This window comes from Manis javanica, chromosome 11 (genome assembly GCF_040802235.1).
Source record: "Manis javanica isolate MJ-LG chromosome 11, MJ_LKY, whole genome shotgun sequence".
Taxonomy (NCBI): domain Eukaryota; kingdom Metazoa; phylum Chordata; class Mammalia; order Pholidota; family Manidae; genus Manis; species Manis javanica.
The window spans coordinates 110,093,191-110,312,595 of NC_133166.1; the positions used below are offsets into that span (position 1 = coordinate 110,093,191).

Here is a 219,405-nt window from a genome sequence, read left to right on the forward strand (position 1 = left end):
CCCCAAACCCAAATTCATATGTTAAAGTCCTAACGCTCAGCACCTCGGAAGGGGGCCTTGTTTGGAGACTCGGTCCTTGCAGATTTGCAGATGTGATGAGTTAAGAGGAGGTCGCAGTGGAGGAGGGGGCCCTGACCCAACAACTGGTCCTTATAACAAGGGGAGCGGACACGCGCGGGGAGAATGCCCCTTGGAGACTGGCGTGCCGTGCCACAAGCCACAGAACCGCAGACGCCAGGAGGGAGGCCAGACACACCCTTCCCAGCACCTTCAGGGGGATGTGGCCCTGCCCACACCGTGGTCAGACCTCCTGCCTCCAGAGCGCTGACGCCGTAGGCCCTGCTGGCTGAGCCGCCCCATCCCTGGTGCCCCTCACAGCAGCCCCCAGCCCTGAAATAGCAGGTCAGGTGGGGGCAGAAAGGAGCCCATTCTTTGAACCCCCTACTCCTCTGAGAGCTATGGCAACATAAATCACCCCTTCCCTCCCTAGCACAGCCTGGCAAGCCTGACAGCCCATTGCACCCCAAGACCAAAGCCTCCTCTCTCCACAGCCACCAAGGATGGATGAATGGCCAGACAGTGATGGATGGATGGATGGGTGGGTACCAGATGTGTGGGTGGGTGGGAGGCTACTTGCCCTCGGTTCTCACCCCTGCCTCACCCCCACAAGGGAGTCCGGAGCTGCAAATGCCATGGTGGTCAGTTTGGGAGTCACTCCTGGCTGAACGATGCTGGTGCCCAAAGCATCCAGGTTGGCACCGCTTGCTGGTCTGTGAGACCGCACTCCAGCAATTTCCATGCCAGCTGCCAGGTGAGATCTTTTACTACTTAGTCCCTGTCTTGGAAACATGGGAAAACAAACCATGCCATCCCTGAGCAAGCAGGATGGCAGCTCCTAGAGCACAGCGGGCACCCCGCCCGCCCCCAGGGGTCCCGGGCAGCCTGCATTGGATATCAGCCCATGCCACTGGGACAGATTTCTAAACTCAGCTCTGAAGCGAATTAAATTTATGACAGAGTTTATTTAAAGGAGGAAGCGGCAATAAAGGGCGGCACCCAGGGAATGATGAGCCCCGAGTTCCTCAGGAGACACAAAACAGGTACCGGCAGACTCGGGCCCTGTGATTTATGACCCCCTGGCGGATGGCCGGACAGCGGAGCAGGCCAGACGCCGCTTGGAGGGGATGAAAGAGTCCATTTCCTTCCTCTGAATAAACACGCCAGCGGCCAGATCCTTCCGTGATGATGAATGGCTTCCTCCCGCCACCGGGGTGGGGTCACGCCTTGAGACTGGCCGGAACCTGTGGCCCAGCAGAGCCCCTGGGAAGGGCAGTGGCAGGAAGATGCCCCGTGTCGAACATCCCGCCAGCCCTGCCTGGCTCCAGGCCCCAGGGAGCTGCTTATCTCACTCCAGACCGCCCAGGGTGCTCAAAGCTCAGGGAGACGGGGGCTGGGGGAGCTGCCACAGCATCCGGGCATCCCGCCTGTGGGCCCGGCTGCCTCCAGCGGGAAGGGAACTGGGTAGGGACACAGCCCCCCACTCCGTGGGCAGCAGGATGAGTGGGCCCCTCTCCCGGCAATGAGGGTCCAGCTCTGTCCAGGCGTCCAGCTCCCAGGAGCAGGGGGTCTGAGTGCCCTGTCCGGTGGGAAGAGAGTCGCCCCACATCAGACAAGCATCACTGCCCAGCCTGGGACTGTTTCAGGAGGAAATTGGTCTGAAGAATAAGCGGAGCCCGAAGCCATCCACCTCAACGGCACTTCCAAGGTCCAAACGAGGTCATTTATAAAAAGCCAAATTGCCAGCATGTGTGCTGCCTCCCGGGCACTGGGAGACAGGAAGAGGTGGCGCCCCAGCTCGGGGCTCCACCGGTCCTCCGCATTTGACACGCGTCTGTGGTTCTGGCCCCTGTGCTCACCTGGGGGCACGCAGGGGCAGAGAGAGGCCTGGCGGGATCTCAAGGAGAGCTTCTGTCTCCAGACCAGGAGGCCACCCGCCGGGCCCGCGCTTCCTGCTGGGAGCTGTCCCCCTGTGCCCACCCCGCCCCAGGGCAGCTCCCTACTCGCCATCCATGCTGCTCAGTGAAAGTGGCCAGACTCAAGGGGCCGCAAGCTGCAGGGTCCCATCTACAGGCAATGTCCAGAGTGGGGAGTCCGCAGAGACGGCATGTAGATGGTAGCGGCCACAGTGTGGGGTTGGGGGAATAGAGAGTGATTGCTCAGTGGGTTCACAGTTTCCTTGTGGGGTCATGAAACATTTCAGAGCTTGGTCAGGGTGGTGGCTGCACAGCGCCATGAATGCACTAGTGCCACTGCAAAATGGTTAATTTTATATTAGGTGAATTTCATCTCAATTTCTTAAAAAGTGCACGTGGGAATCAGTGGAGGCACGTGCATAGGGACAGCTGGCCCCTCACAAGGGGCAGGTAGCCGCGTGGGCAGCACCCCCAGGAGAGAGGCACACAGATCGCCAACTTCAGCCCTGGCCCATCCGCATTCTCGGCCCAGAAATGGAGATACTTCCGGCCTCAGCACCAGCTCTACTGCTTACGGGGACCTGGGCCGCCTGACTGGGGTCGGGAACTCTCAGTGTCCCTACCCACCAAGGGCAATCCACTATGCCAATGCCAGAAAGCACGTGGCCCTGGGTCCAGCACAAGGCCCAGTGTGCCCGCAGGGCTGTCACCAAGAGCCTTGTCCCCAGGTGTTTCTGAGTCGGGTCCATCTACCTTCCGTTTACTTATGGAAAGGATTCTGAATGGTGGTCCTCAAAAATATGTTCCACATCCTCACCACCAGGACCTCTGAATGTGACCTTATCCTCAAAAAGGGTCTTTGCAGTTGTGATTAAGTTAAGACAGAGGTGAGGTCATCCTGGGTTATGCGGAGGGGCCACCCAGGAGCTGCAGGGGGCAGGAAGGGGTCTCCCCCAGGGCCTCTGGGGGAGGCAGCCCTGCCCACACCCTGATTCCAGGCCCTGGCCTCCGGAACTGGGAGAGGATGCACCTGTGTTGGAAGCCGCCGGGGGGGCCCCAGGACACTCATCTGGGGCTTCATCTGCTATTTCAAAGCTTGGGCCACAGCCGCTTTCTCCCTGCAGGGGCCTAGTTCAGGGCAGAGGACCTGGGCCGGTGGTGAGACCGGCCTTGCTGGACGGCCCGGGCCAGACCAGTCATGTCCGACAGGAGGCCCCATGGGTGGAGGGAGGCCACCCCACGGCCGAGAGGCAGGCAGGCACCTGTGCGTGGGGCCTGAGGCTCAGGCAGCTGGCTGGGGAGCCCTCCTCAAGGAAAGGGATGTTCCACGGATCGGCGTTCTGGCCCCGCAGAGCATCTCACCACGCCGCCCGCTGAGCTGCTTGCTCACAGCCACACCCGCCTAGTGTCGCAGTTTCCCTGAGTCTTGAATCCCGGCGCCGCTCAGCTGGGTCCCCTGCCCAGGGTCTTAGGAGGCTGACGTCAAGCCGCTGGCCGGCCTGTACTCCAATCTGGAGGCTGGCCTCGCAGAGGAGCAGCTCTCAAGCGCCCCGAGGTTACACCTCTAGAATTCATGGCAGCTGGCTTCCTCACAGCCAGCAAAGGAGAGCGTCTCCGACTTCAGCAGGCCTGGGCCTGCTTTTACAGGCCTGCCTGATCAGGCCAGGCCCACTCAGGCCCACTTCTCTGATGAACCAGAGTCAAAATTAGGGATTTTAATCATATCCGCAAAGTCCCTCCACCTTTGCACCGCAACGTACCGTACTCACCAGCACCATGTCCCCCACTTTGGCCAGGCCCTGTTGGTTAGGAGTAGATCCCAGGATCTGCCCGTGCTCAGAGGAAGGGAATTACATAAGGGTATGACTCGTTGGGACCCCCTGCCACCTGCCCCCAGTCACCCTAGGGTGTGTCCACCACATAAAGATCGCTTATTTTTGCAAGCTTTACAAGAGCATGTGGACTTGGGGACACAATGCCTGGCGAGGGGGAGGATCTGAAATCTAAGTGGTATTAGCTTCATGGGAAATCTGTAGCCAGTGACAGGTGGCAGAGGGGACACCTGACGTGGCTGCCTGCAGCCAAGAGTTGAGGAAAATAAAGCCCTTTCCTTTCCTGGTGGGACCCAAGGGGCCAGGCGGTCCAAGGAGCCAGTTCCCAAGGTGGGTCTCCCTACTGGCCCCCTAGCGGCTGCCACCCTGATCGGCCACTGCCAGATGGCCATGTTCTGGACACAGAAAGCACGTGCGTGAGCGGATCCTCAGGCATCCCAGCATGTGGGGGCCCTCACCTCTGATCTCTGCTCATTTTCTGAGACTGGCTGGCCCTACACTGGGAGTCCCTTCACCCAGACACCCAGCAGCCAGCTTAGGCCTGACCTCTGCTGTGTGCAGAATGAATGAGGGAAGAGTGAGAGGTGTGGGGCACCGCAAGGGGCTGGCTGGAGCAGAGGTGCCCCTCGGGGAACAGCTACTAGGAGGCCTCCAGTCCCCTAAGCTAGGAGCTGCACCCCTGCCCCTCCCGCTCTGCCTGGGCACTGAGAGGGGCTGAGCCATACTCACGGCATTTTTCGTGCAAGGGGCGCAACCCCTGTGGGTGAACCTAAACTGGTAAACCTTAAGCCAGAGCAGTGGGCACCTGCTTTGGACGCCATGTCTGCCTTCAGTGCGGGCGCCTCGCTGCGTGGGAGCCCACCCGAGCCCGCACACCTGGGCTGGGGGAAGATGCAGCAGACAGAGGGACACATGGGTTCCCAGCTTAGCCCCAGACTTGCTGCTGGATCGCGGACGGTGCCCGGTTCCTCTCTCAGCACAGTGCAGGGGCGCGAAAACAATGTGCAGGCCCAGAGCTCTCGGTTCGAGACAATCTGGAGTTGGGGGTAGGCTAGAGCACAGATTAACCTGGAGCTGCCAGGGGAAAGGTGCTGGGCAGCAGGGAGACCCCCCCTTGGCCTCCCCCTTGTCCCTCCCCTGCTGAGCAGCCCGAAGGCCAACACGGAGATGACCTCTGAGGCCCCCGTCACCAGAGCATCCCATGTGCTAAAAGAGGCAATGCACAGGATGGCCCCAAATACAAGACAAGCAACACAAAACTCACCTGGAAAGTATTGGTGTTTGCTCGATTTTTCCTCCTTTTAGCATCTGGGGAGGAGGCGAGCTCCAGGCTGTGAGCCCTCCTAGGTCAGCATCTGGGTCTGGGCACCTGTTCAGGCCCCACCAGAGGGGTCAGTCCTTCCCAGAGAGCCCAGGGCAGCCACCCCCTGCCCTAGCTCCGGGTGCAGGGCCAAGAACAGGGCCAGCCAAGGGTTCGGGCCCTTCCAGGCTGTTTAATAACGTTGGCCTGTTGCCTTTAGAGTCACATACCCTTATTTCCCTAGCAGGATCTCGTTGAGGCCTGATGGGGATTTTAAGGCAAAGTTGAGGGACTGTCGATAAACATTCCAACTGTCTTTAGCTTTGTGGCTTTGCCTGATCCCTATGATCCCAGGAAGGATGTCTGAAGCAAGAAATTGGTGACATGTAAGCTATGATGTTTGATTCCTGAGTCCGGCTGACCCTCAGCAGCTCTGGTCCCCGCCTCCCCTGTGTCCCCCGTTTCTTGGGCTAAGCCACGCCCTCTGCTCCCACGTCACGGGCAGCCACCAGGCGGGCAGCCTCCATCTCTGCCCTCAGCCCTTCTATCCATCCTCCACACGGCAGCCAGGAAAGGCCACGGACTCGTTCGGGTCAGCCAAGAGCTGGATGCAAAGATAGGGTTTGACACAGAAGAGGTTCACTAAGTGGGCAGCGGGGGGAAGTGCAAAGGGCCCCTGGAGCACCGGCAGGGCGATCACAGGACGGGGGCTGGCGGCCTGGCAGGCCGGGCAGGCCGGGCAGGGTGCGTCTCTGACTGCAGCACCACTCCAAGAGGGGCCAGCCGGGCTGACTCCTCGGCGGGAGCAGGGCGGTTAAACTGGACGAATTAACTAAGAAACGAGAGAGAATACATATGCACACAAATACGGAGGAAGAAACTACAGATGGAGAAATATCAACAGAGAAAATGAACAGAAGCACAAGGGAATTGCTTTGATCGACTTCTTCAATCACTCTGATCAACTCTATGCAAATAAATTTGTAAACTTAGGTGAAATGGATTCTTTCTAAGAAAATGTAACTTGTAAAACATCACCCCAGAAGAGACAGAAAAAAGAAAATGACCCAATTACCATAAAAAAACATAATGAAGTTCTTAAATTGATAGCTGCATGCCACGCCAAAGCACCGGGCTGTGTGATTTCACAGGGGAATTCTAACACAATTTTAGGAAACAGGTCATTCCAATACCATTTAAACTGTTTCAGGGCAGGGAAAAGTAGAAAAGTTTCAAAAATCTTTAGAAAAAGCTAATGTCACACTGATACTGAATTCAGCAAAGATAGAATAAATTTTTGAAAACCACAGGCCAATCTCTCAAGAATATTAATGCAAAAGCCTGAAATAAAATATACCTACTTCGAATCAACACTCTCTGGAGGTTCTAGCTCAAGAAATCAGGCAAGGAAAAGAGAATAAAAGGCATCCAGATTAGAAAAGAAGAAATGAAGTTACCTCTGTTCACAGGTGATATGATCTTGTATATAGAAACTAGGAAGGAATCCACTAAAATAAAAGCTACTTGAACTCATAAGCTAGTTCATCAGCATGGCAGGAAACAAGATCAACTACAAGAAAACAACAGTATTTTACACACCAAAAATGAACAATTTGAAAATAAAATTGGGAAACCAACCCCATTGTAATAGCCTCAAGAAGAATAAAATGCTTAGGAAGAAACCTAACAGAAGGAGACTGAGGCTTGTATAACACACTGTTAAAATGTAAGAAACTTAAAGATATATTCCCCACTATGTTTACTGCCACATTATTTACAAAAGCCAAGATATGGAAACAACCTAAGTGTCCATCAGTAGATGAACAGATAAAGAAGATGTGGTGCATACACACCATGGGATACTCTCCAGCTATAAAAAGAAAAGAAATCTTGCCATTTGCAACAACATGGATGGACCTAGAGGGTATTATGCTCAGTGAAATAAGCCAGAAAGAGAAAGATAAATACCAGATGATTTCACTTATGTGGAAAATCTAGAAGCAAAACAAAACTAAACAAAAACCAAAAGAATAGAAGAGCAGCAGACTCGTAGACACTGAAATGTGACTGGTGGTTACCATGGGGGAGGGGTGGGGTTGGGTTTGTGAAATAGGTGAAGGGGATAAAGAGGCACAAAACCTCAGTCGTTATATAAATTAGTCACAGAGATGAAGGTACAGCATAGAAAATAGAGTCGATAGTCCTGTAACATCTTTCTGTATTGACAGATAATAACTACGCCGGTTGGAGTGAGCGCTGAATGACGTAGGTAACTGTTGAATCACTATATTGCATATTTGAAGTCAATATAATATTGTGTATCACTTATACTTCAATATGAAAATTTCAAAAGAGAAATGTAAGAAATAAAAGATCTAAATAAATGGAAAGACATTCCATATTCATGTATCAGAAATTTAGCATTGTGAAGATAGTAATATTCCCCAAACCGATCTACACATTCAATGCAATCCCTTTCAAAATCCAAGCTGGGTTTTGATTTTGTTTTTTTTTTTGCAGAAATTGACAAGCTAATCCTAATATTCATATGACCCAGAATAGCCAAAGCAATCTTGAAAAAGAACAAAAGTGAAGTTTCACACTTCCTGATTTCAAACTTGCTACAAAGCTCCAGTAATAACAGAGAGTGTCACAGACATGAGGGTAGACTTGTAGATCAATGAAACAGAATAGAGAGTCCAGAAACAGACCCTCACATTTATTGCGACTTGATTTTTGACCAGGATACCAAAACCATTTGATGGGAAAAGAATTATCTTTTCAACAAGTGCTGGTGGAACAGTGGATATCCACATACAAAGAATTCAGGTGAACCCCTTCCTCACACCATGTAAAAAGGTAACTAAACATGGACCATAAACCCAAATGTAAGAACTAAAATTATAAAACTCCTAGAAGAAAATATAGGACTGAATCTTCACTGCCTTCGGGTTAGACAAAGCCTTCTTGGAAGAAACACCAAAAATACAAACAACAAAAGAAAAAATAGATCAACTAGACTTCATCAAAATAAAAAACTTTTGTGTTATAAGCAATATCATCAAGAAAATGGAAACATGACCTCCAGAATGGGAGAAAAATATTTGTAAATCATATATCTGATAAGGAACTTGTATGTACACACAATGTATATAAAGAAACCTTACAAGTCAACAATAACAAGACAAATAATCTAACTTAGAAATGGGCAAGGTATCTGAATACCTATTTCTCCACAGAAGATATACAAATGGCCAGTAAATGTAAGAAAAGATGCTTAATATCATGAATCATTTGAGAAATACTAAATAAAACCACTATGAGAAACAACTTCCCACTCACTAGGATGGCTCGAATTTAAGAAAACAGACAATAACAAGTGTTGCTGAGGATGTAGAGAAATTGGAACGTTCATACATTGCTGGTGGGAATGTAAAATGGCACAAGTGCTTTGAAAAGCAGTTTGGTAGTCCTCCAAATGTTAAACGTAGCATTCCCATGTGACCCAGCAATTCTAATACTCAAGAGACATGGAAACATAGGTCTGTGCAAAAACTTGTGTATGGATGTTCATAACAGCATTATTCATACTAGCGCAAAATCAGAAACAGCTCAAATGTCCATCAACTGACAAAATGGGGTGTTGGTCAGCCATACAAAGGAATGGAATGCGGACACATGTTGCGACATAGACGAAGCTCAAAATTATTAGGCTCAGTGAAAGAAGCCAGTCACAAAAGACCCCTGATTACATGGTTCCATGGAATCCAGAATATCTCTAGAGCCAGAGAGTAAGTACGTCAGTGGTTACCTGTGGTCAGGGCTAGAGCAGTGGGGGGAATGCTCTGCACAACTCTGAATATATACTTTAAATGGTGAATTTCATAGTATTGGAATTCTCTCAATAAAGCCATAAAAAGAAAAGAAAACAGGGAAGTTTAAAAACAATTTGTCTGAGGAGGCAAGGCCTTCCTCTATGTGAAAGAAATCCGTGAGAAAAAGGTCGATAAAGTTGAGTATGCAAAACTTGTCATCTTTTCACGGTAAAAACACAATGTCAAAGGAAAAGAGCGGTATAAAATATTTGTCATTCATATCATAGATTTGGAGCTAATTTCCTTAATGAATAAGGTGTTGTTATGACTAAATAGGAAAATGTACTCGACAACCTAGCATGGGTTATGCTGAGGCCACGAAACAACCCTCCAATCGCCGGGGAGTGACACTACAACCGTTTATTTCCAGCTGGTGATGCATGTCCACCTCCAGTCTGTGGACGGCGTGGGCTCGTCATAGTTACTCAGGGGCCAGCCTGCCATTCTAGGCAGAAGAGGAGGGCCCCACAGGCCTCAAACTGGCAAGTAAGTGCTCAGACTGGTGGGGGCATGCGAACTGCCCTTTACAGGCCATGGTCCAGCACCAACTAGGTGGCGGGAAAGCATGGCCCTCCCGCATCCCCAGACGGGAGGCAAACCTGAACTGCTCAGCAGGCAGCGCTGATGAGGACCCGGGACAAGGCCAGCTGCCCAGTGGGAAAACGGGCGGAGGACATGCTCAAAGACCTCGAAGGAAAGGCCTAGAAACCTTCTACGTGTGTGGGACACACAACCTCCACCAACGCTGCAGAAGAAAACTCCACGTCTTCACCGACGCGCGATGCAGGAGGTGGAGGGCACCCTGCCGGGGGGGATTCAGAAAAGCACCCGTTCTGCTGTTCCAGAGACTTCTCTGCAGGGCTCCCTGGACAATACCCGTCAGTGTGGCCTAGGGATGCCACTTCCAGGAACTTTTTCTCTTTATTTCCTTTCTTCTCTCCCTCCTTCCTTATCCCTGGATCTCTTCAGAACAGGAATCGCCATAAAAGACAATCTCACCAATGTCATAATCATCATCATCATTATTAAAAGTACACTTCTCTGTTTTTCTTCCAACAAATATTGAGCACCTACTATGTGCTACACTTAAAGTTTTCAGAACCTTTCACCTTTTTTTCTGAGCCAGCCCCAGTGCCCCCATCAAGCACATACACATTCCCCAGCACGGGGAGGCAGTGCCCCAGGGGTGCACGTGCGTGGCCTCTCACAGGAGCTGGAGGTCTCCACGGAGGACGCACACGCTCCCCTGGCTCAGCAGACTCCAAACACCCAGGGGTGCATTAAAAGTTTAAAGTTCACGTTCCTGAAAAGTCAGTCCATCTGTTTTTAGGTCCTGCTGCCCCAGGATTGACTTTTGGACGTTCTGAACAACCATCCTCCCAGCTCGGAAATAGCCAAGTTCTCTCAAATGCCATAAAACTCAATGTAAACAGCTCTGCAACCCCAGCCGTGGGTGTCCTGGTTACCCGAGAGGTTGCTAGGATATTATCTCTGCTGGGAAATTGGTCTGCCAAGTTTGAAGACCAATGGCATGGCTTCACAGCACAGAACGTGGACATTTCTGCAGAGAATGAATGCTCCTTCCGCCCAGCCAGCGCTCCCTGTGGTGTGCGGCCCTGCGGAGTGCCCACCAGAGGACACAGCAGGGCCTGCCGCCCTGATGGCGAGGGGATCCCAGCTGCGGGACCCTGGGAGGACGGCCCCCGACCCGTCCTGCCTGCTGTGAAGATGGGCCACTCGAAGAAAGCAGGATGGCCCAGCCAGGGTGCCGGGTGGACTCCGAGGCCTGTCAGCGCGGCCACCAGGGGCTGTATTTCTGCCCACATGGGGGAACAGGGCACAACCTCTCCCAGGATTTGCTATTTGTGTCGTGTTGGAAGCCCACACTGATGGCCTGGCTGCCATCAGCCTTCTTCCCCCAGGGTCAGTGAGGTGAAATGACCAGATAAACGGAAGCCAGGAATTCGGCATCGGGGAGGACAGGGGTGCCCGGCAGAGCAGACCCCAGCTCCCAGGCTGGCCTGACCCTGAGGCCCTGGGGGACCCTCTCCCAGTCCAGCTTCTCAGCTCAGACAGACGGGTGTTAACCCATAGAGGCCACTCCTCAGGGCGCTTGCACATGCCGAGCCCTTTGGCCTGGTTTGTCGCACCCCAAAGCCACATCCACAGGGCAGACCCAGCTCCTTGACCAGGAGGCTGCCCGCCACGACGACCCCTGTGGGAGCAGGGGCCACATCAAGCCGAAACTGTCCCCAGGGTCATGAGCCATTCCCACCTGTGCTTCAATTCTAACTCTCCTTTCAACTCCAAAAGCACAGCCCGGAGCTCACAGTAAATCTTTGTTAAAGGTGCAAAAATAGTGGGCCTGTGCCCTCAGCGCCAGAGGGGCCAGAGCGAGAGCCAGGGTTGCCAGGACGCAGGAACCCCAAGGCCGACCCACCGCTGAGGGTGGGGTCTGCACCCTCAGCACCTCCGGCACTCGGGGCCACATATTCTCTGCTATGGAGGCCGTCCTGTGCACCGCGGGACACGAGCAGCCCCGACCCCGCCCACCAGATGCTAAGAGCCCCCCACTCCCAGCTGTGGTGGCGAACAGTGTCTCCAGACCTCGCCAAGTGTCCCCTGGGGGCTAAATCCCCCCCCACCTCTGGTCCCATGGAGAGCCATGGGCCCAGAGCAGCCCCTGTCCCTGGGAGCCCACAGGAAGAAGGGCCAGAGAGAACAAGGGTCCATCTGATGACAAGCTGGGCCTCAAGGAAGGGGAAGTCCAGCGCCACGTAGGACGGGGCAGGGCACTGTGTCAGGGGCAGGTGCGGGTCCCACCCCTGACCCCGCCTGCCTGCGACCGCAGGCCTTCCTCCGTGCACCTGGAAAGGGGTAAGTCAGACAAAACCCCTCAGGAAATAAAAGACCTTTACCACAAAGACGTGCCAAGGACCAAATGGAGGCCGGATTCACCAGATGAGACCAGGGCGGGTGTTCCCCGGAGCCGCCCTGGGGAAAGGCAGCAATCTCCTCCCAGGCCCACACCCACCCTGAGAAGGACCCTGGAGGAGCCAGGGAGCAAAAGCCGGGGCAGGTAGGACCAGTCCCGTGGCATCCGAGCCGGAGGACCCCCTCAAGGCCACCCGCTCTGACCCGGGCACCCCAGCGGGGGGCCCCCCCGCCATACTGCTGGTGTGTCCACCCCCTTCTGCACCACCAGCCTGGGCTGTCGCTTCTTTCCTGGACAGCTGCCCTGACCTCCTAACTCCTCCCCCGACCTCCACCCACTCCAATCCAGCTCCACCCGGAGAGCAACCCAGCCCGCCCTGGGTCTCAGCCTCCGCAGGCAGCCTGCCTCCTGTCCTCCTGCGCAGCCTTCAGGCCTCAGCCCGAGTGCCATCTGCAGGGGGTGTCCCCGCCTCCCTGGCAGGGACTGGTTCCCATGTGGCACACCTCACCAGGGGCCTCCCCACCGCCTGAGCCCCACATGTCCACTTGCATGAGCCTGCTGCCCTTTTGATGCCCATCTGTCCCCGCCACCAGCCCCGAGTCCTCAGCAGGGCAGGGCTGGGTGCGCTCCGGCTCCCACGTGCATTTCCGGCACCTGACAGACTCTCTGTCGGGAGGATGGGCGGATGAGAGGGAGCTGCGCTGGCAAGGCCTGTCTGTCCCCCACCAGCAGAGGGCCGGACGGCAGCTGGCTATGGGCACTGCGCAGCCCCGCCGCTGGCCCCTGGGGCAGCTGCTCCTCCAGACGGTGAGGCCAGACCTGCCTTCAACACCTAGAAGCGTAAAGGGCCAGAGCTGGGGGTGGGGATGGCCGGCAGGCTGCCGTGTCCCAGGGGATTCAGGAAGGTGCTGAGGGTGAGCCGGCCCTGGGGCTGCAGAGCCCCGACCCCCGACCGCCGGCAAGGACAGGCCACTGCTGCCACAGGGACACTGTGTGGGTTCAGTGGCTGCTGAGATCCAGGGGGGCAGTGGCTGAAGCTGGTCTTGCAGGTGGAAGGCTGGGCCATAAAGGGACGAGTTCCTACTGAGCATGGGGCCCAGGGGGGCTGAGTGGCCGAGGACATGGCACAGGGAGTGGACATTCCCACTGCACGTGTGCGGGAGGTAGAGGACAGAGAGCTTGCTCTGCCTGGCCTCCCTCCCGCCTCCCACGGGGTCCGCGTCAGAGCAGGCCCGGAGGCTGCCCCGGCTGTTTCCCATGCCGCATCCTTACGCAGTGCAGAGACCAGGTCCCTGGGGGAGGCTGTCGCACGGACAGACCCAGGCCCAACCCGGAAACCAGCGCTGGGACGCTCTCCAAGACCGGCCCGGGGAGAGCGGGGGAGGATTCCCGCCAGGAGGCTTGTGCTCTGCTCCGCCAGGCAGCTGGCAAGGAGGGGGGCCCTGCCCTCAGGGGACCAACATGGGACCCCCTCCTGGTCTTGCTGTCACGACCCTGGAGCCCTTCCTGACTTCACCGCTTTGGGCTTATGACTAAAAGGCAAGAAACCGGTTCTGGGGGGCCCACTGTCTGCAGGTGGGAACCAGGTGAGAGGCCTTCTGGGCTCTCCCAGCACCTGCAGAGGGGTGAGCGACTGCACGGGGACGTGGCACTCCTCTCACACGAGCAGGTGCAAGATCAACGTCCATCCCCGTGGAAAAGAACCCGATCTTGCCACCATTATGCACAGATTCTCGGTGACGGTCACTTAGAACATTGTAACCTCCCGAGAGGCGAGTGTTTCCCAGCAACACCGAAGCCCTGTCGGCACCTCCTGTGGAGGCGCGGCCTTTCCTCTCACCCCCCGCCCGGCTCCTGCTCGGCAGCCTGAGGCAGTGGGTGGGGCAAGAGGGTCACATGCCTGTGCCACAGCAGTGCCGTGATGGAGAAGGCTGGCAAGGGGATCCCTCACCCCAGCTAACCTGGACAGGGTTCAAGGAAAGCTTCCCAGCCCAGGTGGGAGGAGCAACTGGAACCCTGAGGGAAACTGAGGCAGAAGCCCAGTGACCAGACTGAGCACAGACAGTGGGGGCTCGTGACAGGCCGTCACCCTCCAGAGCTTGGGCAGCCTCCTCTGGTCAGGGGCCCCAAAAGGGAGAAGACTGTAACCCCCAGACCATGGAGGAATTGCTCTCTAGATGCCCTGCCTGCTCTCTCTGGGGCTTCCTGCTACTGGACCACAAGGGGGACCCCCTTGGACAAATTGGAGATCCCCCCACACGTTTTCCTGGACCACCTCCTCCACCTTGGGGCTCCTACCTGGATCAGGTGCGCTCCACTCACCTGCTTTCAGGGTTTGCTCGGTAGAAGTCAAGTAACCCATTAAACCTCAATTAACTGCAGCCTAGATACTGGGCCTCCCATGAACACTGGGATCCGGCCCTGCGGAACGTGACCGTATGAAGCAGGTAACGCAAAAGCAGGTCACTAGAAAAGAGTGCCACCAGAATCCACGGCGGCTCTGGTGGCAAGCTTGCTTGTGGTTTCAGCGTGCCCTCCCACGTGTGACCAAGCGGGACCCACGGTGCACTTGCAGGTCGAAGGGCTGCCCCGCTGCCTGACCAGGCAGGAGCCCTCTGAGAGCACGGCCTCAGCATTGCTGGGGAGGGGAGGGGAGGAGAGATGCCAGGTGGGGGTGGGCAGAGGAGGGCAAGCTCTGCCAACGGCCAAGGAGGGCGGCTGGAGGGCAGGTGCAGCCCACGGGCCGGTTGCCGTGGGGTGATGCTGCCCGCCCCGTGACCTCGTCTGACCCTGACCCCCTCCCAGAGGCCCCGACACTGTCTCACTGGGGGCTCGGCTTCCGCATGCAAGTTTGGAGAGACGGCCGGCCCAGAGCAGCATCTCCCCTCTGTTCCCTTACAGAATTACCCCTACAGCCTAGAGATGAAACCACCAGGCACAGAGTTCGCCCAGACTCCGGTGGCAGTCGTGCACCAGGTCCACATGCACCCTGAGCAGCGTGAGCGCACCGCTCACAGCCGACGCTGTGCACCTGCCGCTCACACATTCCCTAGCAGGTGCAAGAACCCGTGGCCTGACCTGCATGAAGATGCCACATGGCTAGAGGCCACCCAAGACGTAACCCAGCAGCGTGGACAAGGGGGCGCCCACATGCCCAGATTCCAGCTTTTCTACAGTTCCTGAAAAAAAGAGATGAAAATTCCAGAGTGGTGAGTTGCCCTTTCCAGGCACATCGAACATCCTGGAACATTCCAGAAAGCCCAGTGCCTGATGATCTGAGCATTACAGTGCATGGAAATATCCTCAGGCCGCAGCTCGTTCTTCTGTGTAACAATTGCAGGTGTCCCAGGCGTTCCTGGCACAGAGAGGCAGCCCTGCCTCCACTCACCCCACAGTTCTCCCCGAGCCGACCGGGCCTGGCCTCAAGGCATGTGGGAACTCCACCCATGTCACATGCCCCCCAGCTTTCTGGTGTTTTCTTGAAATCCCTGGTGAGTCTAGTTCTATGGGTCTGTGAAGAGCCCTGGACACCTCTGCTTTTAACAACTCTGCAGGTGATTCTGACCCACAGTCAGGACCGGGCTGCCCTGGGCGTAGCTGAGCCTCTCCTGGCCACCAGGCTGGCCTTTCCACTCATGCTGGGCTGGCAACATGGCTACGCAGGGAACACTGGGTGGACAAACAGAACCTCACCGAGCCCCCCACCCCACCGCCCTTTGGACGGTCAGGCTGGAAAGGCCTCCCCTTTCCAACAGATGGGAAGCAGGTGCGGACCCCCAGCCCTGCCCCCTGCCCCGTCTCCAAGCCTTGGACTTTGCCCGTAAATCTGAGCCCCACAACTGCCTTCAGCAAGACGGGCACAATTTGGGCCTGCTTGTTGAGGGGAGACCCTGAGTCACAGGGTGTGCATGGAGAACAAAGCCAGAAGGGAGGGGCTGGAGCCTCCAGAGAGCAGAGGGCTGGAGGGAAGGAGAGCGGTGGGCCGGGCAGCGCTGCTTTCTCCCAACAGCTGCAGGGCTGACTCACAGCAGAGAGCAGGGGAAGCTGGGCTGCTCAGGATACGGAGTGGCCGGGAGAAGAGACAGATTTTAAGCAGAGAAAGGGCTGTTCCCTAACGGGCACTGCCCAGCCCCACAGCGAGCTGTCTGTCCGAGATCTGAGGGCGCTCCCTAGAAGTCTCAGAGAAGAGAGATGGCACGACCCACTCAGAAGGGGAGACCCGAGGGCTTAATGAATGGGACTGTTTTTAAAGGTGTGAACAACTGTAGGGGGTGGGCCCAGGGCACCCAGGCTGGGAGCGGTGGGTGGGATACCCACGTGTCCCGAGACTGAGGGGCCAGGACAGGGCACAGCTGCTGGTGGAGCAGAGGCCCCCAGACGGCGCTGTCCCCTTGAGCAGAGGAACACGGCCACTGAGGGGGTGGAGCTGGGGACGAATTCCTCAGCCTCTCTGTGTCAGCCACTGCCAGGCTGTCCGGTCCACCAACCCACCAGGAGCCAGAGGACAAGGACAGTGGGGCATGTGCAGCCTGTGCAGGCCAGCCCTCCAAGGCCCGGGGCTGGGGAGGAGTGGAGGGCGATTCTGAGGGACTCCGAGGCTTTCTGAGCACACTGACCCGCGCTGGAGGGGGGATCGTCGTCCCCAGAAGGGTGTTGGTCTCATCCCGGGCGGGAGAGCCTGGGGCACCCGAGTCCTGCCCCTGAGCTGGCCTGCACCAAGTCGGGTCCCATGGGTGGGCAGAACGTGCTGCTGGGACTTGCCCCCATCAGGTCTGACTTGCTGGGTGACAGCTGCCCCACAACTGAAGGTCAGGTACCCCGCCAGAGACTTCCAGGTGACTCAAACGGACCAGCCCTTTCCTGGAGTGGGGGGCAGGCCTTTGGATGACAAACCTGGGCAGGAATACCAAGACACCAAGGGCTGGCCTTCTTGAGAACGAATGGATTTTCCTCCCAAGAGCAAGACTAGGCAGGTCCTTGCCTCAAAGGTGTTTGGACTCCCATCTGGTGCTGCAGAGCAGCGGGGGCCCCAGGAGAGCCAGTGGAGGCAGGGTATCAGGCCTGTCAGCCCACCATTCACCCCGAGAGGCAGGTGAGCTGCTTGGGGGGCCTCGTAGCCCTGGATGGGGCTGGCCGAGTGCCACGGGTCACTGGGAGGGAGCTGTGTGCTCCAGGAAAAGGCGTCCCTGCTTCCATGCTAAATCGTTAACATCCCCAGGCCAGCGTCACAAACATGTCACCCACGGGACTGTGGTCAGCACGTCCAGCACCCCCTTAGATGCAGAAACTCACTTCCTTCCTGGCTTTCCTGCTGCTTTGGTCATTGCCCATTCTAGCTGAAGTCTAGAATCTTCTTCTTGAAGCCTCCTCCTGAGATGATGCGTCCAAGGGAGCCTCGGGAGCTTGCGCACCCCAAGGGACCCAGTCCTACTCCGAAGGAGAGCAAGGGGTGCAGGGCCACTCCTCCCGCCTGCAGCTCATGCTGGGCACACATTGCTTCCCCCACAGCCACACGGGCTCGCTGTCGAACACCGGTCTGAGTGTCCCTGCTGCCTGACTGCTCAGGTCCTGCGCCCCCTGCTCGGGCCCACAGGCCTGCGGATTCAGGGCTTGTCACTGCTGTTTGGCAGGACCACCCTCCAGCACAGGGTCCGCTGGGCAGCCTTCGGGTGGGGGTTCCTGGAGAGCTTGTGCTTCCGTGGGCCCTCTTTTGTCCGTGAACTGCCCGTTGGAGTGCCCAGAGGGCTGGGCTCCTACTCCCTTCCTGCACAGGACTCCTTGCCCCCTGCAGGGCCCGCCCCTCAAGCACCACTCCCAAGGGGGCCTGCAGGGAAGGAGATGGCAGAGCCGCAGAGGGGCACTCCATGCCCTCCAGAGCCCACCACCAAACCCCTGCTCCAGATCACCAGCCTCCATCCACACAGTCAGAAAAGCAGGTGGCACCTTCCCAGCCTTCATGGTGACAGAGAAAGTGACATTTCATCCCATCCAACACCCTCCCAGGTGGACCTAAACTCATGCTGACATAACTGCTCGAATCCCTAGTCCTGAGGGGAGCCTAAGTGTGGCCGAGGACAGTGGGATAAGCAGGACAGGGAGGGGGTGGGGGCAAGGGCAGGAGGAAAAGGGAGAAGGGGTCCTCCTGTCCTCACTCAGGACTGGCCCTTAAGGACATTCTGAAACAGAAGAAGTGGGACTTTGTCCTCCTCCCAATTTCCTTTGGCAATCTCAGTTGCCCTGATGCCCCCTTGCCCCAAGCCCCCCAGGCAGCCCCATCTCCCACAGTGCCCTGGGATCTCAGGTACATTCCCAAGGAGATCCGTTCTCTCAGTGCAGCTCATGTCCTTTTGGTGTTAGTAAGAAAGTATGCCAAATGAACTAATTTATACTAAAGTGAGAGTGGCTGACAGATAGCTAACCCTCTAAGAGCTATTAGCGTTTTCTAGAAGGATCGTTCCTGAGCCTAATTGCTCAGTAATTAGTGGACTTGACACCTATGACTCAAAGGAAGTTTGGGGGGTGCGAAGGGGCTACCTGAGGGTGGCGCTGTGGAGCAGACCACCACCAAAGCTGCACCTCAGCGCTGCTCCTGCTCTTACTTCTCCAGCTCTCCAAACTAACTTCTCTGCCCTGGCCCCCTGCAGGGATCAGGACCCAGATGTCCCTGGACTGAGGCCCTATGGGACTGAGCTTCGGGTAAGCCAGGCGGGATGCCAGTCCTATGCCAGAGACCCTAACGGGATGGCCCTCTATGGACCCTGAACTTCCCTCCGAGCTGTCTTAGGTCTCTGGAGGGTCTCTGGCTTCACTGAAGTGACCTTGGCCTGAGCTGAGCTGCTAAGGACCACCATCTGGCAATGTTTGCTTTCATGAAGCCCCAAGCCTGGTGGTAGGACTAAGCCCACCTTGCCATGGAGGGAAACCCCTGAGGCCCCCAACTCTCAGGGCCCAGGATGCCAATGCCCCTTCCAGCCTCCCTAGCTCTGATGATGCCCCATTTGTGGATGACCCACGATTCCTCTGTGGCGGCCTCTGTGGCAGGCACCCTGACACGTGGGGTGCCTTCTGGCAGGACCTGACCTTTGGGTCATCAGGGAGGATGTGGTCACCAGCCCCACACCTGGTCTCTGGTCAGTCAGGATGAGGGGCGAGTTCTCGGACACCAGCTCAGCCCCACGTCCCCACCTCTACCAACCAGGGACTGGTCCAGGTGGTGAAGGTGACACGATGTTACAAAGCACCTACTGTGCGCCATCCCTGGCCAGGCCTTCCATGCATGGGCTCAGGGCAGGGCCAGGCAGAGTGAGGGGCTTCAGTGCCCAAGCCTCCATGTCCTCTTACGGAGGGTCAGGTGGTAAGAGGGCCATCCCAGGTCAAGTCAGAGGGAAATGGCCAACGGGAGCCTTCAGCAGAAGTGAGCACAGAGAGGGCACCCAGCAAGCAGTTTGCCATCTGACACAGTGAGTGTGCCCCCAGAGGAACAGCCTGCTAGCAGAGAAGGAGAGGGGATAGACAGACGGATGGCAGGGAGGGAGGGACAGAGACTGACAGAGAGAGAGACAGAGACAGTAAGAGAGAGAGGGAAAGACAGAGAGACAGACAGACAGACAGACAGAACGAGTGAGCTGCAGAAGCCCAGAGCAGGGACAGGAGCATCTTCCAGGTGGGGAACGCGGGCAAGGAAGGCGCCATCCTCACTGGGAGCTCAGTGCCGGTAGCTGCCAGGAAGTGGAAAGGTCTCTGGGCCAGGGGAACAGCACGCACAGAGGCCAGAGTGTGTGTTCCACAGCAAGGGGTTCCCGGTAGGAGACAGACGTGGTCGTTGCCCAGGAGGGAAGGGCAGATGAGGCCGGAGCTTCAGGGTGGGGTGTCCGGGTGCTGCAGCCCGTGCGGGAGGGCAGGTCTGGTCCTGCTGCAGAGGGGCCGCCTGTTGCTGTGAGCAGGCAGCACCTTCGGAGGGCCAACTGCAGCTGGGAGCAGGGGTTTCACAGCCAGGCTGGAGGATGGAGGCCTGGGGGCCACAGCGGCCCTTGGGACAGGAGCCAGCTGATGGCGCAGAACCGTGCGCTGTGCAGGAAGCTGAACAAGTCCTGGTGGGTGAGGCTGCCACCCCTCCAATCTCCATGGTGCACAAGAGACAGGAGGCAGTGGGACCCTGGGGCTCCTTCCTGCAGCAGGATGCCCCAGGGGCAGAGAGGTCTCAGCCAACACTGGGCAATTTCATGGCCTCCCTGCAGAGAAGCCCGGAAGCTTCTCTGCAACAGGTATGAAAATCAAGCTACGTGACTTGGAGGGCCCGGTGCAAAGTGAAAATGACTGAAATTGTTCAAAAGCGGGAAAAAAGTGCTAGGCGTGGCCTGGAGGCACTAAACCACCCCACTTTTTCTTTCTCCTGCTGCCTCTTTCTCAGCTTGTCATGAGGCTTTTACTTGCTCTTTAAAGCTGGTGTGAAAGAGCAGAAAGCTAGAGTTCTAGATTATGAGCCTGAATTTCACAGTTCCTCTCGATCTTGGGCAGCGCCGCTTTTGAAAGCAAATATGAGAGCACTAACACGTGCGCAGAGCCACCGACATCACACAGCATGCCCCGGGGGCTCGCACACACAGGTGCCTTGTTTTTACCAGAGCAGTGGAAACGCTGCCCGGACTGTTCCGACCGTTTTTATTTCTTTCTACATCATCCCTTCGAGCAGAGGTGGTCGGGTGGTGCCGGGAAGGGGCGCCAGCAGGGGGGACCGGGAGGTGACCCGGTCGACGCCCGTGCCTTGAAGGGCAGGTGTGCTCCCCGGAGCTGTTCGGGTCCCCCTCGCTCAGTTTGGAAGGAACACACTTACCCTGTACTCACTCGAGGGTCACCGAACCCCCACATTGGGCGCAAACTGCGCATGGGCAGCCAGCAGGGCGAGCCACCAGCCCACATGCCCGCTCCAGCGGACTGAAGACACAAGTGCAAATGCAGTATCCAGAATGTTAGGATGCAGACAGCACAAGCTTAGCTGGAGTCAGCCAGGCTTGGGGCCCGTCTGAGGTTGGGGCTCCAGGTGACCCTCGGGGTGCACCCCCGGTGCTCGCTCTGGAACCCAGCATTCCCCCCACTTGCCTCTTGGAACCCTTTGGCCTGTGCTCGATGCCAACGGGTCTACTTGAGACTGGAGCGCGTTCGGAGTCTATCTGGGTCAGAAATCCTATAAATGACGCGTCCTTGGTTAATGAGTACATTCCTTCCCGTCGGGGTAAAATTAGGGGCACAGGTTTAATTTAACGTCTTCCTTTTTTTTCTTTTTCTTTTTAACATCAAGGTTTCTAGACCTAGTCAGGTCTTATTTTAATTCAAATCTGCCTTTATGCGAACCCCTGAGGACCAGCAGGAGCTTGTTCCGGCTTCCCCGAGTTCTCCGTCCCCCCTCCAGCAGCCACCTCAGCAGATGCGAGGGGCGGCGGCTGAACATGCAGCTGCCGGGTCTCCAGGGAGCTGGGGGACAGGGGAGAGAAAGACAGCGGGGGGCTGAGACAGGGGCAGGGAAGGAGGCTGTCGGGGGCCACAGGAGAGGCATGATTGAGGGTCTGCAGGGGCCCCAGACACACCCTGGCCGGGGTCAGGCCGGGTCAGGTGGGCACCCACTCCCATAGGACAAACGAGGTTGCTGCCAGGCCCTCCGCTGGGCCTCCTTCACACCCCATTTTTAACAGGGAGCAGTCAAGTTCGTTGGGCAGCACCAGCGTGTGGCCGGTGGCCCCCCTGTGTCTGCAGATGCCCACATGGGGCAGGCAGCCAGAGCAAGGCTGACGGCATGTGTTTATCTTTCGGCCGTGATGCATGAGCTCCCCAAGCAGAGACTGAAGGCTGGGGATGGGGCATTCCTGGACTCTGGTGTCACAGCTGGGGTCTGGGCAAGGGCTGCAGGCACGGCTGTTCCTGGGTGACTGATCGGCCACTCTGGAGGGAGGCCAGCTCCCGCCACCTCCAGCTCCTGGTGTGGCTTGCGGGTGAGGTGCAGAGGGGGACTCCCACGTGGAAGGCAGCCCTGTGCCCTTCTCAGACCATCTCCTTTGTCCCCACCACAGCCTCGCCAGGGACCAGTGACAGCTGACGTTCACCAGGTAGCACCCATGGCCGTTCTGAGCACTTACACTCACACGCTGCTCTGCTGGCAGCCACCCTAGGGAGGAGACACCCTCTGTCAATTTTACAGGCAGGGAAAGGAAGGCAGGAGGCGGGTATGTGGCTAGTAAGTGATGGAGCCTGGATCTGAGCCAGGCTGCCCAAAGACTGAGGCGGCACTTGGGGCCGCGGCCCTGGTGTCAGAGGTCAGAGCCCCCAACTTGCAGGTGAGGACCCTGGGGTCTCAAGGACAAGAGTGCAGCCCAAGGTCACACAGCTGGTGGTGGCTGGGAAGGGGCCAGACCCAGGTCTGACTAAAGCCCAAACCAGGACTTCCTCCTCCCAGCCAAATGGCAGGCAGGCCCAGCCCTCAGAGAGGGCATGGGCTCTGTGGTGGCAGTGAGGGAGGGTGTTACCCCAAATGCCCTGCTCTGTGTTAGCAAAGCAGGCCCCCAGCTCACCATCCCTCCTGAGGACAGCGCTCCTCCGGTCAGCCAGCGGCTCTCACCCCGGCCGGTGGGGCAGCTGAAATGGCCACACCCCACATTCTCAGCGTGCTTCTGCCACAGGTGACAGGAACCTAACCAGGACATTGCCGAGGGTATGAGCAGACGGGTTCCCTGGGAAGGTCGGTCCACTCCTGAAGGCCCAGCTGGACCAGCATTAGGAATCTGCATCCCTCCAGCTCTTGGCTTGGCTACCCCCACCCCCCGCATTGTTCCCATGGGGTGACAAAGACATCAGCAGCGGCTCTAGGCTTGTGTCACCCAGGATTCTAGCAAAACTCCCAGGGCTCAAGGCCCACCTGGGTCATGGGCCTCTGGCATCTGGAGAGAGGGCTCAGCCCCATCTGGGCCTTAGGACCTGCGTGCAGAGGGCGATCCCCAGAGGAAGTGGAGGCCCTGGATGTTGGACTGGGTGCTGGGAAGCCGAGGCTGCTCAGGCCTGGGAGACCTCGCACGCCGCCTCTAACCCACTGCAGACACGGCAGGGCGGGAAGGGGCCCCTGGATGCGTCTGTGCTGCTCCGTGTCTGGGACAGGGAGCCCCACAGCTGCTCCTTGCAGACCATTACTGACGCTCCCACTGGGCACCTGGGTGCCTACAAGGGGGGGGCAAGGCCCCGTGAGCAGCCCCTGGACACAGCGTCTGCTTTCCCTCCACGCACCATGACCTCCGGACTCACATGCCCGCCCTTCACAGCAAAGGCCTGCTCACCTCAGAGAGTCTGCCAGGAGGGCCTCTTGCTGGCAGAGGTGGAGGAGGGTGTTTACATCGCATGCCCGGGGGATTCCTGCTGCCCCTGCCGAGTCCCGGGAGTACACGTTTCTTCTCCCTAACTCCCCACCCACAGTGCCCATGGGGTCCCCCCACCAACCTCACCACCATTACCCCCAAACTGCAGCTGGCTGTGGGACCAAGGATCCATTTCCTCAAATCTAAAAGGAATTTTTGAAATTATGGTAAAATTCATATACAGAAAATTCGGCATTTTAACTATTCAGCCTGCGCCATTCAGTGGCATTTAGCACCTTCGCAATGGTGTGCAGCCATCAACGCCGTCTAGTTGCACAACACCTCCATCCCCCAAAAGGCCACCTGGGGCACCTCCGCCACTCCCCCTGCCCCTGATCCCAGCCCCTGGCAGCCCCTGGCCTGCTCTCTGTCTTTGGGGACTTGCCCTTTCTGAGCATTTCATAGAAATGAAATCCCACAATTTATAGTCTTTTACATCTGGCTTCCTTCACCTGGTATAATGTCCTCGGGCTGCATGCCTGTGGGAGCCTGTATCTGGGCTTCATTCCTTTTTATGGATGAATAATATTCCTCTGCAGAGATGGACCACATTTGGTCCGTCCACTCATTTTTGATGGACATTTGGGTTGTTCCCACCCTCCGGTGACTGCAGTGCTGCCGTGAATGTGTGAATGGGGTGCTCTATTCGAACACTTGTCTTCGGTCCTTCTGGGTATGCACCCGGGTCGTGGAACTGCTGGGTCAGGTGGTAAATTCCCTGTTTAGTTTATTGAAGAATCAAACTGTTTTGTGTGTGTGGCGGCTGCACCATTTTACCTTCCCAAATGGGCGTTGTGCAAAGCCTGGCTTGTAACCCTGGGAAACTGCCTCGGTGGGGCCCAGTCTCTGAGCTCTCAGGCAGTCGAGAGCCAGGGAAGTGTGAAAGGTCATGGCTGGAAGCACAGTCTATGCAGGCTCTGATCTAGACTCAGGCTCTGCAGGACCACACAGGCTGTGTGCCCTTGGGAGAGTCTCGGACCTTCTCTGAGCTTCATATCCCTCATCCATCCGTGGGGTTGTTGTGAAGGCACAATGAGTCTTGAAAGGTTTGGGGCGCTCTGGGCCACAGCGAGTGCTCGACACACCCCAGCTGTCTGTTCTCAGCCCGCAAGCAGCTGACTCAGCTCGAGGCCACAGCCACATGGCATCTCGCCTCCTGCCGCATCGGGGCTGCCATCACTGCCACCACGCAGGAGAGGCGCCAGCTCCGAGCGGCCGAGCAGCATGCGCAGCCCCACAGCAGTCCCCGGCTGCACCCAGGCCTGCAGCACCTCCCCGTCACACCCGGCCTCCTGCAGGACCACACTGCCACACAACCCAGAGCTCAGACACCGCACTTGAAGCAAGGGTTGGATGCCCATAAAATCCAAGGAACTCAATATTCCCAAATAAGGTCTCCTATGCATTTGCCCAGGATCCCAGCCCAGAAGGCAAAACTCAGAAGGTATCTTGGAGAGAAAAAACTCCACTCTTCTCCTATGCTTGGGTCTCTGTGAGACAGCTGAAGGCGTATCTCTGGGCCCAAACAAAAGTGCTGCACAGGCGGCCTACCAAACCCTACAGCCGGGCATTCTCGCCGACAATTCAGAACAACCATTCAACGTGTAGGAAGGGGGTGAGTGGGGCTGCAGGTGTAATGGGCAGGAGGAAGCCCACTCTTTTTAGTGATTGGGAGGATTTTTAGAAAATGGACAGCGCTCAGATCAGATGTCAGGTCACATGTCTACAGGTGCTGCCCCTGACCACCCACATAATCGTGTGATGATGGGGAGTTTTTAAAGTTTCCAGAGACATGTTTCTCAAGACCCAACATCCTCGCCTCACCCAAGAGCTAGCCCAGCCTGCCCGGGCAGCAGCGGCCCCGAGCCTCCCCAGTCAGATACCCCACAGGCCCCCAGCCCTGAGACAAGCCCAGATCCAGGCCCAGTGCCACCCTTATCTCAGGGGCAACCTCAGCCTAGTTGCTTGATTTCTTCAAGTGTCTGCTTTCTTGCCAGCAAAATGGTTGCAAGTGGGTTTAAACACCTCATGAGGAAATAGGCTCGGGCGAGGGCCGGCACACCGGGAAGCTGGTGGAAACAAGTCCATCATCTTGTCCTCATTGGGCCGCTGCACTGGCTTTACAGATGAGGGCACCAGTGTCCAGGGAGGTAAAAGTGGCTCAAGGCATGGCCCCGGGGGCTGGGAGACCCTGGCAAGCCCTTCTCAGCAGGGTGGCTGCTTCCCAGGGCACCTGCAGCGCGTGTTCCACCTGTGTGAACAGCAGGTGCCAGGACAAGAAGGAGCGGTCAGTCCTGGCGGCTTTGTCTGCTCACCTGGAATCGCCCAAGAGCCCAGGAAAGGGGTCAAGGTTTGGGCCCTGGAGCAGCCAGCGTGGCACAGGAAGGCTGCTCAAGGCCATGGCAGCTTACCAGTAGCTGGGAATTCCAGACCCTTCCTGGTGGCCTGTCCAATCCCGCCTGGGAGCCCCAGGACCGGCCTCCTCTCCCTCATGCTCCAGCCACACTAGACTTCTTTCAGACACATTTCTTACTGTGTCAACTGCCTTTGGCCACAGGGCCCTTGCATGTGCTGTTTCTGCTGCCTGGAATTCCTCCTGCCATCACCTCTTCACCCCGTAAGTCATGTTTGTCCCTCCAGTGGAAGCATCAACTTTGTTCCTCGGGGGTTGAATGGTGGACCCAAAAAGATATGTCCAAGTCTTACCCCCTGGGCCCTGTGAATGTGACTTTGTTTGGACATAGGGCTTTTGCAGTCGCAGTTAAGAATCTCAGCATGGTAACTCACCGGACTCTGGACGGACTGGCCCTAACTTCAATGACAGGTGCCCTCTGATGAGATGGCAGGAGGGGTGGACAGACACGGAGGAAGGTGCCACTGAGATGGCACAGAGCTCAGAGGCTGGTGGCCACAAGCCCAGAGCACCAGGGATCGCCGGTGGCCTCAGGCAGCTGGGAGAGGGGCCGGACCAGCGTCTCCCCCAGGGCTCCCAGGAGGACCGGCCCTGCCGACACCTTGGTCTCAGACTGGCCTCCAGAACTGTGCAAAGAGATAAAGTTCTGTTGCTTAAAACCATCCAGGGTGCGGGAGTTTGTTTCAGCAGCCCCAGGGACCTAACGCAGGCGGACAGCCTGCCCTGGGGTGGCGACTGCCCCAGTTGGCCCAGAGCGGAGCGGCTCCCCGCAGTGCAAGACTCTCGGTGCTGACGTGGGACAGTCCCAGGACATATGGGGCCCTGGTCACCTGGCCCACCCTGAGCACCCCTTACCAGCCCCATGGCTGAGTCAGGCCGGAGTTGCACCCATAGCTGTCGGGGTTTCTCTGTCACACTTGCTGCAGTTCGATTAATTAGCTAATTGCTCTCAGAATTACCTGTGCCGCATGGTCTCCCCACTGGAACATGAGCTCCTCAAGGCAAGACCCTGCCCTGTCCCTGTCCCCCAGCAGCTAGCACAGCACTGCAGAAACCAGGTGCCCAGTGAAGGTTTGTGGAATGAATGAACCCCACAAGGCAGACCCAGGACACACGGGGAGTCCCCGGGCATACGGTCGGTGCTCAGCTCTGGGAAGCGCTTCTCGGCATAGATTGCTGGCCAGAAATGATTAGGCTGAGGGGTAGGTAGTGAGCTCCTCGTCCCTGGGAGCATTTAAGTGGCAGGGGGGAGGGGAGGCTGCGTGGCCTACCCTACACGGAGCGAGAGCTGCAGCCGACACTAAGGGCCCCTCAAGCCCCAGGATTCTGTCAGAGATCTGTTCTGAATGCTGAAGACGGGGGAGTACAACCCACCTGGTGGGGTGCTGGGCACCCAGGAGAGCAGAGCTGGAAGAGCGAGTGACAACCGTAGGCGCCAAGGGATCACTGCAGGGCAAGAGCAAAAGGAAAGAAGAAGAAGAAAAGTCGGGCCCATTTTAAAGGCGGAAAACGAGGGCGGCGGAAGCTGAACGAACTAGTCCTTCACTCTGGGTATTGGACTCAGCATCACAGGGCTCTTCATTGCTCACAAACTGCTTTCACACACTACCTTATGCAAAATGGAAGTTTCTTTATTTTCCATGTAAAAGTCCTGGGATACATGGATGAGGACCGGTGCTCCCCAGTTTCAGAGACCCAGCATTCTCATTTTGCTGCTCTTCTTTGTGAAACCTCCACTCCCAAAAACCACTTCATGGTCCAGTAAGGCTGCCTCCACTCCAGCCATCACAGCTCTATCCCAGTCAGAAGGAAGTGGGAGAGGCATGCCCCTCTCTTACGATACCTCCTGGAGGTTGCATCCATATGTACCATCATAATGAACTATAGGCAAAATAATATTTTGAAAACTTTAGGTGACATTTTCTCATTAAATTATTTAATTAATCCTACCAACATCAATTTGGCACCTACCACGTGCCACTAGCCGTTCTACATACATTCATCTTACCTATTTCTCACAACAGCCTGCTAAGGTGGGTCCCAGTCAGCCTGTTTCACAAATGAGGAAACCAAGGGTCAGAGAGAGTGACTGTCTGGAGGGCGGGACAGGGCTGGAGCGGGACCAGGACCCTCTGGTGCCAGGCCCGGGCAGCTCCACCACCCCACCCACCACTCTGTGCCCGCTCTGGGCCATCCCATGAGTCATGGCCCCTTCGCATTTCTTTGTTTCCGTGTGACTCACACTGCCTGGCCCACCCAGATGATCCTCAGAGGAAATGCCTGGGCACAGAGTGACGACTGAGCAGATGAATGCCCGCTCCACAGAAGCTGGCCTCTCACAGAGGGCATGAGGCTCTCTCCCACCCTGGACTGAGGGCATCAGGCTGCTGGCTCCGTGGGGATGCCCATAGGATTCTCTGGGCAGCCGCCAGGCTGCTGCTGCGGGTACAGACGTGACCCCTGCAAGGCTGTTGCCAGGCTCCAAGTTCAAGGTGATGTGTCTGTGGTCCATCCCCTCCTCTGTGTGGTGAGCACAGGACCCACCCCCTCTTCAGCAGCCAGGATGCCTGGCACCCTAATAGCGCCAACCACAGCTGATACTTGCTCTTACTTTCCCTGCCCAGGTTTGGGGCGCTTGCTCCCTGGATACCCCTGAAATCCGGGTCGCCTGCCATTCCTGAATCCAGCTCTGCTCCAGGACAATCAGGTTCATTGTTTAAAATATGGTGAGTTCCACATGAACTAAAGAAATGGGCTGTTCTCCTGACACCAGGTCCCCAGCAACTAGACACCCGGACCACTGCAGAGCCCACCAGGGGCCCCAGATGCCGGGATGACCCCCCTGACGTGGGCACCATCCTGAGCTGTGTGAGTGAGAGCTGCACAAGCCTGCCAGGGCCCTGAGCCTGGCACCATCCGAACGGGGCCCTGGGGCCCCAGGAGGGCCAACCGAGGCAGCGCCCCCACCCCGCCGCCGGGCAGCGGGGACTGGAGTTAACTGCTTCTCGCACAGGCAGGAGCAGGGCGGCCTCTGCAAGTGGTGACTTGGCTTCGTGGCCAAATAAGGCGATATTACATTTCACTGTTTACAGCCCACGAAGCCTGGCGGCCCAGAGGGCACCAGAGGGAAATGCAGCTCTTGGTGTCTCTCCATTCCCTACATCCAGTAACTCTGTCCAAAGCCAGTTATAATTTCCCCACAGAAACAGCCATCCGTCACTTTTTAAATACACTAACAAACCCAGGAGGTGACCCAGTCTCGCCTCCTGGCAGCCGGGGGACAGAACCAGGCTTTGAACCTCTACACGCGTGATGTAAGGTCAGGAGAGCCCTCAAAGTTTAATCCCAGCACTTGAGCAAAAACAGAGACACCTTTTGAAGGACAAACCTCAGAGCCCCATTTGTGAGGTGCCTTTTTCTGCCCTGAGAATTTATTTCAAACTTTTTTCTGCAAATAAGATTTTCTGTCGCCCCAAAGAGCCATGGGTGACCTTCCTGTCCCGACAGTGTTTAAATGAGATGCACAGTGGACAGAGCTGAGTTCTAGTAATTGGTATTAATAATAAGACAAGTGTGAATGTTGAAAACCCATTAGGAGGCTTTAAATACTAAACAAACCTTCAACTTGCTGGCGTTTGCACCCAGCGTGTGGACTAACCTACAGCAGAGACAGCTCCAAGTCCAGGGGTTCTGCAGCCTCAGTGTGGCCTGGTGCTGTCTGCGTAGACCATGTTTCAGAGCCACGATAGTTTCCGGGGCACAGATTTCACAAAGTGGGCGCAGTGAATAGGAGCGCATCAATCTCACCTCCAAATGGAATTCGTCAGAAGGACTCCACCCTCCCAACCCCCAGCCGCCCTGTGTCAGGAATGGGAGCTATTTCATGTCTGTGCTCTTCCCAGAACATTCCTTTCCCAGCACCTAGGAGCTCAGGAAATGTCTTCTGGAAGGGGGAATGAATGAATGGATGAAACATGTCATGCATCTCTCCCAACAGCAGCCTCTCATTCACCTGCCTTGAACCTCATCCGAGGTTGTGCAAGGATGGGTTTGCAATTGCCGAGCAAGCCAGGACCAGCTTTGCAACACAATTCTGAGCCCAGAGTTGATTCTGGGGATGGCCAACGACAATCAGTTCCTGAGTGTCCCTGACTGAGAGCTTCCTCCACCCCCGAGGGGAGATCTGCCTGCATTCCCTCACCACCTCACCCCTGCCACCCCCGCACGCCCCTCTGCCCATTGGGATGGCACAGCCTGTGGGCAGGCAGTTTGCACAGACGGTGGTCAGTGGGGGGCTGGCAGCTGACTGTGTGTGTGCAGCCCTGTAGCCATCCCACCCACCTAGAGGAAGTGTAACTCACTTTCTCACACGGTGAATAATATCTTTGGGGCCAAATGCGGCATTTCTAAAAGGGCCTATCGCTAGGAGTCAGATCCCCCTGCACGGAGACTCTGTCCTGCTCTGGGCATTGCCTGGTCACCTGGCACAGCCATTCACTGACTGCCCGTGTGCCGACACACTGGCAGACAAACCAGGCAACGACCCTTGGCATCAAGAGGTGGCCCAGTGACGTGAAAAGCAGCATGATGAAAAACAAAATCAAAAGCATTTATTAAGCACCTAATGTGCGCTTTGGGGACACATGGCGAGCATTTTTCCTGCATTTCCTCATTAACTCTCCCAGCAGCCTTGCAGGGCAGGCACTACCGTTCCCTTGTCTGTCAGCTGGGGAAACAGACACCCCAAGAGAGGAAATGATTCGCTCTTTTCCTTCCTTGCTCTTAACCAGACCTGGTGCTGGACAGCCACCTGCCTGGGCCTCACCCCCATCACTCAAGAAATGGAGGCTCACGACTCCTCATCTGCAGGGTTGGAGCGAATATTCAAGGAAATAATGTACGTATGTATGTTAAGTGCCTGGCACAGTGTGGGGAACAGAGGTGGTGCTTTAGGAAGGGTGGAGAATGACCTGAAGGGACCACCGCTTGTCAGGGGGTCAGTGCTGGCCGTGAAATGGGGCCACTCTCTTTCAATGACCCTGACTTTTCAGAGCCGTAGCCACAAGGATGAAGGGAGAGAGGGTCCCTGGGCTCTGACCCTCCCCTTCAGCAGATAATCAGACTAAGCTGGGCCCTGAGGGGCTGGGTCACCCAGGACCATGTGCTGTGCTGCCCGGTGGGGGGGATGGTGTGCCCTGAAATGCTGGGGAAGCGTCTGAGCTGCACGTTAATGATTAACCCACGCGTAACACCTGGCTGTGAACACTCGCACCCTCTGACTCATTTTGCAAACTCTTTTCTCTTTTGGGAGTGGCCTCTGCCACCCTGACCGAGAGATACCAGCACAGAGGTGTCTTGTAGCCCTGGTGTCCTGACCTGCTCTGGGGAGCTGGCGCCCACTGGAGGCCCACACGTCGGAGGCACTCAGATGGAGGAGACGGCGCTGGACCCTCTGCTAGCCAGTAAGGAGTGGATGGGGTCCACAGGGGTCTGCAGGGGTGGGGGCCGGGGAGCATCCCTCGCTGCCAGCCCCGCCCAGGCTGGACATGCAGTCTGCCCTTGGGATCTGGGAGGTCCTAAGATGCATCTAAGTGCACCTGAGGAGCATGCCCCCAGGGCAGGCAGGTGTGGAAGTGGGCATATTAAGCACGTCCCAAAAGTCAAGACCCTTCCTAAGAGCGGCAATCACAGCCCCAGGGCGCCGAGCCTCGGTACAGTGGATCTGTGGGGCTGGATCATCCTTCGCCGGTGGGGGGGCGTGGAAGCTGTCCTGTGCACACCACTGGCCTGCGCCTGGGGCCAGTGACTACCCTCTGTTCTGACAACCCAAAAACGACTCCAGACATTTCCCAGTGTCTCTTGAGGGCGCGATCTGCTCACCTCTGTCGAGAACCACTGTACTGCGTGTACTGAGCCCTAACTGTACACCAGACAACCAGCTGAGCTGTCGGGCATGATATATTTGAGCCTCATGGGGCCCTAGTGGTTGGCCTCAGTGCAAGGCTTTGGGACCAGACCCCTTCGTTAGACCCCAGCTCGCTTATTCACCACTGGCCACCCAGAGCAGGTCGCCTCTCCTCTCTGTGCCTTGGTTTGCTCACCAGTGAGATGGGCTGATAACAGCGTCCACCCAAAGGAAGATGCTGGAGTCAGCACGTGCCCCTGTCTCTGAGCACAGGGCCTAGTACCTACTGAGCACTGCTACGATCCTTTTTACATGAGGGTAAAGCTGAGGCCCAGAGAGATGAGGTCAGTGGCCCGAGGGTCACATACTGGTGGGGTCAGTGCCGTGAGTGGCCCCAGCCGCCTTTCTCCAGAGCCTCCTCCCATTACCACCCCATGTGGAAGGGGGTCACTGCAGGGCACTGCGTGAGGACCAAGCGAGCAGCTCCCTCGCCGTCCCCAGCAGCGGCCTCCATCCCCTGCAGCACGCACCGAGGGCCTGCGGCCTGCCTGTAGTCCTTGGATGGGGCCCTGTGGTGGGGGAGCTGCCTCCGAGGGCCTCCCTGGTATTGGGGCCTGCTGGAAACTCTCTGGGGCAGGGCCAAGGGCATTTCTGAGGACAGAGTCGACCTCTTGTCTCATGGGAGCCCAGCCACCACATCAAGACTTGGACCTGTCCGACTAGCTCCTCCCCCATTCCTCTGAGCAGTGAATGAATGAATGAATGAATGAATGAATGAATGAATGACATCACTCCAGCGATCAGTGAATGAATGGCTCCAGGCAGGAGGCAGCCCGCCCAGGGAAGGAGCTGGGGCGCCTTCTGTGCAGCAGGAGGTGGTTCTCAGTGGCCCCCACTCTGCACTTCCCCCTCAGGGGTTAGAGGTCAGAGGTCCGGGTCTTCAGGGCAACTGCCTTCCCAGAGACTTCCCTAGCCAAAGCCAGAGCAGCCCCCCGGGAGTGAGCCTCCGTCTCCCGGGCCCTCTGGCCTCCTTTGGGAGATGACTTCCAGGGTCAGAGGGGGACATAGTGAGGATTTCCAAATTTGAGCAGATTAGCTAGAAAAAAGACTAATCTTTATTTTTGGTTTGTTCTCCAAGTGCCTGAGAGTCAGGGCAGAGGGAGGAGGAATGCAGGCTGAGTGCTCAAATGTTTACGGAGGAGCCCGCGAGCAGCTGCGGAGGGCTGCCGGACCGCTGAGGTCCCTGCACGGACACTGAGCCAGGGCCTCCCTCCCAGGGGTCCCGGGACGGCCACGGCGGCACCGCTGTGCCTCCAACAGTCCTGTGCCCGCAGAGGAGGAGGGGTTCGGGTCTGGGAGTTCTGGGAGATGCGGAATCTTAGGGCAAATGCCCGAGTCCTCTAATCAGGAGGGTGAGGGGCCGCCCCAGGGCGTCTGCTCGGGGAAGGGCTGCCCTGCAGTGGCCCGCACCACTTCCATCTGGAGGGGGTGAGCACGTAGAGCTCCAGGGGCCCAGAGGGGCAGATGCCGGCCCCCACCCCTCCAGGAGCGCTTCTCAGGTGGGGTTTCTGCCCAGGAGCTGACACTCCTGTGCCAACTGCATAGCCTGTAAACTGGCATTAAGTACCTTCCTGCTGATAGCACAGGCCTGTAACTTAAGGGGTCCCCTGGGAAGACCCCTTGTACACTGTTGGAAGTTGAATCCTTCCATCTTCACTCCTTTGAAGTTCCCAAAGCCCTTGATTGTAATGCCGGCATCTCCCAAGGGGAGCAGGTGGACGGACATACGTCAGTCAGCCACACCCTCGTGTACACAAGCTCAGCGCCAGCTTTCCCCGAGGACTCCTGGCTGAGCAGAAGTGGGCTCTGCTGCAGGATGTCGAACAGCTCTGGGACAGCAGGGGAGGAAGGGGATGGAAGGGGCCCCTGACAAGGGGCCCAGGGGCACGGTGGGCAGTGAGGAGCCACGCCTCTTCTCCAGCTGTCACCAGAGACCCATGTTTTCCCTTTCAGGGCCATGCGTAGAGCCCTCCTCCCAGGGTGGAGGCTGGGCAAGGTGGTAGCGAGAATATGGGGTTCGGTCTGGGGCAGGGCCATGTCCCCGCACCTCGCGCTCAGGTTCCTCTTCGGTAAAGCGGTGCGCCCCTGCCTCAGAGGGTTCCTGGAAGGATGGACACACAGGGCAGGGTTTCCCCTGGGGAAGCTCGTTTTCTGAGCTGGGACGGGCCTCTCTATGGCGTCTATTTCCTCTTCAAAGTAATACCCTAAGGCTCCGGCTCCACCAGGAACTGCCTCTCTCTTCACCAAGAAGAGAAATTGCAGGATGACGCCACAGCGTCTCAGGAAGGGAAAAGGTAGCTTGGGCACTTCGTGAGCCGCGATGGCGGCCCGCGGCTGGGGCGGATGCTACTCCTCATTGGCTAGAGGAGGGGTTCGCAAGGGGAGGTCCAGAGTTACTGAAGGTCATGGGCAGTTGTGGGGAGGGGCGCTGCAGCACGCTCAGGCCTAAAGGAAGGCCTGAATGCAAATGGGAAGAGAGTCCGGCAGGAAGGGCGGCCAGAAGGAACTTGTCTCTCCCGAGGACCACCCAGGTCAGACAATTGGGCCCAGCAGAGCTGCGTCCATGCACCTGGATGTCCCAGAGGCTGACCCTCCAGGAAATGTTTTCTCAGAGCCCTGGGTCCACACCTGGACCCTGTGGGGCACCTTCAGGGAAGGTGGGCTGACAGCAGCCATGGGGTAAAGGTCTTCAAAGTGTGGCCAGCCTCATCGATTGGTGCTCCCTTGAATATCCCATAAGGCAATGCCCGCCAGGCCACGGTCATGTCCAGCACACGCACGTTGATGTGAAGTGTTACGTAACCGAGTTCTGTGACTTTGGACAGGTCACACCCCCGCCCCTGGGGCTGTTTCTTCATCTTTATCATGATGAGGAATTGCACAAACCACCACACTGCAGGGAAAGGAGGCCCAGGGAAGCCCCTGTTGGTTCAGCAGTAAGGGACAGAAAAGCTACCTTTAAAAAGATGGAAGTGATTTTCTCTCATAAGAGATGTCCAGCGGTAGGCATTTCAGGACTCCAGGGCTGACAGTCAGCTTCATGAAGTCATCAGAGACCCAGGGTCCTTCTCACAGGCTGCCCTGCCACACTCAGCAAAGGCATCCACCTCATGACCCAACATGGCTGCCTAAGCTCAAGCCATCAAATCTGCATTCCAGTGCAGAAAAGAGAAAAGGCAAAGAAGGGCACTCTCCGTCCCTGGATGTTGCCCACACATTTTCACTCATTCCCACCAGGCTGAACTTAGTCCTGTGGCCTCACCATGCTGCAAGAGAGAGTAGGACACGCTGTCCTGGTTCTGGGTGGTCACAGGCCAGCTAAAAACTAGGAGTTCTTTTACTAAGAAAATGGCAAAGAATAAATATTGGGGGCTGGGGAGTAGGGGAGCAAGGCAGTCTGTGGCATAGGTTCAGGACGAATCCCCAGGTCTGATGCTGCTGGGCCATTAACTGGGCAGGGACCTGGGTTTCCCCTCCTTCCTCAGAACCCTGGGCTCTCATCTGAAAACGGGATGCCTGGCCCCCATGGCCTCTGCTTTGGGCAAATGGCTCCATTGGAAAGTAAAGGAAAGACAAGCTCAGAGACACTGCGGGCCTATCTGACCAACAGGCTGCATTGGGAAACGCCACCGTTATCTCAGTCTAGAACGTACACAGAGCGAGCCATGGGCGCCTACCACATAGTCACTTGGATACATATTTTTCAGTCCTGGCAAAATGCGAATGTTATTTCAAATCACAAGCAGCTGGCACTGCGTGCATTAGGGGGCAATGGCTCACGGACAGCTGAATGACTTCACTTCCCTGGTAGGTTTTACATGGCACCCGTGACCCCCACCCCGTGTTGGAAACTGTAAACTACTGGAACCAACATCACATGTGCCATCTTCCTGGAGTTGTAAAACAATCTGTGACCAATTGGAATTTCTGGTCACTTTCACACTGTATTCTGATAAGATATTTCCGTGTAAATACACTGTATCAACATGGACCTGAGATTATGCCTGAAGACGTGGTTCATAAGCCCAAGAGGATTCTGCATTCCTAAGAGAATGAAGAATGGTGGTAAAAGCAGCAGCCAGCTGGTCTCAGGGCTTTTGCATGGCTGTTGCCTGGGCCCAGAATGCTCCTCTGCAGATGCCTGCTCGACACGCTCCCCTCCCTCATTCAGACCTCCGAGCAGGCGTCCCATCCCTGACCGCTGTCTATGGTGGCCCGTCATTCTCTATTCCCTTAGCCTGCTTCATTTTTCTTCAAACCCCCTTGATCTGCAGCTCGGCATTGTTTGCTTCCTCTCTCTCCCGCATGAGAGTGTCGTTTTCATAGCGACAAGACTTCTTTACAGCCCTGTGTCCCAACACCTAGACTTGTGCCAGGGCAATACTCACTGCCTGAAGCCTTCCACTTTTTAAAGTATTTTCTAATGGTCCTTAAAGACTATATTAAAGATGAAAAAAACTTTTTTAAGCCCCCGATCTATCAATTACAGGGAGTTGCTCTCAGCCCTTGGTATAAGACTGCAGAGAACGTGTTCCACTGGAGTGTGTGCTTTCTAGGCTCCATCTCATTTTAAAAGGGTTTTAAGGTAGCTTACCAAGACCTTAACGATTCCTGAAGAAATAAAATTACTTGGCAGTTCATGCGGAAAAGGAGGAACATGGAAAGTCAGGTTCTGGAAGTTAAATGCTAGGACTGCTGGGGGCACAAAACAGAGGGCTCTACCTTGCTTTCCATGCCAGCACTGTGGGTAAGCACTATAAAGGGCCCCCATTCTACAGATAAAGAAACTGAGGCACAGCAAAGAAAAGGCCCTTGCCTACGGTCACTAAGCTGGCAAATGGCAGGTGAGTGAATCAATAGAGTCACTCTTAGCAAGTGGGACTGCCCGCGCTCTGGACCCTGGCACCTAGATGGAGGAATGTGGGGCCCACCTAAAGGTGGCATGGAGTCCCTAAACACCTGCTCCAGGCACCTCTGCAAGTTGTCTCCGAGACTCCCAGCAGCCACTTCCAGGAGGGAAACAGCAGCCTGGGCTTAATTCACATTGACCACAAAGTAAGACCACAGCAGCTGCTCAGAAGGAAGGTGCCTGGGCCCCGTGGGCTTCTCGACCTGGTGCAAGCATCCCTCTCTGCAGGTCAGGAACCCTGGCTGCAGGCCACAGGAATCCAGCCTGTTTTCTCTTCAGAAATGTGATGGGAGCCCCGGAGAGGTGGGAATGAAGGCAGCCTGGGAGGGTTATGAGTGGGAAGGGTAAGAGTCCCCCCTGCATTGCTGCAAGACCCCCGCCACTGCACCTGGGCAGCACCCTGGGCAGCACCCTCCCCAGCATGACCGAATCCCGCACCTTACTTCCCCAAGGAGTCCCACAGGACAGCCTCCCATGGGGGCCACTGAGAACTGCAGGCTCTGTCTGGGAAGCCACACGAGCTGGTGCCTTTCTGTGGAAATGATGCCCTGGACAGAGGCTGCTGAGCAGGCCCTGAGGGCCACCCACAGGCCCCCTTTAAGGGCAATTTGGGCTCCTTTGGACAGACTTATGGGTGGTTGGGGCTGCAGAGGGACAGCCCTTCCTCGGCCCTTGGAAATTCAGAGGCTGGGGTGTTCATGCACATGAGGGCTGTGGTGCGCTGGCTCTGGGCCCCGTGCACTGCTGGACCGACCACCCCAAGCAGCATCCTCGGCCTTGGGACCAACACGGGAAGCAGGGAGCCATCTCCCAGGTGGGGTGATTTGTGGTTTAGAATGGTTTGTTCAAGACCTGCCAACTGGCAGGGGTGAGCTGCTGACCAGCAGTTTGTTCTAGTTTGTTCTGGTGTGTTTGGTTTATTACACCATCCGCATGGTTGGGATCAAAGTGCTCTTACCAAGGGCCAGGCCAGGGCCTGGACCTGCCTACTCTACTCTGTGCCCCCGGGGGTGGGGCACGCTGGCCTCTCCGGACTATGTCTACTTGTCCCCATCGCCCTCTGGATCCTGGACTTGCTTGGCCATCGGGACCAGAGGACAGGAGGAGAGATGCTGTGGGTCTGAGGGCCACAGCTCCCCACGGGCACCTGCGTCCCCCAGCCCAGCCCCAGGCCCTGTCCCCAACTGCCCTCAGGGGGCAGCTCACCACTGTGGCTTGTGTCTGCTACTTCATCGCCCCTTGTTTGTTCCCTATCCTTACCCACACCCCCCCTAAACTATCCTTTCCTTAAACCCATGATGGCTGAGCTGCGTCCCCCAGATTCCTGTGTTGGAGTTCTCACCCCCAGCACCTCAGAATGTGACTGTATTTGGAGGTAGATGTCTTTAAAGGGGTGATCAAGATAAAATGAGGTCATAGGACAGCCCTAACCTCAAAGGACTGTGTCCTCATAAGAGGAGGAGGTCGGGACACAAGACACGCATGGAGGGACGGCCATGTGAGGACCCAGGGAGAGGACGGTGTCCACGCACCCAGGAGAGGTTCGAGGGGGCGGGGGGACTGGCCCTGCCCACCCAGGGTCTCCACCTCCACTGCCAGGCCTGAGGGTCAGTAATGTCTCCTGTTTAGGCCACACCACCTGCATTATTCACTATGGTGGCTCCAGGACACACAGGAACACCCTTTGGGAGGAAGCCACCTGTTAGCTGCCAGGCCCTGATATCACAGCTTCTGATCAAGGCCGCAGGAGGTGCGAGGCCAGTACTCCCTGGAGGCGCCCTCCATCCTTGCCCCGCCCAGGGCAGGGGCTCCAGCGCTGCTGTCACCCCCGGACTCAGGAGCAGGCTTGCCCCCATCCCATGCACACCCCACTCTCTAGCTTCCCAGCTGTGAGAGGGGCCAGAACGGGAAGGCAGCCACCCACTTCGCCCCAAATGGCACTGAATCCTTCATATTGAATTTGAAAGAGGGGCCAGGACCCAGCTCTGAACACGCCTGACTCGTAAGATCAACCCTGGCACAGGGTCCTGTGTGCATGGCGGTGGCCTGAGCAGGTCACCCAGTCCCCAAGTGACCCCAGCTGCCGCCATCAAAGACCAGGAAGATGGCAAGTGGCTGTGACCCTGAGATGCGGCCACAGGAGTATTCGTTCTGCCCTGAGCCTCCTGCCCGTGCAGAGCCCAGGCGGGCCACGGGCCCAGCAGGCCTCCCGTGCACCAGGCAGCCGCGGGCTGGCGATCCAGGCGTGAGCAGGCTCCCCCTTCAGAGCAGGACACCCCGTGACCCGTCCACCTGCACAGTGGGCCCTGAGCAGCAGGCCCACCCATAGCCAGAGGCCTGCCAGGGCCATGGCCTTGGAGCTAAGGGCTGACACTGCCTGATTCTCTGAGTGCGAGCTTTTATTTAAAACCCAATGTATCATAAGGAGCAGGGCAAGGGTGGCCTGGGGACACGGATTCAGCCTTTGCTTTTCAAGGCCAAAGGCAGCCGACTCCCAGGCAGGGCTGTCCCCAGGGATGGCCGTGGCTTTGTGCACCACCACCCCGCCCGGAGTGCTGTGGGCTGAGTGTCCGGGCAGCTCTGAGCCCCTTGGAGATAGATACCTGGGGTTGAGTTTTGCTTTTCCTTCTCAGATTGCCTTGACCGTCTAGGAAAGCGGTACCCTCGGGAGAGGAGGGCTTGTGATCAGCCCTGCCTCCCAGGAGAGGCTGGTCGTCATCTGCAGGCTGTGGCTGGAAGGAGGAGGGAGGGCTCGGCCAGGGACCCTCAAGGACCCCGGCCCGCGGCAGCTCGGCTGGTGTTTTCTCTCCCTGAGAACCGGCTTCCCCCAGCCCACGTGGAAGAACAGGGTGACGCCCTCTGGACAAAATCGCTGCTTTGTGCAGGAGCCCCCATAGAGGAGCCCCCTAGGGGAGCTGAGGCTCGCCCCCGCTCTGGGCAGGGCTGGCGCTCCAAGCCTTTGAACGGGCCCTTTCGCCAGGCAGGCACCTCGGATCCCATGGCAATATCTTCAGTTCTTGCTGGCAAAGCCCCTGCAAAGGGCCCCAGTCTTAAGAAGCAGATGCCCTGGGTGATGGCAGACCGCCTACCTGATTGTTTTATTTTTAAACCAGATTCCAAGTGGAGCGGTCCCTCTCTGGAGAGGGATTTTACCGTGGACTCCTGAATGAAAGCCTGACATGGCTCCTGAGGACTGACTAAATATTCCTTTGGTCTTTTGGGGATGAAAAGAGCACCAGGTGTTTTGAATTAGAGAAGGGGCTTTATGTATATCTACCATCTTCGAATAACTTAAAAACCTATCTAGCGTCCGTGATCTCGCCTCTGGTTTATTGCCGACAGCCTTGGCCTCAGCGTTATTTACTCTGAAAAAAACCAGGCTGTGTGTTCTTTGATGGACCGTTGAGCGTAAATATTTGCACCGTTAATTAGAGGCTGCTTAATTCCGAAACCTCCAGCAATACGGGCAGCCTCTCAGGGTAAACAGGCCGAGAGATGTTACTCATACCTGCAAGATTGTGGGCTGAGTGTCTTCCCCTAGGCCCTGTGCCTACCTCATACTGCAAACCACAGGTGAAGGTCAAGGAGAGGCCAAGGAGCCCGAAGCCTGGGTTTTGGATACAGCCAATTAAAGGGAGTAAATATGGATTGTTTTCTATTGTTTTCATAGCCTTCTTACTGTTCTGCTAATAATGTATTGCAACTGATGTGTTGGGTCCATCCACCCAAACTCCAAATTCTAGAAAAACAAACAGAAGGTTGGTATGGTGCAGTGGAAAGGGTTCTGGAGTTGACTAGAAAGTTCTAGAATCTGTTGGACTGGCTCTGACTCCCAAGTCTGCCCTCTAACCAGCTTTGCGAATTTGGGCATGCCATTCCTCGTCTCCAGGTATCAGCTGTAAATGGGAACAGCAATTCATACCTCACGTGGTTGGGGAGACGCAGATAAAAATAATAGAGCTATTAGGTAATTCTAGTGACATGGTGTTGCCCAAGGTCTTCGAGCCTGAGGCTGCCTTCCTGCACCTGCAGGGAAGAGAGCAAAAGTGACTGCGGCCATAGCATCGGCTCGCAAAACCTGTGTCATCCACGGATGAGATCGCGGTTCCTTTTCATATTTCCCTAAATGCAGCCCAGCCACTCAAGTTCTGCAAACCTACTTTAAGCGCAAAGGGAACCCATCTTAGGTGACACAAGGTTTGGTGCCAGGAGGTCTGTCCCATCTTCCAGGCCAGCATCCGGGCCAATGGCCTTATCTCAGATTCAGCCCCACCTTCCCCAGGGCCGAGTGTCCAGTGGACTTGAATACTGTTGCATTTTTACTGTGCTTTATCAAACTATCACCTTCTGTTAATGCCAGTGATTCTAATCTTCCATTTCCCAGAGCGATATTGGGTTCTCTGAAAACAAGTTGGATAAGCCTTAAAAAGAGGAAATTCTGATACCTGCTATAATATGGATGAACCTTGAGCACATGGTGATGAGTAAAATAAGCCAGACACAGGACTAACACTGTGATTCCACTTCTTTGAAGGCCATAGAATCATCAGATTCATAGACAGAAAGAAGGATGGTGTTTGCCGGGCACTGGGGATGGGAACGGGGAGTTAGTGTTTAGGGGGGACAGAGTTTCAGTTTTGCAAGATAAGAAGCCTGGAGATGGTCGTGGGGATGGTTGCACCACAATGTGAATGTACTTAATGGCCCTGAACTGCACACCTAAAAATGGTTACAATGGTAAATTTTATGTCATATATATTTTACTGAAGTTTAAAAAATAACAATAACAATAAAAAACACCATTTGAAAACATAAGCTGGATTAAAGAAAAATGTAAATTAAAATCATAGACTAGAAGCATCCCAGCTGAGGCTCAAATCAGGGACACTGAGGAACTGGTATGAGTCCCAGTTCTATGCTTACTGCTGTGTGACCTCCACCAAGTGTCTTCACCTCTCTGAGCCTCAGTTTCCTCATCTGTAAAGTGGAGATGACTGCAACACAGACTGCAGAAAGCCGATCTTTATGAAGTGCTTGGAACAGGGCCTGGCACACAATAAGTGCTATCTAAGTGCTTGTTAAATAAACAAACTCCCAAGGGGGGGCACAGGCAACTGGCCTGGTCCAGGGGCCCCGAGGAGATAGACTGCGTCAGGCTGGGGCCCAGGCTCCCTCCAGCAACCCAGCAAGCGCGTGCCACTGTGCAGGGGCCCTGGCTTCAGCAGTGAGCAGCTGCCGGGAAGGCTGGGCTGGTTCCTCCCCAGCTTCTACCCGTTCTCCAGCACCCCCACATCCCTCCCCGCTCGGCTGTCTGCACAGCCCAGCCCGTGAGCTCTCTGCCCAGCCCTGCAAGCCCTTCAGACGACCCTTCGGAAACAGGCCAAATGTCCACCAATGCATGAATGGATAAACAAATGTGGCATAGCCAGACCACTGAATATTATTCAATCCCAAAAAGAAATGAGTGCTAGAACATGGGGATATACACTCGGACAAGGATGAACCTCCCAAACATTATGAAAAAAGGAAATTATGAAGAAAATTAAGAAAAAAGAAAAACACTGTGAAAGCAGCCAGACACAAAAAACCACATGCCGTGTTTCCTCCCTGACCTAAAATGTCTAGAGCAGGTCAGTGCCCAGGGTCAGAGCAGCTTGGTTGGTGCTGGGGCTCGGGGAGAAGTGGGGACAACAGGGTGAGGGGTCTGACTGTCGGGGATGAAAATATCCCGGACTAGCTACAAACGGTGGTCAAACAACACCAAGAATGTACTAAATGCTACTAAAATACTCAGTTTAAAATGGTTAATTTCATGTTATGTGAATTTTACTTCAACAATTTTTTTTTAAATTTTATGAAATGATCAGCTCAGGGCTGCTCAGCACAGCCGCCTGGGCCTGAGGTGTGACCTGGCCCTGCCACCAGGCTTGTCACTCCCCGGCCCCCCAACACCTGCTTCCGGGCCTGCTCCAGCCCCTCTTGCACCTCCGTGTCTTCTCCCAGCCTCTGCCCCAAAGCCACCCTCAACCCAGAGAAGCCCACGCATCCCCCGATTGCCCCCAGGCCAGGGGGCCCCCAGCTCACGTTGCTCTCTCAGGAGCAGCCGCCCCTGCAGTCCAGCATCCCGCAGCAGGCCCCGCCTGAGGGCCCTGAGGATGACATGCCCATGACGCCCTCTGACCAGCGCCTCTGTGGGTTGCACGTTCTGGGCTGGAAGGTGGATTCTCTTTCTAGCTTCACAAAACCCCAGGAGGCAGCTGCTGCCAAGACCCTGGTCAAAGACAGATGCAGAAACCGAAGTGCTAAAAAGCAACTTGTCCACAACCGGGTTCCGGCCCTCTTCCCTCCCCCTGCAGGCCCGGGGCTGACCTCCCCCACCTTCTTACCTCCTCCAACTGGATGACAGTTCCAGGGGCTGGAGCCTCGTCTCGCACCCCACCCCCACCCCCACCCCTGGGTCAGGGCACAACCCACAACAAGTGGTCAAAGAACCAGGTTGCATTGCAAACGGACTCCCTGGGACTGCAGGAAATCACTGCGTAAACGACCCGTGACCCATATGTGTTCTGTGGATGGATGACTGGGGCCAAGTGTATGTGACACTTCGGGCATGTCCTGGTTTACTCAAGGGGCCACAGTGATGCGCTGGGAGGCCTGCAGAGGGGGCAGCTATAGACACAGCGACACCCTGCTTGTCAAGTGTGCTGTGGCTTCTGACCCCTTCCTGAGCAGCCTTCCGGAGCAGAGGAGGCCCGGCACTGTGGCTGGTGGCCTTTGCTCATGCGCCAGCTCAGAGTGTCTGGGCAGCCCCCGTGTTTGATAAGGCACAGGGGTGGGGGAATGAACAGCGGTCCCTGTCCCAGCCAGGCCAGGCCTCACCCTCCAAAGCTTATTTTAAACCTGGGCCCACCCCAGGGCATGGGCGCTGGCCCCAGCCTCGCGGGAGCTGCCTTCTCTCCCTCCCTTGCCGCCTTGCCGAAAAGGGAAACCATTTTCCATAATTACACACATTGTGTGGCGTGATTGCTGGATCCTGTAATGATGGCTGTGGCTGAGACGACAGGCATGCCCCTTCCCCGCGCCAGTCCACTTGCCCCTACATTTGACACAGCTTCCTGACACATGTGGGATGTTCCCAACGGCCACGTGGGGCTCCCCAGAACACGGGCTGGAGGACCCTGGGAGTCCCTCCTCCCCCTCCAAGGGCATTGTCTCCCTGTTCAGGCCACACGGGAGCCCCATCGCTTCTCAGCCTGGCATCTTCCTCACAGCAACATTTACCAAAATAGCAGCAGAAGTCAATCTTTGCAAAAATGAGCTGGTTCAGGTATTCAGGAAACTATCTTTTCAAACTGGGTAAGATTAAATATCCTTTTAAACGGTCTGGATCTGCGACCAGCTTTCTTGCATATGTTGGACACGGCTGAAGGGTTTCATCAGAACACAACTTAACTGGAGCCAAGAAAATGAAAAGAAGAAAAATGGCTTCAATTGGAATGAATCAACATCTATTAATGGCGGTTTAACATATTTCTGCTAATAATAATGCATTAAAATAATGTGCATTTCAAAGCTGGCTAAATATACAATAGCCCACCCCTGCCCCAAAAAGGTAAACAATGGCAGTTAAAAATAGCCCGGGTTCCTATTTACATTTTTTTCCCCTTGAGCCTTTTTGGTTTATAGCTCATCATTCCAGGGGTTAGAATTCTAAAATTTTCTCTGTGTATTTACACAACTGAGCTATTGCTATGTATCCTGTTGACTATCAGACCCTTCCAAAAAAGTGAGTTTTTATCTCTAGTCCTAGAAAAGCTCTGTGAAACTCATGTGGCCCCAGCTAGAGCCCCCTGGCAGCTAGAACGCTTGCTTTCCATCAGCCTCCCAGGCCCTCCTGGGGCAGGCATTTGGGGTACACAGCACCCAGCTCAGGGCTTCTTGGCAGACTCTTCACGGGGTGAGCCTTCCTTGGCAGCAAATAAGAGATCCTGCCAGGTGCCTAGCCTCCCAAATTCTTAGTCCAGACTGGACGCAGATAACTGCTTAGGACAATGGCAGGTCACTTCCTGGACTGGGTGGGGGAAGGAGGCTTGAAGCTCCTCTCTGCGTGAGGCACCTTCACCTTGGGTTGGGGGCAGGGTAGCACGCTCCGCGCTGGAGACGTTTCTCTGAGGTCTTGCTCCTACTATGAGCTGTTTTCTCCCAGTGCACGTGGGTACCAATACCAGCAGGCCCGGTGGGGCGCAGGGAGAACCGGCCAACCTCAATGATGCATAGATTCCTTTCCTATGCTGGTGGTCTGGGCTGGGGAGTAGCTTGGTCTGTCCCCCTTCCCCTCCCACCCTGTCCCAAGCCAGCCAAAGCCTGGGGCTTCTGGGGTGTTAACTTGGCAAATGACCCGGGGCCCCTGGCACGGGTGGGCTCCTAGCACGCTGTGCAGGAAGTGTGGAAGGCCTTTCCAAAGGCCAGGCGGGCTGCCCCGGACCTGCCCACGGTGTGGTCAGGGAGCCGTTAAGCGTTCTGTTTAAGGCGATCTCCTTCAGAATTTATTGTATTTATCTGGAGGTGTCACAGTGTAAGGTCTGCAGAGACACAGGAGGCGCCTTCCCTGGGGCCCTGCGCGCTCCAGCCCACACCTCCACCGTACTCAGCGTGCGGAACTGGCCAGACGGTGCTTTCTAAACAGACCAGGCCTGGAGGACTGCGTGACAGGGGTCCCAAGTCCCTGCCTGAGCCCTTGACCAAGCTCTTGCTTAACTGGAGTCCTCAAATGGCAGGATTTCCCTCCTGCTTGGGGACAGCTGTCACTTTATCCAGATCCCCAAGTTCTGCACGGGCTGCAGCTCAAGTCCAGGCCAGACACTTGCCCTGTGACCTCCAGGTCCCCTTCCCATCCCCTGGCTTCTCTCCTCCTCCAACGAAGCGTCAGAGTGAATCAGGGTCGGCGGCTGGGGGAAGGGCCCGCATACTCTGGACGCTGGAGGACGCCCGCCCACGGGCTCGCCCCTGCCGTGCTGACTCCGGGGCTGGAGCTGGGGCGACCCCCCCCCCCAGGTCAGCACCCCTTTCCTGGGGCCGGGCTGGGGGCGCCGCCGCTCAGGGCCCCACCGGCCGCCGCGACTGATGAGCGGGCCGGAAGCCGGTGGAGACCCGCGGGGCTCCAGCGTCCCGCGCGCTGGCTGGGCGTCCGGGGGCCGCGGAGGAGCCGCGCTGCGCGCGGGGCGGGGCGAGGGCGGCGCCGGCAGGTAGCCCCGGGGGCGGGCGGGGAGGCCGGCGGGACCCCGGCCCAAAAGGCCGAGGGGGAGGAGCAGCGGCGCGGCGGAGCGCCAGGGCGGCCGAGTCGGGCTCCGGCGCGCGCGGCTTCTCGTCCCGCGCCTGGGGAGCCGGAGGGGGCCTGTCCCCTCCCGAGCCGGGCTCGGACCCTGGCCCGCAGAGCCGCCGCGGGCCTCCGGGGGTGACGTCCTGCCCTGGACCCGGGCCTCCGGGGGTGACCTCGTCGCCTCCTGCCCTGGACCCGGGCGTCCGGGGCGCGCCATGCTGGAGGGCGACATCAGCCTGGAGGGGCTGCCCCCCTCGGAAGCCCCCTCGGCCCGTGAGTACCCAGGGGCGGCGCGGGGGCCGAGGGACTCCGCGCGCCGCGGCGTCGGCGTCGGGGACGCCCGGGGACGACGGCTTCCCCGGGACCGAGGGGCGCGCGAGGAGCGGGAGGCAGGGACCCCCCGTCTCTGGCGGCGGGACGGTCCCCGCGCCGCTCCGCGGTGGGGGTCTCTGCCGGCCGCGGGGCACCGGGGACATCGCACAGCAGACGGCGGCCGGGCGGGCCGGGTGCGGGGCGGGCTGCAATCCGCAGGCCGGCGGCCGCCCCCCTGTCCCGGGAGAGCATCTCCAGCCCGCGCGCCGCTTCCGCGGCCCGAGCGGATGGAAGGGTTTCGGATGTTTTTACAGGCGCTATTAATACACATAATATTTCCGTGCTATTCTGGAGATTTATTTGCGATACGAAGTAACTACGATGACTTGAAATCATGATGGAAAAACTGCGGAGGACCTGGGGGGAGGGGGCAGCTGGCCTGACTTGGGAGGGGGGGTCCCTGACTTCCTGGGCCCATCGCTGCACATAAATCATTACCCTGGGTATTTTTATACCAATAATTTTTAAAATAAATGACCCAAGCAGTGTTCCCTGGAAGATTTCCCCGCCCAGTTCAGAGGTGATTAAGGAAACCTCAGCGGGCTGGGCAGGGACCGGGGGTTGCAGCCGCCACTGAGCTCCGCTTAACTGTACGGCCGACTTCCACCCTCCTGGGGCACCCTGCTTAGGGTTCTGTGCCCTGCAATCAGAATGCCACCCCGAGCTGGCGCTGCTAACTATAGCCCCGGGCCTCCTCCGGTTTCTTGCCTCTCACTCTCTCCTCCCCCGAACCCCCCGTTCTTTCTTCTTGGATTCCCACGGAGAAACTATCCTGATGACTGCTTCTTAAACAGCCCAATTTAGCTTCTTTCTAGAAGTGACACTGTATACTCATCAAATTAAGGGCTCAGGAGGAAGAGAGAGGGCCCTGCTGGTCAGAGGGAGGAGGCCGGACCTGGGGGCCCGAGGGAGGGGGCGGCTTGAGAAGCCAGCCTGGAGGGTGTGGCCTTCCCGGTGGCCCCGCGCCGCCCACGTGCAGACACGACCCTTCTGGAAGCAGCTGGTTATGTGAGCCCCGAACCAGCATCTGTGAACGTCTAATCAAGCTCTTACCTGGAGCTGGGCTCTGAATCACACACTTCACACATTTAATCCTTAGTACAACCCTGTCAGGCGGGAGCAGAACCATCCCCACTGAACAGACAAACCGAGACCACACAGCTAGTACCCGGTGGTACCAGCACGAGAACTCAGAGCACCTGGGTCTGGCTCCCGAGGGGCTTTCAACTCCCTTACTACAGCCCAGGCAGAGACACCCAGCCTGGCAGCTGAGACATGGCAGGCAAAGCTGTGCTTCCCACCCACAGGAGGTTCCAGCCGGGGGCCTGCTTTTCGGGCCTTAGAATCTCTAAATCAGGCAACAGGCCACATCTCGGATGTGAAGACCGGGAGACTCTCCTTAGTGGAGGGCCCTGTAGATTGGCTGAGCTGTGACTGGGGACAGGTGACCCCACAGATGCCTCTCCTGGAACACAGGCCCCTCCCTCCCCCTGCAGCTTGTCTGCACGCAGTGTGGGGGCTCGTGGCCCCCTTGCCCCTGCTTTGGGTTTCAGTGGTCTCGGGAGTAAGAAAGACCCTAGGATGGGTGCTCCAGCCCCCTTTCCTGGGTTTTCCCCCAGGGGCATGTACAAAAATTGCTGTGACAAACCCTGATAGCGTCACACCACTCTTTAGCTCTGTCGATGTAATTCAGACCAGGGGCTGCCTTTGGCACTGGCAGGTGAAGCCCTGCTCCTCTGGGAGGGGCACACTTACAGTGTAGTGCCAGCGTTTGGAATCTTGGCTCGGCTGCCCACTGCTGTGTGCCCTCGGCTAACATACTTTACCACTCTGTGCCCTGTCTTTAAACCTCAAGGGTTGTTACAAAGATGACTTGAGTCTGTAGGCTTTGTGCTGTGGTGTCTCCCCGCCCCCCCCCACCCCCCCAACCATCCTCATCTCTATCATGTACGAGCTTCAGCCAGAGGATCCCAGGTGTGAAGTCATTCCAACATTCTGCAGCTTTTCCTGGGGTCAGCTGGTTCTCAATTCCCTGGAGCAATTGATGCTTGCAGAGGCCGCCTCCCACTCTCCCTTAGCAGCTCCCTCATTACTTATTGATAAGTGATTTATTCATAAGCTAGTGGTCTGCACCGCCTGCAAAGGCAGGTGGAGTTAGGGGAGGTGGGGGGGCGCCCCTCCACCAGGACATGTCTGCCCGACCAGCTCCTGCTTATCCCTCAAAACCCTGTTGGGATGCCCCATGTGCCTCTCTACACTGCTGGCACCTGGGCGTGGAGGGAGGAAGGAAAGAAAGAAGAAGCTAAAGGGAAGGAGGGAGGCAGAGGGGGGAGAATAAAGATGGCTAAACTTCCAGTGGAGTGGCCCCCTGTGGGCCAGGCATGGGGGCCTGTTACTACACGGCCACCTGCAGCCCCCCCTTATTCCTTGAGGTGGACACCTTTGCTTTCCTGAATACAAAGGAGGAAACTGAGGCATGGAGAGATTACTCAAGGTCAAGCTGTTAAGTGGCCCAGGCGGGGTCTGAACCCCAGGAAGGCTGGCTGTGCGTTGAATCTCACGCCCCGAACCACTTGGGTGGGGTGCTGGGAGAGCACCCCTGAATCTCTCGTTCTCCTCATTCGTCCCAGAGCACCTGCCGGGTGTCTGGCCCTGCGTCCTCGGGTTTGGGACCCAGCAGGGGACAGAGCAGATAGAGGCAAGGCCCTCAGGAAACTTTCTTGACCATGGTGAAGAATTAAGTGTCTAATACGTTGGCTGGCTATGGGCCCCATGGGGACACGCAGAGCGGGAAAGGAGACTAGGGGGACTCACTGCTAGGCAGCCTGGGGGCGCCCACCTGGAGGAGGTGGGGGAAGAGCTTTCTGGGCAGAGGGAAACTGGAGCAAAGCCGCTCACCTGGGGGGCCTGAAACGTGCCTGTGGGTTCAAGATGGACTCAAGGAGACAGTTGCAGGAGGGAGGGATGGAGCAGGACGCGTCGTCCCGACTGTGATGGCCTCGGACCACTGTCACGACTGGCGTCAGAACTCTGGGAGGGTCTGGCGCAGGGAGGGACAGGAGCTGACGGAGGCCTGGGCAGGGCCCCTCCGGCCACTCCGGGAGCATGGGCTGAGGCGGCCAGGAGGCCTTTAGAATAATCCAGATGTGAAATGCTGGGGACACAGGTGGGGAGTGGGAGGCCGGATCCAGGGTAGGTGTTGAAAGTAGAGCCGATGGAATTCGCCCACATGCTGGGTGCGCAGTCTGAGAGTAAGAAGCGTCAGGACTGCTCCAAGAGCTCTGGACGGAGCAGGAGAAGCCGCTGGGTGGTGGTACGTGACGGGCTTGTCTTTGGTTTTTTTGTTCTTTTAAATTGAGGTAAAATACACAGAACATTTTAACCATTTTTAAATGTACAATCCCAGTGGCATTAAGTCCATTCAGAATGTTGTGCAACCATCACCGCCACCTGTTCCTAAAACTTTTCTTACCCGTCCAAACAGAAGCTCTGTCCCACGAAGAGGTAAGTCTCCCTCTCCCTCCCCCACCCAGCCCCTGGCAACTTCTCTCCTGCTTTCTGTCTGCTAGAACTTAACGAGTCTAGGTATTTCACATGCATGGAATCAGGCAATATTTGTCCTTTTGTGCCTGGCATATCACACTTCACATGTCTTCAAGGTTCATGTATGTTGCAGTATGTGTCCAGACTTTATTTCTTTTCAGTGCTGAATAATATTCCACTGTGTGGACAGGCTGCATTTCGATATCCATTCACCCGTCAATGGACACCTGAGTTATTTCCCCCTTTTGGCTACTGTGAATAATGCTGCTGTGAACATTTGCATACAAGTATCTGTTTGACTCCCTGTTTTCTCTTCTTGGGGGCACATACCTAGAAGTGGAATAGCTGGATCAGATCTTTAAGGAGCACCAAACTGTTTTCCACAATGGCTGCATCATTTGACATTCCCACCATTTTCTTCATTTTCTCAATGAGTCTTCAGATGCGCTTGCACATGCAGTGAGTTTCTCTTCTCTGCTGGGATGTGACTCATTGAGTAAGCTGCCTCGTACCGCTGCGGTTAGATGCACAATTCATTTAGACGGACAGACGTGGATGAATCTCTTTGGGCCGGCTGCAGTGCCAGGAGCTAGAGATACAGGGCGGCCACAGGCCCTGCCCTCGTGGGGCCCACAGCCTATGTGCATTTATGTTGTGATTTACCTGGTGGAAGCTTCCTGATTCTGGCTAAGTAAGCCGTGTGTGCCGAGGACTTCCCTTAGAGCACACAGTAGGTGATCTCAGTTAACTGTGTCCATCATGGGTGCCTCCCCGGCGGACTTGCTGTAGCACGAGCCCAGGGCCTGGCATGGGCCACTCTTGGTGGTGACAGGTGGGTGGGTAGGTGTAGCTGACAGTCTGTGCCAGCTTGTGCTATCCCAGGCTCAGCTGCAGACCCTTTACGTGTAACACCTCCTCTAATACTCATGAGGTGGGTGATACTGTGAGCGCCTTTTGACAGCTGAGGAAACAGGCACAGAGAGAGCCGTGTACACAGCCACACCCACATGGCCCGGAGTGCCATGAACTCAGGGTAGAGGGCCGTGCCTGGCTGTGCAGGGGGGACCCTGAGGCTCAGATGAGAATTAGGGGCAGCAGGACAAGGACGGGCACTGGGCCCTCCAGACTTGGCTGCTGCCTCCCAGCTCTCAGGGTCCCATGGTCCCCTGTGGGGGCCTTACTGCTGCTGGGGCCCCAGGAGGGCTTGCGCGTCGCCCTACACCCACCTTTGCCTGCGTGGCTCACTGCTCAGCGGCTGTCATGGCCCTCAGACCTCCGCACTGGGCCCTCATGTCAGGGTCTTCGTGCTGCGCCATGAAGTGTTCAGAGCCTCCGACCCTGAGAAATCCGTTTGGCCATTAGGTAGACAAACTGCTGGTTTCATGCCCCGAGCCCTCAGAGGCGCCTGAGTGTGAAGACACCTTGCCTGGTAGTGCACCTGCTTTCTGCTTGCAGCCCAGGAGGACAGTTTGCCCCCCTCTGGGCCTCTCGCCACTTCCGGTGGGGCCCAGGGATCCCCCACACAGCCCGACCTGCCGGCCCCGGCACTCACTCTAGCAGCCGCCGCCCGAGAGCTCCTCTCTCCAGCTGTGCCGTTCTCCTCTGGGCGTGGTGTGCAGTCAGCACCCTTGACACCAGGCTCAGCCCTTTCCCTTCTACATGCAGCCAGGGCGAAGGCAGTCCTCTGCGCACTGTGTGCGGCTCCTGCCCACGCACGGCCTCTACTGTGTAACGACTTTTCACGCATTTACATGCCACTTCCACGCACAAGTCTGCACGTGCTGCTTGTAGTGGAAATGGAACTACTGTGAGCTCAAGGGAGGGGGCATATCTGGGCACACTTTTGTCACATTGTGTTTCCTGGACATGAGCCACCAGCCTCAGAGCCTATTAGGAGTGCGGGGCTGAGCAGGTGGGCAGAGGCCGGGCTGTGCTTTGGTCCCATACACAGACTGTCTGGTGGGGCGGCGGGGATTGGGCTCCTCGCTGGAGCCTGGGCCTGGGTAACCCCAGCTCTGCCCTCAGGTCCTCCCGCCTCCACGCCTCTCTGGGTGGTATGTCCCCACGTCCAGCCCTTTGCCTGCAGTCCCCACACGTTCCTCAAGCCTGCCCTCTGCTGTCCAAGCCCGCGTCCCCCTCTCCTCAGTCCCACTGTTGCACCCACACTGACCCGTCTGTGTCCATCTTGGTGGCCTCCTCTGGGCCTCCCCCAGCCTTGGCCCTGCAGATGGGGCTCACCTGCCTCTCCAAGGTATCTGCAGAGGCTGCTCCTCACCCCCCACAGCCTCGCTGCCTCTGTCCCCATCTCCCCACCCCACTGGGGTCTCGGCGCACATAGTCCCTCAGACTGGAGCTCCATCTCGCCCTCGAGCACCTAACAGCTGCCCCCACACCTGCGGGTGTGACTGGTCACCATTGTCCCCTCTGCACTCTCAGCAAAGTCCCCAAAGGACAGGCTGGGCTCGGTTTGCCAGTGTGACGGTACACCCCCGGAGGGCCCCCGTGACCAGAGCGGGAGGAGACCTGGGCCTCACCCGCTGGGCTCAGGAAACCCTCTCCCCGTGCTCGAGGCTCAGAGGGGCTCCTGGGGGTTAAACACACTGCTGTATTTCATTTGTGTGCTCTATGAGAAAGACGTGATTTGATGTGAAAAATACTTCGTTTGGATATTGGTACAGGATGGAAAGGTTTCCACCTCCTAGACAGACCGATGGATAGAAAGATGGGTATAGAGGGAGGTCGTTGTAAAATGTATATGATACATGTAATTTCTCTATGTGGATAGATGTAGGTGTATATGAATTGAGAAACGTCATCCGTGGGATTGCTTTGTGGCGCTGCTGTCACATGAAACATCATTCCAAACCTCTTTCGTCATCTCACCTGACGCATTGTAAAAAGCAGCTGCTTGGTTTTGTATGTCTTGCGACTTGTTTCTGTGTGACGACGGGAGCGGGGAGTTCAGACTGCATTCCCCAAGCTCTTCCCACCAGGAGCCTCCGGCCGGCATGAGCCAGGCTCCTGCCCAGACGGTTCCTATTGGATTATCGTCACCATCGTTACTGTGTTTGTTTAAAGGAACTTTCTCTTTTAGAACAGTTTCAGATTTACAGAAGTGTGGCTCAGCCAGTCCAGAAAGTGCCCATCCCAGCCCGCACCCATGCCCCCTTCTCAGCCTCTTACATCGTCACCACTAATGAGCCGACGTTGACACATTGTTATTAAATAAAGTCTATAGTATATGCAGACTTCCTTGGCTTTTGCCTGACGTCCTTCTCTGTCCCGGGACCCCATCCAGGACGCCACATCACATTCAGTCGTCATGTGTCTGTAGCAGATCTCGGCAGGGGCAGCTTCTCAATCTTTCTTGTTTTCGGTGACCTGGATGGTTTTGCCATACAGTCATTTTGTGGAATGTCCCTTAATGAGGACATTTTTCTCAGGATGGGACCAGGGTGACGGGCTTGGGAGCAACGCCACAAAGTGCTGTGCCCTCCCCACCCCATCAGGTCACAGCACGTGCTGCCCACGCCATTCACCCCTAGGCCGCCAGCCTTGCTCCCGGGCTGATGGGGATGGTCAGGCTGCTCTGCAGCGAGCCACTCGGGTCTTTCTTGAACGTTGGTGTAGAGTACTGGAGATTATTTAATGGGTCATAGTAGGGCTGAGATCAGAGCCATCATGTTACAAAACCATCCTGAGCTGAATTTGCTGGATTGTTATCAAACGTGGGCTTAACTTCCTTAACTAGTATTTTAACGACAGTGTTCTTTATACTACAGACAGTTGGCCGTGGTTATAAATCAAACAACATATGACTATGAATCCAAAACGATTTGCACTCGTGCTTGGCCAAAGCTGCAAGGGGGAGTGTCCAGAGCTGAGCATCCCCTGAGTTAGGACCTCCGCCCGACCACCTCATTTACACAGGTTCTCCATCTCCATGTCAAAGGGGAAATCTTTAAATAATTATGTCATCGATTTTAATAAATAGGCATTGAAAAAGGTGCTTTTCTTCCCTTAAAAAAGGCTAATAATGTCCCAGAGATCCCAGAACGAAAAAGCCAGGTCCAACCACCTCACTTTCCTGGCAACAGAAAATTGGCTCAGAGAGGTTGAGTGATATTCCTAAGGCCACACAGCGGTTTGGTGACAGAGATGGGACTAGATCTCATGTGTGCTTGCTCCAAGCCCAGCCTTCTGTGCCCTCCTCCCGAATCTGAGGAGGAGGTTAGCACCTAAGGATGATTAACCTTGAAAGCCCCTCCAGAAAGCCACACTGGAGACCAGTCTTTAAGATGGGTCCAGCACCACCCGCGCATCCTGCCGCCTTAGGTGAGACGCGCTCTCTTCAGCTGAGTGCCAGACGCGGTTCTTAGCCTGAGTTTAGAGGGCAGCTCCTATGGAGAACGCACACAGCTCCTCGAAGGCTGGGCTCCCGGGACGGAGTGACTGCAGCGTGCTCCGAGGCGCAGGGCGCGGGGCCTGAACAAGGACCAGCAGGTGCACCCCCCTCAGCTAGGCCCCCAGACACCCACTCCCGGGGTTGACGGGGGCTGGGACCACCTGCAGTGTTGAAGCGTTTGCTCCAATCTGGGCTCCTCTCTTCAAGGAGAACATGGAGGGCCCCCAAAGCATACCTGTGCTCAGTCACGTGGTACACGTCCCTCTCTTCCTAGTGATTAAAAATACCCTGCTTTGCCCTCCCATCCCCCGACAGTCATCTATCCATGTGAATAAATATAAGAAAATAGCCTAGATTAATGTCAGGATGAAAGGAAAAAACGAAGGAAGGAGACAGAGGGGAGCCGGGGGCACCCGGGCCCCAGCAGACAGGCTTGGCTGGGGCTCTGAGGGGCCACACCTGCCGGGCACACCAGCCACCAGGCCGTGAAATGAAAACCAACTGGTGGCTCAGGAAAGGCACTTCCCCAGCCGCTCCTGACAGCAGCCGCAGGGCCTTTGCACCAGCAGAGCCGTGCCCTGGGGCACCTTCCTGTGTCCTAATCTAATCCCCTTGCCTGGATGCCACCTGACAGGCCTCCCTAATCCGTTCCTTCCGATGGGGAGCCCCCAGCAGCCACCCCCCAACACCACTCTTTCTCCTTCATGAAGCTGTGACCACACTTTGGAATTAGATGTTTCAAATGGCAGTGTAATCAAAATAGAGTAAACTTCCCAGACCTCAAGTGCACAGTTCTATCACTTCTAACACAAATTCATACCTCTGTGTGACCTACACGCCATTAAGTTACAGAATATTCCTGTGACCCCCAGAGGGGCCTTGTGCCGTCCCCGTCAATGTCCCACCCTATCACCACGGACTAATTCTGCCTATTCTAAACTTCATATAAATGAAAGCACACAGTGTGGACTCTCCCGTGTCCAGCTTCCGATGCACAACATATGTTCCCCGGATGCCAGTAGTGGGCGCTGAGTGTATCGTGTGGGGGCACCAGCTCTCTGCACATCCACCCTTCTAGGCACCTAGCACTGTGCTGGGCACATAGTAGGTGCTTGGTCAACATTTGCCAAATTAATGAAATACGTCTACTCTACTTTTTTCTGCTGCTAACGGGCCAGTATCCCCTGTGCCTCACAGAGGCTCAAGCTGGCCAGCGTCCCTACCCTTTTGTGAAAGCAGAGATCATGAGAGCTGGACGGAGGGCTATCCTATGTCCTCTCAGAGGAGGCCTGGGGGGTGTCTGATAACAGTGCTAAGGATTTCCTCAAAGACAGAAGGGCAGGGAAGCCCCAGGTGTGCTCCATCCGGCTCCGCCAGCATTGTTGGGTTCTGAAAGGGCTCTGAGCCGGGTGTAACCAGATGCGCACCTCTGCCAAAACCAACTCCCGGGGGGGAAGCTTCGGAAGAAAACCTCTGTAACTGTACCTGAGTGGGAGCGCTTGTTGGAGGGGGTGTTACAGCGGGGTTGGAGCTTTGCAAAATGAGCCTGCGGGGTAACGATTGACCCATGGGTCTCCTTTCTGATGCTAATTAGCTAGACGTCCCTGTGTGTTTGGGCTCCTCGTAGTGGAAGAAAATGGAATGTGTCACATTAATCCAAAATCCATGTCAGGTCACTAAAAAGCATTTTAAAGAAGGGGCCTAGCAGGCATATAAAAAGGCACTTGAGTTCATTAGCCATCAGGAACGGCAAAGGTAAACCACAGTTCCTGCCAGTTAACCCCCACCACAGGGGCTAACATGCACACCACAGAAAGTAACCAAGCTCTGGCCGGGACTCCGCTCACCTGGAACTCTTGTGCACGCTCATGGGAGTGCAATCCGATACTCTGGACAATCGAGAGGCTCGGCCTGTTCACTATTGTTGAACAAATGGTCCTTGATGGCCCAGCCAGGCCACTCCTAGGTAGATACTCACCTGGGACGCAGACCTTTGTTCAACCAAAGACACATACAGACCTTCCTAGCTGCACTGCCCACAATGGCCCCTGACCCGGAAGCTCCCTGGGTGCCCACCAACAGGAGGGGGTGTGTGCAGATGTGGTCCCCCCGGAGCACCCCACAGCCTTTGGAGTGCATTGCCTGTAACGACTCCCAGAATCGAGAAGAATCAAAGAGCGTGATGAACAAGGAGGGCCGGGCGCAGGAGGGCGCTCACCGGGTGACCCCGTTCGTACAGCATGTGCAGACAGCCCAACGGAGGCTGTGGGGACAGGAATCAGGACGGCGGCTGCCTCTTGGGAAGAGGGTGCCTGGGGCTGGCCGCACACATGTGTTTACCAAGCTGCACACTTACGGTGGGTGCCTATTTCCATGTGTGTGGTGCCTCCATAAGATGCTCTTACGGAGTCAGGAGCGGGCAGTGCTGCACCCACCCTGCCTTCAGCCCTCTGAGGCAGCTCTGCAGGAAAGCAATCCTACTGACCCCGGCTCCCACTGTGGGATTACGACGTGGCTTCCATGTACTTGTGGGTACCCCAATCTCCCTGTGGAGCTTAGCCTACTGCCAATCTCTGTGCACAGGTGAGAGGCGAGACAAAGGCAGTTAGAACAAACATCGGTCAGCTTCTCCGTGGTCATCTGTACAGATCTGGTCTGAGAAACCCAGGCTTGTCCTGTCAGGCCAGCCACTCATTGACATGCATTTTATGTGGCATGTCCACTAACTAAGACATGTATCCCAGTGCAGGGTTGGAGATGAGAAAAATGTGCCAGGCCTGTGACTTCATGAAGGAGAACAGGTTATAAGGATGAGCTTTCACCATTCAGAGCCTCTATGAAAAGTACGTGATTGACTTTACTCTGTGTAGCAAATTGCCTCAAAACCTAGTATCTTAAAAAAAATGTATATGTATTATTTCAGCTTCTTTCTGGGGCTCAGAAATTTGGAAATGGCTTAGGTGGGTGGTACTGGCCTGGTGTCTCTTACAGGTTGCATTTGAAGTGTCAGCCAGGGCCGTCTCATGTGAAGGCCTGCCGGGGCCGGAGGAGCCGCCTCTAGGGTGACACACTCACAGGGCTGTGGGCTGAGGGCAGCTGCTCACAGGGACCTCTCCACAGGCGCTTGAGTGTCCTCGCAGCGTGGCGACCAGCTTCCCCCAGAGCCAGGGTCCAGTAGAGACTCAGGAAGAGGCTGAACTGCCTTTCATGATCTAGCTTCAGCAGTCACTGGCGCTTCTACCATGGTCTGGTCATTAGGACGTCACGGGGTCCAGCCCACCGAAGGGGAGGAGGCTTAGGCTCCACTTTCTGAACTGATGCGTCTCAGAATCTGGACATATTTTAAAACCACCACAGTAAAACTCCAGTAGGGTCAGGGGTACACTGTTCAGGTTCCTGAACCCAGTGCCAGTGTGTGTAGGACCTCCAGTGGGGGCCTTCCCACACATGGCACCGAGCAATTTTCAAACACCAGCGCAGTGTTCAAGAGCTCAGCTGAATTCTTACGCTATCTGCCTGGAGACAGCAACAGATTCCATAGGTTAAGGGTTCCATCCTACAAGACTGCCTCCCACCCTGCACCCCCAAGTTCAGATGCCAGTTGCAAGCCCCAAGCAGTTACCTTCTTCTGACCCACCAGCTACAGATTGGAGGTTCCAGCAACCTCCCCCTCAGGTTCAATTAATTTGCTGCAGCAGCTCCCAGAGCTCAGGGAAATACTTATATTTAAGTTTAAGGATGAAGGGTAACAGCCATATGAAGAGCTCCAGGGCAAGGTCCCAAATAAAGGAGCTTCTGTCCTGCAGCTTGGCGCCGGGCTCTGTGGCACGTGGCAGCATCTGGCTCCCCGAGCGTGGAAGGCTCTCCAACAGAGAAGCAGGGTGCAAAGTAAAGAGCGAAATGCTCTTCACCTGGGTTTGTGAGGGCTTCACTGCATGGTCATGACTGACTAAATCATTGGCTGTTGGCTGATTCAACTTCCAGCCCCTGCCCTTGCGTGCGGGTCCGAGAGTCTCACTGACGTGACAAGATACCCATTTCATCCTTACGGCTCTGAAGCTCTTTCAGGAACGGTGGATGGAGACCAAATATGCCCGAGAGATATATTTTGGTCTTCTGAATAGCCAAATATGTATTTCTTGTAACTCATTATATCGCTGTTTTCCTGGGGGCTCATTTGGATCAGGTTCTGTGACCACCTGCAGGGTGGAACCGAATGTCTGCAGGCCCTGCCCAGCCGGAGTGCGGCCTCAGCTGGCCTGTGCCTGTGCGGTCCCAAGACCTCCTGGGTGTCGGCTGCCACGTCCTCACTGGGGGTACTGTGCTCACTCCCCTCTGACCATGGCACACCCAGAACCCGTGCTCACGGGCAGATGCTGGGATCACACCCACCCTCTCCCACGAGCTGATGGTACTGTCACTTTTTGAGACAGTAAGATTTATAAATGAGGCTTAAATTTCACAGGGTCTCAGGTAGCCATTTGTGACTAGGAGTGCCTGGCCACACTCGCTAAGGTCTGGGCCGCTCAGCAGGATGTCTGAAGGATTGGATGTCATCACAAATGCAGGCTCGTTCAGGATCGCCAGGACGGCACAGTAAAAGTCAGCTCGTGTTAAACAGGTCAGCAGAGAAAAGCCATCACAGCTGCCGATTGCTGCACGATAAACCGCCCAGACACAGCGGCTTCGGACAGCAGCTGTTTGTCATTGCTCATCAGGTACGGGTCGGTGGGGCCGAACTGGGCCAGGCCTGGCCGATCTCAGCTGGGCTCGTTCACGCCTCCTCGGTCAGCCGGCATCTCAGCTGGGATGGGTTGCTCGAGGGTGATCGCTCATAATGACAGACGAGCTGGCTGTTGGCCGGGGTGAAGGTGGTGGTGCTTCGTCCCCCAGCAGGCTGCCCCGGCCTTGGGCACGTGGCGCTGGCAGGGTCCAGAGCAAGAGTGGGAGGCTGCCTGTGTCCCTTCGCTTCATTCTGTTACCCAAACCGGGTCACAAGGCCCAGCCAGACTCAGTGCCCTGTGCCCCTTGACGGGAATCGCTGCAAAGTGATGTGGCAAAGCGTGTGCATACAGGCAGCGGTGGGAGAATTGTAGCCTTTCTACAACCTGCTATGCTTGTGATATTCTTGACTTGATACTGAAAAAGCCATTTACTAGAACTCAATATCTCCACCCACTCAAAACTCATTAAAAAAAAAGATACCTTGGTAACTGGATTGAAAAAATCTGTTTTTAGCCAAGACCCAACATTACCACACTGATAATGACACATTAAAAGTGGTCTCATTAAAGTTGGGGACAAGGATGCTATGATCATCTCTGTTATTTATCAGCACCTAGAACATGTTATTGTGCAAGCAAGTTCGCTACTAATTATAGCTATTGGAAAGGGAAATAAATGATTACTGATTGAAAATGACATGATGGCCTGAGAAACCCAAAAGAATCAGCTGAAACGCAGAACTGAAAGGAGAGCTCGGTAAGGACATCAGGTGTAAACAAAAGGGTTGATATGTGGCCTAAACAGGAGGAACTGTTAGAATCACAACACAGATAAAAAATCCAATTCAGAGGAGCAGGGGTGAAATAGAAAAGTAAATGGAGAGTCACACTTTATATATGAAGTGTCAATATTGTAAAGATAAAATTTTTTCCAAAAATAAATGTAACTCCAATGAAAAAAATCCCAGTTTTGGAGGGAGTGCTTACCTGTTTTCAAATCGAATTGTAAGATACAGGTCAGGGAACAGCTTTGAAGACCCTTTGGATGAAGTTTAGCACAGACACAGGCTGGAATGCTTCACTGGTTGAGAACAAACAACAGCCATTAAGGAGAAAGCGAATCTGGATCCCTGTCTTACACCAAACCCCAAAATACACCACAATGAATTCTAGATGCATTAAAAGATTTGAGTATTAAAAAATAAAATCGTAAATATTCTAGAAAATAAGATAGGCATTTATGTGATCTTAGGGAAAGATTTTCTGAGCACAAAACTAAATGTAAAATCTGTAAAGGAAGAAATATTTGACTCATAGATTTAACAAAGTGATCACAAAAAATGTAAAGAAAAAGAATAACCTGAGGGGAATTATTCACTGAATATTTCCATAAAGAGTTACTTTTGTCACCCTAAGATAGAAGTCTTTGTAGATCAATCATGAAAAAAGACCAGCATGAAAATTGGTATAAGATCAAAACAGGTAACTTACTCCAAACGAATCTAAATATCTAGAAAAGACAGCTTACTGACCATCAGAGCACTGCAGATCGCAGCAGCTGAGAGGCCCATTTCTGCCCATCAAATTGGCCCTGCCAGTCAATATCTGAACAGTTGAGCCTAGGAAATAAGCTCTCCCACCAACAGCCCTTGACTCTGACATGGTCTCCCTCGTCTCAGAGCAGTCTGGCAGCATGTGGTCACTCATTCCCCACAGATTTATTGTGAACCTACTATGTGCAAAATGTTCTTCTACAACAAGCCTTCCCTTCTATGACCTTCCCCAAGCTTTGGGGAACTAGCTGCGCACTGGGAGGACAGAGGCTGGCTGGGCCACTCACTGTCTCCAGAGCTTATATTGGGAGGGGGCTGAGTAAATAGTGGTGGGTGGGTGAATGGATGGATGGATGGATGGGCAGATGGATGTTGGGATGAGTGGGTCAGTGGGTGGACTCTTAAAGATGTCATGAATAAAATGGGTGTTTGCACTTGACCAAGTCCGTCCAGTTCTAGAAACAAATCCTGAGGAGGTGATGGAGCAGTAGGCAGGCGACACATGCTTTGCACAGTGAAAAACTGGAAACAGCCTAAGTGCCCACCAGTGAGGGACTGCCCATGGACCTGCCTCCTCCTCCTCCCTGGCACCCTCCTCGCCCCCAGGAGCTCGCAGGGGCCCCCTCAAGTCCCCGAGTCCTGCAGGGGCCCAGGCCTCACTCCCTCGCCCACTAGCCTTCGTCTCTGTGAGAGTGTGTTCTGGCCTCGGCGGCCAGCTCCTTGCTGAGCATCTGCTGTGTGCCAGGTGTCGGGTTCATGGTGTCGGGTTCATGGTGGTGAATCAGCAGACCTGGTCCGGAACTCGGTGAAGTGGGCAGAGAGAGAAACAGAGCCTGTACAGTGTTATCCCTGTGGGTAACGTCGGCGGCTCAGGTTCATTGTGTGTGACTGCATTCCTGGTGCTCGTGAGCGCTTTACACGGGTGGTCTGGGCCCTTGTCATTGGTCCTTCCTTGGCAGATGCCGCTCCTCCCCCATTTACAGGTGAGGGAACAGTACAGGTAGGAAGTGCTGGGGTCAGAGTTCACAGACGCACAGCAGGATCCCCACCCCAGGCCAGCTCTCAGGTGGATGCAATACAAATGAACCATGTTGGGAGCTGACCGCATCCTCTGGTTCTTAAGCCTTACAACCACGGGCTTCTCCATCGCTCTGTCTTCAAAGTGTATCCTGGAGCAACAGGCCTATCCTTTTTGCAACTTCCCTGGTTTCTTTGAATTAGAAACAATCTTTCAGTGCCACCGGGAGAGGTTTAACACGGGAGGTCCCAACTGAGGCTGATTTTCACCAGCATGTCTGTGAACAACCTTTGACTTGGGGAATTGGACTTGGTGACACAAAATTAAAGTTGCATTAGATTTGGTGATAGAAAAATTCCCTCCAGGAGTAATGATTTCAGTACCAGGTATTGAGCATCTCCTTTCTTGTTTGGAACTTTATTATAGGCTTATCACCTAGCTTGCTCCTCACAGCATTCCTGAAAGGTAGATCCTCATTCTACAAAGACACTGCAGTTCAGAGAGGTTAAGTAACTTGGCAAAGGTCACACAGCTTGAACTCATTTATCAGAGCATGAGACTTCTCTTTGCCAGTTTCAAAATCAGGGAGGTGGTGATATGTTGCTTAAAATGTTAATGAAAAAAAAACGCTTGTTGGCACACTGTCCCAGATTATTCTAGGGACGCCTGTGAGGAATTCCTGCAGTTTGAAATCTCTACTTCTCTATGGAGTCAGCCAAACATGGCCTCACTGTTGATCTTCAGATGCATATTTTTAGTGTGAGGTGGGTTGTGTTTATTTTTTTGATGAATAGCAAAACTGAGATTTCTATAAATAAAGCCATGGCTTTTTCCCCTCTCATTTTCTGCACGATTCACACGTTGACCAATCACATGGGTTTACCAGCTCCAAAGAATTCAAAATGGAAAGTTCCCGTGAGTGACGGAGAAGGGACAGAGCTGTTGCACTGGAGCCCAGGAGACAGCTTTACACGCCTGTGAATAGTGAGCCTCCGTCCTGCCCAGGAGTGCATTTTGATCATTTTTAATGATCATTATGTGAGGGGGGCTACCCACTAAGGGCTGTTTCTCTTTTAATTGAAAGCAATCCATTTTTTGAACTGGAAACAGCTGTAGACCAGGTGATATACCATTTCATTTCTCAGGCTGTACACCAGCCCGCACCCATGTAGGGTCATGGGGCACCAGTCCCCGAGAGGCGGATTCACTCTGCCCTGAGTTCCGTCTCGGAGGACCCAAGGCAGGCCCAGAATGGATTCCCCTCCCCACACCAGGCTCCTGAGCCCCCTTGAGGCCCCAGCCACTGAAGACCCCAGACAAACTCCCAGTAGTCGTTAGCTGGGGCCCTGGCCTTAGCTCCCAGCAGCTGGAATGGCCACCGGCTGGGAAACCAGAGGATGTTGTGGGATGAGAACCCTTTTGAGACTGCCTTCACTTGGCATTTTCAATCCTACTTGCCCAAAGACGAGCCCTGGTCCCTAGCTCTGTGTACCTGTCCCCCGAGCCAGCTCCTCTCCACCTGCAGGCTAACGCCTGCCCGTGCACATGGCCTCCCACGTGGCAGGTGCTTCCAGAGATCACGTCCGATTTGATACCCAAACTCCCACCGACCACACGTCCCAGCTGCCAGGCTTGCTCCCTCCCTGCCATTATAACACATATCCCTGTGGCTTCTTCCTGCCTGTGTCTTCCCTATACCAACTCAAACCTTGCCTGGCCCCAGCTCCACTAGGCAAACTTGCCACATCCAGGGATGGCCTGGGCGGACACCACACCTGGGAAGTCGCCCTGGCTCATGTCTGCTTGCCCACCTGCCTCTCCTCAACGCTGCCCTTTGTCCCACCCCCACACCTTTCTGACAAAATCTGATCCTTCAAAGAACCTTTAGTTCTTTTTTTATTGTGGTAAAAAAACACATAAAATTTGCCATCTTGACCATTGTTAAGTGTACAGTAGTGTTAACTGTATGCATATTGTTGTGCAGCACATTTCTAGAACTTTCTCATCTTGCAAAACTGAAACTCCGTCCCTATCGAACAGCAGCCCCTCCTTTCCGAGTCCGCCATTCCACGTTTTTGTGCCCAGCAGTGTGTCTGTTTCAGATCCCCTGTAAGTACAGTCATGCAGGGTCTGTCTCTAAGTGGCTGGCTCCTTTCACTTAGCATCATGTCCTCAATATTCATCTGTGTCGGAGCACGTGTCAGGATTTCTTTCCTTTTTAAGGCTGAACCACATACTCCTTACCTGCTCACCCACTGACAGATGCAGGTTGCATCTCCCTCTCGGCTGTTGTGAGTCACGCTACCATGAGCATAATGCCACCGTCTCTTAGGGATCCTGCTTTGAATTATTTTGTGTATATACCCACAAGTGGGATTGCTGGATCCCCTGGGAGTCCTATTTCGGATTTTTTGAGGAACCTCAACACTGTTTCCACAGCTGCACCATTTTACACTTCTTGCCAGCAGTGCACAAGGGCTCCAATTTCCCCACATCCTCGCCAACATCTATTTTCTGATTTTTTTATTGTAGCCATCCTGATGGGTGTGAGGCGGTATCTCCCTGTGCTTTTTGATTTGCATTTCCTTGGTGATTAGTGATATGGAATATCTTTCCTTGTGCTTATTGGCCATGTATGTATCTTATTTGGAGAAATGTCTATTCATGTTCTTTGCCTGTATTTTGGTCAGATTTCTTGGTTTGCTGTTGTTGAGTTGTAAGAGTTCTCAGTATGTTTGGGGTTTAACCCCTGTCGGATACTGGCTCGCAGTGTTCCGTCCCGTGGCTTGGGCGGCCTCTCGGTGCCCCTGCTGCACAGTCTCTGACTGATGCAGTCCCACTGGTCTGTTCTTTCTTTAGGTCCCTGTGTTTCCAGTGTCGTAGCCAAGCAATCATCGCCAAATCCAATGTCATGAAGCTGTGCCCTTATATTTTCTTCTAAGACTTTTATAGTTTTGAGTCTTACATTCAAGTCCTTCATTCGAGTTAATTTTTGTGCCTGGTGTAAGGTAAGGGTCCAAGTTCACCCTTTTGCACGTGGCGATCTGGTTTTCCAAGCCCACTTGCTGAAATGACTGTCCTCTCCCCACTGAATGGTCTTGGCTTCCTTGTCAAAGGTCATTTGACCCCATACATGAGGGCTATTTCCAGGCACTCTATTCTGTCCCAGTGGTCTGTATGCCTGTGTCTACCACCTCCACAGTGTGAGCCATTAGCTCTTTTTCTAAAGTGTGTGTCTGCCTTCATCTTTGCAATATGTGCCTTACACTGCTTCCACTTTTTCTCCAACTTTGAAAGAAGCAGATTTGGTGACAGGCGGTGGCCATGGAGACCTACCCAAGGGAGACTGTGCCAGTCCCAAGTGCCTTCCTGAGTGCTGTCCAGGCTGCTGTCTGTGGTGAAACCTCTGCCAGCCTCCCCATCCAAGGGAGCAGAGACACGGCCTCCAGGAAGCCCACCTGGATGCGGCACTCAGCATCTCAGTGGGGGGAATGTCAGGGAACTGAGGGTGTACATGGCCCAGCCACAGAGTCTGCAGCAAGACAGGAGACTAGCTGTGGGCCCTGGTACCTGACAGTCCTCTTGGGGCCAGACGCCATAGACGGTTTCCACCCGTGTCCCCAGACGTGTAGAAATAGTGACACAGCCATGGTAGGTTTTATTATTTCCTCCTCTTCACGCCCAGCAGAATTCATGCTAGTTGGGGACCAAAGGACAAAGGCTTGGTGGGCTGGCTGGCCTGAGTTTCCAGGCACAGCTGGGTTCGCCAGGGCCTCTGAGGCTGGGTAGTGCCATCGAGGGGTTCCTGATGGCCTTGAAGGTGGGTGATGGAGCCGAGCAGCCTCTTGGGTGACACGGCCGCCCTGCCAGCGTGGTCGCTGGAAGGCCTCCGTGGATGCCAGTGAAGACGGGCAGGACGCGGGTCACACCAGGACGTGGCCGCCTCTGAGCTGAGGACAAGTGAGGACCCGGCTCTGCCTCCCGAGGTGTGGCCGGGAAGCGCCGTCTCCTGGGGGGCCATCCGGGCAGAGGGGGCCACAGGGCTGGGCTCTGGAGGGGCCGCAGGCCAGCAAACCCCAGCAGACGCACCACTACGATTGCTATCTTCCCGAAGCAGCAGGAAGTCCCTCCTCACGAGCAGGCCTTCCAGAAGGGGTCTGGGAACCATCTCTGTAGCTTGTGCCACCCAAGTTTCAAGGCTTCCAGAGGTTTCCTTAGATGTCACCGAAGTTGGAATTAACTGCATTCACATCTGTTTTTTCCCTTAAAGGGAAATACATACATTTGCTGGGGCTGCTGTGATGAATACCACAGCCTGGGTGGCTCACACAGCAGGATTCGTTGTCTCCCGGTCCTGGGGCTGGAGGCCGAGACCTAGGGTGGGCAGGGCCGGCTCCCCTGAGCCTCCTGGGTGTGTGGGCACCATCCCCTCCCTGGGTCCCCACATGGGCGTCCCTCTGTGCGCGTCTGTGTCCTGACCTCCTCTTATGAGGACACCACTCACACAGGATTAGGGTCACCCTATGACCTCATGTTACCTTAAGCACCTCTGTGCAGACCCCACCACCAAATACAGCCACATGCTGAGATGCTGGTTGGTGGTCAGGCCCCCGACATGGGGGTTTTGCAGGGACGCAGCTCAGCCCGTCACAGGGAGCCTTCGTTTTGGCCTCGCAGCCAAGGCAGCTCACCTGCTCACACTGCCCTGTGTCCGCGCGCCCCCTGAGCCGGGACCGCTCCCCGGGGCTGTGGGTGTGGGGCGGACACACACTTGGAGTCTGCTGGTGCGGCTGCCGGTGCCTGGGCCCCTCCGTCCCCCGGGGTCCTTCCGCAGCTCGGGCCAGGGGGCTGGCAGGAGGGAAGGAGAACCGGAGCAAGCCTTGGGGCAGGCTGGAGGCTTCTGCCCGCAGGGAGGGGCCGGCAGCCCCCGCTGCCCCCTCTGATTCTGCCTGGGCTTGGGTGAGCCCCAGCCGCCCGCAGGAAGCTGCCGAGGGTGGGCTCAGCAGAGGCCTGGAGGAAACTGTACTGTCCTTGGAGAGACAGACAGACAGACAGACCCCCAGGCAGCAGCAGGAGAGCAGGTGGGAGTGGGCACAGGCCTTCCCGCTTCCCTCCAGCATACTCAGCCCTCCCACCCCGGCCCTGCTTCTTGCTGTCCCTCGTCCCCCACAAAGCTGTGCCCCTTCGGAAGGGACCCTGCCCTGACCACACAGCCCCGCAAGGCCCAGCCCTTCTTCCTGGGGCCCAGCCTGTTTGGCTGTGGCCACCAGACTTCCTGGCCTGCTGCCCATGTACGGTGGATGTTACTCTCCCCGCCCTAGGAAGTAAGCTCCTGGAAGCCGGGGCTGCCTGTCTGCTCACTGCCACTCCCGGTGCCTCGATGCCTGTCTGCACACAGGGGGTGCTCTGTGAGTGCAGACTGAATGTTTGGGGGCACGCCAAGTGCTGCAGAGCTGCCAGGGAAGAGAGAGTCTGACGGAGGATATTGGGGAGATTTCAGGAAGGCCTCCTGGAGGGGGTGACAACTCACAGAATGAATGGGAGTTAGGCAGAAAAGGGCAGGAAGGGTTTTCCAAGCAGAGGGAACAGCATGTGCAGGATGGAGGTGCTGAAAGATGGGGAGTCTGGCTGAAGGACAGCGAGAGGGAGGGCAGAGAGGGTGCAGAGTGACTGTCACTAGTGCGGGCGTCAGAGCGTCCAGTGCCCGTGATCTCCATGGGGCACTCAGGACCCACCCTGCCTCTGCGTGTCTGACCTCGCGGTGAGAGAGGAGCGTCCCCTGGGCTTCTGTCAGCCGCAGCAGCCACCACCCCGGCCTGCGTCGGCTGCCCTCACGCCCAGGTGCGGAACCAGAACCTTCTCTCAGTCCCCCGCAGGTGCTGGGGAATGTCCTTCAGCCATTTTCAAAAACTTCTTTTTTTCCTCTTTCCGTATAGCTGGGAGGCATCCAGAAAGCATTCTCAGGCAGTACACGATGGGAGAGTTTTCAGGTGTTTCCAAGCTGTAGCACTTTAAAAGCATAAATATTTAAAGAAGTCCGCCATTTGCCTCATCGATGAGAGCTCGGAGATGTACTCTTAGATCACTTCCTAAGGCTCCGCAGAGCGCCCCGCGCTGATCCACCTGCAGCGCTCACACCGCAAGTCTCCATGTGGCCACAGTGACACAGCGGCTCGCACAGTGCTTGCTGGCGGCGGTATTTTTACTGGGGATTGATTTCACGCATCCATCCATTTGCTCATAAGATTATGTATCTATCCAGTCATCCACCCACCCATCCATCCGTCATATATCCATATGTACATTTCCTGTTCATCCATCCACCCATGCATCCATTTGTCCATCTGTCCATCCATCCATCCATCCATCCGTTTCCCATTCCTCCATACACCCATGCTTTCTTTCACAGGGGACACTGTGGTCTTATAAGAACAGCAGTTCTTAGGACTAGAGCCCCACCTTTATCACCTAATGCAATCTTAATTACCACCATAAAGACTCATATGTGTAAATATGGTTGCATTCGGGGTTTGGGCTCAAACGCGTGCATTTGTGGGACACAGTTCAGGCCATCACAGTGCAACCCAAAGGCTGTTGATGAAATAAACCCACCAGTATAATGAGCACTCAGATGAGGAAAAGGAACGTGACGCCAGATCCTGCTCCAGTCACACCACCCCCCAAACTGCTCCCATGCCTTCTAACGGTCCAGAGGGCTTTGTCTGTTTTGACCTGTATTCCAGTGGAGGCACGCAGCTCATATTCTGTGTCTGCTGCCTTCACTCAACGTACATTGTAAGGTACATCCGTGGGGCGCCACGCCGTGTTGTCCTTCACTTCAGCACTGCCTTGTGCATGTGTGTGTACCACACGTTGCTTACCCACCCTGCTGCCGATGTCACGCGGTCCGGGGTCTGTCAGGAGCAGGGCTGCCGGGGCCTCTCCTGCGCAGGCCTGGTGAGCACAGGAAGACCCTGCTGTCGGCTCCTTGCCCAGGAGTGGGTGGCCGGGTCATCGGTGTGCACAGGTGGACTTCTGAGAGGTCATGACTCGCCGTTTTCCCAACTCCTCGCGCACAGCTGCTCCCAGCAGCACTGGGACGCTCCCCAACCTCACCGCCTGTCGGCCTTTTCAAAAGACCACTGCGGCTACCGTGTGGAGGACGGGCAGCTGGGTGGGGCTCTCCTGAGGCTCCCTGCAGAGGGGCTGGTGGCCGGGAGACCCAGACGCGGGCCGTGCCCTGGGCTCTGCATGCCTTGTGTCATGAAAGACCCAGGTGGCCCTCTTGCATACGGTCTGTACCGCTCGCTGTATCCCCGTCTTCTCCCTGCCCCACTCTCAGGGCCTCTGGTGGGTGGGTGTTAGTTTTGTGATCATTTTCTGAAAAGACTTAGGAGGAAAGCAGGTTAAGTACCAGTGAGTTAAATTTCTTGGAAATTTTCCCCACCCTTTTTTGGCTTAATTACTGGATATTGATTTATTGAGGACTTCCTGTGTGCAGGGCATCTTTCGCTGATCCAGGGACTAAGTTCTGCTCCCTGCCCTCGGGGGTCGTGGGGGAGGCTATAGCCAGGACGTGGCTCTACGAAGCTCAGCGGCATTTGTCTGCTCACTTAGTGACCGTGAGGAATCCAGACCCCAGTGAGGGGTCGAGAAGACCCTGTTCTTGGTGCCCCAAAGGGTGGTGGGGAAGGATGGCACCCCACTCTTCTCTGCCCCTCTGCTGAGCTCGCTGTGACCCTGGCCCCTGGGGGTTCCTGGCCACGGCTTCCCGCCCTGTTAGCTCGGCCGCCCAAAGAGCTGTTTCGCTCAGGCTCCGTCTTCCAGCTCTGCGCACCAAGCCAGGCTGAACAGGTTCGGAGCTCACTGCCCCTGCTACTGGCTGGCACCAGGAAGGCTATAGCATCGGAGGCTTACGGCACTTTGGGACCTGCATCGTCCTGCGGCCCTTGAGGGCCAGGACACAATGACCTGGAAGAGGGAATGAGGCAGGGGCCACATGACCCCCCAGAGGTCGGGAGGTCCATCCACGGCTGCACAGCTTCCAGGGTCCTTCCAGCAGCACATCCTCCCATCCCTGTTGGTGGGGTGGCCGGAGGGCAACGCAGTGGCCCCTCGGAGCTGTCTGCCCAACGCGGAAGATGCACAGCTCTGGTTCACTGCTTCCCAATCTGCATTTTAGCCAAAAAAGAGAAAATGAGCTGAAGCTGGGGAGCAAAGGGGTGGCAGGAAGCCAACTTCCATGTGCTGCTGACCTGGGACTCAGAGGTGGAGAGTGGGCAGCGCTCAGAGCCCCACCCCTCTGCCTGACCCCGGTCGTTCGGCTGTGATGGAGGCCCAGGGTGCTGGGGATGGGAAATCGCATGACAGTAAAGCCAGGACATTGCTGGGGCCCCGTGTGTCTGCCTCCGAGCTGGGGCTCCCGGGGGTCAGGGCCTCACCTAGCTCCCTGCACGACTGTCTGCTGTCAGGCCTGCGGGAGAATTGAAGGGGGTCGAGGGCCAGGCCAGGCTGGCTGCACCCTGGACCTTGTGGGCAGAGGAGGATGCAAAGAGCCTGCGATGACCGGCCTCTGCCGTGTTCTTAGTAATTGTGCTGTTTCCCAGCCGTGCATCCCAAGAGCAGCCCTCTGCCCCCGAAGACCTGCTCTGCCCTGTCTCCACCTTGCATGCCACAGACCTTACCCACTTCCCTCTTCTCTTTCCCCACCTTTGTTCCTGACTAGAACGAGCGTCTGCGGGCAGTATTGCCTGCTCTGTCCACTGCCTGTCTCACTAGTGGGATGCCTGGCGCATGGTGGCTCATTGGTTCCTTGTCGGGTGAGTGAACCAGTATGTCTGAGTGGGTCTTAGCCTCCACACACAGAGAAGGGGCTTAGCCGCTGCACAAACGCCAGGTGCCCGACGTGTCCTCTTGCAGACGTAAGCAGAACAGTTTTACGGTCTTTCTCCCCTTCTCCAGCACAGCAGCACAGCACCTACGCAGTGAATCTTAGAGCAAACTCTTTGGGAGCCAAGTGAGATTCTTTTTAAGCTCGGAGAGTGTTCCCCATTTTAATGCATCCGTTTCTGTATAAAACCGTATGTCAGCACCCAGCGGCTCCAGGCAGGGCACTGGCGTCCCACGCCAGCTCTTCCACCTTCTAAGCATGGTGGCTGCTTGCCCAGATACAGTGAGACACCCTTCGTTACCCCTCCATGGAACACCAGCTCCCACATCTCATGCCATTGCATCATGATTGGCCACATAATTCACGGGGACAGTGATGCAGGGTTCCGTCAAAAAATTACAAAAAATTTCAAGATGGCAACAGCAGAGAATTAAACCAAGCAGGGGCCCTTCGGAGCCCAGAGCCCTGTGTGCCTGTGTGGGATGCACCCCGGGAAGCTGTCCCTGAATGAAATGCACAGGATGCCTCTCCGGATCCTGCAGCTCACCCAGTCCCCTTGCAGGCCCACTTGGGCAGCCTTGGGCTGGCGCCGGCCTTTGACCAGGACGCCACATGCTCTGTGCTTCTGGCCGGTGCTGGCTCTCGCCAGTCCCGTCTGTGCTCCAGTAACAAGCAACGATACTATTCACCAAACACTTCCGTGTCTCCCTCCTTCTAGGAGCATGGATGGACAATGCTTCCTGGTCCCCACGGAGGACGGGCCGTGGACTAGTCTTGCTATCGCATAGCGAGTGGAAGTGACATGAGGTCCCTTCTGGGCAGGACATTTCTTGGCTGTTTCTAGACGCTGTCTTGTTGTCATCCCTTTGGCACAGGGTCCGGCAATGTTTGTGATGGTGGAGCCCCCTCTGCCCAGACCCTGTGTGACCAGGCAGCTAGCAGGGCCACCTGGCAACGTGGCCTGAATGCTAGAAGCCCAAACAAGGAATAAAGTGCCGTCTGAGGCCTCTGAGAGCCGAGGCTTGGTCGTTACTGTGGCAGAAGCTGCCCACCAGCCTCATCCTTGGGGGCCAGTTATGAGCTCACCCTGAAGCCCACCCGTGCCAACAAGAGACCACACATTAATTAGGCATTTGTTCATCTCTTCAGGAATATTTACTGAGGGTCTTCTAAGTGCTGGGCGTGGAGCCAGCAGTGGGGATATGGCCATAAATAAGTCAAGGGCAGTGTCCACTGTCAGGGGGCTTTCTTCCCGCAGGATGTGTGCGTCGGGAGCCCACCAACTTGTTAAACGCTATTGCATTAACTGCTGCAACATCCATGGTGCTGTGGGAGTACATGGCCGGGGACTAGTCCTCACATGGGGGCCAGGGAGGGCTTTTTGGAGGGGCTGCCCCGTTTACTCATTTAGTCATTCAACAAATACTGAGGGCCTGTTTAGAGCCAGACCTATGCAGACCTATGCATGCAGTAGGGATCAAGCAGCGATCCGAACAGTGTGCCCGGGTACAGGGGAGAGAAGTAAGGCCCCCCGCCCCCATCCCCAGCACACACGTGTAAAATGTGAAGGGTGTTCTGGCAGAAAATAAAGCCAGAGCCATTGCATTAAAGGAGCAGAACTCCCTTAGGGATAGACCTGCTCTTTCTCCCCCTGCCCCTTCAGACCTGCCTCTCTGGGGGTGCCAGAGCCAGCTCACACCTGCTCACACCCACTCACTCGCACACAGGAGCCGGCTGTGTGCATCTCCAATTCAGTGATGCCACGCTGGTAGCTCAACCGCGGGTGTGCGCGCACCACGGCAATCACATGCTGAAGTCAGGTCTGATGTGTGTCTCCAGGAGCCAGTCTGCCGAGCGCCCCTGTCTGGGGGGGCTGCCTCTTCCCAGCCCCTGGGTAATTCCAGGGCAGGCCCCGGAATTCTGGTCGCTGTCATATAAAAGCTTTCCCAGCCACGTTTAGTCACAAAACAAGGTCTCATGAGGGCAACTAAATGTCCCGTCCCTTGGGAGACTTCGCTTGGAAGCATCGCTTTACCCCCTCCGTGGCCTACCCAGCTTGAAGCTGGAGGCCTCAGGCAGAGGCTGCAGGGGGATGCAGCTCTCTCCCATTTTCCTCCCGGGTCTCTCCTGTCTCTGCGCCGAGGACCCCCAGGGCCGGCTTAGGGAACGGAGGCGGCCGTGGGGAGGGTGCTCAGCCGCGCTTGCGTCTCGCTGCCAGGGTGGATGTGTGGAGCTGACTGTCTGGGGGCTGCCTCGGTGCTCCTGTGGTCCTTTTAGACCTGGTGTCATGAAAAAATCCCCCTCGGGCTCCCTGAGTGCCCGCCGCTGACGGTTAACACGCGGTGTCCTCACTCCTGGCCGGCTTCCTCCCAGAAGCCCACTTCCGGCCCCAGGAACCTCTCCGACACCCGTGCTCCCTCTGCCCTGCACCCCCTCACTGTCTGTGGGCGGCAGTCCCCGGCCTGCAGCACCCCCGTCCCTCCACCCAGGCTGCTCCAGCCGGCCTCCTGCCAGAGTAGGCTTTGGAGGTGCCAGCTGGCCTCTGGCCCACTGTCACCCCAAGCCCAGCGCCGGGACCCAAGCCCCCCCACAAGACTCCCTGAGTCTACCCCAGCCTCAGGCAAGGGAGGAATAACTCAGATAACGTTGTCCCAAGAAATCCTGGTCGCTGTGGCTTTGGGCCCTTGTACACCCTTGAGGATGGTGTCCAGCTAAGAGTCACCAAACTGGTGCAGGTCACCCTCTTGGCGAGTGAATCTGAGCAAGAGTCATTAATCTAAATCAGAACCAAGCACAGAAAAAAAATCGTTCTCTGTGCATCAAAAGACTAGATTATCCAAAGAAGGCAAGAGTGATCTTTATTAGAAAAACAAGCCAGTGGATCATTATTACTCTCACAGCTTAATTACGGTGAAGGGCAGTAAGTGCTATTTATCAGGGGGTTGCTTTGAGCCCGGCATGGCACCCACACGCTGCGCGTTCGCACCAGGACACACCTGTAGGCATTAGTACTTATTTTCAGAGATGTTGAATGACTTGCCCAAGGTCACCCAGCTGCTGAGGAAGAGCAGCTGATCTTCCCGACTCCCCAGGGAATGCTTATCATCATTATGTTGCCATAGAATTATCTAGAAGAAAAAAATACCACTCTGTGAAAAGGCCAAAAAAAGTGATGGAACTTTCGAATGGGCCAAGTGCCGTAGGGCCAAGACTGGGGTCTCAGCTCAGACCTCGAGTGTCAATCTGCCTGTTGATCCAACACCTGTCGACAGCCACCGTCCTTGAGGGATGCTGTTTTGACCTACACTCTTTGACCAACACCCATCCCCCTTTTCATTTTTAAACTATATATAAATTTCAGTTTTTGGACTAAGTAGGTTTTTTTGTGTTTTTTTAGCTCTATCAGAGGAGATTAAACAGAGACAGAATGGAAAATAAAGTATATTTTAAAATAAACCAATGTCTTGGTTCACATTCTCTCCCGGAACCTGTGTCTGTTTAAAGCAGCCTCATTACTTTTAATTTATCCACTTCCTCGGCCTGCTCCCCCCGTTTTTCCCATGTTACTCATCCGAGAAATCCCAGCGGTCAGGTTTATTAGACATCGGCCAATGGCTGGGCGAGGCCTCAGGAGCCAGGCCCTTGCCCAGGACGGTTCCAGGGATGCAGGGTGAGAGCCCAGGAAGATCGTGACCCTGAGCCCCACACGCCGGCCCGTGGGGTCCCGTGCAGAGCTCCTCCGCCTCCCGCCACCCTGACATCCAAAGTCAAGAGCGTGTGAACTGAGTCCCAAAGAGGGCCTGGAGCATTTAAAAACCCAGCTGCCGTCGCATGAGAGCCTGCTGCCCCGAAAGGCCACAGTGTCCGAAAAAGTGAGGAGACAGGCTAAGAGCAGGTGCAGGTGGGCCGCCTCATTGTTCAGATCAACCCGAACCCAGAAAACACTGCTTCTCAGGAAAATGTCCCTTTTCCTCCTCTCTCCACTTCCTGGCCCTTCCACATTTTGCTCTGAGGCAAAACTCCCAGGAAAAAACAAGGCTTTCTGAGACTGGTTGTGGATGGCATCAGATGGGTACGACATCAGCTTGCCCTCAGGACGTATTCACACCGGGCTCTTGTGTCTTTTAGCCTTTTTATTGTGACTCGAAGACCCCCTTAGGGTAGAGACTTGGTCTGGCCTGTGGCTGTGGAATCCCCAGCACCCATGACAGGGCCTAGCACACAGCAGGTACTCAGTATTTACTGGATGAAAAAATGCATGAATGAAGGGCCCTGGAGACCCTCTACTCCAATCCTTTTCCCTGTGTTCAGCAGTGCTCACGCTTAGGAGGTGTAGTGGACAGAATAATGGCCCCCAAAGATGCCTGTGCCCTAATTCCTGGACCCTGTGAATATCCTACAGATGGAATGAAGGCTGCTCATCAGCTGGCCCTGAGAAGGGGAGATTACCCTGGGGGTGCAGCAGGCCCAAGGGGAGCACAGGTCCTTAAACATGGGAGAAGGAAGCAGGGAGGTCAGTCAGGAGATGACTGGGGGGTGCACTCTTGGCTTTGAACATGGAGGAAGTGGCCACAAGCTAAGGAATGCAGGCGGCTTCTAGAAGTTGGAAAAAGGAAGGAAGCAAATTCTCCCCTAGGGCTTCCAGAAAGAACACAGCTCTGCCAATGTTGTGATTTTAGCCCAGTGAGGCCCCTTTTGGACTCTGACTTCCAGAATGGGAAGATACTAAATGTGTGCTGTTTTCAGCCCTATCTTTCTGGGATTCATTACAGCAGGCCCAGGAAACACATGCTGCCTTAGGAGCAAAGGGGAAAGGCAGGCAGCCATCTTTCCGTCCTGATTTTATGCCCCAGGGGTAGGGCTGACCCAACCCCTGCCCCCGGGAGCTGAGTGGTTTGGGGGAGCCCAGACTGAACCATGCTGAGCTGATTGATCTCTTCGTTGCAGGTCTTCTCGGGTGCAAACGCCCTCAAGCAGGTGCCGAGGTCAGCCTTCCCCAGATACAGGTGACCGCAGGACCCTGTGGGTGGGGCAGGTGTCCCTTTGTTTTCCTCCCAGGGTGGGCTGGCCCCAACACTGAGTTGGCCCAGTCACTGCCAATGTCTAGGCTCGGGGACGTGGGCTTTTGTTCTGTTCTGGTCTTAGAGTCACAGCCTCACACCCAGACTGCGAGACGAACCATCTGGGAAGATCTCAGTTTATTTTAAGAAATGCCAAATATTTAAACCATCACTAGATGGCTTAAAATAATAAAGGCTCTGTTAATGAATTCATGTAGTACTCTCACTCCCAGAATCTGCATAAGAGTGTATCTCTCTGTCCCAGGCCAGCGGCCGGCTGCTGGGAGGAGGACAAGGAAGAAACCAACATGCAGTTAAAGTTGGTGCTTTAAATTTGGGGGAGTTTGCCAGACAGACACCAAACAAGAGAATACAGGTGGTTCAGTTTGACCACCCATACTTTCAGGAGTGTTAGCGTAAACAAGGGACAGCAGACCAGCAGCTTCAGGCACAGCTGGATCCAGGGGCTCAATGTCTCCCAAATTCCATCTTTCTCCCTCTCTTAGTTCTGCTGTTCTTTGGGTTGGGTCCACCCTCAGGAAGACTCCCCCCCTAGTGGCCAGATGACAGGCACCCCTGCCCCCCGGCCTCCACTCCCAGGATGGCAGTTCCCAGTGAACAGGGAACACTTGTCCCCAAGGCCCTCCAGCAAGAGTTCCAAGGTCAGACGGTCAGCTCTGGTTCTCCTGACTTGGGTCTGTGCCCGTCTGTACATGAGTCCCCCAGCCTGGGGGATGCTAAGCTGTGACTGGCCAGAAGCAGAGCCCTTGGCCGCCCCTGGAGCCAGGTGGGAGGCACTGCCCACAAACCACGTGGGCTGTGAGGGGCTGGTGGCTCCTCAAGGGAAACCGGAATGCCAGATGCAGGAGCCAGAGGGTGAGGCTAGGCAGAGCACCCTCACACAGTGGGCTGGGGCCACCCACGGAGAGGAGGTCCTTCTCAAGGGCCCCTCAGACAGTAGCCAAAAAGAAGTATAGTGTATAGTGGCCAAGACTTCTCGCACTGACAGGTTGGGCACTGTGCCAAAGGTACCATCCGCTCTAATCTGACAAAAACACCAGAGACCGGGGCTTGTGGCCCTCCTCCCAGTTCACAGAGGAGAGAACCAACCCAGAACCCCAAGTTCTTAGCCGTCACCGCTGCTGCCAGCGTCTCGCCTGAGCTGCATCCACCCGGGACAGTCACCATGCACAGAAACCCGGACTGAGCGGACAGCTGGGGCAGGGCTGGGCGCACCCCACAGCAGGGCTGCCTCTGCGGGAGACCTCCACAGCAGGGTCCTTGGTCCACCTGTGGGGGGACTCGTCTGCTCCTCCCACTGCCCATGAGCCCATGTGGCAGAGACCACCAGGGGCCACGAGTGACCCACGCAGGCACTTGGAAGGCAGCAGGGAGGGGACAGACAGCGGCAAGGGCGCAGTGCTGAGATGCTGGGCTCCCAGGATGGCAGCAGAGCATTGGAGGGTCTCAGTTGGAGGGAAAGGGCGGGTAAATAAAGTAAAGGCCTGTCCGTGGCTGTTGGGGAAATCAGACAAGCCTGAGTGGTGTTTCCAAGTCCCACGCCCAGCAATTCTCCTCGCAAGCAGGGTGGCCGGAAGCAAGTTCCTTCTTCTCTCTCGAGGGCACGTGACAGAATACCCAGCCTCTGTCCAAAGTCTTAGCGCCGTCCTGACATGCGGGAGGACTTGATATCTGCTGGGATGGTGGGGCTGGTGACGGGGTGGCGAGGATGGTGGTGGTTCATATCACCCCTGCTACTGTTACTCGAGAGACTAGGGTCACTTTCTCAAGCCGATAAAACACACTGCAATCAGGACATCGCCCTGAGCAGCCAGACCTGGATCAGGGTTCTGCTTCTAGTTTATTTAAGCTGCTTCGGATCCTGCGTCCGTCTGGCTCACAACCTTCCAAAAACTGTCCACTGCGCGTGGCCTCCCAGACCTTACCTGGTCTGGCCCTGCCCGCAGCCCTGACCTCATGTCCCAGGACACCCCTGTCCAGATCTGCTGGCCACCTTACCAGTCCGCAGGTGCACCAGGCACATCTCCACCTCCAGACATGTGCGTGCCTGTTCCCTCTGCCTGCAGCACTTTTCTGCAAGTTCTCCACGTGACTCCTGCCCTCCTCTGACCTCCTCTCATTCAGGTCTCTGCTCGAAGGTCCCTCCTCAGAGAGGCGTCCCATGCCCCCCCTAAGTGTGAGCACAGCACCCCCAATTGCACCGCCTCGGATGCTTCCTGGGTGCTTCTCCTGCTCTGCCCTCCTCCACACTGCCCATCACTCCGGACACACCACCTGGGGTGCTGTTTGCTGTCCCTCTGCCCCACCAACTCATAAGCCACAAGGAGGTGGGGACTCTTTCCTCAGCACATGGAGCAGTGCCTTGCACATAGTAGGCCCACGGTTTGTGGCTGAAGCAATAGCAGTTGCCATTTCTGTCCTCTGGAAACAGATGATGACAGATCAGGGTGGGCTGCGCCTTGCGGTCCCACCTGCGGGGGACGGGCTGTTCCTGGGGATGCCATGGATGCGGTGGACCTCCCACAAGTGGGAGGGTGTGAAATAGTGCTCACCGTCCGTGAAAGTGGCTAACCCCCAACCGTGGACAGTTGTAAAGGCCATTTTAAGCACACTGTAAAAATCCTAGTCTCTGTATAACGTCATTTTGGAATTTGTGTTATTTTAAGGCATCTGGGTTTTGAACCTGTGCTTTTCATTTGTATGTAAAATAATAAAGTTAAATACGTCCATAGGTTTTTTTTTTTTAAAGGTAGAATATATTTTGTTTTCTTAAAAAAATTGATTATTTCATTAAAACTACCAACTTCCAACTACTACCAACCTCCCTCAGGGGAAATAGTGTCTGAATAAACAACAGCCCTGTTCGTCAAAGACAGACTGATACATTTTAAAATCTGTTGGGTGTAAAAGTGAAGTGTCTTTAAAGTCAGATCTGTCACACGTAGGCCTAATGACTTGATAACTAACAGGCGGGCCTGGAGGTTCAGTGTTAATCTTATGGATGCCAGCGAGGTCTGTTCTCCTCCAACCCATCCACTATCTTTCTCTTTTCTCATTTCCAAAATGCTGAGCTAAGATTAAGGGTAGGTGTGTGTGCCCTAAGTTCACACGTCTGTGTGTGTGTGTGCACATTGCCCATGTGTGTAGAGATGGTCCACATCCCAGGGTGGCTGGAACCCATCAGGACCCCTCCACTTCTTTACCTTAGTTTGGGTTGTTTTAAAAGTTTGCAGAATATAAGTAGGATCCAGAATTTAATCAAAAGATATTTGAAGAGAAAGGTCAGTTGCTTTTTTCATTTTGCTCCTCAACCAGGGAACAAGCCCTGAAGCCCCAGGGCCTTCCTGTCCTCACAGGTGCTGAGTTTCTTGAAGCCACCTAGAGGTGCCACTGCATCTTCCAGGGGCCCCATGAGGGCCGCACAGTGGGGCTGGAGGCAGGGAGGGCCTGATTCGGGGGGTGGGGCATGAGCAGAGCCCCTGGGAGGTGGGACACTCACCCTTCTCTTAGATCCAGAGGGTGGGCCCGCGTGGGCCCTCCCCCACACACCCCATCCCCCAGCACACAAACCACCAGCTCAGGGGGACAAGGGGACCCCGTGAGCTGGGCCCGCACTAGGCCTCCTCAAATCTCCAGTGCTCCAGGCCAGCCCGTTTTCCTCAGGACCTGCTGGGTGCCGGGCCTGGGCAGGAAGGAGACCCAGGCGGAGTGCACATGCAGGGGTCAGGCCCAGTGCCCACAGCTGGGTTTTCCCACTCCATCTTCCCTGGCAGGGGACCTGCTCATCCCTGTTTTACTGACACGGAGAGAGGAAGTCACTTTCCCAAAGTACAGAAGGTGCAGGTGGGATGGAGTGCAGCTGATGTCTGCAGTTCTGGCTGGTCCTCCACGGCCAAGAGGCTGGACCAGCCAGGCAGGCTGTCAGGACTCATTCACTGAGTCACTCAATGGGCATTTGTTCCTCTCCTGCCTGGGAGGCCCTGCAGGATGTGGCAATAAATCCTCCAAAGTCTACCACGGGTCTCTGACACCACGTTGCACAAGATACTTATGTGTCTCCTTGAGTCTGAGATGTGCCTAAGATGGGGGATGGCTTCTCTTTCTCTGTAACCTCCCATTTAGCGCAGTGCCTGGAGTACAGGAGGGGCGCGGAAAAGCTTTGTTGGGCGGATGGAAGGATGGGTAGGTGGATGGATGGATGATGGGTGGGTGGGTGCATGATGGGTGGACAGATGGATGATGGATGGATGGGTGGAGAGATGGATGATGGATGGATGGGTGGACAGACGGATAATGGATGGATGGAGGTACAGATGGATGATGGATGGATGGGTGGAAAGATGAATGGGTGGACAGACAGACGATGGGTGTATGGGTGGGTGGATGGATGAATGTATGAGTGGGCAAAGCCCTGCCTCCAAGGGACTTGCAGTTGTGTGGAGGAAGGTTTGGCAGACTTTTGTCCAGGGGTCTGTCTTTGTAAATAGTTTTATTGGAAAACAGCCATTTACATTCGTTTGTATATCATCTATGCCTGCTTTTGTGCTGCAGTGGCAGAGGTGAGTCATTGCTACAGAGGCCATATACAGGGTCACTTCATACACATGTGACCTGTATAGTCACATGAGGGCCTGTGCTTAAAAGAGCCCCATGTCACTATTTTCATCATCTACTATCACAATCTTGAAATTGTTAATAATTTTTTAACAAAGGGCCCTGCATTTTCATTTTCCACTGAGTCCCATCAATTATGCAACCATCCTGTCTGTATGACCGATAATACCTGAATGATTTACTAGGTGGTCCTTCCCAGAAGTCGGCCAATGCTTGGTCTGGAAACTAAGACAAGCACCCGACTCAGCAGGTTCAAGGTGGGAAGTGTTGCATGCGGTCTGGGAGGGGCAGGCACAGCATCCCAGGAGCTTGGAGGGCAGAGAAATACCATCTAGCCGAGGGACCCAGACAGCTTCACGGGCCCTTGGTGCCTGGGCACCCGGAGGTCGGGTGGGGGAGGCGGACGTGCACAGACCGCACAGTCAGCTGGGGCACCACCGTGCCGGGAGGGAGAGGCGACCTTCCCTCTTCCCTGGTCAACGCAGTGTCCAAAACCAACATAAATTATTCATGGAAAGAGAAAGGAAGCAATTACTCATCGATTTCTGCCCACCTCCCTGGCGTTCATTGTGCCATCGCAGCCACAGTCTGGGGCGGTCTCCGCCGCAGGAGAGGGGCTGCCGGGCGTTCCTTTTAAGGGCGGCCGGACCAAGGTCACATATCAGAAGGGCAGAAAACTCAAGAAGGGGGAGCAAGGAGCAGACATTCTTTCCAGACTGTACACAGAAAAAGTGAGCGTTTTGGCCCAAGCAGTGGCTTGAAATATTGGGGCTTTGGCCTCTAATGGGGTACACATGTGAAGAGGGGGGCCCGGAGCCAGGAAAAGCCCAAGCCGGGGGCGGTGGCCAGGGCCAGCGGTGAACCAGGCCGCTCTGTGGGCACTTGCTGAACTGACAGGCGTGCTGGTCTTCCGCACCCCGGGCCGGGTGGGGCAGGTCAGCAGGACCCAGAGGCCGCGCCTTCTTCCCTGCATCCCAGTGGCCTAATGCGGGGCCTTTTGTCGGATTCAGGTGCTCTTAGACACTGTGATGGCCAGGGGCCCAGTGGGGCTTGACCCCGCGGGCTGAACCTCCCGTCTCTCCCCGTGGGTTCCTGGTGAGCTGTGCACAGAGGAATGGCGGCAGGAGGGGAGCAGCATCCCGCCTTCCAGCCCACCAAGGCCTGTGCCCCACGGAGCCGCTCGGTCCCTGGACGGGAGCAAGGCCGTAGGTCTGGGTCTCCGCCGGGCTCGTGTCCTCTTCCTGTAGGTTTCATCCCCAGTGGACGGCCAGCCCGAAGCTAGGACACCCACGGGCTGAGTGTCTGAAGGGAAGACGGAGGGGACCGTCCTTCAGCCCCTTGGGACCTTTTCATCTGTGATGGTGGCCCTGCTGAATGAGTGGCTGGGGCGGCCATAACAAACCGGGGGCCGGGGGCTTACAACAACAGGGATTTGCTCTCCTGGGTGTGTGGGGGCCGGAAGTTCAGGAGCAAGGGCTGGGCAGGGCTGCGCTCCCGCCAGAGGCTCCGTGGGGGTTCCTTCCTGCCGCCTCCATCTTCTGGGGCTTCAGGAGTCTGGTGCTTGTGGCTGCGCCCCCCCGCCTCTGCCTCTGGGGTCACGCCGCCTTCTCCTCCTCTGTGTCTGTCCCAGGTGTGTCTCTGGTAAGGACACCGAGGCGATCCCGGGTGATCTCATGTAGAGATCCTTGCCTCCGTCCTCAAAGACTCATCCCAAATGCGGTCCCACTCACAAGGCCTAGGGACCAGGGTGTGGCCGCCATGCAGCCCACCACTCCTGCCCCTGCTATGAGGCCTGGGCGGCGACTCCTCCTCTTGGGGCTGAAGACGGAAAGGGCTGAGGACCCTGGCCCCACCCCCGCCAGCCCTGACACCCTCTGCACCGCGCCTGTCGGGCTTCCTCTGCAGAGGTGGGAGCCTCTCCTCAGGCAGGTCAGGCGCTCGGACGCCTGCGTGCAGACTGCTGGCTTAGGTGCTCGGGCCTTTCTCGCTCCTGCCAGCGAGATGTGTGTGCCAGGAGGAGGCAGGCAGGAGCAGGGCCTGTGGGGTACGGGCGGAGCCGTGCAGGGGGACTTGGGAAATGGAGGTCTTAACCTCTGGAGAAAGGCAAGAACTGGAGACAAATTTGGATTTGGGGGTAATGCGTGGGGCGGTCAGAACAACGGGTGTGACACAGTCACCCTGAAAGAATGTGCAAACTGGGAGGGAACACCCACGTTCAGAGAGCGAGCAGGACAGGAGGGGCCCCACTTGTTTGACCCGGGCGGCAGGCCCACTGGGATGAGCGCCTCCATGTGCAGACGGGGAAACTGAGGCAACGAAGAGTGGTCAGGAGACATGTCCGCGGTCACAGGGCTCGTTCCATGGCAGAGTCTTGGGTTCCAGCCCGAGGAGAAGGCGATGAACCCTTCTCACCCTGCAAAAGAAAAGGTGGAGCAGAAGGACTAAAGCGCGACCCCTGAGTGCGGCAGCCCAGAGTTCGGGTAAAGGACTTGGAGTGAGAAGCGTGTGCCGAGGACAGTTAGGATGTGCGAGCACTCGGAACCACCTGGCCTGAAGACTGGGCGGCAGAAGTGGGCCCAGCTGCCTTGGCTTGAAAGAGAGACCATGAAACCATCTGAAGGCAATGCCGCAAACCGGCCGCGTGTATGCCACTTGGCCTCAGAACGCGGAAAGCAGGCTGGAATCGCAAAGACGCCGCCAGCACATGTCTCGTTGAAAGAGAAAACTTTCTAAACAGCCCAGCTCCCGGGGCCTCTGTCAGTGGCGACCCAGTGCAGAGGATTCAAGTGTTGAGAAAGCCGTTAAAGGAGGTGGGCTCCCAATTTCCTTATAGTCCTGAGACTCCTTGGATCCGTGCGTTCTGACTGCTCCCCGTGCGTGGCGTTTGGGAGGGGAGGGCGCTGACCCCGCATGCCCTGGAAATCACAAGCAACATTTGCTTTTCGCGTCCCATTTCGGTTTGCCCGTAAAAATATGAGAGTGCAAGCAAATTAACATTTTATGTCAACCCTGACCCCTTGTAACAAAGCAAGGGTTTGCTCCCCACAACAGTATTTACTCTTTTCACTAGATATTTAACATCTCGGTTTATGTCACTTATTTTTTTAGCAGTGCAGACAAATGTAATTGAGATTTGAAACTGAAATTCACACACACCCAGCTATTTAGTCTCGTGAAACACATCTAAGGGACTAAATGCACACGACTTAAGTGATCGTCAACATTGCCAGGTTTCCCGTGGGTGCTGGAACTGTATAGAAATGGCCACTTTGCACGGGAAAAGAAGGTGTAGGCTCAGAACAGCTACGTTGTAGCAGCCGTTATTTGTGTGACAGCCATCGGGGCAGGGATTTTTGTGTTTTGATAGCTACTGTGTCCTCCGTATCCAGAACAGACTCTGACAGTGCACGAGTTCTCCATGAAGTGTTGCAAGAACAGTTTTCCTGTTTTCCCTTCTCCTTCAGCAGAGAGCCCTGAAGGAGTGTTTTCCCCTGCAGCGTTGTCATGTCAAGAAAAAGGAACATGAGACTCGGACTGAGGCTCCTGGCTGTGCCCCTGCATGGGCTGGAGATGAAGCCACGGGAGCATCAGAAACAATAAAGATGTCCAGCGGGATCCTGGATGGGCTCCTGGAACAGAAAAAGGACATTAAGCAAAAACCAGGAAAATCTCGATGACGTAGGGACTATATTTAACCAGAAGGTATTGCTATTGGTTCAGTAATGGTGACCAGCGGAGAGGCTGATGTCCCCTGTTAGTAACGGGAAACGAGGTGCTGGGGAGGCGGCGACTCTCTGGGCTAGCTCCTCCGTTTTTCTGGAGGTCTGAAACTCTTCTAAAAACAGACAAGAAATATAACTCTCTGGGAAAATAAGAATAGTGGCCACACTAGATGGAAACACATTGAAGATATAAGAATCTTTGAGTCATCAGAGAGAGCATGTGTGAGGCCAACTCCTGACAGACACGAGGAAGGCAGAAAAACGGGCCACAGAGCTGTTTCTCAGCAGTTGGTATAGAGAAAAAGAAAGACTGAACAAGGACTTTCCATGAAGAAGACCTTCTGTTTACTTTTTGGGTCTCTGAAGAGAAATGACCGAATTTTCTATACAATTGTTTGAATCATAATGACCTTTCCCTGCAATTCAGCACTCCCGGGACACTCTTTAAATCAATGTCGGTGATTGCATACAAAATCCTTATCACAAATAAAAGACCCAGGAAAAGCTTGCTGTTGCAGGACTGCGTGGACTGGAGTGGTGCCCCCGTGTACCTGAGACGGTCAAATGAAAGAAAAGGGAGAATGGAATTTCCCCTGGAGTCATTAGGGTTTTACAAGCATGAATTTCCTGGCAGTTTCTGGCTGGCATGACACTTTTCGAAACAAATTGTATCTTTGTGGAATGAATGTTTGAAATAATCCAAGCCCGCTTCCAGACGCTGCAGCTCACAGGATTCAGCTGAAACCTCCCTCCCAAGTCACACCAACTCTAGGTACCCAAATTAAAAACAAAATGACTTCTCCAAATATTTTGCCAAAAATAGAACTTTCTGCTTTATGAGATATTATTTTTGTCTTCCATCTGTACTCAAAGTAAAACAAAATATCAAGGCTTAATTCCATTTTATTTCAACTGTTTAACTTTGCCCCTGAACTTTTAGATAAACATTTACCCAATGGATGAACTGGTGGATTTGAGTTTTTGAAACATAGTAAACATTTTCCTATTTAATATTCTACCTAGTTTCTATAAACTGTATCAATTTATTAGATGTTTTCACTTCTTTTAAGGTTGACTAAAGTTTAAGGTTCATGCAGTGTTCTTTTCACGGATGAGTTTATATTTTCTCCCCCGTCTTGCTGCAAAAATGGTTGAGGAAGCCCTCTCTGCCTGTGCTTAACCGAGTTTTTGACACAAGGCAATCAGAGGGGTATGGTTTCTCGGTTAGACGGAAGACTGAATGCCAGGAAATCCAAGACTTGAAAATCTTTGACCCTACGGCTGTCCCTGCCCCGAGCTGGGCACAGCAGGACGCTGTTACCTTCCCAGCCACTAGGGGCTGTGCAGGGCATGCTGGAGACCTCGGGCTGTGGCCTGTTCCTGCCCCTCAGGAAATGACGTAGCTGGGGCCGGGCTGCCCCTCCAGAAAGCAGGTGGGCAGGATTCTGGGCCCTGTGTTTGCCAGCAGAAACAGGTTCTTCTTGAACGTCAAGGGCTGTGCCTTGGTTCTTGGGGCTGGTCTGTGTCCTGTGAACAGCCGGGCATGTGTTTCCCAGACAAGCAGGATGTGTTTTCTTCCTGAACCACGACTATTTTTTCACGGCGGTCGCCACCAGTGGCAGCGTCTGACTGAGGCTTATGCTGGGAGTTGGCTGCAAAACTTGAGCAGTGAAAATCCAAGGCCCCAAAAGGTGCCCAATGCCCAGCTCAGCAGAGTAAACAGGACCTGCGTGAAATAGGGTCAGGGCCCTCGGTGCCCACCGCCGCCCGTGTTGCCGACGGGGCAGCAGGCGCCCTGGGCCCCCAGGGCCTGGTACTCCCTCTTTGCAACCAGGTGACTTTGGCCAAGTTACTTGGCCTCTCTGTGCCTCAGTTTCCTTATCTGTCAAGTGGGGCTCATCACCCCTGCCTGAGATGTTCAGCAGGTGGTGCTGTGAGCACCAGCCGTGTCCCAAGGCACTGTTATGGGCACTGGTGATGGATTTTAAAATATTAGTATTGAATTCACCTCACTAGACAAATGGTCAAAGGTGTCTGTAGGAATAACTACTCCCGAAAGTGAGGGAACGAATGTGTGAGCAATAGGTCCACCTAGTCTTCTACAAATAGACATGCCATCTGTGCTGCCCGTGACAGGCATGGTGCCTGTGCTGTTTGGGACATGAGTCTAGGAATGTTACCTGGTGGTTTTCGTCCCGGCCCTGGTTCCCTGAGGTGGAAACCAGTATCTGGGATGCAAGTTACATAAGACAAGACTAGCGGGACCCCAGTGCATGGCAGCTGTGACACCACAGCTGTTTGTCTCCCTGTGACAGGTGGGGTGTGAGCTGTGAGGCCTGCTGACACAGATGCGCTGGGAAGAAGAGCCCTGGGGAGTGGAGGGCCTGCTCCTCCCCCCGGAGCAGCTCCTGACTCCTCACCCAGGGCATGGCTGCTGGCTGCCCCCCCAGGGGCTGCCTTCCTCTGGCCCCTTGTCATCCCTGGGCCTAGCCCCATGTCCCCTCCTTCCAGAGCCACCCATCTCTCCCCATTCTCGGGTGACCTTGGCCCATGCCCGCCACCTGCCAGGCGCCTTGGTGCCCAGGTCTGCTCCTTGCCTGGGAACTGTGGCCCTGCCGTTGGTGGGCCTGGGGCTCCCCTCTGGGCTGTCTCAAGGCTCCCCTGGCAGGCCCACACTCCCCACCTTGTCCTTCTGTCTCCTGGAACTTTAAGAACAGTGCATTCCATACAAGCCTGACGGGGTCAGTGCTTCAATTAACGTGCCCCTGAGGTTCATGGCTCTGTGTCCCCTTAGGAAAGGAAGAAAGGACATGGCATTTGAAGGCAGAAGGCCTGGGTTCAAATTCTGCTCTGTCGTTCAGTAGCTGTGTGACCTTGGGTGAGTTCATTCACATCTCTGACCTCAGTGTCCTCATCTGTAAAGTGGGGATACCCATGAGGTTGGGGGAAAGCAGAGAAGGCGCTTCTTGGAAGTTCTTAGGAGGATAGAGAAGTGGCAGCTGGCTGATGATGAGTGGCCGCGCGAACAAGTGTGCTCCAAGACACACCATTGTAGGCATTTTTTTTATTTGGGAAACATTCTTTATTGAAATGAAACAGACATTTATAAAAGTGCTCCAATCGTAAATTCATGATCTGATGGATCTGCACAAAGGGGCTGCACCTGGTCCTCACCACCAGGTCGCGCCAGGAGCATCGGCGCCATCAGGTCCTGCCCTGGTGGCCGCCGCCCCTCCCGCACCGCGCTCGCGGTTGCCCGTGGAGTCAGCGGAACCTGGCTTTTCCTCGGCCTTGTGTCTGGGAGCCACCCAGTGTCGGCTGCTGTCCCTGGGGCACTCCGCCCAGTAAAGCGCCCCACAGCTCTCCTCCCAACGGGCATTTGAGTCGTTTCCAGCTGGTCTTTTAGGGAGTCTGCACATGCCCTCCCGCTGGGTCCTACCGTGGGGTGGAGCTGCGGGGCCCAGGACACGCTTCTCTTTAGCTTCAGGCATTTTTGCCAGGTTTCCAAAGTGCTTGTACCCATCTTTTCCTTTACGGTTACTGTTCTCTGTGTCCTGCTTAAGGGACGTCTGTGTGTCCCGAGGTCATGAAGATAGATAGTCTGCAAAGGTGTCTCTGGAAGCGTGTCGTTGCGCTTCTGTATCTGGAACTGGCTGTGTGTACGGTGTGCGGTGGGACACTGGGGTTCACCTTTCTCCACACGGCAGCCCACACCATTTATTGGGAAGATGGCCCTTTTCCCCGGGGACCACTTTGCAGTAAATCGATAGCAGGACAGGGTAGGTGTGTCTCTGAACTCCACTCGGCTACAGCCGTCCACCGCCGTCCTTGCACGCTGCTCTTGGCCAACTCCCCGAGCTCGGCGAGGCTTCCTATCAGGGAGTGCATGTCCTCTGACCTGAAGTAAAAATTGTCTGCACTATCTTCAGCCTTTTGTATTTCCAGATAAATTTTAGCATCAGCTTACTGATCTTTTTACACACACACACACACACACACACACACACACACACACACACACGCACACCCTCACACACGTTCTGACATTCTGATGGGCGCCACGCTGAGTCCATAGACCGATTTGGGGAGCTTACTGACCCTCCCCATCCGTGAACACCAAATGTCACTCCACACGTATAGGTCTTTAATTTCTCCTGGTAATATCTTGTAGCTTTCTTTGTTGAAGTCATGCGTATCTTTTGTCCAGCTATTTTAATTTTTTGGTGTATTGAAAAAAAGGCATATGTTTTTCAGATCTGGTTTGTTTCTAGTATCGAAGAGTAATTGACTTTTGAATGTTAATTGTGTATCCCGTGACCTTGTGAAATTCATTTACTGATTCTAATAGTTTACCTGTAGATACTTCAGCATTTCGTCCATTCAAAAGTGCATTGCCTGTGGATGAGGACATTGTCAGTCACGCCTTCCTTTCCCATCCATAGCTTTTCATTTCTATTTCTTACCTCCTTTCCCTGCTACGGCCCCAGTATGACATTGACTAGAAGTGGAGACGGCAGGTTTTAACGTCACGTTTTAATTCCAACCGCACAGGGAAGCTTTCAGTATTCCACCATTCAGTGCGCTATTTTTGTCTAATCACTTACCCTTAGTTGGCTAGGCATTTTTTGTTATAAATGGTGTTTAATTTTACCAAAGTCTTTGTCAGCACATAAGGAGATGATCATTTGGTTTTTCTTTATTTTATTAATTTCCAAATATTAAACCAACCTCACATTCCTGAAATAGATGCCGTTTGGCCATGATATATTACCCTTGTTCATGGAATTAGTATGTTAATATTTTTGTTCATGGTTTTTGCGTATATATTTATGAGAGATATTTTCCCTCCTTGATATCTTTTTTCAGGTTGAAATGAGTTGGCCAGTAGTCCCTCTCCGTTCCCAGAAAAGACCGGGGACAATTGGTGTTATTTCTTCTTGAAATATTTAGAAAGTTTCACCAATGGAGCCTATAGACCCAGAACTGTCTTTGTGAAAAGGATTCTATTCACGTATCAAATTTATTGTATAGATTAGGACTATTTGTTTATTTCTTCTTAAGAAAAATTTGGGGAGTTGTATTTTTCCAGAGAACTGTCCATTTCATCTCAATTTTCTGATTCATTCACATAAAATTATTCATGATGTACCGCCTACCTCTCTGACGTCCGTAGGAGCCGTAGTGATGTCCACTCCCCCACTCCTCCTGGTGATCATTCGTGTCTTCCTTCTCTGCCCCAGAAAGGCCCTCTTCGGCCCCCACTGCTCGTCCACCTTCCCCAGGGGGTGAAATCTGCGGGGCCCAGGGGCTGCCCACCCTGAGCCCACCCTGAGCCCATACCCCAACACTCAGCCTCCAGAGATCCCTGCGCAGGCGGCCCCGGCCCACTTCCAGAGCCCACACGGGCCTTCTCCCCAGCTGCCCTCTCAGAGGCGGACTGCGGGCATGCTGTGCGGGCCCCACAGGGGCTGGGAGGCAGCGGCCTGTGGGCTCACAGGTGGGGCTTGGAGGGCCAGGCTCCTTGTGGTTTGGGGTGGTGCCGAGGTGGCAAGAGTAGGGGGCCAGAGACCATCTCCCCACACCTCAACTTCTGGCACAGATCTCTGAGGAGGTCTTGGCTTCTAAACCTTACCATCTCCATTGTGCAAAGGTACCTTTCTCAAAGTCGGAGGATAGAAAATACTTTATTTAATAGATTGTTAGTATGATTTACAGCTTAAATATTACATATATGTCATAAGGTCTAGGCTTGTCAGGGGCAGGCCTGAGGCCTGATAGAGGTTTATCAATGTCTTTTCAAAGAACTAACTTTGAGTCTGTTCATCTCTCCATGATACATTTGTTTTCTACATTACAGATGTCCATTCTTCTCTTTATTATTTGCTTCCTTCTACTTCGGGTTTGATTTGCTGCTTTTTTCCTAGCTTCTGGATATGCACGGTTAGATCACTGATTTCCAGCCTTCCTTCTTTCTGGTAACGTGAGGTTAGGGCTTTACAATTATCTCCAAGCACAGGCTTAGCTGTGTATGATCAGATGGTAATGTGGTATGCGATATCATATTGTCATTGTATGCAGTTCAAAATATCCACATTTTCAATTTCTTCTTTAGCCTATAGATGATCACATTTGGTGTTTTTTTTTTATAGCTGTTTTTCTGTTACTGGTTGCTACTTGTTTTCACTGTCATCCATAATTCAGTCCTTAGAAACATGTGGAGCCCAGCCTCACAGCCCAACACCAGCCATTGTGGCCAACAGTCTGCATTCATTTGGAAAGAAATCTGCATTGTGTAGTCTCAGCTGATTTTTTTTGTCTGCAGTTATACCATTTACTGAAAAGAGTTCAATTTTAACAGTCGAACATACAATCACGATTGAAGATTCATTTCTTATTTTAGTTCTGTCAGTTTTTGTTTTATGTACATAGAGGTAAACATAACCTAGAATTGTTATGTCTTTCTGCTGAACTGATATGCCATTATAAAACATTCCTTTTTATCTCTAAGAAAACTTCCAACTTCAAAATTGAATATGAGTATAGCCACACCTGCTTTCTTTTGATTGTGTTTGTATATATTTCTCCCATCCTTCAACTCAGAATCATTCTGGGTCTTTATGTTAAGGTGTGTCTTCTGTCCATAGCATAAAGTTGAAGTTTTTAAAAAGCTAATCTAATAACTGTGTCATTTAATTGGAGTATTTAGCCCATTTATGTTTAACATGATCATTGATGTATATCTGGGTTCACACCCACCATCTTACACTTGGGTTTCTGTTTGTCCCGTTTGTTTTTTGGACTTTTTTACCTCCTCCTTTTTGATTAATCAATTCTTTCTTAAATCCCAATTTCTCTTCTATTCACTGGTTAGTTATGCATTCCTTTATTATTCTTCTAGTGGTTGCACTAAAAAATTTTAAATGCATCCCTGGCTTTTTATAGTCTGTCTTAAAAATAGTGCTTTTACCACTTTTGGACAATGTAGAACCTTCAGTGCCTTTCACTTCATTCGTCTCCCTTACTTCGTGTTTTATTTTTGTCATATATTATCTATTTATATTTTAATCCCATAAGACACTATTACTACTTTTTCAAACGCCAATATTCATTTAAATTTGCTCATGTGTTTGCACTTTTCAGCATTCTTCTTCCATTGTTCTTCCACTTGGGATTATTTCCCTTCTGTCTGAAAAATTCCCTTTAGTATCTTTTTTTAAGGCCAGCAATGAATTCTCTCAGTTTTTGTTCATCGGGAAGCATCTTTATTTCACCTTCATTTTTGAAAGATATTTTCTCTATAGGCAGAATCCTAAGTGGGCAGTTGTTTTCATTCAGCGATTTCAGTGTGCTATTCTATCCTTGACCTCCATTGTTGTGTGGAAAAGTCAACCATTAGCCTCATTATTGACGCATTTTTTTCCTTTGGCTGCTTTTAACATTTTTTTTATTGTCCCTCGTTTTCAACAGTTTCATTATGAGGTGCCTACATATGTTTTTCTTTGGGTGTTTACAGAGCTTTCCGTGGCCATCATGAAGCATGGCCTGGTGCCTTTCATCGGGTATGGAAAATTCTCCAACTCTTTCGCAGTATTGTTTCTGCCCCTTCTGTCTTCTCTCTTTCTCCAGAACCCCAAGCACACGTGCGCGAGGCATGTTCACCGGAGCAGGCGTGTCGACTGCGGGCTTGATCTGTCTTGCAGCCACTTTCTCTGTGCCTCGATTTGAATTTGTCTGCGGCTCTGCCTCCCAGTTTCCCGATCTCTTCCACCCTCTGCGATTTGCTCTTCTGCCTGTCTTTTGAATTCTTGTTTTCAGCTTCAGGATTTCCACTGGATTCCATTGGTAGATTCCAGTTCTCTAGTGAAATTCCCCATCTTCTCATTGACTTTCTTCAACATATTAATGTTATTTCCATAATGTATTTTCTTCAACAAGTAATGTCTGTTGACACCCACTGTCTGGATCTGCTGTTCGACTAATGCAATTGCTATTTGTTTGTTTGTTTGTTTCGCTTGATTTTAAACTATTTGACCCTGATTCCTGGCACTTGGGGTAATATCTCATTGAATTGGGATATTGTGTGTGAAGCATGGGTGGTTCTGGATGTTTGCTTCTTTCAGAGAAGATTTTGGCAGATAGAACATGGACGGACCAGCTTGTTTCCATTTGGGCTGGAGATGATTTGAGGCGAGGTTTCAGGATCTGGGGAAGGCTGGTCTCCTTCTGGAATGCAGCCTTCCCGGGTTCTCCATTGAGAGCCAGAGAGTCTACCGGGACCCCCAGCCCTGGGGCAGACCCGGAGCTCCAGGGCTGGCTTCCCCAGCCGCAGCCTCCGCCTGCCTTTGCATCCTCACGCCGCCCCCTCTGCTGTGGGTCGCAGCCGCTCAGCTGGGCGCATGGGTGGCCTGGGAATCACCTGAGCAGAACGCTCCGCTCATTTCTCCACGGCTCCCTTCTCTCTGGGATGGTAGCCCTTGAGTCCTGCCTGCCTTGGCTGTCCCCCAGGTCCCTCAGATACCATGTGGTTCCCCTTTTGTTTTTATTTGTGCCCAGCTTCTGTAGTTGTTCTTGGCGGAAAGAGCCCTCCGACAGCTGCCACTCTGTGTGGCCAGAGCAAGTCTCCCCCTTGTGCATCTTAACAGTTGCCTCCTGCCTTCCTTTTGTGCCGGGGTGAGGGGGTGCGTGCGCACAGACAGCAGCTCAGAGGGGGGGTCTTCAGACTGACAGCAGAGGAAATGTCTGCTCTTGGGGTCCAGTTGTCAGGGGAGCATCCCGACCTCTGTGTTTCCAACTGCTAAGCCACTGACCTTGCCTAAGCCACTGGATCTGTCAGGGCCTCACTCTCCTTACCTTCAAAGTGGGTAATGACGCCTATTTCACAGACTTGTGTGAAGACGGGCCATGGGGGGTGCGGCCAGGAGTACTTGAAGATAGAGAAAAAGCTTCTTTTTAAATAAGAAGATGCAATGGGCCCCGTGTATGGGAACAGTCAGGACAAGTGTTTTGGTCTGTGAAGGTGCCACACTCTGATATACATTTACAGCATCTGCAAAGGATGGGGGGTGGCCCAGGAAACCTCCCCCGCTTCCAGAAGAACCTGAAGACCCTTTCCCAGTGAGCCGAATCTCACCAAGCAGAGCAGAATGACCGAGAAACACTGCACACTGGTGCTGCGTGTTCTGGAAACATCAGACTGGAGTGAGGCAGGGTGCAGGGCCCAGAAGCTGCCTGTTCTCAGGGCTTCCGGCGGCTTTGCCTGTCTCGGTAAGGGGCACGGACCCCACAGCCCCGCGGTCTCTAGGGAAGCTGGGTCCCAACGGCTGGGGCCTAGCCCTCCAATCCTGTCCTGAGAAGCTGCCTCCAGCGACCAGCAGCCTTGCAAGAGCTGAGCCTAACAGACTTTCTGAAAGATACGACTAAACGTACGTTAATGCAGGTCTCGTCCCACAGGCTTTGCCCTGTGCCTGGAGACCCAGCCAGCCCCGAGGGTCTCCGGCTGTTTCCCTGGTATCTCGTCGCACATGATACCACACATGCCTCTCACTCAGGGCGCCGGGTGACCCCGTACCCCACCCACGCTGTTCTCCAGACCCCATTTGTTCTGGGGAAGTGGAACTTGGTCACACTGAGTCTTTTTTCCCCTCTTTGATCGTTTGTTGATGACTCAAAATCAGGCCACACGCCACAGCAAGATATGACACTGCAGGGGCGCCAAGGGGCCCGAGGCCTCCTTGCCCCTCCTCCTGGGATGCGGCCGCCCCTCTCTGGGAAGCTTGCTCGCTCTTCATTTCCCTCTTGCCCTGGTTTCTGTCTTTTCTCTTCCCTTTGGTTTCTCTGTCTTTCTCCGGGAAGTGATCTTGCCCCTCTGGAAGGGGGCTGATGAATGCAGGAGGGGTGCAGCCATTGCTTCCTCCCCGACGTTTGGAGGTTGTTTTCACAGAGGGTGCGGCTGAGAGGATCCTCCTGCCGAGCTGGCAGGTTTATGGCTTTGGAGGGAAGGCCACACATCAGTCAGAGTCCTTCCTGCTGCCATCAGGGCCCCTGCTCACCCGGGCGGGCCGAGCCCCAGCCCGCAGGGGTCACCCCCGTCCCGAGCTGCAGGAGTACCATGGCCTCTGCCGGGAAGAGCCCGTGCCCACCCCCTCCCAGCCCCCAGGGAAACTTCTCCAAAGGCCAGATGCTTATCTGAGAAACAGGTTCCTCAGTCCCTGTGTGGTCCTTCGCTGCTCTTAACCATTTTTTCTCCTTTGTTCTTGGTCCTGTGTTTGCTCTCGAGATCCTTCAGATGAACACCCTAGACAGCAGTGAACTTTAAGACTGTCCCTAGGGGCGGACAGATGACGACCCCCTTCCTGGCTGTGTCGGCCTCCAAAGTCAAGGCAATGGGCTCAGTCCAAGCCAGACCAGCCAGAATAAAGGTTTTCCTTGTCCCCGTCCCCCAAACCTCTTCCTTCTTCCCTTTATCTTTGCTGTGCGAAGGTCTTTCCTTTCCTCCACTTCTTCCAACCCCTTATGTTCCTTGGCCTGATGGAGGTTACCCTGTTCACCTATTAAAATTACCAGAGGGGTGGCGGCGGTCATTTACACCTTAGTATGAATTAGATACAGTGGTTCACATTTTCTCAAGGTTATTTGCTCTGTGAGTCAATGAGCAGCCTAGGGCTGCAGTATAGACATTTGGGGCAGTTACAGGAGAATAGGAGTCAGGGATGGAGGGGAAGGCTAACCTTAGAGGGCCTCTGCAGAGCCTAGGCACTCACACACGCAAGCTGCCAACCCTGAGCCCTTACCCAGGCCCACGTTCTGGACAAAGCATTCTGAAAATGTGGTGCAGAGTGATTTATTGCATGACCAGGGACAAGAAGTGGCGAGTCCTGGGGCTGCTTAGCTGGGCAGGGAGAGGGGCAGGGAGCTCTAGAAGACAGCTGACGCCTGACTCCGTCTCTGCTGTGGTTCTTGTGAAGGAGTAATTCTGACTCCCAAGCCCGGAAGCAGAACTGCCTTGTGGAATGGGTTACCTGTGTGATGGGTGCAGCTGCCCCAGGTGAAGTCTGGCCATGGGGTTTGAAATCTCCTGGGCTCAGCCATCACTGCAGGAGGCCTTGCACGGCGTCAGGGGCTGTGGCTAAATGCACAGCCCAACCGCCCTGGAGCAGCCCGTCCATCTCTAGCCCTGGTGCTCAGACCCGTCAACCACACTTCTGTACCCTCACCCAGAGGGCCAGAGTCCCTGTGGCCCAGCCCACCCGCCCCTCTGAGCTTGTCCCCCACCAGCCTCTGCCGCCTCCAGTCTTGACTGAGCCTCGGGGCTTTCCCAGCTGTGGCCTCTGCCTCAGCTGGGTCCCCCGGACCTTCCCGGGCTGGCTTCTGCTCAGATGTCACCTCCTCAGGAGGGCTGCCACCACCCCTGCCCCAGCCCCTCCACAGCTACCATCACCCCAGTACTCCTGTTTTCCCATTTGTTCTGTATCCCCCCCTTGCTGGCTGTGAACCCCATGGGAGCAGGGGCCTGTCTCCAGCCTGGCACTCAGGGTGCATGGGTCGCTGAGGGGCCAGGTTTGGGGGACCAGCGCCCCTCTGATCTGTGACGGTTGTGATGATAAGTAGCTATTACCAGCAGACAGGGCCTGGGGGTGGGGACTGAGCTTGTATTCTGTGTGGGACCCAGGCTGGGTGTTCTGGGTCCCTTCCCAGCACCCCAACAGCCTGCCTGTTACTGGGACCAAGGAGGAACAGGGCCTGACAGCCTATGTGACTTGCCCAGGGTCACCCTTCAGACACCCAGGGACTCACGGGAAGAGGCTGATCTTTGGGTTCTCTGGAAAGTTCCATGCCTATGGATGAGTTAAGAGCACTTCTAAAGCTCTCTAGGCCGCCCCACCCCCGGCAGCACATCAAGCACCTGCCGTGTGTCAGGGCCATGGTGTTCCTCTCCTTGGTAGGGATAGGGGTGGGGGCGGGGCGAGCGCCCGGCCTTGGCCCTACCTGGCTAATGGCACTGTGCCGGCTTCTGCTCTCCTGTGGAGTCTAAGATATGGCCAGGGGCAGAGGTGCTGGCCATCCGGCCACTGTGACATTCCGCTCCACAGCGGGTCCGCACTCAGAGGCCCCCCCCCCCCAGCCCAGCCCCACTGCGGTCGTGGTGGGGGGCTCTGTCGGATCAGGGGGGAAAACCCTGCCCACCCTTACAAACATGCCGAGGGGCCTGGAAGCAAGGAAAGACAGTCGGGCTCCTGCAGGAGGCCCGTTAGCTGCTGGCATCAGAATGACTCCAGGGCTGCCCGTGCTGCTCACCTGTGGCCACAGGTATGTCCTCCTGCGGGGGGCCCTTGCCCTGGACAGGAAGCACCCACGCACGTCATCAAAACCCTTGCGTGGATATAAAAACGGAGTTGTGATTGTCACAGGCTTTCCCAGGTCTCCTGAGCAGCTGTGACTGTCTTCCTGGCAGCAGGGCATGGCCGCCACCATGAGGAATCGCCCACCCCACCTCTGGGAACCTCGGAACCCTCTGTCCTGCTCCGGGCAGCCCACTGCAGCCTCTAAGCGCTATGTCCCCGAGTCGTGTTGTGTTACGGGACAGCTACCTGACGACGGACCTCCAGCCCCTCCCCTCTCCCTGCCAGCTCCCCGCGCTTGCAGGTGCACGCCCCGCAGTGGGGCAGCCCTCCTTCGCCCCCGTGGTCATCTTCCTGGTGACCCAAAGGGCTCGGCTGAGGAGCCACAGCCCCTGGAGTTACTGCCGGAGCTCACCGCATGCTCGCCTTCCCGGCCTCTCATTCTTCCGGGCCCATTGGCTTTCTGATGTCCCGGGCAACTGAAGGCTGTGTGCCTACGGGCAGGCCTTTCCCTTTGTGTCTGCACCTGGCAGCTCAGGGCTGCACAGTAGGGCCTTGGCACCCGCGCTGGTGGCCCAGGCGGTGAGGGAGGCCCCCTCCTGCCTGCAAGGCCCAGCCCTGCTCCCCCTCCCGGGAGGGCCCCAGATTAGAGGCCTGACGAGAACTTATCAATGCGGCTTTTGTGGCAGCTGAGCCAGTGGCCCTTCCCCAGCAGAGCGGAGCCATCAGCTTGAAATGTTAAGACAACAGCTGCTCCTGGGGCGCCCTGTTTGTGAGGGTTCCCTGCGGGCAGCTCAAGGGTGGCTGGAGGCAGACACAAAGTGACATGTGGTAGCAGGTCTTGCTCCGCGTGGCGCTAGTATCTGTGGATGCTGGCGAAGTGATTCACTCATTTGTGCTTTGCACACATATTGAGCAACCTGCCACGTGCTGGGTGGGCTCTGCCAGGTGCTGAGACCGAAGCGGATGATAAGGCGGGTGGGCGAAGCCTGTGCTCTGCTGGCGCAGGAGAGAATGAACAGTCCGGCAGCCAGCGCTCCGGGGCAGAGGAAGGGGCTGAGAGCGCCACCGGAGGGCTCCCTGGAAGGGCTTCTGAGCAGGCGCAGGAGGGAATGAACCCCTGTGACCCACCGCAAATGGTGCTCCGCGGTGGGGAGAGCCCAGCAGTCCTTTCAGGGAGCGCAGTCCCCTTGGTCAGGTCCCAGGGTAAACAAGGCTGTGACCCGGGGCAGCCGCAAGGGAAGGCCGCCCCCCTGGCCCCTCCCTCGAAAACGGGCCTCAGAGGTCGCTGATGCGGTGGAGACCCACCGAGCCCCCCTTGGTAAACTTGGTCCTAGAAAATGAGTCATGGCAACCACCCCGCTGAGGCCCATCAGTGGGCACCACGCAGGGTCTGCTGCCCCTTGCCTTCCTTGTGGAAGGAACTGGAGGCACCTGCATGCTCCCTGACAAAGGCTTGGCAGGGCTTTGCTTTCTGAAAAGGGGCCGGAGTGGGTCCCCACAGAAAGGAGGGGGCTTGGACTTTGCACGGCAGCGCTGAAGGCAGAGGCCAGCCTCTCCACCAAGTGGGGGGCCAGCAGAGAGCAGAACCTGCACTGGGCATCAAATGGTGGCATGAGAGTAAATCAGTCAATCTGCCTCCAAGGGAAGGGGTGACTCTCAGGCCTGGCTGTTGGGAGCGATCATATTAGGGCAGGGGCAGTAGGCACCACAAATAGGTGGCCCTCTGACGTCTGCATGACCACAAGTCTTGCAGGGTCTGGGCATGATGAGCTATCGTCAGCGTGACCTTCTGGAAGGATGTCGGGATGAGTAATCACACGCAGGGGAAAAGGTCATACACTTTGGGCCCCTTTTTAAGCCTGGAGGGATGAGTTGGTCTCTGACTCTCGCGCGCGCGCGCACGTGTGTGTGTGTGTGTGTGTGTGTGTGTGTGTGTGTGTGTGTGTACTTACTGACTCCATAGATAGACACGGACCTTAGACACGGACCTCTGGGTTTTGTCTGTGTCAGCATAAGGGCTAAGTTAATGTACTGAGGCTCATAATGCATTCTGCACAGACAGACCTCAGTCACGGGGGTCACTCTGTCACACAGTCAAACATTTTGCTTCTTAAGAGAAAATGCTGAGGCCTGAGTCCATGGAAGAAATGGCCGATTCTGCGCCTTTGTGCTTGGCCCCTATGGTTCACTTCTGGTGTCATTTTCAGGCGTGACAATCTGGAGCCATTGCATGGTGACAAAATACGTGGAGCCTGGCACTGACAAGGGTGGGAGTGGGAGCAGAACTAGAGATGGAGAGAATCACGCATCAGAGGGGAGGTGGGGGTTCTGGGGGGAAGAGCAACGCCAGGAGGGGGTCTGAGAAGGCACAGAGGGAACGAGAGAGGGAGGGAATGACGCTACCAGGCACGGACCTGAGACTGTCCCCCTGGGGTGCCACGGGGTGGGCAGCTGGGTCGGATGCCCCCAGCCCCACGCACTCGGCGCCCCACCTGCCAGCCCAGACCTGACAGCACCGGGTCCCTGTGCACCGCACTGGCTGCAGCTCAGGGGTGCAGCGAGGGCCCGGGGGGATGCCCGTGGGTGGGCCGGGCGGGCAAGGTGAAAATAGAGAGCTCCCTTACCTCCTCCGCCTAAAAACCTGTGTGACCAGCGGTGCAATCAGATATGTCTTGTAACTAAAGACTGCTCTGTCACACTGTTTTGGACTGCACCTCCAGCTGGCCTTTAGGAAAGGTGGCACCCTCTAAACAGGTGGTGTTCAGATAAAAACCCAGTAAATTGGCCATTTTTCCTTAGACAATAAAAGGGTCTGATGTAAGCCTGCAGGCTTTGCGGCATATCTGGGCTCTTGATAACAGTCAGCCTTTTCCTGATGGTAAATCTAATTTGTGCTTATTGCAGAAATCCTAGAAAACACAGAAAAATATAAAACAGAAAATAAAAGCTATCCAATATAGTTTTCCCTAAGTAATACTAAAAGACTTTGTAGCTAAACTGTCCAATGCATCATTGCTGACCACACGTGGCTTTGAACCATTGAAATGTGACTTGTCCAAGCTGAGATGTGCCGTGAGTGTAAAATGCACACCAGATTTCAAATACTTAGTAGGGAAAAAAAGGATGTAAAATACCTCATTGATAATTTTTATGTTGGTTACACATTGAAAACAGTCTTTTTTCTGTGACAGGCTACTGTCAGGTATTTTATTAATTTCATCTGCTTAGTGTTACTCTTACAGTGTGGCTATGAGATTCTCAAATTACCTCTGTGGCTCCCATCACATTCCTGGTGGATGGTGCGTCCTATGGATCCAGGAACTCACTCTGTTATACGCTGGAACGTTGCATCAGGAGGGTGAGGGCTGAGGTCCCAGACAGGGAGGCTCACAGTCTGAACCCCAGTGTTGGGTCGGGAAGCCCCGCTGACTTGTTGGTGAGCCCGTGTTTCATTCATGTCTCCTGCAAATTCGGGCTGTCTCCTTGGGCTGGGTGCCTGGGACTGCAGGACACGGTGTCCACCTGTGAGAGGCTGGCAGCCCTGAAGCTTGGCTGCCGGATGGAAGCTCTAGACTTAGCAGAGGCCCTGACACAAAACAGAAGCTGGCACCCAGTCGTGCACACTTGAGGGCACAAACAAATGACCCATGGTGTCCAGGGAGAGGCCTTCCGTGGCCCCACAAAACCCTTGCAGATCTCCTATTCTAGTCCTAGGGTGCCACAGCAAAGTGTCGGGATCTTCCTGCATAGATGCCTGAACTTCGTGGCTGTCCGTGAAGCTCTGGCTTTGTGGATCTCGGGGGAAGCTGATGAGGCCACACTTGTCCAGAGGGTTCGCTCCTGAGTGTGCCAGGCTGCCGCCATCACCTAAGGATGGATCTTTGGAGGAATTAAGGGTCTCATGTATCACTGACCCCAGGGGCAATAATGCAGGCATGAAGCACGTGTGCCCCGACACGCACACAAACGCACACTCATGGAGCACGTGGGGGAAGCGGGCAGTGGGGCTGCCTGCATGAGTCACACATTGTCAGTCGGGCAGGGTCCCAGTCCCACCCCAGCACAGCAGCCAGGGGGCCTCAGCCACCTTCGGCCGGGACCTAGGGCTGTCCTGTCTCTCAGAGGCCCCGGACCCGGGAGTTGGTGCACAGTGGGAAAGGCTCTGCCCCTGGAGTAGTGTAAGCTCAGAGAAAGCTGTGGGGGCTGCGAGTGTTTGTTCTCTCTCGTCACTGCCCAAAGGGAATCACCACCCCTGCGAGTGGAACAGTCTGAGGCTCTGTCATTCTTTCAAGCCCCTGGAAGCAGAATTAAACTGGGAGCGGCTTTCCTTCTGAGAAGCAGGAGTCAGCAGAGCCTGGCTTGGAGTTTCCACAGTGCTGGGCTGGGTGGTCCGGGTTAGCGCAGCCTCTGTGCTAGGGAGGCTATCCCCAGCATCTCCTGTCCCCCCGGGCAGGTGGTGTTTCTGATGCCCAAGCGTCCATCAATGCAGGGGTTAACGCCGTCATCCCCACGGGGTCACTGAGGAGCAGGGAGCCATCTGAGGCTCAGTCTGGACTGCTCCCCAGCCTCCCAAAGAACTCTGAGGAGCTGAGCATGGGGCTGGCGCATAGTAAACACTGTCCCACTGCATGTTCAATAAGTAAACGCAAATGGGGAACTCTACAGTGTGCCAAGCAGGCAGGAAAGTGAAATAAAGCAGAGCATGAGGATGATGGAGCAGAAATGACCTCCAGCGCCTGGATGGAGCCGGGAGCAGGGCCAGCGGAACAGAGATGAGTAATAGCAACTGAGCGGGACAGAAAGGCTTCCGGGAGGAGGTGGCAAGCGGCTGAGCTGGCCAAGCTCTAGCCTACCAGAGCATGTTCTTAGAGTTCTTAGGAATTCTCAGAAGGCAAGCCCAGGGTTAGCAAAACACATGAAGCGTCTGAAAGCCCTTTGATGGAAACAACGCCCATGGTTTCTGTTGGGGAAAAAAATCCCCCAGACAGAACTTCATGCTTTGGCTGTGTTCCAGAACTTTGGGCTGGCGGCTTCCATGCCCGCGGAGGCTCCCTGTCCAGCTGCAGCTCCCTGGCCTCTGCTTTGGGTTTTGACATCATTCGAGGGAAGGAAATGACAGTGGTCCCGCCACCCCGCCCACCTTATCTCAGTTATAAATTAATTCTGCAGGCCAGTCTTCCCCAGGGATAATTACACCCGAGTGCTTTTAGCACATTAGGTCATATACCTGTTTGGTGTTTGGTGCTTTCTCACGTGGGTTGCCCACCACGGGTACTGGAAGGGGGTGTGGAACCAGCGCGGGAGCCGGATAAGGGCTCTGGGCTCCCACAATAGCCCTGAGTCATGAGCGGCTCACTCATTCCATGTTCCTTCCCCAGCCAGGCTGCCCGTGAGTCAGCAGCGTTTATTTAGCACCTCCGAGGACAGGATGGTACACGGAGAAAGCTGAGGGGGCCCTGGCCAGTGCTGGTCCCACCACCATCACTGACTGAGAGCGGACTGGGGGCGTCTGTGTATTTTGTAAACAAGCAAACAAACAAACAAAACCAGTTCTGGGCTCAAGAGATCTAGACTTAAGGCTTAATCTGCCCTCTTGACCTAAGTAGTCATCTCTCTAGGCCTCTGCTCACCCACCTGAGAAACATGGGCCACTAAGATCAGCCCCCTGGAGCCTCAGCATGCAGGCAGGGGGGCCTTGGTCAGCCCAAAAACAGTGGTTGGCAACTGGGGCCAATTTTGCCCCCCAGGGACTTTTTTTTTTTACCAGCAAAAACGGGTTTGTTCAGTAACAACAGAGAACTGCAATCTAGGACATGCAAGCCACAGCAGAACCACAGGCATGTCCCTCCCCAGGGGACATTTGACAACGTCTGGAGACATGTTTGGTTTCCACACTGGGTGGGAGGGTGCTGCTGGTATCTGCCGGGGAGGCCAGGGATGCCCCTAAACACCCTACAGTGTACCGGTTGGCCCCTGGGGCAAAGAATGATCCAGCCCTCTAGGTCCACTGCCCTGCAGAGAGCTCTGCATCAGAGTCGAGCTCTCTGGACCCTCCCGAACCCCAGGCTCGTCAGGGTCAGGCTAGCGAAGGGCCTCTGCCTGGCTTTGCAAAGCCTGGTTTGCTGCTGTCTCACCAAGTGCAGACACCAGGTGATGCTCAGGCATTAGCCGTGGGGCAGGGCTGAGAGCAAGATGCCCTTTCTATGGGCAATAGCAAGCAGGTGAGACCGAGGTCCACCTCTGGAAAGGCCCTGCTGAGCCTCCTCCCTGCACCTCGCCTATCTCATCTCCTGCGTCCCTTGTCACTCTGCACCTGTACTTCTGGTGATTATTAAAATGTCAGCAAAGACATAAATGCCTGGTGGCAGGTGAGGTCACAATGACATGGAAGGGCAACATTGTGGCAAAATATGAAGCCCAAGAGTTCCCATAATAAAGCGCACAGTTAGACCCGCTAGACAAGATTTTGCTAATTCACGAGCAGGGAATTAGTCCTGCTAGTGAAATCTGCCCCTTTGTTTTTTCAGAGTGAGAACCACTGAGTCAAAACACAGAAAATGCAAAATTAATGCAACAGTTGATCTAAAGGGCCTATTTATGAGTAACTAGAGACTCACAGACGAAACGGAATCACAGGGCTCCTGTGTGCTGCCTGAGGCAGGGAACCAGCAATGGGAGGCCATCGCCAGGACCAAAAGGACACTTTGAAGTCCCTCTAACTTGGAATATGTCTCCGTCTCTGAAGAGAAGATTCGCATCCTCTCTCCCGGTTTTAGTTGCTTGTATGACTGGTTGGTCCCCCAGCCCAGGCCACAAGTGGCCTGGGGCTGGAATTGGTCCTTGCTGGCCTGTCCTTTCACCTGCTCATGGAGGCCACCCTGCATGTCCTCTCCACTTGCTGAAGCATTTCCACACTGTCCACCTGGGAGCACTGGGAGAGGAACCAGAGGAGGCAGCATGTAGGGAGCAGGACACAGCTGGGGAGGCTACCGAGGAAGGCTTTGCCGGCCAGCCAAGGCCTTGGAACGGCTGGGGCACCAGAGACAGAAGCAGGAGGTGAGACCCAGCTTCTTGGGCAGAGCCGTAGGGGGCGCTGTCCTGGCAGGAGATTGCAGCTGCCTGCTAAGAGCCTGTCCCCTACTCTGCAGCCCCCAGAATGGCGCAAGCACAAAGTCCCAGAGCATCCCAGGGTCAGCGGTCAAGTGTCCTTCACGAATGTTTGGGAATGCCAATGTACTCAGAATGGAAGAATTATATTTTTACTCTTTTTTTCACAAATTATGCCTTAGATTTCTGCAAGACCTTTGCCACTTGAAAATAAATTTAGAAAGACAGTACATAGGGTTACACAATCTTAGTTGTTTACCAACAAGGATAAGAAAATGAAGTTACGTAATCCTGCGTGTGTGTGTGTGTGTGTGTGTGTGTGTGTGTGTGTGTGTGCGCGCGCGCACACACGCGTCATTCTTCCCAGCCTTGCAGACCTAAACTTTTAGGGTCTCTCTCCAGTATGGCAGAGACCATGAAGGGCTGATTCCAGTGGGGACTTGGTCAGCCTGGTACACCTCTCCAAACCTGCTCCTGCTGTCCAAGGTGCAGACACCGGGTCCTTTAAGGCCACTTAGTGCCCACTGGCAAGGCCAGCCCAAGGATGGAGTAACCTTCCTGCACCTCCCCAAGTTCAAGACATTCACAAACTCGAGACTAAATTGGGGGAGGGGAGTTATGACAATGACAAGATGACAGTAGTAGAAACAATGACCACCACTGCCTGGCCTCCCCGTGTCTGGAGCTGAGCTGCATTCCTACACACTTGGTGCTTACGGGTGACGAGGGAGGCTCGGTGAGGCTAAGGAGACCTGCCTGAGGTCATGGCCTAAGGTGCCACAGCTGGAACCAGACCCCACCCTATTGTCCCCACCCCATCCGATTCCAGAAACCACTCTTGGAACCCTAGCATGCTGATGACATCATGACCCTGGAAGGCAGTTTTATAATCACGTTTGTAGGACCTGAATGTTCCTCAGTGGCCACACCGCAAGCAATTATTAAGCATCAACTGTGAATTATTGAACCCACTGTAAAGTGAGGTGGAGTAAAAGAAGCACTGTAGTTGAGGAACAGACAGGTTCTTGGGCCTGAATGGCTTAGGTGAGAGGCAATCCAGGATGACTTCCTGGAGGAGATGGCATTTGGCTCACACCTTGAAGAACTAACAGGGTTGTAGGGATGCAGAGGAAAGGGAGACTTTATTCTCCCTGGGCAGGGTTGCCGATGTGGCCCAGGGACTAAACCTGAGCGTGGCTGCCCCTGGAGAGCTGTGTCCTCCTTCCTCTTGCAGGGACAGAAGACTAAAAGACATGCCCTGAGGAGCACTACCATGTGCCAGGCCCCTGCCAGTCCTGGAGGAGGGCAACCTACAACTCCGTCCCTCCCTCCGGGAGGCAGCAGAGCCCCGTGCACGGAGTGCCTGTGGCTCTGCACAGTTCCCACTCCCTCCCTTGGCCTCCTATGCCCCCATCCCTCTTTGCAGAATAAGGACCATGCTCTGGGGTAGGATGGGGTGATCTCAGTAAAGGGCTCTGCTCTGCCTGGTCACCCAAGACTAAGCGTTCCAAAGTGGGGCTGCAGGCAGCCTTAGGGTATCCGAGAGACGCCCACTGCCCGGGGGCAGAGGGGGAGACGCACAAGGAGCCAGGGTAGCTGGAGAGAGAAGGCCTGCAGAGAGCAGGGGGGGCTCCCTGGAGGAGGAGGTACGCAGCCACAGGGGGCTCCCAGCGTGAGTGCGCGCGGGGTAGGGCGTCCCCCGCCTCATCTCAGAAGCCTCTCTCCCGTGCGAGGCGACAGGCACAGAAGGGCGACTTTGGGGGACTTTTACTGGAGGTGGGGGCTGCTGGAAGTTTCTGGTGTGAACCCTTGGCCGCCCTCGAAACAATACACGGAGCGTTTTCTCCGGGTTAAAGTGAAACTTGGAGGGGCCCCGCAGGAATGGAAACCTTTCTTTCTGCGTTTAAATTTCTATGGAAAAGCATTTCTATGGAAAATCTGTCCCTGGTGGCCGCCGCCCCTGCCCTAAGCGGACGCAGAGCGCTGCCGTTCTTGAAGGCGGAGGCCGGCGCGCCCGGGCGGCAGGGGGCGCTCGCAGTGGGGGCGGCGGGAGCAGCAGCGGGCGCCTGCGGGGCGGGGGGCAGCCCTGGGGGGCAGCGGGGCGCGCCCGGCGCGGGCCTGTGTGTGCGGAGGGGGGCAGCAGGGGGCGCCCGGCGCGGGCCGGGGCGGCAGGGGCCGGGCGGGGCGGGGCGGGGCGGGAGGCCGGGCCCGGGAGCGCGCGAACGCAGCCGTGTCCGCCTGCAGAGGCCGCCGGGGCCGTGGATGGCGAGGGCGCGCCGCCCGGCGGTCCCGGCGCACAGACGGGCGAGATGAGGGTCCACGAGAAGTACTCGACGCTCCCGGCCGAGGACCGCAGCGTCCACATCATCAACATCTGCGCCATCGAGGACATCGGCTACCTGCCGTCCGAGGGCACGGTGAGTGCGGGCGGCCGCGCCGCGGGAGGGCCGCGCACCTGCGCCGCGCCGGGGACGGAGGCCCGCGGGGCTCGGGGTGTGCGGGGCGCCCACCCGCCGAACGCGCGACCCCGCCGGGCCCCCGGCCCGCTCGCAGCCGCCTCTCCGGTTCCGCGGCTGGGGCCCCGGCGGGGCACTCCCTTCACGCGGATGCGGCAGAACAGCAGGTTGGGGCTGGGGGGCGCCTCGCCGCCGACGGTTGCAGCCTCCACGACCCACCACGCCGCCACCCTTAGGCGACAGCCGCGCCCCTCTGGAGTTCCACCCTCCGGTGTCTTCCTCACCTACCCTGGGCTTGGGGAGGGCGCGGGGCGCGGTCCCCGGCACGGGAGTCCCCAGCAACCCGGGCAGGTGGGCGCCGGTCGGTGGAGACCTCTTCCCGCTGGTCCCTGGCCCCTCCGGGCGTTCGCGCCCAGTCCTAGTGGAAGCCGGGCCGCGTGCGCTGGCGCCAAGCGGGCCACGTGGTTGGGGACCCCTCTCCCCGTTCCCGCGACCCCCAGCACTCTGTCCGGGGCCCGACCCAGAGGTCATAGGGATTCCTGGAGGACAGAATTCATCTGTCGATCTGTCGGCGGCTTGGCTTAAAGTTAGGACAAAGTTTGCAGGAAGGGGGCCGGGCGAGCTGGGGCCCTCGGCCAGGGAGCCTCAGGCAGCTCACCCCAGGAGGGAAAACAGCCTCTTTTCTCGTCCTTCCCGCCGCAGCTGCCAGGGCCGCTCCCAGGCCAGGCCCAGGTCCCAGCCCCTGCTTTGCCCTGACCTAGCTGGGATTGCCTGCCCTGCTGTCTCCCCTTAGGCTGGAGGGCCCCAGCATTCATGGGGTGCCTACCAGGTGGGACTCCCACAGGGCGGGCTCACTGTGTTCCAGGGAAGGCCTCACACCCCCTTGGGTCATACCTGAGCCTCCTGTGAGCACTGGGGACTCCTGGGTAGCTGGGCTTGCACAGAGATGTGGGGAGCACAGGGAAGAGGTTTGGATGGAAAGGGGTCTGCCTGTGATGAACACCCTTGGCATTACAAGCTCAGGGGCCATCAGTTCAACTAACTGTGTGCCTGCTGTGTGCCAGGCCACACTGGGTCCTGGGCACCCACAGAGCGTGAGATGGGAGCCGCGCCCATCTGGGGCTTAAGGAGTGCTCTGATGAATCGCGCCCCAGGACAGTGACAAAGGGTTGTGCCCATTGCAGCAGGCCAGTAGCTGAGCATTAACTCATTCAACTCTTAATGCAGCTGTATGGGGTGGGGGTGGGTACTGCTACTACAGATGAGGAACCTGAGGCTGGGAGGGGACACATGGACCATGCCAAGTCCCCCCACCCACCAGCTGGGAGGAGAGCGAGGAAGGACTGAGGCACGGAGACAGTGGCCATGGACAGGCTGCCCAAGGAATGGACGTTCTGGAGAAGGAGCTAGTTACACCTGTAATGGGGATGGGGTTGGGGCGGAGCTTACAGGTAAAGAAATTGCGTATGTGAAGTCCCAGAGGCGGGAACAGAGGGATACCAATCAAGGGGCCTGAGCCGGTGGTGGCCGCCAGGGAGGTGGAGAGAAATGGACATCCTGGAGGTAGACCAGTTCACCTTGATGATGAACTGGTTGTAAAATAAGAAATGGAGCCCTAAACAAATGGCCCCTGGGCTCTGGAGTTTTAGTTCAGGGACCTGTGGCTTATCTGGGTTGGGAAATGATGGCTTTCCCAAGCCCTGGCGAGGACCACAAAGTCCGCAAAGACTGGGCCCTTCATTCAAGTCTTCACAGCCCAGAAACACGCAGCCAAGCCCAGATGAGACACTGACTCTCACTCTGCACACACCTCTCACCGTCAGCAGGTTTCAGGTATTGTGGGATTGGAGGGCTGTGAATCAGGGACACTGACTGTGGACACTGACCGCAGGAATGAGAGATGGCCAAGCAGTGTCCTGCTGGTGAAATGGCCACAGACAGGCCGGAAGCTGCTGCTCTAGGAGCTAGGGGCCTGTCTGTGAAGGGCCAGGAGACTGACAAGGAGCGCCTCCAAGGGCATCCCCAGCACAGCTCAAGCTGGTAATTACCTTGAGTCACCCAGTGAAGGCAGCTCTGTGCATGCAAAGGCCAGAGAACGTGGGCTGCGTTTCAGGAAGTGCCTCTCCGGGTCCCAGACATGTATCCCATATGTGCAGTGTCTCCGTACTTCAAATTGGCCGGCAGAGCGAGCCCATCCCAGGCAAGCTGCTGTTCCCAGCTTGTGTCTCTGTACCTCAGCTTCCCTGTCATTGCCAAGTTCAAGGGTGGAAGTCACTTCTTTGTTTCTGTACAAAGAGGTCTAAGAAATGACTCAAAGCCAGAGGTTAGGTTGGCTGCAATTCATTTCATTAACTTTTTTCCGTGTTAATGTTTAGGTGTTTCTTCTTTCTTCCTTCAAACTGACAGCTGTCAGTGGCCCCAGGTCTGTGTGCCCAGACAAGCCCAGCCACCCCGAGAGAAGCACCTGACGCTAGTGCCTGCGAGATAAGAGCGCTTCCCTGTTTACCTGCCACTGGGGTGATCTGGTTATAGATAACCACGTTTGCCCCACAATGATAAATCAATACATGTGTCAGTGACTTAATTAAAAACCTCTTTGAAATACAGATGAAGCTTAAAAGTGATGTTCCCCATGGATGTGAATTTCAAAGAGTCCCAGAACCGAAAGAAATCTGGCAGGTCACTGATTCCAGTTTCCCCATTTTTGGAAAAAGTTAGTGTGGCACTTAGACATGCTCTGCCTTCGTGACTTCACACAAATGTGTGAGTTCTGCTTCTAGGGCTCCACCTTCAGGGAGGAAGCCCAGTGACCAAATGCAGGTCCCCGTGTAGCATCCAGGATGTGAGCACAGGCACCCAGTCCATCTGCTACCCTTATCTTGGAGTGTGGAGAGGCTGGTGTGGGACAGGGGACTCCTGCCGAGAGGGGACCTTTGTCCCCTGACACTGTCCCACGTAACCTAGGGGAGCTGTTTCTCTTCCACCCTCTTTCTGTCCTCCTCTGGGAAGCTCCTTCCAGGAGTGTCTCCCCCAAATACTCCAGGAAACCTGTGGAATGCTTTCAGACCTCCCATCATACTTGGACCTCGCAGAAAGCTGTGACCTCAGGCAAGGAGAGGTTTTGTCCCCACCTTGCAACTGGAAGACCCGAGGCTCAGAGGGGGGCAGTGCTGTGCTCAGGCTGCTGGCCCCGGCTGGGTCTCAGCTGCCGTGTCCTCCGTCTGGTGGCCCTCCCAGTTACTGTGCAGAACCCAAGCCTCCCATTCATTCACCTGCAGACATTATTTCATTCTGTTAGCCATAAATGCAGCGCCCGCCATTTAAGACATGAACAAGAAACCCCTCACCCTCGACAGTGGTGTGTGGAGAGGTCACCCACCTCCTTTCTCAAGGATATGGGAGGGAGAACATTGTGAAGTTTTCCCAAGCCTTTGGGTTGGGAAGTCCTGCGCCAAGTCTAACCCATACCCCTGCCACGGCAAGTTACACCTTTGCCTTTTTGTCCTGTCCTGCACAAGAACAGCATCCACTCCATTGCCCACACAGCCACTACGGCAGCCTCTGCGGTGCCCACGGTGCAGTGACCTCCCCAGGTCCCGCTGAGCCCATGCAGAGTGTAGTGGGAAGACGGCCCACACTTCCTGCGTATTCAGGTAGGACCATCCCACTTTACAAGACGAGTACGCAGACAGGTGAAGCCGCTTGCCAGGGTCACACACCAGGGGCAGCCCGGGGGAGGGTCCGGGACTCACACCTGTGCGTCGGGCTGCCTATTGCTGCCCACGGCCCATCCAGCTCCCTTTGGTAACTTTTTAAAATCTGGGTTCGGCACTGCCACCATCTTTCACTCGCGGTCCAGTTTGACCAGGAGATTATTTTCCCGTGTCCTCCCCTACTTGTTTATTTGTGCTTCTGTCTTAATTCCAAACCAGAGCCAACTTCTATTGAGAGGTCCTCATAGGTCAGGCCCCGTTGCAGTGACCTGTTGAGGGAAGTCCTGTTTTATGAGGGACTCTGATTAGTCTCCTGGCCCCCACTTTATAAAGAGGATCCTGAGGGACGAGGAGATTATTTTGTGTGCCTGGGTTAACACAACTGGGAGCGTCAGGGCTGGGCTGACGCCCACCCTCGGTCAGGCCTCTGTGCTGTGCTCCCCCAGGTGGGAGGGATGTTTCTGTGCTGCCCGAGACTGTCAGGCCTTGAGGGCCCTCGATCAGGCCCCAGGGGGCAGCTGCTGATGCTCAATCTTGAACCTGGAGGCCTCCTCCTGTCTCCTGTTGGTGGGGAGTCGTTGGCCGCTCCCTCGGTTAATTTCCCTGCTCTCACATTGGATGAGGTCACTCTGAACTTCCCCTTCTCTGAGGGTTTATTGGTCCACTTTGTTCAGTGTTAGTTGCTTTCTGGCCACTCAGGGGTGTTTATGGGGCCCCCACCAGGCCCTGAACTCGCCGTGTGTAGCAGGTTCTGGTGCTAGTGTTAAGGACAGTCCCTGGCCAGGACCCTGCCGCGGCCTTGGGGGCTCCTGTGAGTACATGGTTCTGAGGCAGTCGCAGGGCAGGAGACCTCCACTGGCCGGAGGGGTGAGGAACCTCCAGAGCATGGAAGGTGGGGGGATTTGTCCCGGGCAGGGCCAGCTGTGACAGAGGAGGCAGGGAGCAGCACGTGCAGAGGCACAGGGGAGGGGGTGACCTGACTCCAGTGGGGGGGAGAAGCTGGGGCCGGTGGGGCAGGAGAGAAGGGTGAGCGGTCGGCCCTTGGGAGCTATAAACAGAGGACCACAGTTCCCCTTTCAGAAAATGGGGAGAAGCCAAGCACCTGGAGGGCCCAGGAGGCTGGCAGCCTGTAGGTGCACCGGCCCCCACCACCCTGCAGACCACGGGTCCACCATGGTCAGACCACCTGCCACGTTCTTGCCCGGCTGGCAGTGTGTTCGTTCCCCGAGTGCCCACAGGCCCCCAGGAATTACAGAGTCTGCCCAGCATGGGGGTTCTTTCTTCCAGTTAATCCTGGCCAAAGCTGGGAAGCTGATATTACCCTCCCATTTACAGAGGTGGACACTGAGGCCCCCCGCACTGACCCATACCTGCCCCATGCGGACCTTACCTGCTGGTCCCAGGAGAGTGGGGCAGAAGCCAGGCCCAGCTGATGGCTGCACCCTCCCTGTGTGCTTTAGTGCTGGAAGCAGAGCAGACCACTGGGGGTCAACCAGCAGGAATTTGGTCCCTAGGGCCACCCCCTAGTGGGGCGTCAGGGGCCAACTGCTTCAACCATGTGAGTTCAACCTCCTCCAGGTCCAGTGGGCCTATTACAGGGCCCCCTCCTCGGCCCGGTCCCAGAGGACGTGCCCCTGTTACTACTGGGAGACAGAGCGCCCGGGGCGTGCAGATGGACTTCAAGGCCGAGCTCGGCCTCCTGCCTGCCTTGTAACCTCGGGTGGTCCTTACCTACTATACCTCTGTTTCCCTCTGAGAAATTAAGGAGAACAACTAAAAATAAGGAGAACAACTCTTTCCCCACCTCCTGCAGCATTAACCCACAGAAGATGCCGGAGCCTTCCCCGGTGCTGCCCTGGGCTGGGCCTGGCCTGGGCCTCCCTCCCACCCTGCCCCCTGGGCCCTCCAAGAGCTGTCTGCCTAGGAAAGGATGGTCCTGGCCCCTGAGCTCCCAGCCGTCGCTGGAATGTAGACCTGCGGGAGCAGGCCAGCTGGGCATCCACGCTGGGTCGGGTCCTGTGCAGGCTGCCAAGTTGGCGCTGGACCCTGTGGATTGAAGTCTGTTGCTTGTGTCCAGCCTCCCGCCAGCTGTAGTTGCTGGCCGTGCACTATCAGGCTCAGGCTGTGAGCAATGCCCAGAGTCCAGCAGGCAGCATCCTGGGGCCAGCCCGACAGCCTGAGCCTCAGGGGCATGAGCCCACCCTCACTAACCAGGAGTGGACCCTCCTGCCTCCCTCCCCTGCAGCGAGCACCCGCTTTGTTCCTGTCCCTCCCCTCCATCCCTTGCCCATAATGCCCAAAAGCTTGGAGAGATCCTGACCACAGGGGATCCCCCGCCATCCAGGTGTCCTTGCTGTAGTCTTGGCTAACAGCTGGCCGGTCCTGCTGCCCCCTGACCGGCGCCCAGCCGTGGGCCCAGGTGCGGCAGGGAGCTGTCCAGCTGGGAGGTCAGGTGCAGGGCACGAAGCTCAGCTCTGAGGCCTGTCAGGTGTTGCTCATTAGACTGCGCCCCAGCAGACTTCATTTATCTTCTCGTGTTTACGGAGACCGGCTTGCTGACTAGCCTGTCTGCCCTCAGTCATCAGCAGGAGCTCTAGAAATTCGGGTTGGCTTTCCCAGCAGCCACGCATCATTGCATCTACATGGAGTTCTTGACTTTCAATTCGCTGTCCCATGTCTATCCTTATGCTTCAGGTAGATAAGGACACAGAGGCAGGGCCACCTCTGCAGTGACCCTCTTGGCAGCCCTCCCTGCCCACCTCCCTGACCTTCCCTCTGGTCCCCAAGACCACCTCCACATACTGAGCCCACATGCTCGACTTGGGGTCTGCTTTTGGAAGAATCCAACTAACACAGTGAGTGCCTGGCCTTGGGCCACATGGCTGGTTAGTGGCAGAGCTGGCACCAGAACCGGGCCAGGAGAGGGCCGTTGTGGGCCTGTGGCCACCTGGACGAGATGCTGCCACGTGCGTTGGCCATCAGAGGTTGAGATTTGCTTTTGCGGAACCCGAGCCCGCCTCTGCACTGCTGGGGACCTGTAGGCGTGCATGAAGAGCACGTCCTGGGGGACTGGGCTCAGGGCTTTTACTGCCGCCTTCCAGCCTGCTCTCATTCCAGACCAGCAGCCTTCTGTGTGGTGAGTGTCCAGCTTGGCAGCCTCGTGTGTGATTAGCAGTGAACGCGTCCCCCTAGAAGTCAGCTCTGTGAGGACCGGGCCTGGCCGCAGTGTCGGGGCTCCTGCAGGCGCTCAGTAGGCCTTTGCTGAATGAGCAAGGGAGCATGTGGTTGCAGCAGCTGGGTTTGCAGCCTTCTGCCCTCTGGAGGCCCATCCTGAACAGCTTGACAGCGGGCCGGTGTCTGTCTTCTCCCCTCAGCTGCTGAACTCCTTGTCCGTGGACCCTGATGCCGCATGCAAGCACGGCCTGTACTTCTGCGATGGCAGGCGCAAAGTGGACTACATCCTGGTGTACCACCACAAGAGACCCTCTGGCAGCAGGACGCTGGCCAGGAGGGGCCAGCAGGGGGACGCCACGCTGGTGGCCCGCAGCGGCAAGCAGGACCAGCCCCTGCCCGGGAAGGGGGCCCTGGTGGGCGCGGGTGAGCCCGAGCCCCCGATGGACTACCACGAGGATGACAAGCGCTTCCGCCGAGAGGAGTACGAGGGCAACCTCCTGGAGGCAGGCCTGGAGCTGGAGCGGGACGAGGACGTAACTATGCCCTGGGCGCACTGGGAAGGGCAGTGGGCCGTGCGGCTTGTCCCGGAGGGCGTGCGGGAGGCGACCTTCTGGCCCTAGGCTGTTCGCGGAGCGGAGAGGGCCCTGAAGCCACTGCTGGCCGTTGGGGTGGGGTGAAAGCTGCTTCCCGGAGGCTTTGGGTAGCCCCAGCTGCTCTGGGGGAGGGGCTGGCCTCAGTGATGACCTTCGGGGTCAGGATACTTCCTGCTCTGGTCAGTCCTTTCCTGGGAAGCTGTGCCCGTCCGGAGGGCTGGGGGCCAGAGCTCTCCGAGGAGGTGTCTTGGTGACTGGCCTTGGCCCTTCTCGGGGCTCAGCTTCTCGGTGTGTGTGTGCTGGGCCCTGGGGCTCTGGAATCTCCTGCCCAGGATGCTGTCTCCTGGAGCCCCTCCCCCAGGCAAAGCCTGGGAATTTTCTAAGGGAAAGCTTTCTGGGGAGAGAAAAGGGCAATGCACCTGGCATGTGGGGATTCCGTGGTGGCAGAAGGCAGGGCAGTGGTGCTGGGGAAGGGCCTGGCAGTCCTGGGGGTGTTTGCTGGCGCTCCCCCTGCACCCCCTGGGCTCTGTAACCTCCCTGTGCCTGCAGGGGAGGCTTCCTTCCATTTGGTGACAGGCCCATAGCCTTTAGAGGGGTCACTGTGCAGATTAACCAAGAGTCAGCAAAAGTCTACCGCGTGTGAAGAGCAGAGCCAGTGAGCTAACCTAGGGAGCCGCGAGTCAACCAAGGACGTTTGAAATAGAAGTTGGTTTCAGTTCGCTGTTTCACTAATGAGAACCCCAGTGGCCCTGCATATCGAGCACTTTGGGTCTGGTGATAAGGATGCCTCTGGGAGACTTAGACCAGCGACTTAGCCAGTCAGAGAGCTGGGACGTGAGCTCTGTTTCATGACAGGTCCATAGCACTGCCCCTGAGAGCAACTAAAAATGCTCATCGGGGCCTCTCTCTGCCGTGACCCAGTGGTCGGGGGATCTGGTGTTCCACACGAAGCATCTCTTGGGTAACGTCCACCTCAGAGGTTGGCGGCCAGGCAGTGCTGGTGAGTTCTGCAGCAGGCATGCCTCCCGCTGGAGTTGCAAGGGTGTGTGAGGGGCCTTACACAGTTCTGGTATCAGGGAGCAACAGTTGGACCCCAGCAGGATCGCAGAGCGCCTGCCTCGGGGCAGCGGCTGCCGGCAGGCGTGTGCCGGCCCCTCCCTGGCTCAGACCCGGGCGGGCCGGGGCTGCTCGGAGGAGAGGAGCGGTCGGCTTTTTGCCAGAACAATACCACCACTATGCAGACTTGACTTCAACATGTCACTTTCTAACTGGAGAAGCAGACGGGCTCCGTCAGAGGCAGGAGAGGCCGGAGGGAGGCCTCTCCCAGGAGCTGGGCGTGCAGGGCCGTGATGCTGGGCTCCGGGCTCTGTGCACCTTGTCTCTTCACTGGGGGGTCCACTCCCTGTCCTGGTCATTCTTCCCCGTCGACAACTTTAAAGCCTTGTGTTTAAAAGGGCCCCGCAAGGCCTGGTGATTCACACTGACCCTGGCCAGATCCCAGACCCTGTCTCGTTTGCAAGACACGGAGCTGCTTAGGCCTCAGTTTCCCAGTCTGTAAAGTGGAGATGACAATTGTCATCATTTTCATCACTGGGTCATCTTGTGTAACGTGCTAGCTTGGAGTCTGGCACGTGGCAGCTTCTTACTGGCTGATATTGATTAAATCCCATATTATTGCTCATGTGAACGCGGGAAGAGCAGTGCCCGGAGGGAGAAGAGAGCCTTCCCAACCCAGTGAACTGCCGTGTCACACATACTCCTTTTTAAACTTTGTATTCTCTATGTGACTTTGGAATGAAAAGCAAATATAAAGACACTGGTTGCTGTCAACCAAAATGTCACTGATAATTTGGATCTGCAGCTGCAAGAGGCTTTACAGGGTTGATTTGGGCTGTTTTCAGATGCTAGTGTTACTATGGTGTAGACAGGCAGTTCAGGCCTTCAGAGCAGCTGAAGCCAGGTTCACACTGTCCCCCTGCTGGGGTCTCAGAGCATAAGCTGTCGGTTGCACGGGCCCTGTGATTCCCAAGCTCTCACCTGAGCTGAAGGAGGCCCCAGGCCCCCAGGAAAGGCCTTCCCCTGCCGCTGCCTGTGGTTCTCACCTGCCCTCGCCAAGCCAGGAGGAACCGGAGTCTGTGAAAGGCCGCTGGGGCGCACGCAGCCCTGGAGGGGCGTGCGGGCCTCTGCCAGCCTGATCAGCAGAGAGCCGTGGGTGCATTTATTTCAGGGGTGACGCCCTGCTAATGAATCGCTCCCAGGAGTGTGCTCGGGTCACAAGGAGCAGAAGCGTTTGCAGTTTTGAAAATAAGGTAGCCTCCAAATCAACCAGCTGCACAGGCTTTACTGAAGCACATCAGGGCTTCTGTGCACTTCCCCAGGGAGGAAAGTCCACGGGACCCACCAGGTACGCCGACGCTCCGTGACCCCGAAGACGAGGAATCGTGGCCGTGAAGCCGGGTTTCTCAAGCCCGGCACTGTTGGCTTTGGGTATTGAGTGGCATCCTGGCCAGTAGCACCCCCAATTCGTGACAACCCAAAATGTCCCTAGACCTTCTGAGATGTCCCCACGGGACAGCTTGGCCCTGGTAGAGAAACCCTGCTAAGGCTGGACAGGGAGGCAGAGGGAGAGGGGTGGGGCGGGACAGGAAGGCTCCCTGCACGGAGCAGGGCCCCTCCCACTGTCTGCCGGCGTGCCTTCAGCGGCCATGACCAGGCCATCGCGTGGAGGGCGCCAGGGCTCCGGTGTGCTCTCCCCGAGTGGCCGACCGGTGTGGGGTGCTGGACAGCTCGTGGGTGGGGCGGCTCTGAGCCCACCACTGGGGCCCTATGTGCCTGCCTTTCTCCTGGGACCGGAGGTTTATTGTTGTGGAAACATCCTGGGATGGCCTGGCTGATGGCACAGGGGGCCGCTTCTTAGGGACACAGAACAGTCAGTGCCCTGGGGCTGCATAACAAAGGACCACGTGTCAGGGTCAGGGGGTTTAAAGCAACACAAACTGACTCTCTCAGTCCTGGAGGCCAGAATCAGCAGTCAGGGTGTCGAGGGCCATGCTTCCCTGAAGGTTTGGAGGGGCCGGGGGGCGGGAGGGGGGTCCTTCCTGCCTCTTCCAGCTTCCGGCAGCTCCTACACTCCTGGGCGCGGCCCCTCCCTCCAGCCCCTTCCTCGTCATCACGTGCCTACTCCTCTGGGTATCTGTGTTGCTCCTCTTCTGATAACACAGTCTTTCTGTTTAGGGTCCCTAATCCTGTATGACCTTGTCTTATATCTGGAAAGACTCAAATAAGGTCTCATTTTGAGGTTCTGGGCGTGAGGACATGGACACCTTTGGGGAGGCCCAGCTTGCCCCACTGCAGCAGCTGAGACTACCGGGGCATCCCAGGAGCTGGGCGGCTAGCACAGGTTGCCTAGAGGTACTGGCAGTGGGTGAGGGAGGCGTGGTTCACGGCTGGGGGCAGGTCAGGGAGGCGGTCTGGGCGTGCAGCCTCGGCCTGGCTGCCTCAGTGCAGGGCCCACCACGTACACAGGAATCCCAAGGGGGTCTTTTCAAAATGCAGGCGCTGAGTCAGTAGGTCTCAGTAGGACCTGGGACTGTTTCTAACCTGCTACCAGGGCACATGCCAACCCTGGGTCATGATTTGAGGTGTAAGGAACGTACAGCCTTTTCCCCTGGGGCCAGCAGAAGCGTCCCCAGAGGTGGGCCCTCTGTCTACTGTTCAGCGCCCAGAGGTGGCCCCAGCTAGACGCTGGCCCTGGCTACCCTGGGCTGAGGGCCCACAAGGCGGGGGAACGACGGGTCTCACAGTAGCGTGTTGGCAGAGGCAGCCCTGGACAGCACGCATGAGAGGAAATGACGGGGAGAAAAAAGGTCGTGGGGCAGGAGGCCCAGGCCTTTCTTCTCAAGGAGAGCCTCTCTGCCCCCCTCTCCCCCTCATTTCCTCGCCCTCCCACAGCAGGGGGTCAGCTTCCAGGGTCCCCACCGCACGGACGTGAGCGGCTTGTGGCCAGCAGTTGCCTTGCATCTGAAACCCATCAGCATTTTTTAAGTCCTGCCTCAAAGGCTGGGCGTTATTTGCGTCCGTGGGTCCTTGCCAAGAAGGCCACACACCACCGGGCTGTGTGTGCCGGGGCGGCGGGGCCCACACGGCCCCGAGGGTGAGCCTGCCCCGGCTCTGGTGGCATTGCCCAGCTGCGGACATGCTGCGGCCCGATTGCCCTCGTGCTGCTGCAGGGCTCCCCTTTGTGCCCCGGGCTGCCGTTCCCGGCGCCCCCCTTCCCCGGAGCTGGGGCGGTCCTGTGGCATCGTCCCCCGACTCTTGTTACTGCAAACGTTCTCTTGAAAGTGCGGGACAGGGCAGAGAATGGGAGCTGCCTGCAGCCCTCCGGTGCATGGGTGTGGACGCGGCCCCCGAGCTCCCAGGGCCGGCCGGGACCCTACTGGCCCCTTCCTGGCCGAGCAACCTCGACTCGGTTTCCCACCTGTGAAATGGGGGTGGCGGTACGAGGCGGCCCTGTGGTCCTCCCCCCAGGCTGCAGCCTCCTTCCTGCCCGACGGAACTCAGAAAGGCAAGCCTGGAAAGGGAAAGGTGCCCTGCATGTGGAGATGCCCCAGGAGATGGGGGCAGGATGGGCGGGGTGGCCCGTGATCACATGTCATGGAGGGGGACTCATTTCCTTCCCTTCGCAGCCAAGGCCTTGCAGATGGAGGCAGGTGTCTGGAGGGTGCTGGGCTTGGCCCTCAGCACTGGAGGGCAGCGAGCCTCCTCACAGCCCCAGGCAGTGGGTGGGGGCGCCACGACGAGGAACCTGAGGTCTAATGCCAACATGTGCATATATGAGAGCAAATGAGCAGCAGATGTTCTCAGGGGGACTTGGCAGTTTGGAGGCAAACCCCCATCCTTCCCATGTGGGTGCCCGAACCCCACCATAAGTAGCTGGTGCAGGAATCAGACCCCCCATTACAGACAGAAAGAAAGGGACTGAGGCTTTGGAAGACACAGGGAGGAGACCAGGGCCACCAGGCTGGTCCTGGGCAGGATTAGCCCTCAAACCTGGGTTCTGGCTTCTAACCTTGTGTTTTTTACCTGGAACCATGCAATCTGACCCAGCCCCCAACCTCACTCCAGGCTGAGCGCCTCCCCTGCGGGCCTCTCCCGCATGGGATGTTAGGAACCCCTAGGCTAGGCCTGAAGCTGTCATTTCTCTACTTGTTCACAATTCTACCATTACACATTCATTTCTTTGGTCCTAAAGGTTTTGTGTCTCTTGAGCCTTCTGATGAGGCTTTTGTACATCCCTTCTGACTTCACTTCTTTTGGAAAGTGTTCTTTGGTCCTAAAGGTTTTGTGTCTCTTGAGCCTTCTGATGAGGCTTTTGTACATCCCTTCTGACTTCACTTCTTTTGGAAAGTGAATTCTGGACATTCTTTGTAAAGCCAAGTCTTTAAAGTGCCCCGCCAGGGTCCCAGGTGTCTGGGGTAAAATCCCTGTGGCTCTGGCCAGGTGGGGTGCCAGGCCAGGTGGCGTGCCAGACTCGGAATTCTGCTAGCTGGCTATTAACCCTTTGGCCGCTTGAAATAGTCCACAGCTGGAGTATTTACACCATGGACATTGGCAAACGCCACAGCTACATGAGGGACCATTTCTGTCCTTTCTGGAGAGCAGGGTTCCCACCTTACCAGCACCCCCTGTCCTGCCTGGACAAGTCTGCCTTTCTGTGGAGGGGGTGGGTATTTTCAAACCTGTCTGCTGAGTTTTAATTCTCCTTATGACACTGTTTTATTTCTGGAAGTTCTGTTTGGTTTTTTTCCAAGTTGACTGTGTCATTTTTAATAGTTTCCGGTCTTTTGCAAAACCTTTCTGTGGTGAGGCTTATTCCCTTAAAGAGGTAAGTGTGGCTGATTCATTATCCTCTAACCCTTTCAGCCTCCCAAGGCTGAGGGTCCCTTCTGCTGCTTGTCCCCAGGTCCTGGTGGCCTGGCTCACACATCCGCTGGACGCTGCCCTTACACAGCCATAGGGAGGAAGGTCCCTTACGCACTGTCTGCTGGGGGCTTGCATCTGTCACACATCTCAGGGCATTATCGACGGAATCACCTTGAACAGAGGTCATGCGCTGAGGTCCCAGACCCACGGGGGCCATGGCCTTTGGAGGCCAGAACTTCTTGGTGGTTTTTACACTGTGTTCTCCCCTGTTCTGCTCTCACCAGGATGGCGCTTCCTGCAACTCCCTGGGCTTGGCGGAGGGCTGCCCTTTGTGGAGGTCTCCTGTTAGACTCCCCGTGTTGGGAGGGCCTGGGGCTTAAACTCCAACCCCCACTCCGACCCTAGTGGCCACCAGGGTAGCTGTCCTGGGCACCTCCTGGTCGGGGCCTGGTCACTCATCCGGGCCAGGCAGTAGCCTACTTTCACCTCATAAACAATTTTAAGGGTATTTCACTTTATTTTATTTTACTTTTTTGTCCACCATTTTTTATTGTTTTCTGCCAACGGGTGGCTCTGAGCCACCTACCTGCCTATCATAGATTCAAGACTGTGAGTGAATATTTTCTGCCGATTTACTTATTGTTTATTCCTTTGAGACACGGGGCCTCGGGACCAGACCCTGTGCAGACGGCTGAGGGAAGGGACCCCCCCGCCCAGTCCCTGCACGTTCTCGGCCTCCCCCAGGCTCTGTACTCATTGGGTCCGGGGCTCACTTTGGACGAGTCTGGGCAGCGCTGTGACCATGTAGAGGTCATGGTTTCACCAGTGCATGGTGCCATCTAGGGAATGAGGCTCCACGCCCAGCAGCTGGGAGCCTTTCTGGGGCCCTCGGGCAGGAGCAACATCCAGGCGGGCCCCAGGGCAGAGCTCCAGGCCCTCCCGCACCCTCAGCCTTGGGTGTGAAGGCGGGCACCCAGCACCTGCCGGAAGGTCGGGAGAGCACCGTGTGAGCCTCCGGCCACCCTTGGCTGGCATACGGTGGGTGCCCGGCAGGGACCGGCCCCGGCCTTCCCCACTCACTCAGTAACTACCAGAAGCACCTCCCCCATGCCGGGGACACATCAGCCACATCCGTGCGGGTCGCCAGTGCCAACGGGAAGAGCAGCCAGAGGCCAGTGCCGCCTGACCATAAGGGACTGACGGGGGCGTGGTGCGGGCGCCCCCGCCTTGCAGGCCTGTTTGGTGTGGAGCTCAAGAGCCCTTCTTGGACCTCCCACTGCTGGGGGTGGGGGTGTTCCCCTGGGCAGCAGCTGAGAGCAGGAATGAGCCGAGGGCCCGTGGCAGTCGGGTGCAGCCTGACCCCCTCCTGGGCCTCCCCAGGAGACTGCGCTCAGGGAGGGCCTCCGGGGCCCTGCTCGTGCACCGTGCCTGCGGCCCCCACCTGACCGCAGCCGGCTAGAGTCATGCGCACGGGGCCCTTCTGGGGAGGCCCTCCCAGTGGCACCGGGACCCTGAGATCCTTAAGTCCCTGATTTCAGGACTAGGCATCTACAGTAAAGGTGTCCTGTGGGGCGGTGTGGGGTGAGCAGGTAGTGCCTGGAGCCCACAACCTGTCCTTACGGATGCAAACCTTCCAGCAGCTTCCAAGCCTGCGCGTCAGTCACCGTAGGCGATAGTGAACAGGTGGTGGAAGCACATGGCCAAGCGTGGGGACTGACACCCCCGGGACCTGCAGAGGGGGTCCCTCCGTGTACTCGACCCTGTAAGTCCCCTGTGGGAATGTTTGTTTGTTTCGTGCTTTCTTCCTTCAGGAAGCACCAGGAGCAGTTCTGGTGGGCTCAGAGTTCTGTGAGTTGGGCTCAGAGTTGGCCGAGACATATTTGGTGTGTGCCGGGAGAGCTCCTGAACCAAGGCAGGCACCCTTGCCACCCCCTCCCACCCCCTCTGGCTCTGAGCCACATCGGTGCCCCTGACCCTGTCCCTTCACAGCCTGGAGGCCTGGCCAGGTTGGGCCCTCCCTGCCCCAAGCCTGGACGGGTCTGCGGCCTCTGGGTTCCCCAGTACAGGAGCCAGGGTGAGGACAGAACTCATGCTCTGGGGCATCTGGCCTGGGCAGGAGGGCCCAGCTGTCTCCGTGGTTTCCCCCCACCCCCCGGGGCAGGCTGCAGGCAGGCCAGTCACTGAGTTCTACATCATCCCAAATGTGTTCTTTCCCAACTGGTCCCACGACCCCTCTCCCAAATGCTGCCAGATGTTTGCCTGGAAGGGACCCCATTGCTCACGTAAACAGGAGCATGTTTTCCCAGGGAAGCCGGCCGCAGTCGTCAGCCCCTTGACCACCATCGAGGGAAATCTCCATGGACTCGGGAGAATATATTTTGGGTCTTTGCGTGCGGGAGAGCCATGCACAGAAATAAACCTGTAATGGGAAGAGACGGACTCTGCCCCACGTGGGCTGTAGATGGCCACTTCTCCCGGCTTACAGGGGTGCGCATGAGTCCCCAGGCCTGCACCGCTGTCTCTCCGGTCCCATGCCCTCCAGGGCTCCTGGGGCAGGGAGGCAGCTTCAATCTTGGTGGCTGAAGGCGCCTGTGCACGTAGGCAGGCGTGGTCTCTGCTGCCTCTCGGCCAGGGACAGGAGCAGAGGTAATGGCCCCTTACTGTACTGACCTCTCCTGCCAGCTGGGGGACCGGGCAGGGGTGCAAAGAGCACCAGGGGCTCCCCCAACAAGAGCTGCTTAGACAGGGTCCTTGAGTGAAGCCCTGTGGGGCTCTGAGCAGCAGCTCAGTGGGGAGCATAGCGGGCCGAGTGGCAGCCCTCAGGAGCTGTGTCCACCTGGACCCTGCTAATGGGACCTTATTTAGAAGGAGGGTCTTTGTGGATGTAAGTAAGTTAAGGATCTCTGAACGGTCCTCCTGGGTTAAGGTGGGCCCTAAATCCAGTGACTGGTGTCTTTGGAAGACAAAGGAGGGGGCATTTGACTCAGAGACACACAGGGGAGGGGCCCTGTGAAGAGGGGGCAGAGGCTGAGGGATGTGGCCGCCAGCCCAGGATGCCTGGGGCCCCAGAAGCTGGGAGAGGCGCGAAGGACCCTCCCCTGGGGCCGCCTTGATTTAGGGCTTCTGACTCAGACTGTGAGAGAGGCATTTGTGTTGTTACAGCGGCCCGGTCGCGCCTCTGACGGGCTTGCGTGGGGCGCACAGCTGCACCTCCGTTTCCTCCACTCCCAAGTGAGCGTGTGCTGGGACAGCCTCCCAGGCTTGTTGTGTAGGCCCAGGGCAGGAAGGGCGGACTGGCCCACGAGTGCTCAGAGGGCCTCAGCCTCCTCAGCACCAGCGTCACTATAACTGCTGTCTGGTTGTTGGCCTTCATGCGCTCCCGACAAGCATGAACACTGTGGGGCTGACCCAGAGGCTCTGCCCACTGGACCCAGCCAGGGGGGCATGCGCAGAGGCTGTCCTCCGTTCCTGTGAGCATCACTGTCAGCTGAGGGGTGCATTTGGCCCTCAGCTTGAAGAGTCTTTCTCTTAAAATCCATCCCCACGTGACTTTGGCTCAGTTGCTTTGTGCCAGAGCCCTGCAGTGAGCTGGTGTGCCGTGGGGCCTCCCAGGCTGGGGCGTGATGGGACCGAGAGGCAAGCAGCAGGCCCCACTTGCCCTGGCCGCACATCCCTGTGCGGCGCCCCCTCCCTCCGGGGCCCGGCTCCCACTCAGCTCTTCACACCTGGACTGTGGAGACAGGAGGTGGGGGGGCCTGGGGGCCAGCTGGGCCCATGCCCCTGGGATCCCTGGAGGAGCCCAGGGGGCTGCGGACCCCGCTGCTGTAGGGTGCTCTGGCTCAGGGAGGCGTCGTGTGTCCTTGCTTTTTGTTCTGACGACGTCAATGCCACGGGGAACCCCCCAGTTACCTTGGAGTAATGGGAAAGTGTGTTGATGTCGCACATGCCTTTTGTGGGTGATCCATTACCTCATGGACACCGTCCAGTTGGCAAGGGGAGTCTCCTAAATTTCGAATTCAAGAGGGAATAGAGAAAGATAGTCACTGGGGGCACTGCGGGACTCGTGCGTGCGTGAGTGAGGACTCAGGGCCCCCGTGTGAATATGAGCCCCACACCTACTGGCTGCAAGATGCTGGCCCCACCTTTTCTTCCTCCATGACTCTACTGAGGAGCAGGCGCCAAATGTAACGTGTGGGACATAGTGACCTGAGGTACATGCATGTTCGATGATCGCACCAAGTGGAGAAAATTAACAGCCACCGCCTCCGAGCAGCCTCCTTTGTTTGTGTGTCTGGGGAGAATTCGTGAGACCTACTCAAATGATTTTAAGTGCATCACCCAGTTATAGGGGCTGCAGGCGCCCATGGCACATCGACCTTGGCAGTGACCTTCCTGAAGCTGGAGGTCGAGCCCTTTGCCTCCGTCTCCCCATTGGCACCCCCCAACCCTTGGCAACTGCCGTTCTATGCTTTGTTTCTATGAAATCGGCCTTTTTAAGTTTTAGATTCCCCATATGAGTGGTACCAGACCAGACTTGTCTTTCTCTGTGTGGCTTCGTTCACTAGGCATAATGGCCCCCAGGTCAGTCCATGTTGTCACCAAGGGCAGGCTTTCCTTTCTCATGGCTGAATAATATTCCCTTGTACGTGTGCACCGTTGTCTTCTTTATCCTGGTTCATCTGTCCATGGACACCTGAGTTGTTTGCATTGTGAATGACGCTGCAGTGAACACGGGGGTGCACGTGTCTTCCTGAGGTCCAGGTTTCATTTCCTTTGGGCACACACCCGGGGGTGGGACTGCTGGGTCATGTGGTTGTTCCATTTAATTTGGGGGGAACCTCGGCAAGACTTAATCCCTCCAAGCCTCGGTGTCCCCGTCTGTGAAGGGGGCAGCGTCACGTTGTCCTCACTGAGCTGCCTGAGAAGGTTGATGGGGTGCGTCACACTTGAACTCGGGCGTGCCCTTGGGCCCCTGCAGCAGGCCGACCACTCACATTAGGATGAAGGCAGTACAGACGCAGGGAACCCAGGGAATCAGCAGGGCACAGGCGGAGGTGTGGCTGGACTCCGCACAGGGAAGGTGCCCGGCGGGGGTGCGTCCTCGCCGCCGCCGGCTCGCCCCTGCTCGAGTCTGGGTTCTCTGTCGCAAAAGGTCCTCTTGTGTGGCCTGGCTGTTAGGGGGGCCCCCAGCTGACCCCCTGAAAACTTCCCAGGTGTTTTGGAGTCTGGGACCTCCCCCCAAACCCTCCATGAGATCTGGGGGGAGCCCATTTAACCCCCAAGCTTCCTTGGGCCACCTGCAGGGAGTCCCTGGGAGGTGCTGGGTGATGGCAGCCAGGGGCCGCGGCTGCCCGGTGAGCTGCAGCTGTGCCCAGAGGCGGAAAGGGTTTTCACCAGTGCCCACCCGCCCTGACCGAGAACTGCTCTCTTCTTTCTAGACCAAGATGCACGGGGTTGGATTTGTGAAGATCCACGCGCCCTGGAGTGTGCTGTGCCGAGAGGCGGAGTTTTTGAAACTGAAGATGCCAACAAAGAAGGTTGGTGCCAACATCTCTGCCCCAAAGGTAGACCCCCATGCCCGAGTGCCACACAGGTGCCCGGTGGGAAAGCATGATTGTGATGGTCTGAGTTGTGAAAGGCTGAGTGGGCATCAGGCCCACCCTGGGAGGGGTCTCCAGAGACCCAGGGGGTGGTACAGGCTGAGGAACCCCAGGACCTTAGTGAAGTGCAGACAGGATTCAACCTCCCTCTCTGGTTGTTCACTCTTGTGGAACCTCAGCTAATTCAACAGACTCACTGTAACTACATTTCCTAGCTTGCTGGGATTTTTCTTTTTGAACTCTGAAAACTTCCGGCTAAGAAACATTCAGCCTGTGTCCCCCGCAGCCTAGCTGGGTGTGTGGGGAGGAAAGCATGAGGGATGAAGCCGGTCCAGGAGTGAGTCAACCCCCTGGCTCCACAGATCCACAGAAATTGTTTGAATCACCTGTTCTGAAACAAAAGTAAGGTCTGGGGGAGAGTTTTCTGGATGGTATAATAGCCGCCCTTCTGGCTGGGCTGTCCCGGAACTCTGTGTTTGCAGGGTTCATCTGGGACTCAGGGGAGGATGGGGCATCCTGGTGCACCCAGCGCTCTCTCCCCAGGACAGGACCCCTCGGTGGGGCAGGATGGCCCTGACCGTCCCAGCATAGATTCCAAAGGTTACGGCCGGGTGGGTAACACGGGTGCCCTCCCCTCCCATCTCATCTACAGCTGTATCACATTAATGAGACCCGTGGCCTCCTGAAAAAGATCAACTCTGTGCTCCAGAAAATCACGGACCCCATCCAGCCCAAGGTGGCGGAGCACAGGCCCCAGACCACGAAGAGACTCTCCTATCCCTTCTCCCGGGAGAAGCAGCACCTGTGAGTGCCCTCCACCCCCGCCCCAGAGGGCCTGGCTGTGTGCTGACACCTCCCTGTAGCATCGTGCTGGGCACGAGGGATGCAGACTGTCGGACAGAGTCTGCGGAGGGGGCAGGGGGTTCTCCCTCCCCCGGAGCAAGTGCTCACAGGACCTCACAGTTCTTGAGCGCAGGAGAGACCCTGGGAGTGATGTCCAAAGTCACTGTTAACTGAGGAGTGAAGGGACAGAGTCTTGTCCTTCTGCTGGTAGCACTTAGGAAGACTAGCCCGCACCCAAGCGAGGGCACGCACGGGCCTCGGATCGTGGCCGAGAGCAGTGGCCCGCAGCCCCACCCTCCTGCCTGGCTCCGTCCCTGTCAGGTGTGTCCGGTGTGAGCGTCCGGTTGACCTCGCCTCCTGAGGCCACCGAGCTGCAGCTCTGGGAAGCAGGAACTGAAAAGCTGCCCCAGCTGGAGTCGAGGCCGCAGGGACTCGCAGCCAGTGGGGTTGCCTGGCAGTGCCGCACCTGTGCTGGAACCTTCCCACTTGCCCTGCTCCCAAGGGGCAGTGGGGCATGGCCACCTGGGTCGGTGGCAGTGCAAGGCCTCCTTGGGGCAGGGCTGGCAGAGCTGGAGTGTGGGCAGTGGTGGGAATAGAAAGCTCAGGCTCGGGGAGCCCAGTGGGACTTTGATGGCCAGCTCCAGGGGCCAGGGCACCAGGATGCCGCTGGCCTCACGGGGCATGGAGCTCGGAACTGGGGCTTCCACCCTAGCAAAGGGGCTAATCACAGGGCAGGGGCACATGCTTTGCTGTGCTGGATTTCCTGATTCTACTGGTGATGAGCAGAAAGAAGGAAGTGGCCCCCAGCCCAGCTCCGCCAACCAACTCCAGCACGGGGCCTCCCAGGAATTAGAGGTGACGTCCCCCTCCCAGAGGCCCCGGCGCCCCCACCACTCTCAGTTCTGCCCTGGCTGGTGCATCTCACGGAGCCCCAGGCTCTACCTTGGGCACCTTGAGCGTTGGGTAGGGGATCCCAGAGCCATCTAGCTGCTCTCAGAAAACCTGAGGAAATCTCCGTGCAGCCCAAGACCTCGGGACCATTTGTAAACGACAGGAGATGATCTTAATCAATGGAAGCGTGTGAGGGTGGAGCGACACAGTGTTCAAGCAGAGACTGAAAACTGCCGCTGAGGGTGTCACCAGGAGGAAGCAGGACTCTTGGGAGGGAGGTCTGACCACACTTACCACTGGGATCACGTCCCACCCGTGTGGGTCTCCCAGTTTCCTGGGTTGGGGGTGTGCTAAACACTGTTGAAGTGCCCAGGGCCGGCGCCACAGGGCCACGGGGTGCAGCTGCGCCAATTTCTTGGTTCCTGCCGACGGGAGCAGTGTGGCTTCCGAGGGCCGTGGAAGCAGGGAGAGCTGACTCCGGTGCACTGAGTCTCCTTTCTTCCAATGTTTCAACAGATTTGACCTGTCTGACAAGGACTCCTTTTTTGACAGCAAAACCCGGAGTACAATAGTGAGTATTGCTCCTGGGAATCACTTGCTCGCCAGCAAGGTGGCCCCGGGAAACAGATGATAATTTCATTTCTGTGGAACCCCTCTGGGTGGAAGCCAGCTCTAATTGTCTGTGACAGAAATAATTACAATAATAAAACTGAGGGAGCTGGGAGAGGCCCAGGGGATGGCCGTGGCCCAGGCTGGGAGGAGAACAGGAGAGGGGCGGAGACCAGCGGGCAGGGGCCCGGGGCCTGGATGCTTGGCAGGTCCAGCCTGCCCCACCTTTGTAGGCCCAGCCACTTTACCACTGCCCTGAATCTGTATGTTCCTGACCGTCGGGCCCCTGGCCTCGGAGGTATCAGGCCAGGCAGGCCCGGCGGAGGTGATGCGTGATGGAGGCAAAGGTGCCTGGGTTTGGGTGAGTTTTGGGGTTTTGCCAGAGGAGCCAACGGAGGCTTGAAATGTGACGAGGCCACCCTGCCCTATTCAAAGTATTGGTTTAGTGTTTATCCATCAGCTGCCAACTTGTCTGCCGGCCAACCTGGGCCGTGCACGGCTCAGAATCCAACTTTTATCTAAACAAGAAATTAATCTCGCAGTCAAGCCCCTGCTGGCTCTCTCTTCCCCACCCTGAAAGCCCGGCCTGGCAGGGAGAGGTGCGTGCGGCTAGGGGGCAGCGGCCACTTGACCTTGGGCATTAACCGGCCCTCACCACCACATCCCGAGGCTGGCAGGTGGCCAGGCAGAGGACAGCGGTGTGGGTCACTCTAGCATGGGCAGCTCAGGCCGCTGCGCGGACAGGCGCGTCCAAGTCCCGTCCACCCCGCCCCCTCCAGCCTGGCGACCTCGGGAGCCACTGAGCCTGTGTCACAGCCAGGACGATCCCAGCTCCGGCTCAAGGCCGTGGGGTACCCCCACAGAGGGTAACCTGGGCCGGGAGCCCCGCTGTTGCTGTGGTTTCTATCATCAGTAGTGTTACCGATTAATTTTAGCAATTAAATCTCATTATAATTAACAACAAAGAACTTGTTCATGCAAAACCATCAGCGGCCCAGTGGCCGTTGGGGCTGACCTCTCTCTGTAAGAGGTGACTCCTCTCAGACGCCAGCCTCTTGGGAGAAGCAGCCGCAGGTTTAACCCGAACTGTTTCGCTTCCTCGTCATGACATGGGGAGAACTGGAATGACCAGCTGAGGAAACTGAGTTACGTGCCTGCGTTTCAGTACGTATGTGCATCCCTGCTTTTCACCGGGGCTGCCAGAAAGCGCAGGGCAGGGTTCAAATTTGTAAATTCACTCTTGCCTCCTGAGAGTTGGGGCAAGAAGCTGAGACAAATGGAAAGTTGCAGGCCCCATCTCACTGGGAATCTGCGATAAAGTCAGGTTCAGCCCGTGATCACCAAGTCGTAGAAGGCGACTTTCTGGGCCAGTTAGTACTGAGTGAACGGGCGTGACTCCATTCACCTCTGGGGTGGGGCGTGCTGTCCCCCAGAGACCTCAAAGGCCAGTTTGTCAATTACCAGTGCTCCAGAGAAAGTCTTTGGCGATTCAAAATGTTGCCCTTGGTTAATCAGGCCCCGTGGCCTTCGGGACAGGACAATATTCGGCATCAGAGTGGCATCGATCTGGGCAGAGGTACAGCCCTTCCTACCTCCTGCCCAGCCTCTGGGTGGCCCAGTGCTCAAGAGGGTAGGAGTCAGGGTCAGCAGGGACGGATGGGGAAAGCCCGTGCATGCAGGTCCTAGGACATAGACTGTCAGCCTCTAGGCAGTAGGGAGCCACGGAAGATGCTGTTTAGGATGTGGTCAGATCTGTTTCTTTGATCGCTGGTGATCACCGTGATCTATCAGAGAGACCACTACCAGCGTCCAGCTGTGGGAAGGCGGGTGTGGGGTCCCAGCCGTGGTTGTGACTGGGCACATGGAAGGGAGGAGGTGGTTAGGGGAGAATCAGCAAAGGCCACCGATTAGATTCCGGGGTGATAGGGTGGGGGGCCAGCTGACTGGTGAGCCATTTGTTCATCCATCAGGCAGCTACTGAGCACCTGGTGTGTGCCCAGCGCTGGCGGGCATGGAGTGATATGGGGCAGGGGTGGGGCCGAGACAGGAGAGCTGAGTTGGAGCCCAGAGCCACAGGGTGGCAGCTGCTCTGGGCCTGTTTGTGAAGGCGGCCCTGGAGCTGTTTAGATCTCGGCGACAGGCTCTTTCGGCAGAAGGACCACCAGGGTGAAGGCCCGGTGGCCTTGGGAGAGGGCAGCCAGGAGGCCGGGTTGCTGGGGTGGGACAGGACAGAAGGAGATGGAGGGCAGTGGTCCCTGGAAGGCCCAAGTCTCCAGGCAGGGGGTTGTGCTCTGACTCACACCCTATGGTGTGGGGCCAGTTATTTTCATTCCATTTGGCAGATGGGGAAACTGAGTCATAGGGAAGCGAGGTAGTTTGTCCAAGACCACACAGATACATGTAGTGGAGCCGGGACCAGACGGGGCTCCTGAGGCCAGCAAGCGAGGTATCTTGTTCATAAAGGGGGCACGGCACTGGGATGGTATGGGACGCTCCACAGGGGCTTCTGCCAGGCAGCTGCCGAAGCTCTGCCACCTCCCGACAGTGAAGAATGGGATTCCAAGGCCTGCCCCGACTCAGTTTCCAGAACATTCCGGGCTGCATCTGGGCGTGGTCTGTTGGCTGGGTCCCCGTGCCTCTGATTCCACCTTCCCTCTCAGCCGAAAGGGACGGTGACCCATTGCACAGGGCGCGTAGGACAACTCTTAGTCCTGAACACCTGCCCGACCCTCAGGGGATTTCTGTTCCCGGGGAGGGAAACAGAATCTGGCAGGCTGGGGGGGCATCGGGAGTCTCGCGGCATCAGTGGCAGCGGGTGCGTCACAGAGGGAAGTGAAAGCGGGGGAGCCCTTCAAGCGGGCCCTACTTGTCCCTGAGGCCGCCAGCCCCCTGGCACTGCTGACCGCGCCTCCTTGGGGAGCGAGCCGGGGAGGTAGGCTCTGGCCACGTCAGGCCATGGCCCTTCTCGGCAATGGCATGACTCTGGCTACCTGAAGTCAGCGTCCTCCCCTCCTCGTTTCCACAACAGGTCTACGAAATCCTGAAGAGGACCACGTGTGCCAAGGCCAAGTACAGCATGGGTGAGGACATTTCTGTAGCTTGAGATCGGCGTTCGCTCCCGAGGGGTGATCTTACCTCTGAAGCATCTCTGTGGGAGGTGGGCAGCTATGCTGGGGGTTTTTAGAGGGTTTGAGTTAAGCCCGTGTAGCAGTCTCAGGCCGGGGAACTGGCTGTTTTACGGCCGGGCACTTTAAAGCCCCGGGGTGTCCTCTGGCTGGAGGCATTTGTGGTGTGCTGGTGCCGGGAGCCCCCCGTGGTAGGCGGTCCGTCCTGGCTCTGGGGACTGTAGGGGTGACCAAGGGGGCTCAGGCCTCTCTTGGCCTCCACAGTCCAGCAGTGGCTCCTGGCGGGGGGAGATGGGCCCCAAGCAGCACCCCCAGCCTGAAGTGGGAGGTGCCCCACCCTGACAAGGCAGCTCCCCATCAGGCCTTGCTGAAAGGCGCGGCCCTCAACACCCCAGGCCAGAACCTGCCCCCAAGGCACCCAGCTGCCTCCTCGGGTGCCAGTTGACAGAATATCTGAAGCCGCAGATGCAAAACCTTCCCGTCAAAAGCATGTAGAGGGAAAACGCCCCCTAACGCGGGTCCCTCCCCCTCAGCTGCAGGCTGAGTTTGCTAAAGCAAAACGTTTCAGAGCAAAACAATGCCATTTTCCAGACCTTTTCACCTTCTTGAGCTATGCCATTCCTACTGAGAGCTCTGCTAACAGCCACGGGCACAGGGCAGGTCTGGCAAGAGCAGAAGCTGCACATCAGGACAGAGCCCTGCAGAGGGAGAATGCTGGGCAGTAAGTCAGCAGAGATGCCAGGCCCAGGGTGCAGAGGGCACGGGCGACCATGTCCGCAGGCTAAGGATTGGCGGGGTGCGTGCCCCTGGGCTAGTGTGGCCTGTGGTCAGTCACAGGGACTCCCTGGCCTGAAACCTCCCAGTCCTAAACCAGTGAGAATCTGCTGGGGAGTTGGGGGCGTCCATCCAGGGGTCAAGAGGAGCCCAGGAGAACTGTCCCCGTGGGCCCAGCCCACCTCCCTTGGAGAGAGAGCCTCCACAATGGCCCAGGTCGCCAGAGGTGGGCAAAGCATGTTCCCGTCCCACTGCTGTGGCTCAGACCACCATCTCCCCGTGGGACCCCCAGAGTCCCTGCCAGTGGAAACCTGGGGTGCTGTGAAGGTCGTCCCTGGGCAGGTGGGCATCTCTGTGTCCCACCGGTTGTCCAGCAGGGCTGGCTCCCCGTGCCTGGCCACAGAACCGAGAGCTCCTTCCTACACCCCCGTTTCCCACTGGGGCCTTGTCTGAAAGCCCTACAGACCCCCACACTCATTCATTGACCCGCAGCGAGTCTTGGTGGCCTCTTGTCACCCACCAGGCCCTGCCTTCAAGGGATTTATATTCCCGGGAGGAAACAGATAAATACTCAGATAAACCAGAACAGAATCTTGCAGGCTGGGGGCGCATCGGGAGTCTTGGGGCACCTAGACTCTGTGGCCTGAGAAGGCCTTTCTGATGATGTGACGTTTGAGCAGAGACCTGAAGAAAGGGGGGGCCGAGCCTTCCAGCTAGAGGCAGCAGCCTGTGCAAAGGCCCTCTGGCAGCATGATGCGAGAGCCTTCTCCAAGCAGGAAGGCGCCCAGGACCCTGAACAGGGCCCCACGCCCATTTTTTATCACAGGTGACCTTTTCACTGGTGGGCTTAGCCATGCACTCCCACCTGTGTCTGGTTTGGAGTTCTAAGCACCCTTCAGGTGCCCTACCTTTCCGGATCACTGACTGAGGAGACAGTCTGTTTTTAAGTGGATTTCAGGAAGTCACCAATTTCACAGCAGACTAGAAAGGGTGGGTCAGCAGGCCGCTGAGAATCTGACTCACTTCCCACCTAGAAAGCCTCTTCAGCCAGGCCGAGGGTGCCATGACCAGCCAACGGCTTCATGGAAACTCCTCAGCAGCGCTGGCCCCCAGTGATGTGTGCAGACCAAGAGCAGATTTCCAGGGACCCCATCCCCATGCCCAGCGGGGCTCTGCTTTCCCCCCTGACCGCACTGTCTTTGGGGGCCCAGTCCACACCTCAGAATTTCAGCAGGTGCGGGCATGGTTAGTTTCATACTGTGCCCAGTGCAGGGCATCGGGTCAGCCAGCGGGCCCGGCCATCCTCCCACTGCTCCCAGGAGCAGTGGCCGCCACGAGCCCTTTCCCCAAGTGCAGCTCTGAGCCTCCCGGGCCCCTTTCCGTGTAACTGACGGCCGGCTGTGTAAACAGGGCCAGGAGAGGCACGAAAGAAGGACTCTGCCCTTTTAAGTAAAAGGCGAAAATGTGGTCAGTATGGTAAGTGCCCCTGCCCTGCACGGGCCGCAGGCCTCCTCTTCGGCTTTTCCAATCAACCTAAAATCAAATTGCAAATTGTATGTGTGTTTTCTGACACCATCAATTTTCCCATCCGTATCTCTCTCATGATTCAGCTTTTCTAACTACTTGAACCCCATCTTTCTGATCTGCAGGCTTGCCCTTGAGCGGGCAGGGGTAGCTGGTGAATTGCAGGTTCGGGGAGACCTCCTTCCTCCCAGTCCTGACTTCTTCTTGGGGTTTTCTCTGTGTCTTCCTAATTCTGCCATAGAGCATGTTTTCATCCTCTCCTGGCTGAACCTTGGGAGCAAACCCCAGGAAGGTGGCTGGGCTCTGCGCAGCCAGGCGCGATTCGCTTTGGCCCAATTCGTGGTGACTGGGGTAGTCCTGGGAGCGCTCCGAGCAGCCAGGGGCAGGCCTGGTTCCTGATCCTCTCTCTGTCTTTATTTTTAAGGCATCACGAGCCTGCTGGCCAATGGCGTTTACTCGGCCGCCTACCCGCTGCACGATGTGAGTAACCTTGACAAACAGTTTATCTCTGCGTCATCTGACTCCCCAAATCCCAGCGGGCCACACCCCCCAGGGAGCTCTCATTATCCTGCGGTCTCAGCTTCCTGCTTTAAGCTGTCCTGTAAATGTCAACTGTGCACAGGCCTTCCCTTTTACCCCAAAGGGGAACTGAGAAATGGCAAAGGGGGCCGGCTTTTCTCGTGGACCAATCCCACCGAGAGAGGGGCATCTGTGGGAGAAACTCTGCCCCGGCTTCATTGGAACCCTGTGGCCAACTGTCCACAAAATGTTTTCCTTGGCGCCATCCCCCCACCCCGGGCTCTGGCAGAATGACCAGGGCTCTGTCTGTCTGTTTCTGCCGAGCAAGTGGCCAGCTTCCTGGGCTGATCCTCCAAACCCCACTGGACTCCCTGACAAGCAGAGCCTGTGGCCGTGGCCGTGCGTTGGCTGGGCTCCGTGGGGAGGGATGATTCTCGTCTTATCATCTCTATGGAAACGGGGGCTAGAGTTCAGCAGGACACTGGGAATGGACTGTGGGGGCTGAGCAGTGTGGGAACCCCGGACAGAGGATCTCTGGAACTTTCCAAATGTGTTGCTGCAAAGACTTTAGAGCCAAGCAGCAAGAGAGAGAGAGGGCGGGGCTGGGAGTCTGAGGACCCAGGATCTAGGCCTGGCCACGCACTCCCCAGGGGCCTCGAGTGGAGGCAGCCTCAGTGTCCCCACCTGTGAGCTGGGGAGAACACCGACTCTGTCCAGTTGCCCAGACCACACAGGGGGTGTCGGACAGAATAGGACAGGGTGCTCAGTCAGATGCTGCATTGCACACACAGAGGGTGCCAGCACCCAAAGGGCCGTCCCCCCAGACGGTTGGCTCTGAGGTGACCAGCTGCGCATCCCCTCACCTCTCACTGTAGGGATCCGGGCTCCCCATCGCTGCAGAGATTTGGGGCTGGTTGACACAGCTTTCCCACCTCTCTGCCTTCGCAGATGCTATTCCCCTGCCATGCTCTTCCTTGCCTCCTCTGCCTGGTCAGCCCCTCTCCCTGTCTCCACGGCAGATACAGCACCTGCACGAAGCCTCCCTTCTCCCCCAGCCCCAGCGAGCCTGACTCCTGTCCACTTGGGGCTTCTGATGCTCGCTGGGCCTCAAAGACGCTGCCCCGCCACTGGTCCTTATTCATGTTCTCAAGTCAGCCTTGGCCCTCGGCACTTAGCAGGTGCCAGTGAGTGCAGCGTTCCTTCGGGCTGGATTGAGTGAGTTGCCCTGCCAAGGGGCCAGTTGCTCAGTGGGTGTTCAGAGGACAGGGCTTAGACCCCCCAGGCTGTGGCCACACTCCTGGCTCCTCCCGAGAGCCCTGGGTCCTTGGGCCTGGCTCATGCCCCAGCATGCCCTCATCGGTAGGTGGCCGGCCTCTGCAGCTCAGGCTTGCTGTTGCCAGCCCCACTGGCACCAGGAACACAGCCCTACCCAGCTCGGGCCCACAGCCTGCTTGGTCTCTGAACGGGTAACCCTCCCAAGACATCAGACACACAGATGCCAAAATGTTTCGGGGCCTCCCTGTCTTTTTGGAGTCAGTCCTTAGAAAGGGAAAGGGGAGAAATCAACATTTCTGAGCACCCACTGTAAGGAAGGACCTGTGTTGAGTAGGAGCTTTATCTCATTTAATCTGGTGCATAGAGACTCTGAGAGGTTTAGTGACTTGCCCAAGGTCACACAGCCCCTTTGGGACACTGGAGCCAGGATCCAGGCCTACTTGACACAAGGCTACTCTGTCCCCTAGCTACACCATCACTTTGTCCTTCCCTGGAGGCCAGGTGCACCCCTCTGTTGGTCTTTTCGCTCAGAAATCGGTTCTTTCATCAGTTCAAACCGACTTGTAAGAACTCCCTGACCCACCAGGCCTGTCATCAGACAGCCAGTTCCATGCAAAACATCTCCAGGGTCTGCATCTCAAACTCCTCACACAGCAGCATCTTTGTACCTCTCAAAGCAGCAGAGAAGCCCTCGATGTGGGATCTACTCCCACTTCACATGGGGAGACAGGCTGGGGCTGCCCAGGGGCGCACAGCCAGGAGAGGAGCCCAGGCCCTCTTTCTAGCTAAATCATGGACTTCGGGCACCTGGAGGGGGGACAGACTTTCACATCTACGAGTTTTCCACATAGTTGAAGGGCATGCACCCTGTTAAGTACCAAAGCTGATGCTCAAACATTTGGGGAGCGAAAACACTGAACTGGGCCAGGCGCACACCGTGCCTATTAAATGGAGGACACTGACCACAGTGCACACTCGGCCTCCGGGGGCCTTAGACTCTTTGCCTTGGACCGCTTCCTCCTGCCTTGAATGTTTTGTCACTGTGCGCTCACCACTGAGTGGCCCCACATCACGACTCGCTGCCCTGGGGGCCTGGCCCAGAGCACCCCACCCCATGCACGCCTGGTCCCTGTGCCCATTCATTCATTCATTCATTCATTCCTCAGGAAAATCTGTGGGGCAAGGCTCTGGGTGCCACTGCCAGCCAGGTAGCTGCCTGTTAGAACGGCGTGTGTATGAGTCTTCTGCTCCGAGCGAGGCCCTGGGAGGCCCTGTAATTAGTGTATCAACCGCGAGGAAAGGGCTTCATCATCTCCATCGGCTGCTTGGTGGCTTCTTGACTTCCTGGTTGGCATCTACTCCTCAAGGTCACCCACTCACTGACCTTTGGAAAAATGAGGTGCTCCTGGAACTTCGTGGCTGTCTCAGCCTCGAGAAAAACTCTGGGGAAGGCCAGAAGGTTGGGCAGGGGCCAGGGGATGTCTCCTGAAGGCTCTGGAGGAAGAATTAATTAAATGCTCTCAGAGCATCTGCATTCAAAGGCCACAGGTCACCCACCTGGTGGTCAAGACCTCCCCGCCTGGAGGAGGCTGGTGGGCGTGGAGCTGGAGACTCATCAGCACCGGGTGGACCTCCAAGAGGTCCCAGCTTCATGTGCCCAGCAATCCTCAAAATCCATCGGCTGGGCCGACCACGCCAGGGCCAGGCTGCGGCGTCTGTCCTGCGGCTCCTCCTCAAACACTGGCACCAACTTTCAGTTCATTGAGCTCGCTTCGGACTTACAGTCCCTCCTTCTCTCCCATTGGATTTGGAGACCTTGGTCCAAGTCCCGATTTGACCGAGTTCAGCTGTCTGTCCCAGCAAGGTCAGCATGCTTCCCTGAGCCTCCATGGTTGCATCTGTGAAATGGGAGTGTCGGGCTCACCCCTCCAGATGTAACTTACTGTCCCTCCTGGGACACTTGAGGGTGAGAGGGGTGCCACCTGGACGGGGCCCTAGGGGCCAGGCCCGCGGACCTATCGATATGATTCTTCAGCCCCAAAACCCCATTCTTCTGTGTGTCCGTTCCTAGGGACTGTCCATGCGTCCTCCCCTGGACCTCGCGTCGGTGTCCGGGGCCACAGCAGGGTGGGCCTCACTGGCCATGGTGGGCGGGGCTGGGCAGCCCCTGCGCTGAGCTCTTACCAGAGGACCAGGGAGGCCTGGCTTACCTTCTCCTTGGTGTGAAGTCACACCCTAGGACCACGGTAACCCACAGCGAGGTGGCTGGAGTTTGTGTTTGGAAATGTTACGGATTTGAGCTACTCAAAAGCTCTGTTGGGTAACGAGAATTTCCCTTTCCTCCTTTTTAACAGGGAGACTACGAAGGTGAACACGTGCGATTCAATGACAGAAAAGTGAGTTGATTTGGAGCCAGAGGGCAGCCCCTGTCGGGGTCTTGGGGTCTAGAGGGCTCCCAGGCTGTGGGAGGGTCGGAGCCCGCACCGGGCCTCGCGGGCCGGCCTCACCACGCCCTCAGCAGCCGTGGTGAACGTGTGCGGGAAGCCTGGCCTCCAAGGCCGCCCCTTCTGCTCTGTCCCTCCCGCACCAGATCCGGCTGGGGCTCAGACCCACGTCTCACCGGGATAGCCAACCTGCAGCGCTCTTTGCTGACCTGGGGCCTAATCCTGCGTGGTGCGCAGGCGAATAAGTTTGAAAACTGCTGTGGTCAGCCACACAGACAGCCCCAGCCCCCAGGGCACGCTGAGGAAGCAGGCCGCTCTTCGCAGCGTTTCTCAAACTCGCTTGACCTAGAACCCTTTCTAATGGAAAAGTTGTTGAGCTAGTGTTCCATGGGATACACTTTCGGAAATACCAGGTGACCCTTGTATTCTTCAGTGGCTCTCCCTAACTCCACCCATCAGGCTCTCCAGGAAGCCGTGCCCCCCCACCCCATGAACACCCCCCACCACGGTCGTCTCTGCTGCCTCCTCCGCGCTCCCGCCTGAGCTGCTCTCGGTTCGCCAGCCAAGCACAGCCCTCCCTGGGCCCTGCCTCTTGCCCCCCGCCCTGCCTCTTGCCCCCAGAGTCGATCCTTCCGAGTCGGGGGGGTGGAGACGCCCCCCGAGAAGCTCACAGTGATGGCCTTGTCCCGGGGCCCGGGGGCCGGGAACCTCTGTACATGGAATGTTCTCTGTTCCGGTCCCCCTCCCGTCCCCCATATGTGTTTTTAAACCTTTGGCACTGGATATAACTTGCCTGCCGAGGAATCCAGCAGGAGATGCTATCTGATTTAGCACAAAAATGACATATTCGGTTATTTTTAGTGGAACATCTGGCATTCGTCTGAGACCCCATGACTTGCAGAACCCCCCCATCCAGTCCCACCATCCCCTCCACGGGCCTGGCCTCAGAGGCCACCCCCTCGTCCGTCTGCACCTCAGTGTCACTCTGCTGATGTCCTTCCTCTCCCAAAAAGCGCTTCCTCTGTGGGCACCTGCAGTCCCCTGCTGGCCCAGGTCAGTCCTCTGGGGCTGCAGCCCCTACCCCCCACCCTGGCTGGCTGACAGCCGCATCAGTGCCAAGACCAGCTCATTGTGTTACTTGCTCAGCAACTATTTACTGGGCCCTGCTGTGTGCCGGGCGCAGCAAACACAACTGCGGGCTTGTTGGGCTCAGCTGACCCCCCTACGGAATGCTGCCCACCCCCAGCCCATTTAATTTTATGTCCCAGCAGTGAGTACAAGACCCAGTCCGTGGGGGAGTCAGGACTGGACGGGCAGATAGACGGGCCGAGGGAGGGCTGACCTGCAGGTGGGTGAAGGAGGGGTGGGGGGTGTTTGGGCCCTAACTCGGGGCCTTGGAGAACTTGTTCTCCTCTGTGGCTCCGTCACAGGGGGCCCGGTTCTGGGTGTCACGCCTCTCCAATCGTGAGATCGGTGGCTCCCCCAGTGCTGCAGGAGGCCCAAGTGCCTGTTGCCAGGTGCCTTGCAGGACAGAAGGGGGACAGCCCAGCCAAGGCCATCTTCCTGTGCTGAGATGAAGGGACAGGAGCACGCGGAGGAACGTGTGAGCCCGAGGCAGGCTGGGCAGAGGCCGAGGGGGCCGCAGCTGCCACCTGGCCGAGCACTCCTCCCTCCAGGGGTATGGGGAGGGCAGGGCATTCACTCCAGGTGTGCGTGGAGGCTGCTCCATCCCTGTGCTGGACTGAGGGCCACAGGCCCTGACCCAGCCTTCCCTCACGTTCACGCACTTACCTACTAGAAGCCTGTTCCGTGCCCCAGGCCCTGACTGAGGCAGCAGCGGGGACATCAGGGACCACACAGACCCGGTCCTGCTGGGCCCCCGTTCTGGGCGGGGAGGTGGGACAGCAGAGGGCAAGTGATACACAGTAATTAGGACAGGGTCAGTACTGAGACTGGCCTGCCCAGCCGTGTGGGCCTAGGTGCCTGTGGGTCGAGCCAGGATCCCTCTGAGGCCTGGGGTCACTGGCTGGCCCCACCCAGGGCCCCGCCACCCACTCACAGGCCGAGGGGCACGCTCAGTGCTGCCAGCTCTAACAGGGAAACCTGTAGCTTTACTTCTCAGTGCTGACAGCTGCAGGGTGATGGATGGTCTCTTCTTGGCAGAAAGAAAACTGCCAAAGCAAAGCGCTTTCACACAGAGCGCCGGTGTGCCCCCCGGTCACATCTGTCAGGGCGTGGTGGCGCCCCATCTGCTGTAAGCCAGCCACTGGATTCCAGCCCAGGGCAGGAAGCTGCCAGGCTCAGAGATGGCGCAGTCTCCTCAAAGGTGGCTGTGTTCCCCCCACCCCATGAACAGATGAACCTATTCACAGGGGAAGACCAGGCCTTTCGCCACATTCCGCATTCTGAGACATAGCGACTGCCCTCCTCAAAGCACTTGGACAGAATGTGCAGAACCCTCCTGGGCTCGCCCGTGAGCTGGGAGGAAGGGCAGCGTCCTCCAGTAGAAAGGAGGCGGTGGGGCTCGGAGGGGGGGCAAGCCCCGCACACCCACGAGAGGCTCGTCAGAGCCAGCGTCCCAGCACAGGAGCAGGCCCATCCGTTCCTGGCCCCTTTCTCCTGGGACGGAGGGGAGGCCGTGCATCCGGCTTCCTTAAGGGTGGCTGCAACACTCCCCCCGCCGGCAGCAAGCCTCACCATGAGCTTTTCAGAGCTTGGAGTCCTGCTGAATACATCCTGTCTGTTCCACTTACAGGGAGACTTCAGATCTAGAGAAAGCTGCTCTTACAAAGATCAGAACAGGCAAAACCCAGGAATCTGACAGCCAGGTTCACTTGTAATTCACTAAGAATGCATGTTGCTTTTCTAAGTCTCTCTCCTCCTGGCTTCGGAGAGGCACATGCTGGCGTTGGAGGAGGCAGCTCTGTGTTCCCCGTGTGTCACTTCTCGGGCTCCGGGAGGAGACTGAGGACATGGAGACACCTGCTGGGAGCTCATTTCCAAGGACCCCATCTCCCTGGTCTGTGGGGGCTAGACCCCTCCCAGCAAAATTTTTAATTTTCAGAGATGTCCTTGAAGATAACTTTTGGGAAGAGAGAGCCGTCCCATCAGCTCTGGATTTTTCAAGTCAGTGGGGGAGTGTTCTAGTCCACACAGGCTGCTCTAACACCACCACAGACGGGCAGTTTGAACAGCAGCCTCCTGGCTCCAAGGACGGCAAGGCCAGGGTCAAGGTGCTGGCAGGCGGGCGCCTGGTGGGGCCTCTTCCTGGCTTGCGGAGGTCACCCCCTCCCCGTGTGCTCATGGGGCCTTTTCTCCAGGCACCGGTGGAGGGTGAGAGTGCTGGTGACCTTTGCTTGTTTATGAGGACACCAGTCCCCCCAGATCAGAACCCACCCTCGTGACCTCACTGAACCTAAATATTTCCATAAGGACCCTATCTTCAAGTACAGGGTTTAGGGCATCAGCCTATGAATTTTGGGGGACACAGATATTCAGTCCACAGTATAAAATGTTTGAGATGATGAAAGTGAATGGGGTGTGTTCTCATGGGGCCACAGCAGAATGAGGGTTGGGAGAACCCCCAAACTTTGACTATCAAGGAAAGGAGAAAACAAGCGAGCTGACAGGTGCAGAGGAGCCCAAGACGGCCCTACGCGCGTCCCCACACCTGCCCCCTGCTCACTCCTGGTTTGATCCCAGCAGAGCCTGGTGACAGTGAGGCACAGACATCCCGCCTGGGTCCCAGCTGCTCTCCTGCAGCTGTGTGGCCTTGGGCTTTGAGATGAGGCCGGTGAGGCATGCCCTGCCCATATGCGTGGGATTGCTCTATTAAAACCAGCAGTCCTAACATGGCATCTTCCTGAGGACGCCCTCCGCATGTTCATGCAAGGCTTCCGATCCATCAGGCTCATTACCGTCCCTGCCTGAAGCCTGGGGCATGATGCGGTGTGTGTAGATTTCATTTATTTCATGAGGCCATGTTAATCAGACAGCCCATCTCAGGAGATAAACGCTGAACCCGCCTTGCATCACAAGAGACTTCTGTGAATCTTGCTGCCTGCATGTCTGTGCTCCACAGCCAGGGGTTCTCTGTCCTTTCTAGGGAATGGTATGGTGTCTGGCGGGGGACTGAGGACCCTGAGTGGCAACACCTCTCAGTGTCAGGCCGTTTTAGATCAATTCTGGATCAGGTCACAAAGAGTGAGGACTCCATACTGATGCCAAGAGCTCGTTCCCATGCCCACCTTCACCTAAAAACACCAGCCTGTTCTTGCCCAGGGAGCCCCCCACCCGGCCTCCAGTGCCAGCTGAGCTCCCCCCACATGTAGTTTCCTTGAGACCCTTACCTTACCAAGAGCTGACCCACTTCTCTGTGTCCGTCTATCCCACCAAAACGGGAGCTCCAGGCCTCCGGGCTGTGTTCCCGTGCCCACCTCTGAAAGCCCAGCATCCAGGACGGTGCCTGCTGTGGTCAGCTCTCAAGAGGTGTTTGTTGAATGGAGGACTGATGTGGCCGTGGGCTGAGCACATCCATACACAGGCGTCCAGGAAGCGCATTGGGAGCGTCAGCTACCGTTCCACCCGCTGTTCACCACCTCTTCTCTCCTAGCTCCTGTACGAAGAGTGGGCAAGCTACGGGGTCTTCTATAAGTACCAGCCCATCGACCTGGTCAGGTAAGAGGGGATGCCATGGACAGGCCAGGCTCCTTGGGCAGAGGCTGGGAAACAAGCCCCTCCTTGGGCATCAGTTGGATAAATGTCCCTGTGTATTTCAAGCATACAAATAAGTTGGCACCTGGGAGCCCATTTGAACTTTCAGAGCCCGTGTGAGGACCCCAGGCCTCCGGCAGCTGGCAGCCTGGACAGCTAGCTAAGCAGTTTATTCAGATTTGCTGGAGGCTGGGCTCTTCCCAGACAATGTTCAGCATCTCCGAAGTCTGCAGCCCAGCCTGATGCAGCTGGTCGGCTACAGCAGTTTCTTGCATGGCTGCGTCAAGAGGCGGCAGAGAGCTGCCTCAAAATATGTAAGGACTGCCCTTCTGGGCAATTTGTTCCCTCCCAAGAGGACCTCTGTCCCTGGGCAGGAAGGGGGTGAGTAGATGAGGCAGTGTGTGTCCTGTGGGGGACCGCAGACCCGAGGTCAGCCCGTGGAAACAGCCCATCGAGGTGCCAGAAACACTCAGCATGCGAGGGACTGCTTCCCCCGGTGCCTTGGGGCCGCTGTTCATTCCCGTTCGTGTGCTGAACAGGACGTGGAATGGAGCAGACACCCTCCCAGGCCAGTCCATGGTGCCCACCGGTGTGGACGTCACACCCGGAGATGTCCCCGCCTTCCCGGGGCATGGGGGAGAAGGGGTGGGTGGAAGGGCAGAGGGCAGCCCACGCCCGACGGCTGGCTCAGAGCCCACCTATTCTGGCTGTCGGCCGAGAGGGCAGGTGGCCCCGGTTCGAGCTGCCCTTGCTGGTGAGCCACATGACGTGGCCGTGGAATGACAGCCTGTCTCTGGCTCCTTGGGTGCAGGAAGTACTTTGGGGAGAAGATCGGCCTCTACTTCGCCTGGCTGGGCGTGTACACGCAGATGCTCATCCCCGCCTCCGTGGTCGGGGTCATCGTGTTCCTCTACGGGTGTGCCACGGTCGACGAGAACATCCCCAGGTAGGTGGGCAGCCCCCTCCCTGGGCATATTCATTCCCGTCCTGCCAGCACAGATTTGCTGTTCACATGCACAGTGCCCTGGGAAATCGCCTGCCGGACGGAGGCGCAGGATCCAGAGGGTTCCGTGGCTGTCTGAAGTGAGGGTGTCCTTCTCAGGCACGGACGCCCTAAGAGACTTTATTGTCAAGAGGAAGACATAAAATAAATAGCTGACTACTTTTCATTTTCTGAGGTTTATTTTCCCTGCTTCCTGGTGAGGTCAGGAGAGAAGAGAGCTGACCGTTCAGGCGGTCGGAGCAGAGGACTCAGCCTGCCAGGCCTCGCTTGGCACAGCTTCCCCTGTCTCCGTGGCTTGGGGAGTTTTGCGGGTAGGGGGTAGGAGGACGCTGCATGGGAGACTTTTCTAGTTGTTTCCTAGACCTGACGGTGCTGACCCAAAGGTAATTGCTGTGTGTTTGGGGCTACAGCCCCCAGCTTCTATCAGGGACACTGTGCCAACAGGCAAAACGGCGTTTGGAAAGGTGAGTGCCCTCTGGCCCTGCCTTCCGGAGCCTGCAGCCTTCCGGGAGAAGCCCTAACACATCAGTTATACTTCTCGCTGCTCGGCCCAATAGCTCCAAAGCAGAGCCATGGCTTGGAAAATCCATCCCTAGTTCCAGTCAGTACAAAGCAAGTGAGTCTCAGCTGGGAAAGGGACTGGCTGGCATGACTCAGCAGCGCAGAAAGGCCATATCCGGTAAACTTCAGGGTGAACGATGTTTTAAAGTATGAATAACACCTAAAATATTCCGCCCACCCGGAACCAAAACTTTACAGGAATCTGCCTCATGCCCCCTCCAGGGCCACCTGGGCACAGGCAGGTGTCAGCTTGTCCCTTTGCTTATGGGACCCGAGGCCACTGTGCTTGGGTTTGATCAAAGTAGCCTGGACTGGTAGGGACTGATCCCTGGACTCCACGGGACATGGCGACTGGAGTTGCGGAGTCTCCCCGACCCCCGGGAGGCAGCCCGGGGACTTGCCCATCTCCCTCGCCCCCGTCCCTGGAGGGCCAGCAGAGCCAGCAGCCTCAGCCAGGAGGCTCTGCCCAGGTGGGCATTGACTCTCCACCAGGGCGCTGAGATCCCCGGCCAGGCCAGCGTCAAAGCCTCCTGACATCGCCAGAGATGCAAACAGCATTTACTGGCGACTCCCGAGGCCGTCTGACCTCGGCCTCTGCCCGGTCGGTGCCTTGGACAACAGGAGGTGTGTGTTCCCCTTAGAGTCCAATCTGTCCAGTTTGTAGGGAAGCCAGTGCCCCTGCCTGCGGGGAGCCACCCGCACCCCTCCCGTCCATGCCGAAGAACAGGCCTTTCTGTTCCTTGTCTTTATTTTGGCTGAAGGTATTGAAGGGGGAGGCAGAAGGTCTAAAACCAGCAGAAGGCTTTTTGTCTCGCTGGCATTGTTTCCACCGGCAGGGAGGAGGCTGGGGCAGTGCGGGCCCACGGGCGAGTGAGATGCCTGGCCCTGCCCTCCCGGCCCTGGCCCACCCTCAAGGCTCCAGGCCCCCTCCTCCCTAGAGCCAGGCGATCACTGTGACCTTGGGCAGCACACTGACCCCGGGGTCCCTCCTCCTGAGGTTCCCTGAGAGGGGCTCAGGTCATGCACCAGCAGGACATCCTGTCCCATGCCCACCGGCCCCTTGTGCCCCCCCCAGGAGAGGCCTTTGGGAGAGAGGAGGCTGGCCGAGGGCAGCAGGTGGACCCCTCCAGGCGGCCTCCGAACCCCTTCAAGCTCACGGCAGCTGCCATATGCTGTTACTCCCAATAACAAGGGCCGGCAGGAGTACGGCGTGTGCGTGCCAGCACATGCCCAGGGCTCCACGTGCCTTCCCCTGTCTGACCTTCTGACAGCTCAGTAATGTGGGCACCCCTCACTCAGCACCCCCATTCTGCAGATGGGGAAACCGAGGCTCAGAGAGCTCAACTAACCTGCCCAGGCCAACACAGATCACAGCCAGAGCTGCTGCCCTACCACCCTTGTGCACCTGCCCCCCACACGTGCCTCATGTGCATGTGCCTGCCCCCCATACATACCCGCATGCCGTGTGCTCACACTTCCCCAGGTGCTCCAGGCCAGCAGCCCAGCCACAGTTCCTCTTTCCATGTCCCATGCCTGGCACAGTGCCTGGCACACACAACACACAGACATTTTATAACGACATAATGAATGTGACTGGAAGAACTGAATTGAGGTAGAATGCCCACTGTGCTGGGCAGAGGAGAGTCCCCGGGCACTGCTCAGCAGGAGCCTGTCAAACACCACTTGCTGAGGGCCGGGCATGGTTCAGTGCATAAGGCCGAGTGCATCCAGAAGTTAAAAACACAGAACACTCCCTCCCACCTCAGCCGTCCCCAGGAAACCACCTGACCCAGAATGCCCGGCATCTGTTTAGAGGTCGGTGTCTTGTCTGAGTTCGCGGGGAGGAGACAGTTCAGGCAAACCGGAGCTGAAAGGGGCTTAGGATGGTCCCTTCCTTCCTCTTCCTGGAGAAATGGAGTCAGAGACCCAAGGGCCTGGCCAGGGGCATGGAGGGCAGGTCCAGCTGAGCAAGGACCCGGGCCCAGTCCCCGGTTTTGGTGGGAGCCCTCCTGTGGCCTCTGGGCCATGGATGAGAGCCGTGCAGGGTGTGAGGTTACAGGTACTGAGAGCAGGGCCCAGTTCCCACTGTGCTGTGTGGCCCTGAGCATGTCACCTCCCCTCTCTGGGCGTTTCTTCATCCATGAAGACGGGCCGCAATGGTCCCCAGAACTGACTCCGGCCAGCTGGATACCTGTGCCGGGATCTGCTCACATAGCTGATGGCCTTTTAATATTGGTATTTTTCAGCACTAGTAGGAGAGAGCCCGGGTGCTGGGCATCCCGTGGCGGGTCTCCCCCAGCCCAGGCAGCCTGTGGACACGCTCCTTCCGACCCAGCCACCCATCTGTCTCCCCCTGGGAGCTCTGGCAGCTCCATTTCCCCTCCTTTATCTGCACCGAGGGCCAGCTGCCCCCCAGCACCCTGCAAGGGCAAGCCTGAGACACGCAGAGTGGCACTCAGCACGGGCTGGGGAAGGGTGAGGCATCTGGTGGCTCTGTTGTGTCCCTGTCCAGTTTCCTGGGGCCTCATAATGTGAGGATGGGACAGCACTCGATCAGTCCACACCTTGACCGTCCTGGTGCTTAGCGGGAGGCCGGCCGGGGGCTCTCGTCTCCCAGAAGCAGCACCCAAGGTCCGCCCACCCCCAGAGGTGAACAGTCACATGTAACTCACTCGCACTGCCAGCCACACGGCAAGTCTGGACGGTCCACACCCAGGGCCCACGGGAGAAGCTGCAGGCCCCGCACAAAATGGAAACAGGACCCTGGTTCCAAAATCATTTAAGGCATTAATAGCAGAGCATGGAACCAGGGCCCTCCCGAGCACAGGGCTGTGTCACAGCACAGCGTGCACATCCCTGCAGCCAGCCCTGGGTGCAGAGGAAGGACATGGGCGTCGCCCTGCCTGATGCTGGCTGGCCTGTCTTGCCATACCCACTGGGGCAGGAAGCCCACCCTCTCCAACCCCCCCGCTGGGGCCCAGCACTTTCTGCCACCCCAGCGGGGCTCCCCGAGGCCCCGGCCCCCATGGGCCGACAGTCCCTTCGTGTCCGGCCCGCGGCTCACAGGCGCCCCCTGCCTTCCAGCATGGAGATGTGCGACCAGACACGCAACATCACCATGTGCCCGCTGTGCGACAAGACCTGTAGCTACTGGAAGATGAGCTCGGCCTGCGCCACTGCCCGCGCCAGCCACCTCTTCGACAACCCCGCCACAGTCTTCTTCTCCGTCTTCATGGCCCTCTGGGGTAAGCAGAGCCCCGCGCCCTGGGCCGCTGGGGCAGGGCTGACCCGGACGGCTTCCTGCATTTCCCCCTTCCTCCTCTGAGGTTCTCCACGGGACGCGGGGGGCGAGGGGGTTTGTATGCGCGTTTCCAGGGCCTGTGTGTGTCCCGGGTGCACAGCAGTCATCATCACTGAGCCGAGAGCCCCAGAGCTGCTGGCTCTTAGAAACGGGGTCTCCTCCTGTCACGGGGGTCTGTCGGCCTGGGAAGGCAGCGTGCTGGAACCGGGAGGCGGCGGGCTCTGCGCTCTTCCCCAGCAATGTGGGGCACAGCCCTCCTTCAAGCCTCGCAGCTCCCTGCAGCCTCCATGTGCCCATTTTACAGCAAGGAGGTCAAGGCCCAGAGACGCCTGACGTGAGCTGCCCAGGGTCACTGAGTGTCCAGGGTGAGGACTGAATGCAGGGTTCCAGAGCCTGTTCACCGCTGGGCTCCTCTGCCGTCCAAGCCTAGGGCAGGTGGCTCCTCCTCCAGGACACTTCCCCAACCCCAGTCCCCTGGCACCTGACTCAGACCCGGGGGGTACGGGAGGTTGGCACGTACTGGCTGCATGCATTTCTGCAGAAGTTTTTGGATTAGCAAACAGGCCCGACCCTCCTCCGTGACCCTGTATGACAGCCTTTGCCAGAGGAGGATTCGGGATTTGGGCCCTGGGGAGCCCAATGGTGGGGCCCGGTCCTTGCCTCTGGAGACTCCCATCTAGTAGGAGATAGAGCTGGGCACTGGGAGGCACAGAGGCAGAGGGTAAAACCAGGGCCCTGGGGCGGGAAGTCAGGAGAAGCTTCCTACAAGGGGTGCAGTCCCTTAAAGCTACGTTCTGACCATGCTGGGGACAGGGATGGGGGGCATTCGAGGAGAGGGACCCAGGGCAGAACCCGGCCTGAAAGCTGCTCTTCGGGGACCTCCTGGAGCCTCATGTTGCCTCTTGCTGAAGTGCCCCGCCCAGGCTCTGCAGACCTGGCATCGTGCCCGTGCACAGTGGGCGCTCGAGGGGCAGTGGTGGCTGAGAAGCCACTTGTTTCGCGGATGCGGGCAAGGCTGCCACTGGTCGGCGGGGTGCTCAGCTCTTATTACCTGCCAGGGTGATGTAGGTGGTGACAGTCCGAGCAGACAGAGAATTCCGTGTGACACTCTCCGGCTAAGTGGAATGCGACGCGCAGAACCTTCAGCTCAGGGACAAGTCCTCAGAATCTCTGAATTCTTGAAGTCGGGACCTTTGGTCCCTGACTCGGCAGCTCCCTGGAGGAGGCAGGAGCTCAGGGAGGTCGTCACAGGAGGACGGAAGGGATGGCAGGGGCAGAGCCGGGCTCCGAGGCACAGCGCCCAGGCGGCGGGCTCCAGGGCCACACCGCGTTGCCTGAACCCTCACGGGCCCTGAGCCCCCGCACACACAGCCCCCTCCCAGGCCCGCGGTCCTGTGCGGCACTGGGGCTGGCCATTGTTGAGGAGAGTTCTCGGAGGGGGAGGGGCTCAGGATCTGAGGGGAGCCTAAGGTTGTCGTCCATCTTGGCCTATGCTCCCGAGCCCACGTGACTTGGCAGGGTGGGCAGAGGCGCTGCGAGGTGGGGCAGGTGGGCACAGGAGGGTAACATCTGCGATGGGGCCAGTCCCTCTGGTGATCTCATTTCTGCCCTTGCTGGAGATAGGCGGGGCATGGGCCTCCAGCTCTGGAAGGGTCTCTGGTCCCGCGTGAGCTGGAGCACCCGCCCTCAGGTGCTCTGCAGACCGCCAGCCCGCCCCACCCTCGGATCCAGAGAGAGGCTCCATGTCCTTGTCAGTGGCCTGTCCGTGAGTCCCTTCCCCAAGGCCTTATGCCCCAAGCACTATGCGGTAGCCCCCCACTCTGGCCCCACTTTTGGGGAGCAGACTCACAGGAGCACACTCCACGTAGGACCCCAGTCCCCTCTCTTCCCTCATTTGGGGTCCCTGGGCCTATGTGCTGCCCGGCCAGCTCCCACTGGTGGTCCATAGGGTGACCGGAGAGCAAATGTGACCTTGTGGTGCCAACACCTTAGCCACAGGAAGGTCAAAGAGAGCCACCTGGTGACCAGGTGTCGCCCAGTACGTGTATACATGCCTTTGGGGCCCGGACTCCAGCTCTGCCGTCACCCAAAACCTCAGCTTCTCCACCTGTAAAGTGGGGCTGTCATAGGATTGGAGACTGGCTGCCATGTCAGCCCGTGCTTAGCGCACAGCAGACTGAACAGGTGGTCCCACGTCAGAATCCAGACCACCAGTAACACCCCCCGTCACACTGGGGTGGTAGCAAAGCTAAGTGAGGTGACGTACATGGAGGTGCCCGCTTGTGGGGGGTATTTATCAACGAGTACTTCCTAAATGTTTGTGCTCAGCTTGGAGGAAGCCATGGGAGGCAAAACTGATGTGTCCACTGCCTGGGAAGGTTACAGTCTAGGATTCAAGAGGCAGTGGCATGTGCAAAGGCCCGTGGCAGGTATGCAAGGTCTGTTGAAGGAGCCTGCTGGGGTGCAGGAGGACCCCTGAGAGGCCCGTGAGGGCACGCTGTGGAGACCGCAGCATTCTCGCCGGGAGGAATCAGACGCCAGTCCCGCCAGCCTGGTGCGTCAAAGCCGTTTTCTCACCTATACCCGCATCACAGACGGCAAACGTAAGAGGCAGCTCGCGAGGAGGTGAAGGGTGCGCCAACCCAGCTCTGACTGGGGACGGTGGCCCAGCTTTCACGTGAGACCGGTGTGAGCTTCGTGGCAGATGCTCAGGCCAGCCACGTGTCCAGGAGCCAGTGCTGAGAGGCCGCTCTATCCCGAGGCAGGCGTCGCGCACAGACCCTGGGAGTAGGCCAGCGGGGAGGTGCGGGGGGTCATTAGGTCTCCTCACGCCCACCCTCCCTGCCATGGAAACCCACACGGTGAGCCTCCATCCTCAGACCTTGTCCTCGGAGTTCCTTTGTGTGTGGTCACCCTCAGAGTGGACGCGGGCCGCCCCCACCTGACGGCAGACTAGTTAACGCCTGGCTGTTTGGGAGGAGGTCTGGTGGGCCTTGTCTCCCGCTCACTGAGCACCTGCAGGCTGGGGACACTCAGCCAGTGGAGAACACACGGGGCCGCGGGACCGCCTGGCTCCCAGAGCTCTTCCTGGAGCTTCGCTCGGCCCTGCTGTCCAGGTGGCGGCAGCTCTGGGCTTGTCTGAGCAAAGAGTCTGGGCCTAAAAGTTTAAAAGCCGATGGTTCTCCAAATGGGTCACACAGGCCTCTGTGGGGTCCCCGCTAGACAAGGTGGTCGAGCCGGCGTGCGGGTGCCACAGGGACGGTGCCTGGGCGCTGCCCAGCATTGGCACCCACTGTCAGGCCCAGCCTGGGTGTATCATCCAGTTTCCTGTGGCAAGTGCCCCCTGCCTCATCCTGGTCCCAGCCAGGGCTCAGAATGCTGTCAGTCCCATTACCGAAACTAAATGTGGCTTTGTTTCAGGGTTACTTGAAAGGTGGGAGACCTCAGCTAGAGCTCACAGCCCTCTTTTCACAGTGAGGACCCCGGGGAGAGCCCAGGGGGGGCGTCTCCCAACACACATCACCGGGCCTGGGACTCAGGGCCACACCTCGGCAAAGACAGGCGTGGGAGCCCTCAGTCATGTGGCAGGGGCTCCACTGCAGGCTGGGCTGGACTCCGCCGTCCAGGTGTGGGCAGGGCAAGGCCATGGGGCAGGCCTTGCACTCCAGGAAGTCTGTTCAGAATTGCAGACAGACAGACTCAGAAATCAGCTTAGCCTCATGCTGGACACAGGCACCTCTCTCTGTGGGTGGAGGCATCTGATCTCTGGGCGAGGCTGAGAATGACAGTCACAGGGCGTTTGCTCAGCATAAGGGAGAGATTTCCAATGGTGAGCGCTGGGGTGGGCCCGGCTGATGGCGTGCTGGGCAGGGCTGGGCTGGGCTGGGCTGGGCTGGCCCCACCTGGGAGGTGGTGAGCATCCCATTCCAGGAGGCATTCAAGCCAAGGTTGGAGGGCTCCTTGCCGGAGCTCCTGCAGAACAGGAAGAGGTGATGTCTGTGCCTGGTTCAAGGTGGCTCTAGAAAATTCCCAGAGCCACGACCTAGCTCTGGTGATTAATTTTGGGATCAATCGTCCTACAGATTTAGGATCAAATGGCTGTAAGTCACTCTGCTGATGTGTTCGGGTCAGCTGCTTCTCGTCCTTCGACCCTCCACATCCCCTCAGCTGAGAAGTTGTACCCATTTCACAGATGAGGAAAGTAGGGCCCCACAGGCAGGGCCAGAAACCGAGCCCACATCTCCCTAGCCTGTGCTTCCTTCACTGCCCACCGGTCTGGGCCCTGTGTCCAGGGAAAACAACCCCTGGCCCACCCTGCCCTCCACTCCTCATTCCCAGCACCCATACCTTCCTCAGGACCTCAGCACTGGTCACGCCAACCCTCTGATATGGACCCAGGAAGTTCCAGGGCTGAGGTTGGACCCCCCCCCCGGGCTGGGTGCCGGGTCTCCTGGGTCCCCTTCTGTGAGGCCCTTAGGGACGTGCTGGTGGTCACGTGGTACTGGCGCTCGCACCGAGCTAGCTGTTACATCTGTTCAGGGGGCCCTTGCTCTTTTAAAATGTGGAAACAGCCAGAACCCAGGAGGTCGGAGCTCAGACCCACCCTCTCGCCTTGGGCCTCTCAGCTCTGCCACCCCACCTCCCTCAGGAAGGATCGCCAGCGGCAGCTGGGGGCAGCCGCCCTGTGTCCAGCGCTGTCCTGACCATCGTGGGTGCAGGGGGTCAGAGGCAGTGGGAGGTGAATAGTTGTACCGCTCCATTTGGCAGCTGAGCATGCGGAGCTGCCTTCCCCAGCCCACCTCAGCTAACGAGAGGCAGAGGCCGGATGTGAACCCCCGCATTCCAGTTTGCCAGCCACCAGACACCTGGCCATTTGGTTGTGGTGCCCCCTCTGCCTGCCTTAACTAGGCCCACCTCTCAGGCGTGTGTAACGCGAGCCTTGCTTACCCCTGATGGGATTACCTCGGACTTAACCACTCACCTGGCTAGCTTCCCAGTCTATCCCCAGACACGCCTCCCGTCCCCTCCGGAGCCTGCCCTGCGGACTGACTGTGTCCGGTCCCTCGGCTAAGAGCTCTGTGCCAGTCGCCCCAGCAGTTTCCAGAGGACACTGCGGCACAGAAGGGCTAAGGGATTCGCCCGAGATCACAGAGCTAACAGATTTAAACAGACATGCCAGACCCCCTGCCCTGGCCCTCCGGCCAAGATCTAAACCAGTGCCCTGGTCACGTCTCCATCCAGACACCCTCCAGGCTCTGTTCTGGGGGAGCAGAGTTTCCCAGAGCCCCCAGCGAGGGGCACACAGGCAGATACACTGCTCAGGCAGCCAGTACTGAGGGGCTTTGGTTAAACCCTGTGTACCTTGTTCCCTGGGGCCAGCTTGCTTGTTGTGCACTGCTTTATAGAACACCTACTGTGTGCAGAGCAGTCCAGCCCTTACCAGCAGCCCCATCCTTGAGAGAAAAACATGATTCCAGCCCCCCTGAGACTAGGGAAAGGGGCAAATGTATGTGTCTGCTGTTTGCCCCCCGCTCCGGCTCCACTTCCCTGTGGGAGAGAATGTGCCTGCCTATCAAGCGCCAGTTCCGTCGACACACTCCCATTTGGGGGAAAAAAATAACATAAAAGCCAAACCACTCCCATGAAGCACTTACTTTAGGAAAAAGGAGCTTATTATAAATCAGGACAGAAGCAACAGGGAAGAGCCTGCCAGGCCCAAGAGGTGGATTGCCGGCCGCCCCTGCCCATGGGGCGGAGGGAGGTGGGGACCGTCCCTCTGTCCCCAGCCTTTTCACAATAGCTGTCAAGTGAACTTGGCAGAGATCTCCAGGTCGTTTTTTTAATCCCTTCCTCAATTTTTCGTTCATTACCCTCTAGTGGATCATTTTCCCGATGGTATTTTCTCTCCCACTGTGTGTTCCTTTTCCTGCCCTCCAGCTGTTAATGTCTCTGCTCACACAGTGGCGGGGGGGCAACCCCAGCCCTGTCACTTCTGGAGCAGCAGCAGGTCACCTCCCCGACGCGCCTGCATCCGTTGTCTCTTTCTTTTCCTCCGGGGTGGGGGCTGGCTTGCCCGGGGCTGACATGCTGGTCCGGGGTTGCCAGTTCTCTGCTGCCTGGGATTCAGATCCTCAAATAAGGCGTCACATGAAGCAACGCTGAGCCCCATTTAGCTATTTGCCAGGATCAATTTTCTGAAATTGCAGCATAATAATGGGGTTTCAACTGCCTGTCAGTTCTGGGCAGAACAAAAGAGGTGATTTGATTTGAGCCTGGCTGCGAGAAGCCGCAGAAAGTCCCAGCTTTAATGAAATGGCAGAAGTGTGATTGAAACTCCTCCCCGGCGGCCGGGCCTGTGGCTTTGGATGGAGTTGACTGGCCACTCGGCTGAGTGACCCCGAGCTATGGGGGGAGGAGGGAGTTAGACTGTGGTTCTCCCCTGGAATCCAAAGGCCAGCACTGGGTTCATGAGCTAACACTGGTTCCGAGGATGAGTAAGTAGGATGTCTGGTGACTCAGAGAGAAAATGAAGGGCTGGGGCCCTTTGTGGCTGAGCCGCGTCCCCACTGTGTGCTGGCAGGCAGTACTTGGGCTCCAGGACACACAGTGGAGAAAATGGAGTAGGCGCTGAGTGAGCATTAGACTGTGTTGGGGGCCAGAGGCTTAGAGAGGACGTGGCCCTGCTCTGATGGGTGTGGGCATTAAGGCCTGCCTGCCCCCAGGGCCTGCGGGCTCTGGAGTGGACAGCAGGGCTTTGGGAGACAAGACCCCAGCCCATAGGGAGCTTGGACCTCATGGGGGAGACAGGGCCGTTCTCAGCTGCAGGAGCGCCCAGCACCGGTCCCAGCCTTGCCTCTGTGGCCTCAGGTCTGAGGCTGATGTTCCAACTGGCATGGAGGACATACGGACAGCTGAAAACACAGAGCATGTAGTGAAGTTTCCGCACCTCGATGCAGTGCCAGCTTTCAGGGGAGGGAGAGCTCAGGTAGGGGGTTCAGCCGCCAGCTGAGGAGGCATCCAGAATGAGAGAAGTTGAAGCCAGGCTTGGGCCTAGACTGAAGGCCAGTGACGACAGGGTAGGAGAGCAATGGGCTGGGTGCTGCCCGGGTGGGGAACTGAAGCACAGCATGGCCGCGGGGAGACCGGGTGGCCAGCGAACCTAATGGACGGGAGGACAGAGGGACAGCAAACGGTTAGGTCGGGCTTCCAGCTGCCTGCGTGCCCAAGGGTGGCTGTGCGGATTCCCTGGCACCTGGGGAATCTGTGTTTTAACAAGCTCCCTGGAGGACTGGGATTCAGTGGCTCCCAGACCCACACTCTGAGAAACCCTAGAGGAAAACACCCAGGTTCCCCACCCCCACATAGCAAGTGGGAGGCAGGCAGAGGGTCCTTCCTGTCCATTTACTCTGCAGGCCCAACTCACGGCAGGAGCACACGAGTCTGTACCTTTGTTCTGCGATCTGGTTTTGATTGGGGTGAAATCCCCGTAATGTAATTTAACTGTTTTAAGTGTACAACGCTGCAGCATGGAGTGCATTCGCCATGTGCGATCATCGCCAGTATTAGTCCCAAAACATGTTCACCCCCACATGGAAAGCTGGTACACCCCCCAGCCTGCGCAATCACAATCTGCTTTCTGTCTCTGTGGAGTTCCCTATAAATACTCTGGGTGTGTCATACACATGCACCCATAGGAATGTGTCCTTTTAGTCTGATGAGCTCCCGAGGAGGCACAGCAGGCACCCCCCAGGGAGCCAGGTCACATGGACACTCGTCTGCAGAGCCCGCGTACGGGGCCCTGCCCCAGGCGCTGCTGAGGACTGACCCGTGGGGTTCCCAACAGAGGCACTGTAACAAAGCCCATTGCCTGGACATGGAGACAGGCTGGCAGAGGCGGGTGGTGCTGTGCCCAAGCTCACGGCTGGACTTGATCCAGGGTAGCTCTGAGGTGGCTTACTCACCTGCCACCTCCGGGCTGCTCTAAAAGAATGTGTTTGTCTAACGTTGTGTCATTAAAACAAATGTTTGAAGAAAGACGGATTATAGCTCGGCCACCTGCTTCCGCCCTAGCCTGGAACCCCTCTTCACTGTCTGTGTTCCCCTCTTGACTGTGCATCTGGCGGGGATGGTCTTGTCACTTTGGCCTGCTCTGTGGCTGCTGAGGTCGAGGCCATTTCTTCATTTCTTTTGTACGCTGACCAGATTTGGCACATGGCTTGTTCTTGTGCGGGGTGGGGAAGCCACTACCCCTGCCCTGGCCGATCTTGGGCATCAGAAGTCATGGGTCCGGGCTTCTGCATTTATTAACCAGTCACATGATTCCTCAGGGCCCCAGCTTACCTGTCTGTGGAGAGCTTAGGGGCAGGATGAAGAGATCAGGTGGGTAAAGGCACCATGCCCAGCACCCAACACCAGGCAGACGTCACATGATGTCAGCATGAGGCAGTGGGCATGGTGGCAAGGAGAATGGTTACTGGGGCCTCAGAGGGAAGGGATGAGACCCTGCAGGACCCTCCTCTGCCCACACAGTTGGTGTGAGGAGGGAGGACTGCAGGAGTACTGTTTCCAAGGATGGACACTCAGTTTCCTTCCTGCCTTGGCCCAGGCCACAGAAGGTGGCTTTTCATGCTGCTTAGGATACCCAGCTTTGAGCTGAGGCCTTAGGACTGCCCCCTGAGCCCAGCATGAGCCTTCACATCTCCCCTCCTGCTGGCTGAGCCTGAACCCCACAACTCTACCCTTTTGCTCCAGAGCAGACATGGCACACTCAGTGTCACAGAGTCCAGGCAATAGGGCACGGTGGGGTCTGTGGCCAAGTAGAGAAGGTATGCCTAAACTCTGAAAAAGTGATGGTCTCTCCTCAGCTGCAGCCTTCTGGTGCCACTGCCTCTGATTTTTAGAGCAGAAGTAGGAGATACATTATTTTATATAAAATGTCTTTATTTCTTAAACACAACCAAGCAAGACAATCCTGAGCTGTATACCATCTCAACTCCCGGCCACCAGGGTCCTGGTCAACCCTCAGATACCTCTGGGAGAGGGACTTAGGATCTATCCTAAGACATTTAACCATACAAATTCTAAGCAAGAATGTCTGGGTTCAAGTGCCAGCTGCCTAACTATGTGACCTTGTGCCAATCACATAACCCCTCTGTGCCTTCGTTTCCTCATCCATGAAATGGTAATACATGTTTTGCTCTAATAATCAGACTGTTTACTTTGACTACGATTATCATTCCCTTAAAGTATGTCACTTACCTGTGCAGAGAGGGTCAGCCAAATAGAGTGGTTAAGTGTAGGCTCAGGTCAAATAGAATTAGGTTCAAATCCCACTCCTGCTGTTAGTGCAGTTGACCTTGAGCATAGCATTTAACCCTCTGAGCCTCTGTGGCTGTCTGTAAACCTATGAAGAGAAATCATTCCTACTGCAAAGCGCTGCTTTGAGGATTAGGTTAACTGGTGTCGGTAAATTCCCAGCACAGCGCATGGCACGTGGTGAGTCCTCATTAATAGGTAATTGTCGTTATCACACTGCAAGCTGGTGAGTGGGGGAGGGGGGAGGTCAGGAGGTGGAGGTGGGGATGGGTGAGCCTGGGAGGCCAGGACAGAGAAGGTGAACAGGCCAACCCCACAGGTGCGTGGAGCCAGACGTCCAGCACGTTTCTGCTCTCGCTCAGCCTGAGGTCTGAAAGGAGGCTCTGCGGTGGGCAGGCAGAGAAGGACAGAGAGGGACAGCTGTCAAAACACGGCGAGGGGGTGGTGGGGTGGCATCTGGATGGGTGCAGGTTGAGCTGGCCCCGCCCTCTTCTCCTGCAGTTGCCAAGGGACGTATTAGAGGAGGCAGACGTCCTCACGTCTTCCTTCTTGAGAGGTGGGCCTGCCCTCAGGCCGCTGGCTTCCTCATGGCAGCTGCCCAGCTCCTCCTGGAGTCCCTGCCACAGTGATGCCGGCCCGTGTGTGTCCGCTTGAGTAGTTGGATCATGTGGGCCTACATTTCCCAGGCTCCCTTGCATTCCCGTTTCCTGGTGGGTTCGGCCAATGGGAAGCCTCGATGGGAGATCCGAAGGCGGGAAGAAGGGAGAAGCCTGGGCATTTCTCCCCATCTTCCTTTGCTACCCAGGGCATCCCTAGCAGAGGCTTTTCTTCTCCATGGCCCTCACTCCTGCCAGAAAGCCTCCATGATCGAGCTTCCGCGTGGCTCCATCTTCTCACTCTGGTAACACCCGGAGTCCCTTGTCCCACCACCACCCGTTCATCGGCAGCGGTTCCTGCTGAATGGTCTCATCATTGACTGCTTGTCCTTATCAGCTCTTGCATTGTCTGGGCGACCAACTCCTGGGCTTAAATCACCCCAATTTGATAGACCTGGAGAGGCTCTTATACTTAATAAGTACAGCCGCTAATACTTAAAGTACAGCTGTTACGCACAAGTACATGCAAACTTGGAGCCCTGTTCTCACCACACCTTAATGGGGAGGGGACATGTTCTGGGTAGATGAACATTTTCTGAACCAGGGAATGAGTCAGATTCAGACCCGCTTCCTGCCGACTCCAAAGCTGCATCCTTCCTGGCGAAGAACCACGTCAGGGAATTTGCACTCAAGTGTCACAGTTCCACACCTCATTTTATTTCCATCTGGACACTACCATTTACCAGACAAGCCATTTAATTCCTCCCCTATAAAATGGGGAAAGAATAGTACCTCTCCTCTATGATTACTGTAGGGCTTAAATAAGATTAATACTGTATGTGTTAGTTCTTCAAACAGTGCCTGGCACATAACTGCTCTGATTAACTGTGTGACCACTCTTATCATCACAGTCCTTCACCTCTGCCTGTTGCCCTTCACAGGGGGGAAGCATTAATAACAAATGATCCAGCCAGTTGCATCTCCATTTGTAAGTTGTGTGCTCACGTGAGTTGTTCACTCGCGCAGTGGGCACTCTTGGGCACCTGTCTGGATCAGACACCAGGCTGCGTGCTGGATTCCAGATGAACCAAGCCCCATCTCTACCCCACACACCAGAGGAACCCCTCTACTTGGGCTAGTGATGAAAGGGGGCATGGACACCACGAGCATAAGAGGTCTCAAGAGGAGTTGGTTTCTTTCTGACACTGAGGGGGTTGATCAGAGGCTTCCTGGAGGAGGTGGCATTTAAACTGTGTTCAAAGTCTGTTGGAATACAAAGCAGGGTGTAGTGGCTAAGAGTACAGCCCAGCAGTCAGACCACCTGTGTGGGTTTAAGGCTTGATAACCTCTTACCCTTTTGACCTCAGGACCCCCACTTGTGACCTGGGGTCCCTAACATGGATGGAGCCAGACAGTTAAGAGCACAGGCTCGGGGACCAGCCTGTCTGGTCCCTCACTGGCTGGCTGAGTGACCCTGTCCAGGACTTGATTTCCCTGTGCCTCAGTTTCTTCATCTGTAAAATGGGAAGGTGACCGTTCCTGTGTCACTGAGTCTGTGGGGGGGCAGAGCAGCTCAGTTCGTGCGATGTTCTTGATCCAGCACATCGTCACCCTTGAGCACCGAATGGTGCAGCCGAGGAGAATGACCTTATGTCCCCCAGCGTCTCCAGGCCTTCTCGGCCCCTGACCCTGGTTTTCCTCCCTGCCTGCAGCCGCCACCTTCATGGAACACTGGAAGCGGAAACAGATGCGGCTCAACTACCGCTGGGACCTCACCGGCTTTGAGGAGGAAGAGGTGGGTGCATTTGGCAGTGAGCTCCCTGCACCCTCCCCAGGTCCCCCGTCACCTCCTGGGAACTCACGTGGAAGCCTGAGGTCTACAGCTCCACACCTGCCTCTCAGTCATCCCCCTGGTGTTTGAATCACCCGCGGTTGCCAGGACAACCGTTTGCGGTCCGTCCGCTAGTGTCTTTGATCCCCATGCTCACACAGTCGCGCCGCCTGCCAGCGTGGCCAGGGGCACAGGCCAAGGTGCATGGCACTGACCTCGTCTGTGCTGGCAGAGCCCACTGGCTCTGGGGAGGGGATTGCCGCCGTCCGTGAGGCCAAGTGCCCAGTGGCAGCCTGACCCTTTGCCCCTGGTGCCACACCGGGGAGTCTCAGACGCAGCTCTCTGCCTGCAGCCAGGTGTGGCCGAGAGGTGGGAGCAGATCTGCTGCTGAAAGAAGGAACCCAGGTGCTGGGCACCTTCATGTTCCAAAGAAAGGGGCCCTTGGGACCAAATGGCCACCGGAGTGGCATGGAGCCCCTCTCCCAGGGTCCCCATGAGAAGCTTTGCCACTGCCCCATCCCAAATTGCCAGCTGCAGCCAGAATTCCCTATGGGATGAGTGGAGACGGAAAGGAAACCAGTCCCACCAAGTAGCTGCGGGTGGCACAGATCAGAGCTGGAAGGCATGCCCGGTGCCACCACTGCACATATGGAGCACCATTCTCATGCTGTGAGAGAGCAGCTGCTCTGTCACTTCCCAGAGCACAGAAACCTCTCCTGTTAGTTTACATTCCTATTATATTCCCCCCCACGACATGCCCCTTCCTGAGGCTGAATGGGTCAGTCACTCTTCAGCTGCATATGCCATCCAGTAGAGAAGCCAGTGTGTGGGCTCTGTACTGACACTGTGGTTGGCCGAGTCGGCTGCAAGGGGCTGGGCAGCTGAGCGATGACAAGATGGCCCTCTGGGGCCAGGTGACTCGGCACCACTAGCACTGCGTGACCTGGGGCAAGTTGCTTGGAGTCTCTGTGCTTCGGTGTCCTTACCTCTCAAATCGGGGCTGAGGAGTAGCCCTCCCGCGGTAGGACTGGAGGATCTCAGTGGCTGTAACAGAGAAACAGATGTAAAGCCCTTAGAGCAGCGCCCCAGAGCCAGGCACCCGGCCAGCCGCCTCCGGGCTCAGGGCTCTCCTCCGGCAGACAGTTGGCCAGATTCACAAGTGGAACCTGTCCACCGCCACACGGCTCTTGAGAGTGGAGCCCGGCATGGGACCCACGCCCCACGAGGCCTGAGCCCAGGAGCGCGCCCTCAGGAAGGGGGCCTGCGTCTGGTCATCTGGATCCTGCCTGCTCCTTCCCTGGGCCCAAGACAGTCAGTCCCTCGGGAGCTCCCAGAAGTACCCACACGCCCCTGGTCACCCTAAAGCGGTCCCGGCCTCGAATCCCCTGAGCCCATCCTGTCTCCCCAAGTCCGTTTGCCTTCGTCCTGGTTCCTAAGAAAATTGGCTTTCAAGGAGATGGCCTATTTCTTAAAAAACAACACAAGTAATCAAGTCTTTTCACTTTTTTTTTCCACGTGTCTGGTTCCCTGAAGGAGGCTGTCAAGGTTTGGCATTTTTTGTGACTCCTCTGTCTTCCTCTGGCCTGTCTCCTGGGAGAGGGACCTTCTCTGGGTGTACCTCACCCATCTGTTTCTACCGTGCAGTTCCCTACAGCTCTTCTGTGCAGGCAGGGGTCTCTGCTTTGCCCCCCACCTCTGGGGCTCTCGTAACCCGCGTTCTTCTGTTCCAGCGCCCTTTGCTGACCCGCCCTGGGCTCCCCGAGGCCTGGTGCCTTTGCTCCGCCCACGCTTGCCGACACTGCCTCTCTTCTGACCCCCACGGCTCCTCATAGAACCTTCTTGGGGCCAGTTCACAGCTGGGTGTTCACCTGAGAAATCAGGCCACGGGGCAGGCTACAGCCTGGCGCAGCCTTACACGCCTTAAGGGCCCAGAAGCCAGTGGGCTGGGGTTCCCCACAAGGGACTGTGTACCGGGAATTCTAAATTGGAAGTCGTATAAGCAGCCAGCTGTGAATTGGCCCCGCAGGGTGCCCGAGGCAAATGTATGGACTGAATTTGCCATGTATGCTCGTGCTGAGGATCTCAGATTCACAATTAACAAGCCTCCACGTTGACTTGGTTTCTTTCGCAGGACCACCCCAGAGCCGAGTACGAAGCCAGAGTTCTGGAGAAGTCACTTAGGAAAGAATCCAGAAGCAAAGAGGTATGGTGAGCATGGCCACTTGTCTCTCCCAGCAGTGGAGGCGCTGTATGGCCACCGACAGTACAGACCAGGGCCGGCCTCCCCACGGGGCTGGACTCTGCAGGCCTCTGTCACAGCTGCTGACATCTGTTGTAGCATAGATTTGAGTAATAGACTGTCAATCTAAAGCAGCCATAGAAAACCGGTGAACAAAGGGGCTGGCTACGTTCCAATAAAAATTTATTTATAAAAACAAGCAGGGGCCTGTATTTGGGCCGCTGGGCAAAGCTCGTCAAATGGTGCTATAGATATATCCCGAGGGTGATCTCAAACTTCAGTCAACATTTCCACATCAAGAACCAGGTATCTTTGTAGCCCTTCCCGCTGTACACTTGGCGTTCCATGTGTTCACCCCTTGTGTCCTATGTTGCGTGATGAAGCGGAAGGGTTTGCCCAACCAGGGTCCCTGAGCAAATGGCCAATTCCTTATTCCACTCACAGACTGTGAGGATGACGGGGAGCCGTGTATAGGGAGGGGCTGTGAAGGCTGCCATCTCTTTGTGATAAGTGCCCTCCTTTCCTCGCAGACCTCTCATTCAAACTGGCAATCTTGTGTTTGCAGCCTGAATTTTCAAAAACCTCTAGAGGTGCTCTGCTGTATTTTAATGGAGACTTTTTTATGTGGCCTGGGACAAGCACAGAGTTCCAGGCCCTTGCCAGCCCCTGCTTGTGGCCGGGTACGTCTGCATCAGTCCTTGAGGGGAGAGGGAAGTGAGGGGGTGCCGGCTATCACGTGAGCACCCCCAGCCTCTGGGACTGACCAGGACATGGTCCTGGGTCTGTCTTTCCCTATCATTGTGGCACACGGGCAGGGTTTTCCCGAAATCCCCCCAGATGGGTAAAGTGAGTACACCAAACCCTCTCACCTCCCAGGCCCCAGCTCGCATAATGTGGCAGAAGTCTTGCCACAGCCAGAAAGGGGGTGCACCTCCCTGAACACCTTCTTCACATCTGAGTGAGACTCTAGGGTGCAAAGGAAATAAGCAAATGAGCATGAGCCATCTCCCCAAAGAAGGTGACCATCTTTCCAGTTCAACAAATCAGAACGTGTGCACGACTGGTGTGTGCTGCCCTCGGAGCAGCCACCTTGTGCCTTGAGCAGCTCTGATAGAGCCTGTGGACCTTGTTTCCTCCTCCTAAAGGGAGAGGTGTGGACACAGCTTCCACTGTGGGCCGCTGAGACCCGCGTTCAGAGCGGCATCCTGGGCCCCGTGCGTGTGTCAGGAGCACAGTCCCGAGGCCGTCCGCCCCACGGCTCTACCGTGACGCTGCTCAGCATGAGCGTGGGTGGATATATCAGTCCTCCCTGAGTTAAGGGAAAAGGCTTGGGGCACATGTCACGTCCATTTAGGTCTGGGGACTTAGCCAAGCCCAAACTCCCCTGGCAGCCGTGCTGGGAGCGCCTCCCTGACTCAGTCACCCGCCTCTTGGCTTCGATCACATGCGAGCAGCAAAGGCATGGGGCTTAGGTTTTGCAGGGCTCCGATGGTGACCCCAAGTCCGATGCTTCTGGTGGGCCGCAGCCTTTATTCTCCCCATTGCCGCTTGCTCCTGGTGGCTGCATTCTGGTTTTTCCCCACATTCATTTAGAAAAGAAAAAGGAGCCGCGCTTAGTGGCATATTAATGTACCCTTCTGGGTGCAGCTTCCTGCACATTGCCTAAACCACTCAGCGTGCTCCGGGTCTTCGGGTGCTGCACCCCATCTGAGTTACAGTAACCATCTCCAAAGATGGGCCCTCCGGAGCCCCGCCAAGCTGCTCGCGCTGGCGTCTCTGTCCCAAGCCCTTGTCTCCCATTCCCCTTACCTGTGTCGCGGCTTCTTTGCCATCTCTTACGGTTTAAAACGCCCAGAACCCGAGTCAGAGTTAGCCTTGGCAGCGAGCGCACAGGGGGAGGCGTGCTGCCCGGGGGTGACGGTGGCCTGGGCCCCGGGGTGCCCGCGCCTCATAACGCTGCACCCCGTGGTGCTCTCTTGTCCCCTCCACCCGCCTTCAGAAGCGCCGGCATATTCCAGAGGAGCCGACAAACAAGTGGAAGCAGAGGGTTAAGACAGCCATGGCGGGGGTGAAATTGGTACTTTTCTATTTCGGGGTCAACGCGAGTCTTGTCTGTTTGCAGACGACCAAAGTCCATTGTGTTCTCCTCAACAAACTCTGATTGTTGTTGTTTTTTTTTTTCTTTAACATTCACATCTGTGTTCCTTTGCCTTCCTTCCGCACCCAGCGAGCTGTGACGTGTGTTGAGATGTCACTGCATGGCTACCGTGGGTTTGTGGGGGGCGGGGGCCCCAGCTCTGCTTGCAGCTGGTGGACATGCTCGTCACAACGGCCTGCAAGTGGCTCCCGGTTTTCTCATAACACGCATGCGTCCCGCCCCTGGAACGAGTGGCCTGTGGTGTCATGCACTCATCAGCATTCTTGACCTGAAACATGCATTTTCCCATTTAAAAATCCACCCCCATTCTTGAAACGTCCCAGAATAGTGACAAGCTTCCACTTACAGTTCCTCCAGACTAAGCTGTCCCTAAGCCAGAGAACCTCCAGGCCACATGTCACCATGGGCCACTGTTGCTGTGCGGCAGGCGGCATTTTAACTTGGCGATGCTTGTTACTTGTCTCGACTTGCCCGGCAAGGGAAAAATAGCTATTATGGTCTGGATGGCGAAGAGCAGGACCTCGTACACCTTCTAGGCTTGGAAGTGAGACTTTCAGGCAAAGAAATGGATTCCAGATACAGGCTGCTCCCAGACGCGGTCTAATATTCTAATTTGGAAAAGTGTTTGCCACTATTATGCCCCCCGTACTCGGAAGAATCACATTAGCAAAGACTGATTCTGTGACTAGGTAACATCATTTCATGGGTGGTGAGACCCCAAATGCTTCTTTGAGCCCTCGGTGTTGGCCTCCGCACACCGCCTGCAGGTGGTCTCTTCAAAGCATTTCTGAGTGTTTCTGTTATTTGACTTGTTCACACACACATGCGCGTGTGCACGGACCCCTCTGCCGGGCTGGTTCCCGCCCAGTGACCCAGCACCATCTCTTGCAGACGGACAAGGTGAAGCTGACCTGGAGAGACCGGTTTCCAGCCTACTTCACCAACCTGGTTTCCATTGTCTTCATGGTATGTTCCGGAAGGCTGCAGGGGAGGAGATTGGGACGCCCACGGGGAGGCGTGTGGTGCCCACCGAGACTGGGGTCAGCCATCAACGCTCGGGGGATCTGGGGGAATTCCACCACGGCCCCTAACACGGGACGGGCCAGGGTTCCACAGTGACCCCCAGGTGGGCTGTGCAGCCCTGGGCCACGTGGGGTCACTTCACGTGGTCCCTGAGACGCCTTTCATTCTGACAGTAATGTGTATAAGTAGTGATTCAGACCTGGAATTTCACACTTACTGTTTAAGACAAAACTGAGGAGCTCTTTCGAGAAAACCACTAAATAAATAATGCCCAGACAGGCCAGAAACCAGGCTGGTGCTACTCAGGGGACTGAGGGCCGAGAGTCCAGGCTCGTCAACACTGCCGACTTGAGTGACTGGGCCACACCTCAGCTCCCTGCAGGGACTTGAGTCCCTGGAAGGCCTTGGCCCTGAGCCAACTGTGCTTGCACCCCACCCCAAGAGGTCAGGGCCACCTCTGGTCACTGTAGAAACAACGGTCCCCTTGTCCAGCCTGGGAGCTTTAAGTCAGAGCCTTGAAGGCCCTGATACCTACCCCCTTCTGCTGGTGAAACTGAGGCCGAAGGTCTTGCCGTCTCCAGCCGTCAAGTGGGAGGTGGTGGAGCCGGAAGCCAAGAGGGTGGTCTGTCCCCAGAACCTGCTGTTCTGCATGAACTTGGACAATCTGCGAGTGGCGTGGTCCCTGCCCGGAGCACCCCAGGCGCTCGCCCAGTGTGGGATAGGGTGCAGGGAACGGGGGCTCAGGCTCAGGGCTCAGCTCCCACTGTGGAGAGGAAGCAGGGTGACTGCAGGAGGGCCAGCAGGTGGGTGGGCGGGTGGGGGGACAGGCCGGCCAGGTGTTCCTCCTGCCCCCGGGTTACATGCCCCTTCCCTGAATGAATGGTTTTGGGGAAGTTGGGTGGTGCAGGGCTGGTCTGGGAGCCCCACCTTGCCGTCAGGCCCTGGCTTCCCTGACCTCCTGCTCACCCATCCTATTCCTGTGCCCCCTGGCTTACAACATGGCTGCTCCACCTCCAACATCACGCCCACTTCCAGGCAGGAGGATGGGGAAGGGCCGAGGGGAAGGAGACAGATGCCAGCTGAGGCAGCCCCTCTTTGAGAAATGCTTTCCCAGACTTGTCCACAGCCTCTACTTGCTCACTGGTCACACCACTGGGGGATGGAACTAGCGAGACCTCAGGGTACTGGTGACCCCATCACAGATGAATGAGTCCCACACAGGAGCTTCATTCACGGAGCAAAGACTGGCTGGGCACCTGTGATGTGCCCACCAGGCTCCTGGTCCTGGGAATGGCAGCCGAGCGCCCCGGGCAAACCCTGCTCGCCCCTTTATTCCAGCGGATACAGCCCTGGGGACAGGAGCCCGTCGGGGGGCCCACCAGCTCCAGCAGGGAAAGGAGGCACTCCCCCTCCTGAGTCATGGTGCAGGCCTGGCCTCCCGTCTGCACCCCCACGAGCTGGCACATGGAACGTATCTGAGGCCAAGGTGGGGCCTTCTCCTGGGAGAGGCCTCTTGGCAGAAGCGAGGGACTTTCCAAGGAAAGCTCTCATTCCCAAAGCTGGCCGGAAGTGGTTCCCACACCTCGGGACAGGGCCTCCCCCCATCAGGGTGTAACGTGAGCTGCAGACATTTTCCTGAGTGCGGTGGGGTCTCTGGCCCACGTGTAAAATCAGAGCTTTCCTAGGTTTCTGATGGCTGCGGGCTCCCTTGGGGGTGAGCCAACCCCAGCCTTCTGCAACCCAAGAGTCAGCGCAGGACTGTACCGGGAGCCACAAGGGACCTTCTAGCAGGGACAGGCCCGCCCTCCACACCCTTCACGGGAGCGGGCGGCCCAGTCACACAGTCAGGGTTGGTCTGAGTCAACAGCCTGGCATACGGCCCCCTTCGTCAGGACAGCCTCACCCCCGGGCAGGACAGGGTGCAGGCTGGATTGTCCTGATTGAGTCAGAGCCTTCGAGGAAGAGGAAAGGGGAGCCTGGCACACAGACAGCCCCATGCAGCCCAACCTTGTCCTCCTAGCCTGCACCCCCTGCCCTCAGCAGCCGGCCTGAGTCTTGGGGAATGTTTCGGTCCAGTGGTGGGTTTGGCAAGATGAGAGACCCGCTCTTGGGGATGAGCCAGAGCATGGTGGCTCCCCGGGGGTTGGGGGAAGGGACCCATCTGTCCACCCCCCTAGACCTCCAGCACTGCCCACCTGGGGTCAGACTGCCACCTTCCTGCCTCTGGGAACAGCGCTCCATCCCAAACTGTCCCTGCTCCCCTCGGGGCCACCCAGGCCGGGGAGAGGAACCCCCGCCCTAGTCAGCCTGCCATCGCCAGGCCAGGGCAGGCATTGGGGTTGCAGCCTCCTGCGTGCTGCTGGGGACAGAGGGTGGGAAGGAAGGCCCGAGCCCTGCAGCGAGCGGCAGCGGAGAGATGATGGCTGCGGGCTCCCTCGGGGGTGGGCCAACCCCAACCTTCTGGAGCTGCGACCCGAGAGTCAGTGCAGGACTGTCCCGGGAGCCACGAGGGCCCTTCTAGCAGGGAGCGGCGGCCCAGTCACACAGGCAGGGTTGGGCCTGCATGACAGACTCACCTGGTGAATCCCAGGGCCTGAGCCGGGTCACCAGGCTACCTTACCGTCCTGAACTTCGGTCTCTTCTTCTGTAAAACAGAAACTAGCCCCTCTTGCCTGTGAAGTTACCACCACACGGCCTGGCGGTGGTGGTGGACAAGACGCGTGCGTGCGTGCGTGTTTCACGGCTGAGTTGCCGCAGAGTCGGGGGCAAGCAGGGCTGAGGGCGCGGCAAGGGGGGTTGAGGCCCGAAGGCCCCGCCAAGATCGCCTCTCCCCCTGCAGATCGCAGTGACCTTCGCCATTGTCCTCGGCGTCATCATCTACAGAATCTCCATGGCCGCCGCCTTAGCCATGAACTCCTCCCCGTCCGTGCGGTCCAACATCCGGGTCACAGTCACAGCCACTGCGGTCATCATCAACCTGGTGGTCATCATCCTCCTGGACGAGGTCTATGGCTGCATAGCCAGGTGGCTCACCAAGATTGGTGAGTGCCTGCCTTCCAGGGCCACCGTGGCTCCGGGCCGAGCCCCCGGTTGGCGGGCGCCCTCCTGCTGAGGGACTGCGGGCCCCTCGCCTGCCCTCTCTGAGCCGAGGGAAGTGGGCGGCCCCGGCCGCGGTGGCTCAGCACATGCATCTCACTGCTTCCAGAGGTTCCAAAGACAGAGAAGAGCTTCGAGGAGAGGCTGATCTTCAAGGCTTTCCTGCTGAAGTTCGTCAATTCCTACACCCCCATCTTCTATGTGGCTTTCTTCAAAGGCCGGTAGGAACTTCCGACATGGAAGCTCGCTGCTTTTCCCCAGCCCAGGAGAAGGCTCCCCTCTCCCATCTCCCTGTGGGTGGGGGGCATCTGGACCTGGGGCAGGGCGGTCAGCATGGTCCCAGTGGCACCGAGTCGGAGAGGCCTGCCTGGCTCCTGCAGGGGTACCAGAGCATGGGGGGCCCCAGGGCAGCAGGAACCCTAAACAGAAGGGACCCCAGGGGAGTGGAGACCCCAGGGAGTGAGCTCCAGATGCTTCCATGGTGGGTGGGGATGACCCAAGGGTGAAGGCCGCAGGAGGTGTAAGAAGCCCAGCCCCCCATGTTCCAGGCTGGTGGCAGGAGAAGCCCCACGCCTGGGCCTCTGGAGCCATGCTGGGCCTGGAGGGGCCTGTGGCCCACCCACCAAGACTCCCCACCAGCCCTCTTGCCAGGAGCCGGCAGGTCGGATCCCAGAACCCCTCCCAAACATTCCTTCCCCAGCCATCTGTGGGTTACAGTGCCACAGCCACCCCCCTGCCCTGGGGGTCCCTGAGAGCATGCACAGGGACAGCGCAGGCCCCCAGAGAACACACACCCCACCCTGCACATCCCACAGGAAGCTGAGGCTGCTTCCCAGACCGACCCCCCGCCCAGACGGGCCTGTTCGTCCAACCACACCTCAGCTTGGCGCCCCCTCGGGGTCTCCCTCTAACTGCCCCCACTTGTTGCAGGTTCGTTGGACGCCCAGGCGACTACGTGTACATTTTCCGCTCTTTCCGAATGGAGGAGGTAACTGAGATTGTACGCCTGCACCCACTTCCCTGCACCCCCTCAACCCCGCCGTTTTGTGCACACGGCGGACGGGAGAGGCCAGCGGTGCACATCGTTGTAGAGAGCAGCCACTCCCCTTCCTCCCTGTGGGCACCCTTTCTGCGTCCCGGACGGTGCGGTGGGGTTTTGCTCTCACCCGGCAAGCCCACATAGGATTACCCTAAAAGGAGAAAGTCTTTTCCTAGTCAGTGAAACAAAAAAATTACACCAATTTTCTTTTTCTAGAAAACCTTGAATGTTGATCTCTTTGGTTAAGAAGACTGAGTAAGGGAAAAACACAACCCAGCTGTGTCTTTACTACTTTAACACTGACTGCCCACCTCCCTCCCTCCAAGCACGCTGCTGGCCACCTGTGGCTTCTGCCATGTGGCACCAGCACGGGTCCGGCTAGTGTGCCAGCCACCGGCCCCTGGACTCACTCCAGTGGCTCCATCAGATCAAGCCCGGGCTTCAGGGCCTGTTGCTGGGTTAGGTCTCAGGGACACAGGTGGGCATTTCCAACTCCCAGAATAATTCAGTTTATTGGAAAATGAGGGGTGGGTCTTCCTGATGAAGACCCTGTGAAACAGGACTTCAGGTACAGGCGATCTAGCTGCCCAGGGTACAGCCTAGATGTTCAACCCCGAGTGCCAGCCCCTGACCCCAGGGCACCGGCCTCGTCCGCAGTAACGATGTTTGCAGAAAGCCCACCTGCCTCATGACAGGTGCTTTAAGTAGGTGACACCCTGCCAAACTCTTCAGTGGCTGGAGAAGGTGGGGAAATGCCTTTGGAAAATAGAATAAAGCAAAGGACTTTTGTTTTTCATGAAAGGATAGTCCCCCAAGATAAATTTTGTGGTAATGGTATGAAACATTTTGCTCGGGACTCAGAGGGGTCAGCTGCACCCCAAGGGGGTCTCCCACTGTCTCTTGAGTTACCTTCAGTGGACAAGTGAGCTTCTTGCCCATCACCTGCCACCCGGCCCCCAGGCCCAAGGTGGTACAAGCCCACCAAGAACAGGGGCGTCAGGTCTCCAAGGGGTAGCTGGCTCTTCGCCATATGGCTTCCCAACGGCACAGGCCCCAGGCAGCCAGCGTGTGCACTGGACCCTGGCCCTGGAGGAAGGGGGACCCCACCGCTGCCCCCTCCCTGGCATGTACTTCCCTCTCTGAGCCTGGTTCCCATCCCAAAGCCTATAGGTGACGTGTGCTAGCTTCCTGGGGCCGCTGTAACAAACCACCACAGATTCGGGGCCTCAAACCAACAAAAATTTATTCTCTTATGTTTCTGGAGGCCCAAAATCAAGGTGTTGACAGGGCTGCGCCCTCCAAAGGTTCTAGGGAGTGTCCTTCCGGGCCTCTCCCCATATCTGGCGGCTGCTGGCCGTGCTTGCTGCCCCTTGCTATAGACACGTCCATCCCCACGTCTGCTCCCACTTCCACGTGGCCTCCTGTGTGTCTGCGTATTTTCTCTTCATATAAGGACACCAGTCACTGGGACAGGGCCGACCCCACTCCAGTGTGACCTCTTCTTACCTTGGTCACATCTGCAAAGCCCGTATTTCCAAGTAAGGTCACGTTCTGAGGTTCAGGTGAGGGCGAGGGCAGCCCTTTGTGAAGGATGCAATGCAGCCTGCAGTGTGCGTGCTGCCCCCCACCCCCCGTCCTGATGTCCGCGCGGCGCCGGGGCCTGATGCACCCGCCGTCTGCCCACAGTGCGCGCCGGGGGGCTGCCTCATGGAGCTCTGCATCCAGCTCAGCATCATCATGCTGGGCAAGCAGCTGATCCAGAACAACCTGTTTGAGATCGGCATCCCGTGAGTAGCGCCCGGCCTTGGTCCCAGCGGCAGCAGGGGGTGGTGAGGGCCGTGCGGGGAGACGGGGCCATAGCTGCCCCACGGTAGGGGAGGGGGGAATGAGGCTGGGACGACTTCCTGCTCCCCAGCGGGCCAAGAATTTGGGGAACTGACAGGTGCCCTCAGACCTGCATGCCAGCTCCCCATGGTTGGCAGAGGGAGGACCCAGAGGCCCTGCCTCCTTCCCTTGTGCCCGTTGAGAATTGTGTCCTGTCCCCTCTGGAGTCAGGGGCCTTCGGGACTATTTTCTGTGGCCCTCCCGAGGTCTGCGTGGGCATGGCCAGACCCTGACACCCACGGGCCTCCCTGGGGCCTTAGCTGGCCCTGTGCCCTCCCTGCACCTCTGTTTGCTTGTGTCAGAAATAAAGCAGGGACACTCGGCCCCGCCTCTGGGGCTAAGAGGATGCCGTGGATGGGGAGGTCAACGCAAACACGTTAGCTCAGGACTTAAAATGCGCAGCGGCCTGGAGAGCCATCCCCCGGCCCCCAGAGCCCGCCTTCCCGGAGGCCTGACCAGGGTGGCGCATGTTCCTTCAGGAAGATGAAGAAGTTCATCCGCTACCTGAGGCTGGAGCGCCAGCGCACCTACGACCACGAGGAGCCCGGGAAACGGAAGCAGCGGTACGAGCTGGATTACACCCTGGAGCCCTTCGCCGGCCTCACCCCAGAGTACATGGAGATGAGTGAGTGCGGCGTCCTCGCGGGCAGCCAGGCTGCACCGGGGCTGGTGGCACAGCCGGCCTTGGGCGATGGGGGGGCTCCCTGCAGCCCCGCGTGCAGAGCAGGTGCTCAGCAGACACCCAGGAGGGAGCCTTTCGCTGCAGCCATGTCCCTGGGCAGGCGGGTACCCAGAGGTGACTTGTAACTCCAGGGTGGGGAAAGGGAGAGATGGGAACAGGCTCTGGCTCTGTCGAATGGCCCCCTGGATTCCCCCTGAGCTCATCTCCTACTCCCCCAGCCCACTGGCCTCCCTGCTGATACACAAACACAGAGCTCACACCTGCCACAGGGCCTTTGCACTGGCATGCTCTCTGCTAATATATGCGTGACTCACTTTCTCCCTCCAGAGCTCTGCTCAGAAAGGCCCCCCCACCGAGGGGTCTCCCAGACCACAGTGTGTGAAGGGGTCAACCCCTTAAAGGGCCTACACAGCCGGACCCTCAGCCCTTTGCCCTGAGTGTCTCTCTTGGGACGTGTGGCCCCCATCTTTGCTTTCCCACCCGTCTCTCCAGGAGAATCAAAGCTCTGAAAGCAGGCCCCCCGCCATCCCCTGCTCCTGGAACAGGTCCCCGTGTATAGTGGGTGTTCAGAAAGCAGTCACTGACGGGCTGGGGGGACACAGTAGGTCATGGGGCCAGCCCCAGGCCAGTGTCCCAGAGGGCAGCACGGCCTGCACTCCAGAGACCCCTAGGCATGTTCCTTCCCACGGCTCAGACTCAGCCCTGGGGTCTGGGGGAGACTCCCCCTGCCTGCCAAGACCAGTGGGAGGGCAGACGCTGAGGAAAGCAGCCTGTGACTGGCCACGGATGGCAGGTGGCCATTCCAGCTTTCAGTGCCTGAGGGCAGGAGATCGCATCCATGTTCCTCTCTGTTTGGAGAACTGGGATTCCTGGGACGGGCTTGTCCTGCCCACAGCAGCAGCCCACGCCGTGCGCCACGCACACCCCACTGTCCAGGTGTGCTCCACTTCTCCCTGGCGTTTGCCCACCCACTAGAGCCAGTCTGCCAAGCCAACCCTGCAGGGCTGCTGGACACACAGGTGCTGGCACACTGGAAGAAAGGGCCCTGCTGAGAATGTTCCCGCCACCCGCCCCGTCGCCATCTCTGGTGTCCCTCCTGTCCTTCTTGGCCTGTCTGTGAAAGAAGAGCCAGCATCAGTGGGAGTGGGGAGCCCACAGGCCCGGGCCTCAGCAGCCCCCACCCACACGCGGCCCACACGCTGAGCTCCTCCACTGGCCTCCGTCACGTCCAGGGTCTTCCGAGGCGACGTGCACAGAAGCATCCCATGGAGCCCGGGGGCGAACGGGAGGCCAGCAACACAGAACCTGCACCCACCACTAACCATGGCCACCTTCACGCGGCCCAGGGTGACATCCCACCGGCCTCCTTATTTGCCGCCCGGCTCCTTGGACAGGATCCTACAGTGCAGGTCCTGTACCAGCCCCAACATGGCCCCACTCAGCAGCCTTCTCCTGACCTCTCCTCGGGCCTGCCTCTGTGCTGGGCGCAGCAGCCAAGCCCAGAGAGGCCCAAGCTGGCTTGCTGATGAGGACAGGGAGAGAGGGCCAGGTCGTCCTGGGCAGTGCGTCCCCGCCTGGCTCCCCAACACCCGTGGGAGGGGACGCTGGGCCCTCGTGGAGATGCAGCAATGCTGGCAGGCTCCCCACCCAGGAACTTCCAGCTGACAGAAGCACAAGGGCCCTACCCAAGGCTTCCCAGCCAGTACGTGGGGTGACTGAGGCTGGGCCTTCATGCCTACGGGGCCTTTTTCCCCATTAGTGGTGGCTTATAACATCAGACGTATAAGGGAGCACAAACCCAGTATTCAAGAGTCAACACTGAGGTCTAGGGCAAAATTTGGAATCCTCCCCATCTGGCCCAGGGTCACCCATAGTCATGAAGGGCGAGCCCGTCTTCTGTGCAGGACGTCGGAGGCAGGGTGCCAGCCGGACCAGAGTCTCAGCCTGCCAGGGGGGCCCACCGTGGCAGGATGGGGTGCATGGCACTTGCTGACCACCATCTCTGCTCCCTCTGCAGTCATCCAGTTCGGCTTTGTCACCTTGTTCGTGGCGTCCTTCCCACTGGCCCCGCTGTTCGCACTGCTGAACAACATCATTGAGATTCGCCTGGATGCCAAAAAGTTCGTCACTGAGCTCCGAAGGCCGGTGGCTGTCAGAGCCAAGGACATTGGTGAGTGGCCCTGTGGGGAGCAGGTTCCAGGCACGCCATGGGTCTGGGGAGGGTTCCTGCCCTGCAGAAGCCGGAACCTCACCAGCAAAGTGGGGTCAGGCGCGGCGTCCCCGTGGGCCCCTGTCGGAAGGGGCTCGTCGTCCCTGTGGAGGGGGCAGGGTGCAGTTGCAGGACGGCCCACTGAAGGTGAGCCTAAGAGGTGACTTTGTAATAGTCAGAGGTGTCAACAATCAACAATGGAGCAGACTTCCTTGCCAGGCAGTGAGCTCCCTGTAACTGGAGTCATTTAAGCAGAGATTGGTGTCTGGGAGCAGTAAGGGACATGGGGAGACCCAGCAGGCAGGGCTCCGTAGCTCACGCGTGCCGCAGCCAGCGCTGGCCCTCATCAAGGACGCTGCCCATCTTAAAGGGATCAGCTGAACAGGGACCCAGCGTTCAGAGTAAAAACAAAGTCTTCATTGGGATTTTTACCTTGAAATGAGATGAAAAATCACAAAAATGTATTCATTTTATGTCTTATTTAACACAGCCTCAGAACAGTGCATCTGTGCTGTTCTTAGAACAGAGGTTAGATCACATGCTAGAGATGTAATTCATCATTTTCCAAAATAAGGACTGGATCCCGGTGTGATGGGACATCTTCAGGGCGGGCCTTCGTAGCCCAGACATGACCTTGCAGAAATGTGGGGGCTTCAGCAGCGCTCAGAGAGCTTCCTCCGAGCTTGGCATGAGGCGTCCCATCCCCTCCAATTCTCTCCTTGGCTTGTCAGCGGCGCTGCCTCAGCCAGAAGCTCCTTGGTCCATGCCTTGGCCTCTGGTGTCATGGCCCCTTGATACGGCAGCCGGACCACAGGTCTCCATTATCGGCCTCCAAGATACCGTGGGCTCCGGCTTCTCTTACCCGGTGCGGTCTCGTAGGTTGGACCGTATGAAATTGCCATTTTCACAGCTCAATCGTGGTCACCAATCAATGGTTTCATCTGGCTCACCCGGCAGCCCCACATGTGCCCCGTGGGCTCCAGTGGAAAGACATGCAGAACAGGGCTGGGAACCTTGGTATTCCAGAGACACTGGAGCCGGGGCTCAAGGAGAGAGGTCATCGCCCTGCGTTTTGACTGTAGCCTCCCTGGTCACCTCCCTTCTCGGCAACCCAGGCAATCGGTCAAGACTCAGAAGCACCCTCCCCACTAGACGTCCTCATAAGATTCTGCTTATGATCTCCAAAGTTCTAAAAGCCCTGAGCTAACGAGCCCCCTGAAGTCCCTTCCAGGCCCCAGGGCCCCTGAATCTGCCTCCTCTGTGGCCTGCGGAGTAAGCCCCTTGTCCCTTGCACCACACCCCTCAACTGCCAGAAGGCCTGTGGCCTCAGGCCCCAGGGGACACCAGCGGAAGCCGGGGTTTGCTGCTATGCTGGATCAGAGCTCAGCGTGGCTTCTGTGAAGGGCTGGAGAGTAAACGGTTCAGTCTTCGTGGACCAAGAGGCCACGTGCTGGACCCGGAGAGCAGCTGCACTCCCAGAAAGGCTCTCTGCCGTCTCTTCAGTCTTAAACATCTAAGAAGCCACACCTCGCAGGCGGGCCGTCCAAACCCAGACCTGGGCCGCGGGCCGAATTGCAAAGCCCTCTCGGGGTCAAGGCAACATTGCACCCAGAGCTCTGGTTAAGCTCATTACGCCAGCTCCAAGGGGAGCCCCAGGGACTGGACTGAACCCTTCCTGGGGTTTTCAGCTGTCAGGGCCTCCCGAGAGCCTCATAAGGAAGTTTGAGCAAACCCTCGGTCCCACTTTCCAGATGGGGAGACCAAGGCCAGGTGGTAGATGAGGCTGAGCCGGAACTGGTGAACGGAGACCCTCGGCACTCACCACCCCTCCCTGCACACCCAAGGCCTGGAAGGGGTGGGGCAGCTTGCCAGGTGCCCCCAGACAGTCCTTGGGGATTCTGGAGCTCTGTGCCCAGTGGCAGTAAGGAAAAGGGCTCGGCCTCCCCATCACCCTGCCCTGACAAAGGCCTGATTCTCAGACGCCCCGAGGAGGCAGGCCAGTCCTCAGCGGGCGTGTCTTCTTGGGCGGCCTCTGCTTGGCAGCACCCTGGACGGCATCCTGAACCAGCAGACCCACGCGGGGGAGAGGGGGCGCCACCGCCGCCGCCGGCCTCTGCGGCCATGTGCACGTCATCGGCCCCTCCGCAGGCAAGGCTTGGATGCACGTCTTTGGCTCTTCTGCTCACAGCTTCTTGTATTTCCCCAGTCCTTATGGGTCAGCTACTTGCTTCCTGGTTCCTGTCCGGTTGGTTGAAGGCATAATCAGCCCTTCTCTCATGGGTTTGTTTATGGGCTCCTTCCCTGTAACCTTTCCTTGAAGAGGCTTTTGTATTCCTCCTGTGATCCGTGCAGGGCCCCGAGGTGACAGAGGGCCCCAGTGGCCCCCATGACCTGCACCCACTCCAGGCACCAGGGGTGGCTGGGGAGGCTCTGCCACAAAAGGCAGACACCTTGATCGCCCTGCATGGCCATGGAGGGGGAGGCATGGCGAGCCACTGGGTGGACCCCGTCCCCTGTGTGCCTGGGAACCCGGCTCCAGCTGCCCATCCCTCACCTTTGACACCAGGTGAGCATGCTTTGTGCTCTCACACTCATTCTTCAGAGCCTTCAGCAGGAGAAATTCAGCTCCTGGGCCCTGTCTGGGGTCAGGCTTGATAAACACCCTCTGGCATCCTTGGCATTGGGGCTTAGGGCCCCCTGGAATGGCTGAGGGGCCTCGAAGGAAAGGCATCTCCCCACTGTGTGATTCTCATAAAGCCCCAAAAATTTTCCCCAAAGCCTCAGCCCTTTGTACCTGGAGATGGTCAGAGCAGCAGAGGGTGTAGCCAAGCAGCCCAGAGGGAGGGTCCAGACCCCAAGGGAGGGTGATCCCTGGGCCGGAGCCAGTGTCCTGGCTGTGCATTTTTTAAACCAGACCCCATGATTCCAGGGGGGGGTGGTAACAGACACGTTGCAGGACCTTCAGGAGACTGACTCGGTCCTGCGCTCCAGAAATCTCTCGCTGGCCCATCCCACCTCCAGGGCTCACCACTTCCGTTTACAAGTGTCATCTCTCGGCCCACTGGGACTGTCACTTGGGCGGGCCACAGCCCCTGCCCTGGCCTGCAGAGGTCTGGCCTTCTCTGGGTGCTGGCTCGGTGGCACCCCCTCCCGGGCACTGCTTGCCTCCGCTCACCCACCCTCTAACGTGCCGGTCTCAGATCCCGTGGACTCCAGGCGGCCACATGACCGAGCTAGCCGGACGCCCACGGAAGGGCCCACAGCCGCAGAGCAATGTGCCTGCCCCGTTTTCCTTGAAACAGCCCTCTCCGAATTTTTCTTTCCCCGCTTTAGTAGGGATCTGAGCTTGAGAAGTGTTAAGTGGCCCAACTGCCACGAAGAGGGGTCACGCAGTGTGCAGCCCAGCCTGAAGGGGGCGCCACTGTGGGCCACAGAGCCGAGCTCGTCCGCCCTTGGTGGGAGTGGAGACTCAGAAGAAGGAGCCTAGATTTTAAAAATGCATCAGCTTCATTTGCAAACACCAGTCAGCATCTTTGAAGTAGCAGTAAGCTCAACAGAACAGCCACGCGTCCCAGTGTGGCCCACTGGCCTCCGCTTGGCCACCTCTGGTCCGGCGTGAAGTGTGGTTAGAAAGGGCTCTCTGGGCTCATGCTGTCACTCAGCAAATATTCACCCAGCAGCACCGAGCCCCACCCGCCAGCCACCGTGCTGGGCCCCCAAGAGATGAAGGATGCACGGTTCACAGCCTCCCACCCGAGCCCGGAGGCTGCAGACGGGCTCCTGGCCCCCAAGACACCCGGCCGCGGGCAGTCACAGGAAGCGCACAGATGGCGACTTTGTAAGGATGTGCACTCTGGCCAGGCCGTCTCCCCCTCACCTCCATCCCCACCTGCGCTCCTCAGGGAAGACGGGAGGGCACGAGTCTAGTGCCAGATGTGCCCGCTGCCGGCCTAGCCACCTGAGCCAGCAGGAACTGGCTAGGAGCCCTGGCTCTGGCGGGGTCACCCGGCAACTGCGAGGGACTTCTCATCTGGGATGAGGACCCCGCCTGCCAGGGCTGCCAACAGCAGGCAGGGAGGCGATAGTGCATCCTGTGTGGGCCAGCAGAAACGGGTCTGCCCGGCACCGAAGGCCTGCTTTCGTGGAAGGGTCACTGGCCAGGGCTGGGGAGGCAGGCTCTGGTGCTGCACACGTGGGTCTCCGTGCTGTCTGAGCCCTCGGCTTCTGGTTCTGGGCCCCACAGGCCTGAATTCTTGTCTTTGTGGGTCACCGGCAGGCACCCCCACACGACCTTGGTGGTGCCCCACAGCACTCACTGCCAGGGCAGAAATGCCCACCCGGTGGCTCTCCCCCCTTGGCCCCAACCTCTGGTGACATAACAGCAGAACTTTGTCCTCCCCGCCCCCTCTGAGAAGTGCTGGCTATCACCATCCCAGAGGTGGTTCACCTGGGACTGTGTTCCTGACCCAGCAACTGCCCGTGAATGTGCCTGACCAGTGGGGTGCTGCTGGGGTGGGGCGGGCTGGGGCAGGGTCCCTGGGTCTCTCCAGGAGTTGCAGCCCCGAGGCTCTGGCGAGCGAGCAGGGCCTGCTCTGGGCCCTTGGATAAGGCACACCCTTCCTCGGCCCGCCAGCTCTCATCTCTGCTGGGGAGGCCAGTCGGGGGCAGGCGTTTCTCTGGGTGCCCTGTGGTGACCCCCCTGCCCACCTGTACTTTGGTGCAGCTCAGCCTCAGGGCGATGGAAGCACGGGGATGTCCAGACAGGAAACGGTTTGCTCCTCGCTGCCCCCGCCCCAGCCAGGGGCCCTGGCCTTGCTCACGGGTCCTGCCCCTGGTTATCCTGGTGCTGGGCTGCGTAACAGTTCTAGGACGCCACGGCCTCGGGGCTGGTCTCCAGTTACTGTTACACGGGCTCTCTGGGGTAAGAAGAGCTGCACCCAAATTGAATCTTTGTCTCTCTACAAAAGAGGCTTCGTCTAAGCCAATTAGTAATATAAACAGGTTCTCAGGAGATTGTTCGGAACCACTTAGGGATCAGCTGTATTTCAGCACCTCCTTTAGAAGCTGCGGAGGGCTGGCACAGGCCCTGGGCTCTGCCTCATCAGCCGGCCTCCCCAGGGAGCACCTCCTCATGGCTGCACGTCTGACGGCATCCCAGGAAAGGACCAAACCGCCCTGCTAGCCTGCTAGCCAGACTTCCTGAGAGCCAGGGCCAAGGGGGTCTTAAAACCGCTTCTTTCTTCTCCCCCCAGGAATCTGGTACAACATTCTCAGGGGCGTTGGGAAGCTTGCCGTCATTATCAACGTAAGTGCCTCGGGCCTCTGCCACATGGAAGCCTGGGCAGCCAGCTGACCACCCCTTCCAGGGCAGCTGGGCGGGGCCTCTGCCTGCAGCCTGGGCGCTGCCCCAGGCCAGCAGGACTGGCTCTTCCTTAGAAGGGTCGATCCCTTGGTGGTATCACGAGTTTGGGGCTAGCTTTGGGTGGGAATAGCAAATTCTCTTTGACCATTTTCTACAGCCTTGAGCAAAATTCTCCACACCATGGCACCTTGGCTCCTAAGCCCACTCTGTCCCCAGAGTCCTGAGAATATACAAGAGAAATGAAGAGAGAGAGACAGGGACAGGGTAGCAGGGACAGAGACTGATTCCTCACCAGCAACCATCTGCTCTTTGTTAGGAAGTTACTTGTCCCTCTTCATAGAAAATACACGCCTGCCCTTTAAAGGTTTGGGAGAGAAGGCGGGGAGCCTGCCAGCCTGCCCCACGCGGAGCTTGCTGAGCACATCGTCCCCCCCCCACCAAGCCCGGGCTCCCGCCTGCCCACATCTGGCATCTCATGCTCACCTTCCTGCCCCCCACACCAGCCTCTTCTGGCTTCCCTTGCCTGAGGACCTGCGGCTTAGGAGTGTCAGCCCCTCACCCTCCCCTGCAGCCTCCCACTGAGGCCCACCTGACTGCCGGGCCTGGGCCCCTCTGGGCTTAGGTCTGTCTGGTGGTCCCAGCACGTGCTCCAAAGCTCAAGGCTGAATCCCAGGGATGCAAACCCTAGGCAGCCACGGAGCACCCTCAGTGCCATGGACCTGTGACCCTCGCCCCTCTACCTGTTGACCGAGCCTGAGCCCCCAGAAGCTGATACTTGGCACGCAGGCAGGCAGCTTCCCCTAACAGACATGCAGCCTGCATGGCCAGGATGCTGGGTCAGGGTCACAGCGAGGCCCTGGGACTCAGTCCCTTGGACTCAGAGCCCTTGGACAGCCCTCAGGCCCTCCTGCCATCCACCCACATGCTCCAGGTGGGCCTTTGAAACCCTGGTCCAGGGCGATGAGGAGCAGAGCACGCACAGTGGACGGTGGCACCCTCGTCCCGACGCAGGACCCAGAGGCAGGAAGACATGTTTTGATGGGGCAGGGATTGGTGCTGGGAACTTAAGGTGCAGCTCATCTGGAGCATAGGTGCTGTGAGCTGCTAGAAACCCACTGGACATCCCATGAGAACAACCAGCAGTGATAACGCAGCTGACATTCATTGAGCATCTAGAATGTTCCAGGCCCTGCTAAGGTCTTTGCATGCACACACTCCTCGGGGTGGGGTCTGTTATTGCCCCATCTTAAGCACCGAGAGGTCAGGCAACTTGCCCGACATCGTGCATCCAGAGAGAGTCAGAGCTGGGCTTTACCCAGGCCGTGGGGCCCAGGCTCTGGCGTCAGCACTATGCCAGCTGCCCCCAGACACGGCTCTGGGGCAGGACAAGCTGAGCCAGCACTTCCCAGTTTCCAAAGCACTTTCCCCTCCCTACCTCATCCCCTTTCAAACAGGCCAGGAAGGTGAGGCGCAGCGCGGAGCTGGTGGGCCTGGAGCCCAGTTTGACAGGAAGGCAGCAGGGGCACAGAGAGGCTGGGCAGATGACCCGCCCAGGGCCACAGCAGTGAGAGGCAGCGTTTATTCCCAGGTCTCCCTGCTCTGCTCGGGGCGTCCTGCTGCCAGCCTCCTGCCCTCCCCTCGGGCTGCTGGAGGGGCTCCCAGGACCAGCGCCCAACCCTTCATCGTCTCAGTCCGTGTTCCGGTCACGTCGCCCACTCGTGTGCAGTGTCACATGGCCGGGCCCTGGGCCAGCGCCTCCCAGCTCGTGTGCGGCATGTCCCCCCCACCCCGCTGGGGCTCACTCACCCTCTGTTCCTGCCCAGGCGTTTGTGATCTCCTTCACATCTGACTTCATCCCTCGCCTGGTGTACCTGTACATGTACAGCGAAAATGGAACCATGCACGGCTTCGTCAACCACACCCTCTCTTCCTTCAACGTCAGCGACTTCCAGAACGGCACAGCCCCCAACGACCCCATGGACCTGGGCTACGAGGTGCAGATCTGCAGGTACTGCTCCCGGCTCATCTCTTGGAAGGGCCACATCCGGTGGGTTACTGGGAAAACCCCCGTTCAAATGAAGATTCTTTCAAAGATAAGGCTTCCACAGCCCAGCCTTGGCTTCGAGAAAATAAAAGATCCCTAGAGTGGGGGTAGAGGGTGATCTCTGAGTGCCTTTAACAAGTCCCGGCTTCAGGTGCATCTGGACGCAGGTGCTGCCGTTTGCCGTCAGGCCCCACTCCGGCACTGCCTCCCGACTGCATTCCTCTGCACAGGCATCATTTTCTGGAGGCAGAGAGAGTCCCAGCAGCCCCTGCTCAGCAGCCCAAGCCTCTTTCCCGGTGGCCTGCAGAAGTCTTGCGGTTGAGTCTCACTGGCCCGTCTTGGGGCACACACCCGTCCCCAAATGGGTCACCATCACCAGGGGTGGAAGTGTTCTTATTAGCTAGGCTGAAGCATGTGCAGGGTGTGGGGTCATGACCAGAGAACTGGGATCCCAAGGAAAACTAGGTGCAGTGACTCCAGGGAGTATCAGATACTGGACAGGCGAAAGCAACACATATCTGAGATAGCCAGACCTGCAGGGCCCCACTAGCAAGCCAGACGCTCGGCATGTGCAGGGAGCACCCCGAGAAAGATGGGGATGGGACAGGGGCGCGAGCTCAGAGCTGATGCCTGGCCACTCCCTGTGCATCATCCATGTGCCAGCCTGGGGTTGGGGCTGGGGACTCGGGAGTGGGCGGCATGATGCCTACCACTCAGGGGCCTTGGTGCAGCCCAGAACGGAAGCACAATGGGAGGGGGTAGGAGCCAAAAGCGGAGGGAAGGTGGACGTGGTGGGGCCGTCCTGGGGCAGTGGGAGGAAGGTGGGAGTCCCGTGGTGGTGGGAAGCAGCAGCTGCCTTTTTGGGAGCACATGGTATTCTGGCTGGGCGGGGGGATTAGAGGGCCGCCATGGGCTTTGGAGCAAGGCAGGGAGAAGAGAGCAGAGCCGAGGTGGCGTCCCAGGCAGTTACGTCATCTCTGACCTGCTGAGGCTCGGTACAGGGGAGACTCGGGGCCGAACTGTGCGCCCCAAAGCCAGTGCACTAGAGCTCAGCCTTCCCTGAACCCTGCCATCCTCGGGAAAGAGGGGGAGGGCCTGCCCAGCTCAGGCACGACTGATGCACTGCAGGGGTTCCCAGCCGGCCCTGCGTGAGTAAAGGACAATGACAAGAGGGCCTGTGTGTTCTGTGTCAGGGCGGGAACAGCAGCTGCTCCGGGACCTGGTACAGGTCTGCCAACCAGAGAGGGCAAGTGGCATGGCACAGTTCCTGGTGTCCAGAATCCTGCACGCTTCAGTGTACGCATATGTGGGCACATACATCATAGGAAGGGCCCAGATGGATCTGCCGCAGGCCTCGCTGGGGAGGGGAGACATTGGGGAGCTGCAATCAAGGGGAGGGGCTCGAGATGCCTGCCTCCCCAGCCTTCAGCGGGCTGTGCCCCAGGCGGGCTGAACCCGAGCCCCAGCTTCCGGTCCAGGACCCCAGCTAGTCAGGCAGCGCCGCCACCTCGCGCTGTTTGAACCTTCCATGCCGCCCAGGCTTGACCTGTTTAACCAAAGGTGAATTTCAGAGAAGAATACTGAAGGTGGGGAGGTACATGGTCACTTTGGCAGCAGGCTGCTCAGAAATGTCAGTGTTGATGTTTATGGCCCAAGTCTTGGTTTCAATAACCGGATGTGGGGTCCCAGGTATCAGTTAAGGAAGCAGCTTCCTGGTCCCATGAGTCAGTCAGGGGGTCCTGGCCACATGGGGTGAAGACCCCATTTTTAAGGGTCATACTGCTTTCACCCGGTGGACTTAGAAGACTGTGGGTCAGACCACCGTGCTGCCCTGGACTGGGGTTCTCAGGCCCTGCCGGCTGCTGGCCGTGATCACAAGCCACAGGTGCCGAACTCCACGCCTCCGCAGCCGCACCCTCGGCAAGCCACCTCCCAGAGGAACCGGTGGCAGGAAGAGCAGCGCCCAGCCCCGCCTGGGGCGGCAGGTGTGGGAGAGGCAGCATAGCAGAGCTTGGAGCTTCCATCGCCGCTGGCTACCGTTTATTCTTGCACAAAACCAGGCATTGTTTCCTTTAATCTCCACAGCCACCCCCAGAAAGGGCATTTTTATCCACCCCATGGGAGGTGGCAGCTGAGAACAGCGCTATGCAAGAAAAACATGAGGTTATCTCTGACAGAGGTCAGCCCAGGAGGTGGAAGGTGGCACAGGGACAGGTCTGTAAGTGGGCTTTGAGGGATGCACAGGAGTTTGCCAGGTGACCCAGACACAGTTTCCAGCATCCCTTGAGGCTAGCCTTGAGCACAGAAAAGAGGAGGAACTGGTGTGTGGCTTCCGGCCCTGGGAGAACAGAGGCCACCTGTGCCCCCTGGAGAGCGGGTCATGCAGCCTCTGTGTTGCTCAGCAGCAGGCACTGAAGTGTGTGTGCCCAGCCCCATCCTATCTCGAGGCTGGCAGCTGACCACTGAACAGGCCCTCAGGGACTCCCATCCAGCTTCCTCCAGAAATAAAGCTCTGGGGGTGCAGTGCCCTGGCCATCATGTTCTCTGACAAATTAAATGGGACCTGGAATGTAGCAGCTTCTTAGTCCATCCTTGTGAGGTGGCCAAGTGAGGGGACATCAGACCGAGGCCCAGAGAGGCCAAGTGACTACACAGAGCCACACAGCAAGGTGGGCACTGGCTCAGGGCCCAGGCTGGGCTGCTACTCACTGGGCCAGCTGCCTCCTCCCCTGTTCTCCCCACTGGACCTCAGCTTCCCAGTGACCAGCAGGGCCGCACCAGTCTCAGGCTTTTTCTGCCGGCTTTGGGGGAGCCCTTCCAGTGCACAGTGAGTCCCATTTCACAGAAGCCCCGGCGGACATGGGCACCCCCTGAATTCAGGGAGTGGTCGAGGGGCCTAAGTAGAGACAGTTCCCCACGTTCTCATCCTCATGTGCCCTTGCAGACTGGCTGTCTCAGGGCCTCTGAGGAAAAGAGGACGGGACAGGAGCCCTGAAGCACGCCGTCCCTCTCGCTGGTGGGGTCGGGGACAAAGATCATGTCCCGTAGCACAAGGGTCAGTGGTGGGCCCTGGGGGAGCGGGTGTCAGGGCGCTGTCTCTCCAAGCAGGCAGCAGCGGACAACGTCTCAAACTGATACTTGCGGGCAGGGCAGGGCTGGGCTGATGTTGCGCAGAGATAAGGAGGGAGCAGCCAGGAAGTCACAGTGGGGAGGGTGGGCAGCAGGTGCCCCTGGGGGCAGTTGCTGGGCAGGCACCACCGGCACCAACTGTATGTCAGCCTCCCACCTGGGCCACTTTGAGGAAATGTTTAGGTTTTTTTCACTAGTTTCTCCACAAAGACAGGAGACACTAGAGAGGTGGTTTTCGTGGAACCAGCCTGGAGCTTTGTGGACAATGGGGCTGGAGGTCCAGGCTTAGGGAATCCCACCCCATTTCAACCAGGGGGCCCTGCTTACACCAGTGAGATTTCTTTTGGAAAAAGGCCTCCAGCACCTTTAAAAGTCTGGAACCCCTGGACACAGCTGACTTCTGTGAGCTTGTGGCGCGGCCTGTGGGGACCCCGCCTGCTGTCTGTGTTCCCCACAAAGCCCCCAGGACTGCCGGCCCCACGGTGGGTCCCGGCCACTCTCCACAGCACAGAGAGACTCCCTGGCCATGTGTGTGCTGGGCTTGGCTCAGCCCGCAGGGAGGGCTGCCTGGAGGCGGCTCAGGATGGGCTGAAGCTTTCCTGGCTGCTCTCACCCACAGCGCCAAGCCGAAGCCCCCAGTTCCGCTTGAAGACCCCTGATTCCCACCATCTCTGCAGGTACAAAGATTACCGGGAGCCCCCATGGTCAGAACACAAGTACGACATCTCCAAGGACTTCTGGGCCGTCCTGGCCGCCCGGTTGGCCTTCGTCATTGTCTTCCAGGTGAGGAGGGTCCCATGTGTGTCCGGGAAGTTTGGGAATCGGGGCATCGAGGAAGCACCCAGAGGCCAGAACAGGGTCAGGAGCTGGTGGGCACCTGGGTCTCAGACCTGGAGAGACCTTTGACTGGAACCCCCAAGCAGGGGACTTGGCCACCCCAGCCCTGTGCGAGGGCAGGTCCTAGAACCTCATGAATGAAAAGCGGGTGGAGGGAGGATTTGGACTCACTTGGGGAGGGCAGGTTGACATCAACCTAAAAGGTCTTCATTGAAGGAGACCAGGAAGAGGGGAGACCCCACCTGACCTCCCCTCTGGGTCTCTCCCCATCTCTGTGCGGCACAGATGCCCCCCGGTGGACAGGGCCAGTACAGACAGGAGGGGAGTGGGCTCTGCATGCTGACTCCAGGCCCCAGCGGGAAGGCAGGGGACCCAGCCTGGGGTCCAGTCTCTGGGGACAGTGGTGGGCTAACTCAGGCCAGAGTGGCTCCCAGTGGCTTGGAAGAGGGAGACAGAAGGGAGCGGTTCCCCGGAGAGGCAACTGCTGTGTCAGCCACAGCTTGGGGGCCAGGAGCCCAACCAGGAAAGGTGGTGTGGGAGCATCAGTACGTCCATAAGGTAGCTGACTCAGCCAGACGTTGCGACGAACAGTGACTGAACAGAAGTTTAAGAACAAAATGATCTCTGTTTTCTATGAAAGCCGACCATTTGCATTCCATAAATGTCTCCAGGGAGGGGGCAAATGTCCAGGGCAATCCTGGGAGACCTTGCAAAACTGCAGAAGGGCCTGTGGAATCATCAGAGACCAAGTTCTGTCTGTTTTTGTGCTATTTCTATTTTAACTATTTTCCTTAAAGCCTTAATACTTGTTCCGTTTGACAATGGGTGACCAGTCGGGCCATTTCTCAGGTCTCCCAGCCAAGGGATTCAGTGTCAGCCAGAGACCTCTCCTATTTACCGGGCTCAGATTCTTTCAAGAACGTCAGCAAGCGTTTCCAGAGGCCTGCTGGCTGCTGACCTGCCTCCTTTATTTCCTGGCAAACTGAGGCCTGGAGCTCAAGGGGTTTGTCTGAGGCCGTGGGCAGGGCCGAGACGGTGAGGCCCTCCAGGGTGTGTGGAGGCGGGGGCGTCTCCCGTGTCCTCCCTCCCACCCCCACGCTGACTCTCCTTCCAGAACCTGGTCATGTTCATGAGCGACTTTGTGGACTGGGTCATTCCGGACATCCCCAAGGACATCAGCCATCAGGTGCACAAGGAGAAGGTGCTCATGGTGGAGCTGTTCATGAGGGAGGAGCAGGGCAAGCAGCAGCTGCTGGACACGTGGATGGACAAGGACCGCAGCGGCGACGGGCCGTGCAACAGCCACAAGCCCGAAGCCCGCCTGGGCAGCCCTGAGTGCCCCGGGGGCGCCCTGTAGCTGCCCCGGCACCCCGACTGGTGGGCACCCTTTCCCGGCGGGTGGCTTCCTGCCCCCCGAGACCCAGTGGCTCCAGAAGACCGCCTTCCTATAGGAGAACGTCTTTCTGTCTTTGTTCTGTTTTCTCTTCCTTTATTTTTGCACAAAACCATTATGCAGGGAACTTTTGTATCTTTGGTATTTGGGGTAGGATGGTGACTCGGTGAACGCGGGCGCTCTGTTTGCAGAGACTGTTCTTGGAAACCTCGGGGTCCTTTGCAGCGGGAGGCGAGCAGAGGCCACCAGAAATCGTCCTCTGTGATCGATCCTCCTGATGCCTACGAGAGATGTGAGCTGGCATTCCAGGGCGTGGGGCTAAAGCTGGTGCGCCACCTGAGGGAGGACAGAGGGCCACGTAAGGAGAGGGCCGCGGGGATACCGGGCCCAGGAGGGGTTGCCTGCCTCCACGTCAGAAAAGGGAGAAGGCTCTCACCATCCTGTCCTTCCTGGAGTTCAGAAACACAGGCAGTCTGGGCAGAAAGAGCGGTGCCCCAGCCTGTCTCCCAGGGGGGTGGGAGCAGGTGGTCCGTGCGGTCGGGACCCCCCGCCCCTGCACGCCGCCCCACCGCAGTGAGCTGCCCTCAGCATTATCGGCCGCCCTGGTGGAACAAGACCAGGCTGACCGGAAAAGGAGCAGGGGGATGACCTCACTGGCACTTCTAAAGATGCCTTAAGGGTTTTAAGAAATCCTAAGGCATCAGGGGGAACATTCACAGCTTTAGAATATTTATTGGGTTTTTTAAGAAAATCAATTCTATGGTGGACTTAAGGGTTTTTTTTCCTGTGGCTCGAAGGTGGAAGGAGTTTATTTTATTAGTTAACCAAATATCATTGAGAGGAATTTAAAATACTGTTACTACCAAAGATTTTTATGAATAAAGGCTTCTATTTTGGTAACACTTCTCTATATTTTTACTTACAGGAATGTTACTATCATTTTCAAGGCTTGTAAAAACAAGTCTCATAGATATGAGCCATCTAAATGTGCAACAATTACACTAACCAGTTATCTGAAATTTCTTAGGCACCACGAGAAACAAACGTTTCACTGAAGGGAGGGAAGGGGGCATAAACGTGCTTGTCTGGGACACGTGGTTGGCGTACTGTCGACATTCCCATAAGCTGCCGGCTATGGTTGAAGCCCACAGGTGTCATAGATTTTCATTATTTTCTAAAATCATGCAATCTGATGCTTCTACTTTCTCTTGTACAGTAAGTAGTTTGAAATGGGTTTTTTTGTATATAAATACCATATTAAAAGTTAGGTGATTACCAAAAATCCTTTTATGGAAACCGTTTTTTAAAAAACTGAATGTACACAGATCCACAGGAGGCCATGGCTGAACATTCATCTAAATAAATTTGAATATACAACTGCTTTCTTCACTTACATGCTGTCCGTGTGACCTTCGCTCCAGGAAACGAGAGGCTGTCCCCGCAGCCCTGCGGTCGAGCTGCAGATTCGGGAGGGGTTAGAGGCATCTGTTTCTTCTGGTGCCAGACACGAGATTGTTCTGGAATCTCCGGGGACTTCACCTCCCCGTGAGTATGTGTGGGCATGCGTGTGTGCGTTTGCATGTGCTGTGTCTGAGTGTGCACACGTGTGCATGTCTATGGGCACATGTGCATGTGTGTGTTTGCATGTGCCTGTGTGAACACGTATGTGTGTTGGGGCGGGAGTTGGGGTCACACCATCCCAGCAGCCTCTTCCACGATCCCCAAGTCCCAACCCCTGGTCCTGCCAACCCAACAGAGTGGGATTTAGGATTTTAGGGTTCTAAAGTTTCCCCCACGCCTTTTGGAGACCAACCGAGGGTCGCCAGTGTTTTCCTCTGGGCAAGTGGAGACCTTTTTTCCTCAACCACCACCTATAACCACCATCATTTCATGAAAGAGATTTTCTTCCCCCATGTCTGCATAGCTGCGCAGCCCCGGCAGGCAGATGGTCCTTAGCAGCCACCCCCAGCGAGGCCTCCAGCACACCTCCAGGACAAGAGCCTTAGGCACCCACCAGTGCTCGTGTCCCTGAGGCCCCCAGGAAACCTTAGCCACCCACAAGCTCACGATGTGCAGTTACCCTGCAGTCAGGACAGCGTCCTAAAGCTTCGGAACCACTTCCTTAGTCCCTAATGAGGGCAGCACCCAGCAACCCCTGCCCCGTGGGCCCCCGGGGCCAGTGAGGGCACCCAGTGGAATCTTTAGCCCCATTTGACAGGTGAGGAAACAGTCTCCAAGCGGGGAAGTGACTTCCCTGGATCACAGGGCTCCTATGCCGAGACTGGCACCCGGAGCTCACGGATACTCGTTCATGGAGCGCTGGGGCGGACAGCAGGGAACAAAGCAGACACGGCCCTCCCTCGGGGGAAGCCTCCCTGCAGAGGGCATCAGACACTCAACTGTGTCTGATGGGGTTCAGAGAAAATGAACCCCAGAACCAGATAGTTTCAGAGGGAGAAGAGGTGCTGATTAAATATAACTGGGAATAGGACTGAGAGGCTGAGGCAGTCAGGGAGGCACCTACACACCTGAGCAATAAGGAGCCAGCATATAAAACCTCGGAAGGCAGGCTGGTCCAGGCAGTGGGACAGTGCAAAGGCCCTGAGGCACAGTGAGCTGGCTGAGTTCCAGCAGCATCAAAAAGGACGGTGCTCATTGTAGCCGCTAGGTGGCAAGAGAGAAGGGCGTTGCAGAGGCGCAGGTGAGTGGTGATAGGGTCTGGACGGGGCTGCTGGAGGGAAAGCCGGCAGGGAACGTCCCAAAGACCTGGGCTGGAGGGACCCCGGAGATGACTGCCCAGCCTGTGCCATTATTTCATCCACCTCCACATGCACAGTGAGGCCCAGAGGGGGCCAGGGCTCTGGGTCTGGGGTGGTGGGGCTCCCGGGCCAGCATCTGGTGTGGGAACCCCACTGCTCTGCCGAAGGTGGAAGCTGCTGTGAGCTGCATCCGGCCAAAAGCAACCTCCATCTAGTAGGGTCGCTGTTGATTTTTTTAAGTTGCCTTAATAGAAGCCAGGTAAATTCACATAAAAATCCAATTTGCATGTTTTCTTGAAAAACCCTACCATATTTTTCACCATGTCACATTCTCACATGTGACTGGAGCCCATGGCGGCCACTCTGCTCCAGCCATTGCATGTGCTCTCCAGCCCGGCTCAGCCCCTTCCCCACCCTCCCAAGTGGGACGACCCACTGGCTAAGTGGGCAGCTGGGGCAGTGCCTCCCAGAGTCACTGGCCTTTCTAGACAATCCTCAGGCCAGTTCACTGTGGGAGCCAGGACCGGCCGTGGGGTTCCCTGGAACAGAGCTTGACCAAGGTGTGCGCCTGGGACAGGGCTGTCCCCACCCCAAGGCTGCACTCAGAGCTCCCGCCTCAGGGCACCCACACCCCTGACCCCACACGCATCATCTGCGGTCCCCAGGAGCCATTCACGTGCCCCCATGAGTGACCCCCAGCACAGGTGGTGCGCGTGCCCACACTCAAGCAACACGCATTCTCCTGTCCGTGTTTTGTGAGAGCCGCAGCAAAACAGAAGGGTTGACACTTGCCAGAAAACAGACCAGGAAGGGCTCACTGAGTGAGTGAGTGAGGGGTGGATGTTTGCATGGATGGACAGACAAACGGATGGCTGGATGGAGGATGGGTGGGTGTCCGACAGACTGACAGCTGGGACTTCCTGCCTGTGAGCCGGGTGGGTCTTGGAGCCGGTCTGGGGGGGGTGTCAGGGGAGGAGGCGAGGGGTATGCGGAAGGTAAGCTTTCTGGGCCACAGATGCTCACCCCCTCGCCTCTGGCAGAGATGCTGCGGGGCCTGGACACGCCGACTGAGACCCACCCGGGCCTCCGGGCCTGACCCTCGGCTGGGCTGCAGGCCGCTGCCGGCGCTGCTCCTGGGAGAGGCGGCCGTGGAGGTACTGAGGTCTGGTCTCTCGGCTCTGCCAAGCCACCTGCTTACCTGCTCCAGCCTCCCTGTCTGTGCCCTTCCCCAGCCCGCCTCTGTCCCTCTTCACTCTCCCTACCCTCACATTTTAAATGAAGTAAAACATACAAAAAACTGCATGTATCTTAAGCGGGCCACCAACTTCCACAAACCACGCTCACCTCTGTAGCTGGGACTCGGAAACAGCGTCACAGCCCCTCAGAAGCCCCAGCCCCTGTAACAAGCCCACCTGCCTCCAGCAGACCCCGACCTTCTGCAGGGACTCCGGCCGGAGGTGGGTCGGCCTGGCCCGGCTCGGTGGCGGCGGCTGCCCTCTGCTGGCTGCCCCTGGGAGCTGCGCACAGGGAAGGAAGAGGCCCCGCGGACGGCCAGTGTGTTCTCTGTTGCTGTGGCAAATCACCCCAAACTTCGTGGCCCAGAACGACACATTATTACTTTACAGCTCCGCAGGTCAGACATATGACACAGGGCTCACCGGGCTAAATCGGTGTCTGCGGGGCTGGACTCCTTCTGCCACCGTCAAGCCAGCAATGGTGGGCCCGTCTGCCACTGCTGGCCTCAGGCTCTCCGTTTATGGGGCTCACGTTAGACCGCGTCCCCAAGACCATCCAGGAGAATATCCCCATCTCTCAGCCCTGAATCATCACATCTACAAAGTCATTCCTGCTGTGCAAACTAACCTGTTCACATGGACATCTTATTCTGCTACTACGTCCCATACACGGGGCTGCTTCTCCCTCGGCCGGGATTCACGGGTCCAGGAACCAAGGGGTGGAAGTGGCAGTGGCCCCACGATTTGCCCCTGGTGACCCACTAGCGAAATGTTTGCTTCCTGCCCCCAGACCGCAGGCTCTGCGGCCATGAAGGCCTGAGCCGCAGAGGGAGGAATGCTCCCACCAGGGGACCCCATGACCCCACCGAACTGGAAGTCAGACTGTCATCCGGCCAAGTTGGGCTCCTCATGCCCCCCAATCGGCAGGAGGGGATTTAAATGCTGGCTGGGTGCAATTCCTGTCAAAATCCCAGCAAGCTATCCTGTGATATAAACAAGCTTATTTTTAAATTGATGTGGAAATGCACAGACCCTAGAATAGCTAAAAGTCTTGAAAAAGTAGAATAAAGTTGGATGAGTGACTGTACAAAAAATTAAGGGTTATTGATAGCACCAAGAAAGGGCAGCCTTGGTGGAAGGATAGAAACACAGGTGAACAGAACAGGGAACCCAGAAATAGATGAAATATGCTCAAAGCATCTCTCATGAAGGCACAAAAGTGATCCAGGGAGAGAGCTTCTTCAGCAAACAGGAGTGCTTGGACGCCTGCAGGCCAACAGAGATACCCCCCGATCACACCCGGTACAAAAGTTAGCCCCAATGGATCACAGACTGAAATGTGAACTATAAAACCATTAGGGATAAAAAATGGGAAAAAATCTTTGGGACCCAGGGTTTGGCAGAGATCTTAGACTTGAGGCCAAAAGCACAAGCCATAAAAGGAAATTTTGATAAATGTGGTCTCATCAAAAGTTAAAACCTTTGCTCTGAATATGTAAAGAGGATGAAGAGACAAGCCACAAACCGCTAGGTAGGGGGTCAGTCACACGTACATTGTGCTAAGGGAGACTCAAGTTAACTGGGCCTTATAAAAGATTCATTCATCCCAAAGTCCTCTGTGAGCACCTATTAAGTGCCAGGCAGTGTTCTGGGTGCTTGGAACCCCTGCCCTCAAAGCACTCACATTCTGGCAGGAGAGACAAGCTAAAAACAGAGTAGGAAGCAAAGAGTGTGGTAAGTCAGCAGAGGTCACCTGCAAGAGACAGAGAAACTGCAGCGAGGCCCGGCGGCAGAAGCGTGGCTGAATCCTCTCTGGCTCCTTCCCACTCACAGGGGCCCCTCCACACGGCCCTTACAGCTGGTTATGAAGACCAAGAGGCCCCAAACAGGCCGTCTGCTCGGAAAGCCGGTGGTGTGGTTCAATCTGAGTCTGAAGGAATTGGGCAGCCAGTGGTGCTCGAGCAGAGAGCGCGAATCCTTCCTTCCTCCGCCTGGTGTCCTGTCGGCTGCCGTCCCACCCTGGGGGCCCACCTGCTTTACTCAGTCCACTGAGTCAGACTCCTCCAGGAACACCCTCCCAGACACACCGGGAAATAATGTTTTGCTGGAGATGGGGTAGTGAAATTGACGTGTAAAATTAACTGCCACAAACACCATCCCTCTACGGAGTACGGAGTATTCCCAAATTCACACCTCCTGCCCAGATCTCTTTCCCAGACCCTCGTCCTGGACATCCCACTGTCCAGTCAATGTCTCTGATAGGTCTTCCTCAAAGCTACCCCACCCACACCCTCCCTGGGTCAATAGCTGTGCCACCCCTCAAACCTTAGAAGTATCCTCAATTTCTCTGTGCACACATACACCCCGCAATCAAAAGAAGGCCCCCCTTCTCACTCCTCCACTGCACTCACTCCACATACGCTCAGGATTACTGTGGCTTTTACTGGGTGGCAGAGGAGTCCTTTACAAATATAATCTGAAATTCATAGCAGCATTGTTCATATTGGCCAAAAGGTGGTGTTAAAAAAGGAACAACAGGCCCCAAATGGAGTCACTTTCCCACCAAGGCAAACCAAGACTTAACTGTAGCTCCAGCCTCTCCCAGGAATGTAACCTTTAAGCAGTCAACCTGGGATTACCTGGTCAGCACTAGTGAGCCTGTCTGCCCTTCCCCCAGAGAAAGGTGACCTTGCCCAAAACAATCCACTCCTTGTTAGAAAACTTCCTTTTCCGCCCCTTTTGTCTATAAAAGCCTTCCATTTTGTACAGCACCTCAGAGCTCCTTTCTACTTGCTAGCTGGGATGCCACCCAATTCATGAATGGGCGAATAAAGCCAATTAGATCCTCAAAGTGCCTTAGGTGAATTTTGTTTTCTAGCGCTGGAAACAACCCATATGCCATCAGCTGATGACTGGGCTCACAAATGTGGTCCATGCATAGACTGTGATACTATTGGCCCCTAAAAAGTAGTGGGGCACTGGCACATGCCACAACATGGATGAACCCTGAAAACACTTTGCTCAGTGAAAGAAACCAGGCACCAAAGGCCACACAGAGCATGGTTCCACTCGCGCGAAACGTGCAAAGAGGTCAAATCCAAAGAGACAGAAGGAAAACTAGTGGTTGCCAGGGGCTTGGGGTGGGAGAAGGAGCTGCAATTGGGCACGCGGTTTCTACGTGGGGTGATGAGAATATTCGAGAATTAGCTAATGCTGAGGGTTGCGCAACGTTATAAACATACTGAAACCACTGAATTGTACACTTTTAAAAGGGTGAGGTGTACTGGGTGTGAATTCTCTCAAGTAGATTTTAAGGTAATTCGGATGGTTCCACTCTGCTCACACATCTCAGGGGCAGTAAAGCTGGGCCCTCACAGGCCAGGTGAGGCCCCTAATCTGCTCCCCTCCCCCCAGCCCTGCCTCCATGCCCATCCTCTGCTCCCCACTCTGCTCAGGCAGGCGGGCACCCCCGCTGCTCCTGGAGCCTCAGCTTTCCTCTGTGCTTTTGCTCTTCCTGGGCTGCCCAGCGCTCTGCCCCTACGCACGCCCCCCCCTCCATCCCCCAACACCTACACACCTGGCTTTGCACCTGTCGCTGCACCTGCATCTGCACCATGAGGCGGGCCTTGGCCAGCCCCCTGGAGACCGCGGTCTCCACGCCCTCACCTCTTTGCTCGGCTCCCTTCTTCCGCTACCCTGCTCGACCTTCTCATCTATTACATGAATTTGTGTACTTATGGCCTAAGCTCCGCGCAGGCCCGGTCTTCCGCACTTTGTCCCCGAATATGTCCCCAGCACCTACTGCGTGGCACACAACACGCGCTCAACAAACTCCAAAAAAAGCATTCAAAAGCATTAATTACTACAATGTTGAAATCAAATATTAAACATTAAAACCTAAATAAGCTCCAGTCTTTCCTGCACAGAGATGACCCGGGTGCACGAAAGGACGCGTTTCCGCACATGGTAACAAACAGATGCATTTATTATCGACACACTCCTGGGGAAACGCAGGCCCGCCCTCCCAGCCGGAGCCCGGGGCAGGTACCCCCCCGCGACCCAGGTCCGCACCCGCCGCTGGAAGGCCCGCAGGGCGCAGGCGCAGAGGCAGAAACGGCCCCCCTCGGGCTTGTGGCGCATGCGCGGGCCCCGGAGCTCTCGCGACACGTCGGGCGAGCGGACGCGGAGGCGACTTCCGGGGGCGCCCCGGCCGCCGCCATGGACCCGTTCTTGGTCCTGCTGCACTCGGTGTCGGCCGGCCTGTCGAGCAACGAAGTCACGGAGCTCAAGTTCCTGTGCCAGGGCCGCGTTGGCAAGAGGAAGATGGAGCGCGTGCAGAGCGGCCTCGACCTCTTCTCCGTGCTGCTCGAGCAGAACGAGCTGGGGCCCGAGTGCACCGTTCTGCTGCGCGACCTGCTCGCCTCCCTGCGGCGCCAGGACCTGCTGCGGCGGCTGGACGACTTCGAGGCGGGCGCGGCGCACGGGGCCGCGCCGCAGGAGCGAGGTGGGCGGGGGCGGGGGGGGCAGCGGCGGTTTGTCCCGCTGAGCCCGCCGGGCGCCGCGTCTTTGCCGGGCTTGCTTTGCGTGGGTTTGCACCACGCGCGCCGGGACACGGGGCCTGCCCACGCGCAGGTGCGAGAACCCGGACTGGCGAGGGTGGCTTGGGTGGCAAAGCACGGACCCGCCGCCGCCACCCCCGGATTTCCCTCTGTCACCCCGTTGCTCCAGCTAAACGAGAAATTCCTCGGAAGGAAAGGGCGTTGCCGCCCTCCTTGGGTGGGGAAAGCGGGGCAGGAGTTAGGTAAGCGGTGCTGCTGCGCTCCTTTCCCTTCTGCCTGTGGACGTCGCGCCAATGCCCTTCGGCTGAACGAGAATAACACTAACAATAATTCCCACGCGCACTGGCAGTGTGCCGGCCACTAGCCTGAGCACTTCACGTTATTTGCACGATAACCGGGTCGGTCAGATACTGTGTTCCCAGTGAGAGGGCTGTGGACAGCGATGCTAAGTGACTTGCCCGAGGCGCAAGGCGGTGACCGACCGAGCCAGGACTGCGCCCCCAGAGTGGCCTGTTGGGGGGTGGGCTCAGTCGCCACACTGTCTCTGATCAGGTCGCTCTTGTGACTTCCTACCCTCCCGGGCAGCCCCTCTCCACCCTCACCTGTGACTTGCAGAGGCTCCAGGAGTAAAAATGAGAACCCGGGTGAAGCAGTTTCTCAGCTCCATCTTTGTGCCTGTGTTGGGGGGCTTGAGGGACACCCCTCACAGGCTTGAAGCCATGACCTGGAATCGGGCATTCAGTCACTGAACCAAAACGGATACAAACATGACAACGTGGTATCGTTGCATGAGGACTGGTGGGTGCTTCCTGGCAAGCTGCGCAGCTCTGCCTACAAGCAGGCAAATTCAGGTTTCATACATATGTATACATATATGTGTGTGTGTGTGTGTGCACACGTACACACGTGGAGCTGGACACACAAATTGGGACTTAGGAAAATTATGCTTTTAAGGATATTCAATTTGGGCAGAGAATGCAGATAGGATACAGTCCACAAAGTGTAGGTAATAACATTTGAGGTTTCTACATATATGTCCCTGTGTGTTTGTTTTTGTTGACGGAGCTATGTTGGAGGACAGTACACAGGTTAACAGCATTGGTAAGAGGCTGTCGTGTATCACTTACAGAGGCCATTTCACATTATGGTGAAGAGTGAACTTTGGCACCAGACTTGTCAGGGTTTTGCATCCTGGCTCTGCCAGTGTCCAGCTGGATGACCTCAGGAAAATCACCTGCCTTCCCTGTGCCTTAGTTGCCTCATCTGTACAAATGGTCGTTGTAGCACCGTGCTATTGGGGCTGCAGGAGCCCGCCAATAGAACGTTGTCCTTCTCCTTTCCCCCTGTTCCAGAAACAGGTTTTTATGGTCTGTAGTGTCCAGCGTGATGGCTTTTCAAGCTTTTATGGTTGTAGCGCCCAGCTTGATGCCCAGTGAGGATATGGCCAGCAGATGAGGATATGGTAGCCAGGCACCGAAGGATGGTGATCAATCCGGGCAGCGTCCAAAGAAAGAATTGTGTGTGGTAGTGTCCTTGGGCTGCCATACAAATTATCACAACTTTGGTGGCTAAACGCAACAAAAATTTATTCTCTCAGCATTCTGGAGTCAGAAGTCTGAGATGAGGGTGTTGGCAGAGCCCCACCCATCTGGAGGCTCAGGCCAGGCTCCTTCCTGCCTCTGCAGCTCCTAGGGGTTCCGTGTGTTCTTGGGCTTGCAGCCACGTCCCTCGCATGGCTGCCTCACGTGGCCGCCGCCTCTGTAAGGGGCATCTGTCACTGGACTGGCCCTTGTGGGTGGTCCAGGATGATGTCCTCGTCTCAGGATCCCCAGCAACAGCTGCAGAGGCCCTTTTCCAGATGGGTTAGCCTTGACAGCCCCAGGGTTTGATGGGGACATTCTTCTCAGGGACCAGCATTCACCCCTCTGCAGGGTGGGATGGGGACCGCCCCATCTCCTTCCTTCTGACTCCCAGCCGCCCCCTCAGTCTCTCCTGTCCTGAGAAGGTAGGTCCCCTATAGCCTGCACCTGCCAGCTCGTCTGCAGCAGGCTGCACATGTGGGTAGTGTTTTGGGGCGGAGTTGGGGTTGGCCAGGACAACAGTAGAGGCCCTTGTTGGGTTTTCTGTGACCTCCCCCAGCCCTTCTGCTGCTGAGTGGCATGAGCCCCTGTGAGAAGACCTTGTGTGCCCAGCACTTGGATCAGCAGGAGAAGCCCTCCAGGGAGTGTGAGGTCACCCTTCTAAAGAGCCCCCCAAACCCCTGGGAGTCATTTCGTTCTTTCCCTCCCCAGATCTGCGTGCGGCTTTTGACATCATATGTGATAACGTGGGGAAGGACTGGAGAAGACTGGCTCGCCAGCTGAAAGTGTCCGATGCCAAGATCGATGCCATCGAGGAGAAATACCCCCGCAACCTGACGGAGCAGGTGAGGGAGTCTCTGAGAGTCTGGAAGAACGCTGGGAAAGAGGACGCTGCCGTGTCCCACCTGGTGGCGGCACTCAGGGCCTGCCGGCTGAATCTGGTGGCAGACCTCATCGAGGAGGACCAGCAGGCCCGGGACCTCCAGAACCAGGACCTGGCGCCATGTCCCTGATGTGGGGCTCAGGCGCACCTGCCTTGGGATAACGAGCTGCTCCTCGGGGGGCCAAGGATTCTGAGGGGCCCAGCGCTCACTGACCACTTACTCCGTGCCAGGCAGGGCTTTGGACGCTCTTCACATCCTTCACTGACTCCTCTTGATCCCATGAGGGAGACTCCTGAAGGGTTTGGAATCATGCCCAGCACTTGAAGGGCTGTAAAAATCACCGGTTGTTACCTTTATTGTTGGCAGGTGAGGGAATGAGCACAGAGGCACAGAGCTGGAGGAAGGTCAGCAGCTGGGGAGCTGGGGTGGGACCAGCAGTCTGGCTGCAGGATCCACAGCGGCTCTGCTGCCCCCACACTTGGCTGGTGGCTTTGAGGCCATGCGTGTAGACACGGCCTCGAGCAGGGGGCGTGGGAACTAGAAGGGCGGAGACCCAGGCGTCTGGAGACTCGGTGTGCGCAGGCGCCAACCCCACTGGCACACCAGCTGTGCTGTACGCACGTTAGTTCTTGAAAGTGTTGGGATTCCTGTGATTTCACAGATTGTTACTATTTTGTATCAAAATCACTCTTCCTGATAACAGATTTGTTGAGGAAGCTGGATCCTGTAATTATAAGAAGTAATCTCTGCCTCTAAGGTAGCCTCCTAAAAGCAAGTGCTTTTGTGGTGAAAACCTCCCTTTTACAAAGGATTTTCCATTCCTGCCAAGAGTCACATCACTTCACATGCTCTGCAGTCTGCGTCTCGGCCTAGTTCCGTATTTCAGTATGGTGAGCCTTGCGGCGTATTGTGGGCTCTGCCTGTGAGTGGGGGGGCTGCATTTCACCAGTCCATGACCGACTGTCGAGGGCACTGTCTGCCCTCGGCACACTGGCCCACAGAGGGCAGCTGTTGCCAGCTTTGGGCCCTGCCTGCCTCCAAGAGGCAGCAGAGAGCCAAGTGGCCATCCCTTATTGGGCCCTTCAGTTGTGACCTTGGGAAAGCCAAATATGATGTCATGCTCTGCTGCTTTGACCTTGGCTTGCTGAGATCCTAACAGCACTGTCCCCCTGAGCTGTGGACCTGGTCTCAGAGCCCCTCGTCACCTTCAGCAAATACTTCCTGATACCAGGCACTGCTAGGAGCTGGGGTCATAGCAGTAAACCAGCCAGAAGTGGCCTTGCTCTCTGACCTGGAAAGCCTAGCCAGCAACATAGGTATTGACAATCCATTGCAGGCCCGAGGCACTGCCACGGAGCTGAACCAGCACTGGCCACATGTGGGGCCTGGCCCTGTGTCGCGTGCTCTACACCATGCTTGCCAGCGGCTCCTGCCTCTTCTGGCCTCAGGTCGGGGCAGCAGACGGGCTGTCACCACCAGTCAGCATGGGGCTTTGCTATCAGTGGCTTTAGGAAATAGGCTTTCTGGAAATTGTGCCCATATTCCTGGAGAGGCAGATTGCAAAGATTCTGCCATTGCCTTCTGCTTTGCGACATGAGCTGCCAAAATGTGAAAATGCCAAACGCTCTGATACCTGCTCTGTGCCCCTGAGTGCTGGTCACACCTGGAGGGCTCCCCAACCCTCAATCACACCAGGTATTGTGACAGAGGTTTCAGTAATGTGGTTTCTGTGTCACTGCATCCGGAATTTCCATGGCCTGAGACCACATGTTGCACCAGCTGGGTGCCCGTCTCTGGTCCGGCTTACCGCTGTGGCTGGCACTCAGTTCCGCACGTGGTGGGGCTCGGTCTGCCCCGAGCCCTGACATCCCAGGACATCCGCCTGGTGAGGGAGATGGGGCCCAGCTTTGGAGCAGCCTCGTGACTGTGGTGTAACCTGGTCTCGAGGCATGGATCTGATGAGCTCCAAGACCCGGAAAGGTGGTGAATGAAAAGCCCCTCTGGGCACGCTGCTGGGCCAGGTGCGTTGTCCACTTCCCAGGGCCTGGAGGTGGGCCAGCCTTGGCAGCTGTGTGCCACAGGCAAAGCTGTGGAGCGCAGTGATGTGCGGTGAACTGCCACCAGCAGGTGGGGCTCAGCCCGAGAGGAGCCTCCCTCTGTTCAGCCCGCACAGCCATCAGTGGTCGGAGACACCCACCATAACTGGTGCTGTGCTAGGTGTCAAATGACAGGACAAGCGGCCGCCCTCGGGAAGTGCAGAATTTCCTGGCCTCGTCAGACAGAAGGGAAGTGGGAGGAGTGTGTGCCCAAGTGCATAGAAAAGCACAAATTCCTTATGGGCAGCAAAACTGGAAAGAGCCCCAGAAGCTTAAGACGGTCTGGGTGATACACTTATTTGTACTTCATGCATTTTCTATAGTGGGGGGTGCCCTCCAGGTACTGGGCCAGGGAGTGGGGGTGTCCCCAGAGGGCAGTGAGCACTGGGGCTCTGGAGTCTGACCTGGGCTCTGCTCCCTGTGGCTCAATCAGCCTGAAAAGGGGCCCATAGACAGATGTGAAGTTCTCGCCTACGTCTGCGGACCTTCTCAGATGCCTTAAAATAAGCAGAGACGTTTCACCCAGACGTCTGTGAAAGGCGGTTCTGGTTTTATGGGCTCACTGCACTCAAGCGCAGCACTTGTCTTCTGGTCCTGGGATGTCCCTTCCCGAGAACCGTCACATCTGCACCGTCCTGCCGCAGGCACCCCCAGCCCTCACTCCCGTTACTCTGAATTGCTGCTTTCATGGTGAAAAGTGTTCTGAATCTTCCTGGGACCTGGGACAGGAGGAGGATTCACCTCTGATTAGAACAACGACCCTTGGGACAGGGTCCCTCACACCCCACCCTAAACGGGGGGCTACTGCAGTCTTTGGACAAGGACTTTTCATGGCAACTTAACAAAAAACAATCCGTGTTCCTCTTCATTTTTTTTTTATAATCACGGAAATTTCCATTTCTGGTAAAGGTGCACACAAGATTCATGATTTCCTTGGGAACTGGAGCCACCTTTTGCTCTCCTTTCCCCTGAGAAAGGGAAAGAGGGTCCAACTTTGTGTTCTTTTGAGATTTCAGGCCGATGATGGAATTTGATGCCAGTTTCCCTGCCTCACGCTCTCTCCCAGCCCTGCTGTCTGGTCTCAGGCACATTTGGGGCTCTGTCAGTCCCCCCACCTCCAGGGCCCTCGTCCATCCTGTTCTCTGCAGGAACCCGAGGACCGCTCCCCCGGGACTGCCTCTGCTGAAGCCTCAGGCTGCCGGCTTCTAGGGCGTTTGACGTTTCCCGACCATTCCCTGAAGTTTTCTCCTGGTGCTCCCCCCGGCCTCCAACTGGACTCCTGCACACCATGTCCTTGCACAGCCCGCAGCCGTCTCCCCCCAAGTCCCTGGTGCGCACAGGCCCAGGGCATCCTCTGTCTCAGGCCCCTGGTGCCTACCCTGTGCTTGACCCCACTGTCAGCTGCCTCAGCACCTCTTGCTTTTGCAAGGGAACATTCACAGGTCACAGGGATCGGGCGAGGACACCGAGGTGGGTGGCGTTACTCCGCCCACTACAGGCAAACCCCCGTCTCCCCAGGCCTCTCGCCCGGGGATCCCGCCCCACATGTAACCAAGTGGCAGCCTCGACTCTGCCTCGCCAGCCTCTCCTCTCCACCCTCTGCCCCCGTCACGGCCTCACCTCTGCTCAGACACCACCGCCTTGGCTCTTCCCTCCAACCGAATCGTACTGCAGACCCCGGCCTGTGCTCTTAGAAACCGCAAGCTCTCCGCACACGTCTTTAGTTCTGTATTTTTATTTCCATGATAAGTGTTCTGAGCCATCCTGCTGGGTGCTTTCTGACCGTCCGCATGATTCCCGCGTGCCTTGCGTTTGGAACCAGAGGCACACGTGACGGGTAGTGCATGCCCGTGTGACAGTGGCCAGTCACATCTGACACAAAGGCAAACCTCTTCTACAGGGCACGTTTGCAACTGAATAAATTTTCATCAAAGAAGTCCTCCGTTTCTTAAGTCATCGGCTCAGTCAAGACACTGGCAGGGTCCCACATGTGTGCCCCCGGCGCTGGTCTGTCCTCAGAGGACAGAAGCCAAATCAGTGCTTGAATGGGGGCCGCACTGAGCAAGAGCCACATGACGTAAGTGAAGCTTTCGCGGTGTGGCTTGAGTAGAGGAACATCGTGGGCCATTTGAGTCACCCCAACGCCAGGCCGGGTACAAGGCCTCCTGATCTCAGCCCTGATGGCAGGTCTGCAGACACGAGGCAACAATTCTGTTTAATAGAACAGGTTTCATGGGACAGCTACGGGAGGAGAGGACAAATCTGTGGGGACAGATGGTGAGGACTTTTGCACACCATTGTCATGTGCTCAGTGGCACTTGAAAAGATGGCTAAAAAGATTAGTTTTATATGTTAAGCACAATTAAAAAATCATACCTCAAGAAGCCCTACATTTAATCATGTTATTAATCTGAAGCTTATCTGTTTTGCAGGTTTCTTTCCCTAATTTGTGATTTTACCGTTTCGTAGTTTACAAGGACTAGAATCATAAGCTTATATCTGGCCTTACGTTTGCATGTATGGAAGTGGAAGTGACGGAAACGAAGCCTCACACATCTGGGCGTCCAGGCCCACCGCTCCTCGCAGAGGGCCTTCCTGCTGAAGCAGCGCAGTTCCAAGGGTCCCCAGGCCCCTCAGGGCCGGTCCTGACCCCCAGCGTCACGGATGCCCAGCCTTTGGTTCTCTACAGCTACCCCGCCCCAGCCCCCCCGGGGCCCCCCAGCTCAGACGCCCAGCAGGCTGCCCCTGGGCCTGTCCTGCCCCTGGGCTCAGCTCCCCCGAGCACCGCGGCCCGCGGTTCCTCCTTGCTGCCGCTTTCAGTACCATCCAGGCTTCCCACTGACAGCCGGCCGCGTGTGCGGAGCAGGGGGATGAATAAACCGCACGGTCAAAGGCCAGCGCCAAGTACCCTATGGGGCCCGAGTTCTCTGCGTGAAAGAGAACATGATGGGTGTCGTCTGAGAGCTTCAGGTCCCCCAGTGTGCTTGGCTGTCGCTGGGCATGGAGCACAGGTCCCACCTGGGTGGGTGCAGGCAGGCTGGCTGTGTCCTTTGGTGGGTGCCAGGCTGCCTCCCTAGCCAGTGCCGCCCCCTCACAGTGGCTGAGACCAGAATTTGCCCCTCGCACCACCAAGGTCCTACGAGGGACCCCAGGTAGGCTCCCCCACCCCGAGTCACCACAGGCCACCCCAAGGCCCCACTTCCCCGGGCAGCATGGACACCACGTACCCAGGAGCACACACCTCTGCTCTGGGCGCTGGGCTGCATGTTCCATCCGAGTGTCCATTCACCCACTGTGCATTCAGTCCCACGTTCTGGGCCAAGGCTAACGACTCACGATGGTGGCCACCTGCGCCCCCAGCTCGCCTGGGTGACCGCAGTCAGCCCCCGGCCCGGAACTCCCTTTCTCACCCCGTGAGACCCTTCCTCGCCCTGGGATGCTGTGAGGCTCAAGGAGATGAGGTGGGGGTGTCTGGGAGAGGCTGGCACATGGTAAAGTTCACCAGATGTCACTGTTTTCATTATTCCTGAGTGAGTATGTGTTTTAAAACAACTTGCTTTCACACCAGCTTAGCTGAGTAAAAACTCTATGGTCACACTCTGATTCTAAAGTGTCTGGAGACATGGGGCAGTGCCTGGGGAAGCAGCCCCAGCGCCCCTCAGCCACCGCCCCGGCCTACAGGGGCTTCTGCCTAAGGGCAGTGGGAAAGGGGCGTCCTCTGTCATCGGGCCTCACCGAGGTGGCCGGTGCTGCGGATCACAAACCAGAAACAATGGGAAGCACCCCGCCAATAATGGACGGACGGGACTCGGAGGCTGCCTCAGCTTGCTCGGCACGGACCAGAACTCGAGCAGCCAGGAGAGACAGGAGCCCTGGGGAGGCGAGGGACGATGGGGCCGGCGAGGGGGCTTGACGCAGACAAGCCGAGCAGTGCCTCCAGGAGGCTGGCCTCCAGCGCCAGCGTCCCGGGCTTCAAACCCCAGCTCTGCTGCTTTGCCGCTGTGTGGCATTGGGGAAATTCACGCTTTTACAGTACTACATTGGAGCGGCGCTGTTGAGGGTTCTGTGCATTGTTCAGAGCCCAGGGTAAGTACGTGAGGAAGGGTGCCAGCTCCGTCATTCTGGTGCAGTCTCAGCAACAACATTGCTGTGGCATTTGTGTAGCAGACGGTGGAGCCACGACACGAGTGTCACCCAGCTGCTGAGCCAATTTGCTCTGCTTCTGGGCCCCCTCCCGTCATGTAAGCTAACGTTTTTTTTTAAAGCCAGCTTGATTGGGTTATCTGACACTTGCCGAGAAAGGCAGCATAGTGGTCATAAAGGACTTTAGAATATGATAAAGGTGGGGTTTCAATATAGTGAGAAAACCTCCAGTAAATGGAGTTGGAAGAATGGGGAGAGAGGCTTGCTTCCTTTCCTCACTCCTACCAAAGTAAGTCCCAAACGCATGTGTGGATAAAGTGAGAGTTCCTGTGGCCAGGATTCTCACCTGGCCCTGGTTGACTAGCTCACTGCACACCTGTGGGCAATACATGGCTGTGGACTCTATAAAAAGAGCTCCGCCCAGTGCCCTGGGCATGACACGGTGGCAGGGCTGCAAGGCTGCAGGAGAGCAGAGCAGAGGCTGGAGTGGTGGCAGCACCGAGGACAGAGGCCCAGAGGACGGCTGTGCGGACAGAGGGGCCCAGAGGCAGAGACCAGCCTGCTGCCTGCAGACTCGCTCTGAGTGAACGGGATTCCCACCTGGAAATAAAGTTGGGTGTAATCCTTTCACCCCAAGAACGTTCTACTGCCATTTTCTTTGGTCACACTGACTCCATACTGAACTTGCCAGGGGCTGAAACCCATTGGCAAGACAGCGTGCAAGGGTTGAATGAAAAAAAGCGAAGCAGACCTTGGAGATTTTCTTTATCGTCTTGAAGAGGAAGGACGGGTCCATAAAAAAGAGACTGATGGATTCAACTCCTCAGGGAACTAAAAATGCCTGCTTGTCATCGCAGTCCCGCCTCATCTGAGGTCTTGCTTTCCTGTCTGTTACCTGCGGTCGGCCGCGGCGGGAAAGCAGAGGCCCCTCCTGACCGCGCCAGGTGAGTGGCCGCCTCGTGCTGCATCCGGTGCTGCCACCCGCACCTGTCTGGTCTCATCACGCGGGTGTTTGTCATCCTGTCATTGCGAGAAGGGTGCGTGCAGCACAGTGATTCTTTGAGAGGGAGAAACCACATGCACGGAGCTTTTGTTACAGTACACTGTTAACAATTACTGTTTTGTGATTATTGTTTATCTCTTCCTGTGCCTAATTTATAAATGAAACTTCATCATAAGGATGTATGTGTAGGAAAAAATACAGTGTGAATGGGGTTCAGTACTATCCATGATTTGGGGCACCTGCTGCGGTTTTGGAGTATGTCTCCCAAAGATAAAGGGGGCTGCCATATAAATGAATTTAAAAGACAGATGACCCCTTCTGAGATGTTGATAGGTGAAGGGAATGAAGTTTCAGGTAAACAGAAGGTGCCCCTAGGGTGCTTGTCCCCCTAGACTGCACGCATCTACTGTCCTTGAACAACTTTGCTGGGTAAACCGCTCCAAGCTTCGTTGCCTTCTGTTTTCCATTTTTGTTGCGCAGCTAGAACCTGCCACAGTTTGATCTCTGTCCTCGAGGGGAAGGCCCCGCAGAGGTCTGGGCTGGGGGCAGGGCCGGGTAATCAGACTTGAGTTCTCAGGTGCTGCTCCGTCTGCCTGGGCTGGAGGGGCTGGAGGTGGGAACAGGGAGCCCATTCAGGGGTGACTAGAGTGGGGGAGGGAGCAGCCCGGATGGTGTGTGATGGAGGCAAGAGCAGGGGGTGGGCTCCAGGCTCCCAGGGCCTGGCATCGAATGGGGCATGAGATGGGGAGGTGCCTTGGAGGTCCCAGAGGGTGTCCAGTGAGGGAGGAGCCGGCTGGCCGGGGACAGGTGAGCAGGGGTCAGGCCCTGGAAGGAGAGGACGCCGGGCCTGCAAGGACACCAAGAAGCAGGGGCCCACGGAGGTGACAGCACAGAAGGCAAACCCTGTGCCTGCCGCCCACCCGGGTCCCCTGGGAATATGTACCAAGTGCAGGAACCCAGGCCCTGCCCCAGAGTCTGATTCAGGCCTGGGGTGAGCCCAGGAATTGCGCACCACTGCCCCAAGGCAGAATGCCTATTTAATCACCAGCTGGAACTACCACTGACTGCCCTCAGCTCTAACCTCCTAGTCCCCACGGAACCGTGAGCGGAGGGGAGGGGACAGCAGGGCCCCAGGGGTGGTTCTGGCTCCTCCGGAGTCTCCCCAACCCCTGCAAACCCCCAGGGACAAGGACAGGGACGCCGTGTCCCCTGGGGCGGGTCACCTGGAGGGGAAGGGGGTGCTGAGCCCTGGAGTTCAAACTGGCCCTCTTCCTAAGTGCTGAACCGGGGGTTGGGGGTTTTGTTTGGTTTTTACGTAACCTGCAGGCTCTGTCATCCAGTTCGTAAAACAAACAGGGCGTGATTCACCATCTCCCTGTCTGGACTCGGCTCCCGGCCTCCTCAGGAGGTGACGTTGGGCTGCCTCTGACACCCACTGTGTCTTCTCAGCTGGGCCACGAGTCCCTAAGGCTGGGGGGGGCTCCAGTGCTGGGACCCACACAAGGGCGTGGCCCCACTGATGAGGGGTCCCACCTTTGCCTATGAGCACTCAGAGCTTACTGGTATTAACTCCCCCACCCTGCATCTCCTGTGCGTGAAGTTGGGGTGCTTCCATCTTCCCCTTGGGCTGCCATGAGACAAGTCATTTGCCAAGTTACAAGGTGGAGCTGGGACTGGAACCGGGGCCTCCTTGCTCCAGACCCATGCGGTTTCCAGGACACCTAACTTGCAGAGAAGGGGCCTTTTGAGCTGGGTTTTGTAGGATGAGCAGGAGTCACCCGGATGGTGAGCAGTTCGGGCGCAGGGAGAAGCAAACGCAAAGGCCGGGAAACGGGGGCCTGTTTGGGAGGCAGCAGCAGGTCAGTGGGGCCGGCTCCAGACTGGGTTCAGGAGGGTATGTGCAGCCTGCGGGGAAAGGAAAGGCCTGGATTTTATCTTCTAGACAAAAAGGAGCCGGCAGCATATTTTCAGCAGGGCAAGGCCATGCTTACATGTGTGGTTCACCTTATTAGAGACCCAGGAAATCTATTTGATCATCGGAAAATGAGAAAACGAAGGAAGAGCTAGAGGGCCAAGGCCGTCTCGAGGGAACGCAGAGTACCGCCTGCAGGACTCACGCCTCCCGTGAGGCTGCAGAGCAGCGTTGGCCATGTTCAAACTGCTTCGAGGGCTTGCCTCTCACGGCAGCCTCTCAGGACTGGGCCTGTAGCTGAGGGATGTTGTTTTCCCCCTGTGACAGGTAAGGAAATGGAGGTGCAGGTGAGTTGGGGTTCTCCCAGGGGATGTGGAAGAGTGAGGTCGTGTTCACTCTGGCAGTCAAGAGAGCTCACACCCTGCAGAACTTTCTAGTTCCCAGACAGGCACAGCAGGTCCAAAAGTGGCCCAGCCCAGGGCAGGGGCAGGCCCCTCCCAGCGCATATCCTGTCCAGGGCCTCCCCTGGGGAAGGCTGCCCCACAGACCCGGGGTGGTCACTGGGGGGGATGTGAGTGGCCAGGTGGCTCTGCCCAGCACACGAGCAACCCCAAAAGCTGAAATAAGGCTTGTGTGTGCTCCAGAAATACTCGCTGCAAGCACTGGCCAGCGCCGGGAATACACCCGTCTGCTGGGTTTCTGCCCGGAGAAGTCAGGGTGGAGCACGGAGAGCCACTCTTCAGGTTTCTGCACCCTTTTATTTTGGAGAATTGAACCCTCCCCACCAGGAGCTGCGCCCTCCTGTTCTCTGCACCAGCACCCTTCACCTGCCAGCATCGCCCTGGACATCGGACCGGCCCGCATGCAGCAGACAGAGGTGGGAGAGGCGGCCAGCTCAGCATGGACCTGTTCTGCTCTTTACAAGCTGAGGCCATGGAACAGCCTCCTCGCACTGTACAATGCGGACAGAACAGTGACAGTGAGGACACAAGGGGACGGTGTGGACAGGGCCAGCGCCTCACCCCAGATACACCTGGGATCTCATTCTGAACGTGAAACCCGACTCCCCACCCCCTGGGCCTCAGGTTGACACCTCATTTATTTTTCTGTATTCACAGCATGTTTCCCAAATCTCAGGGCATCCAGGGCCAGCTTGGCAATTTGTGCCTTAGCCATGGGCCACCTGTCCTTTTATTGACTTTCCTTTACAATGACTCTTTCCCCACTTAATTTTAGGAAAAAAGGAAACTTGATGTCTCTGTCACAAAGTAAGCCATCTGTCTGTACCAGACGCGGCTCGTGTCCCCAGCACCTTTTCACACTAAGAAGGGTGTGAAGCATGAAGCTTTACGTGAGCTCCCTGACTTTTAGATAAGTGGACAGCTGCCCAGAATCCAGGCTGTATTTTCCAACCCACCTTGCAGCAAGGTGTGGTCATTCAACCGAAGTCCTGCATGTGACCAGGAAGGTCAGGTGGAACTTCCTACAGGTATATCCATAAAGGGCGGGGATACGCCCTTCAGCATCCCCCTCTTCCTTCCTTCTGGCTGGAATGCATGCAGGAGAGCTGGAGCACTGACAGCTGTGCTGGACCGTGGAGGCGTGAAGCGAGAAGACAGGAACCTGAGTTCCTGATGGTCGTGGACCCTCCCTGCCGGCTCTGGAAGGCTAACCTCCAGGCCGCACTTGGGTGTAAGGACCCAGCTGCTCTCCCTGAAGCACTGTGATGTGGGGGTTGCTGCTGCTTGCCGCAAACCTGATACCCACCGAAACCCAGTATCATGGAGTAAGCAGAAGGTGACTGTAAAAACGCAGTGAAAAAATAATATTGTGAAACTATCGTTAAGTCAGCCGCCCCTCAAGGCTTCGAACCAAAGGGCTGCTCTCTTTGTTAAAAGAGAAATTAGTCATCATTTGCCCAATACTGAATCTCAGTTTGTTCAGGACCAACTGATAATTGAAAAGGGAAGGACTTTCTCACCATGTGACTCAATGCTATCTTGTGCCAGGTCCCTTACCTCACTGCCACCTAAAACCATCTGGCTGTACACGCCCCACCCCGTGGGCTGAAAGCACCATGCTTTAGGATAATGCCTGCATTCCTGCATTCCCTGCCTAAGAAATGGGCTGATGATCCCATTATCCATCTCTGCATAACAAACCACCCCCAAAACTTAGTGGCTTAAAATACCTACCATGCTCCTGCGTCCTGGGTTCATGGAGGTTGGGACTCCGGAGGCGCTGGGCCAGAGGGTCTGGCTCCATGTCCCTGGCTTGGCCTTCCTCCCAGCATGACAGCTGAATCGTCTGCCAGCTGGCTCTTGGTATCTGTCCCTTCTGCTTCTACCCTTCCCTGGTTGGCTGGCACCCTTTTTATAACCCACAAGAAGAGACTCTACGGAGACAGCGGGAAAAACCAAAGACCTGTCGATTCCTTTGGGGCGGCCACCCACCAGGCGGAGTGCGTGATGGGTCACGTAGGCCCGGGCAGGTGAGCGGCAAGGACACGCCCTGGGAGCCAGGCACCCAGAACAGGCGCTCCCGTAAGCTGGGTGAGCACAGGGCGGCCACCCCCATCCCAAGTGCAATCTCCATCCTCATTGGCGAGGCAGCCTCCCTATAGATACGCCCCTCCTAGGGCCAGCATTTCTGGTGTCCACCTGGCCAGTTCTTAATCCCTGATGACAGAGAGTGTGAAAGGCCAGAGGCAGCGGACCCTACCTGGAGTCCCTTCCGTGACTCCCGTCTACTGGGTGGAATAGTGCTCCACAAAAAAGCAAGCGCCCCTGTGGCCTCCAACGGGGACCTTATTCGGGAACGGGGTCTTTGCAGATGTGATCAAGTTAGGGTGAGGTCACCCTGGAGTAGGGTGGGCCCCAGAGCCAAGGACTGCTGTCCTTTTAAGAAGAGGAAATTTGGACAGAATGACACACAAGGGAAACTGTCGCGTGACGACAGAGGCAGATTGGAGTGGCGTGTCTACCGGCCCAGGAATCCCAGGATCGGCAGCCATCACTGGAAACTAGGAGAGAGGAAACAGGCTTTCCTCAAGAGCCTTCAGAAGGAACCGGCCCTGCTGGACACTAATTTCAGGGCTTCTGGGCCCCAGAACTGTGGGAAAATACCTCTCTGTTGCTTTGAGCACCTCAGTTTGGTTATTTGTCAAAGCAGCCAGGGACACTCATCCACACCCCCTGCCCTGCCCCACCACCTACTCCTGACCAGAGAGAGCCACCCCGTGACCCCCATTCTCCATGCCCCCTGGCTGCCCATCAGCCCCAAACTGTGGCAGGAAAAAGAAAAGGGTTTTCCTCTTTAAAAAGCGCCTGGAAGGCCAGGTACTTCCCCAGGTGATTGCACGCTGCAGTCTGCAGGGTCATCACTTCGTTTGCCAGTGCAACTAAGCCATGTGGTCTCATGTGTCCCTGCAAATGCTTCCTAACCCAATAATGTGGTTTCCCAGAGACTGCCGTCAGGAGTGGTCACCTCACCTGCATCCCTTTCATTAGTGACATACATCTTGGAGGAAACCTTAGCTGCCTTATTGACAAAGTGGGGCCCTTTGCAGAACAGAGGATATCAAATGCAAACGTTAACTTATTTAAATGCAGATGTTAACTTATTTAAAATTTTTATTCAAAGAATGATTACCAATGAAATGAGACTTAGGAAAGGGGCAGATATCTCACTCCAAGGACTGCTATGAGGATGAAGGGAGGTAACGTGTAGAGTCCCAGGAAGGATGCCCAGCAAACAGGAGCCCTAATTAAATCGTAGCTGTCACCAAAAGACTGCTCTCTCCGAGACTCTTAGAAGCCTCCTTCAGTCAAACCTGAGTCCCACCTCCCCTGGAGTCTGAAGACACCTTTGTACTATTTTATCCGTCCACCCATCCACCCACCCACCCTCCAGCCAACTGGCCCCTAACATTCACAGACTCATCAGTCTGTTCTGCACCCACAACATGCTAGGCCCTCAGCCAGGAGGGCAGCCCCTCCCTTCCTGCGTTGAGAGGACTGTCAGGTGCCAGAACAGGTTTTTTTCTGCCACACATGATTTTATTTGTGAAGCCTGGGCACAAAGGGGACAAAGCACAAAAGGCATCAAGGGGTGGCTCCTGCCCAGGTCCTTCAGGGGCGCCCGAGATGGCAGCTGCTGCATCAGGGGGCCCTGCTCCTGCGCCGCCCCCCCCCCACCACAGGCAGAGAATACACACACCTATCTCAGCAGCCAGGGGCGCTTCCACGGGGCCGGGGCAGTGCCCTCCAGGCAACGACTCCTAGTCTCTCGGTGTCTCCCCCTGGCCTCTCTTCCTGTCCACAGGGCACAGGCATCAAGGTCTTGCCTCTGCTGACCACCCCACAGCCCCACTGGGCAGTCTCTGCCCCTCAGGCCAGGGGGTCCGCACAGCGCAGGATGGATGGTGGGACGGCAGGGCTACGAGAGCAGCACGGGAAGCAGGGGCCGAGCAGCCCCAGGCAGAGCAGGAGACACCGCCCAGCCCGGACACGGAGGGCTGGGGCAGTGCCCTCAGAAGACCTTCACAGCCCAGCCCAGGGGCTGTGCTCCAGCCTGCGCCGAGCGAAGGTGCCCCGTGGGGCATGAAGTGCAGGCAGGACTCACAGAGAGGGGGCATCTGAGTTGAAAGCTGAAGGGGGAGCAGGTAGGGGGAGGACGCTGGGTGAAGGGTAAGGCGTAGGAGAGCGTGGGGCTGGAGCGCTGACCTTGACGTCGAGAGCAGTGTGGGCCTGGAGGGTGACAGAGGACCTCGGAGTCCACTTAGAATCTGAACTTTGTTCCAAGAGCAGGCTTGGAGGCCTTCCAGTGGTGGGGCGCAGTGAGGTTCTGGTTTGGGGCAGAGAAGCGTGGCTGCAGTGTGGACAGCAGTCGGAGTGGAAGCGGCGGGGTGAGCAGCGACGGCGACAGAGCAGAGCCGGCCCCGCAGGAGAGGGCGCGGGGCCCGAGGGGGGCACGGCAGCGGGGCCGGGAGGAAGGGCTGAGAGCAAGCCGGAAAGCCGGGGGGCGGGTGGTGGGACCCGGTGGTCCCGCCTAGGTTCAGCGGTCACTCACACGGCGGCCCCTTCGCCTCGCCGCAACAGGCAGAGAGCAGGGCCAGTGGCTTCCCTTTTCCACACCGTCTGAAGGGAAGTTGCAAACAAGCTCAGGCCCCGTCCCTGAGCCCCCTGCTGCCTCTCCTGGAATAAGGACATTCCCCTCCTCAGCGGCAAGACCAGCCTCGCCCCGGAACCTCAACAGCAGTGGCGTCCCCTGTCCAGCCTGTGTCCGGATTTCCCCCATTACATTCCCCCCAGGGGTGTCCTCTGTACTTGGATTCGGTTTGTTTTGAAAGCTGGGGGCCCATCACGTTTCCCACGCCACTGTGGGCTGCGCCTCTGGTCTGAGAAGGTTCGGGAGGCGGAAGGCACAGGGCCGGGTGAGGTCACTGGGTGAGGGGAGGGCACAGGGGAGTCGGGGTGACTGCTGGCGCTGGGCGGGGCAGCCCCCGGAGGAGGAGGTCCGGAGTGGGATCCGATCTCGAGGCAGAGGCGTTGTCCGGCAGGCCAGTGGGATTGCGGGTGCAGTTCAGGAAGCCAAGGGTGGCGCCATACAGACTGGGGGCTGTATTTGTGTCCTGGCGCTGCTGTGACAAATGCCCCCGAACGGGGTGCCTTCGAGCTACAGAAGTGTGTGCTCCCGCGGTCCTGGAGGCCAGAAGTCCTGAGTCCAGGGGTCCGCGGGGGGCCCACCGCCTGCTGGTTCCCACCGTCCTGGCACTCTGCGGCTCACAGCGCGTCCCCCCGGCCCCCGCTGCCCTGGCACATGGCCCTTCCCTATGTGTCCCCACGCGGTCCTCTCTTAAGGACACCAGTCACTGGAGTTTGGGCCCACCCTTTTTCACTGTGACCTCGTCTTAACTAATTACATCTGCAAAAACCCGATTTCCAGTGAAGCTCACTCTCTGAGGTTCCACAGGAACATGAATTTGGGGGGACTGCTTCAACCCAGTAGAGGGGCCATGAGCATCTAGATGGAAGTTGAAACCTCAGGTGAGGCTGATGGTGCTCAGGGAGTGAAGCTAGAGGGGGGGAGGGGGCTGAGGGTGGAGTCCTCAGGGTTCCTGGTGTTTGCGGGGTCACCAGAGGCCAGGAGCCCCGGAGGACCCAGGGCTTTGGGCACAGCGGCAGAGAGAGGGGCATGGAGTCAGCAGGGGCTGTGCTGGGGTACCACCTACCATGACGGGCACTGAGCCGGGTGCCCCAGAGTCCATGAGGACACGGTTTCGGGGCTGCTCGTGTAATCCCAGCCTGACAGGATTGTGTTTTTAACTTTGCCCTTGGAGACTTTCTTTGAGCAAGTGGAGGGAAGAGCTCATTTTCCGTGTTAGCTTTGCTGATGTCAGTTCTTCCCACAGGACCAGAAACCCCGAGGTCAGGACCCCACTCCTGATTTTGCTCGTGACACTGCCCGCTCCCAGGACAGTGCCCGGCATGTAATGGACTTTGACAGGGTGCATGACAGGCCAGCAGGTGGCCGGCCTCATGGCATCTCATCGGTCCAGCATCCCTGGCTTGAAAAGGGGCACCCCTCCCCGTTCTTCCCTGTACTGAGCACCTCACACTCCAGCCCTACGATGGGCCACGTAGGGAGCTGGTGAGGGAAGCCCACTCCTCCCCCGTTGCCCCCTCCTCGCCTGTGGGAAGAGCGAGGAACACTGGCCGCAGTGGCAACAGTGGCCCTCGTACCTCCGGGAGAGGGCCGTCAGGGCAGGGCCCACCGCGCAGGGGACACGGCCGAGCCACGTCCCAGCCACGTCCCCAGTGCTGCTTTCACGCGGCTCTGTCGTCTCTGCTTTCAGTGGCCAGAGCCCAGGTCCCAGGGCCTCCCTCAGATGCTTAGTCACAGTAGCAGGGCCCTGAAACTCCAGGCTGGGCCTGCGGGCTGCACAGCCTCTGTGAGGATCTGCAGCCTCCGGCCCCCCTCCGCAGCCGGGCACCACCCAGTGCCCAGAAAGGGCAGGGAGGCACCGCTTCTGCTGGCAGCTCCTGACCCTTCCTACAGCTGGTCTGCGCTGCACACTCCCCTTGTGCGGCCTTGCGCGTTCCTGCGCGATCTTGGGGAGCAGCAGGGTCTGGAGCCCTGGTGGTACTCCCCCACTGCAGGTGGGGAAACTGAGGCACAATGCAGTAAAGTGGCCTACCAAGGGCACAGAAGGGCCCGGGCACTGGGGTCGGGAAGGCAGGGGGAAAGACCTGAAGCCAGGTGCTTCCAGAACTCAGTGTTGCTGTGGCCATTCCCACGTCCCCCCAGACCTGGCCTGTGGCCCTGCCGGGCAGCCTGCTTCCCTCCTTCCTCTGCCTTCTGCCTGAGACCGGCTTCATTCAGCCGGAAGCTTCCCAGGACCGAGGGGAAAGCACTCCTGCTTTTCCTGGCTCGCCCGCACCGCAGCGGTGAGGTTTTCCGGTTGGGTTTGGTTTTCTCAGTTTTATTAGAGGTCTTCACTGTCTTTCTCAGAGCAGCCACCCTTATTATCCCCAGGCAAGTTGCTGCCTGGCCGGTGGGTGGGGGCCCGCAGCGTCTGTGCCGCCTCCCACACCCCAGAGCCTGGCAGGCACCTGTGGGCTGCCAGGGCCCGCCGCACACTGTGAGAAAGGGGGAGGAGGGAGCCAGCCGGCCGGGACTCCCCTCCACCGTCCTCAGGGCGCCCCAGAGACAGGGCTGGTAGGGGCAACTCCTCGCTTCCCCCTTCCTCAGGCAGAGCCGATCTGGGCCCCCAGACGCTTGGGAAGAGGGGTTGAAGGGCCGTGGAGATGCTGCAGCCTTAGTGGACTTCGTGCTGGCCTGTCCCTCTGCTGGACCTTCAGCCCCATTCCCCTCACACAGTTCTTACCCCTTCTGTCCGCCTTCTGAGTGGTTTCTTTCTGGAAGACCACCCTGCTTCCCCTGGGCCTGAGGAGGCACCTTCCTCAGAGCACCAAGCCCCCCAGCATCTCCCTGAATGCTGTCTCTGCTGATGGAATCTGGGTTCCTCAGAATCCGTGGCCATGCCTTCTCGCCCACCTGGCATCCTCGGCCCCTGGCGTCACACCAGAGGTTTACAGTAGCTGGAGCAGGAACTGGCCTGGCTCCTTCTGTCTCCTCCTCTTCCCAGGAACAAACTCACGGCCTTGCTGCCTGAGACTCCCGGCCCCTCCCTTTCCACGGGGACAAGGGCCGGCCGGGGGGCCGTGCAGAGAGCTCCCAGCAAGACGGAGCAGCAGAGGCGAGAAAAGGGCCACTGGGCAGGGTGACCTCGTGGAAGAGGTGACCCTGTGGCCTGGAAACGCAGTGACCGGGACACACCGTCATGTGCAGGGCCAGGTCAGAGTATTCTGGGCAAGAAGGAGCAACCAGTGCAAAGGCCCAGGGGCAGGAGCCAGTGTGGTAGGTTTGCGGGCCACAGAGAAAGCCAGCATGAGGGGAGCCGGGCGAGCTGTGCGTTTTACTCCGAGTGGGTCAGAAGCCAGGGAAGAATATGAGTCAGCCAGCACTGCAGCGGGCAGGCTTTCCCGATGCTGGGTGGCCTGTCGGGCCGGGGCTGAGGCCAGGGGGCAGGGCACAGGGGTTCACGGCGCTCCCACAGCCTCCCCGCCCCTGCCGCTGTTGCTGTCCTGCAGACGCTGGCCAATATTTGGAAAGTTCACAGAAGGCACAGGAGGAGGAAAGCGCCTGTGCGAGTGCGGCAAGAACAGCTCGCCTCCCGGTTCCCAGAACTCCTGGGCCCTGGTGAGAAATGGGTCTGGGCAGAGAGAACCTGTTTTTCAGCCACCCACAGGGACGGAGACAGTGGTGCAATGAGCGTTCTAGCCTTTAAGCAAAAGCAGTGTGGCCGGCCTCTGTCTGGGTGTAAGGTGTTTACACAGAGGTATAAGATACGTTGTAAACAGGTGTCAAGTCATACAACAAAAAGGGCTGTCCTTTTCCTCTCCTTCTGGGAGAGACCTGACCAGCCGTGGAGACCAGCAGGCGGCTGGCTGCTGCCCTCCCTGCTGGAGTCCCACTCTGGCTCCTGGGAGGGGGCAGTAAGGATGCCCACCTTGCCAGGCACTCTCCTCTCCCCACCTCCTGGTGTAAGGTGGCACCATCCCTTTCCCACACATCACCAGAGGGGAAACCGAGGCCCAGAGGGCTTTGGGGACCTACCTGAGGCCAGAGGATGTGCGGAAAGCGAACTCGATACCTGACTCCAGGTGCTGTGTCTTTCCAAACCCCCTTTAGGGTGAGCTAGTGCATCCATGCAGAGCAGAGGCGAGAACAGATATCACGGATACCCACGTCCAGCTGTCTGCTTAGGAAAGAAAATGTGCCGGGACCAGACACCCCACAGGCGGCGTTTGCCTTCCCCTCTTCCTGCACCTCCAGCTTTATGCCAGCTGTTTCGTGGCTTTATGGTACAAAGGAAATTAACATGGAGTATTTCTGTTTAATATACAAATACATAAATCTACAAATACTTGAGTGTATTCGTTTCCTGTAACACACTGCCACGGAACCGTATTCTCTTACATCTCTGTGAGCCCAGAAGCCCTAAATCAAGGGGACGGCAGGGCCAGTTCCTCCTGGAGCCTGTGGGGGAGAACTGTCCGGGGCGCCTCTCCCAGCCTCTTGGGGCCACCCACCCTAGGTGCTCCTGGACTCATGGCCGCACCCCCGCAGCCTCTGCCACCTTCTCTGCATGCCTCCTGCCCTGTGTATCTGTGTTCTCTCCTCTTTATAAAGGGGACCATCGTTCTATGTAGGGCCCACCCTCAACCCAGGAGGGTCTCATCCTGACATCCTTCACTTCACTGCATCTGAAGACCCTTGTTCTGAGTAAGATTGAGGTACCACGGACATATCTTTAAGGGGCCCCTATTCACCCACTACCTAGAGGAGAGTGCTCCAAATTTAGTCATGGGGTGCTTGACCAAAAAGTCTAGGGTCCCCTGTAGAGTGACGATGTCCCCAGCATTACCTCTCCTCTGGGGCAGGGGCCACATCTTACGCCTCCCTCACCCCAGCTTCTCAGCGGGACGGAGGAAGGGACCTGGTCCAGGCTGCGGGGAGGCTCCTCAGGAGCCTGGGCACGTTTAAGATGTGGCTGCGCATGGAGAGGGGCACGCAGTTCTCCCACCTACACCCGCCGTGCCCAGCACCCACTCTTCCAGATTGCTGCCCTCCCCTCTCAGGCCACCCCTCACCCATCAGACTAGCTGGGGGCACCCAGCAAGGTTTGCCACACTGTCAACTCTCCCTACTTTCTGTTCTGGCCTTTGGGGCATGTCTCACCTTATAATTAAAGAAATGATGGGGTAATTACTTGTTTAGGGCTAATCTCCTCCCCAGGATCCTATTCCTTCCTTCCTTGGGGGACCAGATGAATGCGGTGCAAGGTGGGCGATCTGGAGCTTCCTCGGCCTGGTCCAGAGGAGACGGCAGGGTGGGCTGAGGCAGAGCGCTGCCCAGCCAGCCCAGGAGGAAGGGGTCACTCTCGGGGTTCTGCCGGGCCGTCAGCAGCCACGAGCGTCAGGCACACTGCCATCACTGTTGCTAGCCTTGCCACCTGCCCTGGGCAGCCCGGAGGCTCCTGTGGGCAGCAGCCACCCCACACGAAGACTGAGTGCTTGCTCTGTGCTGGAGACCCAGACAGGCAGAGGGACAGGCTGCTGCCCCTGCCCTGTCCACAGCCGAGGGGGAGGACGCTTTCCCGGGCCGGCCACACACCTGCCGTAGTCCTCACTGCTCTCAGACTTGGTAAGGGCCCTTCATTAGCTGTGCACCTGGACACACTCCCTGAAGAGATCCCACACGTTCCCACTCTGCCTGAGGTAAAAAGCGCAAACCAGCGAGCCTTTGAATTCCACGCAAAGGCTCTGAAGCAAAGCTGTGCCCTTGCTCAGAGGCGGGGAGTCCCCAGCCTGCCCTTCCCGGAACCTGGGCTGCGGGCCTTGCCCGGCTTCCCCTGGGAATCAGTTCCTGGAAACCCGCTGCGGCGGCCCCGCTGGGCCGGCTTCAGGCTCCAGCTGCAGCCGCTCCGGATTGCTGTGGGCCAGGTGGCCGACCTGCCCCGGGCGCTCGCTTCGCTGGGAGGCCAGAAGCTCTGTTCTACAGCCGCTGCTGCTCGCTGCTGCCGCCCTCTCGGCTTCATCCGGACCGACGGTCGCTGGTGCCGCCTCGTGAGGCCCAGGGGAAGCAATCCTCAGAGCTAAATACTGCAATCCTAGTGAAAATCAAACAAACAAACCCATCCCCACTGCCCAAGGAACAGGTCTCATTTCCCTTTCTTCGTTCTGAATAAGCGCTCGTGGCTTCTGCGAACGCTGGGTGGGCCGGAGGGGACAGTGACAATGTTCTCCATCCGTCCTGGCCAAGCCATTAGCCCTCAATTCATCGTCCAGGGGGCCAGGAGAAGGTGTGGCGCAAGCGGGTCCCTGGCAGTGGAGTCCAGGGCCTGGCAGGCGGGCTGAAGGCACCCATGTGTGGGGCTGGAGCAGGCTGTCGAGGCTCATTCCTGGGAAGTAAGCTGGCTTTCAGATGTGGGGACATTTTTTTCGCCCTGGGTCTGACCCGTGCTGCATGAAGAAGTGGCCGGTAATAAGCAGCGGATGAGTGAAAATCTGTACAGCACGAGAAAATCGCAGGTTCCTCCCTAAACGCAGTATGAGCGGCGATTAGAGAAAGACAACAGCCCAAGAAAAGACGTCTCCTGCCAACGACGCAAATTGCCATTAACTCACAACTCCACCAGTGCGGTACAAAGAAGCGACTCAACACTCTTTAGGCTTGATGGTGAAAGATATCATTTAAAAGTGAGGATTTAAGAATCTGCCCCCAGCTTGAGTGTTTTCAGATTCATTTTTAAAACAAGTCTCTCCATGGCGTGAGCTGTGTTCTGCAGCTCTCGAGTCCCACCGCGGCCATTCCAGCCCAGAGGGCCCACTGTCGTACCTTGAAATGGAAACCAGGTGAACAGGAAGTTAACAGTGCGGGTGGGGGAAGGTCGCCACTGCTGACCAGGGATGCTGCCGAGGCACACGGGGGCCGCACTGTGTCCGGCAGATCCCTGTGCAGGGGCCCTAAGCTCCAGTGCTCCAGAATGTGACGGTGTTTGGCAATGGGTCTGTAAAGAGGTGATTAAGGTAAATGAGGTCATAGGGTGGCCCTAATCCCATAGGTCTGTGATCTACAAAAGAGATCAGGACACAGACATGCACAGACAGATGATCATGTGAGGACACGGGGATGAGACGGTCATCTACACACCCAGGAGAGAGGTTCAGGAGGAGCCAGCCCTGCCCACACCCGGACCTTGGACTTCCAGCCCCAGGACTGGGAGGCAATGAACGTTCAAGTCGTCCAGGCTGTGGGACTTTGCTACAAGCAGCCCTGGCAAATGATACACATGCCGGCCAATCTTGAGCAAGAAGTTTTTCAGGTTTAACAAATTTTTTACAGGAAATGCTAAGCCTCTGTCTAAATTAACTTGGCGTTAGCATTGACGATTGGCAACAGACCTTCCAAAACAAAGATCCTAAGTGCATGTAAGAGTTCTTAGCTTGGCAAATGGATTCGTCCGTTAATCGACCCGAGTTCGCACCTGTTTGCCCCTCCCTGGCCTTTCCCCAGAGCTCATTCCTTCCCCTTGTAACTGGAGGAGCAGAAGGGCGGAGAGGAGCTCCAGCCACTGGGCAACATCAACTGTACTTCCCTACTTATGGGCTCTAATTGATGTGAGTCCATCTCCGAGTCACCACCGGCCCCTACACATACTCTTCCCAGACCAACTGTGACGTTGGCTTATCCATTGTTTTTCTGCTTAGATAGAGTTCTGACATCTTGATTTATTGATATATTTTTGGGTGCCTGGCACAAAATGGCTCAACATTATAATGTCTGTTGAATAAATGAATGAAATGTATAAAAATTTCAACATCTAACAGCTGTGCTGTCATCTACAAAAGTCACAATGACTTTAAGGACGTGTCAGAAGGAAGGGAAAAGGCTGTCCTGGTTGCCTGCCTGTGCTGGAGTGCATCAGACCGTTCTGCTGACGCCCAGAGGACACCCTCGTTCACTGATCCCGCTTCACAAGGCCTGCGTGGGTGGGGGCTGGCTGGCACAGCCTCTCAGTGTGATCTTCTGTCCTCGATATGTCAGCAATCATGGTTTCCAAATTCCCAACAGAAACTAATCTTTAAGACTTGGGAACGAGAAGCTGGAATTCCCAAAACCCTAAGTATTCTTTTTCAAAAGCTGCATTTGCACACTTTTAAATAATGAGTGACCATAATAAACAGGTTCAGAGGTTTTCTGTAAAAAAAAAAAAAAAATCATAAATGCCTGGTTTCTTGTGATAAACCAACATAGTTTGACAATAGTATACATTTTAAGAACATGTGAAAATGACCTTTATCTGATGTAGACATTTGATAATAGGAAACATTAAAAGAAGGGATTAACAAAAGATAAATGCCAAGTAAAAATCGTTTTGAACATTTCAGGATAACTCCACAAGTACCTACTACTTAAAAGATGAATTGCCCCGTCTGAGAATCCTGATTCTTGGATTCATCATAAACACTTCAGTTGTAGAAAAATGTCTCACTTGGCATTGATGTTGGTCAGATTTTTAAGAGTGTGTCCAGAGCATCTTTGAGTCGGGCAACAGGACAAGTTGCTTTTTCTTTTTTGTTGTGGTAAAAAATATGTAACATTAAGTTTTCCATCTTAACCATTGTTAAGCGCCCGGCTCAGCGGCAGGAAGCACAGTCCCACTGTTGGGCGGCCGTCCCCCCACCATCTCCAGCGCCGTCCGTCTCCCCAAGCCCAAGCTCTGTTCCCACTGAACACCAACTCCCATCCCCCTTCCCTAGCTCTTGGCACCCACGATTCTGCTTCCCGTCTTCGTGAATCTGACTGCTCTAGGGGCCGCCTGTCCATGGACTTCGGCCTTTTGTGTTGGGCTTCTTTCACTTCGCATAATGTCCTTAAGGTTCATCCGCAGGTTATTGTTTTTTTAATGATGCAACTATTTCACCTGCCTCGCAGAGAACA

The 219,405-nt window shown here is 57.0% G+C and overlaps 2 protein-coding genes and 3 long non-coding RNA genes across 16 annotated transcripts; 3 read left to right on the forward strand and 2 right to left on the reverse strand.

Moving 5' to 3' along the window:
* The first annotated feature begins 31,045 nt into the window (after window positions 1-31,045).
* On the forward strand, window positions 31,046-186,557 carry ANO1 (anoctamin 1). 12 transcript variants are annotated; one of them, XM_037011412.2, is made up of 28 exons: window positions 31,046-31,186; window positions 105,532-105,704; window positions 112,831-113,163; window positions 124,584-124,682; window positions 125,398-125,549; window positions 126,996-127,050; window positions 130,117-130,168; window positions 132,398-132,463; window positions 132,936-132,991; window positions 136,660-136,701; window positions 141,362-141,426; window positions 142,274-142,408; window positions 146,111-146,271; window positions 157,951-158,033; window positions 159,603-159,614; window positions 160,201-160,272; window positions 162,308-162,385; window positions 163,358-163,432; window positions 166,329-166,530; window positions 166,695-166,806; window positions 167,516-167,573; window positions 169,311-169,411; window positions 169,988-170,133; window positions 172,208-172,360; window positions 177,652-177,704; window positions 179,585-179,769; window positions 183,612-183,717; window positions 184,886-186,557. In XM_037011412.2, the coding sequence occupies exons 1-28, from the start codon at window positions 31,153-31,155 to the stop codon at window positions 185,126-185,128; spliced, it is 3,102 nt and encodes a 1,033-aa protein (XP_036867307.2). In that variant the 5' UTR covers window positions 31,046-31,152; the 3' UTR covers window positions 185,129-186,557. The 12 variants fall into 12 exon arrangements, with proteins under 12 accessions (XP_036867307.2, XP_036867311.1, XP_073073372.1 ...); XM_073217271.1 differs by lacking the exons at window positions 31,046-31,186; window positions 184,886-186,557 and adding exons at window positions 46,023-46,190; window positions 184,621-184,865; XM_037011410.2 differs by lacking the exon at window positions 31,046-31,186 and adding an exon at window positions 46,025-46,190.
* Window positions 94,740-96,692, reverse strand: LOC118971122 (uncharacterized). The gene is made up of 3 exons (XR_005059402.2): window positions 96,593-96,692; window positions 96,134-96,208; window positions 94,740-94,929 (listed from the first exon to the last, which is right to left on the reverse strand). It is a non-coding gene; the product is annotated as an uncharacterized lncRNA (long non-coding RNA).
* Window positions 186,558-193,368: 6,811 nt separating the features above from the next.
* Window positions 193,369-196,937, forward strand: FADD (Fas associated via death domain). Its single transcript, XM_037011574.2, has 2 exons — window positions 193,369-193,662; window positions 196,009-196,937. The coding sequence occupies exons 1-2, from the start codon at window positions 193,377-193,379 to the stop codon at window positions 196,308-196,310; spliced, it is 588 nt and encodes a 195-aa protein (XP_036867469.1). The 5' UTR covers window positions 193,369-193,376; the 3' UTR covers window positions 196,311-196,937.
* A 6,231-nt stretch (window positions 196,938-203,168) lies between these two features.
* On the reverse strand, window positions 203,169-207,786 carry LOC140844532 (uncharacterized). The gene is made up of 2 exons (XR_012123025.1): window positions 207,531-207,786; window positions 203,169-205,328 (listed from the first exon to the last, which is right to left on the reverse strand). It is a non-coding gene; the product is annotated as an uncharacterized lncRNA (long non-coding RNA).
* Window positions 207,787-213,540: 5,754 nt separating this feature from the next.
* LOC140844531 (uncharacterized) lies at window positions 213,541-214,726 on the forward strand. The gene is made up of 3 exons (XR_012123024.1): window positions 213,541-213,756; window positions 213,990-214,098; window positions 214,591-214,726. It is a non-coding gene; the product is annotated as an uncharacterized lncRNA (long non-coding RNA).
* Window positions 214,727-219,405: the final 4,679 nt, after the last annotated feature.

Coding starts and splice junctions, on each gene's coding strand:
- ANO1 (XM_037011410.2), top strand. CDS start 46,133: ATGCTGGAGGGCGACATCAGCCTGGAGGGGCTGCCCCCCTCGGAAGCC. Junction 124,683..125,397: donor TGAAGATGCCAACAAAGAAG/GTTGGTGCCAAC, acceptor TCTCATCTACAG/CTGTATCACATTAATGAGAC. Junction 170,134..172,207: donor CCCAGAGTACATGGAGATGA/GTGAGTGCGGCG, acceptor CTCCCTCTGCAG/TCATCCAGTTCGGCTTTGTC.
- FADD (XM_037011574.2), top strand. CDS start 193,377: ATGGACCCGTTCTTGGTCCTGCTGCACTCGGTGTCGGCCGGCCTGTCG. Junction 193,663..196,008: donor GGCCGCGCCGCAGGAGCGAG/GTGGGCGGGGGC, acceptor TTCCCTCCCCAG/ATCTGCGTGCGGCTTTTGAC.